This window comes from Pan paniscus, chromosome 7 (assembly GCF_029289425.2).
Source record: "Pan paniscus chromosome 7, NHGRI_mPanPan1-v2.0_pri, whole genome shotgun sequence".
NCBI lineage: Eukaryota > Metazoa > Chordata > Mammalia > Primates > Hominidae > Pan > Pan paniscus.
The window spans coordinates 46,136,691-46,382,680 of NC_073256.2; the positions used below are offsets into that span (position 1 = coordinate 46,136,691).

The window sequence follows — 245,990 nt, forward strand, 5'->3', positions numbered from 1 at the left end:
ACTCCACTCTCTCTACTCATGCCAGACATTACCAATGGAGCATGGCACTCTGGGCAAGCCAGCCAATACTAATCAATTGCATCTGGCATGCGGAATGAAGCATATTTCACTAGGCTCCCCTCCTTCCCCACTCAGAGCCTTGGCCACTCATGTGTCCCCTTTTCACCTGGCGGCCAACCAGGCCTGAGCCACTTCTGCAGACGCGTGCGTAGAACTTCATGCAGGTCTGTTTCAGGCAGGGCTTACACTCTTCCCAGAGTGCCATCATGGTCTCATTGCACACTCCTGGGAGCTCCTTCAGCTTTGTCTCTGATTCCCTGGTCTCATTTAGGGCATCCTACAGGAAGACACAAGGCTGGCTGAGCCACACAGAGACCACAGGCTCATGCACTCAAAGAGCTGCTGGGTGCCAGGCCCTCTGCCCCAGGGCAGGCCTTCCCACAGGCTGGCCACCCAGCATGTAAGTGCCTACCCTTGCTCCAGTTCAAGCTTCCCCTCATTCGCCCACCTGGAATCCCCTTCCCACCTGGCTTGAAGAATCCACTCATTCTTCAAGATCCAACTGTTCCCTAACTCCTAGAAGCTTCCCAACTCCTGGAACCCATGTGGACACCACCTCTCTCTGATCACCTACTCAATGACTACCCTCTCACTGAAGCCTCATTTCCTATTCTCTGCTTCTGGTGTTTAAATTTCATCTTCCAAAGCAGGCTGCAGACTCCCTGAATCTTACCTTTCTATTGCAACCATGCCTCCTGGCGTGCAAAGGGAATGGCAGGCTTTCAACACCAAAGCCACACCAGCTGTCAAAATTCTCTAATGGGCCCTTGCCACTTGACCCAATAATTCTGTAAGAATCTGTCTCAGGCCAGGTGCGGCAGCTGACACCTGTAATCCCAGCACTTTGGGAGGCCGAGGCAGGCATATTACTTGGGGTCAGGAGTTCGAGACCAGCCTGGCTAACATGGTGAAACTCCATCTCTACTAAAAATACAAAAATTAGCTGGTGTGGTGGTGCACACCTGCGCTCCCAGCTACTTGGGATGCTGAGGCAGGAGAATCGCTTGAACCTGGGAGGCGGAGGTTGCAGTGAACCAAGATCAAACCACTGCACTCCAGCCTGGGTGACAGAGCGAGACTCTGTCTCAAAAAAACAAAACAAAACAACAAAACAAAACAAAGACTGTATCTCAAAGGATCCCCTGACAAAGAAAAAGATGCTTAAAAATATTTGGCACAGTATTAGCTTATGGCAAAAAAAAAAAATCAGAACCAACCCAGATGCTTAAAAGAGACAGATTAAACAAACTATGGTTCATATAAAGGGTAGATGGTACATCATTACGAAGGATGTTTATAGTCCATTTTGAATATTATATGTTAAAAATTCATAATTTTAAACATAGCCACTGTCAAAAAAGCATAGAAGAAAATAATAGGAAAAATAGATCAAATGTTAACAGTGACTTGTCCTTGGACAAAAGGATTATGGAAAAACTTTTCCTTTTCTACTTTTCTATATTAAAGTCTCTATGTATGAGTGTGTTAGTCTTCAAAAAAAAAAAAAAAAATAGCCTATCCACACCCCAGAGTTATGTGAGGTCTTTGTCCTGCTCCATCATCCCCTGTCCCCTGCTGGGCAAGGACAACCCACCTCCCACTGAGCCAAGACACAAGCGCCACCCCTGCTACCTACTTCCTTTCCTTCCGGCTCACCTAACTCCTCGACTAAGAAGTAGCAGGCTCTTTTCTCCAAATGTATGTGATGTGCTTTATTATAAAATCAGAATTGTTGAATGTCAGACTCCAGTGATAACCACAAAAACGTGAGAACGAGTCATGCCCCTTCCCCAGGAGCTATTTGAGGATTCTCATAGAATGGTGAGAACTGATACTAAGGCCAAGAAAGGGCATGAAACTTGAAAAAAAGGTAGAGCCACATCCAGGCCAGCAATCCCTGAAGTGGCCCCTATGGAGCTGTGCTCAAAGCAGCCAGGAAAAAAAGAAAAAAGAAAAAAACGAATTCCCTGTTCAGTTTGGAAAACTCTGGGTTTCATGGAGTTACACAGGTTTCTTTACTGCAGAACTTCTCAGAGCCTTTGAAATGCTTTTAACATGCATGATGGATCATGAAGCTTGCAGGTAGCTACATCTTAGCATCTGAAGTAGGGCGACCGTGAGAGGAGGTTTGTAGGATACTCTTAAGGAGACTTGATTTCTTAAATAAGTTGCTCATTGAATTATAGTGTTTTAGTTTTGTCGAATCATTAAGCACAGGCTAGACCTGCTATATCCACTACTGGGCTTAAGATGTTTCTTTATGAAGTAGTCCAGAACTCTAGGAAGACGTGGGGTGCTGTGTGCCTGCCTTAACCCTAACCATATCACTCCTATTAGATAAGCTTCCTGAAGGTTGGACGCCACCCCTGTCTGGGCCCCTGCCGCCACCCCATCCAGAGCCTGCTTGGAACTAGCACGTGATCAGGGCTTAGAAACATCTATTGAAATGAATCTGGGCATTAGGCCCTGGGCCAGGCTCATAACAAAACCAGATCCAAGATCTCACTCCCTGATGCTTTCAGAAGCAAATGAACCGTCCCTACTTCTTAACTGCAGCCCCAGCATCAGCTGACACAGCCTGGGAGGACTGCGGGTCACCATGGCAACCCAGCAGGGCACCGCGCAGTGACCCCCTCCCTCCCCTCCAGTGGGATGGTCAAGGCAGGGAGGCGGTCGCGGCTCCTCCTGACCTCTTTCTTCTTCTTGGCTTCTTCTAGGTTGCTGAGCAGTGTCTTGCGCTCTTCGTTTGTTTTTTCTATGAGAGTCTTTATCTGTTTCACCCCGTTGACAGCATTTTGAATTTCCTTATTGACGTACTTACTTCCCTGATCGGACATTTCTGCAAGAGAAGTGCAAGAGGCAGAATGAGGAGAGGAAGAGGTGGCCTCGGGACCCTGGAATGAACTGGATGGCCAGAAAGGCCCGTTCAGTTCAGGGGCTGTCAAGGCTGGGACCCCCACTCCTGCCATCAGGCAGCAGCATGGCCCCAGCCTTGCCCTGGCACAGGCTCCCATCACAGGCTCCTTGCTGACTGCACCCTACTGCTTAGAAATGCAGACCATGGGAGCCGGCACACCCAGAGTTATGCCCAGCCACTGCCATGTGCCCCTGGAGAATGAGCTGGGTGCAGAAGAAACTTGGCAAGGAAAAAAAAAAAACCCAGAAGTGTCAGCTTTGAAGCATCAAAATATAAAATATTGTTATTTTGGACACAAATCTTTCTAGAGTTCAGTTTAAACAGACATGTGTATTTCTTTGTTCCAATGCAGTGCCAGGCGACAGGAATAAGATGAGTAAATGATTAAGACATAGCACTGGTGACAAATGCAGTGAAACACTGTGTCACCTAAGTGCTACTTCACTGGTGTTTATCCCATGCCAAGCACTGCGCCAAACACTTCATGTGCAGTTTACATAATGCTCCGGCCCCCCACCATGCCCACTTCGCAGAGGGAGACATGGGAAGTGTGATATGATAAAGGGTCAAAGTGTTCATCAGGTAGGAGGAGTACGTTCTGGAGGTCTAACATACAGGTGGTGCTTATAGTTAATAACACCATATCATAACTGGAAATTTGCTAAGAAAGTAGATTTTAAGTCTTCCCACCATCCCACCATAAAAAGTGGTCATCATTTCAATGTATGTGTATTTCAAAACATCACATCATATACCTTAAATATACACAATTTTTATTTGTTAATTATATCTCAATAAAACGGGGGGTGGGGGGAGTGTCATGAGATCAAGATAGTGGCCCAAAGTCACCCAGCTGAGAAGAGGTGAAACAGACTCACACCCATGTCTGATCTGGGATTTTAACAATGATCCTGCAGAAACCGTCAGCTCACAGGAGGAACAAGCTCTGGGCACTCCAAAGGGGAGAGGGATAAGAGCTCCAGTAGTCCAGACACAGCTTCATGGAGGAGGCCTGGGAGCTGCGCTAAGGGGCCTGGGAGGGGAACAGCTGAATGAAATGCAACAGCCGAAAGTGCTTGGGAAATGCCTGCAAATGCCGGCAGTCTAATGCACGCAGAGCCTGAACCAGGGGCCTGGGAGCTGAGGCTCAGAGTGGGCCCAGACACAGGCACCCAGACCCGGTGCACAAGATAAAAACGGTCTGTAACACTGGGGCCTGATAGAGAGGCACTGAGCAGAATTAGCTACCCTGCCCTCTGACCTCATCACCCTGTGGCCAGAGGAACATCATGCTTGGTCTACTCACCCTGGAGCTCATTGTCTGAGACCGTCTGGTCCCCCAGGACCTGCCCACTCTCCCAGGTCAGCAGCAGCCCCACAAACAGCAGCAGAGTCTTCATCATGCCTCCAATTCTGGAGTCTTTGCACGCCTCTGTTTGCAGAGAACAGGAGACCGTCATGGGAACAGCTAGACAGCCTGCTGGCGTCCCGCCCACCTGCTGCCTGCAGCAGCTCCCCAGGGCCTCACTGCCCTCAGCTGTCCCCACAGCAGGCACTGCTGCACTTTTATTCCTGAGGAAATGGGGGGAGATGACCAGACTTGCCATGGACACCTCGAATGAAAGCGAAGGCAGGAGGTGCAGGGAGGGAGGGACTGCAGGACAGCAATGTTGAGTGGAAGAAACAAGAACCCTGGCATCGGAGGAGCCAGGCTCTTGTCCAAGCCACATCCTCCCCGACAATCAGCGAGGCACACAGGCTTTCTGCATCCTGGCCTCCTTGTCCAGAGTGGTATCGATCATGTCAGACACTGAAAATACCCTCCTTAGGTCATGCATCCGTCCCTCCCCATGCCACCTCCACAGAGGGACTGCATCCCAGAGACCAGCCACGTCCTCTGCAATGTGCACCTAAATCTTCACCCCAGCAGATGATCCCCATCCACCACAGCACTGCAGCCCCCAGGGAGTCTCAGCACCACCTGAACTTGACTTTCAAGAGCCGGAGGCAACAGCAGCCAGCCCTTCACACCGAATCCATCTGCATCCCTAGTGGGAGACTTGGGCCGGGCTGCCTGTGCATTCAGGGGTGGAAGTAGTGGAAGCCAGGAAGGACAATTCCCTTCGGAGAGTAGAGAGGGTTCGCAGTGGCCCGAGGAGCAGGCTTCCCAGACAAAGTCCCTTTGGAAGGATGAGTCCTTTTGCTCTGCCAGGCCCTCCACACTGCCCATCCCCTCTAAGCCGACAGCAGGCTGCCCTGCCAGTGTTCCTGCCACCACTGGGCTGGCTGCCCTGAGCCACGGGGCACAGGCCATAGCCCCAATCTTACACAATGGACCCTTTCCCAGAAGCTGAGGCTGTTGCATAAAACAGAAACCCTTCCCCCTGCACTCCACCCCCACCATCCCCCTCCGAAGAACTGCTTATCTGAGCTCACCCATTTCCCATCACAGAACCAACAGGACGATGGGGTTCCCCTTCCTGAAATGGTTCACATCCAAAGCCCGCTCAGCCCAGCAGGCCCATCTGGACACTCAGTAGCACATTAACAAGGAGTGCCTCTCATGAGAAGTAATCAGGCGCAAAGAGCCAGGGAGCAGCGTGGGAGAAGAGATGGGGTCAGCGCCTTCCCCAGAGATGGGGTGGGTGGCGGAGACCGGGCTCACCAGGAAGGCTGTGGTCTCACGGGCTCTGCCCCAGCTGCCCACTGAGCCCTGAAATGCCTCCAGCAGGAACAGAGCCTTTGTCATGCCAGAGAGACAAAGCCAGCCAGAAACACCTCTCTGCCAGGGGCCCCTGAAAGCAACAACTTCTGGAAAAACCCATTCAGAACTAGGTTCTGACCAGAAGACAGGGTGTTGGGCCGTGAAGAACGGGGCAGCCAAAGGCAAGATACAGGAAAGGAATTCCAGAATCAGCGGGCACACAGTCTGCTCCGGGGAGCCTGGGATCCCTGGTGAGCCATCCAGCTCAGACCTGGGAAGGGGGTCGTTCTCTCACCCAACCCCTCTACCCTAACGGTGAGGCTGAAGCCCAGAGAGGGCATGGGACTCCCTAGGGTCCACAGCATGCTCATGGTAACCCTGGGATGAGAGCCCAGCCCTCCCGACCCCTAGGCCAGTATTCTTTCATTGATTCCAAGTCACTTAAATATCTGAGCCTCAGTTTCTTCATCTGTAAAATGGATCTAATCCAGACCTCAGAGAGGGGAATGTGTTCTGTAAACACGAGGGTCTTATGTAATCATAGTAAATTCTGACTACTTCCAAATTAGACTGAGGTCTGAGGCTGGGCATTGGCAGTGTCTAATCAACATGTCTGGAGAGGGGCAGGAAAACTGAGACAATCCCACAGAGGCCACCTGTGGTCCCCCGGACTGTGTGGCTCTGCTTTGCTGAAATGATTGACCATTTTTTAAAGTACTTATGAATCACTGCAGGGCTGGTTATAATGTTGGTTCTGAGACTGCTTTTCCAGCCAGTCTGCAGGTGATATGGATGCTGCGGATCCAAGGAATGTTCTAGAACTGTGACTGCACAGCCGACCTCCTTTCCTTTGCTCGGACTCACCTCCCCCCTCATCTCCTCTGCCTCCTGGGAGCCTGGCTGCCAGCTGCCCTGGGTGGAAGAGCCATGCCAAGGCCAAGGCCCTCGAGTCCCCAGCACTACCACACAGCCTCATTCTCCCTAAGAAGGCTTAAACCACCTGGCCTTGCTCCTTCTACCAGAAAAGGCCGGTTCTGTGGACAAAGGGGCTGCTCAGGGGAAGAGGAGGAGGAGAAGATGGCGGGGGCGGGGGCGGGGGGCAGGGGGGGCGGGGGGAGCAGGCAGACTTTGAGAGCAACTCCCCTCCAGGCACACCCTCCTGGGAACTTTGAACTGAGCAGCTTCCCAAAACGTTTCCAAGCAGGGCAGGGCTGGAGGCTTAAGAAAATCAATGACCTGGCAGGGCGCAGTGATCCACACCTGTCATCCCAGCACTTTGGGAGGCCAAGACAGGCAGATTACTTGAGATCAGGAGTTCGAGACCAGCCTGGCCAAGGTGGTGAAACCATGTCTCTACTAAAAATACAAAAATTAGCCGGATGTAGCAGCATGCGCCTGTAGTCCCAGCTACTCGGAGGCTGAGGCATGAGAACTGCTTGAACCCGGATGGCGGAGGTTGCAGTGAGCCGAGATGGTGCTACTGTACTCCAGCCTGGGCAACAGAGTGAGACTTGGTCTCAGGAAAAAAAAAAAAAAGGAGAAAAGAAAGAAAGAAAATCAATGACTGTGAAAAGGGAGCCGTAGGGAGGATGGGAAGACAGTGAAGAGGGCACACAGATGGTGAGGGTTTCAATCCCAAAGCCCTGGCTCCTATCTGCTTCTTCAAATGGAGAAAACTAAACCAAAAGGAAAATAAGAAAAATAATCACCGGTAATTCATATCACCCAGAGGCAAATGTTAGCACCGTGGTATATTTCCTTCTGTCTTCCATGCAGTTTATACAAGATCCTTCACATTCACCATCTTCAAATATTCTTTAAGGGCATACTTCTGTGGCTATGTAATACTCCACTTTCTCACGGACCCAAGTTTATTTTACCATTCTCACAAGATTGGCCATTTCAGTTGTGCCCAATGCCCCACTATTATTATAACTTAACATTCTCATGGGCATCTTTTTTTATATAGTATCTGTACTTTCCTTTAAATTCCTAACCTCTCCGTTTAAAAAATAATAATAAAAATCATATATTTTTTAACTAGGTCCAGAAATTCTGGAAGGTCAAGAAGCTTTGGCTCTAATCCCAATTCTGATACTTATTTGCTGTTTAGTGTTGGCACCAGTCCTAAACCTCTCCAGGCCTCAGATTATCATCTGTAAAATGAGACCGTGGAATCAGAAGTCTGGGGCCTGGTGGATCTTGTGTGACTTTTCTCTGATGCACCTCAGATGCATTAGGAGGCAGAAAAAGTCGGATTTCGGTGGTTGCAGCATATACTGAAATCCGCAGCCTCATACTTACAGGCACAGTGTCCAGAGAGCTAGAGAATTTAGAAGAAAACTAGATGACTCATGCATGCAAGCCGACAGCCACAACTGAGAGATCCGCATCTTCGCAGAGGATATGCTGCAGGAAGGAGCTCCGTGCAGGCCAGCTCCGTCACCTGCTAGCCTGGGTCTCCCGCAACGCGGCAGGTCTCCAGGTCTCAGTTTCCCCATCTTTGCGAAAGGATGATCATTATATCTGTTCTATTTACCCCCCCACCACAGAACTGTGGTTGGAGCTCGTGCTCTCAGGCGGCGGTTGCGCCGGGGCCCCTGGCTCAGCTGCCTGGTGATGGGGCTCCGGCCACCTCCCCTCCCTGGCTTCCGGGGCTCCGTCGAAAGCGCAGGGGTTGTGACTGCGAGCTGTGTCATCCCTCTCTGCCTGGCTGCCATCCCCTGCCCGCCCATCCGTCCTGATGTGTCTCTGCTCAAGGGTAGGGAAGACGGGGACATCTCACCGGTCAGCGGCACCCTGTGCCCGCGCGCTCCTCCTGGCGACGCCGCGTTGTGAGCACTGGGAGGCGCCGTATTTATAGCGCTCTGCTCGCGCACACACCCCCTTTGGGGCTGGCTGCAAACCTGCATGACTCACGCCCAAAGAATGCCGCGGAAAGCAAGGGGAGCTTTCTGGAAGCCGGGAGGTGGGGGCCGGTGCAGCACCGGGCTGGGGGCGCCGGGGGGCGCATCATCACCACGAATAGCTGTGCTGGCTCCAGGAGAGACCCTGAGGTGCGGCCGCTCGGCGCTTCCAGTAGGGAAGAGCCTGAACTCGCGTGGGAGCCCCTCTCACGCGGTTAGCCCGGCTGTCTGTCCCAGTCCAAGACACAATCTCACAGTTCCCTGGCCCTACTGACCTTAACCTTCACATTACACAAGCGCCACTTCTCTTGACCCATTTAAATAGTAAAGAGTCAGACATAATGAGGGTGGGATGGAGAGGGGCCTTGTGCTGGAGAAGAGAGCACAGAAGTATTGAAACGCCTACTCCTGGAAACATCACACTGATGGGGGTCCCTGGACTGACCCGCCAGGCCTGGAGGAAACAGAATTGTGTTTAGGAGTGATCAGAGCAGATATGTGGAGAGCCAGAAGGCCTCTCCGGGCTCCTTGATCCACAGAGCTTAAGCAATCACTGTCCCCATCTTCTTGGAACCCAGCCAAACAGGGTGGGCTTCATGGGTGTGGGACCCTTGCAGATCCACGTTTGGTTTAATGGGCTACTGTGACGGTCTTGAAATTCTTCATAGTTTTTGAACCAGTGGCCCTGAATTTTTATTTTGCCCTGAGCCTTCCCAGTTAGGAAATCAGATCTGTGTCCAGAGGGGTTTGCTGGTCTCCAACTGCTGGAGTTCCTTCTGCTGAGAGCAGGGAGAATCTCCTGTCGCAGCCACCCCACCCCCTGGCAAGGAGGGGGAAGTCCAGGAACCCTGGAGGTGCAGCTACTTCTTGGGGAAGAAACTGAGCTGCCCATTTTGGAGCCAGGGATGTTTAAGCCCCAGGAGAGAAGTCAAGGGGCTGACAGTTGGGGCAATGGGTGGGCAGGGCGGGTACAGGCAGCCCCACTGTGGGTGGCAGACTTTGAAAACCATGTGAAACAAAGGGGCTTAAAGGAGAGCTGCATGGTCAGGGGCTGAGTTTTCCAGTTCAGGATCAGGACTATGGAGGCACAACATGGAGGCCCAGTCCCTTGCTTGCCCAACGTCCAGGGGGCACTAGGACCCCAGTCCTTTCCAGGAGGCAGCCTGGGGGAATCTTCAAGGCCCATGAGGAAGTGGGAGAACCCAGACCAGGTCCATGAAAGTCTGATTACAGTCCTAGGTGTGCCCCTAGACACTGGGTGACCTCGGACCAATCACTTTGCCCTTGGGCCTCAGTTTCTTCCATCTGGACGATGAGGAATCGGGAATGGATCATCTCCACGGCTCCTTGCAACCTAACCTAGAGCCAAGCCAAGTATTAGAAGGTCATTAACCCAGAAGAAGAAAAACATGCCCCAGAAGAGGCTACACTTTATTTTTCTTAAAAAAAAAAAAAGTCTAATTATCAGTAACAGCTACATTTTCTGTGGACAGTGCCTGCTCCTTATCAGTGCCTGCTCCTTATCAATACCTGAGGTTAGAAGAATTGTTTTTGAGCTCGCTCCTTGTAACTTTTCTGTTCTGTAGCTCCCTCAGCATCCGGAACAGAAGGCATAAATCTAGTTATATTTTTAAAAATTAGACTTTGGAGGTCAGTCAGTGAGATCTGCCTTAGCCAGCTGAATTAGGGGAAGGGAAGAGAGGAAGAAAGGACTTGGGAGAAAATAGCATGATTCACAGATTCACAGTCATGACTGTGATACCTTGGGAATAATTACTTGATTATTCCCACTACTAAGCAAACAAGGTTCAGAAGGTCAAACTTGGAGGAAAGAAAGGTGTAAATTTTGAAAGCGCCATAAATGCATCACCAGATGTTTCATATTCTAAGTAGATCATAGACGTTGATTGGTTCAGGACTCGCACACTGCTTGATTCCTACCCCATCCCTAGCATCTGCACCAGGTGGTCATCCTGCCCATGTTTGAATGCCACCAATAACAGGGAGCTCACTACCTGCCATGCAACCATTTATCTAGTAAAGCTGTTGATAAAGTTAGGGCCTTCTTTGGTTGAGTCACAGTCTGGCTCGTGTACGGGCCAATCCGGAGCCCAGTTCTGCCCTCTGGAGCCACACAGGGAAAATCCAGCCTATCTCTCCCATAGTGCCCCTTCTGATATTTGAAGGCAACGTAGTCTGCTTTTCCCAGTGACCTCCAGGCTTGCAGCTCCTTGCCTTGCCGTGGTTTGCAGACTTTTCCCCAGCCCTTTGACATTCTGGACCTCATCTCTCTTGAAACTCTTGGCCCAGCCCTGGACCAGCCAATGCCAGTGGGGAGCCTTGGACCAGCCAATGCCGGAGGGCCTGAGCACACAAAGCAGAACAGGACCACCCCTTCCCTTGCCCTAAACACTCCAAATAAGCTTTATCAGATGCTGAGTCACTGGGCTGATTCATAGAGAATGCATCATCTTCTTGGCAGGTGCTGCTGTTTGATCCTCTGTCTCCCATCATGGACTTACACGCTGGGTTTGGGGCATTAGCTTGATTTATTTTCTTGGACAGTCAGGGCCATGGGGAGGGCCAGGGAGGGATGAGTAAAGACCCTCGCATTTATCTGTTTATCTATGCTTTGTGCACCATCTCTGGCTGCCTGAATGTCTCTGGGGCTGCTTCGCTACGCAGTGTCCTTATTACACATCCCCAACCAGCCTTTGTCTGGCTCAGCACCACAAGCAGGACAGCTCAGCCAGCAGTTTGATACAGTTGGAACAAACTAGGAATGGGCAAGAGCAGTATCCTGTGGCCTGTGATTAAGAATCACTCTCAGATGGGCGTGGTGACTCACACCTGTAATCCCAGAACTTTGGGAGGCTGAGGTGGGAGGATCACCTGAGTCCAGGAGTTCAAGACCAGCCAGGGCAACATAGCAAGACCCAGTTTCTACAAAAATTAAAAAATTAGCCAAGCATGGTAGTGCACGCCGGCAATCTCAGCTACTCAGGAAGCTGAGATGGAGGATCGCTTGAGCCCAGGAGGTCAAGGCTGCAGTGAGCTATGATCGCACCACTGCACTCCAGCCTGGGCAATAAAGTGAGACCCTGTCTCTCAAAAATAAAAATGAGAAAAATAAGAGAATCACTCTCCAAGGGGAGCAGGGAGGGAGGATGGTGAGAGATTGGTCAACCAGTACACAGTTAAAGTCAGATGGGAGGGATAAGTTCTGGTATTCTATCACATAGTAGAGTTGAGTATAGTTAACAATAATGTATTGTGTATTTCTTTTTATTTAACTTTTATTTTAGGCCCCAGTATCTATTGCTCCCCTCTATGTGTCCATGTGTTCTCATCATTCAGCTCCCACTTATAAGTGAAAACATGCAGAATTTTGTTTTCTGTTCCTGTGTTACTTCACTTAGAATAATAGCCTCCAGCTCCATCCATGTTCCTGCAAAAGACATGATCTCGTTCTTTTTTATGGCTGCATAGTATTCCATGGTGTATACCATAGTATTCCATGGTGTATATATACCACATTTTCCTTATCCAGTCTGCCACTGATGGGCATTTAGGTTGATTCCATGCCTCTGCTATTGAGAATAGTGCTGCAATGAACATACGAGTGCATGTGTCGTTATGGCAGAACAATTTATATTCCTATATATACCCAGTAATGAGATTGCTGGGTGAAATGTTAATTCTGTTTTTAGCTCTTTCAGGAATCATCACACTGCTTTCCAAAACGGTTGAACTAATTTACACTCCCACCAACAGTGTATATAAGCCTTCCCTTTTATCCACAACCTCACCAGCACCTCTTATTTTTTGAATAATGTATATTTCAACATAGGTAGAAGAGAGAACTTACAATGTTCTCACCACAAAGAAATGTTTGAGACGGATTTGGTAATTACCCTAATTTGATCCTTACACAATGTGTGCACGTATCACAACATCACATTGTACCCCACAAATATGTACCATTCTCGTGTCAGTTTTAATTTTTTTTAACTTAGTGAAAGGCTGGGTGCAGTGGCTCACACCTATAATCCCAACACTTCAGGAGGCCGAGGTGGGGAGATCACTAGGTCAAGAGACCATCCTGGCCAACATGGTGAAACCCTGTCTCTACTAGAAATACAAAAATTAGCTGGGCATGGTGGCACGTGCTTGCAGTCCCAGCTACTCGGGAGGCTGAGGCAGGAGAATCGCTTGAACCTGGGAGCTGGAGGTTACAGTGAGCTGAGATCGCACCACTGCACTCCAGCCTGGCAACAGAGTGAGACTCCATCCAAAAACAAACAAACAAACAAACAAACAAAAGGATGGATTTGCTAATTACTCTAATTCGATCATTACACAAACGATCTTAGTAAAAAGATCACAAATGATTCTTAGTAAAAAAGAATCACTTTCCAAGCTGTAATTATTTAATGGGTATATACATTTATTTAATCAATTACAGGCCCATGATCAAATGGTGGCTAATAAAATCATATCCAGTGAAATCAGCCCATAGATGATACAGAGGTATTCTGAGTGATTTTCTCCGGACCTCCATAAAGTCCAGAAACATTCACTCCATCAGTGGGTGTGTCTCATCTTCCCATTCAGGATCTTCTTGGGGAAAGGTCTGAGGCTAGCCAATCCTGAACTGCTTAGCATGTGCCTACAAGTAAACAAATGTTGCTTATGCCACCTTCACTGTCCCTCATGCTGTTGAGTGGCTATGTGTTCTGTATTTCACTCCAGAGTTGCTTTACTGTGACCTTTAGCTCCAATTATTAGGTGAATGAGCCCTTCAAAAAATGGTGCCAGATCTGCCTTAAGTCAAACCTACTTTTTCCACAACTACCCAGATGGCAATTAATAATTATTTTAGATCAATGGTTCTCAGTGGAACTACACAATGGATATACAATGGAATCACCTGGGAGCTTTAAAAATTATCAGTGCCTGAGTCCCACCTCCAGAGGTTATGAATGAATTAATTGTGGGTGCTGCCAGAGCATCAGGATTTTAAAACTCTGCAAATCATTTTAATGAGCACCTAAAGTCAAGGACCGCTTCTGAATTTACCCCATCTGTTCCTCACTGCACCTCTCTGTCATTATTAGAGCATCTGCTATTGTTCTCATTTTATAGAAGATGTAAAAGAGGGCAAAGGAATCTTAGCAGGGTTTTGTTTACACAGAGATAAAGTCTGCCTCCTTATAACTTCTTTTTTTTTGGTTTTGTTTGTTTTTTAATATGGAGCTCAACCTGTCGCCCAGCCTGCAGTGCAGTGGCATGATCTTGGCTCACTGCGACCTCCTCCTCCTGGGTTCAAGCGACTCTTGTGCCTTAGCCTCCTGAGTAGCTGGGATTGCATGTGTGCACCACCACACCCGGCTAATTTTGTATTTTTAGTAGAGACAGTGTTTCACCATGTTGGCCAGGCTTGTCTTGAACTCCTGACCTCAAGTGATCTGCCCGCCTCTGCCTCCCAAAATGCTAGGATTACAGGTGTGAGTCACCGCGCCCGGCCACCTCCTTATAAATTCTTTGTCCCATATCTTATTTCTAAAGCAATACATGATAAGTTGGTCCCTCCCACAAGAAAGCCCTTCAAACATTTGAAAACCAATATTGTATCTCAACTTAAATGTATTTCCTTACAGTGTAAGGTCCCTCAACATCCTCGCATAGAGTGGAGTTTCCAGATAACCTCACTCTTCTCATCCCTGCCCCCAAGGATGCCACATTTCTTCATTGTCCCTCTGTGTGGCTTTTACACCAAACACAGGAGAACTGCTTTGACTGGCCAGGGGAGAGTGTGGCAGGGCACTTACTACCTGTGATTTGAGAGGTGTCACTCCCTGTGCTCCCAAGGCACTCTCTGCTTCCTTTTGTATTATATTATACCACACTGTGCTTCTCAGATTGGCTTGAGCTGACTTCTGGGGAGGTTGTACTGTACACAGAGACAAGGAGGCCACTGGCTCTGGTATTACTCAGAGATTCAGGGGGAAAGTTAATGTTTAGTGAGTAAACTTCCTTTTCCCTTCCCTCCCTCCCTCTGGCTCTCCCTTCCTCCATTCCTTTCTTCCCTCCTTCCTCCCTTCCCTTCTCTTCCCTTCCCTTCCTTTCTCTCTGTCTTATTTTCAATTCCTCACTAAATCTCCGGCTTCTAAAGTTAAGTGGATATCTATTTATATACATACATATACATGTATTTATATTTAGAATATATGTGTGCGTGTGCGTGTGTGTATATATGTGTGTATGTATATATCTATCTAGATATTGATATCTACAAAATGGATTTTGCCTTTTTATCTTTTCCAAAAAATAAATTCAAAATTATATGATACATATTGCTCTGCTATCTACTCTTTTCCACTTAATAAAATATTATTGATATCTCTCTGAGCTAATGCACAGATAGATCTAACTCATACTTTTTAATAGCTATATAATATTCCATGGTGAGGCTGAACATATTTTCTTCAGCCATTCCCCTTGTCCAAGTTTTTGCTGTCACTCTGAGCAGTGCCACAATAAACAGCCTTCTGCATGCATCCTAATTTGTTAGAGCCTTTATTGCTCTATATGAGGTAGATTGTCCCACTGAGATGCCTGGATGAAAGAGAACATGTATTCCTAATGCTCATATATCTTGCCTGATGACTTTCCCCAAAAGCGTCTGTGGCTTCCACCCTGTCTGAGAATGTCCATTACCATATGATCATCGGGCTGGTGTTGATCCTTTGAATTTTTGCCAATCTTGTGGGTGAAAAATGACATTTTACCACCTTAATCTCTTTGTATATTTTTTGTTTTCAACTATTTATTTTTATATAAAATTTCCCCTCTGTCACTTGTCTATCCATATTGTTTGCTCATTTTATCAAGTTATTCACCTTTTTTCTATCAATTTATAGGTGCTCTTTAAATAAATAAACTGACCCTTTGTATGTTGACAATGTTTTTCCAACCAGATTATCATTTTTTTATCTTTGATTACCAAGGACTTTTTGAAGTTTTTATGCAAGTGATTTTTGTTTATCTTTTTCTTTATAGTTTCTAAATCTCATGTCTTGTTTAAGAATGTCTTCCTCTGGCTAGAAGACAGATAGCTATTCTAATTTTCTTCTAATTTTCTATTGTGTCAATTTCTTATTAGATATGTAATCAAAATGGAATTGATATGTTTATGGTGTATGTGTGTAAGACTGTGTGTATGCGTGTGTGAGAGAAGGATGAGGTACGATCTAATTTCATTTTCTTCCAGATGTATAGCCAATTATGTCAACACAATATATCAAATAAATCACCCTAATCACACTGAGTTGAAATACCATTTTTTCACATATAAATTTCCCCAAATAAACTTGGATCTGTATCAGGACTTTCTAGTTTATTCCTCTGATTCCTCTCTTCATGCATAATATACTGTTTTAATAACATAGCTTTCAAAAATATTATTTTATTTATTTATTTTTGAGACAGGGTCTCACTCTGTCACCCAGGCTGGAGTGCAGTGTCATGATCATGGCTCACTGCAGCTTCGACCTCCCTAGCTCAAGCAGTCCTCCCATCTCAGCCTCCCAAATAGCTGAGACTATAGGTGCACACCATCATGCCCAGTTAATTAAAAATATATATATTTTTAGAGACAGGATGTCAGTATGTTACCAGGCTGGTCTTGAACTGGCTCAAGAGATCCTCCCTCCTCAGGCTCCCAAAGTGCTAGGATTACAGGTGTGAGCCACCACTCCCAGCCGTAACTACATAGCTTAAAAACAATATTTAATATTGAGAAAGTAATCTTCTTCACTCTTCCTTTTCAAATTTTCTTGACTTTTCTTGGACATTAATTCTTCTATATAAACTTTAAATTAATTTTGCCCCATTGAAAAAACATGGCATTAGGCCTGGTGCATTGGCTCATGCCTGTAATCACAGCAATCTGGGAGGCTGAGGCAAGAGGATCACTTGAGGTCAGGAGTTCAAGACCAGCCTGGGCAACATAGTGATAACCCCATCTCTACAAAAAATAAATTAAAAAATGAGCCGGGCATGGTGATGTATGCCTGTGGTCCTAGCTAGTTAAGAAGCTGAGGAAGGAGGATTTCTTGACCCCAGGAATTTAAGCCTGCAGTAAGCTATGACAGCACCACTGCACTCCAGCCTGGGCAACAGAGTGTGACTCTGTCTCTAAAAAGAAAAAAATAATTAAAAGAAAAAAGAAAAAACATGGCACTGTAATTATAATTGTGTTAAATTTACATATTAGTTTTAGAAGAATTCACATTTCTATTCTTTCTTCCTGTGTAGGACAATAACATATGTCTAGAGTTAATTCAAACTATTATTTTTATTTGTAGATGCATTTTTATACAATTTTAAAATATCAGCTCCTACCCTCAATTCAGTAAAACCGTTATTATTGAATATTAAAATATATATTTTTTCATTGTGGTATGGCATGTAACTCTTATATAGTTTTAAAAAATAAAATGAAAGACTTCAAAGATATGTTTGCTACTTCTTTTCCATCATCATGGCAATGGAAAAATTAAAGAAATCCTGATTAAGCATTTTACATTGAAATTTATCAGATGATTGTTCACACCTTTTTCTGTCATTCAGCATTCAGCTCCTCTCTCAGTCTGTTTCTTGTTGCTTATAATAGAATATAGCAAACTGGGTAATATATAAAGAATGAGAATTTATTTTTTACAATTATGGAAGAGGAGAAGTCCAAGGTTGAGGGGCTGCATCTGGTGAGGGCCTTCTTGCTGGTGGGGACTCTCTGCAGAATCCCAAGGCAGTGCAGGGCATCACATGGTGAGGGGGCTGAGTGTGCCAGCTCAGGTTTCTCTTCCTCTTCTTATAAAGCCATCAGTCCCACTCCCATGATAACTCATTCATCCATTACCCCACTAATCCATTAATCCATGAATGGATTAATCCATTTATGAGAGCAGAGACCTCATGACCCAGTCACTTGGTAAAAGTCCCACCTCTCAACACTGCCACATTGAGGATTAAGTTTCAATGTGAATTCTGGAGGGGACAAATATTCAAACCATAGCAGCTCCCATTCTTTAAGACACCGTTTAGCATGCAGTGGGTGCTTAATACATGCTTGTTAAATTACCTGAAATAACTTTTCCATTAGTGCAATCTAAGATCCTATTTATTTTTGATTCATATCAAAGCTATACTATCCATGTGGATAGGAAACATATCTCTGGCTCATAGCACCTGGCTACACAATCAAAATACATTAATTTAATAAATGAACAAAAGCCATGCATGACCAAATATCAACTAGATCTTCTTCTCTGAATTACTAAGCTTCATCCTTTACTAGTGAAAATGATGTGACACTAAATGTGGGGTTTTAATTTATCTCTCTTGAATTTTATCTTATCAGTGCACTATAGCTCTCTGTCAAGATTGCTCTGAATTTTGTTCTTCCAGTTTTGAGTGAGAAACAAACAGGTAAGCTGGACTTCTGGGTCTCCATCCAGAGCATGGATAGAAATGTCCATCAGCACCCTTGTTATCATGTTAAAAGCCCAACCTGCTGCAGGGCTCCCATAAGGACATTTCTGTGTACCAAATGCTTTGGAGAATACCTTCCCCAAAGCAGTCCCATCCCTCCAGCTCTGATCCTCCTATTTTAATATGTCTAATTCCTCAACACCTGAAGACAGAGATGTTTCCAGTCCTATTTGCAGTAACCTAAAATTGTAGGACTTCCTGCAGGGATCCCTTTTCATCCTCTAGTGGATCATTCAATTAAAAGAAGCTTCCCCTTCCCACATATCCTCAAGCCTCTTTCTTTTTTCATCTACATCCAGCCCCGAATGAAGCCAGCCACTTTCATGTTGAATTTATAATTGATTCAGATGAAGAACCTAGGTAGTTTTTCTTTGCTAAGATGTTATTATATTAATCTGGAAGGGTTAAGCTCTGAAATATCCTTTGTAATTAAGCTACTTTTCTCAGAACTGTATCCTTACAGAGTTCATGAAATAAGGTTCATGAACCTAATTAATGAAGCTAATTAATACCTAAGGTCCATAGGTATTAACTTGACCCTATTAAGCCCTCTTTGAAGATTTATCAGGCTACAAGAGGCCATGTTATATAGCATCACCCACTGGTTTAAGAGTGGTATTGCAATACACCTCTTGGCCATTATAATACTCAAAAATTCCAGTATTAGTAAATGTACAGTGAGGCAAGAATCCATAGACATGGGAGATACCATAGGGGAAGTTCTGGGAGGAAGTAAAAAAAGAAAGGAGACTCTTGAATTGTGAAAATATCACATAGTTCAGAGAATGGCCTTTAAAAAATCAATTTAACACTTATCCAGACAAGTCTTCAATTGAGTATGTTGAAGGACTTTTTTTTTTTTTTTCAGGGCATTCTATTTCTTATTGTAAATTGAAGTCAATATTAGAACTAAATTGAAGTTTTCACTTTATAGCCAACTTTGCTGGAACACAGTTATGGCATTCCCTTGACTAGTCCTCTGTGTCCTCTCAAAAATATTTTGCTCTTTAACTTCCAAAGGATTGACTTTTGTGGGAGAAACCAAGGCAGCAACACTGCATGAAGCTCCAATTCATGACATTAGAAAGTTCATTAGGGAGAAAAGGTAAAAATTCTGCAGAGGTCTGGGTTGGAGAGGGGTTCGTTAATGAGTTAGGGTTCACCAACATCTTTGTTTCCCTTTTCTTCATGGTAACAGAGATAAGGGATTTTTTTCCCAGCCCCCTTAACCTCTAGTTGGAGCCATATGACTGAGCTAAGGTCAAGGGAACAAATGTACCTGATAGCAACTGTGTGACTCCTCCAGGCCTGTCCCGTGATTTTCTCCACTGCACACTCCTCCTATCTCTCTCCTTTCTACCAAATCTTGTAGGCTACATATTGAAGATGGCAGCATCACAAGATGGAAGGACACTGGATCCTTGAGTCAACATTTATAAGACAGACACCAACTTGCCATGGATTGTGATATGAATGAGAAGTAAATGATTATTGTGCTGTCACTAAAATCTCAGTTATTTGTCAGAGCCAGGCATGACCATGTATGGTGCTACTTGCTCTAACAACTCTAGAAATTGATAGCTTGAAATGACATGCTGCCATACTAAAAATGGAAATATGGAAATATTGCATAGCAAGTGAGGATCCTGACATTAGGAGGCTGAAGACGATAATTGGTCTTACGATAATTGGTAAACTGGGCCTATGATATTGAGGATAGCAGGCCCCATGCTATCTACTACTGAGTCAGCATGGCTAGGGGCATCTGTTAGAAAGAAGCAAAGTAGTGGTGTGTGTTCACTGCTATTGTCTGTATTTAACAAAGGAACACAAGGAAGAGAAAAGTGAAATAATTGACTGCTTTGCAAAGAGAAGTGAATTGGAACAAAGTCCAGAAAATTTAAGCCTAAAGGGAAGGAAAACACCAACTGCCTCTAGATCCCAGATAATAGAAGTAAATCGCAAAACTTTCCAGCAGCCAAGGCCCGCTTAGACCTAGCCAGGTGGGATGATTAGATTAAGGATGTGGCTTTTCCAGTCAACCCTTGTAGCATCAAGGTAGCTGACTGCCCTTAGGGAGAGAGGCCTGGGGGAGAGGAAACAAATTAAAACAGTAGGTTTGGAAACTACAGCCAGGAAAAAACTCTGGGTGTGGTCACTGGCCCATGGAATGGACTAGAAGCAAATAGATGAGATTTTGCTAAATGTTGAGGGACTATCATTGCCCAAAACCCCTACACGTCCAGACCTTCACCAGTACCTTTGAGGTAGGAGGTGGGACTTGACTTTAGAGATGGGGCTTGAACACCAGACCAAATTGAGGACTAGCTAAAACAGGGGCATGGCAGGAGGAACTTTCCATAAGACATGCCCATCAGTATGTCATGTCAATTTACCACTGTCATGCCAACACCCAGAAGTTACCACCCCTTTCCATGCAACAACCTGCAACCCAGAAGTCACCATCCTTTTCCTAGAAATGTCTGTATAAACCACCCCTTAATTTGCATATAATTAAAAGTGGGTATAAATATGACTGCAGAACTGCCTCTGAGCTGCTAATCTGGTCACACTGCCTATGGGGTAGCCCTACTCTGCAAGGAGCCATCCCTCTGTTGCCGATGTGCACTGCCACTTCAATACAAGTTGCTGTCTAACACCACCGGCTCTCCCTTGATTCTTTCCTAGGTGAAGCCAACAACCCTCCCAGGCTAAGCCCCAGTTTGGGGGCTCCCCTATCCTGTGTCACCCTGACTCAGGGAGCTAAAAAACAACCTTGCTCCAAGAAGAAGTGGGCTGTGAGAAATGAACAGCCCTCAGGAATGGCTCATTCCCCAGCATCCACTTTAGATGTGCACAAAGAGGGTGGTACACCAGGAAGCACCTTCCAAAGGGCATGTCTAAGGTGTCATGGACAAGAGAATTCTTCCAGAGATCTGCATCAGGGCCTAAACAAAGAATTTTCCCCACCCCAGGGTTAGAGATCTTTACAACATCTGAGGGATCTCAACATTTCTGTAGACCAGTAGCAATTCTGTGTCTTTCATTATTCCATTTTCTAAATGGGCATTTTGATTGTGATTATCAGATCCATATTCCTCCCATTTTATATGGGAGCTACAGGCTGACCTGATGAATAAGGATCACACAGAGAACCTGGACTTTGAGCTCAGTGCAATGACCAGATGGGACTTTGAGTTCCCTCCATGGTGAGGGGTGAATGTGTTTTATCTGTGAAAACAAAGGATCAAACAGGTATTTGGAGACCAGGAAGGCAAACTATGTGGAGAATGCTGGTACCCCCTGATCTGTGTTTCTTCTCTCCTTCCAGGGCATATGGCTGCCTCTATTTTAAAGCCCTCTTGCTGTTAGGTTGAGCCCAGTTTAGTGGGCTCTGGCCAATGGAATGTCAGTAAAAGTGTTGTATCCCACTTCCAGCCCAGCCCGTAAAATTCTCCTATGCATGATCCTCCATTCTCTCTTCCATTTTGCAGCCACCTTAGGGGCCATTTGTTACAGATAATGGTATTACAAGATGGAAGAACCCTGGGTCCCTGAGTCATCATTTGGAAGAGAACTGCCTAACCCATACTGAATTGCAATGTGAATGAGGAATAAGCTTTCATTGTATTAAAGATAATGGGGTGTCAGGATGGTTGCTATAGCAGCGATTGTTACTTACACTGACTAACATAAGGGTAGGGAAGGCCTGTATTTAGAAAATACACCAGCTGGGCACGGTGGCTCATGCCTGTAATCCCAGCACTTTGGGAGGCCAAGGTGGGCCGATCACCTGAGGTCAGGAGTTCTAGACCAGCTTGGCCAACATGGTGAAACCCCATCTCTACTACAAATACAAAAATTAGCCGGGCATGGTAGTGCACGCCTGTAGTCCCAGCTACTTGGGAGGCTGAGGCAAGTGAATCACTTGAACCCAGGAGGCAGAAGTTGCAGTGAGCCAAGACTGTGCCACTGTACTCCAGCCTGAGTGACAGTGTGAGACCCTGTCTCAAAAGAAAAGAAGGCTTGGCATGGTGGCTCATGCCTGTAATCTCAGCACTTTGGGAGGCCGAGGCTGGCGGATCACGAGGTCAGGAGATCGAGACCATCCTGGCTAACAGGTGAAACCCTATCTCTAATAAAAATACAAAAAAATTAGCCGGGCGTGGTGGTGGGCACCTGTAGTCCCAGCTACTCGGGAGGCTGAGGCAGGAGAATGGCGTGGACCCAGGAGGCAGAGCTTGCAATGAACCGAGATCGCACCACTGCACTCCAGCCTGGGTGACAGAGCGAGACTCCATCTCAAAAAAAAAAAAAAGAAAGGAAGGAAAGAAGAAAGAAAGAAAGAGCGAGAGAGAGAGAAAGAAAGAGAGAGAGAGAAAGAAAGAAAGAAAGAAAGAAAGAAAGAAAGAAAGAAAGAAAGAAAGAGAGAAAGAAAAAATATACCAATAAGAGAAGCTAACAGCGAAAGTCAAAGAAGTTTAGAAGGAGGACCAGAAGTACGTAGGATCAGATAAGCCAGAAAAGAATCAAGAAGGAGCTGTCAATGGAGTTTGTGATGGGTGATTTTATGTGTGAACTTAGGCCACATTCCCCAGATATTTGGTCAAGCACTATTCTAGATGTTTCTAAGATGAAGGTATTTTTTAGATGAGATTAACATTTACATCAGCAAACTTTGAGTAAAGTGAATTACCTTTCATAATGTGGTGGGTCTCATCCAATCAGTTGAGGGTCTTAAGAGAAAGAAGGTGTGGTCCCCTGAGAAAGAGAGAATTCTGCTTCCAGACTGCCATTAAACTTGAGCTGCAACATCACCTCTTTCCTGGGTCTCCAGCCTGTCAGTCTGCCCTGCAAATTTTGGACTTGCCAGCCTCCGTAATTGCATGAGCCAATTTCTTAAAATATTTATTTCTATCTTTATCTATATAATCTTTCTCTATACACCTATATCTATGGATATGGATATATATAAAGAGATACATACATAGCTATATACATATGTCCTATTGGTTCTGTTTCTTTGGAGAACCCTGACTAATGGTGTTAAATGCTACAAAATGGTTGAAGAATTTGCAGATTTTTGAGAAGGGTATTATATTTGGCAATTACGAGGAAGAGATCAATTTCCCTGAGCACTGAGGGCTGATACTATGTTCTCAGGAGAGTTAATTAGAGCAAGGAATGAGGTGGAAAGAAAAGTGGAAATCCTGCTTAACTTGTTTGCTGGAGAGGAGTCAAGGATCAGAGCTGCAGGCAGAGGAATTGACCCTTAGGAGAAAGAGGGGTGGCTTTTGCCTAAATTAGAAAAAAGAAAGGGAAACCCACGGCAGCTTTTGAGCAGGAGGCTGGGGTGAGCCAATTATTCTGAGCAAACGAGACACTGCTCAAGAACGCTGATGTGGACTTTCTACCTTCATTAACACAGGGAAGGTTGTGCCATCAGTCATTCCCTTCTTTCTTTTCTACATGGCCTCACCTCTTTAGGTATTTCCTTTGACTTTCAACGTCGATAGGGCTTCTGTGCAGCCATCAGCCACCCTGACTCAGCTCGAGTTAAAAACAAGATTAAGCAGGTCCCCCTTCCCCACCCCACCCCGTCTGGTGCCACCTGTCCCAGTTTGCACCACATCCCAATGGCCCCATAATCCAGTCTCCCAGGGGAAGTCACTCCAGATGACTCTGGTTCAACCCTCTGGTTGTTGGTAGAAATGGCCTGAATTGCAGCTGAAATCTTCTCCCTAAGCCTGAGGTCACCTCTAGGAAATCCTATCTCCTCTTTTCTTATCTGAGACGGGGGCTGACTCCTTCTTTACCCTTCTCTTTCCCCTTTCTTGGCTCTGAACTATGACCTCTGCTGTCCAACTCTTCTGCTCTTTTCCGCCACTCATAAGGTGGGGCTTCTCTCCCCAGAGTCATTTTGGAACTGGGATTCATCTTCGGTACCTCTCCAGGGCTGGGTACCACCTCTGCTCACCCCGGGCCCATCTGCAACCATCTCTTTGCTGATGCGTTTGAGTTATAATAGCAACAGCCCAGGATGCCCACACCCTTTAACACCACAGGGGCAGGGGTTAGGCCGTTTTTCCCACCAACTAAAGAAAGCATGGGTAAAAACGAGGGTCATTTTTTGATAATTCTTTTTTTTTTTAATGATGTAAGCTCTAATTTTATTTCTTTTTTTCTTATTGATATGTCATAATTGTATATATTTTAGGGATACATGTGATATTCTGATGCATGTATGCAATGTGTAATGGCCAAACCAGGGTAACTGGGACATCCATCATCTTTTCTTTGTGTTGGGAACACTCCAATTTTTCTTTCAGCTATTTTTGAAATACACAATTAATTGTTATTAACTCTAATTTCCCTACTGTGGTATCGAATACTTGTTCCTTCTATTTAGCTGTATTTCTGCACCCATTAACCAACTTCTCTTCCTCCCCCACCCACCTTCCTTCCCAGCCTCTGGTAACCACCATTTTATGCTCCACCTCCTTGAGGTCCATTTTTGTAGCTCCCTTATGTGAGTGAAATCATGCAGTATCTGTCTTTCTATACCTGGCTAATTTCACTTAACATAATGACCTCCAGTTCCATCCATGTTGTTGCAAATGACAGGGTTACATTCTTCTTTATGGCCAAATAGTTTTCCATTGTGTATACACGCCACATTTTCTTTATCCATTCATCTGCTGATGGACACTTAGGTGGATTCCATATCTTTGCTATTCTGAATAGTGCTGCAATAAACATGGCAGTGTGCAGACATCTCTTGGATATGCTGATTTCCTTTCCTTTGGGTATGTACCCAGCAGTGGTTGCTGGATCATTCTGTAGTCTATTTTTAGTTTTTTGAAGAACCTCCATACTGTTTTCTACAATGGCTGTACTACTTTACATTCCCACACTTTTTGAACTTTCTGTCAACAAATATTTGAGCACCCTCTATGAGAGGCAGTGTGGTGGACCATGTCTTAGCACACAGGCATTGGATTTAGCCTGCCTAGGTTCATATTCCAAGGTCTCCACTTACTAGCTCTGTGGTGCTAAACACATTATTTACCCTCTCCATAGCTCAGTTTCCTCATCTGAAAAATGAAGGCAATAATGCTGCTCACTTCATAGAGTGGACATGAAGATTAAATAAGTTAGCATACAGGTAACCTCCAAGGTAAATAAGTTAGCATACAGGTAACCTCCAAGGTGACTATCTCCCTGGGGTTTACAAAACAGCTCTCCTGATCCATGCCCTAGTTGTGGGAGACTCAGATCATGCGGCAAACTCGGAACCCAGATACAGGTGACAGGAGCACATGACTGTCACCAGGCAGGCAATGCCCCCTCTAAACCTCAGTCTCCTCATCTGTAAAATGGGCAGCACAGTCCCTGGGATCCCCCTCTCAAGGTGGTTGTGAGGTTCTGCTGAGATCATGGAGAGAAGGGACTTCGCAAACTGTAAATTTGCCATGGCAAAATGGAGATTAGAGAGAACACAGCATCACCCTTGCTGATCTGATGGGATCTACAGACAGGGGTGGCTGTCCTTGTCCTCTTCTCTACTCCAGGCTTAGGAGACACTTTCTCTTCCCCTCGGGTCTCACCTACTTCACTTCAGCATTAAATAGGGCTTGGGGATGGGGAGATGGTGCTGACTGTGGCATCAGAAGAGACCAGGCTGGCCTGTGCCACTTTGTGGTCCCGTTTCTCCCTGCACTTTTCTTCTCATAACATTCATCCCACTTCTGCACTGCTGCTTGTTTAATTACTGGCTTTCCTAACCAGACTGGCCATGTGACATGTTCCTCACACTTCTGGAGCTTGGGGCAGAGCCTGGTCCCTTGTAGCGAAACCGTTTTGGTATAGTCTGGCTGCCCTGTTTGCTTTTGGTTGCTTGCTTGCTTTTTGTTTTTTTAGTGAGTTTTTTTTGTTTTTGTTTTTGTTTTCTTTTTTCCATGAAGCTGAAGGCTACACCACTGAACACTGAAACTTAACCTTCATTCACTACTTTATAGGTAACATTCATAGGCCACCATGGTAATGATCTCTTCAGTTGTTTTTTAGGAACTTGGACTAGCTCCTGTCCATCTCAAACTGGTGAGACTATTGGCCCTTCAACTGGGCAAGTGCCCCAAGAGGTGGCCTTTCAATGTCGGAGAGCCAAAAAACTCCACCCTTGGATCATGCTAACCCTGCCATTTTCTGCATATATGTCCTATGAAATACCATTAGCTCAGACTACATTGGCATGGAATGAACCTGTTTCTTCATTTGTCCCCACTGCCAATTGCCTTTCCCCATGGCTTAGACCACTCTACTTCCCTAACCCATAAATATCCTTAAGCCTGATCTTCTGGGAGGTGGATTTGAGAGCTGTTCTCCCACCTCCTCTCTTGGTGCCCTTGCCAATAAGTCTTTTTTCTCTTTTCTAAAACCCGCGTCACCTGATTGATTACCTGCAGGGGCAGCTTGCAGGGTGGGCAGAGTCGACAGCGGACCTAGACCTGGCCGGCAGCTGGGAGCTCGGTAAATGTTTGTTCAATCAATGAAAAATGACACGTGAGAATCCTGAGTGGCGCTTATGACCAGTCTCAACTCCCTGCCTGCATTCACTTTCCTTGGCTGTCACTGTTTACCCCAGAGACCCCTCCACCAACAAAATCACAGAATTTGATGGCCAGGTGCAGTGGCTCAGGCCTATAATCCCAGCACTTTGGGAGGCTGAGGTGGGTGGACCACCTGAGGTCGGGAGTTCCAGACCAGCCTCCCCAACATTTTTAGTCTCTACTAAAAATACAAAAAAAAATTACCGGACGGGATGGTGCATACCTGTAATCCCAGCTACTCGGGAGGCTGAGGCAGGAGAATCATTTGAACCCAGGAGGCGGAGGTTGCAGTGAGCGGAGATTGCACCACTGCACTCCAGCTTGGATGGCTAGAGCCTCAAAAAAATAAAAATGAAAAATAAATCACAGAATGTGGCGCACTCCAGGCCCAATTCTCTCATGTAGAAAGAGGAGGCTTGGAGATGAGAACTGGATGCCCAAAGTCACTCAGCTCGCCAGGGGCAGAGCCAGGGTGCTCACAGGGTGGCCAACCTTCCACGTCTGCCCTGGACACGGGACTTTCAGTACTAAAATGTGCGGTCCCGGACGTCCTTCTCCCAGGCCCTCGACACCATAGATGGGCCAGAAAAACGTGCAGGGCTAAAATCTGGGGTCCCCACCCCTGCCCCAGCCACTTGGCGGTCCCGATAGTGAAACGGACTAAGATCAAGGCGCTCTCCCGGTGAGCCCCCCCATTGCAGCCGCAGCGCGGGCAGGGAGGACGCCGCTGGGGCCCGGGTTCGAGGCTGGGCTCTGGGGCTGCGGGGGCGCACGGGCGAGGCGGGCGGGGCGCGGGGCCCCCGCGGCGGCACAAAGAGGCCGGCCGCGGCAGTTTTGAAAATACCAAGGAAGTTGATCTGGGCCGGGGCCCAAGAAGTGACGAGGAGGGAGGGAGGCTTGCGAGCGAGGGAGGAAAGGAGGGAGAGGGAGAGGAGCAGGCGGGAAGGAGGGAGGGAGGAAGGGTGCGCGGGGCGAGGGGCGGCGGCAGACCTCGCGGGGCCCCAGCGGGAAGCGCGGGCGGCGGCGGGATGCGCGCTCTGGGCTGCGGGGCGCGGCGCTAGGCGCCCGGCGGGGCGTCCCCAGGCTGCGACCCCGCGGGACCCTCCACTCCTCCCGCCGCCTCCGCAGCCCGCGCGCCGGAGCATGAGTCCCGGCCGGAGCCCCACGGCCGCGGGCGGCGCCTAGGACGGCGATCCGCGCCCTGGAGGATCCGCCGGCCGCCCGGCTCCACTACAGCTCCAGCCGCCTGCAGCGGGGCCCTCCTGAGGCCCCAGAGGAAGAGACCATGAAAGGTAAGCGCGGCCTGTGGGGGGCAGCTCCGAGGAGGGCCGCCTGCACCCCCGCTCCACCCAGGGCCTGGGGGGCGCCTTTTCTGCAGGCGAGGCTGAGAGGAGGGCAGGGCGCCTCTGGCTTTTCCCCTGCCTCTTTGGGCATCCTGCGAGACAGGACGGATCCCTGAAGACCAGAGGAAGCAAAGAGGAGAGGGAGGATGGGGACACTCACACACCCCCCTTGCAGTCCTGTTCTCATCGGCCGTTGCTCTAACCTCACAAATAATTTTAAAATCCAGAGAAGTTTCTGATCCCTTTAACCAGTAGACGCAGAAAGGCATCACCAGCCCAACTTTCCAACAGTGTAAATTTCGACCCTGGGGACCCATCAGAGAGGCCCCTGCAGCCCCCAACGAGCCTTTCAACCGGGGGCCAGGCCTAGGATTCTCCCCCAGGACCTCCAGCCCTTCCCCAAAAGATACCTGCAGTGTCAGAGCCCCTCAGCCCAGGCCCTGCCCTTCCCAACCCCTGAACCCTGCCTGACCCACCCTCTGACCTCCTTGGGAGGAAGCCGCCGGGGAAGCCCCATGGGCCAGGACTGACCTCTCCCCAGGGTGGTGAGCCAGCACCAGGGTGGCCCTTGCAGCCAGTTCTTGGGATGGAAATAAGAACCAGACATGATCCCAAGTGGCCATTTCCAGGCCCTGGGTGTCTTTAGGATCCCAAGTGGCCATTTCCAGGGCCTGGGTGTCTTTAGGCCCCTACTTGGTCTTCAAGGTCATTTTGAGGCTACAGGAGAAGCAGGCTTTGGAGTTATCTCATGAGGCAGGGAACCTTCGAGGTTTTTAACGCCATTTTGGGTGTCTTTCAGTAATCCTCCTGTAACACCCCCAGCAGATGCTTGTGTTCCTAGCAGTGAGAACCTCACCACCTCATCTGCTTATGGAAAGTAGAAACTGAAAAGGGCCTTTGAGATCATCTACAGGGCTCTCAACCACACTCTCAGGTGCCACTGACAGGTATGGAGGTGGAAGAGGTGGGGCCAGAGCTCTCAGCCTACTTCAACCAGAGCAGCTCTGTTTGTCTCTCATACACAGAATGGCCTGAGGGTTCATTGGAAGAAAGGGCTCCACCGACAAACTTCTGACTGGATGCAGCCTCCACATTGCATAGTTAGGGAAACTGAGGCCCAAGCAGGTAGGGCTGGCTTCATGGCTTCTGCAACCAGTGCCATCCTACAAGGTCCCACACTTGGTTTAATGCTCTGCAGGTGCTATCTTGAACTTTTAAAAAATGTATTTTATTTTGTTTTATTTTAGAGACAGGGACTCACTCTGTTGCCCATGCTGGAGTGCAATGGCATGATCATAGCTCACTGCAGCCTCAAACTTCTGGGCTCAAGTGATCCTCCCACTTCAGCCTCTCATGTAGCTGGTACTACTGGGACTACAGGTGTGCACCACCATGCCTGGATTTTTTTTTTTTTGATAGATATGGGGCCTTATTATATTGCCCAGGTTGGTCTATAACTCCTGGCCTCAAATGATCCTCCCACCGCAGCCTCCTAAAGTGCTGGGATTACAGCCTTGATCCACCATGAGGCCTGAAATTCTTACAATTTTTTAACAAGTCATCCCCTCCCACCAACACACAAACACACACACTTTCCTTTTACACTGGGCCCCACAAATTATGTAGCTGGTCCTGTGGACAGAAGTGAGTTGTTACAAATCACAGTTAGTCGGGGTGACTAGACCCCAGGACTCCTGACTTCTAGTCTAGAATCCACCTTGCCTCTTTGTGGCTTCCTTCCCTCTGCCTCTGGCACCTTCTTTCTGTGCTTCCCGTTGGCCTCCCCAAGTCCTAGGCTCTGCAGGATGAGCCAAGCAAGTTATAATCAGCCCTAGGGAGCACCTGGCAGGCAGTGAGGGGAGCATCGCCCCAAGTCCTGCTCCTCACTGAGACACCTTTGCAGCTGAACCCTCTGCAGTCAGCTGGCCCAGGGCAGACCATTACTGGAAGCCTCCAGAAAGGTCTTGGACCACATCTTACACGGGGCCACACTGCCCTGGACCTTGTTGATGGTGGTAAGATGTTTCACATTCTCAGAGTGGCTCCACCCCAATTCCAGACAAGCACCAGCAGGGTGTGGTGGCAGATACCTGTAATTCTAGCTACTCCGGAGCCTGAGGAGGGAGGATCGCTTGAGCCTGGGAGTTTGAAGTGTAATGAGCCATGATTGCACCACTGCATTCCAGCCTGGGCAACAGAGTGAGACCCTGTCTCTAAAAAAATAGAATTTATTTTAAAAAAGAGGCAGGGCCAAAATCCTGTGAAATAGAGAAGAAAAGAGCTGGTGTGAATGAATATTTAAAAAGAGGCGCCTGAGGAGGACCCGCTGACACCACGTTGCAGGGTTCCAGGCTCTCCTTGTGCTGTGGGTTCCCATACAGGAAGCCAAGCCCTGCCTCTCTTCTCCTTTCCCTTGGATCCCACAGCCTCTTCATGTGCCGAGCGGGATTCCTGTCTACGGAGGCCCAGAGGGCGGCGCTGGTGTGTTTTTCCTCCAGCCTCCGGAAACCCCTCAGTGATCTCCCATAACATCGCAGGGGCTGCATGGGCTGCGGGGCTGGGGGCTGACTTCCAGCACTTCCCTCCCTGACAGCCGGGAAGAGCCGCCGCCTCTACCTGAGATGGAAACGGCAGGGCAGACAGCAAATAATTGGCTTTGGGGATCTGTGGGGTTGTAAAGAACCAGGATTTTTTTCACTCGAGTGGAAAAAGTAAAGTGCCCGGCAGAGTAGGGCAGGCAGCCCCTTCCAGAGGACCCTTCCCGTGCTCCTCCAGAGGCCACACCAAACTTCGAATTACATCTGTTGGCAAAGGATCATGCCCTGCTCAAAACAAACACGTGATGTGATGTGATGTTGTATGGAGAACCAGTGATGGTGGGGAAGGTGATTAAGAAAACACGCTAGTCGGGCTGCCCAGCCCACCGGTGGCCGAGTGCCAGGGCCCACTCTGCCAGCCAAGCCATTTCCACCCGAGGCCCCTCCTGCCCCACGGCCAGCTGACAGGGCCTCCCAGGCCGCTGCCTCTTTTGATCCAAGCTGGCACCTGGCCCCTCTCACACGCAGCCCTAAGGGGACACTCAGGTGCCACCAGCCCCTTGGTGATAGGCCCACCTTGGAGCTTCCTACTGGCTTGTCCAAGCCATTAGCAGCCACCTGTGGGGTTGTTTCCACACCTCCAGTAAGAGTGACCCACCCCCAAGATGCCCAAGACACAGGCTGGTGCACTGTGAAGACTGATTTGAGAGTCGAAGACATGGGCTTTAGTCCTGGCCCCATCATCTGCCCTCTTCGGCCCCGTTGTCCTCCTGGGTGGTCCCTGAGGCCCAAGAGCTCTGCGCCTGAGCACCACTTGGGGAGCGGAAGTGACTCAGTGGTGAGGTGGCTGGAAGCGGGCCCACCTTGTGGCCTGTTTGCCCCGAGAGACTTCTGCTTGACTGCGGTGGCCAGGGCAGGGGGCAGCCCTCTGTTCCTCAGGCGTGGGAGAAACAACCCCTCCTTCCAGAATCAGAGAGCAGTGCCCACTTCATGTGGGCAAAGGGTGGAAGTGGGGAGAGGAGGGGCTGTGAAAACACAGCGATGCAATCCCAGGAGGAATCTGCCCTGCACCGCTCCTCTGGCCGAGAGGAGAGGATCTCCACTCATGAGCGGCCAGGCTGGGAGCCCCAGAAAGCCTGACCTCATTCCCCAGGGGCACGGGAAGGAGCCAGGGCTAGAAGAAAAGGAGCTGATGTGGTGAAGGTGAAAAGAGCCACCAGACAGCCTAACTGAGGGGTCCAGGGAGCCCAGTGGCTCAGATGTTGGAGTTCGGCTCCAAACCCTCAAACATCGGCCCCACTCCCACCCCCAGCCAAAACAGTCACTTTGCCTTCTAGCTGGGGGTAAGCCTAATAACTGAAGACTCAGGTCCCAAGGCTCATCTGAGAGCGAGGAAAAAGCCTTCTGTTTCTCAGTAGGCTAGGTTGATGGATAGCTTGGCGGTTTCCGTGAAGGACAGGCAGCTGTTCTGGGTGTTAGAATTGATGTACAGGGTGGCATAGCTGGGCATGGCTCTCATACATGCACTGCCAATGTTTGATCATGTTTAATTTAGTGATTGTGTGTGTGTGTGTGTGTGTGTAGAGCACTGAGTCCCAAGGTCAAGCCCAGCCCTGTCATAGGCCAGCTTTATCACTGGGATGAAGTCCCTGGTACTCCCTGGGGTCAGTCCCCTCATCCAGGTGGACCAGATGATCCCACGGGATGGCATCAGAGTGTAAGTTTCATGACAGTGGGGTCTCTGTCTGTTTCTGGCACTTAGGGGGTGTCCACTACGTCTGTTCAGTGTGCCCATCTGTACTGTACCATGGTATCGTCATAACCTCGCGCAGGCATTCCGTAAACATGCAGAAAGATGCCTGTATTCAACAAACAGCGAGGGGCGACTGCCAGGTGCCCGGCTCTGTATGTCTATATATGTCTAAGGACTGAGGAAGCTACAAAGAGCTCAGATGCTGTCCTTTCTCTCAGGGAGCTTACTCTTTACTAGGACACATAGGATTTGTGTCCAAGTCACTCAGAAAAAGACTAACAGTGATAAGTGTCTTAAGGGAGGTCCCAGCGAGAGAGTTTGGGGGTGGGTTGGGCTCTTTTCCTGGCTTTCCTTCTTTGCTGCTGTTCTTCGAAATGCGTCCTCGGTTTCAGCCACAGACAGGCTCCTGGTTCTTGCTGGCACCCGTTCCCTGAACAATCTCTCCCAGCCTCGAAGATGTGACATGTGGGAGCTGGCAAATCTGACGGCACCAGATTTGCCTCTCTGGGCTTCACAGCTGTATTCCCATCGGTGTCCTCAACGTCTCCAGGTGGAGACCTGCAGGCGCCTCTTCATGGTTCAGATGAGACACCTTCCCCTTCACCTGAACCCAAGCTAAAAAATGGGTTATTCTGGGTTGTTGCCCCAGCCCACACTTTTCAGTCAGCCAACATGTATGGAGTTCCTGCTTTTAGGGAGGAAGCACGCTAGTTGGAAGGCAAGCCTGGGTGCTTTCTGCCCTCCCAGCAGAAACAAGACGGGGACACCTGAGACAAGAACCGAATCATCCAGGCAGATGCCACAAAAGAACAAATGCACGGCATATACGGGAGATTGGATGGGAATCCCGGGAGAGAAAGGGAGCATTTCAAGTTGGGCAGTTCAGAAAGGCTTCAGGGAGGAGCTGAAGGGTGGGGAAGACTTGGATGGGGTCAGTGAAGAGGGCAGGAAGGAGTGCTGGGAAAAGTTGGACAGCAGGTCCTGGGGGAAGAGTGTTTGGTGGTGGGGGAGAGAGATGGCCTGCAGTTGAGGGAGCCCTAAGCCAGAAAGGACCTGAGTGCTCCATAAAGGACACGCGGTTGTGTCTGGTTGACATTGGAGAGCCCTGGGAGGGTTTGTCAGGAGAAGGCCTATTTGCCACTTGCCCCTGGAGATATTCTCTCATGGCCTTAGCCCATGTTGAGAAACCTCTACTTTTAGAGAGTGGGAGGAAGAAAATGAGCTTGTAAAGGAGCCAAGAGGAGCAGTCCAGGACACAGGCGGAGAACCATGATGGTAATGTCATGGAAATTGAGAGGAGAAAGTTCCAAGGGGGAGGAAATGACCCACCGCGTTGTCTGCTGATCAGCAGAGTTACTCAGGATTCATGGATCAGAGAAGGCCAGGTTGCAAGGGCCAGAGGGGCTGAGTAGATCAGAAGCAAAGGCGCAGGAGGAGCTATGTCCTTAGAGTGGGAGGCAGGGCCCAGCTCAAAGGATTTCAAGGCAGGGATGGCCGGTGCTCACTGGGAGGAGGAGGGACAGAAGAGGCATGGGGGGACTTGGGGACAGAGCGGTGGAATTGAGGGAGACTTGCTTTGAGAAGAAAGAATCTCTTTATCGGGAGGCAAGGGAAGGAGAAAAGATGGTTACAGACATAGACTGTGCATTACTAGCAGCTGCATTTAACCTTTTTATAACACATTTATTATTTTTTAAAAAATCAAAAAATTCCAAAAAGGAAAAACATTCACTCACATGAACTCCTGCCCTTTAGAGATAATAAATGACAAAATGTAGATGAACATTCTTCAGAAATCATTCTGTGTATGTTTGCACAGATTTTTTTTCATGTAGATAAGATTACACTATCCATGTTATTTTTATTTTTATTTTATTTTACTTTGAGACATAGTCTCACTCTGTGCCCAGGCTGGAGTGCAGTGGTACCATTGTAGGTTACTGCAGCCTTGACCTCCTGGGCTCAAGGATCCTCCCAGCCTCACAAGTAGCTGGGACTATAAGCAGGTGCCATCATGCCCAGCTAATTTTTGTATTATTTGTAGAGATGAAGTCTCGCTATGTTGCCCAGGCTGGTCTCAAGCTCCCCACCTCAAGCAATCCTCCCTCCTCAGCCTCCCGATTACTTAGCGTTTTTGTTCTTAGTGGTGGTTTTTAGTTGTTGCTTTTGTTTTTGTTTGTTTGTTTCTTTGCTTGAGACAGAGTCTTGCTCTGTTGCCCAAGCTGGAGGGTAGTGGCACTATCATGGCTCACTGCAGCCTCAACCTCTTGGGCTCAAGCAATTGTCCTACCTCAGCCTCCCAAGTAACTGGGACTACAGATGCATGCCACCATGCCCAGCTAATTTTTGTATTTTTTGTAGAGATGAGGTTTCACCCTGTTCCCCAGGCTGATCTCAAACTCTTGGGCTCAAGTGATCCTCCTGCCTTAGCCTCCCAAAATGCTGGGATTACAGGCGTGTGCCACTGCACCCAGCTTGCAGTATTTTTAAAAAATGGTTTCATAACATCCCATAGTAAGACTCTACGAGCATTTATGTAACCAATCCCCTGGAGATGGGCATTTTAGCTATTTGCATTTTCCCTCAGATTTATCATAGCATGCAGTGATCACCTTTACACATACACCTTGGCCTAATTGTGTAATTATTCTCTTAACATGAAGTTCCTAGAAGGAGGATTACTGAGTCAAAGGGCACTTGCCCTTGCAGTATTGACAGAGGGTGCCAGGCTACTCAGAATGCACAGGAAGGCCTCTTTCCCCATCCCTTCCCCAGACTGGCATCTGGAGAGAGTTAGTGGATGATAAAGAAAGAAGTTGGAACCTCATGGTCTTGATCCTTTCAGAAAAGGAGGGGGTGAGCTCATCTTTGGGGAATGAGGTGGGCTGACCTGAGGAGGAACCCAGGAATGGGAAGTGAGGATCCAGATGGCAGGACTTGGCTGAAGCCAAATGCATGCCGCCCTCTGACACTCTCCTGCAGCTCCAGGCTTCTCTATTGCAATTCGAAGAAAGCAGGCCGAGGATGGAAGGGACCATGGCCAAGAGAGAGAACTACAGGCTCCAGGGGGCAGAACTCGACCCTTGGGGACTGGGCTGGGCTTGGAGGCCAGGGCGAATGAGAACTTGGAGGAAGGAGAGCGAGGAAAGGCTGAGTGCCCTGGGGATGAAGAAGGCAAGGGGCTTGAGATCAAGCAGATGGAACAGCAATAAGCCTTAAACTCCAGAGGGCAGGCAGGATGTGTAGAGATGAGACAGTAAATCCCATGTCCAGAGCCCTGAGTTTCAACAGAAAAGCTGCTTCCATTCAAGTTGATGGCAGGAGACAGAATGAAGAATTCATCCAATCCAGGTGATGTCATTGTCCAGAACAGTGTTCCCTAAAGTCAGAGTCCCTCTGCCTCTGAACATAGGTCCCAGAATTAAAAGATACATTTATTTTTCAAGATCTGCAGGAAGTTCCATGACCAAATAAGTCTGAGAAACGTGGAATTAAACACAGATTTAAATGGGCTTATTATTTTTTTGGCAGGACTTTTCAAAATGTTTACTATGTGAATGTGAATCTCTAAGATGGCGATAGAGTATGCCATGTTTTCCACACTTACTTGATCAAATAATCCTTTTTCACAAAGAATAATTTGGGACTAGTGTCCCATAGGATATGTTTTGAAAAACTGATTTCTTGTAAGTTGGAAATTGGTCCTGGGAGTGATGGGGGTTGGGAGATGGCAATAAATGGCAGCATTAATTGGAATAGGATAGAAAAATAATCCTAATAAAAGTGGCTGCTACTACTATTTATTAAGCATTTACGATGTACCAGGTACTTTTCGTATACGTCTCATTGGATTTTCACAGCAGCTCATTGAAGCGGACGATCTCCCCACCATTTACGCATAAGGAACATGAAACTCAGAGGAGGGAAGTGGGGTGCCCGTGCGAGACAGGGTAGGATTTGCAGGATCAGGGGTGACAACAGGGATCAAGAGAACTGATGATTCCTGGCCAGGCATGGTAGCTCATGCCAGTAATCCCAGCACTTTGGGAGACCCAGGGAGGAGGATCACTTCAGGCCAGGAATTTGAGACCAGCCTGGGCAACATAGTGAGATCTTGTCTCTACAAAAAATAAGCAAGATTAGCTGGGTGTGATGGCACACACCTGTAGCCTCAGCTACTTAGGAGGCTGAGGTGGGAGGATCGTTTGAACCCAGGAGGTCTAGGCGGCACTGAGCCATGATCGCACCACGGCACTCCAGCCTGGCCAATAGAGCAAGACCTTGTCTATAAAAAGAAACAAAAAAAGAAAAGAAAAGAAAGCCAGTGATTCCCACCCCTCCCATCCCTCTGAATTCATGGGGTTCAGGGGAGTCGGGGGGGGTTGGTGCTGTGGACAGAGAGGAGATCAGTGTGTAAGTAATGGGGGGAGTCTGTTGCATTGAGTGAGTAGCCTGGGTTCTTGTCTCAACTAGAGGCAGCACCAGCCTGCGAGCAGGTATTTAGAAATGGGTGGGCATTCGGGGTTGTCACAATGACCAGGGATTGCTACTGGCCTTTAGCGGGCACAGCCAGGATGCTGAATGTCTGTGCAGAGTGGGCCGTGCTCATCTAATGAAGAATTGCACCACCTGGAATAGGGTCCAAGTTAGAAAAGTTGAGGGCAAGAAAGTTGTTTAGGATAAAGAGGGTTTAGGATAAAGCAGGGATTTACCCACAACCTCTGTGGTTACCAAGAACAAGGTGGGAGGCAGCCGAAGGGATTCAGGTGGAGGTGGCAGGAACCGGGAGGGAAGCCTGTCTCAGAGTAGCAGATGTGGTTTTAGGGATGCAGGAGCTTGAGGATGGGGACCAAAAAAGGGGCGAGTGCTGGAGGAGAGAAACTGGCAGAGCCACGGAAGCAGAAAAGGACAACTTCTTGAGCAGGAAGATCTGAAGGGAAAGGACCTGTGTCTTGAGACATGAGCGGGCAGGCGGATTCCCAACTGATTACAGACAAACCCACAAAGGAAGCCTGTGGAGAGGGGGTAGTGGCGGAAGGGCTCTAATGAAAACAATTTTGCAACCTTACTTATAGCGTTCTCCAACCTTAAACTATAGCTATTCTGCACTTTAAATATAGCATTGGCTCCAGAGAAGACTCTGAAATCTTTATTTTTACCGATCCAATTGGCTGTTTTGAAAATCCACTCTGTGAACCCTGCAGAAGATAATTATCAAAATATGTTCCTTGAAGGGCCCAAAGAAAGACCTTTTATTCAGTTCCTCGAGTCTCTCCCCCTTGTTGACTCATATGGAAGAATGCAGTCCCAGAAAGGCGAAAGAGGGAACCAAGGACACATTTTTGGTCAACCAAAAGAAAGCCGGCATTGGTGACCACAGTTGAGTTAGCAGTTGGTTAACAGGTCCGGGCTATTTTCTACCCCCAAAGGGAGAGCTGAACCAAGCTCAACCCCAGTGGAGTCAGTGGCCATGCTTAGCAATGTGCCAAGACATGCACCCTCCATCAAACTTGCTACGTGGCTCTGTGAGAGCAGAGGCTTAAAAAAAAAAAAGAAATTTCTCCTCTTGTGGCTGTCCTTCTTTCTGGAGTTTGAGATGGATATTGTGACCTAAGGGATGACAGGAAGAGAGGCCCTTTCAAATTTCTAGTGGTTGCCACTATTTTATGGCTCTGGGTTTGCAGCCTTGGCCTTCCCAGGCTATTTAACTTTTTTTTCTAAGCACCTTGCCTGTGATTTGGGTAGTAATCACTGCAAGAAGATTGGGGACTGGCTGTGCCTTTCACTAGGAAATCCATGGGGCTGGCTTCTTTATGACAGGGACCATGGCCCTCCCTCATAGCAGCTGCGGTCCCTTGGGGCCTTGGGATCAGAGCAGGCAGAAACTGGCTCATGGAGTCTTAGATGTTCATTCTTTCATGATTCCCATGCTGTCCCAAGTTTGTCCCCAGAGAGGAGTTTTCCTATAGGTTTTTAGGTCCCAGCATCACCTTATCTTCTCCAGTGTCCTCTTCCAAGCCCACCCGCTCCTGCCAAAATAACCTTGCTCCTGGAATCCACAAAATGAAGAAAAGAAGGGGGGAGAGAGAGAGAGAGAGAGAGAAGAGAGACAGAAGGCAACCAGTGCTATTTCTGCCTTCCTATAAACGGAGTCTCTCTCCAGACACCTAGAGCCTATCATATGATGAAATCACATGATGATTTCATTACCCCTTCCAGACACCCAGCATGCTTCACACTCAGACACTCCTCGATTTTCAGCATGTCAAGAGTCCTACATTTCTTTATACATGACACAGACAAGAACCAGCGCCTTACTTTAGAGAGCTATAGACATATTACATACAGGTGGTATTGAAAAGCAATTAACTGGGACAACAATGGAAAAACACAACCCCCCCCCAAATAAGAGCCCTTGGAGCTTTAGGAGAAGAATATGATGTCCCTTGTTCTGTTCTGAGAAGGGGAGGGGAAGCAGAGCCAACATTTTGCTCCTACCCAGTCCTCCACCAGCTCATTCCTTTGCAGTTCAAACACCAGCCCTTGGTATATAAATTTCGCCTTCGCTGTGAAATTTTATAAATTTCAAAAGGTATAAAAATTAAGCCTTTGCACTCCAAATGCATCCATCGTCCCCAACACTCCCTAGCCATGGAGAATCCTAAGAATAAACCAGATTCCAACCCTATTTTAAGTCATCAATCTTCATTTTTTAAATACACATGAGCTCCTGATTAAAATAGCAGAGGATAACAGTTAACTGAAGACATAGGCCTTCGCCGAGGGCCAGAAAACACATCTTTATGGAACATCCACTATGTGATCAACCCTGTGCTGAAAGCAGTTGAGGGGAGCTTTCCTGACCACAGGGATGAAGCAAACTGCTAGGAGCGTGACCTGTCAACAGATATCAGGCTTATATGGAAAGGTCTTGTCCCAGTTCTGAGGCATTTCTGAGATGGGTATGTGCAACTCTGCAGACACTCAAATGCGTGTTTGGATTCTGCCTCAGATTCTTGGATATTTAGGAGCCACTAACCAGCTTCCAGGCCACTCTCTGAGCCTTTGTGACATGATGGAGGTGAATTTGCAAATTCCCTTCCCACCCTCTCAGGCTGTGGTTCTCTATCCCTGAAACCCCTTTGGAGAGGTGGTGCACCTAACGCTAAGTCAGTTTGCCCTTAATGGCAGGAGAATAGGCATAGAAGACGGAGAGGGGAAGGAAATTCTTTTCCCATCTCTATTAACCCCGCTTGGCTTAGTTCAAGGAGGCACTACGGATGCCTGCCTAATCAGTCATCCTCTGATCAATCACTACTCTGGGGCCTCAGCCAGGGCTTTTTCATTCTTGGTGACTGTTTATTCATCCATACATATTCTGATCAGAACAATCTTGGTATAACGTGAACATAATGAGCTTGTGCTTGCAAAGGGCTCGGCTTATAAGAGCCTCACAAATGCTTTGGATTATGTTCTCATTAAGTGAACGAGGCTACAGTGGTGAGTTACTACAGCATTCCAGACATAGGTGAGTCAGGGGTCCCCACAGTCCGGGGCTTAGTGCTAGAAGACAGGAAATCCAAGGGATTAGAGAGAGAAGACCTCTTTGGGGATTGGGGAGGGCTGTGAGTTATGGAGCTGAGATGTCAGTGGAGGGAAGATGGCCAAACACCCGTGGTCCCCCTAGTCTAGAGAGATCCAAGATCCTCGCTGGCAGCTGCCACTTCCCTTCCCATGGGTCACTCGGTACGGTACTGGAAAGTCTCGTTAGCAATTTCCACTGGCTAACAGTTGCTAATTTGGGGGGCTGTCCATGGGGAAAGCTGGTTATAACAAAGCTCTGTGTTTTTTGAGAGGGTGTTTGCTGAAGGCTGGTGTCAGCCTTGCTTGATTTAAGTCATCCCAGATTCCCTGCAAAGGCTATAAACAGTGAAGTGATGAAATAGGCCCTAGAGCCAGAACAGGGAGGAGGCCCAGTCACGGGGGAGGGCAGAGGAGCTCATCAAGGATGGAGAGAAATGAGGAACCCGGCCGAGGAGGCAGCTGTTCTCTAAGGGTTGGAAGGAATACCTCCCCACGGTAGCCCTGGGTCAGTGGTGAATACAGCCCACAGCCCACAGCGTGGTTCTGACTGGGGTCTCTGGAGGTGAGAGGCCATGGCTACTAGGGTGAGGTTTTGGTCAGACAGAAACAGAAGGTACCAAGGAATTCCCCTGCCTTGCCCCAGCCATTCATTTTTGGGAAAGAGATCATAATCCTGGTGACTGCCCAGGTCAGGCTTCCTTGTAAACTGTTGGCAGATTGACGACGGGACAGCTACCCAAGGAGAGCTGAAAGTGCTTCTTAGGATATGCATGAAAACGAACTTCTCATGCTTCCTTGCTGTTCCCGCTTTACCCTCCAAAGCACTTGCCCGCACCCCCGCCCCCTCCCCACACACACACACTAGTGCCCCGGAAAGCAAACCTACCTGGAATCTCCTATTGTGGAGAGGAAAACCAGGATTCAGGAAGCTTTGCCACTGCCCAACTCTATGACTTGAGCCAGGCATTAACAACCTCACACCACACATACACAGGTACACACACATGCACACTCATGGACAAAAATGCACGTGCACACGTGCAAGCACAGGCACACACGCAGGCATGCATGTATACTCACACATGCATCGGACACACCCTCACACACATGTGCACACATACACAAAGTTTAGTTTCCTCACCTATCAAATCAGGAGAAAATGTTCTCACTCTGTCTCTCAGACTAGTTGTAGGGATCAAATGGGATAACAGATGTGAGAGCGCTTTCAAAGTCCTAAACCCCAGGTCTCCTTTGTCGCCCCAGATTAATTCAATCTCTGGGGGTGGTCCCTTGAAAGCTCCCCAAAGAGCTCCACAGGCAGGCATAGAACTGCTGGAAAGCCTAATACCAAATCCTTCGTTGGTTTATTTGAAATTGTGTTTGTTGAGCCTTTCTCTGTGCCGGCCACTGTGCTAGGGGTGTTGGATAAAGCAGTGAACATGACAGATAGTCCCTGCCCTTGGAACTGAAGCGCTGGGGAAGAGAGCTGCCGCATGGACAGGAGAGGAGCATTCTCCTAGGGAGAGCACAGAGCATGTGAGGTGTGGGCAACAGGGCCTTACGCTAGTCTGAGAGCTCAAGAAAGACTGCTGGGGAAGTGACGTTTAAGCCATGCGTGAAGGCCGAGCAGAGGGCATTCGTGGTCATGATGGTGGCATTTTTAATTTGGGGTCACCCTCAGTCCCCTCCCTACTGAGTCCATTCGGAGCTGCCTTTGCTTACCAACAGCGCCTTGCCAACTGCATCTCAGCTCCTATGTTGATCACAATGGCCGTGGCATGGCATTTGGGCCTCAGGTGCTCACAGGTCTAGGATGCGGCTCAAGATGCCCATCAATCATGGTCAGGAGCCCCCGAGGCTCCGCAGCTCATTCGTGTACCACCCTCTTCTTGTCTACCCGCTGACCTTGTAGTTGCAGAAGCAAGGTTTCTTAGCACTTTGTGGAACCTTTGCTCATTACCTCAAGGTGGTTGTAGGTATGGTAGAAAAGATTTCTGAGTTCACATCTTGGCTTCACCACTTCTATTCTGTGGGCTGCTAAGCAACATTCTTCACTTCCCTGAACCTCAGTCTTTTTGTCTATAAATGTGATTCTCTGGACTATAAAGTTTATAAGATGTTGTGAAGATTGCCTTGAGGCAAAACCCAGCACTTTATTGCATTAAAAACAAGAAGGAGGCAGGTCGCAGTGGCTCACGCCTGTAATCCCAGCACTTTGGGAGGCCAAGGTGGGTGGATCACGGTCAGGAGATGGAGACCATCCTGGCTAACATGGTGAAACCTCGTTTCTACTAAAAATACAAAAAATTAGCCGGGTGTGGTGGCGGGCACCTGTAGTCCCAGCTACTCGGGAGGCTGAGGCAGGAGAATGGCGTGAACCCAGGTGGCAGAGCTTGCAGTGAGCCGAGATAGCACCACTGCAATCCAGCCTGGGTGACACAGTGAAACTTTGTCTCAAAAGAAAAAAAAAAAGGAAAAAAGGAAAACTTGAAGCTTCTACTTCTAGCATTACCAGCTTAAAATATTTTCGGGCTATAAAATGTAGACATTAAATAAACTACAGACATACTGCTAAGTGCATAGCTAAAGGCGAAAGAAAGCAGGGAATCCTTAAGGACCCAACAAAACAGCAAAGAAAGAGATAAAGAGAGAGGGAGAGGGAGGAGAGAGAAAGAGAGAAAGGAGGGAGGGAGGGAGAGAAGGAAAGGAGGGAGGAAAGTAGGGAAGGAAGGAAGGAATGAAGGAAAGGAAAGGAGAAAGGGAAGGAAAGAGGTAAGGAAAGGAGGGAGGAAAGTAGGGAAGGAAGGATGGAAGGAAGGAGAAAGGGAAGAAAAGCCCACGTCTTACTTACAGGGAGTGGGAGGTGAAGGGTGTCTGGGGAACTAGAGGAATCTTCTGAGTGAGGGATACATCATCTAGGTTTTAGTCAGGGACCATATTGTCCCAGAGAATAAGCACCAAATCAACCTCTGACAGGAGACCTGCTCCGCCCAAGGCCCTTTGACACCCTGGTGGGTCCTAGGTGAGATTGTGTGAGGCAGGGATCTGCGCCCATCCTGTCATCTCCTCCTCCCTCTGGCCTCCTCCTGGCTATACTGGAGGCAGAGTCTTGGTGGGGACTATGCTGGGGCCAGATTCAGCCTTGTCCCTGGAGAAGAGGAATTCTGCTTTGGTGACCAAGTATTGGGGAATAGAAGGATGCTAAGCCAGAGCAAGCAGCCAGCTCTTATTTCTCCTTACTCCACCTTCATGGGTTTCAGCAAGCTGCAGAGAGAGCAGGCACTGAGGTGGCCCGTGTGTCTTTCCCAGCGTGTGGGAAATGGGGAGCTCTCCTTACCCAGAGGGGTGGGACATCCCAGCTCCTCAGCCACTTGATTCTTATGTCCGCCCCCTTTTTGCAGCTTACATCAGGCCACCTGGAGCTCAGTGAGCTGGCTCAGGGGTAGAGGTGGGCATGGGATATGGGGACAGGTAAATAAAAGGGGCTGCTGGAGAGGCCTGGGATGGCTTTGGGTCTGACGGCACTGGCTTCATTATAGTGAGGTCGGCCGGCGGCGATGGAGATGCCTTGTGCGTTACAGAAGAGGACCTGGCGGGTGACGACGAGGACATGCCGACCTTCCCATGCACCCAGAAGGGTAAGGACTCTGGGGCTGCCCCTGATCTCTGCTCTGGGCTGAGAGATCCCTGTCTCCATCCCCAGGCCAGTGAGAGATTTGTCTCTTTAGGTGGTTTCAAAAGCCTGGGTGTCCTTTCCCCACTGCTTCCTGGATGGTGAAAGGGCAGAGTTCACGGCCCTGGGCGTGCAGTACCAATGAAGTCAAAGGAGTTTAATGTTTTTTTTTCTTAAAGACATGGTTTTGCTGTGTCGTCCAGGCTAGTATGAGTGGTGCAGCCACAGATCACTGCAGCCTCAAATTCCTGGGCTCGAGTGATCCTTCCACCTCAGCTTCCCAAGTAGCTGTGACTGTTGGCACGCACCACCATGCCTGGATAATTTTTTTTATTTTTTGTAGATACAAGAGTCTTGCTATGTTGCCCAGGCCGGTCTCAAACTCCTGGCCTCAAGTGATCTGCACGCCTCAGCCTCCCAAATTGCTGGGGTTACAGGTGTGAGCTACTGTGCTTGGCCTGAAATCAAAGCTTGACGCAAGTGCCACCTGTCTCCTGGGGTCCTCCTGAGACCCATCAGGGACTTCTGCCATCTCGCAGAGCTACATACCCTGTCCCTGGGGCCTGTCGTCTAGCTGGCCTGGAACTGTCCCCTTCATTGTGTCCCATGCCACCTGAACTGCTGTTTGGAATGGGGTCTCTCAGTGACTTTGGTGTAGAGTAGAGCAGTTGTTCTCAACCTTGGCTCTTCATTGCAATCACCCATGGATGCATGAGACCAACCCTTGGAAATTCCTATTTGGCCTGGAGTGTGACCTGGGCATCAGGATTTTTAAACGTCCTAGTAGTCAGAATGTGTGGCTAAAGGTGAGTTCACCTTAGGAATTCGCAGCTGGGCCATCACTGCATTCCCACTGGGTGTTGGCCACCTGCCTGCATATTCAGGACCATCTGGTTCCCTCTTTCCTCCATGCCAACAATTCAACTGGTGGACCATGACTATTTGTTTGGTTTCCAGGAGAACTTCTGGTTCCCTGAAAAGTTTGGGGACTGGTAACCAACATTCTGGTTTGCCAGGGACTGAGGGGATTCCCAGGGTGTGGGGCTTTTCATTTTCTTTTTTAAAATAGAGTTGGGATCTTGCTATGTTGCCTAGGCTGGCCTCAAACTCCTGGGCTCAAGTGATCCCCCTGCCTCAGCCTCCTCAAGTGCTGGGATTACAGGCATGAGCTACTGTATCCGGCAGACTTTCAGTTTTAAAACCCAGACAATCTTAGCAAACCAGGATGATTGGCACCATGCTGAGGAGCTCCTGTGACGGGAGACTTTCAGTGCTAAAACCCAGAAGGTCCTGGGCAAGCCCAGACAAGTTGGTCACTCAGTGGGGCCTCAGGCTGGCTGCTCATCCTGTGGGTCCTCAGTAGGACCAATGGAGAGGGAAGAGGTGTTTCCCCTCCCCATGGGCCATGGCGAATGAAGACGCCATGGAGAGAGGATGATGGTAGTGCTGGGGGCTGTTCTTTGAAGTCCTGACTCGGTCTCCTGCATTCCAGAAAGCACCAGAACCTAGAGAAAGGAGGTAGGACAGGTAGAGAATGAGGGTCGAGAACAGCTCCCCTTCTGAGCCTGGTTTGAATGTGATGAGACAGGCCAGAGCAGGAACATGGAACTGACCCTTCAGCTCCAACCTGGGCCCCTGGCCTAAGCCATTGTCCTCCTTGTGTCCCCCACAGGCCGGCCAGGGCCCCGCTGCAGCCGCTGCCAGAAGAACCTATCTTTGCACACATCAGTGCGGATTCTTTACCTCTTCCTGGCCCTGCTCCTGGTGGCCGTGGCTGTGTTGGCCTCTCTGGGTGAGTCCAGGGCTTTCCCACCCCGGGCTGCAGGGGGCTGTCTGATCAGGGATCCAGCACCAAAAGTTCCCCTGCAAAGACAAACACTTGACATCTGTATCCCAGGGCCCAGAGCCAGCATCTTCCTGGCTAGGGGATCTCTATGCCTAATGCAAACTGCAGACACTGGCAACTGACAAGATCTGTGGCCTTGAGGAAGGCACCTGCCTCTGGGGACCCCTTCTTTCCCATTGGTGTAATGAGATGATACGACCAGGTCAGTGCTTCTCAGTTTCAGCTCCATGTTACAGCCACCTTGGAGCTTTAAAGAATGTCGATGTCTAGGCCCCACCCCGATCGTGGAATTAATTCGGTATCTTTCAACTCTCCTGATGATTCTGTTGTTCACCCAGGGTTGAGATCACTGGATTGAGTGACTTCTAAGCCCCCTTTTATGGTCTGTGTGAGTGTTTCTAAAAGTGAGGCTGGATGCCTACCTGCAGCAATTTCACCTCCAGTATTTGTTAAAATGCAAATTCCTGGGTCTCCCTCAGCCAGACCTGCTGAGACCAAGGAATCTGGGGGGTCCTGCAGGTGAGACCCAGGGATCTGAGGTTTGGTTCTTCTCATACACATTAGGGTTTCTAGTAGCTGACCTAGGTCACAGCACACAGCCAGAGGCAAGTCACTTCTGCCTTCCAGATGCTGACAGATTGTGGTAAACTTGTTACAACAAATTTGATGTTTGTAATCCCATTCCACTAAGAGTGCTAAGAGTGCAATCCCATTCCACTCTTAGCTTCAAACTTTGAAAATCCGGGCTCTGGTAGGTTTGTTTATTCCAATCTACTGGATTTTAGAAACAAGGCCAGGAGTAGGGAGAGGAAGTCGAGGCTCTGAGGGGGGCCCCCTGCTCTCATGCAGACCCTGAGCCTGAGCACATCCCTAAGGAGAGGCCCCTCGTCCTGGCCCTGGCTGGAGATATTCGGTAACCAGCCTTCTTAGCTTGAAGGCAAGAGGCCAGCATACTAATGATTTGAATAGACACAAGTCATCTTCCAGTAATCCGAAGGCATTAATTAATCCAACAAAAGCCGAGCGCCTGCTCTGTGCCAGGCACTGGGAACACTGAGTTGTGTCAATCACATTTCACCATCAAGGGACATGGTTCTTCCCTCTTGTCAGGGGATACTGGAATCCCTTGGAAAGCATTTAAAAATACTAGTGCCAGAGTACCCCCCTCCACTCACTCCGGATGAATTAAATCATCATCTCTGGGTAGGACCCAGGCCTTAGTCATTTATAAATCTCCTCAGGGGATTCCAGTCTGCAGCTAGATTTAAGGACCAAGGATTTCAGAACTTCCCAAGCCCATCACCATCTGTGTCTGCTAAATCAATTCACAAGGTTTGACTTTTCAGAAAGTGGCAAAAATCCCAGGCCAGAGGAGGAAAGGAGCCACGGTCTGCCTATCAGAGGCCACAAACTTGCTGTCAGAGAACTTGTCAAGATTTCTGGTCACCCCTTTTAGGGCCTCCGCTCACAGCACTCAAGGCACCTGGGGCCATTATCAAAGCTCCAAGAGCCACAGGATCAGGCCCAGAGAAGAGCGCAGGCACGGAAGAGTTTCAGAGAGGATGACAGAATGTGAGACGCTGTCATGTGCATAACATCCATGAGTCAGCCTGGCAGGCTGGAGCGGGAGGCTGGCCCCATTCCTCACGGGAGGGTACAGACCTGGGAAGGGGACAGGATTTGCACCAAGATCCAGAGTGAATGGACAGAGGATCAGAACAACCTGGGTGAGGAGTGTGTGTTTGTGAACCACGGGAGACCTTTGGGTTTCCTTTTTTGTTTTTGCCTCCAGCTTGGGTATCCCAAGTCCCTAGAACAGTGTTGGCACCATCTTGGCCTAAATGGCAGGTGCCCAATAATATTTGTTGAAAGAATGATTATAGATTTGTAAAGCGTGTGTGTGTGTGTGTGTGTGTGTGTGTGTATGGTGTATGTGTGAGTCTGTGGATAGACTGGTCAATGCTTTACAACCAGAACTGTGACCAAAGTCCAGAGGGTTGGGAAAATCAGTCAGCAGACATTACAAACCAACTCTATTCATTTTAATCAAGTTTTTTTTTTCTAAATCAAGAGCATACTGGGGACCAAGAACTATATTCTATACTGGGCAGTATACTGCTTAGTAAAACACAGACCCTGCCTTCATGGAGCTTATAATCTAGAGCTGATTATGGCCATTTTTTTCTGTAAAAGGCTACATAGTAAATATTTTAGGCTTTTCAGGTTACATACAATCTTTGTCACAACCACACTCATCACAGAGCAAAAGCAGCCACAAGCAGTCTGTAAATGAATGGGGGTGGCAACTCCTGTAAATCAGGCATTAGGCTGGATTTCACCTGCAGGCCATAATTTGCAACACCCCTGGTCTAGAGCAGTGATCCCTAAACTTTTTTGACCGTGCATCCCATCAGTAAAAAATTCATTTAAAATGCATTCAAAAATTTACATGGATTGATGAATGGGTGAAAGAGATGGATGAATATAAAATAAATACAGAAAAATGCTACTTGTAGAATCTAGGCAATAGGCATATAGGTCTTCACTGTACAAGTCCTTCTATTCTTTTGTTTGAAAAATTTTTAAATTAAATGTTAGAAAAGAAAAAATTGTTAGCGTCACACCCCCAAAATATACCTATTTATTTATAAGTGATATATATGTACTATTTGCCATACTGTCTACATAAAACATAATTTTATAAGGACGAAGAAAAATCATGTCTAAAAAGTGAGGAAAAATGGCTTAAAAAGCAAATATATAATTATTAAGCCTGAGATGCACAATGAGAAGAAATAAGCAAGGCCAGGTGCAGTGGCTCATGTCTGTAACCCCAACACCTTGGGAGGCCAAGGTGGAAGGATCACTTGAGCTCAGGAGTTTGAGGCCAGCCTGGGAAACATAGTGAGACCCCAACTCATTTCAATTAAAAAAAAAATTGAAAATTAACTGGGCATGGTGGCACATGCCAGTAGTCCTGGCGGCACATGCCAGTAGTCCTGGCTACTTACGAGGCTGAAGTGGGATGATCACTGGAGCCCAGAAGATTGAGGCTGCAGTGAGCCATGATCACACCACTGCACTCCAGCCTGGGTGACAGAGCAAGACTGTCTCACAAAAAAAAAAAAAGAAAAAAGAAATGAACAGGTGAATGAATTATATGGAGTGGAGTGAGCCTTGGCTGTTGGCTTGGAAGTAGAATTAATGAAGCATAGGAATAGGAATCAAAGTCACTCAGTCTCTTTGTGTCTTTGTTCATCTATGCATGAAATCTTAATTGTAGGGAGGCTCAAATGGAATCATAACTATTGTAAACTGTACAGTGCTTGTCTCATGTAACAGCATGTGCTTATTCCCAAACTCTCTCAACATGTTGCTGTTACTAATTAAGTAAATCTACTGACAGCTCTGAGATGTACAATATTAACTGGAGCCTGGAGATTCCAAATAATTTGAAAGCATAGAATTTTGGTGCTGATGAGAGCCTTAGAGTCATCGAGCTCCACATTTTCATTTTACATATGATTGAATTGAGCTCAAGAAAGTAACTGACTTGCCCAAAGTCACCCAACAAATGTGATGTAAACTAGGACTAGAAGCTGTGTTACTCAGTGCTCTTGGTGGTGCTAATTCTTTCCCCTTGTACTTGACCTTAAGAGGATCTGTGGGAAGCATCTTGCTGAACCTCAGAACAACCCATGCCCTCCCTCACTACCAGGCCCATTCAGGCACCCGCTGGAAAAAGCCAGGCGTCCTGCTGCTGCCAAGACGTGCTCTAACCACTGGCCAACATGGCCCCCTTAGTAGAGTGCAAGGCTGCCCGTGGGGTATAAAGTGGTGTAATCTTTTCTGAGCAGCAGTTTGGCAGCTTGTATCAAGGACTTCAAAAATGTTAATACCCTAGGTCCCATAATTCTATTTTAAGCAATTTATCCCAAGAGAATTATCATATACACATAACCATCATATATAAGGATTATTTCTAGAATTAAGCATTACTTATATTTATATATCAAGTTTTATTTATGAGCTCAGAAGAAGAGGTACTTTAAGTGTCCTCAACAATAGGAGATTCTTACATAATTGCTGTATTATTTATATAGAGTGCCATGCAGATACCAAAAGTAGTGATTTTAAAATGATTTAACCCTGGATGGAAAAATGTCCGTGACATGATACTGATAAAGCAACATCAAAGAAAACAGATGAGATGTTCAGAACATCCCAGTTTTGCTTTTGTTGCCTAAGAAAGTACAGTAGTCCCCGCTTATCCGCAGTTTCAGTTACCCTAGGTCAATCGGCAACATCATGGCTTGATGATCCCCCTTCTGACATATGGTCAAGGTCAGTAGTAGCCCAATACTAAGTCACGATGCCTATGTCATTCACCTCACTGCATCTCATCACGTAGGCATGGTGTCATCTCATGTCAGCACAAGAAGAAGGATGAGTATGGTACAATAAGATATTCTCAGAGACAAAGAGACCATATTTACATAACTTTTATTATAGCATGCTGTTCTAATAGTTCTATTTTATTATTAGCTGTTGTTAGTCTCTTACTAGGCCTAATTTATAAATTAAACTTTATCTTAAGTACGTATGTATAGGAAAACACATAGCATATTTAGGGTTCCATACACTGAGGTTTCAGGCATCCACTGGGGGGTCTTGGAATGTATCCCCTGCAGGTAAGGGGGGAACACTGTATATATCTATGTAGCTGAAGAATGGTTATCAATGTAGACAAGACTAGAAGAAATCCATGAAGACACTGACGGCAGCAACTTTGGGTGGTAGGAATAAGAATAATTTAAAAAAAATTTTTTTTCTGAATTTTCCCTGTTCCATTCTGTGATCAGGTCCTGTTTCTAAAATGTGGGGCGTGGGGTGAGTTATTCTGTTTCTAAAGGGCCTTGTGGCAAACTCTGGCCATAAGAAGTATCTTCCCTAACCACCATGAAGAAGCCTGAGAGAAGAAGGGTGAAAGGTTTTGGTTGCAGAGGAGCTGATAAAGATGCCTTCTCAAGGAATGACTGCTGTTCTCTGAGCTTAGAGCCTGCCCCAGCTTCTCATCTGTTTTCCCTACAGTTTTCAGAAAAGTGGACTCTCTCTCCGAAGACATCTCCTTGACCCAGTCTATTTATGACAAGAAGCTTGTGTTAATGCAGAAAAATCTCCAGGGCCTGGGTAAGTAGATGGGCTGATGACTGTGATGCAGTGATCTTCAGGGTGGGGCAGGGGTGCCCTCCCCACGCTACAGTGCCCCAGCACCAAGCAACCTTCACCAGCCTTCTAGGCACAGAGGATATCCCCAGCTCCCTGCTCCCTCCCCAGCCGGATCTCCATCCATTAGAGGAGGGCTGCTACCCTGGGATACTCCCAGGACTGGAGCAGGGGATTCTGGGTGGAGCACAGATCTAGCCAGAGTCTACAGGCAGAGAAGGAAGCCCAAGATAGTCCATTCCCAAAATAGCCTCATGCATCTGAAATGATGAGAGTTTCAAGACCTTGCAAAACCTCCTGCCAGGTCAACCCTTTCCTCATCATTGCCTTAAGCTGTGCCACGATTCTTTTCTTTTTTCTTTTTTTTAAATATGTGCCATCTATTTATCTATTTCCATAATTTTAACTTTTGTTGTTATAGATTAAGGGACACATGTGCAGGTTTGTTACTTGGTTATATTGCGTGACACTGAGGTTTGGGGGGGTAGGAATGATCCTGTCACCCAGGTAGTGAGCCCAGGTACCCAACAGGTGGTTTTTCAGCCCATAACCCCCTCCCTCCTCTCCCATCTAGTATGCACTGAAGTCTATTGTTGCCATCTTTATGTCTACATGTATTCAACCTTTTTTTTTTTTTTTTTTTGAAACGGAGTCTCACTCTGTCACCCAGGCTGGAGTGCAGTGGTGTGATCTCAGCTCACTGCAAGCTCCACCTCCCGGGTTCATGCCATTCTCCTGCCTCAGCCTCCCAAGTATCTGGGACTATAGGCGGCTGCCAGCATGCCCGGCTAATTTTTTGTATTTTTAGTAGAGATGGGGTTTCACTGTGTTAGCCAGGATGGTCTCAATCTCCTGACCTCGTGATCCGCCTGCCTCTGCCTCCCAAAGTGCTGGGATTACAGGCGTAAGCCACTGCACCCAGCATCTACATGTATTCAGTCTTGCTCCCACTTATAAGTGAGAGCATGTGGTCTTTGGTTTTCTGTTCTTCTGTTAATTTGCTTAGGTCATGCCACAATTCTTGATGTTCTTTATCCCCTGCTTTAACCTGGAACAATCTAAGAGAGAATGAGACAGAAGGAGCAATGATAGAAGAGTTTAGAGGGGTCTTATCTGACGCAAATAGAAGGTTCTGGTCTGGCACCAATATACGTGGCTATTTGCCAAGCCACTTCTCTGCACCTCGTTCCTCTTGATTGTATTGAATATATTATTTTGAGAGGATTGAATAAGATAACAGATATAAAAATATTGGGAGAAATTTTTAAATAAAGTTTAAATGGGAAGTTCCTGGCCACCTAAGAAAAATTATGAAGATACATTCTTGAGAATTTGGTGGTGAGAAGGAGGAAACATCCTAAATGCTACATTTCAGATCAGAGTCAAGAAAGTCGGTAAAAATGAGATTCCATAGAGGTGGCAAGGCTTTTTCAAGAAGGAATTCATAACAGGACTTCTGGAAGGAAGTTGGTTTGGGAAGCTACTTACCAATTTCTTATGCTCTGAAATATTTAATTTAAAGAGGAAGCGTCGTACCCTGGCCCTTCAGCAACTCAAACTGTTGTCTCTTTCCCCTAAAGATCCAAAAGCCCTGAACAACTGCTCTTTCTGCCATGAAGCTGGGCAGCTGGGGCCAGAGATCCGAAAACTGCAGGAGGAGCTGGAGGGAATTCAGAAGCTGCTTCTGGCCCAGGAGGTGCAGCTGGACCAGACCTTGCAGGCCCAGGAGGTGCTCTCCACCACCAGCAGGCAAATCTCCCAGGAGATGGGCAGTTGCTCCTTCTCCATCCACCAGGTTAACCAGTCTCTGGGGCTCTTCCTGGCCCAGGTGAGAGGCTGGCAGGCCACCACAGCTGGCCTGGACCTCTCTCTGAAGGACCTCACCCAGGAGTGCTACGATGTCAAGGCTGCAGTGCACCAGATCAACTTCACCGTGGGGCAGACTTCCGAGTGGATCCACGGGATCCAGCGGAAGACAGACGAGGAGACCCTGACCCTCCAGAAGATTGTCACCGACTGGCAGAACTACACACGGCTCTTCAGCGGCCTGCGCACCACCTCCACCAAGACTGGAGAGGCGGTCAAGAACATCCAGGCCACCCTGGGGGCCTCCTCACAGCGCATCAGCCAGAACTCAGAGAGCATGCACGACCTGGTACTCCAGGTCATGGGCTTGCAGCTGCAGCTGGATAACATCTCGTCCTTCCTGGACGACCACGAAGAGAACATGCATGATCTTCAGTACCACACCCACTATGCCCAGAACCGCACCGTGGAGAGGTTTGAGTCTCTGGAAGGACGCATGGCTTCTCACGAGATTGAAATTGGCACCATCTTCACCAACATCAATGCCACCGACAACCACGTGCACAGCATGCTCAAGTACCTGGATGACGTGCGGCTCTCCTGCACGCTGGGCTTTCACACCCATGCCGAGGAGCTCTACTACCTGAACAAGTCTGTCTCCATCATGCTGGGCACCACAGACCTGCTCCGGGAGCGCTTCAGCCTGCTCAGTGCCCGGCTGGACCTCAACGTCCGGAACCTCTCCATGATCATGGAGGAGATGAAGGCGGTGGACACGCAGCATGGAGAAATCCTTCGCAATGTCACCATCCTACGAGGTAAGAACTGGGTCCAGGTAGGGCTGCTACAAAGCTTCCATTGAGGCTTGGTGATCTTGCTGGACACAGAAGTGCCTGGTTTTAGGCAAAGTACTAGTGGGCTAACACAATCCTATAGCAAATGCCTGCAGCAATCGGCAGCTTTAAGAAATGTCCTTGCATTAGCCAGGCATGGTGGTGTGTACCTATACTCCTAGCTGCTTGGGAAGCTGAGGCAGAAGGATCACTTGAGCCCAGGAGTTCGAGGCTACAGTGAGCTATGATTGCACCACTGCACTGCAGCCTGGGAGACAGAGAAAGTCCTTATCTCAAAAAAAAAAAAAAAAAAAAAGAGAGAGAGAGAAAAGAAAAAAGGAAAAGAACATCCTTACAAACCTCTTTTGTAAAGGTATTATGGCTTCTAACTTTGCCTATTATACAAATCTGGACTTTTGTATTTAGATTTATTTAACCAAGTCCTAATAGAGAAATAAGCAGATCTTGCCTTTTGAAAACTGTCTCCTCTTTTTTTCTCCCTTCCCACCCCCTCATTAATGCTCCCAACCACCCAACCCTCTGCCCCTGGAGGCTGTCACTCTGAAAAACTCTTCTCCTCTCATCCCCCTCATGTCTTCCTTATTTATCAGGGTTCTCCAGAGAAACAGAATCAATAGTGTATGAGAGAGAGAGAGAGACAGAGAGATCCACAGAAACAGAATCAATAGTGTATGACAGAGAGAGATCCACAGAAATAGAATCAATAGTGTATATATATATGGAGAGATAGACCCAGAGAAACAGAATCAATAGTGTATAGAGATGATAGATAGATAGGTAGATAGATCCAGAGAAACAGAATCAATAGTGTATAGATAGATGGATAGATAGATGGATGATTGATTGATTGATTGATCCAGAGAAACAGAATCAATAGTGTATTGAGATAGATGATAGGGATGATAGAAATGGATAGATAGATAGATAGGATAGAGATAAAGAGATAGAGATGAGATAGATAGATAGATAGATAGATAGATAGATAGATAGATGATAGATAGATAGATAGATGATAGATAGATCCAGAGAAGCAATCAATAGCATATAGAGATAGATGATAGATAGATAGATAGATAGATAGATAGATAGATAGATGATAGATAGATAGATAGATAGATAGATAGATAGATCTAGAGAAACAGAATCAATAGTGTAGAGTGATAGATAGATAGATAGATAGATAGATAGATAGATAGATAGATCGATCCAGAGAAACAGAATCAATAATGGAGAGAGAGAGAGGTGATAGAAACAGAGATGATAGGGATGAGATAGATAGGAGAGAGAGAGAGGTGATAGAAACAGAGATGATAGGGATGAGATAGATAGAAGATAGATATAGATAGAAGATAGATAGATAGATAGATAGATAATGATAGAGATAGATGGATAGATGGATATTATAAGGAATTGGCTCCTGTAATTAGAAAGGCTGGCAAGTCCAAAATCCGCAGAGCTGATATCCCAGTGTGAAGACCATCAGGCAGGAAGAATTCCCTCTTACTTGGGGGAGGCTCAGTTCTTTGTTCCATTCAGGCCTTCAACTGATTAGATGAGCCTGCTCACGCCAGGGAGGGCAATCTGCTTGACCCAGGCTACCTATTTAAATGTTAATCTTATCCTAAAGCACCCTCACAGAAGGCCCCAGAATTATATTTGACCAAATATCTGATCTAGTCAAGGTGACACATAAAATTAACCATCACAAGCCCACCCCTTGTCTACTTGGCACCTGTACACATCTCCTTAAACCATACTTAATCTCCAAATAAAGACAACAGTAAGGTCATAATTCCACGTAATGTGACGCAACTCTCCTGTGTACAGCCAAACACACACACACACTTTCCCCTGAAGAGGAGTTAAAGTCCTTGAGTGAATTTTATTCTTTTGCTTATACCCTGTAACTTAAATACTATGATGTAAAGTTAACAATATTTATGCTACAGAGTAGATACATGTTATGTTACACAATAAGGGAATAAGAGAAGACAGAAAACAAAATTGTTGGCTATACACACACACAGATATATTCATTAAAAAAATAAGGAGGATTGATTACATTCAGAATGTCTGAATGGAGAAATACAGTAAAATATAAGGAGGACATACCATAACCATGACAGTCCTTGTTGCTGTCATTGGTCACGTGGTTGTAGCTGGTATTCATCACCACCTTCTTCCACTCCCCATTCTGTATTCCCTTTGTCTTCAGCAAGCCCCTCATCTGGTCCTGGCTCTTTACCTGCTGGGGTGATCTAAACCTTCCCTCCTGAAGGGTCTGGGCTATAGTATTTCTACCTGGGTGGGGTTGTTGAATATTCCATTCACCTTATTCACAGGACATGGTAATACTATGGGACACCCCGTGGGATCTCCTATATTCCAGACATCCTCTTCCTTACCTCCATTGTGGAGTAGTAGTCCAATTTTCCCTTGGCAGTCAGGATCAGTCACCCACACCAGCACAGGAACTCTCTATTTTGCTTGTTGATTCAGAGGCATAAGGAGCTCAAAGTGGCCAGGTGGCAGTCTTAACTTCCTGTTCAATGGAATCATGGTTGTGTCTCCTGGTAGCAGCATTCCTCCCTTTGGAACTAGACCTCTATCCCAGCAGAACATAAGGTCATAGGAACAGGAAGCAAAAATTTTCTAGTGGGTCACCAGTATAAGAATAAAAGTGCCACTGCCATTACCTCCCCTTCATTTCTGGACCTGTGAGTCTGACTTTGGGAGAAACACCACTATGTATTGAATGCTGATTCAGAGCATATACAGCCTCCTGGAGAACTACTCCTATGCCCCGCAAGGTACTGCCACCTAGCTGGTGCTGTAACTGAGTCTTCAAAAGGCCATTCCACTGTTTTATCAAGCCAGCTGCCTCAGGATGATGGGAACATGGTAAGACCAGTGAATTCCATGCCACATTGCCCTACTTCGTCTGCTGTGAAGTGAGTTCCTCAGTCAGGAGCAATGCTGTGTGAATAGCATGACTGTGGATAAGGCATTCTGTGAGTCTACGGAGGGTAGTTTTGAAAGAAGCATTGTGTACAGGGAAGGCAAATCTATATCCAGGGCAAGCGTCTATTCTGGTAAAAATATTGCCCTTTCCATGATGGAAATGATCCAATGTAATCAACCTGCCACCAGGTAGCTGGCAGATTACCCTGGGGGATGGTGCCATGTCAGAGACTCAGTGTTGGTTTCTGCCACAGCAGATTGGGCATTAGCAGTGGCTGTAGCTGGGTCAGCCTTGGTGAGTGGGAAGTCCATGTTGTTAAGCCCATGGATAACCTCCATACCTGCCACCATGCACACTTTGTTCATGAGCCCATTGGGCAATGACAGTGGTGGCTGGAGAAAGAGGCTGACTAGTATCTACAGAACAGGTCATGCTATCCACCTGATTATTAAATCCTCCCCTGCTGGGGTCACCCTTTGGTGAGGATTCACATAGGATGCAAATATCTTCAGTATTTTTGCCTATTTGGAGAGGCCCGTCCACAGACCTCTTCCCTAAATTTTATTGCCACCAGTTTTTCAATCATGTTCCTTCCACATCCCTGACCATCCAGCCAAACAATCGGCCACAGCCCATGGATCAGTACATAGTCACACATCTGACCATTTCTCCTTCCAAGCAAAATGAACGATCAGGTGCACAGCCCAAAGATCTACCCACTGGGAGCCTTTATCTTTCCCATTGTCCTTCAGGGATGTCTCAGGAAGGGGCTGCAGGACTGCAGTTGCCCACTTTCAGGTGGTACCTACATATCCTGCAGAACCATCTGTAAACCAGGACTGAACCTTCTCTTCCTCCATCAACTGATCATTTAGAACTCCCCATGAGGCCACAGGTGCAGGCTGGGAGAGAGAAGATAGGGTAGCAGGAGCAGGACCCCTGGGCATTTGGGCCACTTCTTTATGTAACTTATGTGTGCCTTCAGGGCCTGCTCAGGCCAGATCACATGTATACCACTTCCATCTGATGATGGAGTATTGCTCTGCACACGCAACTTTATGGATTAGTGGATCAGCTACCACCCAGTTCATGATTGGTGGCTCAGAACACTGGTCACTTGGTCGCCCATGGTTAAGTGTTCAGTCTCCACCAAGGCCCAGTAGAAGGTCAAAAGCTGTTTCCCAAAAGGAGAGTGGTTATCTATGGAGAATGGGAGGGCTGCTTCAAAATCCTAAGGGACTGTGCTGATTCACCTACAGGGGCCTGCCAAGGGCTCCACACAACATCCCTGCCTGCCACTGACACCTCAAGCACCACTGGATCTGCTGGGTCCTATGGCCCAGGCAGCAAAGCAGCTTGCATGGCAGCCTGGACCTGTGGCAGAGCCTTCCCCTGTTCTGGGCCCCACTCAAACAAGAAGCTTTTCAGGTCACTTGGCAAATGAGTAGAAATACACACTCTAATGATGAATATGTTACCTCCAAAGTCCAAATCAGCCCACAAGGCATTGTGCCTTCTTTTTGGTTTTAGGAGGGGCCTGATGCAACAACTAATCCTTCACCTTAGAAGGGATATCTGTCTCCACATAACCATTCCACTTGACCTCTGAAAATTTCACTGAGGTGGAAGGCTCTCGAATTTTCATTGAATTTATTTCCTGTCCCCTGACAGGGTAACGGAAATCTTCCCACAGTATTTCACCTAAAATACGTATGTGCATGACCTCTAGGGCACAATGTTCCAGGGAAGGGCATTCGTAAATAGTTCTTATGGTTCAGCCCCTGGCAAGTGTGTGGTTTCATTGAGTTCAACCTAAGAACAAAGGCAATTTAAAGCTTTCCTGATTACAATGCCCTTTTACACACTTTGTTTTATTTCAGCCTCACAACAACCCTTGCATGGTAAACAAGGCAGATGTTGGTGACTCTATTTATAGAAAAGTAATCTGAGTATGGGGGAGGGAGTTTAAAGGAATAAGCACAGGGTCACTCTGATTTAAAATCCTGACCCCTCTCCAATGCTCTGAAATGCACACAATTCAGTGCCCACCCAGGAAAGGAGATGCCCAGAGCATGAGTTTGTAGATGCCAACGAGACATTTCTGCTCAGGTCCTGCTAAGCTATAGGGTGTGGGGCAGGGAGTGGGGAAGAGGGAGATGGCGCCAAAAGTGTTGACAGGGGAACCGTTCTAAGTATAACCAATAGTACTCTTGAAATTTACACTTGCTGCTGTCCTAGTCATGCGTGGAGTTTTCATGTGTGGAGTTCCATGACTAGGAGTCCTAGTCATGCGTGGAGAGCAAAACGGGGCATCTGTTTGAGCTACACCTGAGTCTTGGTTCAACGTCTGCACATTTGTTTAAATTGTGTCTACTGGCCAGCCTCTCTCCTGGTTGTTAAAGTCACCACATGTAAAATCTCTCACAATTGAAAGCAAATTTCAGGGACACAGTGCACATCCCTTTCTCTGGGGACCTGGTCACTCATTCATTCATCCAGAGACAGGCACAGACAGGCTGTGACACAGGAGCTGGCAATGAGGTCTCCACGTGGCCGGAACTGAGCGGCTATCTGGAATAAAGGGAGGGATTGCAGCGGCTGGAGCCATGTGGAAGGTGCCAAGTCCTGATGGAAGGGTTGGAACTGAGACTGCACAGGCAAGAAGCCTGGCTTCTGATGTGCTCTGGATCTTTAGGCAGAATCACTTCATCCCTCCAGGGCTCTGCTTCATTCATCTGTAAATGAAGGGGTAAGACCAGCTGATCTCTGAGAACTATTCCAGCTCTAATTAATTCTAAGCCCCCATTTACTCAACAGAAAGACTGTGGTACTTTCATAGTGTTTGTGTCTCTCATAAAATATTTATCTCTTCCTACTCTGCAGGGTAATTTCAGTGTCTGTGCTAGACTGTGTCCATGCTAGGACTATCATTTGGGAATTGTAGACTAAAACCATCATAACGTATTAGCTAAATGACCTGGGGCGGGGCTTTTGGCTACTTTCTTTCTTTCTTTTTTGTAGAGACAGGGTCTCACTTTGTTGCCCAGACTGGTCTCAAACTCTTGGGCTCAAGCAATCCACCCACCTTCGGCCTCCCAAAGTGCTGGGATTACAGGCAAGAGCCATCACACCCAGCCAAGCTTTGAACTCAGTTTCTTCATCTGCGAATAGAAATATTAATGCCTTTCCTGCCTGTATCCCATAGGGTAATTGTGAGGATCAGTGTTCACAATGGGTGTGAACAAGTTCTTGTAAAATATGAAAGGGTGCTCTGCATAAGGGATTATTATGATGCTAAATTGCTTGGAGACCTAGGCTCCTTGCGTTACTCATCGAGGACCCGGCAGAGTGCTTGGCTCTTGGAAAGTACAAGAAATGTTTGCTCAGTGAATAAATAAATGAAAGTGTGAACAAAAGGTAGAAGCCCAAGATGGGCAAGATACAAAGGGATTCAATCTGCAAATGTGTTCTATAAGCACCACCCTCCATCCTACTTCCACACTGAAGTGTTCAGGAGTTTACCTGTGAAGGACGAAAAAGCAGAGACTGTCATGTCATTCTGCTGTTCAGGCCCAACGAGCTACCTGCGGAGGTGGCAGTGAAGAGGGTTTGGTGGCCCTGACCCAGTTTTTGTTCTCTCAGCCCTGTGATGCTGCTGAAAACTCCACTCAGCTTCTCAGCCTAATAGCTGCAGCCCTTTGTTGGTTTCTAAGCCTCTTTGCACAAACCAATAACAAATCCACAAATGCCTGGAGGGGAAAAGATGTCAGGCTGACTTCAATGAGTCTTCTCTTCTCTGGGATCTTGGCCCTTGGTATCCCTCCAAAGCCTCCAGAAAGATGTTTTGGTCTTTCTCTAACAGTTCTGTTTGTTCTCCGTGGGAGGTTGAATCTGTCATAAACTAGTCCATCGTAAGCAGAAGTCGAAGCCCATGGGCATGTTTTTAACAGCCCTCAGTTGGCAACAAGCAAGTTTGAGAGTCCCTGAGCCAGGCCAATATTCTCATGGAGCAGAGGGGAGCCTGAGCCCCAGCCACCCGCTTTGCTAATATGAGAGCTGGGTCTCAAACACTGGGTGCCTGATGTCCACGCCAATGTGCCTCCCACGGCACCAGGCCAGTCCCTCCAGAGGCACCCCTTTGTTTTATTTTCTTCTGTCCTTGTAAGCTGGCCAGTTGCCTCTGACCATAAGATGTACCATGGGCTCCTCCTGGGCCATGCACTGCCCCTCCCATGGGTGGGCAGTGCTGATGCCTGAGACACTGGGCACTCTGCTCACCCCACCCCCTCCTGCCTATCCAAGCTCAGACCACAGAGCCAGCCACTCCATGGTCCCAGACGTGAGGTCAGCTGTGGCTGGACCCTAATGAGCCTGGAAAGCCTGATTACAGCCTGTGGCTTCCTGAGTAATCATGGCCGCCCCCCTCCACCGGACTCCAGGGTGTGCCGGTCCCTCTCCTTCCCACGCACCTCGGCCACTGTTGCCCATCTTCCTTGGTGGCCTGAAGTGCCTTCCCTCAGCTCAGAGCAGCCACTAGCCCTTCTCTAGCCCTTCTCTCCTCTGCCCCTCACCCCTGCCTTGTTACTGGCAGGGTCAGTGGCACCCCGGCCTGGAGGGGCCTTGGTCAGCCTCTGTCCACATTCCTTGCCCCTACACTAACTACTAAACTACAGTTGTTGACTTCCTCCCTAGCCAGACCAGGTCACGCCTGCTGTCAGTCCTCTGCCTGCATGACTCATGCCTGGCCTGGAGGGCAGGTGGGGCCCTGCTCACCTAAGGAAGGCAGCCTTCTGAGTCCCCTTCTCACTCAGTGGGGACCCCAAAGCACTCTTTAGAAAAAGGCTCTGGGGTCTTCCTCCTCCAGGCAGCACCTAGGATTGCAGCCTCTCCTTCCTCCAGGCAGTGCCTAGGATTGCAGCCTCTCCCTCCTCCAGGCAGTGCTGGGAGTGGCACAGGAGCCAAGGTAGCGGCATCGGGGAAGGAGATTGGGTGTTAGAGCCTCTCGGGTCTGGATTGGAATCCTGACGCCAGCACTGTTATCTTGAGCACATGGCCACCTGCTGCACCTGCATTGTCATCTGTAAAATGGAGCAAGAGCCTCCTGCCTGGGACATAGCAGACGCTCAACAAAGTTGGCAAATGTCACTGCTCTCACGTCCCTCCCTTCTCCACCCTGTGGGAGAGTCAAGAAGGCATGGAGCAAGCAGAGAGTGAGCAGGGCTGACTATGGCACGCCAGCACCGAGCAGCTCCATCCGCCAGCTGTGACACGGGCAGCGAGGGAGGCTTCTGTCGGCACCACAGGCACCTATCAGTAGCCCACGCGGAGACCCACAAGATGTAGACAGGCCCCCGATAACATCGTCCACTCTATCTTCTCCCGGCCGCTGCCTGGGACACCTCCCACTCCCATCTGGGTTCTCAGAGATGGGGTCAGAAGCGGCAGCTGTGGCTTAGGGGTGGATATAGAGAGGGAGGGAACCCTTCTCCCCGCATCCTCCCCCTACTCACGCTAGGCTGTGGCTCCTGGGCAATGAAGGGAATGATATGACTGAGGCTTCTGCATAAACATCCACCAGGAGCATGTGGGCACGTGGGCCTCCACACCTAGGGAAAGACTCCCCAGAGCTTCCTGGGAAAGAGGAGCTGGAGGGGGCTGGTGGGGAGGAGGGAGAGTTTTTTCTCCTTTGCTGCTGGCACAGAATCCCTTAGAAATCACAGATATAGGCCAGGTGGGATGGCTCATGCCTGCAATCCCAAAACTTTGGGAGGCCAAGGCAGAAGAATCACTTGAGCCCAGGAGTTTGAGACCAGCCTGGGCAACATAGTGAAACCCCATCTCTGCCAAAAAATAAAAATAAAAAAATCAGCTGGCATGGTGGCATGCGCCTGTTGGAGGATCATTTGGGCCCAGGAGTTCAAGGCTGCAGTGAGCTATGATTGTGCCACTGCATTCCAGCCACAACAGAGCAAGACCCTGTCTCGGAAAAAGAAAGAAATCCTCACAGCTGGCTGCTGTGTTCTTAGAGACCAGGGAGGAGAGGTTGTCCACCAAAGATGGTGGCATAGAAAGGAATGGAGTTCCAGAAGGTGAGAGGGCCCCAGCTGTGTGTAGGAGCAGGGCAGGGCATCCTTGTCCCAACGAGTCTTCTCAGGCTTTTCCTGAGTCAAGGCTGGAGATGGGGATTGTGAACTTGTCCACCCAGAAGGTGAGAGTGGAGAGAGAGAGTACCAGGGAGCTGGGGACAAGCCCTGGGGGAGAAGTGAGCCCAGGAGGAGTCAGGACAGAAGGAGGAGGCGAATGCCCACCCAGACAGGGAGGAGGGAGTGGCAGGAGAAGGGGTCATGGAGCTGCAGGGCCCTTGGAAGCTGAGTGAGCACGCAATTTTGTGGATGAAATCTGAGTTTTGGAACAGTGTTGCCAGCATTGCCGCACCGCCGACAGCTTCATGGGGCGTCTCCGCCTCTGTATGGCTCTCTGCTTTTCCAAACCGCAGCTGGCCCAGGCGCCAGGAGCAGAGGTAGGGTGAAGACAGACGCTATGGCTGTGCTGGTTCCCTGCAGGTCCTGCCAGGGTGGGGAGGTGGCTCCTGCGCAGGCATCAGCCTGGGCCCGTGGCCCTCTGGCTGCTGAGCTGCCAGGGGCTCCTGCAGGCCAAGGGCATCTCCTGCCTCCCGGCTTCTCTGAGGCCAGGCTGCTGCCACTGCTGCTGGCCACCTTCATCCCTGGCTAACTCAACAATGGAATCTCAGCCTTGCTGCTGGCAGGCCACGTGAGCCATGCAGGGCCACATCCCCGTGGCGGGAGGTGGGCAAGGGCAGGTGGTGGCAGGGAACCGACTGGAAGGTTTTTATTGGCTCTGGTGGGGCTGGCTCTGTCTGGGCTCTGGTTTCCAGTTTAGGTCATAATAAAGGATGTATTCACTGACTCTGCTCCACTTAGAAACACTCTGGGAAGAAAACAGAGAGGGGCACAGCAGAGGGCTCAGAGAGCATCAGCCAGGATGAAGGGGCCTGTGCCGCAGAACTGGATACGGCAGTGGAGGGCTCCCGGCTCCCAGCATGCAGAATCCCTTCCCCCGAGAGGCCCACTTTCTGCCTTGTGTCCTCAGGGTTGGCACAGCTATGAGGGGTGGAGACTCTCAGACCCACATAGCCAGAAGGACATGAGGTCATCAGTCCCCTGTCCTGGGCACTAGACAGGGCTCCTTAAGGAAGGGCCATATCTTCATCTTGGCAACTCCCGCAGGCCCTCATGCAGAGCCAGACTCACAGGAGGGTCCATGGCTGCTTGGTGAATCACCCTCTTCAAGCACATACTGAGTTTTCCTAACTGCGTTCCAGGCTCTGTGTCCAGGGCTGGGATGTGAGCCGTGGCTCCTGCCATCTTCCTAGGGCTGCACAGTCTAGCAGGGCCCACCAGAGAGTACCCAGTGTTTGCTTTCACTGTGAGGTGACTTCTCTTTCTATGTGTCAATGAAAAGACTCACAACACAGTAGCCTTAAGAGCTCAGTGAAGAGGCTGGGTGATCAGGGTGGGCTTCCTGGAGGTACTGACCTTTCTCTGGGCTGTCACTGTGCCCACTTACTCACACTGGGACACACCTATTTCTCATGCCCCACTTTCTTGGTTTTCTCCTCCATGTCACCTGACTTGAACCCTGTTCCCAAATGTCTGAGAAGTCATGGGGGTGGGGTGGGGGTGAATACAGTGGTCAAAGACCATGCATGAGAAGGTACAGGAGGTCAGACTGGCCTCAGAGCAGGACAGGCAATCCTGGACAACCTTGGCCCCTTCTCGAAGCTGGCCAGCCCCTTGTTCCCTAACCTCAGTGTGTGTGTGGAGCTATCGGCAAGCCTTGCAGTGAGAAATGAGTGTCCGCTGGACTTGTTCAACCCTCGGGCTGTCGCCGTGCCCGCTCTGCTCATGGGCGAGCCTCGGGTGGGGAGCCCCTGACAGACTGACCTCTCCCATCTTCTCTCCAACCTCAGGTGCCCCCGGCCCTCCAGGACCAAGAGGACTCAAAGGAGATATGGGCGTGAAAGGGCCTGTTGGCGGCAGAGGCCCGAAAGGAGACCCCGGCAGCTTGGGCCCCCTGGGACCCCAGGGTCCTCAGGGGCAACCTGGAGAGGCCGGGCCTGTGGGAGAAAGGGGCCCTGTTGGCCCTCGAGGGTTCCCAGGCCTCAAAGGCTCAAAGGGCAGCTTTGGAACTGGAGGGCCGAGAGGACAGCCAGGCCCAAAAGGGGACATAGGGCCCCCAGGGCCAGAAGGGCCCCCGGGGTCTCCAGGGCCCTCAGGGCCTCAGGGAAAACCGGGAATCGCAGGGAAGACAGGGTCACCAGGCCAGCGGGGGGCCATGGGGCCTAAGGGTGAACCAGGGATCCAGGGTCCCCCTGGTCTCCCGGGGCCTCCAGGTCCACCAGGAAGCCAGAGCTTCTACTGAGGAGGGCTGTGGCAGAGCCACTGTCACACAGAATGCTGGAGGGGTGCAGAGCATATCCAGGCCCCAGAAAGCCTCACCTACAGACAGCTGTGGTCCTCTGATTCCAATGAGGGGGTTCCCCAGGGCTGACCCTGCAGCTTTGGGCTCCCCCATAGTGACTGTGCCATAGGAAAGCAGCCCCTCCTCACACACACATGTGCACATGCAACACATGCATGCACACACACATACACGCACACATACACATGCATGCACACATACACATGCATGCACACATGCATGCACACATACACATGCATGCACACATACACAGGCACACATGCATGCACACATACACATGCACGCACACACACATGCACACATACACATGGGCACACATACACAGGCACACATGCATGCACACATACACATGCAGGCACACACATGCACACATATGTGCACAGGCACACACATGTACGCACACACACATGCACTGCACACATATCCATGCACACAAACACATATATACACATGCACATACACAGATTTTTCTGCTGGCCAGGTGGGCCAACTGGGTTTCCCTGGCTGGGCAGGAGGAGAGGGCAGAGGAAGACCCCCTCTCCTGTGACTGAGCCTGCCAGGGAGGCAGCTACCTCGGGAGGAAGGTCTCACATCTGTCTCTGGGCACCCATGCTGGCCAGCAGTTTCCCAGGGCTCCCCGGGGTTGAAAAGCCCCAAGGAAACCTTTGCGGGTGGGGCGTTACTGCCAAAACTCCAGAGGCAAAGTGGACCTGGCAACCACAAGACCCTCCCCATAAGCAGGGGACCAGCATACCTGGGAGCTGTCCCTGTCTGTCACAGCACAGTGGGGCCACGAGGCTGACATTCTCTGGCCTTGCACACAGCGCCCCCTGAGAAGTTCAACATTTATTTCTTCACGTGTCCAGAAAATTCCTCAATTCATCCTTGCCTCTGCCCTTCAGGAGCAGCCTGGAAGGAATCCAAGCAGGAGTTTCATCTGCATGGGGGCACTCTGCAGGCCCTGGAACATTGGGCCTGAGTGGAGATGGGAGACAGAGGCAGGCCAGAAGGTTCTCTCTGCACAGCTGCCTCCCTTGCTCTCCCTGAGGCTGGCCTGCCCCATTCCCCAAGGTGGCTCCTCTGGAGTGGTGGGGAGGATCAGGCTGCAGAAGGGCCAACCCCTTGCAACAGGGCAGCTCTCGCCTCCCGCACACGGCTCTCCTGATCACAGCTGCATGCCGACCTTGTCCCACCGGGACCCACAATGGCCCGAGCCCTCTTTGCATGGGCAGCCAGCTGGACTAGGAGTGGGAAGGGCCTGGACACTCACAGAGGCCCCCTGTGTCATCACTCCTTGGCACCCACCAACTTCCTGCACACACTGGCAGAGAGGGGCGCTGGGAAATCACCCCACAGGGTGGAGGTCTCCTGTTGGCTACACTCTAAAGCTGCTTTGCCTTCATGTTCAAACAGATTCAGGCACCACCCCCGCCACCGCCCGCAAGGTTAGGGCATAGAGTTATCTCCTTCCCAACACGGACCCAGAGACCAGCCCTTCCCTGCTCAAAGCCTTTCCGCACCTTCCTGACTGTCCTGGATGTGCAACTGGTTTGCACTGCACACCCCACGGCCATGTAACTCTCCTGTCCACATATGATAATACCATTCTGCATAGTATTACTGACTCAGTAAAGAGCTATTTCCAGGAGTGAGGTGTCTTTGAGTCCTTTCTGCCTGACTTGGGGGCATGATGCCTTCAGGGCTGCACTCCAGGTGGGCCTCTGAAGGAGAACCAGTGACGAGGGTCCCCCAGAAATTCAATCTCACTGTGGAGTTGGGTCTAACCTCATTTTAGAAACACTGAGTTCGGCCAGGGACCAAGAGTGTCTGAGGGAATTACTCGGAGAGAGCAGGAACAGAGGGGGAAATGCTAAGCCCAATGCATCTTGCAGCCTGGCCCTGGAGCTCTTTGGCTAAAACAAGATTGGAAAACAGGGCAGGCCTGGACGTGTGAGTGATACCTCCTGCTTCTGGCTTTTGTCTCCAAGACAAGGAGATAGAACAGGAAAGGAGGCAGAGACCAGGCCAGACCTGCACCAAGGGGCCTGGCTTGGCAGGGTCTGCGGATTACGGAAGAGGACAGCCGGATCCTCTGTGAGTCGGCACAGCAGCCTCACTCACTGGCAAAATGTGACCTAGTGCAAGCCTGGGGCCCTGTTTTTTGTTTTTTTTTTTGGAGTTTTTTTGGTGGGTTGGTGCTTAGTTGAGGAAGTGAGCAAAAGGGCAGGGGATTGAGGATGGGGCCAAACATGGCTGCCTCACATGGACCTTACCGCTTCCTCTATAGTGAGTAGCATGAGGTCCCTCCTCCCCACTGACATCTGAGATGTCCACAGCACCTGACAATGTTCAACACACCATAAACATCAGCCATTGTCACGGTGGGACTTATTATATGGGTGAAGAGCCTCCTGGGCCACAGTGGGTGTGCTCTGTGCTCCTCTGCAGGTGAGTAGCCAGCACACCAGCCCCTGCATGTCTCATTTCACGCTCCCTGAACTGTGAGAGCTGGGAGGGACCTGGGGGAGTCTGAGGCTCAAGTCTTTTACTTCTCATGGGACAAACCAAGGACTGAGAGCAGTTGAGGGGTTTGCTGCACATCTGGGGCTGGAACTCCAGTCTGGTGTCTCTGGCTAGTGGTAGATCCAGTTCTCAGGCTACTTTCCTATTGGTGAGGGTCCTCAGGAAGCCTCCTACCACATATTTCTTGGGAAGTGTTCCCGCCCCAATCCTGTTCCCTGTCGTAAGTCATCAAACTGCTCTTAGTATTAATATGGCCCTTTGGAGGATCTGGACAGCTCTAGGTACTACTGAAATCCAAACAGCGGAACCTGGGGTTTAAGGGGACAGACAGTTAGAACTGCAAAGCTTGAAGCAAATGCTGAGAATCCCTATATTCATAAATTTTGTGAATGGATGAAACCCACCTCAGAGTGGGTGATTGAGTGAGTTCCATGATGGAGGTGCCTCGGTGGCCATGGAAACGGGGCAGGTTGTGCTTCTGCCCTGCTGGCCCTTCATCACTGTGGGACCTTAGGCCTAGCACTGGCCCTCTCTGACCTTCAGTTTCGTCATCAGAAAACAGAGGGAGTGGACTGGTCTTGCCTCCATTGAATCTGACATGCTGTGTTCCTCTGTCCTGCAATTCTAACCAAGTGCTCCTTCTCCTGCCCTGCTCGATTATTTTCTGGAACTTTCCAGGGCCAAGGCGATGAAGTCTGAACCCACATTGAGTGGTAACAGCCATTGGAATTTCAGTCTCCAGATTAGAAGCCCAGCCTTCACCACTGGGGTGATTTTAATCCCCACCAGACTTGCAAAGCCCTGAAGTCACTCCTGGGCCTCTTTCTTTTCTTTCTTTCTTTCTTTTTTTTTTTTTTTTTTGAGATGGAGTCTTGCTCTGTCACCAGGCTGGAGTGCAGTGGCGTGATCTTGGCTCACTGCAACCTTCGCCTCCTGGGTTCAAGTTATTCTCCTGCCTCAGCCTCCCGAGTAGCTGGGACTACAGGTGTGCACCACCATGCCCAGCTAATTTTTGTATTTTTAGTAGAGATGGGGTTTCACCATGTTGGCCAGGATGGTCTCGATCTCTTGACCTCATGATCCACCCGCCTCAGCCTTCCAAAGTGCTGGGATTACAGGCGTGAGCCACCGTGCCAGGCTGCCTGGGCCTCCTTCTAAGGAGAGCAGGGGCTTGCTGGAAGCCACAGACCTGGCTCATGTCCTTTGAGTGCCTCTAAAAACCCCAGGCCAGCCCACTCCTTTCACCCTGGCGACCTCACCACCTCTCCAACCCAGGCAGGACAGGGGGCTGGGCAAGCCTTCTGCCCTCCCTCCAACTCGTCTCTAGCCAGGGCTGAGCTGACAACTTCTGTTGCGCCAGCCCTGGATACACCTGTCAAAACAGAGCCACGGGAGAGGAGAGCAGAGAGCTGAAAAACATGGTCTGACCACAGTGAACTTTCCAGTAGGGCTGGGCTAGGCTGGGCTGGCAAGCCTTGACCTGTGGGTGGTGTGCTGAGCAGCCTGGCTGGGGATTGTTTGACCTGCAGGAGCACAGGCCCTTTGTTTTGCTTGCCTTCTTCTGTCTTGCCCTTTTGTTTTCTTTTGAACACTTCCAAGTGCAAGACTCTGTGCTTGGTGTGGCAGGCGGTATACACAGGCTGGTGCAGTGCAAGCAGGCAGGAGTCCCTCAAAATGCAGATTGCCGGGCTGGGTGCGATGGCTCATGCCTGTAATCCCAGGACTTTGGGAGGCCAAGGCAGGTGGATCACTTGAGGTCAGGAGTTCAAGACCAGCCTGGCCAACATGGTGAAACCCCGTCTCTACTGAAAATACAAAAATTAGCTGGGCAGGGTGGTGTGCACCTGTAATCCCAGCTACTTGGGAAGCTGAGGCAGGAGAATTGCTTGAACCTGGGATGTGGAGGTTGCAGTGAGCTGAGATTGTACCACTGCACTCCTCCCTGGGTGACACAGTGAGACTCCATCTCTAAATAAATGAATAAATAAATAAATGCAGATTGTGGGCCTCCCCCCCAGAAACTCTGATTCAGAATCAGGGATGCGGTGGGATGGGAGGAATGGGGCGGGACAGGGTGTGGGGAGGTGGGGGAGGAACGTGTACTTCCCCCAGTTTCCCAGGGATTCTGACGCCCCATATAAAACTTGAGAGCCACAGGTGTAGGAGATATAGAAAAATATTGTTTTTTGATTTATGTATATAATTTCAATTAATCTTCACAAGCAAAGTGTGTTTGCATTTTATAGATCAGAAAACAGGGCTCAGAAAAGCTAACTCATTCGCTCAAGGCCACAGAGATGTTAAGTGGTTTCAAACCCAGGATTTTTAGAAGCTGCTATACTGAGCTACTTCTTACAGAAAGGTGGGATTGGAAATTAGATGAGACCTGTGTTTGCATCTGAGATTGCTGAGTTCCACAGAATCAACTTGCTCAAGTTCCCAGAGCCAGCTAGTGAGAAAGCTGTGACAAGGCTTCACACTGAGGGCTGCTGGGTTTCCCGGTTCCAGCTGCCTCGTTACTAACACCACCAGTGAGAGCAGTGCAGGAGATGGCAGCAGGAGTGTGCTTCTGGCTGGGAGAGTTGGCAACTTCTCAAAGGAAGCCAGGTGCTGACCTCAGCCAGGCCCCCGACTTCCCTGAGGCCTTTTCCCTAAGCCCAAAGTCTCCAACATAGGTGTCCAACAAAATCCCCTGAAGTGAGGAACAAACTATTAAATATTAGAACATCTCAATGTGTTTCATCTATTCTAGGTCACACTTTGTTTTCACATAATTGGATATGATATGAAGCCAGCCATAAAGCCCAGGATGACCAAGAATATGATTTGAAAATGAATTTGTTTACTATCCTTAATGGTAAGCATCCCCTTAAGCGCATATTATGCCTTGAGACACTACCCAATTATGGTACATGAAAATAATTTATAAATAAATAAATTTACCTATATTAGGAAGATGATTTAAATTTTTATTTTACTAAGGGGGATGTGATTAAAATATTTGGACACCACTGCTCAAACCCAACTCTGTTGCGTCCAACACTCTGCCTTCTGATAAAACACAGCTCCCTATAGGGAAAGGGAGAAAGGGAATATCCACGTGATTTTACCCAGATTTGTAATATGATGGTTTCTTCTCCTTCTGAACTCCCAGACGAGGATGTTCCCCAAGTTTACAACTTGGGACTTGCTTGTTCCCCATCATCCATCATTGTCATCATTTCAGCTTCACAGGCTTCCCTTCTTCCAGACGTAGACACATTTAAAACCTTAATAGGCAGTGTGCGGATCCCACTGAATTCCTTCACTCATTCAACAAATAGTTACTGAGTTGCAACTAGCTTCCCCATACTGTACTACCTACAGAAAAGGCAAGTTCCAGATTCACCTTAGCTTCCTGTCCGGGGCCACTTTCCAAACTACCACACAGAGAAGTGGAGCCCAAACAGAGCCATAGTCTCATGGGAAGAAGAAACGGTGACTGGAGTTTGCGGCTGCCAAGGCAGCTGGAATTGGATGGGGTACTGAGCAGGAGGGAGCTGTGCACAGAAGGAGCTCAGATATCTGCACAGACTTCCCCTTGAGTGACTGATCACCTCGACTCTATGGGGAATCTGTGAGCTGACTAGAGATGCTGAAGGGTATACAGTGGTGGGGAATTTTGGAGGTCTGACCAGCCTTACTAAACAACACCATGCATTCAGTTGAGACACCAGAAAATCGATAGCTTAAAAGTAAAACCACTGTAGTTCTAGAGTAGCAGCTATTCTAGACTACAGTAACAAAGCTAAAAAAGCAGCATCTGTCTCTCAATAATTGATAGAATAAGTAAACAGAAAATCAGTAAGGATATAGAAGACTTGAACATTACTGTGGGCCAATTTGACCTAATAATATGAGAAAAACACTGCACCAGCTGTGGGTGAAGATCATTCTTTTCAAGGGCAGATAAAATATTTATCAAGGTAGAACATGATGTGAGCCATGAAACAAGCCTCAACAAATGTAAAAGAATTCAAATCACAGGAAATATGTTCTATGACCACATGGCATTTAATTAGAAATAAGCACAGAAAGATATCTACTGTCTTCAAATAACTGGAAATGAAATAACACACTTCTAGTTGCTCATGAGTCAAATAAAAAAATCAAAAGTGAAATTAGAAAATATTTTGAACTTCATGAAAATGAAAACATAACATATGAAATTTGTGTGATACCGCTAAAGCAGTGTATGGAGGGAAAATTATAACATTAAACATTTGTATTAGAAAACAAGAAAGTTCTCAAATCAATGACCTAAACTTTAACCTTAAAGTTTAATACAAGAAGGGCAAATTAAACCCAAAATAAACAGAAGAAAAGATACAATAAAGATAAGAATTTAAAGAAAATGCAAATAGAAAAATATAGAGAAAAATTCATGAAATCAAATACTGATTCACTGGGATCAACAAATGAGTAAGTCTTTAGTCAGACTAATCAGAAATAAAAGAGGGAAGACAGAGATTACCAAGAGTGAGACCACCACCACAAATCCTACAGACATTAAAAGGATAGTAACAGAATATTATGAACAACTTTATGTCAATAAAGTTGACGACTTACATGAAAATGGACAAAGTTCTTAAAGAATACAAACTACCACAGCTCACTCAAGAAGAAATAATGAGTATAGCTCCATTGCTATTACTATAACTATGAAAGCAATGAACTTTATAGTTAAAAGCCTTCCCACAAAACAACTCCACACCCAAATGGGCTAATTGATGAATTCTGCCAAACATTTAAGGAACAAATAATACAAATAATACAAATTCTACACAAAGTCTTCCAGAAAATAGAAGAGGAGGAAACACTTCCAAACTTCTTCTGAGTCTAGCATTGCCCTAATAGCAAAACCTGATACAAATTGCAAGAAAATAAAGCCATTACAAGAAAAGGAAATTATAAACCGGCATCCTTCATAAATATGGAAGTAAAAGCTCTAAACAAAATTTTAGCCAATCAAATGCACCAATATTTAAGATGGATAATATAAGTGGGGTTTATCTCAGGATAAACCTTGTAGTTGTTTTAATACTCAAAAATCAATGTAGGCCAGGTGTGGTGGCTCACACCTGTAATCCCAGCACTTTGGGAGGCTGAGGCGGGCAGATCACCTGAGCTCAGGAGTTCGAGACCACCCTGGGCAACATAAATGGAATCATACTATATGATTCTCTTTGTGTCTAGCTTCTTTTCTTCATTACATTGTTTTTGAGTTTTCTTCATGTTGTTGCTTATATTTTATTGTCGTTCTCCTCCTTCCTGTTTTTCTTCTTCTTCCTCCTCTTCCTTGTTCTCCTCCTCCTCTTTCTTCATAGTGTCACATTTCATGAAAATACCACAATTTACTTACTTACTAAGTAAGTAAGTCTCTACTAAAATACAAAAAATTAGCCAGGCATGTAGTGGTGAGAATAAAGACACTTTTTTATTTCTTAATTTCTCTAAAACATGTTTTGTTAAAGGGGAAACCATCATTGTGGGGTTTACGACATACAAAAGTAAAATGAGCAGTAACAGTAGCACAATGGAAGGGAAGTGGATCCGTGGAATATTCTTGTATCATATTCACTTCTCATAAGTCAAAAATATTAATGCAAGGTAGGCTATGATAAATTAAGAATGTATATTATAGTTTTTAGAGCAACCTGTATCAACAACAGCAACAAAAAAATTTACTCTCTCAGGAAGTGATAGGTCAAGTAGGCTAAAAAAAATCTATTAGATTTGAGAAGATATTAATTAGGTCAACTAACTTAACATTATTGGCACTTACAGAACACAATAACCAACAACTCCAGAACATACATTATTTTCAAGGGCACATCAGACATTAACCAAAATAGACCATATGCTGAGCCATAAGGTAAGTCTCAATGCATTTGAAAAAGACTTAAATTACACAGACAGTACTCTCTCTACATGGAAGTAAATTAGAAATCAGTAAATGAGAGATACACGTCAAATCCACAAGTACTTGTTACAGCAGCACGTAGACTAATATTAGAACGATACAGAGATTAGCCTGCCCGTTGTACAAGGATGACATGCAAATTCAGGAAGTCTTCCTTTTTTTTAATCCACACATTCTTAGCAATTAAAGATAAAAACCTCTAAATAACCGTAGATCAGAAAGAAAAAAAATCAGAGAAAATTAGAAAATATTTTGAACTGGATAGTATTGCAAACATAACATACCAAAATATGTTGGATGCAGATAAAGCAATGCTTAGGAAATTTAGAGCTTTAAATGAGTATATAAGAAAATAAAGATTTAAAACTTACTGATATATGTTTTCACTTTAATAAGATAGAAAAAGAAAAGAAATTTAAACCCAAAATAAATTGAAGGTAGAAAACAATATTAAAGCCAGAATCAATAAAATAGAAAAAAGAAAATAAAGGAAAACCAACATGACCAAAAGTTACTTCTTTGAAAAGATAAATAAAATAAGAAACCCCTAGATAAAGTGATCAAGACAAAAAGGGAAGAAACAACATTAGTAACGAAAAAGGGAACATCACTATAGAATCAACAGACAGTGAAGGGTAACAAAGAAACATTTTGAACAAGGTTATACCACCAAACTCAATAACCTAGATGAGATGGGCAAATTCTTTGAAAGATAAAAATCACAGAAACTAATACAAAAAGAAAATCTCCACTAATATTTTAAAAATTGAATTCATAGTTTAAAATTTTTTCCTAAAGAAAACTCCAAGTCCAGTTGGTTTTATTACTGATTTATTTCAGACATTTAAGAAATACATAATGCCAACATTAAACAAACTCTTTCAAAAGAGTAGGAAACCAGTAAGGTACAAGAAAATAAAATCATAGACAAATAATCCTCAGGAATATAAATGCAAAAATTCTTAACAAATTGAATTAGCAGGCAGCAAATCAAATTTAGTCATCATAAAGAAGATAATGTACCATGGCTAAGTGGGGCTTACCACAAGAATGCTAGGCTAGTTTAATATTTTGAAAATCAATCAATATAGTTTGTCATATGTACAGAGTTAAGGAGAAAAATAATTTGATCATCTCAATAACTGCAGAAAAAATAATTGTTAAAATTTAACATTTTATAATTAAAACTCTCAGCAGACTAGGAATCAAAGGAAACTTTAAATTTAGACAAAACCCTTTTAAGAAAATACTTTAACTAACATCACACTTAAAGGTGAAAGACCAAATGCTTTCTCTCCAAAATCAAGAGCAAGGCAACAGTATTGACTCTCACAACTTACAGCCAACATTGTACTGGAGGCCCTATCCTGTGAAATAAGACAAGTAAAGTAAAGATAACTTATAAAAAATGGAAAAGAAGAAGTGAAATAATCTCTACTTACAAATAAATTCCTAAGGAAGTTACATAAAAACTAACTTTTAATAAAATATAAACTTTGATCAAAGCCTACAAGGTCAATATATAAAAGTTAATTGTATCTCTATATACTAGCTACAAAAAATTTAAAAAATGAAATCCAAGAACTATCACTTACATGATCAGCAAAGAACATAAAATACTTGGTAACAAATTTGACAAAATTTGTTTAATATCTCTACATATGGACTGGGTGCAGTGGCTCTCTCGCATAATCCCAACATTTTGGAAAGCTGAGGCAGGAGGCTCACTTGAGGCCAAGAGTTTACAACCTGCCTGGGCAACAGAAGCGAGACTTCATCTCTTAAAAAAAAAAAATAATAGCCAGGTGTGGTGGTATGCACCTGTAGCCGCAGCTACTCTGGAGGCTGAGACAAGAGGATTGCTTGAGCCCAAAATGTCAAGGCTCCAGTAAGCCAAAATCATGACCCTTCACTCCAGCCTGGGCAACAGGCTGAGATTCTGTCTTAAAAAATAAAGTAAACAAATCTCTACATATAAAGTTAAAAAGCATTGCTGAAAGAAATTTTTAAAAGCCAGACTAAATGGAGATATATACCTTGTTCATGGATGATATATCTCTGTACCCAAATTGATCTATAATCAATGTAATCCCAAACAAAATTCCAGCATGTGTTGTTTTGATTTTTGTTTTTTTGGTAGAAATTGAGAAGCTGATGATAAAATGTACATGAAAATGCAAAGGACATAAAATAGTAATGCAAAATAAAACAAAAATATCTTGAAAAAAAAGAACCAATTTGGAGGACTTACATTGCTTGTTACTATAAAGATATTATAATCAAGATAGTGTGGTATTGGTGTAAAGACAGGCAGATAGTCAAATGGAATAGAACAGGGTCAGAGATGAATTTAATAATAGTCAATTGCATTTTTACAAAGGCACCAGAAGAAATGAATGGGGAAAAAATTCTTAAAAAATGGTGCTGGAACAATTGGATATCCATATGGGAAAAAAAATATATCTTGATGTTTACCTCATCATATACACAAAAATTAATCTGAGATGGATCAAGACCTAAATATAAAAGTTAAAATTACAGAGCCTCTAGATAAAGGAAAATACTATCATGAACTTGGAATGACAAAGTTTTCTTAGCTAAAACAAGAAAAACATTAACCATAAAAAAATGATAAGCTGGATTTTATCAAAATTAAAATCTGCTTATTAATAGGTCTATTTAAGTAAATGATAACGTATGTTACACATTAGGAGAAAATATTTGACAAATAATTTATAAATAGAATATGTAAATATCTCTTGCATCTCAGTAATAAGAAGATAGTCCACAAAAAAAGGTGAAATGTTTAAACAGATACTTCACAGAAGAATATGTAACATGTGTAAAGATGGTCAGCATTTACAACTATCAAGTGACCAAGGAAATGCAAATTAAAACCACTACACTCATAATAGAATAGTTAAAATTAAGAAAACCATACCAAGTGTTGGCAAGGATGTAAAGCAACTGAAACTCTCATACACTGTTATAGGGAATGTAAAATTACGTAACCACTTTGTTCTTTTCTTTAGTTTTCCTCTTCCCTTCTTTTCACAGGTATTGATAGATAACTACTTTGAAAAACAGTTTGGTCATTTCTTAAAAAGTTAAACAAACACCTCTCATATAGTCTAGCCATTCTACTCCTAGGAATTTACCCAAGAGAAATAAAAACATAGATCCAAAAAATTATTGTACAAGAATATTCATAGATTTGTTTATAATTAGCCAGAAACTAAAAAAACAAAAAACAAAAAAAACACACAAAAAACAAATGTCGATCATCAGGAGAATGGATAAACAAGTTGCGGCATACCCACAGTCAAAAGGAATAAACAACATTAGACACAAAAATATGGATGAATCTCAAAAAAAAAAAATGTGCTGACTGAGAGAAGCCATACAAAAAAAGGGTACATCATGTGTAATTCCATTTATGTAAAATTCTAGAACAGGCAAAACCAATATAGAGTGGTAGAAATGAGATTGTAACCTGGGGCAGAAGTGGGTGTAATTGACTGTAAAGAAGCATAAGGAAATCTTCTGAGGTGAGAGAAATGTTCTATATCTTGATTAGGGGTGGTGGTTACACACACAGGTGTGTGCATTTGTCAAGACTTGCCAAATTATGCCCAATAATATGTGTGCCTTTTTTGTATATAAACTATACATTATAAAATCATAAAACTAATTTAAAAACAACTAAAATATAATATTTTACTCAGTAGAATAAACTTAAAAAGACATAAAATGTCAAATATTAGGATTTTCCTGGTAGGAGTATGAAATGGTAGAACCTCTTTGGAAAACTGTTTGGCTTCTTATGAAGGTAAACACCCATCTACCAGATGACTCAGCATTTCCACTCCTAGGTATTTGCCCAAGAGAAAGAAAAACATAGTCTACAAAAACACTTGTACAAAAACACTCATACCAACTTTACTCATATTTGCCCCAAACTGGAAACAGCCCATATATCCATCAACAGGAGAATGGGTAAGTAAACTGTGGTATTTTCATGAAATGTGACACTATGAAGAAAGAGGAGGAGGAGAACAGGGAAGAGAAGGAAGAAGAAGAAAAACAGGAAAGAGAACGACAATAAAATATAAGGAATGACATGAAAAAAACTCAGAAACTATGTAATGAAGAAAAGAAGCTAGACACAAAGAGAATCGTATAGTATGATTCCATTTATGTTAAATTTTATAAAAGGCAAAGCTACTCTGTGATGCTAAAAATAAAAATTGTCCTTGCCTCACGTTGTGCAGGGAAGAGCAAGAGCTGATAGAAAAAAACATATGTTTTTGCTGTCATGAAAATGTTAACAGATGGGTGATTTAGACAGGTATCTACATTTGGTAAAACATATCAAACAACACACATGATCTGTGCATTTCATTAAATATAAAGTAAAACTCAACTTTAAAAAAAGTCATAAAAATAGAAATTCACTTCCAAATGCTCATGAGCCAAAAAAGAAGCAATAAAAATTAGTTTAAATAAATATAGAAAACATTTTCAAACTATTTTATAATGAAAATAAGTAGAGGAATGTGGCTGAGGCAGCAACTGGAGAGAAAATTAATAGCCTTGAACATCCATATTAGAAACAGAATTCTGGGTGCTGTGGCCCACGCCTGTAATCCCAGCACTCTGGAAGGCTAAGGCAGGAGGATCACTTGAGGCCAGAGTTCTAGACCAGCCTGGGTAACATAGGGAGATTCCATCTCTACAAAAAATAATAATAATTAGCTAGGCATTGTGGTACACACCTATAGTCCCAGCTACTTGGGAGGCTGAGGGAGGAGTTCAAGGTTACAGTGAGCTATGATTGTGCCACTGCCCTCCAGCCTGGGCAACAGAGCAAAGCTGTGTCAAAAAAAAAAAAAAAAAAGTAAAAGGAAAAGAAGAAAAGCTAAAATAAATGAATTAAATGAATTCAGTGTTCAACTTAAGAAGTGTGGCCGGATGCAATGTCACTTATAGTCCCAGCTACTCAAGAGGCTGAAGCAGGAGGATCTGCTTAAGCTCAGGAATTTGAGGCTGCAGGGAGTTCTGATCGCATCTGTGAATAGTCACTACACTCCAGCCTGGGCAACATAGTGAGACACTTCTCTAAAAAAAATTTTAATTAATGTAAAAAAAAAGTTTAAAGAAGTGTACCAGAACACACACAAAGAAAGTAGAAAGGAAATAATAAAGGGTAGAAATCAGTGAAATGGAAAAAAGAAAGTTTAGAATGGAGAGGACCCGGAAAGCCAAAAGTTCCACACCCTCTTCTTCAGGTAACAACAACAAACCCTATGCAATATTGATCAAGAAAATGAAAAAAGTCATAAGTACAGAATATTAGCAATGGAAAAGGTGACATTAAAAGGAAATATTATGAAAATTTGACACCAATAATTTTGAAAACTTAGATGAAACAAACAAATTCATAGGAAAACATAACTCACCAAAACTGACTTTATAAGTAGAAAACCTGAATAGGTCTGAAACCATTCAAGAAATTGAATCAGTGGTTTAAATATTCCCACAAGGAAAGCACCAGGTCCACATAGAAAGACCTACAAGCAAATCCTACCAAAACACTCAAAGAAGTCAAAACTCCAATCCAACACAAACTCTTCCTGAGAACTGAAAAAATAGAACTCATCCTCTAACTTAATTTATGAGAACAGAAAATCCTGTTACCCAAAGCAGAAAAGAAAATACCTAAATAGATGCAGAAAGGGCATTTAGTAAATTAAGCATGCATTTACAGTTTTTGAAAAGTCTTATCAAACTAGGAATAAAAGGGAACTTTTAGATCTAATAAATAGTATGTACCCAAAATGCCCACATCTTTCAGAAAGCTGAAGCAGTGGAAGTATTCTATTTAAGAGAACCAGACATGACCTGCCCCCGTTATGATGCAGTGGAAAGTACACAACACCACCTATGAAGTTGACTTGTCAAAAAAAGAAAGAAAACAAAAGAAAATCACCCTAAGTGTAATCAAGCCTCTAGACCTATCTTCAGTTTAGAGGCAAGAGCTCCAAAAAAAGAAACATGTTAAACAACACCATTTTTATGACTGGGGAGGTGCTGCCCAGTCAAACCCAGTAAAATCCAGTTTCTCCAACAAATAAACACATGAGGTGGGGGGGAAATGTGTACAGAGGATGTTAAAGATTAAAAGACACTTAAAGTTAATCCTCAAATAAAAGTTTGTTGAAAAAAGAGGACTTAAGAGATACATCAACCAAATGCAATGTGCGGACTGTGTTTGAATCTTAATTAAACAAAGCAACTTATAAATAAAAGCTTTTTTAAGAAAATCATAGAAATTTGAATGCAGGTTTTATTATTAGATTATGTTAAGAAATTATTGTCGCTGGGCGTGGTGGCTCATGCCTATAACCCCAGCGCTTTGAGAGGCTGAGGTGGGAGGATTCCTTGACCCCAGGAGTTAGAGACTAGCCAGGGCAACATAGGGAGGCCCCTTCTCTACAAAAAAGGAAAAAATTAGCCAGGTGTGGTGGCGCACAGCTGTAGTAGTCCCAGCTACTTAGGAGGCTGAAGTGGGAGGACCGTTTGAGCCTGGGAGGTCGAGGCTGCAGTGAGCTATGATTGTGCCGCTGCACTCCAGCCTCAGCAACAGAGTGAGACTCTGTCTCTTAAAAAAAAAAAATACATACATATATATATGTAAACTTTAAAGACAAAAAATAATAATACTACGAAGAAGTATTTTAGTAAGAAACAAGGAGGACACAAGGCTTCCCTGTTCACTATCATGGGGCCTCCTGGGGGGCCAGGCTGCTGGTTCAACCATCTACACCGCACCTCCCTGGCTTCTGCATGTACCATTTATTTCTCCCTTGTTCTTTATTGCTCTGGGCTTAAATCCTGTCCATCCTGCAAACCCAGCTCAGATGCTGCCTATAGCAGGTAGCTGTTGTGTTAGTTTACGAGTATCCACACCCTCTTCTTAGGTAACAACACCCCTATTTTCTGTTTATCTTCAACTTTTATTTTAAGTTCAGGGTACATGTGCAGGATGTGCAGGTTTGTTATGTAGGTAAACGTGTGCCATGGTGGTTTGCTGAACAGATCGACCCATCACTAAGTATTAAGCCCAGCGTTCATCAGCTGTTCTTCCTGAGGCTCTCCCGCTCCCCACCCACCCCTCGACAGGCCCCATTGTGAACAACAATCCTATTTTATTTTGGATAAACACCTTTAATAACTTCATATGGTTCAAATGGGGCTGATCTCAGCAACCACTTTCCCCCCAGGGGTGGGCAGGTGACTCAGGTCTGTCCAATGATAATACCACCTTGATTGCAGGAACAGGCTTTTTACCCAGGTTGAACCAATTAGCCAAAGAGTGTCCACTCCCAGAATTTTGCTGGAAGTATTAGAAAAGAGGCACTTTCTCTTCTCTGGGTTGCTAATTTAGAAGACTGAAAGCCTGGAGTTGTTGTGGCCATTTGTCTGAATAGGAGAGAAGACCCTACCTCAGAAAGAAGCCACCATAAGAAAGTAGAGACACAGAGCCTGATGCCAATATTAGAGTTTCTGAATACAGCCACACTTCCCCTGCTCTAACCAGTCTCCTTCCTCAATCTTGCAGGATATTCATTAATAAAAGACCCTGGGTAGAGGGAATGATAAAAATAGAGAATAAGAAAGAGAGCTAGGAGAGAGACAGAGAGAATGAGAGTGAGAAAGACAGAGAAAGGCAGAGAGAAAAAGGGAGGAAGGAAGGCAGGAAGAGAATGCATTGTCTTTAGAATCAAGAACAAGACAAAAGTCTGCCTGCATTTACCACTTATTCAACACTGAACTGGAGGTCTTATAAATTTCAATAAAGAAACCTAAATAGTAAAAGCTACAGAGGGACTAACTCTCTGGTGTCTGGCCCAAGAGGGGCAGAGGATGCTTAACTTAGAAAAAAAAAAAGCAGGCCAGGCACGGTGGCCAATGCCTGTAATCCCAGCACTTTGGGAGGCCAAGGCAGGTGGATCTCCTGAGGTCAGGAGTTCGAGACCAGCCTGGCTAACATGGCGAAACCCGTTTCTACTAAAAATACAAAAATTAGCTGGGTGTGGTGGCAGGCACCTGTAATCCCAGCTGCTCAGGAGGCTGAGGTGGGAGAATTGCTTGAACCCGGGAGGCGGAGGTTGCAGTGAGCTGAGATCGCACCACTGCACTCTAGCCTGGGCGACAAGAGTGAAACTCCACCTCAAAAAAGAAAATGAAAAGCAAGGAAGAACTAGGAATCTGATGGCTTCTTTAGTAACCAAGAGGAAGAACATTCTGGACCAGAATAGTAGGAGCTGTTCCAAGAAACTTTCAACTATTCAAAAATATTTATTAAATGTCTCCTGCATTTTGAGTATTCTAATGAAAAATGATAAACAGAACAGGATTCTGTAACCAGTCTGTCCCTGTAATTAGTGGCCTGTGTATGGTTTGTACTCTACAATTATTTCCATCTTCAGGAGGGAATGATTTGTTGTATTCATGATAGATGGTCAGTGATGACTTATGATGGGGAAGGAGGGGGAAAGTGAATATAAAGCAACAGATAAATATAAAGAAAAAAAACTGGAAGTCCTTGATGGCAAAAAAAAAAAAAAACCAGCCAGGTGCAGTGATTCACACCTGTAATCCCAGAACTTTGGGAGGCTGAGGTAGGAGGATCGCTTGAGTGCAGGAGTTCAAGACCAGCCTGGGCAACACAGTGAGATTCTGTCTCTACAAACAATAAAAAAGTTAGCTAGGCATGGTGGCACGTGCCTATAGTCCCAGCTACTCGGGAGGCTGAGGTGAGAGGATTGCTTGAGCCTGGGAGGTAGAGGTCAGGGGTAGGGAGAGAGCAAAGTTTCAGAGCTTCTGAAACTGGAGAGAAAACAGGAATGTACAAGATTCAATAGTGAATATGGCTATAGGGGCATTCAGGAAGGAATCCCTTAACCCAGCATTTTTCAGACTTGCTTAGGAAGGGAGCTCTTAGCTGCAACTTTAAACATCTAAAGTAGGTTAGGGAGGGCCACACGGGGCTTTTAGGGTTCTGACAATATTTTATTTCTTGACCTGGGTGAAGGTTACACAGGTATTGGCTTTATAATTATTTTTCAACTGTACATACATGCGTATGTTTTTGTTCTTTTTTAAAAGTATGATATATTTCACAGTGTTTTATAAGAAGGGGCTGGGGAGCTCTGTGTTTAAAGAGGCTCTCTGCAGCAGCCCCCAAGGCACCTCCTTAGAACCTGGAATTCCGTGGGAAACATCCTGAAAATGTTTGTGACCACAGCAAGTCAATCAGAACAGGCCCAAAAATCCAAAGCGGAGTCTGGGAGGAGTGTGTGTGTCCAGGCACCCCAAAAGCATCCGAAGAAGTGAGATTTGATAAACCAGAACCGGAAGTGTCCACAGGAAATGGAGCCACTCTCTGGGTCCAGGGTCTAAGGACCCCCAGTTCCAACGGAAGGGCGGGCTTATGGAGACAGTGGGAATTACTTTTGTTTCCCAAGAACCTAGAATGCCGAGAGTGAAAGGGCTTTATGCCAGGCTGGGGGTGGAAGTTCACAAGGAAGAGGAACGAGGAAGGGAAACGGGAGCGGCTGATGAAAAGCATGATTATCCTGAGCCGGTTCCAAGCTAAGCCAGTGACCCAACGCGATGCTGGGAATGCACTGAGCGGTGACCCACTCATATCTCATAACCTCCCCACAGCACAGAGGGCAGATCTGGGTGGGAGGACAGGATTACCAAGGCCCTCTCTTTGAAAACACAAGTGCTGTTGTGTTTGGATGTGGGTGTGTGAGCATCGAGAAAACACCTAATTTTTCTAGAATCTGGGAACCGTGTGTTTGGGGATGGCCCAGCTGGGTCCTTGCAGGGCCCCAGGTCCTCACAGAACCTAGTGGGATGGGAGGCCCGGTGCTCTCTCAGCTATGCTTAGGCTGGGCCGGACCTAGCAGAGGATCCTGGGCCCATCCTAAAGACCAGTGTGGGCCAGAAAGGCGGTTTATGTATTTATCATGAGCACAACTTCCTTCTAGGCTGGGCACGGTGGCTCAAGCCGGTTATCTTAGCACTTTGGGAAGTTGACCCAGGAGGATTGCTTGAGGCCAGGAATTCAAGACCAGCCTGGACAACATAGCAAGACCTCATCTCTACCAAAATAAATAAATACAATAAAGATTTTTTTAAACGACTTACTTCTAGAGACCAAATATCTGTATCTGTTATTCAGAGAGGCTACCTTTTCCAGTATTAGAGTACCCAAGAGACTGATCAGAAGTCACTGTGTTACTTTGGAATTTCTAGCCCCTTCTGATCTTAACACTCTGGGATAAAATACAGGAATTACTCACCTCCATGCCTCACCGTGTTGTCACAAGAACTGAGACAAACAGCGTATATCTTGGTATCTCTGACAGTTTCCTCCCATCAGTCAGGGAGTCCACAGGCCAGCCCCACCTAGTCAGCACATGAGCAGCCAGCGCACATATAAAGAAGGGGGGCAAATATTCTCCACATCTCAAAACACTCGTGCCCTTGACTCTGCATCTTCACGTCTTCTCTCTCTCATTCTCTCCTTCTGTATCTCTCTGCCTCTCTGTCTCCCTCTTTCTCTCACACACATGACGTGATGTATGTTCAAGGATATTTATTGAAGCAGTCTGTAATAGCAAAAGATTGTAAATTAACCTAAATTTCCATTAACAGGAGGCTACCTAAATTATGATACATTTCTAAGATGGAAAATTATGTGACTGTTAAAAAGTAATAAGACAGCTCTTTATGTACTGATAAGGAATAATTTCAAAAATACATTTAAAAAGTTAAAAAGTTTTAAAAAGCAATGTGCAAAAGATCTATCATTTGTGTGAAAGTATAAATATATACAGTTAAAAAAATTTTTTTTTATAAGACAGGGTCTCGTTCTGTCACCCAGGCTGTAGTGCAGTGGCAAGATCATAGCTCACTGTAGCCTCAAATTCCTGGGCCCAAGGGATCCTCCCACCTCTGCCTGGCTATAGGCGCACACCACCATGCCTGGCTAATTTTTAAATTTTTTTTGGAGAGGAGGTCTCTGTATATTGCTCAGGCTAGTCTCAACCTTCCAGCATGAAGTGATCCTCCCTCCTTAGACTCCCAATGTGCTGGGATTACAGGCATAAGCCACCACGCCAGGCCATATGCATAGATGTTTTTAAATGCTGAGACTACCTTTGAAAAGATCCGTAAAAGCCTGGTAATAGCAGCTGCCTTTGGAAAAGGGAACTGAAGATCAGATATAGAAGGGAGAGCAACTTTTCCCTGTATACTCTTCTGCCCCTTTTGAATTTTGTGAAATTTAAGCAATCATTTATATTTTAAAATATAAAACAGTAAAGAAGGCAGGCTGCCTTTCCAAAGCAAGGAGTATTTACATTTAATCCAGTTTGGGGAAAGCCTAGGAATTCATCAGTCCTCATTAGAAAGCACAGCTTTCTAAGGATCATGTGTCTGGACCCCACCCCAACCCGTCTTACTTCCTTGGCCAGAGTGGCAGAATCTCAGAGAGATTCTTACTTTCTTTTACTTTCTTCTCTTTTTCAAACTGATTCCCTTCTTTTTGTGCTTGTCATGACATCATGTTCAATATACTTTCCTAACATGCTAACGTTTCCAGCCTGACTGCTTGTTTCATCCTGATTATAGTTCGCGTTGGCAGCCCCTGTGGAGCCAAGGGCAGGCTGGTTGCACCCAGTGAACCGCTGTCTCTTTTGGGAAGTCCCTCCGTCTGCTGCATTAATCCTACCTCTGGCAATTCCTGTAAATTTCAGTGCACAAATAGCCCTTGTGTCTTGTGAGGGTTCTGTTCTTCCTCCTGACTTCATCCTCGATCCCTTTTTCTCCTAGACCTTGGGCCCATTTCCTTGTGTGTCCTATGATTCCCTCTCTGCACTTCTTCATTACTCAAATCTCTGATCCTCTCAACTAAGTTCTCCCACCCTTATCATTCACCAGTGCCTGATCACAAAGCCTCCCAGATCACTCAGGTTTCAGGTAGGAGGTTATCATAAAAGACCCCTAAGATCCAGCAATTCCAATAAGACAATGCCAGACCATGAGTCTACTTCCCTATGTATCTCCTGTCCATTCTGTAAACCAAAAATAAAGTTCCAAACCCCCAAACAAAGGAATAGACCCCTCCTCTCAGCCAAGGGCATTCCAAAATTAACCTGAAAAACCAGTTCAGCCATGATGGGAAGGGGGAGTTGGACATACCTCATTATACCCTCCTCCCTTTGGAATTCAAGCACAACCACCAGCATTAACATTGAAACAGAGATCTTAAAACTGATAGAACAGGCCATGTAAGGTGTCTCACACCTGTAATCCCAGCACTTTGGGTGGATCACCTGAGGTCGGGAGTTCGAGACCAGCCTGACCAACATGGAGAAACCCCCGTCTCTACTAAAAATACAAAATTAGCCAGGTGTGGTGGCACATGCCTGTAATCCCAGATACTCGGGAGGCTGAGGCAGGAGAATCGCTTGAACCTGGGAGGTGAAGGTTGTGGTGAGCTGAGATCATGTCATTGCACTCCAGCCTGGGCAACAGGAGTGAACCCTATCTCAAAAAAAAAAAAAACAAACAAAACTGATAGAACAGACTATTTGTAGCAATAAGATACATCATGTGACAGCAGGTCCTGAAAGAAATCAATGTATTTTACCCCAAATATGTATCTCTTATGAATTTTGAAATGGTCCTGCAAAGCTGTCTCTGGTGGGGAAAATCTACATTCTGTAGAGAATCTTCTTTCCTTTCCAGATCTTTCCCTGATCCAGGAGAGAATTAATTAAGTGTCTGGTATCTTTTTAAGCCTGATAAAAAAAAAATTACAATCTATTCTCTCTGAAGCCTGCTGCCTGGAAGCTTCACCTACATAATAAGAATGTTGGCCTGCACAACCCCTTATCTTAACCCAGACACTCCTTTCTATTGATTCCAGGTCTTTAGATAATAACTTAACTCTTTCAATCAGAAAATCTTAATCTAGGCCAGGTATGGTGGCTCATGCCTGTAATCCCAGCACCTTGAGAGGCCGAGGCAGGTGCATCAGTTGAGGCCAGGAGATCGAGACCAACTCAGGCAACATGGCAAAACCCTGTCTCTACAAAAAAATACAAAAATTAGCCAGGTATGGTGGTGTGCACTTGTAGTCCCAGCAAGTTGGGAGGCTGAGGCAGAGAACCACTTGAACCCAGGAGGCAGAGGCTGTAGTGAGCCAACATCATGCCACTGCACTCCAGCCTGGGGAACAGAGAGAGACTCTGTCTCAAAAAAAAAAAAAAAAAAAGAAAAGAAAAGAAAATCTTTATCCACCTATGACCTGAAACCCCTCCCCAACTTTAGGTTGTCCTGCCTTTCTGGATCAAACCAATGTACACCTTATATGTATTGATTAATGTCTTAAGTCCTCCTAAAATGTATGAAACCAAACTGTAGCCTGACAACATTGGGCACATGTTCTTAGGACCTCTTGAGACTGTGCCTCCGGCCATAGTCACTCATATTTGGCTCAGAATAAATATCTTCAAATATTTTACAGAGTTTAAAATTCCAACTTCATAAGTCAGGGAACTACATACCTTTTGATCACATTTCTTAACTGACTCTTTCTGGGGAGAGACTATTATAGAGTGGAAAGAGTTCTGATTTGAGCTGGAGAGATGTTGGTTTTGTAAAAAATATATATAAAATTCTAAAGCTCCCCCAACTATCTGAAAGGATCACTCCTCTCAGCCAAGGGCATTCCAGAATTACATAAAAATCTTGGTCAGGCCATGATGGAAGTGGGGGTTGGACATGCCTCATTATACCCCTCAGCATTAACATCAACACAGATCTTAAGTCTAATAAGAAACATTTACGGTCCATTCTGTCTAAAGCCTGCTACCTGGAGGCTTGATCTGCATGATAAAAACTAGGTCTCCACAACCCCTTCTTGTAATCCAGATATTCCTTTCTACTGATAATAACTCTTTCAACCAATTGCCAATCAGAAAGTGTTCAAATCTACCTATGACCTGGAAGCCCCTCCTTCAAGTTGTTCTACCCTTCCAGATAGAACCAATGTACGTCTTACAGGTATTGTTTGATGAATTATGTCTCCATAAAATGTGTAAAAGCCAGCTGTATCCAACCACTTTGGGCACAAGTCATCAGGACCTCCTGAGGCTATGTCACAGGTGCATTCTTAACCTTGACAAAATAAACTTTCTAAATTAACTGAGACCTGTCTCAGATATTTTGGGTTCACAATTTGAATCCTTGCTCTGTTGCTTACCAGCTGTGTGGTCTTGGACATGTTGCCTTTGCCTCATTAAGCCTCTGTTTTCTTTCTGAAAAATGAAAGTAAGAATCCTTACTTCATAGGGGAATAATGAGGATTAAATCAGATTTCTACATAAAGAGTATATTTTATGCCTGGACTCAGAGTCACTGCTTAGCAAAGGTAGTTCTCTCCCACTGAATATCCTCCAGCCTTATTCTTCCAACTTCATTCTACGGAAAATATGCCACATACACTCTTACCAGCATATGCAGGAACACCCGCCATGTGCTCATGTATATACAAACTGATCTACACAGAGATATAGAGATACATATTCATGTGGCCCAAGAAACAAGAAATTTAAAAAATAATAATTTTTAAAATACAGTAATGACATATTTTATCTTATTTTAATATCCTAGGAAAGAAAGTAAGGTGAGGAAAACCATGTGTTGAAGAAGAAAGGAATGAGCAGGGAGTTGAGGAAATGGACAGTTGAGAAGCAGAATTAGGGGAGTGTATGGGAGTAAGAAGTACTCTGATCAGCAAGGAGCTTACCTCCATGATAATTTGGTATGTACAGGTGGTTTATGACCTAATTTGTGAACTTGGCCCATCCAGGATAGCAGAGGACAGGGAGGAGGAATGAAAGTTGACCACAGAAAGACAGAGATTTGTGCCTATAGGTGGCCTACTAGGAGATGACCCCTTGCTGAGCTGGGGAGTCAAGAATTCAGAGTTTGGGGCAGCTGAAGCAACTGGAATGTGAAGGGCAAGGCATTGTGAAGAAGAGAGAGATGTGCAGGGAAGGGGCCCAACAGTTGTAGGTTTGGGTCACACATGGGGTCTTAGATGAGAGTTTGGATGTACATGCACAAGGTAAGATCGTGTAGGATTACCAGAGAGGCCGATAAGGAGTTATGAATTGAACCAAATATAAGAGATAAAGAAGCCCTGGGGATATTGGAGATCCAGACCAGCCAGAATGGAGAGATGCCATTAACACCTTGTTAATATCTCAGGCATCAGACTGAGACATCACAGAAGCTGTGCTTTAGGAGTAAGGACTACACCCTGGAGTATAGCCTATTATAGATCCACCCTAAAAAGAAACTAACTAACTAAAACCAAGCCCTGAAATAAATCTGAGTTTGGAGATTGAGTGCTATGAAGTTAGAGGGTCTGGGTTTTTCACAGATTTGCCATAACAAAGCATAAAATACAGTCAAGACAAGTTCAAGGGGATCAGCTAGTGACTGAAGTGTATGCTGGACCAAAAATTAATGTTCTTCACGGGTAAATAACAGACTCCATAGTTTCTAAAGCATGTCATTGACACACTTAGAGAACTGACACACAATAGCAAATAAAAAATTACTAACTATAGGAAAAATAAACCAGAAAAATGTGACCCATTGTCAAGAAAAATTTAGGCAATAGAAACTAATCCAGAGGTAACTTAAATATTAGCAGACAAACACTAAAATATGATAATATGTTCAAAGAACTAAAGGAAAATATGGTCATAATGAGTGACAAAATAGGGAATCTCAGCAGAGAATTGGGAGTTATAAAAAAGAACAAATGGAAATTCTAAAATTGAAAATTACAATAAATAAATTAAAATGTTTATTGAATGAATTTAATGGCACATTGGAAATGAAAAAAGTCATAAACTTAAAGACAAATCAAGAGAATATATCCACACTAAAGAATAAAGAAAAAATACAGTAGAAAAATAAACAGAACTTCATGGGCATATGGGAAAATATCGAATGTTCTAACACACATGAAATTGGACACTCAAAAAAAAACTTTGAGGATAAATACAAACAAAAATCGCACTTATGCACCTACTACTCAAACTGCTCAAAACCAGGAATAAAGATTTTTTTTATTTTAATTTTTTTTTTTTTGAGACAAGATTTTGCCCAGGCTGGAGTGTAGTGGCATGATCATAGCTCACTGTGGCCTTGAACTCCTGGGCTCAAGCAATCCTCCTGCCCCAGCCTCCCAAGTAGCTGGGACTAAAGGCACATGCCACCATGCCTGGCTAATTTTAAATATTTTTGTAGAGACAAGGTTTTGCTGTGTTTCTGAGGCTGGTCTCGAGCTCCTGGCCTCAAGCAATCCTCCCACCTTGGCCTTCCAAAATGCTGGGATTACAAGCATGAGCCATCATGCCTGGCCAAGAGAAAATATTTAAAACAGCTAGAAATAAAAGCACATACAGAGGAACACTGTTATTAAAAACCACTGAATCTCATCAGAAATAGTAGAGATCAGAAACAATGAAATGAAATCTTTGAATCAGTATTTTTTGTTTTGTTTTGTTTTGCTTTTAAATTTTTTTGGAGACAGAGTCTCACTCTGTCACCCAGGCTGGAGTGCAGTGACAAGGCTCACTGCAGCCTCAAACTTCTGAGCTCGGGCAATCCTCTTTGCCTCTGCCTCCTAAGTAGCTAGGACTACAGGTGCCTACCAACACACCTGGCTAATTTTTTTTTTTTTTTTTTTTGTAGAGACAGAGTCTCACTCTTGCCCAGGCTGGTCTCAAACTGCTGGTCTCAAACTATTGTCCTCAAGTGATCCTCCTGCCTCAGCCTCCCAAGGTGCTGAGATTATAGGCCCTTTTAGATTACAGGTGAACCACTGAGCCTGGCCAGTTTGTTTTTGTTTTACATATTTTATGATTCTATTTATATGAATTGTCCAGAAGAGGCAAATCTAGAAAGACAGAAAGTAGATTAGTCATTGCCAGGGGCAGTGATGGGAATGGAGAATGACTATCATTGGGCATGAGGTTTCTTTTTGAGGTGATGAAAATGTTCTAAAATGATATCATGGTAATGGTTGCACAGTTGTATAAATGAACTAAAAATCATGGAATTATACACTTAAAATGGGTGAATTTTATGGTATGTAAGTTGTATCCTGAAAAACTTGATTTAAAAAAAGAAAAAAGAAAGAACAACCCTGAGATAGCCATCAGAGGATTTATTCATAGTAGACACTCAGTGTCTGTAAAAGGCATCCTTTCTTCCAGTGTGTCCTAAGGCAGTTCACTTCCCAGAGCAAAGGGAAGATGGTTGATGGGGCCTCAGCAGACGCAGCCTGCAGCTGCTTAGTGAGAGCATGCATGATGACATCGTTCTCCAATTTATAGCCCATGTCATCTAAATTCTCCTTATCAAGCATCATTGAGGCCTCTGAGCAGGCATCCCACGCCTGCATTTCCCGAAATGCCCTGTAACTCATGTTGCAGATGTGGCCTGAGGCATCAACACTACTGAGAAGCCTGCAGACTTAGGGGAAATGGAACTGAACAATTGTTGTTTTTGCTTCTCTAGTACTTCATTTGGACCCAATTCTAGCAACAGGACTTTCTTGTCATGAAAGTAAATATCATATTCCACTGTGCCCTACTCAGAGCCCCACCAGACCTGCCTTGGGCAGTGCTTCCAGAAAGAACCCTCCCGATATGGTTTGGCTGTGTCCCCACCCAAATCTCATCTTGAAATATAGATCCCGTAATTCCTATGTGTTGTGGGAGGGATCCAGTGGGAGATACTTGAATCATGGGTGTGGTTTCCTCATACTGTTCTCCTGGTAGTGAATAAGTCTCACAAGATCTGATGGTTTTATAAGGGGAAACCCCTTTCACTTGGTTCTCACTCTCTCTTTGCCTGCCATCATCCATGTAAGACGTGCCTTTGCTACTCGTTTGCCTTCCACCATGATTGTGAGGCCTCCCCAGCCATACAGACCTATGAGTCCATTAAACCTCTTTCCTTTGTAAATTACCCGTCTTGGATATGTCTCTATTAGCAGTGTGAGAACAGACTAATACACTTTCAATCCCACGTCACCTCTGCTATATCCTCAGAACCAGAAATCTGAAATATTTGATATTTTAAAAAGAAAATACTGTTAACAACAAAATTTTATATCCAGTGGAAATAGCCTTCAGAAATGAGAGGAAAACAAAGACATTTTCAGATCAATGAAAGCTCACAGAATTCATAGCCAGTATATCTGTACTATAAAAATTGCTAAAGGGTTTTCTTTATATTAACAGGAAACAGAAACTTGGATCTGCAAGAAGGAGTGGAGAGTAGCAGAAATGGTAAATTAGAATGTAAATATTAAAATGCATGGATTTTTTTTCTCTGAATTCTCTTGAGAGACAACTGACTATTGTAAGGGAATATTATTTTAAGACTATTTTAAGATAAGACTGGAGATTGGATTTATAATGTGTCAAGTTGATATGACAACAAGAGCACCAGGGATAGCTAATTGCAAATTTAATGGTGGAAGTCTAAATGTTTTCCCTTATAAACCAGAAATAAGGCAAGGATCTCATCTCCCAACACTTTTATTCTATTTGACTGGAGGTCCTCCCCAACGAAATAAGACAAACAAAGAAATACATATTGGAAGGAAAAATATAAAGCGGTATTTATTCACAGACAGCATAGTTGTTTGTATAGAAAATCCTAGGGAATTTACAAGAAAATGGCAATTATTAAAAAGTGATTTACCAATATCATAATATAGAAGGCCAATATACAAAAACCCATTGCATCTCTATATACTAGGAGCAAAAAATTAGAAAATTAAAATTAAGTAATCATTTAGCAATAGCATAAAAATATGAAATATATAGGAATGAATTTAGTAAAGGATGGGCATGATCTTTATAGTAAAAACTACAGAATATTGCTGAAATTTTTAAATATCTTTATAAATGGAGATATATATATATAGTGGTATCTATCTATCTGTCTATCTATATATATATCTCATGTTCATGTATAAGAAAACTCACATTAATAAGACTTTCATGACTGGGCACAGTGGCTCACGCCTGTAATCTCAGCACTTTGGGAGGCCGAGGCAGGTGGATCATGAGGTCAGGAGATCGAGACCATCCTGGCTAACATGGTGAAACCCTGTCTCTACTAAAAATACAAAAAATTAGCCGGGCATGGTGGCGGGCGCCTGTAGTCCCAGCTACTTGGGAGGCTGAAGCAGAAGAATAGTGTGAACCCAGGAGGCAGAGCTTGCAGTGAGCCGAGATTGCGCCACTGCACTCCAGCCTGGGTGACAGAGCGAGACTCCGTCTCAAATAAAAATTAAAAAAAAAAAAAGACGTTCATTTCCCTATATTCTTTTACATATCCTACACACTTCCAATCAAAATCCCAGCAGCCTTCTTTTTCTTTCTTTCTTTTTTTTAAATGACAAAGTCTTGCTCTGTCACCCAGGCTGGAGTGCAGTGGCATGATCAGAGCCCACTGCAGCCTTGACCTCCTGGGCTCAAGTGACCCTCCCACCTCAGCTTCATGAGTTGTTGGGATTACAGGCGTAAGCCACTGTGCCAGGCCTCAGCAGCCTGCTTTTTAAAGAAACTGACAAAACTGATTCTTAAAATGTATATAAAAGTGCAAAGGATCTAGAAAATCCACAGAATTTTGAAGAAGAGTTCAGTTGGAGGGCCTATACTACAAGATATCCAGACGTTCTCTAGGTCTGTCATGGAGGCTCACACCTGCAATCCCAGCACTTTGGGAGGCTCAGGCAGGAGGATCACTTGATCCCAAAAGTTCCAGACCAGCCTAGACAATATAGTGAGACCCCAACTCTACAAAAAATAAAAATTTAAAATTTCAGAAAGAAAAAAAAAGACTTACTCTAAAGCAGCAGTAATTAAGACAATGAGATAATGGTGTAAGGACAGACATATAGATCAATTGAACCACATTGAGATCCAGAAATAGATTTACACATATATATCAATTGATTTTCCCCAAAGACACCAATGATTTCAAAGTCTTTTCAACAAATGATTTTTATATGCAAAAAAACAAACTTGATATTACCTCATATAATACACAAAAATTCATCTGATAAGGACCACAAACCTAAATGTAAAAACTAAATCTATAAAACTTCTTAAAAAATACATAAGATAATTTTTGTGACTTTAAGAAATATGGTCATGAAAGTCACAAACCATAAGAGAAAAATTTTGATAAATTGGATTATATCAAAATTAAAACCCTCTATTCTTCAAAATATCCCTTTAAGAAAATGAAAAGAAAAAAATCCCAGAATAAGAGAAAATATTTGCAATACATATATGAGACAAAGGACTTGCTTTCAGGATACATAAAGAACTCATACATCTCAATAAGAAAAAGACATGCAGCTCAAATTAAGAATGGATGAAAGTCCCAGCACTTTGGGAGGCCGAGATGGGCAAATCACTGGAGGGCAGGAGTTCAACAACAGCCTGGCCAACATGGTGAAACCCTGTCTCTACTAAAAATACAAAAATTAGCTGGGCATGGTGGTGGGCTCCTGTAGTCCCAGCTACTTGGAAGAGTGAGGCAGGAAAATCACTTGAACCCAGGAGGTGGAAGTTTCAGTGAGCTGAGATCACACCACTGCACTCCAGCCTAAGCAACAGAGCAAAACTCTACCTCAAAAAAAAAAAAAAAAAGATGAAAGACATGAACAGACATTTTGCAAGAAAAGTATATGAATGACCATGTAAGCACATGAAAAAGTGTTCCAGCTTCATTGGGAAATGCAAATGAAACCACTCTGAGATACCACTAGAATGGCTAAAATTTCAAAAACCAACAATACCAAATGTTGTGAGGATGTGGAGCAACGAGAACTCTCATGCATTAATGGTGAAATTGTGAAGTGGTACAACCCTTTTGGAAAAGTTAGGTGATTTCCTATAAATCTGAACACATACTTAACCTATGATCCAGCAATTTCACTTCTGGGTTTTTACCCAAGAGAAATGAAAATGTTTTTCTATACCCAAATTTGTACATACTATTCACAACAGCATTGTCCATAATAGCAAAAAACTGGAAACAAGTCAAATGTTCATCAATAGGCAAATGCATGGAAAAATTATGATAAATCCATACTCACCAGTAAAAAAAAAAAAACTAGTGATATGCAAACCAACTTGGATAAATCTCAAAAGCACGTTGAGTAGAGGAAGTCACTCAAAAGAGTACAGACTGTATTATTCCATTGAGATGATGTTCTAGAACAATTAAAATGAATCTATAGTTACAGAAATCAGGTAAGTGGTTACCTGGGATGGGATGGTTAGGATGGGATTAACTACAAAAGAGAAATAGGGAAGTTTCTGGGGTGCTATAAATATTTTGATTGATGTAACAGTTACTGAGTATATATATTTGTCAAAATTCATCAAAGTCTACATTGAAGTGTATGCATTGTATTATATGTAAATTATGCCTCAGTACAGTAGATTTTTTTAAAATGTTCTCGTAGCTCCCCATTGAACACAGGTGTCATCATGGCAAGACATTTCCTAGCTGAGAGATGCTTTTTCATTCTTTCATTCAAAAAGTAGCTTTTTCTTTCCTTCCTTCCTTCCTCTCTTTCTTTCTCTTTCTCTCTTTCTTTCTTTTCTTTCTTTCTCTTTTTTTTAGTGGCAAGGTCTTGCTTTGTCACCCAGGCTGGAGTGCAGTGGTGTGATCATAGCCAATAGAGGGTGCACAGGCACGGTTGCTCAGGTGAGGCAGGGAACTGAGCTCACCTGAGCTCCCGTGCCTGTGCACCCTCTATTATACCACTCGTATGTCTACCATTGTTTGGAGATCATGAGCTGCTTGATGACTGATGCTAGGGTGACCAACCAACCAAGTATGCCCCAAATCAAAGGGTTTCCTGGGCTTCCTGAGCTAAGGGATGTTCAGTGCTAAAACTGGGAGGCCCAGGCAAATGGGGAAAATGGGTCACCTTATCTGAGACCTTGTGCTACTCATCTCTGAAAGCATTCCCAGGCTTAGCCCCCTATCAGGTGGGTGATGTATGCTCAGTAAATGTTTCCTGAAAGGCTAGAATATGTGTGAGTAGGACACTTGAAATTCTCCTTTGGTTTCCCATGCAAACTGAGTCCTACAGTGAGAAAGCCAAGCGTAGTGGCAGATCCTGCCCCAGACACCAGGCTCGCTTGGGTCCTGCCTAGGGCGCCAGCCTCTCTCCCATGTCATTGGTGTTCCGGAAGGCAGATAAACAACTGACTTCAAGTCCTATTTAAGTTTTATGGAGTAGCCAAGGTCTTCCAGGGCTCCATCCCCAGGAAGCCCCCTCCCTGCAGCCTGGCTGGCTTTTCTTCTTCTTCTGGTGAAGTCATCCGACCCCAAGGGGCCCACAGTTTCCTTTCTCTCCACACCTCCCAAACCCGCTGCCCAGTCCTGGCGCTGCCTGGGGTTACTGCTGACCTTTCAGGGCTGTTTGCTCAGAAAGTGCCTTTATGTCAACACAAACAGCCTTCAGGTTTGCCAGGGCCTGGCTCCTTTTCTCCCTGGGGTCCAGGGTAGAAAAACAATAACCAGTGGGAAGGAGAGCGAGCCATAGGGGAGTGACCCTGCGTCCCTGGACCTTGGGTCTCCGTCCTTTCAGCCCTGTCCCTCAGGGCCTCCTTTGTCAGAACTCAGTTCTGTGGGGAGAGGGTACTGGGGAGGCAGCAGCTTTAAACAATGCCACAGTGTCTGGCAGGGAGCTGCGTGCTTGACCTGATTAGGCTCAGCGAGCCCGGGGGAGGGAGGGAGTGAAGGCAGGCTTGGGAAAGTGTTTTCCATCCCCACCCAACAGACTTTGCTTCCTTGTGTCTCTGCCAAGACCTCTTTTTGGGGAGGAAAGGCCGAATCGCCTCATTTCTACAGGGGCACCTTGGCCTCGCTCCTCTAAACCTGGGTAAGCTCTTTGACCTGCCTGTCCCCCTCCCTCTTGTCTTTCCTTCCCACCAACCAGCTCCCAAACAGAAAGTGTTTTTCACACTCGCAGCTCTCCCTCCTCAGGCCCTGCCAGGCCCAAAGCTGGGCCCAGAGGCCAGCTGGCACCCACATGAAAGGCCTTCCTGTCGAGAACCGGCATGGAACCCAGGGCCTCAAGGCTGCCCACACCGCAGCCCTGGCCCAGGGTCCAGAGCACAGGGCCACGGAAACTTGGCCACAAGGCTCTGGGGAGAAAAACAGCCTGAGCCGCACAGGAGAGGAGCCTCCCATCCCCGCAGCCTGGCTGGGCACATCAAGGGAGAAAGCGCAGTGCCCAGAATCCTTTGAACATGAAGCCGCAGCACCTGCACCTGGCAGAGGACCCGGGAACCAGGGAATCGTGCTGGGGGCAGCACTTGGGGTTTGTTAGTGCAGGTGGAGAGAAAACAGGAGAGTAGCAATTTCCAACCCATCAGCAGAAAAAAGTGAAAGCTGAGAAGTCAGGGTGAGGCTGGAGGGGACAGGAGGGGGTGGCTGGGTGGGCCCAGAATTGAGATCTGATTTGCAAAATGGTGGCAAAAGGCAACAGGCTGCGGCTCCCTTGAGAGAAAAACCTGGTCTCCCAACCGGCAATGGGTGTCGTTATCAAATGCACAGCCATGCCTGTTCCCAGGATGCAGGTGCAGTCTGGATAAACTGAGACTAGGGTTGGGGGTGATCTGTCCAAGGTTGCACAGCACATTCACGATGGGGCTTGAACTACAAACCCAGGACTCCTGACCTGGAAAGAATCTCCTAGTAGGTGCTGGAGGGTTCATTCTTGGACAGAAATCTGGGAGAACCTACAGCAAAATGGCAACAATGTGATTGTGGGTAACTTAAAGTTTGTGGTTTTGTGTGTGGTTTTTTGTTTTTTGCTTACCTGTGCTTTCTACTTTTTTTTTTTTTTTTTACAGTGAGAAAAAAATACCTGTGGGGAAAAAAACATAATGGAAAATAAGAGTTTTGATGAAATGATACACTACACATAAGGTGTTAAGCAGGATGAGGGGCTGGCATTTAATAATGGATAAATAAAGGTTAAAAGTAATTATCTTAAGGGGAGAGAGGGCAAGGAAGAGGAAGCAGAAGGAAGGGAGAAAGGGGAAAGAGGAACATCCAAAGTGAGGAAGAAGTCAAAGCTAAAGGAAAGGAGTGAAAGAGGGAAAGCAGAAAGAATATTAACAAGAAGAGTGAATATTCTTGGCCAGGTACAGTAGCTCGTGCCTATAATTCCAGTGCTTTGAGAGGCAGAGGCAGGAGGATCACTTGAGCCCAGGAGTTTGAGACCAGCCTGAGCAACACAGCAAGACCTTGTCTCTACAAAAATTGAAAAAATTAACCAGGCTTAGTGGCATGCATCTGTAGTCTCAGCTACTCAGGAGACTTAGGAGGAAGGATTGCTTGAGCCCAGGAAGTCAAGGCTGCAATGAGCTATGATTATGCCACTGCACTCCAGCCTGGGTGACAGAGCAATACCCCACCTCAAAATGTATAATAATAATTTTAAAGAATAAATTTAATTTTTTAAAATAGTGAATATCTTCACGGATTCCTGGATCTCAGTGCTGCCTCGCAAAGACAAAATAAATATCAAAGTATCAGTCATCAAGTTAGCACACTCCTCACCTTCCTTCAGGTCTGTGTGAAAGACCCTGGGTTGGGCTGGACTAGAGGGAAGTTTCCTGAACTAGCTGTGGTTCCAGCTGTGTAGACAGTTAGATGGTTACTAACAGCATTCACAGAGCGTCTGCAATGGGGGTTGTTTCATATGACTAGTTTCGAGGATTCCATCACACACACACACACACACACACACACACACACACGCACACACAGAAGACACTGGGCACCTCATTTCAGAAGCGTCATGGCTACTGTTTGGAAATGAGTGTTCTACGTGTCCTCTCTGGAGGGAGGCTGAGCTGGAGATGGGAGGGAGTCTTTGCTGCCAGCGCCCTGCAGGGTAATCCAACCATCCTTGGTGACATCATGTTTTCTGAGTGGATGTTTGCTTCAGAAGCTGCAACATAATCTCAACTTTCAGCCCCAACTTCTCCCCAGGAGGGCAGCATCCTGTGAATTTGGCCAAAACGGAACTCACACCATAGCTCATTAAGGGAGCAATCAGCGAGGGTACCAAAATGCTGCCTCCCTCACACTTTCCACCCTGCATCCCCCATCAAAACTCTCATAGCCTGTGTCTCTCTGGGTGCCAGAGGGAGAGAAAATGCATGTTCCAATGGGGTATTGAGGAAGGGAGAGGAGAAAGAGGGGCAGGTCAAAGGAGCCTGGTATAGAAATGGGGTGACCCCACCTGGCTCCCTCCAGGGCTGGGGTCTCTTATGACAGGCACTGGGCTGATGGAAAGCAGCTGCAGGAACTTGGCAGACCCAAGTGGGGTCAGCTGGAGATAGAAACTACCCCTGAACGTCATAGGAATTTAATGCCCACTGAGCTAGGGGAGCCAATGTCAACATCTCTGAGCCAGAGGCCAGGGACTAGCAAAGCAAATGCAGCTCAAAAGATGAGGTGCCCCTTCACCCGACAGGGGCTCCTTGGCTGTGAAGCCAGAGGGATCTTAGTTCAGATTCCGGCTGGGTGACCTTGAGTAATTTACTTGGCCCTTCCAAACCTCACCTTTTGCACCTGACGTGGGGTTCCAGTCATTTCTTCATGTATTCATTTGTTCAATAAGTATTTACTTAGTGCCATGTGCCACGCACCGTGCATACAACAGCAATCAAACTATTGTCCCTATTGTCCCTGCTCCAAAGGAAGTTGTAGCTTAGTGAGGACAAGCAAAAAGGTTCTTCTAAAACAGAATAAGAATTGCTACCCTAGCGATATACACTGGGAAGGATAGGAGTATAAACTAGTCTTGAGACCAAAAAATCTTTCTGTAAGAAGGAACATCTAAGTTGAGACTTGCAAGATAAGTAGGAGTTCTTGCAAAAAGAAAGAAAAAGCAATGTGTGCACAGAGCTGGTGGTGAGAGAGAGCATGGCATCATGGAGGAACAGAAATAGTTCAGTATGGCTGGAGATGGAACACGTTTGGTAAAAAGGAGCTCAGGGAGGGTGAGGCTGAAGAAGGAAGTGAAGGTCTGAGTGTGGAGGCCTTGTATACCATGCTTGAGTTTATTTGTTTGTTTTTGGTTTTGTTTTTGTTTTGAGACAGAGTCTTGCTCTGTCACGAAAGCTGGAGTGCGGTGGCATGATCTTGGCTCACTCACTGCAAACTCTGCCTCCCGGATTCAACATTCTCCTGCCTCAGCCTCCCGAGTAGCTGGGATTACAGATGTGCACCACCATGCCCAGCTAATTTTGTATTTTTGGTAGAGATGGGTTTTCGCCGTGTTGGCCAGGCTGGTTTTGAACTCCTGACCTCGAGTGATCTGCCCGCCTCGGCCTCCCAAAATGCTGGGATTACAGGCATGAGCCATCATGCCCGTCCTCATGCTTGAGTTTAGATTTCATCCTGAGTCTACACTTGAATGAAGGTTTCCAGTAGGGGAATGAGATGATCAGATTTCTGTGGCTAGAGGGTGCAGAACTGATTGGAGGAAAGAAGGACACGAGATGGGGAAAAGACTGTTAGAGGGAAGCTGTTGGAAGGATCCAGGCAAGAGGCAGCAGAGGTCTGAGCTGTGGAGGTGAAGAGAAGGCAGAGAAGACGAAAGCAGGTAAATGTGAGAGGTGTTGGAGAGGGAGAATGGATGAAACTTGGGGACTGAGTGGATGTTGCAGTGGAAGAAGAGGAGGCTTGGAGGTGGGAGGAGTCGGGACTATATTTGGACTGAGGAGGAGGAATGTTCTAGTTAGGAGTGATACCTATGAGAAAAGAATCAATCACCCCCACAGAGCTCTGAAGTAGCTCAGAACGTGAAGGCATCAGGTAGGGAGGAGGGCAAGGTGAGGTATAGGAGGAAAATGAGGGCATAGGATGGAAAGCCACCTATCTTCAGAATGCTAGCAGTCAAATACCTACTCCTTAGGCAAGAGACAGGGGTTATTCTTAGGAGAAAAAGAACAGAAGAGGTCATGGACTTGGGGCTCCAAGCACCAAATAGTGAGGGTGAGATTTAGGGCTGAAAAGGAGGTATCAACTGAAAGCCTATCCATGGGGTAGTCAGTTCTCCAGCCCCTTCCTTTTGTCCTACCTGCTGATGGGCATCTTTCCCTCAGGTTGGAAAATATGATTCTTTAGAGAAACTGAAGAGTCTACAAGGAATAAAACCTCCAGATACTAATTGTTTTGAGTGGGGTTGAAGTCCCCCAAAGGAATGGCAAAGTCTCTTCCCTGTTACCCCAAAGTGATAAGCTACACGGACCTTCCAATCAACTTTTGTAGTTTCTCATTCTTAAGTATGAACAGACAACCAGTCTGATATGCTCAGAGAAATATAAGGCCATAAAACAAGAACTAGCTGCTATGAAAAAAGGAACAATCATTTAATAATAGATTTTGAAAATTAATGTCAAAAAAAACATTCAATAGAAAGGCCAGAATATGTTCTTGAGGACATCTCCCAAAAAGTAGAAGAAAAAAAAATGAGGACTAACAGAGAAAAGGTAAGAACTTTGGGAATAAAACCAGAAGTTCAATAACTTATTGGCAGAAATTCCAGAAAGAGAGAGAGAAAATGGAAAGAAATTATCAAATAAATAAGAATATTTTCCAGAACTAAAGAGTGCATGTCACTGAATTAAAAGAACCTGCCAAGAGCCTGCCACAAAAAATTTTAAAAGGCCTAAAATGTAGGAGTTTGATCTTAAAATTTGAGAACATCAAGCATAAAGAAAAGAACTGAAAAACTTCCAAAAAAAAAAAAATAAGAAGAATGGTACTGAATGTCTCCAGAGCAAATGCATCTTAAAATGATGGGAGAAAATTATCTTCAATCTGCATTTCTGTACCCAGTTAATCTATCAGCTAAGTGTGAGAGCAGGAGAAATGTTTGCCGGACATGCAAAGATTCAGAAGACTTACTTCCCATCCACACTGTCTTGGAAAACTATAAGAGAATAGGCCAGCAAAGCAAAAGCATCAACCCAGATGGAAAAAGTCATATATTCCAGGAAATGGGGTTGCAACTCAGAGGCACAATAAAGAAAAGTCTTAGAGGACCCTTTGCAGCAGACCTAAGGAATAACCATCCAAACTAGAGAAGAATAGAGGGCTCTGAAAGGGAGATCTTTAGGAAAAACATAGGTTGATAACATAAATGATATGTTAGGTTATACAATGGATCCTTTGAAAAGAAGTATAGAACATTATGCAGGTGAAAATATGGGCAATTAATAACTCAAGGAAAAACAAAAAGCTACAAAGGAAAGAGAATGTAATCATAGCATACTACTTGACTCTGCTACAAACAATGTTTAAAAAGTCTTAATGATGTAAACCCTGACTGCTAACTTAAAATAAAAAATAGTGATTCAACTATATTGAGAGGATGGGGTGGGGGACATAATAAGAGCTACACAATCTCATAACTCTATCATAACAAAAAATTTGTCTAAATATATCTATAAATGTCTAAAAAGACATATCAAGAAAAAAGAATAAGCATAATATTTTAATATTATAGAGATAACTACCAAAAGAAAGGGTGAAAATAATCGTCTTGGTGGTGGGTTAGCGGACAGTTTCAGAATGTGGAGAGATATAAGACAGATAATAATTTAAAAAAATTTTTCAATTTATATTTTACATTCAGGGGGTACATGTGGAGGTTTATTGGTACATGGGTATATTGTGTGATGCTGAGGTTTGGGGGATAATAACTTGTTCATTATAGACTTTAAAAACCACATCTGGATGTTTCTTTTATACAACTTTTTTAGTTAAAAAAATTAAATGTAAATAAAATAGCAAAAAAGAAATGTGAGTTTCTAGTCCCACTTTCCCTCCCTTACAGTGTGCGGAAGTCTCTAACAGAGTAGCTTTTTTGGTTTCAAAGTCAGGAAAACAGGGAAAGGCAAATTGCTGAAACACATCTACGTCTATGACTGTCTTCTGGGTAGGAAGCACAGAGATAAAGTTGGTAAAGTACCCAGCACAGAATATGTCCTCGAGGAATGTTGACTTTCCTTTTCTCTCCACCTGAAGCAGCATTTCTCATATTTATTTATTTAATTAAATGAACATAGTCTTCAGAGAAAGGCAAGAAATCAGGCAGGCGCATTCTCCAGAAGCCCAAGTTAAAAGAAGATTTAGTGACAGTCTTGTTGGGTGCAGGTTTCTAACCTGTGGGTGATCATGAGAATTACCTGAGGGATTTTTACAAGAAAAGATTTCTGGGCCTTACCCAAGTTTTGGGGTAACTTGGGCCCAGGGAGGAGAAGTCCTTGACCGGGCCAGGAAGAGGCAGGACCAGAATGAAAGCCCTGGCCTTCTGCCCACAGCACTGTAGCCTCCATACACTTACCTGGGTTTCCATACCACCCTGATTTTCTCTTTAACAGATACCATTGGGTTCTGCACATGTTTGGGTAGTAGTGTTGAGACTCAGCACTGAGGCAGGGGGAGGGGCTTGGGGGCTGTTTGTGTGCAAGTCCCAATAGAAGCCAGCTCAGATTCAACTGCTCACCCTCAAATTCCCCTAAATCTGGAGGGGCAGTGGTGCTCCTTTGTCCTGCAGGCAGCTGCTGGCTTCCCAAGATGCCCAGAGACACGGGATGCTGGCCAGGGCTGGAGCCAGGAAATCCAGCTGTGTCATTTGCCAGGCCCCACCCAGTGCTGATGCCTGGTTCCAGCCAACTGTGATTCACCTACTTCATCACTTGGCCAGATGCCACCCACTATCCCCACTTCCTTTCCCTCCCTTCAGATCACCCTCCCTGCAGGTGGTTGAAGGAGTGACCCAGGCAGTTCTGCCTTAGGACCCAGCTGTCAGGATCCCCATGTCAGCAGATTCAGTGGTATTTGATTACAGAAAATCAAAGAGAGACGCTGACGCCTGTAATCTCAGCACTTTGGGAGGCTAAGGCGGGCGGATCATGAGGTCAGGAGATCAAGACCATCCTGGCCAACATGCTGAAACCGCGTCTCTACTAAAAATACAAAAAATTAGTAGGGTGTGGTGGTGCATGCCTGTAGTCCCAGCTACTCGGGAGGCTGAGGCAGGAGAATTGCTTGAACCTGGGAGGCAGAGGCTGCAGTTAGCTGAGATGGTGCCACTGCACTCCAGCCTGGGCGACAGAGCGAGACTCCGTCTCAAAAAAAGAAAAAAAAGGAGAGACTTCTCTTATGCTTGAATAATTCCCCCATGCTCCTTTTCGCAATATCTTTATAGTGTGGGGCCAAGAAAAATCCTCTTCAGGAGAAGGAATTGAAAATAAAAACAATATTGCCATACATTCGCATATTATTTTATACATACAGGCTCTTTTGCATACATTACCTCAGACATGTAACCCTCACAACCACTCCTTAAGCTTGTTATTGAAAAAATTCAAAGCATAACGAAAGTAAAGATCAATGAACAATTAAGTACCGATTAAGTACCCGGATGAAAGAAAACTATCGCCCCATGGCCGCACGTCTTTCAACTGCCTCATTGCCACTCCACTTTCCAAAACAAACGGATTGTTTTGAAGAAATCCATAATATCATCAAATATCCAGTGAGTGTTCAAATTTCCGAAATCTGCATATCACCTTTACTTGATGTCTCTCAAGTCTCTTTAAATTTGTAGGTTTCCACTCCCTCTTTTTTCTTTTTCCTTGCAAAGATTATTTGTTGAAGAAACCAGGCCATTTTTCCTATAGAGTTTCTCACATTCTGGGTTGTGCGGATGGTATTTCTAAAACATGTTCTGCTGTTCCAGATCTTTCCTGTAAACTGAAAGTTAGATCTATAGATGTGAGATATGATTTCGAGCAAGAATCTCTCATAGGTGATTTTTTTTTTTTTTTGAGAGGGAGTTCCCCTCTTGTTGCCCAGGCTGGAGTGCAGTGGCACAATCTCAGCTCACTGCAACCTCTGCCTCCCGGGTTCAAGCGATTCTCCTGCCTCAGCCTCCCAAGTAGCTGGGATAACAGGCATCTGCCACCACGCCCGACTAATTCTGTATTTTTAGTAGAGGTGGGGTTTCTCCATGTTGGTCAGGCTGGTCTCAAATTCCTGACCTCAGGTGATCTGCCCACCGCAGTCTCCCAAGGTGCTGAGATTACAGGCGTGAGCCACCACACCAGGCCCTGGGCTCTCTTTTCATGAAGTTAGTAGACATTGGTGATCATTGTCTAGTGCTCCATTAGCTCATAAGGGGTTTGCAAAATGGTGATTCTGGTATTGCATCTTCACTTACTAGCTGGAACTCTTCCAGAGAGAAGCATTTCAATCCATTGCACTTATTTTTCTTATTGTACTCAAATAGTCCCATCTTTGTCCTCCTCAAGTTAGTTCCTGAATTCCTCTGAACCAACCTCAGTAGTCTTCCATAGTTCCCTGGCTTTCAGGAATGATAACATCTTCTTGGCTTATCTTGTATATCTTCTGTCTTACATCTGGAATCCAAAATTCTTTTAAGAACCCTAATTCCTTTTGGTGGAAAATGGTATTTAGAATTTATAATCTAGGTATAGGAAGTACTCATTGCTACTGGTTGGTCATTGCTTCTAGGCCTCTTTGATGGACAGAGCTAGGAAATATATATTTTTGTATTTATTAATGTGTTTAAAATAACAAAAACTTATCATAATTTAAATTATCATATATATATTTAAAATAGACCTTTTTTAGAGCAGTTTTAAATTCACAGCAAAATTTAGAGGAAAGTACAGAGTTCCCATATACTCCCTGCCCCGACATATGCACAGCTTTCCCTATTATTAACCTCCCCCACCACAGTGGTGTGTTTGTTATAATTGATAAACCAATACTGACACACATTATTACCCAAAGTCCATAGTTTACATTAGGGTTCACTCTTGGTGTTGTACAGTCTGTAAGTTTGGGCAAACGTATAATGACGGGTATCCACCATTATAGTAGGTGAATAAAACAAGAAGTACAATAACTTATTAGCAGAAATTCCAGAAAGAGAATTTCTTGCTGGAATTCTCTTTCACTTTCCTAAAAATCCTGTGTTCCACCTCTTCAGCCCTCCCTCCATCCTAATCCCTGGAAACCAGTGATCTTTTAACTGTCTTCATAGTTTTGCCTTTTTCAGAATGTCACATAGTTGGAATCATACAGTATGTATGCTTTTCAGGCTGGCTTCTTTCTGTTAGTAATATGCATTTAAAATTCTTCCATGTCTTTTCATGGCTTGATACCTCTTCCTTTTTAGCACTGAATGATATTCTACTGTCCGGATGTACCACAGTTTATTTATCCATTCCCCTCTGAAGAACATCTTGATGGCTTCCAAGTTTTGGCACTGATGAATAAAGCTGCTATAAACATCCATGTGCAGGCTTCTGTGTAGACGTAAGTTTTTAACTCCTTTGGGTAAATACCAAGGAGTATGATTGTTGGGATTTATGGTAAAAATATAAAAATATACATTTTAAAATGCTATTTTTTAGTTTTGAAAAAAAAATCTCAAACTCATGAAGAAGTTCCAAGTAAAGTACAAAGTACTGTTTCCCCTAAACATTTGAGCATAAGTTGTTAATACAATGTCCTATGATTCCCAAATAATTTAGTTGTATTTTCACCAAACAAGGATATTTTCCTTCATAGGCACAATACAACCATCAAAATCAAGAAATTAGCATTGACACTTTTACTAACTTCTAGTAATCATACTCCATTTAGGTTTTGTTGTGATCTCAATAACAGCTTTTATAGCAAAAGATCCAATTCAGAACCATGGGTTGTATTTGACCATTTTGTTTCCTTTATTAAACTTTACATCCTTGACATTATTGAAGACCATAGGGCAGCCACTTTGTGGAATGTCCCACAGTTTGTGTTTGATGTTTTCTCATTATTAGATTCAAGTTTTACATCTAGGGCAAGAATATCACGTAAGTGATGTGTTCTCACTGCATCTTATTAGGTGACACACAAGCTCATTTGTTAGATTACAAATGATTAAGGTGGTGACTGCCAGGTGTTTCCTTTGTAGAGTAACTCTTTCCTCTTGTAATCAATAAGCGTTTCACGGAGATGTACTTTGAAATTGTGTAAATACCCTATTCTTTGTCAAACTTTCAAGCTGTTCATTTACATATTTTCATCGGTATGTACTCATGGTTCCCTATTTTATCAAATGGATTATAATCCATTGGGATCCTTATTTGCTTTGATGCTCAGATTATCTCAGATGTGGTCATCAGAGGCCCCTTCAGACCAGGTTCTGTGTCTCTCTGAGTTGTCCCCATTGTTCCTGGACACTTCCTTACTTTCTGCTGCTACGAAAAGATATTCCAGGCTCATCTTGTACTTTGCCTGCCCCAGCTGTGAAATCAGCCATTTCTCCAAGAAAACCAGTTCCTTTTTGTGAAGAATGGGATTTAGAAACCACAATCAGGATGTGACAGAGTTTGGATATTTGTCCCTGCCCAAATCTTGCATTGAATTTTAAGCCCCATTGCTGGAGGTAGGGCCTGGTGGGAGCTGTTGGGGTCATGGGGGCAGCTCCCTCATGGCTTGGTGCTGTCTTTGCCATTGCGAGCTCTTGTGAGATCCAGTCATTTAAAAGTGTGTGGCACTTCCCCTCTTCACTCTCTCTTGCTCCCGCTTTTACCACGTGATGTACCTGCTTCCCTTTCACCTTCTGCCATGATTAGAAGCTTCCTGAGGCCTCCTCCCCAGAAGGAGATGCCAGTGCCATGCTTCCTGTACAACCTGCAGGACCATGAGCCAATTAAACCTCTCTCCTTTAGAAATTACCCAGTCTCAGGTATTTCTTTTTTTTTTTTTTTTTTTTTTTTTTTTTTGAGATGGAGTCTTGCTCTGTCTCCTAGGCTGGGGTGCAGTGGCGCAATCTTAGCTCACTGCACCCTCCGCCTCCCTGGTTCAAGCAATTCTCTGCCTCAGCCTCCCAAGTAGCTGGGATTACAGGTGCCCGCCACCACGCCCTGCTAACTTTTGTATTTTTAGTAGAGATGGGATTTCACCATCTTGGGCAGGCTAGTCTTGAACTCCTGACCTTGTGATCCACCCGCCTCGACCTCCCAAAGTGCTGGGATTACAGTTGTGAGCCACCACGCCGGGCCTCAGGTATTTCTTTATAGCCACACAAGAGTGGCCTAACACAGGATGCTAGCTGGGCTTATGGCTTTATAAAGTGTCTGTGTTCTCAGGATTTCTCAAAGGACACAGCTAGGGGAGATAAAAATACACACATACACCCATCTATATTTATATTTATTTTGATTTCCATATCTATATCTATTTATAAGAAACCATGAGTTCACTTCCTGTCCAATACCACAGGACCCATTCTGTTTTCTCCCTTTCTGTATTTGTAATACTTTTCTCCAATGCTTGGAGCCAAGAAAAATCCTCTTCAGAAGGAATTGAAAATAAAAAACAGTATTGCTTTACATTTACATATCATTTATACATACAGGCTCTTTTGTATATGTTACCTCAGATATTTGACCCTCACAACCACTCTTTAAGTTTCTTTTTCTTCCTTTCTTTCCTTCTTTCTTTGAGACAGGATCTTGCTCTGTTGCCCAGTCTGGAGTGCAGTGGCATGATCATGGCTCACTGCAGCCTCAAACTCCTGGGCTCAAGCGATCCTCACACCTGAGCCTCCTGAGTAGCTGGGACTATAGACACAAGCCACCATGCCTGGCTAAATTTTTTGTTTTTATTTTTTGTACAGATGAGATCTCTCTATGGTGTTCAGGCTGATGTCAAACTCCCGGCCTGAAACAATCCTCCCATCTTGGCCTCCCAAAGTGTTGGGATTACAGGCATCAGCCACCCTGCCCAGTTCAGGTTTTTTATTGAAGGCTCTAAGTCCACAAGCCTAGAATGCCCACCTCATTAATTTCATCTTTAAATTAATCTGGCTTTTATTTTCCTTAATATATATACTCATTGGACCAACTCCCACTCAATCTCCCATAGCTGCTGCCACTTCCCATCCTATGAGGCTCCCACTACTCACCCTACCAGGGCTCTGATACCTTGCACTGGGCTGCCACCACCAATGCTCCACATGGACACCCTCCCCGCCCCACCCATGGTCCAGCACTCCGCAGCAGCTACTTCTCCACACAGGAACTCTCCTTACCTTACTCAGGCTCTGACACCCATGCTGGGAAGCCCACCCTTCCCACCTCGCACCTAGATAGATAGATAGATAGATAGATAGATAGATAGATAGATAGACACACACAGACAGATAGACACAGACAGGAACAGACAGACTGACAGATAGATGATTGATAGACACAGGCAGACAGAAAGATAGGTAGAGACAGACACAGACAGACAAACACAGTCAGACAGACAGAGAGATAGTAGACAGACACAGGCAGAGATAGATGATGGATAGATAGATGACAGATATAGATAGATACATAGATACATAGATAGATAGAAAGAAACATAGACACATAGAAAAATAGAAATGCAAAGGGGTATATGAGTGTATCTCTACTGAGAGGGCCTGAGAGCAGCAACACTCCAGTAGAAATAAGCATGCCTGGCCCTGACATCTTGGTCATTTGACATCACTCTTAGGCTGGGTGCAGTGGCTCATGCCTGTAATCCCAAAACTTTGAGAGGCTGAGGCAGGAGGATCACTTGGGACCAGGAGTTCAAGACCAGCCTGAGTAACAGAGCAAGACCCAGTGTCTACAAGAAAAAAAAAAGTTTTTAATTAGCTGGGTGTGGTGGTGCATGCCAGTAGTCCCAGCTACTTGGGAGGCTGAGGCGGGAGGATCACTTGAGCCCAGGAAGTCGAGGCTGCAGTGAGCTGTGATTTCGCCATTGTACTCCAGGCTGGGTGACAGAGTAAGATCTCTCTATATAAATATCTCTTTATATATATATAAAGAACCAGGAATCTATGAAGAAATGACTGGTCCCAGAGCTGGGCAGGGGAAGTACAAGATGAGCCTGGAACTTTTTCTTTTAAACCAGAAAGTAAGGAAATGCTCAAAGAATGATGGGAACATGTTGAAAGGACATAAAAGTTAGCTTCAAGGGGCTCCTGCTACTCAAATCTGGAACAATTTGAGCATCAAAAATTCATTGGATGAAATAGGAAATCTAATCTAAGTAAAGAAACAAGCAAATACATGGAAAAAGTTATTTCTGATAATAAAATGCCAACTAATAAATGTAGACAGAATGGTAAAGTTAAAAAGACATCACTTTACAGTCATTGTAGTATTAATTAATTCAGGCAGAAAAATCAATGGATGCTAAAACTAGTACGTGAAAGTGGGATAAGAAATAAGAATAATAACATAGTCTCAAAGTATCACCATGCCAAATAGCACTTCAGTACAAAATGGGATAGAGAAATTTACAGTGGAGAAATCTGGCAGACATCTTCTTAATTGATTAAAACGAACACCGCCAGGAATGGAACAAATCCACATCATGTGAAACCTCGTAGGGCATGGTAAGAAGAACGCGGCATCACCTTTGTAATTTCCCTGCCAAAGAAATGCATAATCTGGGTCTAATCGCCAGAAAATAGTGCATGAATCTAAATTTCAGGATCTTCTACAAAGACTGGGGTGTAATCCTAAAAAAAAATGCCAAGGGCCTGAAATTCAAGGAATCCCCAAGGACCTGCTCCAGAGTGAAAGAGACTAGAGAAATGGGACAGCTGGGTGTGACATGGAACCTGACTGGGTACTTTGCTATAATCTCATTAGGGCAACTGGTGAAACAGAAATGCAGTCTCTAGGTGAAGTTCTTTGCAAATTTTTTGGAAGATTAAAATAGCTCCACAATAAAATTTCATAGCTAGATACAGATACAGATGTGGGTATAGCTATAGATGTTGATGCTGATATCAATAAACATGAGAATGACACCAACGAACAACATAATACAAGTGGTAACCTACAGCAGCAGAGTGGGAGAATGGAAGGAGTCAGGCATGGGGCCCAGACTTCTCAATGTACGTCTTTCCATGTAATTTTTATTTTGAACTATGTGATTGTATTAACTATTCAAAAAATAGGCCAGGCTCAGTGGCCCCCACCTGTAATCCCAGCACTTTGGGAGGCTGCAGCAGGCAGATTACTTGAGGTCGGGGGTTCAAGACCAAACTGGCCAACATGGCTTAACTCTGTCTCTACTAAAAATACAAAAATTAGTCAGGTGTGGTGGCACGTGCCTGTAGTCCCAGCTACTTGGGAGGCTGAGGCAGGATAATCGCTTGAACCCGGGAGACAGAGGTTACAGTGATACAAGATCGCACCACTGCACTCCAGCCTGGGAGACAGAGCGAGACTCCATCTCAAAAAAAGAAGAAGAAAAAGAAAGAAACCAATTTTAAGAAGTATAAAACATGGCTCTTACCATGCCCCTCCTCTTCCTAATGCCTTAGCATGGCGTTAAGTCAGTCAGTCTGTCTGACTGTCTGTCTGAAACCTTCCTTGCTGTTCTCATTTCCAACCGCATCCTCTCAATCCTACCTCCCCAGACTCCCAGGTGGTATTATTACCCCCAAACATTTAGGGACGCTTACTGTGTACTCCAGGGTGTGCTGAGCAGCCCGCACACGCATGGCCTTATCTCATTTCATGCTTTTCCATCCTGTGGCCTCTGTTCTCTGCCAGACTCTGCCCAGAATGCTTCTCTACAACCTGGTGAGTTCTGAGCAATCCTTCAAATCCAGATCAAAAGCTACCTTCTCTGTGGAAAACTCCCTGGCCCAGGCCAGAGAATTGCCCCCTCCTCTGTGCTCGCAGAGCACTCTGTCCTCTGGTCACTGGACTGCTATGGATGTATCTGCCCCCAGCAACCCGAGGATGTCTTTGAGGAAAGTTATTAACTGGGTGCTTAGGCAAAGCCTGAAATGATCAGGTGTCTCGTGAACATTTGCCTAATATATTTGGATTGAAAAAAACAGTCCCCAAAACATTAGGCCAGCAGTGAAGACCCTTCCTGGGCAAAGAAGGGGTTTCAAATGAATTTGGGAGTCCTGTGACTCTCAAAACTTCACAGACCCCCAGTGCTCAGAAGTGTGAAGACCTCGCACTCCAGCTCCATGGTTTTTAGAATGCAAGCTGGACCAATGGAAAAACTGCAGGCTTTTTGGGGATGGGGAAGTATTTATTGGGAAAACTATCTAAAAACAGTGGAATAATTCATTCAGGCCACAAAAGATGCAATATCAGATATGGAGATGTAGCTTTACCAGCTGAAGACACAACAGGGGTGAATGCTGTATGTATTTCCATTAGGACTAATCAGAATTTCAAAATACCCAGATGACTGCATGAAAGCAAAACTTGCATGCTTTTATCCTCCCTCTCCTTCTTGAAGGTAATGTATGTGTCTGTATTCTTATAACTAATTTCAGAAACACAGAATGTAATTCCTGTGTCCTTCTTTTGAAAGTGAAAAAACAATGATCACTTTCTTTCCCTCTAAATCACTTAAGCTCTGGGAAATCCAACAGTCTCAAGACGTAAATAGAGGATATGTCTAGAATCTTAGACTTTAGCAGGCATTCCAATGCAAAAACAATCTACTCCGCCTGCAAGAAGAAATGCAGGCTCTTCTATTTTGGGAGACTTTAAGAACGTGGAGGTTTTGACAAAAGAGAAATAGCAGCAAGCTTGGTCCTATTCACACAAGGAGAGAGAAGGTGGCAGAATGAAGATTATCCTTTGTCAGAATGAAGGCAAGAATGGAATATTACACAGACACAAAAAAAGAATGAGATGATGTCCTTTGCAGGGACATGGATGGAGCTGGAGGCCATTATCCTTAGCAAACTAACACAGGAGCAGAAAACCAAATACTGCATGTTCTCACATGTAAGTAGGAGCTAAATAATGAGAACACGTGGACGCATAGAAGGGAACAACACACACTGGGGACTTTCAGAGGGTGAAGAGTGGGAGGAGGGAGAGGATCAGGAAAAATAACTAATGGGTTAATGGCTTAATACCTGGGTGATAAAATAATCTGTACAACAAACTTCTATGACAAGTTTACCTATGTAACAAACCTACACTTGTACTCCTGAATTCAAAATAAAAGTTAAAAAAAAAAAAAAAGGAATGAAGGTAAGGTCTAGGCTGTGTGACCTTGACCAAGCCATCTTAGTTTTCAGGGTATCGGAGTTCTCATCCATTCAATTCTAACAATAGCAAAGGAGTCGAAAAGACTAAACAACACTGCCTCTGACACAGGAGAGGTGCTTGGTAAACATCCTATTATTTATTCCCCTATGCTGTTGATTTTTTTGCAATTGAAGAAGCAGATGTAGTAATTGGCAAACTAATTGTCTCCCTTCCCAACTGTCTTTAAAGACCCAATCCTCACTTCTTTGAGACCTCTGTCACCAAAATGTCTTGGGGTCTAAAATAGAAAAGACGCAGCTCTAGAGCCCTGGGAATGACTCATTGATTATAATTTACTCTGAGAAGTGCTAATGTACAGGAATTACAGAAAGCCAAGGAACACAGAGAAAAAGCCCATGACTCACCCTGCAGCTGATCAGGGAGAACTTCCTGAAGATGTTGGAGCTAAGTCTTCAAGGGCAAACAGGAAATGGCCAGGTCAGAGGATGGGGAGGGATGAGGGCTTTTCCCCATAAAATAACTGCAGTTGGAGAGGTTATGGAGATTATAGGAGATGTGGGGTGCTTCAAGGCTGGGTGCTCGAAAGCTAGGTGAGGAAGGATACCTCACCCTCTCTGGCAAGTAAGAAACAGGAGGGTGCTGAGCAAGTCAGCAGATGGATGTGTGTATGGGGGGAGGGGGTTAGTAGTGGCGAGGGGAGGCCATTCTGTCTCTGCCCAAGATCAGGTGGATCCTGATTTTGGGAAGCTTGAAGCTGATATACTCTGGCAGGAGTCTTTCTTTAAGAAGACTCTTAAGTAATGTAACATTACAAACACAAAATTAGAGATTGGTCTGGGAAGGGGCTGTGTAAGTCAGGTGACCCTACCACTTAAGCTTCATCAGTTTCATAATAAACTCATCTCTGTTAACTAAGACTCTTACCCCATCTTTCACCCACTATGCATGTGGGGCTTCAGAAAGAGTACTGGCTTAGGAATCAGGATCCTGGTTCTAGTCGAGTCTCCATCACCACCTGATCAAATTAGGGTATATTTCTGTTCCAGCTGATCTCTAAGGTCCTTTCTATCTCCATCCATCCATCCATCCATCCATCCATCCATCCATCCAGCTATCCATCCATCCATCCATTCATCCACCCATTCATCCATCCATGCATCCATCCATCCATTCACCTATTTATCCACTCATCCATCCATTCATCCATGTATTTATCCACCCACCCCTCTATTCATCCATCCATTCATTCATCTATCCATTCATCCAGCCTTCTATTTATCCATCCAGTCATCCATCCATCCACCTATTTATCCACTCACCCATCCATTCACCCACTCAGTCATCCAACCATTCATCCATCCACCTGTTTATCCACTCATTCATCTATTCATCCATCCACCTATTTATCCATCCATCCATCTATCCATTCATTCACCCACCCATCCATTCACCCACCTATTCACCCAATCTGCCAATTCATCCATTCATGCACCTATTATCCATCTACTCACCTACTCATCTATCCATCCATCCATCCATCCCTCCTTCCCTCCCTCCCTCCCCACCTCCCTCATTTCATGAGTAAGGCCATTTTAAGAACATCCAAGCTTCTTACTTTTTTAGAAGCTCTATTCCACCTCACATCAAATGCAATAAAATTTACTCATATTATGCATTAAATAAATATACATATATATCTGTATTTGCTGTAAAATTTTGAAGTTTTTAAAGACTTTGCTTTCAAAAATTTTATTTACTCAACCAATATTATTGAATACCTACTATGAACCGGGCACTGTTCTAGGCATTGGGGACAGAGAAGTAACAAACATTTCAGGTCTTATGGAACTTATTTGGGGTTGAGTCCAACAAATAGATAGAAAATATATACAGTATGGTAGATAAATGTCATGGATAAAAATAAAGCAAGAAATATAAAGAACAAAAGAATGAGGCAAGATTGGTTTATTGTCCATGAACAAGGGTTTTTAATTGGTTGGTTCTGGCCTTTAGAGTGATAAAAGACAATTGAGATTCATCCCAATGGCCTCAAGTTAGATGGTGTCGGTGAGACTGAGGTGGAATGGGGGTCTTGCCAGGAACACCCAGGACCCTGGAACTCACCCTTAACTTAGGGATAATGCTGATGTTTGGCTTTGAGCAACCCAGTTTACAAATGACCATGATTCCTCAGTAATCAAAGTGCACTTCCAATTTACAAGTCTAAAATGAAATAAGGCCAGGTGCAGTGGCTCTTGCCTGTAATCCCAGCACCTCGGGAAGCCAAGGCAGGTGGATCACTTGGCCAAACTCTCAAACAGGAGTTTGAGACCAGCCTGGGCAATGTAGCGAGATGCCGTCGCTACAAAAAAGAAAAAATACAAAAATTAGCCAGGAGTGGTGGCATGCGCCTGTGGTCCCAGCTTCTCAAGAAGCTGAAGTAGGAAGATTGCTTGAGCCTGGGAGGTCAAGGCTGCAGTAAGTTAATGATAGCATCACTGTGCCCCAGCCTAGGCAACAGAGTGAGATCCTGTCTCTAAATGAAATGAAATATTTATGAATGCTAAATCTAGATGTAAGGATGATATGGTAGCACGACATTTGTAGACATTAATTAAATATGTATTCGATAGTGGTTTCTATTTGAATCTAGAAGCCAGTACATTTTTCCAAGGTCTCATACATTTTTTGCATGCTCCTGAAAAGCTTGCAAGTATTGTGCAAATGGACTAACTGTCCTTTTGCACAGACTCCCACACTTGGGACAGGTACTCCTGTAGATGTGAAGATGCATGAAGACACAGGCAGCCTTGCCCACAGAGAGCTCATGGTTCATGTTCACAGCTACTCTGGGCTTCTGCATCTATAAAAAAAGAGGTCAGATTCACGCCATAGAATGATTGTGAGGCTTCAACAAGATCACCCCTGGCCCTCACACAGATCTCCAAACCCTCGTGCCTCCATCCATATTATCCACAACATGTCTTCTCCAAAAGCCACCCACAGTTCCCTGCTGTGCTCTGCCCCTGGCCATTGGCCTCAGACCCATTCTCTAAAGGCTCTTGAGCTGCTGTCAGAAAGCCCTACTATCCCCAGCCTTATCACTGCAAATTTCCATTCATTTTCAAGCCTTTTTCTCCTTAGCCTTTCTCCTTAACCAAAGCAGCTTTCTCCTATCCATCTCCCCTCACCATAACATTGTATGGCCAAGTAGGAAACCACGCCTTGTTTTCTGCTGCTTCCCCAGACTGTTGCCCACCATTGACACTGCAGGTCACACCATCTGGTCCTGTTACTTTCTCCAACAGGGTATCCCTTTTCTCCTAGTGACCCCGGCACCAGGTCCACTTGTCCCTGACTTCAGGTGATATGGCCGCCCCACCTGAACCCATCTCTCCCTCCCACCAGCACACTGGGCTCCCTCTTCGGCAGCAGGCAGCATTGCTTCCCCAGAATACATCCCAACATCAACCACGCTGCGCATCCGCTGCTTAGTCTCATACTTGGTGGTGGCTTCCCTTTCCTTCCATAACCCACTTAGCTCTTGGACAGATCCCCAATCACGTTACTTGTCCCATTTTCACTTGTCCATACATTTTTAAAATATATATTTGATTTCCTTCTTGCGGGGCCTGGAGCCCCTCAGCCCCTCTGATGCTGCCCCACAAATGACCTGAACTCCTTGAAGTTCACCCCTGAGCTGATGCATCCACAGCCCTGGGCTATCTTGTTTTCTTTCTTCTCTCCTGTTCCTTGGCTCCGAATTGGCAGGTGGAGAAAGTTATCATTCCATGCTAAATGGACCGACTACAAAATTGTTCTAACTCTACCACTTCCTTTTGGCAACCTTCTGATTCATTTCTTGTAAGAGTGAGCTTTTCGTCACGCACTGACTGTCTCAATCTTTCCCCTTCATCCTTAGAGTCTTAATCTCACTCCGACTGCTGATTTCTTACAAATTACTTCATCTACCACGTTCTGGAAGCCAATCATTAAGAGCTTTGTCCCAGTCGATCCCTTCTCTGTACTAAAAATACCTCTTGTCCTCTCCAACTCCTAGCTTCCTGGCCCAGATGACGGACACCCCAGGTACTGAAAACTTGTCAGTGGAGATTTCTCAAGTGTTATTTGTGAACTTTGAGAAACCATGGAAAGCAAGACTAGGTATCAAAAAGTGCAGTTCTTTTTGTTGTTTGTTTCAGAGACAGAGTCTCGCTCTGTCACCCAGGCTGGAGTGCAATGGTGCGATCTCAGCTCACTGCAACCTCTGCCTCCCAGGTTCAAACGAGTCTCCGACCTCAGCCTCCCGAGTAGCTGGGAGTACAGGCACGTGCCACCATGCTGAGCTAATTTTTGTATTTTTAGTAGAGACAGGGTTTCACCACGTTGGCCAGGCTGGTCTTGAACACCTAGCCTCAAGTGATCCACCCGCCTCAGCCTCTCGAAGTGCTGGGATTATAGGCGCAAGCCACTGCGCCTGGCCTGGAAAGGGTAGTTCTTATTTTCCAGAGGTCAACAGTGAATTCCCACAACTCTCGGCTTGATGACTTGCCGTCAATCACAGGCAAAATTATAGAAACCAAAGGGCTGCTTTATGTTATTTAGAAAATAGTACAGCAATTACTAGGAGTCAATACAAGTTCTCAAAGCCTCATTCCTTTTTTATTTTTTATTTTTGGCAGGGTTGCTAGACTGGTAGATCAGGAAGATGCCATAAATATATTTTATCTGGCTCTAAAGCAAGGTTGTTTTTTGACAACCATGTGAGCAAGTAGGAGAATATAGTCCAGATTAAAGTAAAATCAGGAGGATTAAAACTGGTCAAGTGTGGCCGGGCACAGTGGCTCAAGCCTGTAATCCCAGCCCTTTGGGAGGCCAAGGCGGGCAGATCACAAGGTCAGGAGTTCGAGATCAGCCTGGCCAACATGAACCCTGTCTCTACTAAAAATACAAAAATTAGCTCGGTGTGGTGGCAGGTGCCTGTAATCCCAGCTACTTGAGAGGCCGAGGCAGGAGAACCGTTTGAACCCGGGAGGCAGAGGTTGCCGTGAGCCAAGATCGCACCATTGCACTCCAGCCCTGGCGACAGGGCGAGACTCCTTCTCAAAACAAAACCAAACAAAAAACTGGTTAAGTGTGCCCAAAGAGTGCTAAGTAATGGATTAACCTCAGTCAGAAGGGATGTTTGCTGAAGGCACTATTCTGAGACCTATCCCATTCTTCCAAATTTTGGGGGGTGACAATATAGAAGGAATATTTACAAACATGTACATATATTTGTAAAAGGAATTATGTTCAAGGAAATAATGAGAACCATAAATAACTCAATAGGCAGATTCCAACTAGATGTCTTTGACAGAGAAAATTCATCAAAACATAATATTGACTGAAAGAAGCAAGTCATAGAAAAAAACATTACAATAAGATTCCATGAATGAGTTTCAAAATAGGAAGAAGCGGTGGTGGCTCACACCTGTAATCCTAACACTCTGGGAGGCCAAGGTAGGAGGATCACTTGAGCCTAGAAGCTTGAGACTGCAGTGAGCTGTGATTGCACCACTGCACTCCAGCCTGGGCAAGAGAGAAAGACCCTGTCTCTAAAACAAACAAACAAACAAAAACAGGTTGAACTAAACAGTGTATTATTTATAGAAATACACATCAGAGATAAAAGATATGAAGAAGAAGCAGGTGATTATCACAAAATTCAGGAGAGCTGGGGGGAAGCCAGGCATGTGATTAGGAAAGGGTACAAACGGGACTTTGAGGAAGGATGGGTGAGTACTGTTCTATTTCCTAACCTCAGAAATATAACATATAATATTTATATTATATATATATATTTATATTATCCTTGAAAATGAACATATTTTTTCATACACTCTTTTGTGTGTTTGTTACATTATATAGTAAAAAGAAATTTTAAGGAATAAATCTAAAGTCCTATACCATGGTCCAAACCACTGCCCCCTCCAAAAAAAAAAAAAAAACCAGAATAATCTAATCAATACAAAGTGCAGAAAAGACAGGGGATTTAATGGGTGGTGTAAGTCAGAGTCAGGTGTCTAGGCTACATTTGAAGAATTGTCTCTACCCTATTCCCGTGCAGGCCAGCTGGGATCATGGTTGGGTTCATGGCTGGAGTCATGGCTGAAGACCATGCACAGTTCAAGAGCTGCTCCTTCCCTGGGAGTAAGCCAAACAGGGAAGAGTTGGGGGGTCTTGCCCCATGGGATGTCAGAAGCCATCCTCTGTCCGCAGATGCCTGCTTTTCCTGCTGTCTCGTTGGATCACAGAGAATGGGATGTTTAGGGGCAGTCACAGGTGGCAGCTGACAGCTGTCTTGAAACTTTTTAAACTGTCACATGAAAAGATGAATTCAACTTGTACTGTGTGGCTCCAGAGGACAGAGCAGCAGGTAGAAGTCACTGTGAGTCATGAGCTCCCGTCTCTGGATGCATTCATGCCCAGGCTTAGGTCTTCTGTTTAGGGAGTCGCAGAGGTCACAGAAGAGTTAGGTCAGCTAAGATGACCCTTAAAGTCTCTTCCAACCTCCACAGGCTATGAGTCTATGAAACCTGTGCATGACATGCACAAAGGAAACATAGAAGCACTTTGGGAGCCCGTGGCAGGAGGATTACTTGAGCCCAGGAGTTCAAGACCAGCCTGGGTGACATAGTAAGACCTGCATCTACACAATTTTTAAAAATTAGCTGGATGTAGTGGTGTGCATCTGTGGTCACAGCTACTCAGGAGGCTGAGGTGGGAGGATTGTTTGAGCCCAGGAGCTCAAGGCTGCAGTGAGCTATGATTGCACCACTGCTCTCCAGCCTGGGCAACAGAGCAAGACATTGTCTCATAAAAACAACAGCCAGGCGCAGTGGCTCACGCCTGTGATCCCAGCACTTTGGGAAGCTGAGGCGGGTGGATCACAAGGTCAGCAGTTCGAGACCAGCCTGACCAATGCGGTGAAACCCCGTCTCTACTAAAAATATTTAAAAAATTAGCTGGGCTTGGTGGCGGGCGCCTGTAATCCCAGCGACTTGGGAGACTGAGGCAGGAGAACTGCTTGAAACTGGAAGGTGGAGGTTGCAGTGAGCTGAGATTGTGCCACTGCACTCTAGCCTGGGCAATAAGAGCAAAACTCCATCTCAAAAAAAATAAAAAATAAAAAGTTTATTCTGAAACCAAAGAGATTTTATTTTAAATATGAGCATTGTGCTTTGACAGTATTTATTTATTTATTTATTTTTTGAGATGCGGTCTCGCTCTGTCACCCAGGCTGGAGTGCAGTGGTGCGATCTTGTCTCACTGCAACCTCTGCCTCCCAGGTTCAAGCAATTCTCCTGCCTCAGCTGGGATTACAGGTGTGTGCCATCACACCTGGCTAATTTTTGTATTTTTAGTAGAGATGAGCTCTCACCATGTTGGTCAGGCTGGTCTTGAACTCCTGACCTGCAGTTATCTGCCCCCACCTCGGCATCCCAAAGTGTTGGGATTACAGGCGTAAGCCACCGCGCCCAGCCGACAGCATTTATTTTAAAATGAAATGGGCCCTCCCTATGTTGCCCAGGCTGGTCTCGAACTCCTGGGCTCAAATGATCCTCCTACCTGAGCCTCCCAAGTAGCTGGGATTATAGGTGTGAGCCACAGCACCTGGCTCAGTTTGCCTCTGAGATCAACACGTAGTATTGGTTTAGAAGAAGATTCAGGCACCTTCCGCCCACATTTTTAAGATTTCAAAGGCAAAGAGCTTTGAAACCCCCCTTGAAGCACAGCTTTTTGTGAGGTGCAGCACTTCCTGTGTCCAGCCTTCTCAAGGACCGCTGAACCTCCGCGTGATGCGCGCCGAGACCAGGGTTTACTCTCTCCTGCCACCTGCTGGTCCTTCGCTGCATCTCTTCTTTCTCTAGGACACTGGTGGTATCCACACTGGATAATACTCTGTCACCTAGAGTTCCTTCCAGTGGCTCATACTAAATCCAGGAAAATCAGAAATTCACAGATGATGAGGACTGGAGAAGACCCAGAGCTCTTTCTAAACTGGGCTCAGAGCCAGAGCTCTCCAGAGCCCTTAAAAACTGATAGCTCCTGGACAATGGACAGCCCACAGACAAACCTTGTTTGGCCTATACAATATTACATAATTTTGAGCCAATATATAAAAATCTGGAAACTTTACCTAAAAAATCTAGATTTGTAATGTTATGTTACCGGGTATTCATGAAGTCTCAAAGCAGAGAGCAAGAAGGGATTCTGGTTGTAAGACACACAATGCATGATATACAGAAAGAGAGCCAAACCAATCACCCCAACAGCTCTACAAGATATGACAATTTAAAGGACTGCACTGAAGGGAATCCACGGGCCCAGGAAGGGAGAGCTCCACTTTTCCAATCCTACTACACCAAGCTGAATGAGGAGCCTTCTGGAACTTGGGGATGGGCCGGGGGTGGACAGATCCTGCTTCTCACCTGGATAATTCTTAAGGCAGGACACAAGCTAGAGCTACCCACAACAGCAAGTTGGGGAGACAGTGGTAGCAGCTGGCCAAACTGGACTTGCCTCATTTAGCAAGTGGTTTCCCTCGATCACAGGGAAGCAATAGCAGAAAGCTGGGTTCCAAGTGAGAGCTAAATTGTTGAGACTTCACTGACGAGGGCTGCTGGCAAAGTGGGCTCAAGTCTCAGAGGTGGCTGCAGGTGTGCCCTTTGTGACTGGGAAAGGGTGTGAGATTGTAAAGACCCAGTTGGGAAGCGCATTCCAGGATCAGACAACTACGGCACTGACAATCCTTACAGCGAGCCTGAAGAACCCACAAATGGGTGGAAAAGAACCAGCCCTGGGGCCTCTGCTGCAGTGGGGCCGCCAACAGCCAGGTTGTAAGAGTGCCCGCCATGAAAGACTCTCCTCTTTTTCTCTGACTCCTGCCCTCTGCCCCTGTCCTAGAGGATCCAGCGGCGAATCCTCCCTAAACCCACCTTCTCCAGCCTCCACCCCCATTCTGGAGGGGCCGTCGCTGGGGAAGAGGGGGACCATGGGGCATTCTGGAAGAGGCAGGGTGAAGTATCAGATGTGAACCAGGAGGTGAGCTGAAGTTCTGAATTATATGTTAGATTGAAGTTCTGATTTAAATGAGAAGAATTTTTCATATCTAAAGGGAAATTGTCATTGTAAAACAGAACAGTTCTTGGCTGGGCGGGATGGCTCATGCCTGTAATCCCAACACTTTGGGAGGCCGAGGTGGGAGAATTACTTGAGCCCGGGAGTTCGAGGCCAGCTGGGGCAACATGGAGGGGGCTCCACTGTACACAAAATTAAAAACTTAGCTGGGTGTGCTGTTTAGTTAAGTGGTTAGTAAAGGTGGTTAGTAAAGGCATGGTGGCATGCGCCTTTAGTCCCAGGTATTTGAGAGCTTGAAGCAGGAGGATTTTGAGTCTAGAAGGTTGAGGCTGCAGTGAGCTGTGATTGCACCATTGCACTCCAGCCTAGGCAACAGAGCAAGACCCTGTCTCAAATATATATAACAATTCCTGTATTGGAAAGTGATCAGGAAATCATGGAATCTGATCTGTTCATCCAAGATGGCATCTAAGGGCGGGGAAGAGAATTCAGATCATTGTTGAAGAAAGTGGGAGAAACAAGCAACTTCCTTTTTTCGGTCCTACCAAGTTCAGCTCTTTCAATGCACTTTACTCATTGACTTCCCTTATAAAACTCCATTTCCCCACAACTGAAGCAGCTGCCCTAAAGGAAGAGCTATGTGCTCTCTGGCTCATCCCAGCCCCCACAGCTCACAGGATGTGAGCCACTTTCCTCACCTTCTCACAGGTGTTACCTGCCCCTGCAGCACCAGAATGTACAGTCCTGCTCTAGCTCTATTCCTCATCTCCCAGTGGGCAAATGGAGGCCCAGGGAGGACAAGTCATGCATCTAAAGTCACATAGAAAAGGAGCAGAGGCCGGGCACAGTGGCTCACCCCTGTAATCCCAGCACTTTGGGAGGCCGAGGCGGGCGGATTGCCTGAGCTCAGGAGTTCGAGACCAGCCTGGCCAACATGGTGAAACCCCGTCTCTACTAAAAACACAAAAATTAGCCAGACGTGTTGGTGGGCGCCTGTAGTCCCAACTACTCGGGAGCCTGAGGCAGGAGAATCGCGTGAACCCGGGAGGCGAAGGTTACAGTGAGCTGAGATCACGCCACTGCTCTCCAGCCCATGACAGAACAAGACTCCATCTCCAATTAAAAAAAATTAAAAAATTAAAAATATAAACAATAAAAGGAGCAGAGCTGTATCCTAAATGCACACCGCGGAAGGTAAAGTCTAGGAGTGGAAATGGTGTGTGCTCCCTTTCCTTCAGTAGACAGTGCATTAAATATCGTCACCCACACAAGAGCTCTTCTCCCATCCTTTCTGATGGGGTAAGAAGAGGTGCCAGGGCCCTGGGAAGCTCTGGCAGGCTGGGCGTGGGGAGACGATCAAAGGGGCACTGGAGGTGCCTGGGGCCAGTCCTGTTCCCACCCCCTCGCACCTGCAGACACTCCCACTTCTGCCCCACCCTCAAGCACAGGGATGAAAGCAAACGGCTTTCTTCTTTGGGTCATTCTACATGGAGCTCAGATTTTAATTGGATCAGAGGAGCTTATTAAGAAACCATTCATCCTGTAACTCTGTGTCCAAATAGAGGCCCGCTCAAGGATAGGGACACCAAGTGGCTCCTAATCTTCTTGTTGGTCTTCATTTCTCAACTCATTATCTTCCCCTCAGCCCCATGGTGTGGGAATGCGGTATTCTCTCTTGGATTACAAGCCCCAGGATGCAAAGGCAGAGAGAAGCCCCTCCCCCTTCCCTGTAGCTGAGCCACTGCTTCCGCCAGGCCTAGAAGCAGGCAGAATCCCCAAGCTCAGCTGAGTCCAGAACAAGAGCTTCTGCCTTTGATTTTTTTTTTTTTTTTTTTAAATCGGGTCTCACTCAGGCTCAGGCTGGAGTGCAGTGGTGAGATAATGGCTCACTGCAGCCTTGACCTCCCAGGCTCAAGCAATCCTCCCACCTCAGCCTCCTGCGTAGGTGGGACTATAAGGCGACTGCCAACAACCTGGACTTTTTTTATTGTTGTATTTTTTGTAGAGATGGGGTTTTGCCACGTTGCCCAGGCTGGTCTTGAATTCCTGGACTTAAGCAATCTGTCCCTCTTGGCCTCCCAAAGTGCTGGGATTACAGGCATGAGTCCACTGCCCCTGGCTGCCTTTGATTTTTAAAAAGGTAACGCTGATTGGCCCCAAGCAGGGGAACTGGAAACACTTTCCCCCTATTCCCGTTTATACCTTTTGATTCTGCACCATGAGTACCTATGCCTGTAAATTTTTAAAAAATTAATAATTTTGTGGAAAAGAAAAATTCTTCCTGATCCCAAAGCCCAGGAGATCCTGGGGGGCCACTCCTCCAAGACCTCCTGGGCTTTGGGGGCGTTAACAGAGGGCCTGCAGGGAGGAGGCAGCAGCTAAAATGAGGGGAGATTTGTGTGTTTTGTTTACCTGCTTTTATCTTTTTTTTCTTTTTTTTTTTTTAAATAGAGACAGGGTCTCCCTGTCCCCCAGGCTGGAGTGCAGTGGTGCTATCACAGCTCACTGCAGAATCAAACTCCTGGGCTCAAGCAATCCTCCTGCCTTGGCCTCCTGAGTAGCTAGGACTATAGGAATGCCTAGCTAATTTTTATATTATTATTATTATTTTGTAGAGAGAGGGTCTCAGTATCTTGCCCAAGCTGGTCTTGAACTCCTGCGTTCAAGTAATCCTCCCGCCTCGGCCTCCCAGTGTTGGGATTATAGGATTGAGCCACTGCACTCTTCTGCCTCAGCTGTTGATGTAGGCAGGTGGATCACCTGAGGTCAGGAGTTCGAGACCAGCCTGGCCAACATGGCAAAACCCCGTCTCTACTAAAAATAAAAAAATTAGCCAGGAGTGATGGTGCGCGCCTGTATTCCCAGCTACTTGAGAGGCTGAGGCAGGAGAATTGCCTCGGAGGCAGAGGTTGCAGTGAGCCAAGATCTTGCCATTGCACTCCAGCCTGGGCAACAGAGCGAGACTCTGTCTCAAAAAAAAAAAAAAAAAAAAAAATGCTGTTTGGTAACCAGATTTAAGCTTTGTCTATTTCAGACCTTCCAGCTGATTCCAAAGACCCTCCTAAAAGCAATTCCAGTTTTGAAATGTTATGTAAGCCTCACTGATGCAGAGTACATAAAATACGAACTTCAGAGTTTGGAAGGGATATTACATGAAGACCAGGGCTTCACAGTGGAAGACGATTCTGGCAAGGCTAGGCTGGTTCCAGGGCGCTGCACGGTGCCCCGAATATTTTCTCTTTTTCAGTCTGTGGTTTTCATCTGCTGACCCTGCATTGTGTCTTCACCAAGGGTCAAAAAGCTTCAAGTCTGACAGATCAGCCTTTACCACCTGAAAGATCCCGGTTCTCTTCTGAAATCATAAGCAAATGTTAGCCTTGTCTATGGAAAGCAAACTGCTGATGCAGAAACCAAAACACCAGCAGGAGCCCAGGCAGCTAAGGCCTCATCCAGGCAGGATGTGAAATGTCAGGCCATTTGTCTTATATTTTCACTGCAGTGGTTACAAGATGGGATTGATGTTGGAACAAAACACAACACTGACTTTGGAGAATTCCTTGTGTTTTTTTTTCAGCGTTAAATATTGACACCCACTCACCAGGCTTGAGAACTAGAAAAGCAACATGGATTTCTAGAGTGAGCAATGATTTCCTCTGGCCGCCATTCCTTGCCAGGTCAGTGCCACTCAGCACATGCCAAGGGCAGAGACCAGTTTCTTGTTTCATCTGGCTATGGTGTAGACCTATGGTCACACCGCTAAGGTAGAAAGGTCACAGCCCCTCCAAAAATTGACACAATAATGAAATCAGAAAGACAAAACTAAGCAATCAATTTAAGACAGAAAAAGAGGTATGTATAATCTAATGATAAACCCAGGTTAAAAGATGGCATTGGGTAGGTATTTGTTATTTTCACTGCACTGCTAAGTCACCTAGTATATACACACATCTCTAAATTTTTCTGTATAAAAATTCTGGTTTCAAACTACATTCCCTATATAGACTAATTTACTTAAACATTTAAACCCCAGAATGCTAGCAGCTAAGGGAGTTAAAACCAATGGATGCAGGCATTGCCCTGACTAGAAATGCAAACCAAATGTGCTCTGGTAAACATTTAAGAATTCAAATATGCTTTTACAGCTGGGAGAAAAACTTGTATGTTTGTGTGGCTCCTCTGAGCCTAAAACCTCCCTGCAAGCATTCTCACAATAGTGTAAACTCTATCATAAAAGAGGTGAAAATCTATCAACAGAACACAATCCATAGCCCTACAGTCATCCATGAAACCGCCCAGGAAGTCTTCACATTTGCAGGCTTGCCTTGGCCAAAATTTCAGGCAGACCCCCAGGAATTTTGGGAGAGCAGAGGGTCAAGCTGTAAACTCCAAGTACTAGTGTTCAAATATTGTGGCCTTTCAGCTCTGGGTTCTTCAATCCTCTTCCTGGAATTCTTGGGCAACCTTCCCTTTACTAGGATTTGCTCCTCTCCTCCTGCTGTGACTGTGTGAAGGGCAGGCATCATCACATGGGGAGCCAAGTACCTCCGTCTCCCCACTTGCCTAAAATAAGCAGGCACAGAAAGAGAGGAGCCAAGATGGCCGAATAGGAACAGCTCCGGTCTACAGCTCCCAGCGTGAGCGACGCAGAAGACGGGTGATTTCTGCATTTCCATCTGAGGTACCAGGTTCATCTCACTGGGGAGTGCCAGACAGTGGGCGCAGGCCAGTGGGTGCGCGCACCGTGCGCGAGCCGAAGCAGGGCGAGGCATTGCCTCACCTGGGAAGCGCAAGGGGTCAGGGAGTTCCCTTTCCGAGTCAAAGAAAGGGGTGACGGACGCACCTGGAAAACTCGGGTCACTCCCACCCGAATATTGCGCGTTTCAGACCAGCTTAAAAAACGGCGCACCACGAGACTATATCCCACACCTGGCTTGGAGGGTCCTACGCCCTCGGAATCTCGCTGATTGCTAGCACAGCAGTCTGAGATCAAACTGCAAGGCGGCAGCGAGGCTGGGGGAGGGGCGCCCGCCATTGCCCAGGCTTGCTTAGGTAAACAAAGCAGCCGGGAAGCTCCAACTGGGTGGAGCCCACCACAGCTCAAGGAGGCCTGCCTGCCTCTGTAGGCTCCACCTCTGGGGGCAGGGCACAGACAAACAAAAAGACAGCAGTAACCTCTGCAGACTTAAATGTCCCTGTCTGACAGCTTTGAAGAGAGCAGTGGTTCTCCCAGCACGCAGCTGGAGATCTGAGAACCGGCAGACTGCCTCCTCAAGTGGGTCCCTGACCCCTGACCCCCGAGCAGCCTAACTGGGAGGCACCCCCCAGCAGGGGCACACTGACACCTCACACGGCAGGGTATTCCAACAGACCTGCAGCTGAGGGTCCTGTCTGTTAGAAGGAAAACTAACAAACAGAAAGGACATCCACACCGAAAACCCATCTGTACATCACCATCATCAAAGACCAAAAGTAGATAAAACCACAAAGATGGGGAAAAAACAGAACAGAAAAACAGGAAACTCTAAAATGCAGAGCGCCTCTCCTCCTCCAAAGGAACGCAGTTCCTCACCAGCAACGGAACAAAGCTGGATGGAGAATGATTTTGACGAGCTGAGAGAAGAAGGCTTCAGACGATCAAATTACTCTGAGCTACGGGAGGACATTCAAACCAAAGGCAAAGAAGTTGAAAACTTTGAAAAAAATTTAGAAGAATGTATAACTAGAATAACCAATACAGAGAAGTGCTTAAAGGAGCTGATGGAGCTGAAAACCAAGGCTCGAGAACTACGTGAAGAATGCAGAAGCCTCAGGAGCCGATGCGATCAACTGGAAGAAAGGGTATCAGCAATGGAAGATGAAATGAATGAAACTAAGCGAGAAGGGAAGTCTAGAGAAAAAAGAATAAAAAGAAATGAGCAAAGCCTCCAAGAAATATGGGACTATGTGAAAAGACCAAATCTACGTCTGATTGGTGTACCTGAAAGTGATGTGGAGAATGAAACCAAGTTGGAAAACACTCTGCAGGATATTATCCAGGAGAACTTCCCCAATCTAGCAAGGCAGGCCAACGTTCAGATTCAGGAAATACAGAGAACGCCACAAAGATACTCCTCGAGAAGAGCAACTCCAAGACACATAATTGTCAGATTCACCAAAGTTGAAATGAAGGAAAAAATGTTAAGGGCAGCCAGACAGAAAGGTCGGGTTACCCTCAAAGGGAAGCCCATCAGACTAACAGCGGATCTCTCGGCAGAAACCCTACAAGCCAGAAGAGAGTGGGGGCCAATATTCAAGATTCTTAAAGAAAAGAATTTTCAACCCAGAATTTCATATCCAGCCAAACTAAGCTTCATAAGTGAAGGAGAAATAAAATACTTTACAGACAAGCAAATGCTGACCGATTTTGTCACCACCAGGCCTGCCCTAAAAGAGCTCCTGAAGGAAGCGCTAAACATGGAAAGGAACAACTGGTACCAGCCGCTGCAAAATCATGCCAAAATGTAAAGACCATCAAGACTAGGAAGAAACTGCATCAACTAACAAGCAAAATCACCAGCTAACATCATAATGACAGGATCAGATTCACACATAACAATATTAACTTTAAATGTAAATGGACTAAATTCTCCAATTAAAAGACACAGACTGGCAAGTTGGATAAAGAGTCAAGACCCATCAGTGTGCTGTATTCAGGAAACCCATCTCACGTGCAGAGACACACATAGGCTCAAAATAAAAGGATGGAGGAAGATCTACCAAGCAAATGGAAAACAAAAAAAGGCAGGGGTTGCAATCCTAGTCTCGGATAAAACAGACTTTAAACCAACAAAGATCAAAAGAGACAAAGAAGGCCATTACATAATGGTAAAGGGATCAATTCAACAAGAGGAGCTAACTATCCTAAATATTTATGCACCCAATACAGGAGCACCCAGATTCATAAAGCAAGTCCTGAGTGACCTACAAAGAGACTTAGACTCCCACACATTAATAATGGGAGACTTTAACACCCCACTGTCAACATTAGACAGATCAACGAGACAGAAAGTCAACAAGGATACCCAGGAATTGAACTCAGCTCTGCACCAAGCGGACCCAATAGACATCTACAGAACTCTCCACCCCAAATCAACAGAATATACATTTTTTTCAGCACCACACCACACCTATTCCAAAATTGACCACATAGTTGGAAGTAAAGCTCTCCTCAGCAAATGTAAAAGAACAGAAATTATAACAAACTATCTCTCAGACCACAGTGCAATCAAACTAGAACTCAGGATTAAGAATCTCACTCAAAGCCGCTCAACTACATGGAAACTGAACAACCTGCTCCTGAATGACTGCTGGGTACATAACGAAATGAAGGCAGAAATAAAGATGTTCTTTGAAACCAACGAGAACAAAGACACAACATACCAGAATCTCTGGGACGCATTCAAAGCAGTGTGCAGAGGGAAATTTATAGCACTAAATGCCCACAAGAGAAAGCAGGAAAGATCCAAAATTGACAGCCTAACATCACAATTAAAAGAACTAGAAAAGCAAGAGCGAACACATTCAAAAGCTAGCAGAAGGCAAGAAATAACTAAAATCAGAGCAGAATTGAAGGAAATAGAGACACAAAAAACCCTTCAAAAAATTAATGAATCCAGGAGCTGGTTTTTTGAAAGGATCAACAAAATTGATAGACCGCTAGCAAGACTAATAAAGAAAAAAAGAGAGAAGAATCAAATAGATGCAATAAAAAATGATAAAGGGGATATCACCACCGATCCCACAGAAATACAAACTACCATCAGAGAATACTACAAACACCTCTACGCAAATAAACTAGAAAATCTAGAAGAAATGGATACATTCCTCGACACATACACTCTCCCAAGACTAAACCAGGAAGAAGTTGAATCTCTGAATAGACCAATAACAGGAGCTGAAATTGTGGCAATAATCAATAGTTTACCAACCAAAAAGAGTCCAGGACCAGATGGATTCACAGCCGAATTCTACCAGAGGTACAAGGAGGAACTGGTACCATTCCTTCTGAAACTATTCCAATCAATAGAAAAAGAGGGAATCCTCCCTAACTCATTTTATGAGGCCAGCATCATTCTGATACCAAAGCCTGGCAGAGACACAACCAAAAAAGAGAATTTTAGACCAATATCCTTGATGAACATTGATGCAAAAATCCTCAATAAAATACTGGCAAACCAAATCCAGCAGCACATCAAACAGCTTATCCACCATGATCAAGTGGGCTTCATCCCTGGGATGCAAGGCTGGTTCAACATACGCAAATCAATAAATGTAATCCAGCATATAAACAGAGCCAAAGACAAAAACCACATGATTATCTCAATAGATGCAGAAAAAGCCTTTGACAAAATTCAACAACCCTTCATGCTAAAAACTCTCAATAAATTAGGTATTGATGGGACATATTTCAAAATAATAAGAGCTATCTATGACTAACCCACAGCCAATATCATACTGAATGGGCAAAAACTGGAAGCATTCCCTTTGAAAACTGGCACAAGACAGGGATGCCCTCTCTCACCACTCCTATTCAACATAGTGTTGGAAGTTCTGGCCAGGGCAATCAGGCAGGAGAAGGAAATAAAGGGTATTCAATTAGGAAAAGAGGAAGTCAAATTGTCCCTGTTTGCAGACGACATGATTGTTTATCTAGAAAACCCCATTGTCTCAGCCCAAAATCTCCTTAAGCTGATAAGCAACTTCAGCAAAGTCTCAGGATACAAAATCAATGTACAAAAATCACAAGCATTCTTATACACCAACAACAGACAAACAGAGAGCCAAATCATGAGTGAACTCCCATTCACAATTGCTTCAAAGAGAATAAAATACCTAGGAATCCAACTTACAAGGGATGTGAAGCACCTCTTCAAGGAGAACTACAAACCACTGCTCAAGGAAATAAAAGAGGATACAAACAAATGGAAGAACATTCCTTGCTCATGGGTAGGAAGAATCAATATCGTGAAAATGGCCATACTGCCCAAGGTAATTTACAGATTCAATGCCATCCCCATCAGGCTACCAATGACTTTCTTCACAGAATTGGAAAAAACTACTTTAAAGTTCATATGGAACCAAAAGAGAGCCCGCATCGCCAAGTCAATCCTAAGCCAAAAGAACAAAGCTGGAGGCATCACACTACCTGACTTCAAACTATACTACAAGGCTACAGTAACCAAAACAGCATGGTACTGGTACCAAAACAGAAATATAGATCAATGGAACAGAACAGAGCCCTCAGAAATAACGCCGCTTACCTACAACTATCTGATCTTTGACAAACCTGAGAAAAACAAGCAATGGGGAAAGGATTCCCTATTTAATAAATGGTGCTGGGAAAACTGGCTAGCCATATGTAGAAAGCTGAAACTGGATCCCTTCCTTACACCTTATACAAAAATCAATTCAAGATGGATTAAAGATTTAAACGTTAGACCTAAAACCATAAAAACCCTAGAAGAAAACCTAGGCATTACCATTCAGGACATAGGCGTGGGCACGGACTTCATGTCCAAAACACCAAAAGCAATGGCAACAAAAGCCAAAATTGACAAATGGGATCTAATTAAACTAAAGAGCTTCTGCACAGCAAAAGAAACTACCATCAGAGTGAATAGGCAACCTACAACATGGGAGAAAATTTTCGCAACCTACTCATCTGACAAAGGGCTAATATCCAGAATCTACAGTGAACTCAAACAAATTTACAAGAAAAAAACAAACAACCCCATCAAAAAGTGGGCGAAGGACATGAACAGACACTTCTCAAAAGAAGACATTTATGCAGCCAAAAAACACATGAAAAAATGCTCATCATCACTGGCCATCAGAGAAATGCAAATCAAAACCACTATGAGATATCATCTCACACCAGTTAGAATGGCAATCATTCAAAAGTCAGGAAACAACAGGTGCTGGAGAGGATGTGGAGAAATAGGAACACTTTTACACTGTTGGTGGGACTGTAAACTAGTTCAACCATTGTGGAAGCCAGTGTGGCGATTCCTCAGGGATCTAGAACTAGAAATACCATTTGACCCAGCCATCCCATTACTGGGTATATACATACCCAAATGACTATAAATCATGCTGCTATAAAGACACATGCACACGTATGTTTATTGTGGCATTATTCACAATAGCAAAGACTTGGAACCAACCCAAATGTCCAACAATGATAGACTGGATTAAGAAAATGTGGCACATATACACCATGGAATACTATGCAGCCATAAAAAATGATGAGTTCATATCCTTTGTAGGGACATGGATGAAATTGGAAACCATCATTCTCAGTAAACTATCGCAAGAACAAAAAACCAAACACCGCATATTCTCACTCATAGGTGGGAATTGAACAATGAGATCACATGGACACAGGAAGGGGAATACCATACTCTGGGGACTGTGGTGGGGAGGGGGGAGGGGGGAGGGATAGCATTGGGAGATATACCTAATGCTAGATGACGAGTTAGTGGGTGCAGCGCACCAGCATGGCACATGTATACATATGTAACTAACCTGCACAATGTGCACATGTACCCTAAAACTTAAAGTATAATAAAAAATAAAAATAAATAAATTAATTAATTAAAAAAAAAAAATAAGCAGGCACATCCCATCAGTGAGACTGGAACTTGCAGGAGAAAATAAGTGAAATCTCTCACACACACACAGTTCTACTCAAACTATAAGCTTTTATTATTGTATTTTACAGATCATTCATTCAGGACATGCTGCATCTGGGGTTGGCATCATTTCCCTTTTGAATGACAGAATGTGCATAAAAGTCTCTTGCCCGCACTGAACTCACACGTGCCCGGCAGGAAGGAGCTCTCACGAAGTGCCAGCTGGATGTGAGCTTGCTCTGGCAGCAGCAGTGCGGTCCTTGTTTCTGAGCTGCCAGTTAGGTGGGTCAAAGCTGAAATTTAGCTTGGAATTTAAGTTTCTAATTTTATACTTTTCATTGTGGTCTGGTCAGATTTTAGTCGGCTTTAAAATCAAAAGGTCACTCAGTCACTCTAATGTGATCATTTTGAATATGGAAATTTGTTATTTACATGCTGTACCTCAAATCAAAGAAAAAGCACGCCTCAATATCACAGGTAGGAAAAACTAGAAAATTGTTCCTTTTCCATTTTGCCACCCTGCTCAGTTTTCCTCATAAATGGTTCCAGCTTGGAAAACAAGAGCTTCCCCTCTCAGACAGATGCAGCAGGAAGGGCTTTGGTCTTAAACTAGAAGCTGCAGCTGAAACTCTCCCCGTCTAATCCTGCTGTGTGTACGGCTCACACCATCTTTCCTGAGTGGGGAAAACCGCTGGCACTGAATAGCTGAAAGGTTCGCTGAAATCTGTGCTTCAAGAACGAGTTAAAGACAATACAACAAAACACATAGACACTGAAGGGGTTCAACTAATGTCCATCACTTATTCTGCTAATGTCAGTGCCTTTCAATAAACTTCTCAACATCTGAGTTGGTAAACTTCTCAATATTTGTTCTAGCCCAACCACGGTGACAAAGCTCCCTTGCCCAAAGATCGTGAGCCTAGACAAAGGTGGATAAGAAATATGAAGTCTAAAGCTATAGAATATAGCAGTTAGTGAAGTAAATTAAACATGCCCCTCGCGTGCATGCTGATCAGAGTGTTGAAACTGAAGACGACGTCGGCAAAGTGACTCAGACCCACAGCACAGATTTGATCAAGGGCACAGCTCATAAAAATAGCAACAATTTCGAATTCTCCTATCCAACGTTTAGGAAACAATCCAATGGCAAGAAATGAGAGGAGTTCAATGCCAACAGTTTGACCTGTGGGCGATCAACCTATAAGTCCTCAAAAGAAAATTTCCTTGCTTTCCCTGGGACCAACAGAGATGGGGAAAAAAATAAAACAAAGAGGCTGCGGGGTAGGGGCATAGGAATCAACACAGAGGAGGTTGGAGAGCTATGAATTCAACAAGAGAATTCAGCAGAGAGACCTGGACATTTTAAAGCAGTGTAAGCTGAGTTAGGAAATGTTTAAAGTTTGAGCCCCAGGACCTCTCATACTATAGTAAAAATATATGTATTTTTCAAAAGCGCTATCTACATGTGTTGCAGTGTGAGGTACAGAGGAATTCTAGTAGAAGCCGGACTCCTTGGAAGTATGGAAGGAGCACAGCTACGAATACATCTGAGATGTATCAAGAATACATCTGAGAAAGGACATCCCTTTGACCCAGTGAGCAGCTGGAAGAAAGAGGCATTTAGCAGAGGAGGAGAAAGATGATAGCCCCGTACAGAACCTGTCAGACTGAGCCTATGATGAATGAGGTTTTTTAGAGCAAGATCACCCTCAAAACCAGCTTGTGGAATGGGGGCTACCCTTTTTATAGCAAATTCTAAGAATTCATATATCAATGTCCTTCCAGATAAAAAAAAATGATATTTTATTATAACTTTTAAAATTGCGGAACATCAGACTGAATATCATCAGACACATACACAAAACCACTCATCTCTAAAGTCATTTTCTATACCCTCTCAAAATTTGGCCAGTGAGTTTTGCCTCAGGGAATTTTCCAGTTCAACCCCATACACCAACGTGGAATAAATGGAAACACTAGCCTTTTGGTTTTGCCCACAGTTCCAAAGTGCTATTACAGGTGGAATATCTGCTGCAGGAGGTCATTCTTGCTGCTGTGGGTGTGAGTAAAATGCTTAGTTCCTTCTAAAATCATAATTGCAATACGGACTTCTGCTTCACGCTGCATCCTAAGGCACAAATCAGGTAACCTACGTCTCCCAAATGATGAACAGAGCACTCCATCCTATTTTACCCTCAATGCTGAGAAATTACTCCTGGGCCCAGAAGTTGTCACATAGGTGGCTTGGGTTACTTGGTGCTCAGGCAACAACTGCCACAGGCCCCAGCTTGATGAACACCATCAATTTCTTTAAATATGTTGATACTAAGTTGGAGGCCTCTGCTCAGAGGAAGCAAGGACGTAAACGCTTGGACAGACTGCGCTGAGGGTCACTACGCTAACAGACCCAGATGACAAGATGGAACATGAATACTGAAGCTGACAATCTTCTGAAAAATCTCTTTTTCAAAACCCATACGCCTAATCGAGAAATCAGGGACAGGGAAACATTCGCATAATTACCCACCAACATGTTCTTCTTAACAGAAGTGAAGATTATTTTAAGAATATGAAAAGTGTTTCAAGACATCTGTTTTCAGGGATAGACCAGAGCAGCAGAAGTACTTTTCAGAGCTGGTTCATTTTAAAGTCTATCTCAAGAACAAGGGCAGCCTGCTTTCACAAGGTACCAAGACATGTTCTGGCAAAAACATTTTCACTTTAAGTTATATGCTGTCAAGTTCAACTATTTTATACGTATCTGATCCTTTTCTGTCAGCAAAAAAGGTACAATTTTTTTAAAACTTGAAAATCAATAATTTCTGGGTAGGATGAAGGTAGAATTTTGGTTGTATTTTATACTTCAGAACACAGATGAAACCAAAAGGTCTGCAATTGTCTCTACATTCACATCTTTCAAAGGTCCTTTTCTCCTTTTCTCCTTTTACATGAATTCATCTGAATCATTGCCATCCTGTAGGAAACAAAAAAATGAGAACATAAAAGCCTTGAAAATAATTCAATATTTAAAATGTACAATTATCTTAATTAGCGAGCTGCCTTCTCATCTGTCACTGAGTTCAGAAAGTAAAATAACTAAATTGACTCATCACTTCTCCACCTTAAGTTGTCAGTTTCCTGAGATAGCTGAATTAACAGCTATATTTTGTGAGGTGTCATTACATGGCCTGATTACACAGCAGTAAGTGACCACTGATCTCTAAATAATGCAGTAAGTCCCACCTGACCTAGTATAGTGAAAAACAAATGTGACTGTAAGAAAACATGACAGATCCTTCAACAAATGTACCAAGCAAACACTGCCTCAATGTCCTCATGCCAACAATTCTGCCAATATGCAAACTGATTCTGGCCTAAGTTCCAGTAATTTGAGCCTCAACATTGTCACAGATTTGTGACTTCACAACATGGCTTTGATCTCTTCTTCTTTTTTAATAGGAAAGGCCATTAGGAAGTCAAACATAGGGTAGTTCACCAACTTAGTTGGTTTGCCACATTTTTTAATTTAAAAAACCTGCATAATGGTATACAGCACAAAGGGACTGATTTTATTGTGTGGCTTACAAGCAAGTCCTGAAGGCCACACACAAAGGTAGAGCCCTGACTCCTTTTTGGACAACATTCACTAAGAGTGTGCACTCTGATTTGCTTGCCAGTGTCACAACCTGAACACTACACTTGTTTTATCTTTTTTCTCTTTCCCATTGCTTAACACCAGCATTGTTAGAGAAAGGGATCAGACTAAGGCTTATCTAAATGGCCCTTATTAAAGATGGTAGAGAAATACGATATGGGTAGAAAACATTGGTTCCTGTGAAGTCTGGTTTTAGCTCCAACTTCACTTAGTGGTTTTCTCTGTGGTTCTCTTCCATTAGCATGATGAACTGAAGCCACGGTAAAAATGCCTTCGATAATTGTACAAAGAGCAGACTAATGATTGTGTTATATCCAGGCGCCAAGACTATGATCGCCCCAGAGTCTTAATCTGAAATAAAAGCAGTAGCAATGTTTGAAAGAGTCATTTAGTATCTTTAAATGCCAGCTTTAGATCCCAAACACTGAAGATGAACAACTCAGTAAGACAGTCTGGGCTGTCATCAACGAAAGTAAGCCATTCCCTATAAAGGCTGTGAGTTAGATGTGCAGAGTCCCCACTTGTCTGGGGCTATGTTTTGGAATTACAGTAATTATTCTTCTTGATGAACCTGTATATGCTAAATTAAAACTTAAGTCCTATATTATATAAACACTTGCCTTTAACTGAAAAATCAACTGATCACGTTCTAAATTGGATCATAAAACATCTGTATCGCTTACACTTCTTCACTGCTGGTGGGAATGTAAACTAGTACAGCCACTATGGAAAACAGCATGGAGATATCTTAAAGAACTAAAGTAGAACTACCATTTGATCCAGCAATCACACTACTAGGTATCTACCCAGAGGAAAAGAAGTCATTATTCAAAAAAGATACTTGCACACACATGTTTACAGTGGCACAATTCACAATTGCAAAATTGTGGAACAAACCCAAATGCCCATCAATCAACGAGTGGATAAAGAAAGTGTGGTGTATACACACACACACACACACACACACACACACACACACACACAAAGGAATACTATGCAGCCATAAAAAGGAATATATTAACAGCATTTGCAGTGACCTGGATGAGACTGGAGACTATTATTCTAAGTGAAGTAACTCAGGAATGGAAAACCAAACATTGTATGTTCTCACTGATATGTGGGAGCTAAGCTATGAGGATGCAAAGGCATAAGAATGATACAATGGACTTTGGGGACTTAGGGGGAAGAGTGGGAGGGAGGTGAGGGATAAAAGACTACAAATATGGTGCAGTGTTTACTGCTTGGGTGATGGATGCACCAAAATCTCACAAATCACCTCTAAAGAACTTACTCATGTAGCCAAATACCATCTGTACCCCAATAACTTATGGAAACAAAACAAAACAAAACAAAACAAAACACAAACATCTGTATCCCTTAACAGAAGACAGTTACAAGGAGAATTAGTCTATTCTTTTAAAGTATGGAGAAAAACTATAAAAACATTTTCACTGAAAGAGAGAATAAAAACACCCAGTGCAAAACTTCCTTGGAATCTTGAACTTGATTCATACTTGGAGCTCAGGAACAGGGGTTGCAAGCAACAGAGGGAGAGTTAGGGTAGAAAGGTTAGCAATCTTTTGGGCTACAAATTCAATTTCCTAGTCTCGGGACTTTTAACATCCGTCACTGATCAGATGGTGTTTGTATATGTATGTATGTAGGTCGGTAGGTAGGTATGTATATGTGTGTGTGTGTATTTGTTTATTTCTCAACTCTAGAATTATATACAAGCTTTAAAAATCCAAAATGATGAGAATAAAATGACTAAGGTCATGAAATAATATGGGGGCTAGATTTCTGGTGGAAAGTGCCTCTAACATACAGAAAACTTCAATAAGCAAAATAACCACAACAATGGCATCTGAGTTGTGGTATGTTGAAGACTACTGTTTAGTGTTAAACTGTTCCAATAGTTTCAAGAAATCTAAAATTAGCTTCCAGAAAGGATTAAACACATCTCATCTTTTCATAATGATATTCTGGAAAAACAGCAACCAAAGACTATCTGGATAAGGTATAAAAATATGACTATTTACAAAGTAGGTCAAGGAAGACTTTCACATCGATGTGTCTTTGCTTCAATTCTGAAGCAGCCCTGTGAAATAATATGTCTCCATTTTACTGATGATGAATACTCCCTCAGAGAGGTTAAATGACTTTATTAGGATTTAACCCAACCACTGTGACAACGTTCCCTTGCCCAAGGGATTTTTAATCCCCCCACCTCAATTAGCACATGACAGTTAAGTCTCTAAACTTCAAATTCAAAGCTCTATTTAATTTAATAATGCTATTCTGAAATTTTTCAGGAATAAATTATAAAGAAACATCTCTGATTCATAAAGGAGCCTCGTACATTTAGTTCTTCATAGAGATGGGAATAAGAATGTTGTTCTTACAAATTTTTAGAAGAATATGTAGATATAAACAAGATGTAAAATCCTATTACTTCTAATTCATGCACTAAATCTGAGGTTTGACTAGGTGACTTGTAAGGGATCTTAAATTCTGTTACAGTTGGCCCTTGATTTCTTTATCTGTGAATTCAACCAACCTCAGCTCAAAAATATTTAGAGGAAAAAAACAATTAAAAAAATACAATAAAAATAATATAAATTAAAAAATACAGTATAACAACTATTTACATAGCATTTACACTAATTAGGTATTATAAGTAATCTAGAGATAAAGTATATGGAAGGATGTGCATATGTTATATGCAAATACTACTCCATTTTACACAAGGGACTCAAGCATCCTAGGATTTTGGTAGCTTCGGGGAGTCCTGGAACCAATCCCCCATGAATACTGAAGGATGACTATATTTTTAAACTATACTATAAAACATGCAAAATCCCAAATACATCCACCCAGTTTCCATTTTCTGCAGACTGCTCAATAGAAGCTAAATTGTGCTATCTCTAGACACTTCAAGATAAATTTTGGGAAAGACAGCCCTCAAGGACAATAATTCTCTGACATAGTTCCAATCAAATAATTAGATGCAATGTTAAGAAGATCCTTTCAGTACTATGTCATAGGTCACCATCTGTTTCTATCCCAGGTCCTAAGGAACATGAAAACAAACAATTTTGTCACTTAGGCTTCACTTAGTCACATAAGATCTTAGGGTAAGTACTTTTATTTTAATTGAAGGTGATAATTTTGTTCTCATTCAATTATAATATGGACTCTACAGTCACAGTGATAAAGAACACTAATAAATAAAGGCACTTTTGCATGCCTGCAACCAGAAAAGAGGGGAAATAAAGAATAAAGTCCTGTAAATATAAAATGAATAGACCTGTACGCCACAGTAGACAAGCTCTGACAATCTCTTTCCCTGAGATGACCTACTTAACAACACACATGAGAAAGTCCACAGGGAAGGAGGTGCAGTGCCTAAAAGAATCCAGCCTGAGTGATGTCCTGGTTGCCAAATCATGGTTAGCTATTTGCAACATGTAAGGCAATAATGGCCAGTAACACAATTATTAAAAACCCTTAGTGAATTATTTCAAGGCAAACATTCATGCAAACCACTTGAACATACCTGATTTGAAGACATATTTTCAACTTTCATTAGTGATGAATAGCTCCTAGAAGGAAAAAAAACACACACATACATTTAAAATATGGTGATCCAGTCAACAAATATTTGATGAACATTTCCTGTGTATCCAGCACTGCTCAGGGGCTTTAGAAGAAACATAAGAGCTATTAGATATAATCTCTGCGCTCAAGGAGATTGCAACATTCAAAGGATGAATATTTATAAACAATAAAAAAGATGTGCACAGCACTTTATAGTTTACAAAGTGCTTTCTCCTACTTGTTTCATGTCACCACCTCCACAATAACTTGGCGAGACAGGTGGCATTATTCCTACTTTTCAGATGGGGAAATTCACCCACAGCTAAGATCTGATATTATTCACAGCTGAGGTATACAGCTCAGATTGTAAACGCTACAGGAATTCAAAGGAGGAAACACATCAGTGTGGGCAGGAGCTGTCAGGGCACCCTTCACAGACAAGGCGGAACCCAAACCAAGCCAATCAAGTGGGCAGGATGAGTGAGGGGGCATTTCAGATCCAGAGAGTGGGATGAGCAAAGAGACAGAGATGGTATCTTTAATGACTTGCTGAATATCCAGCTAACTCAGGTAGGTTCTCAAATAAAGTAGTGGGAAATCAGGCTGGATGTGGTGCCCAATTATGTTGTCTTGATTGCACGACTGAACACAATGTGTTCAGCAAGAAGCCATAATACACAACTGAGTAAAGCCATAATGAGGTTCAATGGGCATTCATTAAATATCCATGATGCATAAGACCCTGTGCTAAGCCTGGGTGGAGGATCGGATGAGAAGAAAACAGAAAATGATGACTAACACAAAGCCTGGACCCACAGAACTTAGTGGGAGGGGAAATAAGACTTATTCATCAATAACTACGGTGAAAAGCACTATTAAAAAATACACGGCTGGGGGCAGTGGCTCACGTCTGTAATCCCAGCACTTTGGGAGGCCAACGCGGGCAGATCACAAAGTCAGGGGTTTGAGAGCAGCCTGATCAATGTGGTGAAACCCCATCTCTACTAAAAATACAAAAATTAGCCAAGCGTGGTGGCGTGCACCTGTAATCCCAGCTACTCAGGAGGCTGAGGCAGGAGAATCACTTGAACCCGGGAGGTGGAGGTTGCAGTGAGCTGAGATTGCACCACTGCACTCCAACATGGGCGACAGAGCAAGACTCCATCTCAAACGACAACAACAACAACAAATACACCAAGAGACAAAGGAAAGTGAGACTACATAATACCAATGTTTTGAAAAGAATAATCTGTAGCAAACAAGATTAGAGAGGTGGTTAAGACAAGAAGGTCCATTCACAATAACAGTATTTACCAGAGTATTTTAAGCCCATTGTACAAAATAAGAAAGCAGAGTCAGGATGGTTAAGTAAGTTGTTCAAGGTCTTAGAGATAAGAAGATATGCCAGGTTTCGAACCCAGGTCAGACTCCTAAGCTTATACTCTTATCAGGCCACAGCTTACTGCGATACTCCAATTTGAGGGCATGAATCCCTGGAGTTAACAGTTGTAATGGTAAGAAGGAATACAGAGAAGAAACAACAATGACATCAAGGTTTGTAGCTTGGGCAATTTGAAAAAAATAGGAGAAATGGGAAAATGTTGCAAAGAAAATGTGCCTGGTTTGAGACATGCTGCATTTGAAGTCATAGTGAGACACCCAAGTAAATACGAACTGTAGAAACTGAAAACTGAAGACCAGTGGGAAGGAGAAATGTCACAGTCAAAGATAATGAGTTGGGAGACACCCAGAGGGAGAGACCAGTAAGTCTTTCCCTCTGGAGAGACTTGTAAGCTTGTAAGAGTTAAGTGGTATCCACAAGGAATTAAAACAAAACAAAAACAAACAAAAAACAGACAAGATCAACAGGTTGCATGAGCAGGAGGAGAAAGACATGTTGATGAAACAAAAGTGGTGAGAACAGAGAATGTCAGTCCTGGCTGCATCTGAAAATCACTTGTGAAGATTTAACTGGATCCATATGCCCAGTTGTGGGGATCTACCCAGGCTGAAGAACCACTGGGTCAAAATTCCCATCTATGTGACAATGATGCACAAATTTACCTTTCTTGGGCTGGGCACGGTGGCTCACACCTGTAATCCCAGCACTTTGGGAGGCCAAGGCAGGCGGATCACTTGAGGTCAGGAGTTCGAGGCCAGCCTGGCCAGCATGGTGAAACCCTGTCTTTACTAAAAATATACAAAAATTAGCCAGGCGTGGTGGTGCATGCCTGTAATCTCAGCTACCCGGGAAACTGAGGCAGGAGAATAGCTTGAACCCGGGAGGTGGAGGTTGCAGTGAGCTGAGATCGTGCCACTGCACTCCAGCCTGGGCAACAGAGTGAGACTCAGTCTCAAAAACAAAACAAAACAAAAAAACAAACAAAAACAAATTTACCTTTCTTTAGTTTCCTCTGAGCTCCATTTCCATTAGTCCTACTACCTCCCTGACATCTTTTTGGAGATCTCAAGGGTATTTTCAGATTCTTATGTCCCTATCCAACTCACGGTCTTCCCCCTACCAAACCAATTTAGTTCTTTCCCAGTGTTCTCCAGCTCAAAGAATGTCATCACTATCCATTCCATTTCCAACTGGCAACCTAGGAGTCATTCTTAGCCCCCTTTTCCCTGCCCTTTGCCTCAATCCAAACTATCACCAAATCCTAATGTTTTACCTAGAAAAACAATAATCCACTTCTCTCCACCCCAAGTCACCACCATATTCTAAGCTACCATCTGTGATGTGGAATGCTCTTAACCTAGTCACACCCACTCTGGTTCCCTTTACAATCAGGTCAGCAAAGTGACCTTCTCAAAACACAAGCTTCATTGTATTAACCCTTGCTTAAAGCCTTTTGATGGCTTCACAGTGCTCTTAGGATGAAGACATACACGGCCAGCAAGGGCCTGCATGGACTACTGGCCCCTTGATCCAAGTGCCCATTGACCCCTGCTGCTTCAGACATTTGGGACTTTAGTCCTGCATTTTGCCTTGCTGCTCCCATACAAGGTCTTTGCATACATAGTTCCCTCTGCTTAGAGCACTCCTTCCAACTCTTTAGCTATCAGAGTTTTGATCTTGGCTTCAAGACCACCATATCAGGGGACAAGTGTGGTGGCTTATGCCTTTAATCCCAGCACTTTGGGAGGCCAAGGCAGGAGACTCACTTGAGCTCAGGAGTTTGAGATTAGCCTGGGCAACATAGGAAGACCCCATCTCTACAAAAAATAAAGATATTAGCTGGGCATGGTGGAGTGAGTCTGTAGTCCCAGCTACTAAGGAGGCTGAGGTGGGAGGATCGCTTGAGCCCAGGAATTGGAGGCTGCAGTGGGCTATGATGGCACCCCAGCAATTCAGCCTGGGATATGTTTGGCATGTGTTTAGCAGAAAGAGACATACCAATTGTTTTTGGTTTTCTGAATCCATGGAGATTATTAAAAAATACAAGTGATTAGCGACAGCTTAGAAAGGGGGACTAATTAAACTTTTGAAGCAAAAATTGTAGTCAATGAGATTGGGAATTATTTCCCCTCAGTTAATACAAATATTTTATATGTTGAGGACCCTATGGAAGAAAGCCCAGAAGATATAAAAACTGTATTTTGGTTTTTAAGTTTTGTTTAAATGCTTGTAATTTCTGAAACTCGTAAAATGATACTAACACCCTAAATTTTAGTAGCATGCAGCTTAATATGAATTATGACATATATAAGTTACTTGGTTTATACTGAATAAAAATTACTTTAAAATTGAAACAAAAAAGGAATCACCATACCAGGGAAGCTAATCTCAGTATATTCATGACGTATGACTAGTCACTCACTGCACAGACAAAGCACTCTGTCACCTCTAAGGGGAGGCAAGGATGCACGATTGCTTCCCTGAAGGAGCTCACAGGTAACACGAGGAGGCACAGCACACAGAGCGTTATTTACAGTAGAAGGCAGTGGCAGTGTGTATAAGATAAACAAAAAAAGGTACAAAGAAGTTGGTTCTTCATGAGACTGTCATCCATTTAATTAGTTAATGGTCTCACCATTTCCTCTCCTACATGTTACTTCATTCATCCTGTAAGTCTATTCCCCAATATTCCACAAAACCTATAAAGGCTCTTTATCACTTACAACATGAAATTCTGGACTAAACCTTTTAAGTCACTCTACAATGTACCTAATTTTTCATTCTTTCACTTGCCTATGTGTGACCTTGACTCTGGCCTTGCCAGTTTGTTCATTCCTTGCCTCAAAGGAAGCACGATAGACTATTGGCTTCAGGATTAGACTTGAGTTTGGATTTCCGCTTTGTCAGTTACAGGCTACAATCTTTCCACATTATCCTCCATGATGAAGTAATCTTTGCCTGAAAATCAAGTTCATGTCAATGTTCAAACTGATGATACATTTACTGACTTACCATTTCACCTGGGTCTTGTACTTCTCTCATTCCAATTACCTGAGCTTTGGGTTCCAATTCTGATCTCCCAGTCTCTATCACAACTTTTTATTTTTATTTTTTGAGGCAGAATCTAGCTCTGTCACCCAGGATGGAATGCAGTGAGCTCACTGCAGCCTCAGCCAACAGGGCTCAAGCAATCCTCCCACCTCAGCCTCCAGAGTAGCTGCGACTATAGGCTTGTACCACCCACGCCTGGCTAGTTATTTGATTTTTTGTAGAGACAGAGTCCTAATTTTGTTGCCCAGGCTGATCTCAAACTCCTGGGCTCAAGCAATCCTTCTGCCTCAGCCTCCCAAAGTGCTGGGATTACAGGCATGAATCACTTTGCCCGGCCGCATCTCAACTTTTAAATATCCCTCTCTCAGGTAGTCATAGTCCTTACCCTTTGTTTTGACTGCCTCAACCTCTCATCTGTTATTCACCCATCCTCTATTTATGACGTTTCCCTGACTATTGCTTATTTCTTCTGGTTTCGACATCTACATGGGTTGACTTAATTTTGATGTAATAAATGTTTGGTACAGTAACACAAAAAGCCAAATAAAAGAATGCAAAATTAAAACAGGTAATAGACACAGATTTCTATATCTTGGGTGGAAGATTCAAAGACAGAAATTAAAGTGAATGCTAGCACTGCAAAATGTATAAAAACACATTACAAAACAAGTCAGAAGCTTAGAGCCTATTGCTGGAATTTCACAGATGCTGCAGAACACAGCAAACGGTAGCTCCGGATGTGCCAAGCAAAGCCTTGCAATGTCATCGCGTCCCATTCCCGGCACTGCAGCCCTGTGCCACGTTCTTCTGTCTTCTGCAGCATGTGACAGAAAGTTGTCTGTGTGGCACACGGTTAATGGAAATAAACATAGCAATTGTTTTTGGTTTTCTGAGATCCATGGAGATTATTAAAAAATACAAATGACCAGTGACAACTTAGAAAGTGGGACTGATTAAACTTTTGAAGCAAAAATCTTATTCAATAAGACTGAGTTTTCTCTTCAGTTAATGGGAGTATTTTATATGTTGATGACACTATGGAAAAAAGCCCAGAAGATACGAAACTGTGTTTTGGTGGACAAATTTTGTTTAAATGCTTGTAATTTTTGAAACTCATAAAAATCATACTAATGTCCTTAATTTTAGTAGCATGCAGCTTAATTTGAATTATGACATCTATAAATTATTTGATTGATTTATATTGAATAAAAATTACTTTAAAATGGAATAACTGAACAAAGGGAAGAAGAGTATAGTAAGTAATATGTGTAGGTTTGAGAATCAGACTGAGATTAACTAGCCAAATGAGCTTATAACAAGTTTCTTGATTGCTTCTCAGGCTCAGTTTCCTCTTCTATAAGATGCAGATAAAAATCTACTATGGCTATTGTTGGAATTAAATGACAGAATGCAGTAAAGCACTTTGCAATGCAGTGTTTGGCAGATGGAAAATGTTCAGAAGGGTTAGCTAGTCTTCCTTATTCAATGTTGTAAGTAAATTAGGTGATCTTATGTTCCTAATATATGTTCCATCATGTTCTTAAACAAAATTATGTTCGATCCGTAAAGGGCACTAAAAGGCATATTTTCAATTTCCCCCCACTCCAAACTCCAAACAAAAAAGAATTAACTGCTCTAAATCCTGCATCACTCAGAATTTCACAAATTTTACCTCACTGATGGAGTTAATACCGTTTCTTTCACTTCAAACACAAAGCAGACTCACAATTCTAGGCCATACCAAATACTTATATATGTTAGTTGGCCTCATATTAGCAGATTGTAACTCAGGGTAACATTTCTGAAGCTCTCCATTTGAACACTGTATTTTAAATGAAGCTACTAAGCCTGTTTTAGCAGAACCCCAACCAGAAACACGTGCATGCGAATAATAAATAACAGTACGTGTTCATTATACCTACATTCTGACCCAACAATCTTTCTAAGAATCCAGGGCATTCCAAGGAAACTGGGTTAGGACATGCCTAAGCAACATGTTTCTGATTCTACACCATTTCCAAAGGCAATATATGTTATAAGTAACCCTTTTTTCTTTTTGGCATATGTATTGCAAATAAAAAATCATGGAAAAATCTAGGAGTTCTGTGATGAGAATTCACAGGATTAATTTCCTTTAATTAGAACAACTAGGGGCTCTTCGGGTACAGCACTGTATGGCAGAACATCCACATTCTAGTCTGTAGAACCTATAAATATGCTATCTTCTATGGCAAAGTGGACTTTGCAGATGTCATTAGTTAGGACCTTAAAATGGAGAGATTATCGTGAATTATCTGGATTAACTCAATCTAATCACACTGTTCCTTAAAAGCAGAGAAGGCAGTGGTCAGACAGGGGGCTGTGACCATGGAAAGCTTGGAGAAGGAGCCACAAGCCAAGAAATGTGGGTGCCTCTCAAAGCTGAAAGGGAAGATTCTCCCCTAGTGCCTCCAGACACTTTGATTTTAGCCCAGTGAGAATCTTGCTGGACTTCTAATCTACAGACAATAAGTGTGTGTTGTTTTAAGCTACTACATTTGTGGCAATTTGTTTCAATGGCAATAGAAAACTAACATAATCATTATTCTCATGGCCTTCTTCACTAGAATTTCAGGAGCCAAATTGTATTTGAACTATTTAGCTGTTTAAAAATGTAGTGCTTTGAAGTAGACCTCACTACATTACTTTAAACTTTCAAAATGTAAAAAAGAGTTTTAAAAACAGCTTTGAGAGTTACTAGCATAGGTTTTTAGAGCCAACACAACTTTATTTAAATAGCACAGCTAGTCAATAGTAAATACCTCCCACAGCACCTTTTTCCTTTCCAGAAGAACTTTACAAACCAAACCGAACTAGGGATAACCTATGAAGGTTTCTCTATGAATAAAATTAGTTATTTTATTTCATCCACTTTCATATCCTGTTGCCATAAACAAGCAATTCTTTTAACCAACATATTAATATAAATGCCTTTTTTTAAAAAACTGATTTAAGGTTGAGCTTAAGCTGAGCTTGTTACATGTCCCTCCTTCCACCAATATATCGTTCTTAATGGCTAATACATGATTAAAATCATCAAGGAATAATCTTTGAGGTCAGTCTCAATGCCACAGCTCCGACATACCTAAGTTCATCCATTTCCCTCTTCTTCTTCATTTCTTCTTTTTCTCTCTTTTTCATTTCCTGAATTTGGGCTTTTTTCTCATTCCTCTCTTCACGATCTCTGCATTCTTTCTCTGCTGCTAGGTCTGGGAACCGCTCGACTTTGGTCTTTTCTAATCGGTTCAGGATCTCATTTACTTTCTTCTCCACTGTCACAATTTTTACCTTTAAGGGAGATAGGAGAAAAGATATTGCATCTTTTTGTTTTTTTTCTCCCAGAAGAGGGGTGAGGCTTTCCAGGGGTTTAGCAACCCAGTTTAATTCCCTTTAGAAAACATATATCATGCTCAGCCCTCAACAATGGTGTCAGACAGAAAAGATAGGATACTCCATTCAGTATCAGGGCTCCGCCTCCTTCAGTGGCACAAAACACTTACATCCTTCTGCCTGTGAAAGCCTATCTGCCCCACATCCATGTCAGCTGTTTTCTTCAGGTTAGACCACGGCGTATATACCACATTAACGTTGTTCATCTTGCAGCCTGCCAAGAGAGACTGTCTTCAACATGCAGGCAGGATGAGACTGAGCAATGTGTTCCCTTACCCACTGGCAAACTGCCATAAGCCAACAAGGGAAACGGCTTAGAACGAACAGGCCACCCATTGTTTTAAACCACCAATACTTTTTTCAAAAACCACCCACAAAAGGCAAATGGTAAAGCTGACAAAATTCAAACGGAAGTATTACTATGGCAAGTAGGGGTCCATGGATTAGCTTCAGGGACTTCTGAGGACTCTCTAAAATTGGATGCAAAATTTATCATTGAGGTTTTTTTCAAGAGAAAAGGACTGAATATGTTTCCTCAAATTCTCAAAGAAGTCCTTGACTCTGAAGGTTAAGCAGCAATGGAAAGCCATGGCCTAGAACTCACAAGCCCTGGACTCTATCCGGGACTACCACAAGCTAGCCGAGCCTCTCTGGAGAAGTCCCCTGGCCCTCTGAATCTCATATGAAATGTGAGGAAATTGGACTAGTTTAATAGAGTTTTTGCTTATAGTTTCTTCAGGAATGGAACCCTTTTACCAAAGAAAACACAGAAGTCATCAAAGCAGAGGCGCTCTGGATGGAAGGAGTGCCAGGTACCCTGTTCACTCCTCCTCCTGCCCCTTCACCGCCTCCTCCACCACTCATGCCCTCTACCCACCACTCATACCCTCCCTGGCAGCTCTGGAAATCGCAGTTTAATCACTGGTCTGACACTCTCTCTGGTCCTTCCAAATTAGATGGCAAGGGATTTCAATGCTTATTAAATCCCCATGTACACTGGAAAAAGCTGGAAAACCACTTTACCCAAGGGGTCAAGGTTAACACCACCAAAAATGGCACAAAATGACATCACGTGCTGCCTGACTATAATGTGCAAAACTTCACTTATGTAATATTCCTGCTCCAAAGTGCATGATGGGATTCTAATCCAGAGGAAGCATCAGACAAACCCCAACTGTGGGTTAGTAATCCCATTACTACAACTGGTCTGTACTTTTTGAAAGACAAAACAGTATCTCTGGATTAAAGGAGACTAAAGAGAAGTAAATACAGCGCAAGTAAATACAGCACATGGCCCTGGATCCAAAAAAAAAGCTATAAAGAAACAGTAGTGGGACAAGTGGCAAAACTTAAATATGGCCTGTATATCAGAACACAGTATTCTATCCATGTTAAACTGCCTGAATTTTACCACTGTAATACAGTTATTTAAGACAATGTCCCTGTTCTTCAGAAGGACATGTTCAAGGGTCATGATATCTACAATTTCGCTTTGGATGGTTCAGCTAAAAAGGTTAATGAGTATGCAATATATAAAGCAAATAAATATGGAAAAATTTAAAAATTGATGAATCTAAGTGAACGGTATATGGTAGCTGTATTATTCTTGCAACTTTTCTGTATATCTGAAAGTTTTTTCAAAATAAAGTTTCTTTAGAAAATCTCCATGTGCAAGGCACTGTGGGGGACACAAACATGACCAGACAATGAATCTTGCTCTCCACGACTCTAACGGAGCAGGGTAAGCACATAAATAACTTGGATTAAAAGGAGAACTGATCAAATGCTGTTGGAAAGCTACAGGAAACTGCTAAGACAGCACAGAGAAAGCGGGGCCACTCAAAGCTGAAGAAGGAAAAGGCTTCATCGAGGAGGCTCACAGAGCTCAGGGGTTACGGCAGAACACTTGAGCCAAACGGGTTGACATCAAATCCAGTCTCTACTGCACTTTAGACCTCTTAAGACCTTGAACAAGTTCCTTAATTCTCTTTAAGATCAGTTTCCTCCTCTATAAATGAAAATAATATCTAACTCAACACGGTGGATAATTTGTGAAGTACTTAGCACAGGGCCAGGCATGTAATTAACACTCCATCAGTGTTAGCAATTACTACCACCACTACACCTACTATGTGGACCGTGAACCTTAGCTTGAATCTGGACTCTGATGACTGACAAGGACAAACCTGAGGGCAGAGGGAACAATGCAAGCCGGGTGCAAGGTCAGAAAACAGCAAATATTGGCTTTGGCTGTAGTGTGAAATACGTGAAGGGAAAGAAGTCTGCAGTCAAATGAGAGATGCTTAAATGCTGGCTTCAGAAGTCCGGACTGAACAGTTTAGGCCGAGGAGAGTCAAGACAGTTTCTAAACTTCTAAAAGTTTAATCTGGAAAGATTCACTGGGTGAACACAGAACAGGCTGACCTAAGATTCTAGACCTATGACCCAGAACAGGCTGATTCTATAGCGACAAACAAATTTACCCCCAAAGCCCTTGGTTCTGAGCACTGCAGATGGTAAACCGGGGGAAAACTTTGTCCCTACAAAGTGCCACAAGTGGAGTGGCCTCTGGAAATCTCATAGCAATGACCATTTTCTCCACTCCTCGGCACATAATCTTCTACTGACTCACAAGAGCAAGACCCTTGGGCTTAGGTCCTTATTTGCTAGCTGAGCTATCGTTGCAGAAGGCTGAAGAGGAGAGAAACAGTAATTCAGTGTCATGACTCTTTGCTCCTCTTTGTTTTCTCTAGAATTAGTAAACTATGAAGAGATTAAGAAGAAAGGAGCTGGGCCAAGAATAAGGCCTCCAAAGCTCTTTTAACAAAGACAAATGTCTGCTAGCCAGCAGCACTGGAAGGGATAAGGACATGTGAAGGAAGTTGGAACACAGAAGGAAAGAATATAATGATTGTTTCAATTCTTCTTGTTATTTCAGTAACTGAAGATCTTAGCTGAAAATCTTAGAAAATTCTGTTCTCCTCATAAAATGGAATGTCCCAAAATGTATTACAATTTGTTAACTTATAGAGTTGAAAATCAGTGGCTCTGTAAAGCAACAGTTCTACCTTCTTTGGCTAGGTGCTGACTCATCATTCAGGCAGCCTAAGTGAAGGTGTGGGAAGTGCAGTCGGGGAAAGGGGAATGCTGCGCTGCTCTTGTCCTGTAATTGCCAACTCCTGGTACCTGTTATCAGCTGTGGGTCCGCCCCATGTTTATATTCTTCCCAAACCGTGATTGCTTTCCAACCCTCTGGAGCATCCCTTCACTCCATCTCAAGCCACAATAACCTCTACTCGATCTAGACCTGTGTTCTACACCCTAAAATTGGATCTACTGGCTCATTATTAGCAGAGCACCACCTCCTGGATTCCCTTCTTAAACCCCACCCCTACCCTAATAATCATCCTTCTTGACCCTTCATGACTATTAGATGAAATCTTGCATAGCAGAAATAAATACCAGGTAATCACCAAGCACAGCATGCCAGGCCCCACCTAAAACACTTAGGCTAATTGTTCTCAACCCATGCCGCACAGGAGAATCACCCAGAGAGCTTTTAAAAGCAGTAATATTTGGGAATCACTCCAGACCAACTAAATAAGATTCTCTTTGGTGGGGAGGGGAAATAACAAGATCAACTGACTTGACAACATCGCAATTTAAGAGGGAAAAAGTATGTAAGAGGAGGAGGGAAAGAAAAAGTAGAGAAGCATGATTTGGGGACTTTAATTCTAGAATCTAACGACAAATAATAGAAACAAAGATATCAAACAACATTAAAAATAAAGCCATAAAACACATCGTTCTTGCTTAGCTATCAACATTACCAAATTTCCCAAAGTCTTTTTATAATAACACTAAGTACAGACAGATCTAGAAAACCTTCTATTCAAGGTAAGGAAACAGTGAAAAGAGCCGAGACTTAGATAGGACTGTCAAAGTGACAGGGGTGGGGAGATCAGTTTTTAGTTCTTTGACAGGTAGCAAAATTGCCATCCATCTTAAAGAACAAAACATGGCAAAGGCACAGCACATGTTATTCTTTGATGGAGGCCAAAGTCAACAGCATGCTCACTAAAACGTAATCCATTTCAGACACAGAGAAAGTCGGTGCTAATTCTAAAAACACCTCTAGGAAAACTGACCTTGAATGCTATTGGCCTTCACAAGGTGGGCACAGTCCATCAGCACTTCCTTTGGGATGTCTTCTATATTCTCTCCCTGAAACACAAAAATAAACCAATTGGTCCACTACCTCATTATCCATTGACACTGGAGCACTCAAAGGGCATTTGCTGCCTTACCTACTAGGCATGATTTTACTAAAAGCAAAGGTTCTTCAACTGTTACAGAACACTGAAAAGTAAATTTACTGTGTGCATTACGGGAATGTTTGTTTAAAATAAGAGAAGGCTGTAATATGAAAATATTGACACTTAATAAGTAAAAAAAAAAAAACAGGAAATGAAAAAAACTGCCAGAATATTAATTATAATTATGTCTGAGTAATTTTTATTCTCTTTCTTCTCATTCTGACTTCTAGAAACCTTGTGGGAAAATGGTGCCTATTTTTGACAACTGGATGTCCTCGTGGCCGAGGTCCCTATGACCTTCCCCTCAAAAGAATATGTGTAGTTTTAGTTCTCAGACATCTGGTAGGTCATCTATCCTCAGCTTTAATCAGGAAAAAAGTTCTTGTTGTGTAGATCTCAACCATTCAGTGTAAAGAAGAAATAACAGAAATGACACTGATCCTTTTTCTCTACAGAAATTTGTATCAAAATCAAAGGTGAATAAGTGAGGCGATGCCCCTTTTACAGATGCAGAAACAGGCCAGTTAAGTAACTTGCTCAGAGTCACGTGGTGAGTAAGCAGCAGAACCAGAATTCAAAGCCAGCAGTCTGGCCCCAGGGTCTGAATGAATCCCTTAGTCTTATTGCATTTCCAACTTCCTTGGTACCTACTAATTACAACGGCTATGTCATTTACTGCAGGAAATTAATCAGGTAAAAGTTCCTCAAGGAGCATACACTTTCAAACTGGGCACATTAGGCTGGGTTTAGGGGCTCATGCCTATAATCTCAGCACTTTGGGAAGCCAAGGCAGGAGGACAGCTTGAGCCCAGGTGTTCAAGACCAGCATGGGCAACACAGTGAGACCCCATATCTACCAAAAAAAATTAAACTGAGCTCATTATGTGTTTCCAAAAGAAAGTGAAATTGAACTTGTATTCAAACAAATAATTGGTGGTAATGTGAACTTGGGACTACCACCAGTATTTTCCATCTTCTGACACAGCAGATCCCCCAAAGAAGACATTAATCTGACCCAAAATGAAACTTGGTAACACCATAATTTATTTTCTCTAAATCTAATAGTTCCAAAATGGCAAGAAGTTGCCTAAAAGAATTCAGAATTTTGCTCCAGCACAGACTTCATAATCCTCTTTTCCTTCACCATATAGTCCTCAAAAACATAAATAGTATGAGATGGGGCACACTGTTTAACCTTGCTAGTAAACTAAAAAGTGAATATTATTGCCATAATGAAGTAGCATCTTATATTCATCAAAATGGTCAAAAGGTTTTATTTTTATTTTTTAAGTTATAAAACCCAAAAAGGTTTTGGAAAACCTATAAATAGTAGAGAGCATTTTAAACAATACTTTCAGAGGGCAATCTGGCAAAAAAGCAGTTAGCAAACTATGTACATCTTTTGACCCAGGAAATCCATTCCTAAGAATTATTCTAAGAAAATAATGAAAAACAAAAAACAAAAAACCAGAAGGTAGTTCATGAAAAGTTATTTCTTGGTGATTCATAATGCTGAAAAATTGGAAACAACCTATATTCTGACAAAAGAGTTTCATATTAATTGCAGCATATTATTAACTCAATGCAGCCAGTCAAAATAACAAATATGAAAATTATATAGCAACATAAAAGAGTTCATAAAATGTCATGTTAAAAGGTAATCTAATCAACCAGGGGATGTCAAGATGGAATGTGGACAAGATAATTTAACTGTATTACAAACATAGGACATCACGTCACTGAAAGGGGTGGGGAAAAAAGTAGCTTACAGCTAACTTTGGAAAATGATGTGTTTTTGTTGTTGTTGTTGTTCTTGACACAGGGTCTTGCTCTGTTGCCCAGGCTAGAGTGCAGTAATGTGATCATGGCTCACTGAAGCCTCAGCCTCCACCTCCTGGGCTCAAGTGAGCCCCTACCTCAGCCTCCTGAGTAACTGGGACCACACGTGGGTATCCCACAACCAGCTACATTTTCTTTATTTTCTGTAGTGACAGGGTCTCCCTATGATGCCCAGGCTGGTCTTGAACTCCTGGGCTCAAGTCATCCTCCTTGCTCAGCCTCCCCAGGTGCTAGCATGGAAAACAATGTTTTGATTGGAAATGGTTTAAGGCAAAAAGACAACCTGTAGCAAAGGATGACAATCAGAGCCATCCCCATGAGCTCATGTTTAGCTTAATATAAATACAGATGGAAAGATACAGAAATGATTACAGATATGTGCATATACATGGGTTAGTACACATACATGTATCTCCTTCTCTGTCAGCTCAGAGGGCCGAAAAGCAATGACACTCCAGTAGTAACAGGTGCACCCAGAGCCCAGATCTTTTTAAATTTTTTCACATCAGACATGACAAGGTTCAAGGGTGGCACATCTCATACATGCACATGAACAGCCAATCATCACACTCATAAACTACAGAAGGATCGGTCTAGATCTTGATTTCAAAACACCATTACCACTGAAAAGAACCAGGGTTCCTTGGAGAAATGCCCCATTCTAGAGCTGGGACAAGGAAAATACAAGACGAGCCTGGAGCTCTCTGTAGTGCCAGAAAGCAAGGATGTGCTCAAAGAACAAAAGGATGGGAGCATGTCAGAGGACATGGGAGCACATGGGAGCCCGCTGAAAGAGCTCCAGCTGAAGCTGCAACAATATCAAGTAAAATAACCTGGTTCCAGAACGTATCTCAAAGGATAAAATAAACACAGGAGTCTAGGCTGATGCAAATAAATGACTGAATAAATAAATAGGGGAAAAGAGACAAATGTTCCTTCCAGAATTCCAAATAATGTATATAGACACTCCCCTCTCCAGGAAGTAGTGCTTAATTCCATCCTCCACTTCCTTGAGTGTGGGCTGGACTTAGTGACTTGCTTCCAAATAAGAATACAGAAACGGGGAGAAAAGCAACCTTATAGTAGAGCAACCTCCAAACACTACCCTGGCCAGGCCATCAAGGCTCACGTCATCAATGATAAGTCACGGTAATACACGCACCCGATATGCTGTGACGAGACAGGCACTTCACCTCTGTGATATTCTCCCCCTAAACCCATAACCCGTCTAGTCACGAGAAAAAATATCAGATAAATGCAAACTGAGCAATAGTCTACAAAACACCTGATCAGTACTTCTCAAACTGTCAAGGTCATAAAAAACAGAGAAAGAATGAGAAATTGTCATAGACTAGAGGAGACTAGGCAGACACAACTAAATGTGATATGGTACTCTAGACTGGCTACTAGAACAAAAAGAGGGCATTAATAGAAAATTGGTGAAATCCAAATAAAGTCCAGAGTTTAGGTGACAGCAATGTGCCAAGGTTAGTTTCTTTGTCTTGACAAATCTACCATAGTAATATAAGATGTTGATGATGGGGGAAACTAGGTGAAGGGTAGATGGGAACTCTGTATCACTCCTGCCACTTTTCCGTAAATCTAACATTTTTCCAAAGTTGAAAGTTTATCAAAAAGAAAGTAGTACATTCACAAGCATATATACCCTATGATTCAACTATATAAAATATATGAATAGAGATAGATTGGAAAAATAGTGGTATTGTATTACTAGGGGCCACTAAAAATTTTTTTCCTTTATTACTAGCATGTTCTTTTAAACTTCCTAAAGAAGCCCATGATAACTGGGAACACGGGCCCTTCACTGAGGCAGGAGAATCACATGAGCCACACATGATATCCACTGGAGGAGACAGAAAGTCTGGAAGTGTCAACTGAATTGAAAGAAAAGGAAAGCAGAGATGACAGACAGCACACCGGAAGTGACAGGATAAGCAGTGCATCTAGCTGGGAAATATGTACACTGCCTCCTTCTATATCTCAAAAATCATCTAGAATGTTAGAGTGATTTTCTGGGTCAGAGGGAAGACACGTCATTTGTTAACTTTTAGATTTGCGTACCGACTTATTACTTTAAGCAATTTAATTGCAAAGGATAAAGAACAAGATATGATGCATCATCAGGAGAAAAGTCAAGAATCCATGTTTAAATTCAGTTACCTTATGTAATCGAAGGTATACATGAGCCGAAGAGAGTTTGTCCACATGAAACCTACAAAGAATGAAAACCACTTTTAGCAAGAGGTACAAGACAATCATCTCCTCAGGCCACATGCCATTTAAAGCATTCTGTTCTAAAAAGTCTTCACTCCATGCCTGCCACATGTGAAGCATCATGAGGAGTATAAAGCACAGTCACCACCTCCAAAGGGCTCCCCATCACCATGGAGAGGTACGAGAAACACTGAATTATGGAGCTGTGAGTAAGTGCCAAGATGAGTAGAGATACTAAATATTATCTGTACTGGGAAGGGTGATTTTTCAAGATATAAAAAGAACTATCAGTGATCAAAGGCTTCATGATAAAAAGGAGGCAGTGAGATTTGGTTGGCCCCTGACTGAAGCATAGGACTTAGAGCAAAACCAAGGAAAGGAATTTCAGGTGAAAAGAGTGGGGGATGAAAGAAGTCAGCAAGTCTCCAATGCCGCCAGCCTGGGAGATTAGCAGAACCACAGTTTGGCGGAAACAGATGACAGTTTTGTTTGTGACATCCCAAATTTCAAGTGATAGCAAAACAATCCAAAGAGAATGTCGAATAGAGAGCTGGAAGAGTTAGGTGGGGCCTAAAGACGCTAAGCAGAACACATCATTAAATGGGTTACAATTCAATAATGTCACCCAATAATTCACAAGCACAACAGTTCATCCGGCCCTATATTCTGACAGTGATACCAATATATGTCTCTTGGGTGAGCACTGCCCTTTACTGACATTGTCCTAAAAACATTCAGAATGTCCCCCACCCCTTAAATTTACCTTTCATGATGGATCTATCATCTATCAATTTAATTAAACCTTTTAAAATCTACGCAACATTCAGGATATGAGATTTTCATGTTTTCAATTCACCCAATGAACTTGACTTTCTCTTTCCAATACCCAGAAATGCCCCCTCCGCATCCCAGCATCACACAACAAACAAGGTAACACTATTGCCACTTCGTGATTCTGTTAACTTTAGTTGATATGATTTGGATTTGCGTCCCCACCAAATCTCATGTCGAATTGTAATCCCCAACGTTAGAAGTGGGGCCTGGTGGGAGGTGACTGGATCATGGGGGTGGATTCTTCATGACCCTAGCACCATCCCTTTGGTGCTATTCTTATGATAGAGTTCTCATGAGATCTGTTCAAAAGTGCGTAGCCCCGGCACCCTGCTCCTGCCATGTAAGCCGCCTCGCTTCCCCTTTGCCTTCCGCCATGATTAAAAGTTCTATGAATGAGGCCTCCCAGAAACAGACACTGCCATGCTTCCTGTATAGCCTGCCAAACCATGAGCCAATTAAACCTCTTTTCTTTACAAATTACCCAGTCTCAGGTATTTCTCTATAGCAATGCAAGACGGACTAATACATTAGTCATACTGCTTCCTTGGTCCTTACCTTTCCAGACTGAAGAATGTTCAGAAAATCCTAAAGAGGCATCATTACATCCCATTATGTTTCTCTAGCCATTTTCTTAAGCACTAATAAATGTTTTAGAGATGAAAATGGTCACCTTCACACCTAGTACAAGATGTAGACTGTATGATTCTATATAAAAGTGCCCTCTTTAAAGAGGTTAGTCATCTTGCTATTCACTATGCATACAGAAAAATATTAGGCACTTTTGGCACACAGTTTATGACGACTCTAGGTTTTACTCTTAATCATTAGTGATAGCCAGAAATGGACATAACGTCTTATTTGACTTACATTTCTCCAAGTGGTTCACTTACTCATTTGCATTCCCATGTGAGAGATTCATACTAATTATCACCTTCAGCTGGACATTTTCCAGCCAGAAAAACCTGTGCTTTTTGCAAATCTAAAAATTACATATCTCATTATCCTCTTTCAGAATCTTAGGAAAATATCACACTAGTAACCAAGATAACTGAAAAGTAACTTTACCCATTCCAACTTTTATTTGCCTTAAGCCAGTTCTCTATTTACAACATCTTCTTCCCTATGTACCTATAGTAGATTGAATTCTGATTTTTCTTAAAGGTCTCTGATGTAGAATTTTGTCAAAAGAAATACCCAAATAATTCAATATATATTTAATGATATTCATACATAAGTAGAGAAAGAACCAAAACACACACAGGAATATCACTGCCAAAATATAGCAACTTTATCAATATACACCAATTTCAGGTTTGTATATGATAGATACACCTCTACAAAGAGCAGGGGAGAATGGATGAAAGTATAAGAGAAAAAAAAAATCCAGCTCTATAAACAAACTATCTTGAGCGAGTTTCCCTAAAAAAAGAAGCAAACGACTTCTCCAATCTTTCTAAACATTTACTCAAAGTTTAAATTACAGCCATAGTTCCCTCTTATCCTTGTTATCTTCCTCTCCCTGTTACCCTTTTCTGAATGCAGAGACCAGAAGCTTCACTAAATAAGCATCAATTGTCTGAGGATACAGATTCAGGGCCCTGGAGCTGCGCTGTCCAACGACTTAAAGCGGAGTCTGTGGAAATACTAATCATTAGGAGGTCTGGACACAGTAAATACACACTATTTCTATTTTCCTACATTTAAAGATGAATTTAGGGCCGGGCACAGTGGCTCACACCTGTAGTGCCAGCACTTCGGGAGGCTGAGGTGGGTGGATCACTTCAGGTCAGGGGTTGGAGACCAGCCTGGCCAACATGATGAAATCCCATCACCACTAAAAATACAAAAAAATTAGCCAGGCACGGTGGCGGGTGCCTGTAGTCCCAGCTACTTGGGAGGCTGAAGCAGCAGAACCACTTGAACCCGGGAGGTGGAGGTTACATTGAGCTAAGATGGTACTACTGCACTCCAGCCTGGGAGACAGAGCAAGACTCTGTCTCAAAAAAAAAAAAAAAAAAAAAAATTAGCCTGGTGTGGTGGTACATGCCTGTAATCCCAGCTACTTGGGAGGCTGAGGCAGGAGAATAGCTTGAACCCAGGAGGTGGAGGTTACAGTGAGTCAAGACTGCACCACTGCACTCCAGCCTGGGTGACAGAGCAAGACTCTGTCTCAAAAAAAAAAAAAAAAAAAAAGATGAATTTAGTTCCATTCTCACTGATTCCTAGGAAAACCCTTTGCTTAAAGGAGCCTCAGGAGGTTTTCCGGGATAAATCCAGATGCTGACATTCACAGAGGTAATGAATGATTCGAAAGCTCCACAAAGTGAAGCAGGTGAACACCCCACCCTGGAATGGTGATCAACTCAGGATCATTCTTAGCACTCCCTGGAATATGTCCAAAATTGACAGCTGGAATGGGTTTTGAGGTCTACACCTACTCACATCACACCTCAAATGTAGCTTCTGAAGGTAAAAGCCAATCACATCCAACAACAGTCATTCATCTCAAGACTAATAAAGGGGGTCAAAATGGGCCTCTTGGTATCTGTAGACCAATTTGGGAAGTACTAACCTTAATGAAATGAAAAACTGAGGTCATAATTTATTGGATGTGGGTTGTAAACTGGAAATTTCTCTTCCATTTATTTAAACAAATGAAAGTCAGGTAGAAGGCTGTGGTACACTGATTTTCAGGCTGCATCTGATTATGTAACCTTCTCTATGCAGGTTTTTATGCCTCAAACCTGATAGGTTAAAAATTTCCATCAGCTAACTGCCTAACAGGTGCAGCCATTCTTATTCCCATGAGAGTCTGGAGATTCCCTGGTCTTTAAAAACAACTGAAAATCATCCAGCTGGGGTCGGCAGGAGCTCAAAATGGAGATAACCATGATGTGGCCATTGTAGGGAAATGTCCATGGAGACTGCTTCTACGCTGGCAGGGAGTCAATTAGGAAATCAACCAATATTTACTGAATACCTACTATGTGCCAGGACCTATGCTAGGTACTGGGGACATAGTACTTAATGAAATAGGTGATCATTGTCCTCATACAGCTTACTGTCTCAGGCCCTAGGAAGGCAGGCAGCCCCAGTCTGGATGTTTTCAGCATTGCACACTGCCCACTTGAGGCAAGAGAGCACCAAGCAGGGTTTAACTTGATGACATATTTGGATTTAGAAGACAGGCTATTGTGCTGGAATAGGGACCAGATTTAAATAAGCCTTTAAAATTCCTTTGTTCTGGCCGGGCGCGGTGGCTCACGCCTGTAATCCCAGCACTTTGGGAGTCCAACGCGGGTGGATCACCTGAGGTTAGGAGTTCGAGACCAGCCTGGCCAATGTGGTGATAGCCCCAGTCTCTACTAAAAATACAAAAAATTAGCCAGGCATGATGGTGGGTGCCTGTAGTCCCAGCTACTCGGGAGGCTGAGGCAGAAGAATCTCTTGAACTAGGGAGGCAGAGGTTACAGTGAGCCGAGATCGCACCATTGCACTCCAGCCTGGGCAACAAGGGCGAAACTCTGTCTCAAAAAAAAAGAAAATTAAATCAACTCTTCTAAAAAGCAGTAGCCTCAACTCTATCACTAGAGGGAATTAAGTGAAGGGTCTGTGTCCACATTTGGAGAAAAGAGGTCCAGAGAGAGCTGCAGCAACAGCCTGGGAGAAGAAAGGAGCTGAAGCCAAAAGAGCAGCAGCCTGGAGAAGACAGAAGCAGTGACTTAGAACCAGAGCCAGAGCCAGTAGCAGACAGAGCAGACCCAGTCAGTTTCTCTTAACCTTAATTTCCTCATCTGAAAAAATGGGCATAAATATTAATATCTATTTCACAGGGTTGTTGTGAAGTTAAATATATTAATGGAGGTAAACACTTAGTAGTATTTGGCATATAGTTAAGTGCTTGACAGATGTTCACTATCATAATAAAGCAAACGGGACCCAGGTGCCTTTATCTTCAGGGATAGCATTTGGTAGGAGGTATGAGGAGTCAGGAAGATGATATCCCACTCCATAGGCAGGACTGTGCTCTAGAAGAGAGGCAATACTAGGGTCAGAGTCAGTGGTGGAAGCTGAAGATGAAGAAAACGAAAGTAGACTGGGTGTGACAGTGTTATAGGACAGAAGCCCATGTATTCATAAAAGGCCCCAGGTCTGAATGGTAGAAGTCTATATGGTGTTCTAAGACAGAGAAAAGAATTCAGCTTAAATGAAGTCTTTTTGTTTGTTTGGTATTCTTTTTTTTTGGACTGGGTTTTGTGAGCAAAATAAATGATCTCAAAAGGAGACTAAGAAAGTATATGTTATTATTTAAAACAGTTCACATAAATTGTTTTAGAAAGAAGGCGTCAGGTTTGGATCAAGACAGAGCTAAACTCATCAGGGAGTTTAGAAGACAAAGGGGAACAAGTGTGCTTCCTTTAAAGCTGGACCGGTAAGAACCTCCGTCTATTCCATCCGCATGGATGCTTGTATCTATTTTCTTCATTGCTTCATGTGAAGTCTTCATTTTTCCACTCAAGAACAGTGGTCTGAATATTTAAGTGAGGTGTGGTCTCAGTAACTTACTATGGCGTGGAGACAAAAAGGAGGAAAAAGAAGGCCTGTGTCCTAGAGGCCTTTGCTCTCAAGCCTGAGATCAAACCCAAAAACATCATTTCCAACTTGCAAGGTAATTAGAAATGAAGGAACTGGCAGTCAGCTGTTTACCCCTGAAGACCCATAAACCACAGTACAAAGCATGATTCTAGTTTGAATGCTTGGCCAAGTCTAAGAAAGGAAATGATGATCTACAGAGGGCAGAACCAAAATTGTTACTTACCAGATATCTTCAGGCCAGCCATGCTTGATCAGATCTTCATCTGCAATGAGATATGAGAAACGAAAGAAACAAAAACTGTCAAATGAAGATATGCCAGGGTTTATAAGTTAAGAATGGGAGAAATGTCAGCTCCTCCCACAAATTTCTCTCTCCCTCAATGAAGAAGAGTAATTCGGAGGCCTTGATGCTTGAAAATACAGAAAAAATAATAATTTTCATAATTGAACAATATGAACTTTATAATTTTTATAAATTTATATAATACTTCTAATCTAAAGCTCAGATATTATTTCTATATGAAGATAATAAAACTAACACTGACAAAACAAAGCAACCAATACTTCAGATGTTTCAGAAAATCAATTCACCTAATAATACTTAAACATTAAAAAGAACTGGCTGAAACTTTAAAGAAATATTTTACTTCTTTAAGAAAAAATGATTATAAAATTACAGAAAATTTAAAACAAAACAAACATTAGAAGTATAAAAAGAAAATAAAAATCACCTTAAATTCTATCACACATGGAAATAAAACACCAGAAGAAATAGCTAACAGAGTGAAAAGTAATTGTCTGGGGAGGTAGCAGGTGGGGTGGAACATGGGTATTAAGAAGGATTCTTTTTTTAATTCTAAGCATTCTATTACTACTTGACTTTTTAAACTATGTATTTGTTAGATACAAATAAAAATAAAGTTCTTTAGGAACAACGACTACCTAATTCTCTTATATGAATAAACTTTTCTATTGTTGGCCCTTGGTTTGTTTCTAATTATAAATGGTTCAATAAATTTTTTAAGTAAAGTTGTCCATATTTCTGATTATTTCCTTAAGGTATATTTCTAAAAGCTAGAGTATTCGCTCAAAGTGAATGCACATTTTTTAAGGCTAATATATATCACTACATAAAGGTTATATCAATAAATATTTCTTACAGCCATATTAATAATTAGTAATAATTCTGTTTAATACAGAATTATTTAAGTATTAAATGCCAATTTAAAAATCATAAACAATACTGGGCACAGTGGCTTACACCTGTAATCCCAGCACTTTGGGAGGCTGAGGCGAGCAGATCACCTGAGGTCAGGAGTTTGAGACCAGCTTGGCCAACATGGTGAAACCCCATCTCCACTAAAATTACAGAAATTAGCCAGGCATGGTAGCACGTGCCCGTAGCCCCAGCCACTTGGGAGGCTGAGGTGGGAGAATTGCTTGAATCCAGGAGGTGAAGGTTGCAGTGAGCTGAAATCACGCCACTGCACTCCAGCCTGGGTGACAGAGTGAGAAACTGTCTCAAAAAAATAAATAAATAAATAAATTGTGAATGATTCATATGTGATGATTTAAAATGTACCCAAGAAGGTATGGTCTATATAATTTGAATGGGGTATTTACCATCCAGAAAAGGAAAAGCAAAAGGAAGACACATCTTGGGTGAAGGCACTCATAACAGTCGTAGACACTATGAGTTTTCTGAAAGGCTTTCTAATGCTTTAAGTAGGACTGAGCAAATAGCCAAAAGGTAAGCAAAAAAAGGAAAGAGAAATTTAAAAAATCTCTTTCCCTCAGTCAGGCAAAGTTTGGCTCCCTGATGACACCTGCTGGCTGATAAAAAGAACAGACCTGAAAGCTTTTCAGTGAAAGTAAATCATTTCACTTAAATTGATGTTTCTATCGAGTTCTTGGTCTGAAGTCATAAACACTATTAGAAATAAATGTAATGGGCTAGGAATGCCAGACAATGGGGTGATTTAGAGAAGTAATGTCTGTTCTTATAAGGCAACCTAGGAAAAGTTGATACCTCCAAATGACTCTAAGAGTTCCCAGGGAAAAAGTGTTCCATACATACATACATTCACTTATTTCAGACAACAGATTCTCGCTGTCTCTTAAGCTGGAATGCAGTGGCATGATCACAGCTCACGGCAGCCTACCTCCCAGGCTCAAGCGATCTTCCTGCCTCAGCCTCCAGAGTAGCAAGGACAACAGGTGTGTGTCACTATGCCTAGCTAATATTTTCTTTTATTGTTGTTTTTTGTAGAGACAGGGTCTCCCTATGTTGCTCAGGCAGGTCTCGAACTCCTGGGCTCAAGTGATCCTCTTGCCTCAGCCTGTCAAAGTGTTGGGATTACAGGCGTGAACCACCATGCCTGGCCTCTTACGTTTTTTTCTACAAAGGTTTTTAATGACAGCAAAATGCCACTCCAGAGGGCTCTAAAAATATCATCTAAATTTATATCTGTGACATAAATTATGTATCTAGATTTGTATCTATATATTCCTACAACAGACATTCAAAGGATTCCACAATCTAGTCCATCCTAACCCACTCCTCCACAAAGCCTTCTCAGCTTTCAATCACATTTACTATCTCTGATCTGTCTACTTCGACAGCATTTACTATTCATGTTACTTCATTTTGTCTATACTTTTTAAAAAATAGACCTTAGTACTTTTTCATGATAATAAAGTTGTGACATTAACTTTGGGTGTGATTTAATGGTGAAGCAGTCTGCAGCATATTAACACTTGAGTTTTACATTTCTCCTACTAACCCATAAATCATCGTAAGTAACATTGATTGTTAAAGCATTTTTCTTATGTAGCTTAGGAAGTGCTGCTGTCTCCCTATGTGAGCTTGTTTTGTTTCTCAAAAGCTAGTTTATCAAAGTAGGTGAAAACTCAGAACCAACAAACTGGGTGGGGGGCATGGAAGGTGGTGAGTGAGAGATAACACTTACCTGCTGAAAATTTCAAAATCAAATGCTTTTGAAAACTTACTTTCATATTTATCTTTTCCCATGTAAATAGTGTAGGCAGATGAATTAACTAAGATAAAACAAAAATAAAAAACAATTAGTAACTTCATCACCAACAAAATTGTTTCATGTGAAAAACAAGTGACAATTCTTAGACTAGGGGTTGGCAAACCATGGCCCATGATCCAAATCCAGCCTACCACCTGTTTTTGGACAGCCCTTGAGCTAAGAATGGTTTTTACGTTTTTAAAGGGTTGGAAAAAAAGCAAAACAAAGAAGAATAAGCCACGGAGATTGTAGGTGACTCACAAAGCCTAAAATATTTACTATCTGGCCCCAAAAGAGAAAGTTTACCATCCTTACTAATAGCTACTTTCCTACTTTCTCAGGGTTACAGTTCAATGGTATCGCCAGTCCACTCCTATACTTTTGCCTTCTTTAAGAGTTAAAAAAAAAAGAAAAGAAAACTAAACACCACAACTAAGTTCCCATGTTTACCAAAGTTTTATTGTGCATAATTGTATTTAGCCAATATTACCCATATTCCAGGTGTGCTGCATATTCTAACAGGCTCTCTATCACATTCAGGGAGACCATGACTCTCCAACTTCTAAACCAGTGACTCTGACCCCTGATCTACATTAGAATCATCTAATTGTGCCCCAGCTCCACCTCAGATCAACTAAATCCAAATCTCTGGTGGGCAAGAGTGAGCATCTGTGTTTTCTAAAAGCCTTCCAAGTGATTCTAATATAAGGTCAGGGTTAGAAACAACTATCCTAACTCAAATGGAATCTTCTGGGTATGGTTTATCCTAGAAATGATATTTGCTTTACCAAGGTGGTGTTTTATTGCAGACGTCCCTACCTTGGATTCCTACTGAAAGGATAACTGAGTGCCAGGTTTCAAAGCTAGTCTACCAAAACTTGTTTGATCCAATTGGACTAAACTCCTGAATTCATAGACACTGGGCCCTCAGGCTACAAAGCCTGTGATGGAGAAGTACTGAAAAATAAATACACACTGAAGCAAAGTACTGATAAGTGCAGGGTTGGGCTGAACAGCCTGTTGGCTATCACTCCACAGCACAGAACACACACATGTACCTGGAGCCCTGAAGGACAAAGGGCAATACACTCTCCTAAATTAAAAAGCCTTATATCAGAGAGATGCCCTGTACTTTCAGTAATGAGAAGCTTCTTAAATGATCAATCCTAGTTGCCTTTCTTGGGGGAGAGAAAACTAATTCCTTTGTTTAACATTTATAATAACTAAAGTCCAGAAGTAGTTAAGAAAAGTACCTTGAAAGAATGTGTGCATCGCCAAGTTTATAGAAATGCTTGTCTATTATTGAGCATTGTAGTACCTTGATCAGGCGTTAGTGTAGCGTGTAACAAATGCCAAAAGGGTGGGAATAAAACTAAAAAGCATTTCAGATTTTCTCTGCATGGCCTGGCAATAGTTCAAGTGTATACCCTTTCAATCCTATAACATCACTACCTATAATGTTACCATAATAGAGTACCAAAATACTCCACCAAGCAATAATCTTTTTACAACCTAAACACCCCTTAGTAGAGACTCTTTAAATATATTACAGATTTGAACATCCATAAACAAAAGACCACGCACCCATTAAAAAGAAACGGCAGGTGAAGAAATTAAGTATCCGAACAGTATTTTTGTGAATCTATATATGATTCAATTTATAAAAAATAAATGATTATAATGGTATGTGTGTGTATATACATACACATACATGTTTTATTTTTATATAAGCACATACTTTATATGTATGGAAGCATAAACATTTTTTAACAACAGTTACCTTGGTTAGCCTGCTATAAAACATACAGATGGCTTTTGTAATTAGAACAGAATTTTCAAAATAACAATATAGGCCAGGTGCAGTGGCTCACGCCTGTAATCCCAGCACTTCAGGAGGCCGCGGTGGGCAGATCACTTGAGGCCAGAAGTTTGAGACCAGCCCGGCCAACATGTTGAAACCCCATCTCTACTAAAAATACAAAAATTAGCCAGGTGTGGTGGCACACGCCAGTGGTTCCAGCTACTGGAGAGGCTCAGGCATGAGGATTGCTTGAACCTGGGAGGCAGAGGTTGCAGTGAGCCAAGATCGTGCCACTGCACTCCAGCCTGAGTGACAGCAAGACTGTCTCAAAAAAGAAAAAATAATAACTGATATAAAATATTAATAAAGTTGTCTCTGCAGGCCAAGCTATCTAAGCTACAGCCAAAAGAATAATAGAAGAATGTTTTGAAGGTTGACTTATTAAATGAGGTGATTAAGAAAATGGCCATAACAAACCTAAAGTGAGGGGCATTCTACAAAATAATTCAACTAACAATGCCATGAAAGACAAAGACTGAGCAATTGCTCACGATTAGAGGAGGCTACAGAACAATGACACCTGAAGAATGCAACAATGATTTGTAAGGTATTTTTTGTTACAAATACATCATTAGGACACTAATGGGAACTGAATAAAGCCTGTTGATTAGATAATCGCATTGCTGCAATGTTAATTTCCTAATTTTGATAATGAAAAACGTCTTTTGAGAAGAGAATGCCCTTGATTTTAGAAAATAAATCTGAAGCATTCAGGGGTTAACTGCAACTTACAAACGTTTCAGGAAAAAGGTGTGTGCAAGAGAAAAAAATAGAGAAAAAGAGAAACGGAAAAAGAAAGACAAGGCATGTGGTAAAATGTCATAATTTGTAGTCACAGTGGCTCACGTCTGTAATCCCACCACTTTGGGAGGCTGAGGCAGGCGGATTACTTGGGCCCAGGAGCTCGGGACCATCCTGGGCAATATGAGGAAACCCTGTCTCTATAAAAAAAATTTTTTTAAATTAGCTGGGTGTGGTGGCTCAAGTGGGAGGATCACTTGAGCCCAAGAAGTTGAGGCTGCAATGATCTGTGACTGCACCACTACACTTGCTACTACACTTCAGCCTGGGTGACAGAGCAAGACTATCTCAAAAAAAATTGGGGGACTCTGGGAGAATATACAGGAAATCTTTTACTATACTTGCAACTTCTCTGAAAGACTGAAATTATGTCATAATAGAAAATTAGTCTGGGCGCAGTGGCTCATGCATGTAATCCCAACACTTTGGGAGGCTGAAGCGGGAGGATCACTTGAGGCCAGGAGTTCAAGACCAGCCTGGCCAATATGGCGAAACCCTGTCTCCACTAAAAATTCAAAAATTAGTCAGCCGTAGTAGCACATGCCTGTAATCCCAGCTACTCAGGAGGTTGAGGCAAGAGAATCGCTTGAACCTAGGAGGCAGAAGTCGCAGTGAGTCGAGATCATGCCACTGCACTCCAGCCTGGGCGACAGAGCAAGACTCCATCTCAAAAAAAAAAAAAAAAAGAAAGAAAAGAAGATGAAAAATAAAAAGGAACATCATTGCTGCACAACAAGTCTGAATTAAGCTCCTTTCCATGTTAAGAAGGAAAAGTAAACTGAATTATTCTAGTTCATTTGTTATTCTCATCTAAATAATATGGTTGATTAGTACTGGAACTGGTTATTTGGAAAACACTTGACTTACGGGTAGCAACCAACCCAACTTCAGAGGTGATCTGATTATTTCACAATTTATAGAACAATCTACTTTTAGGTAGATGATATTAACAGGTATTAAAAGTACAAGTGGACTTTGAGCCAAGTATCTATAATCAGATGGTCTTAAATGTGACACTGGACATATTAGACTAATGTTCAATTATTCCCTTATGAGACAGCATGAAAGAATGAAAATGGAACACATTTTAGTCAGATATTAATCTTAAAATGTAAAAGAACAACTTCCTATGAAGATTTTCTTCCCATTTTAAAAAAGTTTTTATGCAGTAAAAACCATCAGTTAGTTAAAAACTTGGCAAGCCATACAAATTCATTTCCTGAAGATTCTATATATTTGTTGTTTCTATACTGCCAATATGTAAAGTCTCATTACTATTTTACTGAGAAAGTTATGATTTTTTCCATTAACTTTGCAGTTTTAAAAGATCAGCTGCACAAGTGCACTTTTATTAGGCTCAGAGGCCAAATATTTTTCTAACAGGAAACAGTTCTGACATTATAATGGAAGTCAATGAAAAAAAACAGGACCCACAAATCTAATGAAGCATTTTGCTCTATTAAGGGCAGATGTGTATGTGTGACTAACACTTAAAGAATTTAGAGTAACTTTAAGGGGAATAGAACAGCATAAAATACATTCAGTACCTATACACCCTGCCTGTATATTTGTTTTTCCATTGTTGGGTTTATATGGATATCTATGTTGTTGAAGATTCACGACTGGAGAAGTTATAAAGAGATGCCTGAGTTGCCAAGGACGAAAATGCTTAGAGGCCTATAAGGGTATATGATTTTTCAGGCTGGTTTTGAATTTTGTTTCTAGTAATTTTAATAATATGGGTAAAACAAACCACATGTACAGAGACAGAGAAATAGCTCATGGCACACACTGTGGAAGGCTAAACTACTGAGAAAAATAAGGAGATGTCAGTGTGATGAAGGTGGAAGAGTAGGGTCTGTGAGTTACAACTTCCCTGAGCCTCAATCTTACTTCTAAAGAGAAAGTATTGCCTTATTCAAACCCACACAAACAACGTGGAACTAGTTTCACTTAAATCTTACCTTTTGGCTGAGCGTGGTGATTCACACCTTTAATCCTAGCACTTTGGAAGCCTGAGGCGGGTGGATCACTTGAGGTAAGGAGTTCGAGACTAGCCTGGCCAACATGGTGAAACCCCGTTTCTACTAACAAAATACAAAAATTAGCCGGGCATGGTGGTGTGTGCCTGTAATCCCAGCTACTTGGGAGACTGAGGCAGTAGAATTGCTTGAACCCAGGAGGTAGAGGTTGCAGTGAACTGAGATCACACCACCGTACTCTAGCCCGAGTGACAGAGGGAGACTCCATCTCAAAAAAACAAAAAACAAAACAAAACAAAAACTCACCTTTTGTAATTCCAGCACTTTGGGAGGTTAAGGTGGGCAGATCACTTGAGCTCAGGAGTTCAAGACCAGCCTGAGCAACATGATGAAACCCCATCTTTACTAAAAATACAAAAATCAGCCAGGCATGTTGGCTGGTCCCTGTAATCCTAGCTGTACCAGAATCGCTTGAACCCAGGAGATGGAGGTTGCAGTAAGCTGAGATCATGCCACTGCACTCTAGCCTGGGTGACAAAGCAAGACTCCGTCTCAAAAATAAATAAAATAAATCTCACCTTTAGACCGGGCGCAGTGGCTCATGTTGGTAATCCCAGCACTTTGGGAGGCCGAGGCGGGCAGATCACCTGAGGTCGGGAGTTCAAGACCAGCCTGACCAATATGGAGAAACCCCGTCTCTACTAAAAAAATACAAAATTAGCCAGGCTTGGTGGCGCATTCCTGTAATCCCAGCTACACAGGAGGCTGAGGCAGCAGAATCGCTTGAACCCGGGAGGCAGAGGTTGCAGTGAGCCGAGATCGTGCCATTGCACTCCAGCCTGGGCAACAAGAGCAAAACTCCGTCTCCAAAAAAACAAAAACAAAAACAAAAAACTCACCTTTAACAAGCATATAGAGTAGCAATAGAATAGAAAGTGCTATAAGTAAAAAAATGGCATTCATTTATTCAACAAGCATTTATTGAGAACTACTAGCCAGTCACTACGTTAGGGAAACAAGTACAGTAGTCCCCCCTTATCTGTGGGGGATGTCTTCCAAGATCTCCAGTAGATGCCTGAAACCGAGGACAACACTGAATTCCATATATAAAGGGACTTGCCACATAATGATGCTTTGGTCAGCAACAAACCACACATACTATGGTGGTCCCATAACATTATAACGAAGCTGAAAAATTCTGATCACTATTGCCTGATGACCTGGTAGCCATCGTAACAGTGTGGTGCAACTCACTTTTTCTACGTTGAGACCCGTTTAAATACACAAACACCATTGCGTTACCATTGCCTACAACCATTCAGTACAGCAACGTGCTGTACAAGTTTGTACCCTAGGAGCAACGGTATACTGTACAGCCTACATTTGTGGTAGGCTATACCACAGGTTTAAGTATACTCTACCGTGTTGCTACAACAATGAAACCGCCTAATGGAGCATTTCTCAGAATGTATTCTTGTCATTAAGGGACGCATGGCTACTGGTATTCCCTATACATGTATACCTATGATAAAGTTAATGTATCAGTTCGGTGGAGTAAGAGATTATCGACAACAACTAATAATAAAATAGGACGATTATAACAACGTACTGTAATAAAAGTTAGGTGACTCTGCTCTCTCTCTCTCCCTCTCAAAATCTTATTGTACTGTACTCACTCCTTTTCTTCTTGTGATGTGACCACGGAAAGCGAAATACAGGACAAGCAGGGACTACTGTAAAGAGATCCTGTCCACGCCCTCAAGGGACTTACACTCTAGCTCAAGCAGACACCATTTAATACCACTTGATAAGTGCAATGCCAAAGGCATACTTGGAACGTTAAGTGGGTCCCAGGAAAGGAATAGCTAAGCAATCTTGGGGTAGGAGCTAGCATCAGGAAAGGCATCTTGGAAAAGATGGGCCAAAACTGTCTTAAGGGAATTAGCTGGGGCTTGATTTTAGGAAAGGGGAATAACAGGAACAGAACGAAACCAAGTCGGGACACGGCATTTCCTGGGAACGAAGGGCACCCTTTCCTTATCTGTCAAAGATAAGTCAGAAGTATTACCATAGGTCACTTCTGAGATCTGGGACATCAACTGCCAGGGGAGTGGCTGGGTGGACATTCCAGGGTCTTTTTATTGTTTTCTGTTGCATCCCAGACCCTACAACCCCTTCCTGAAAGGGTAAGTCGCACTTCCCTTAAGAAAAAGTTGTTAGCAGGTGTCTCCTTTCTCACAGGGGATAATTACCAGGGTGCAGCCAGAACAAAGGCCGCAGATGGAAGGTGGGAAGAAGACTTGGGATAAGGTGTGTGGAGGAGCCCACAGGCTCTGCCCAATCCCAGGGAGTGACGGGACGTCTTTCCGATTGGGGGACGAGAACTCCCCGATACAAATATAGCAGTGGCATCGCCCCTCCGCGCCCCCCACGCCATGACGAGGGGACGCGGGGGGAAATCCTGCAGCCGTGGGAGGGACGGATGTGCTGGGGGACCGAGAGGCCGCGGGAAGAGGCACTCGCATCCAGGAGGCATTTTAGAGCGAGGGTCAGGCGCAGCGGCGGACTGCGGGTCCCGGCTTCGGAGCCCGCTGTCCAGCAGGGTCTAGGAGGACGTGGCGCCCACTCACCGCTGCTGCTGGTGAAGTAGAACACCATGATCCTGGGAGCGGTGCGGTGACTCCACCGCGGAGCAGCAGCGCTCAACTCACGAAGGTCCGGATAGCGGACTCGCGGCGGCCGCCTGGCCCCCGGAACTCCTCCGTGCACTTCCGGCGGACGTCGGGGCGCGTCATAGCGCCGGCCGTGGGCGCCATTTTTAATCCTGGCGAGGCGAAGGGTACTGGCAAGGAGTTTGGTTCAATGATTTGTGGGTTAAGGGAAAGAGGCTGGGCATCTTGGGCACATTAGTTAACCTGTCTGTGCTTCACTTTCCTCAGCAGCGAAATGAAGATGATACTAGAGCAGCTAACTCACGGGATATTTTTTAGGGTTAAATGAGTTAATGGGCGCCAAGGGTTTAGAACATAGCACACAAACGAGTTGTTTCTGATACTCACCAGGACAATATGTCTCTTGGGGATTGGACTTTGTTCTGGCTTAAATCGAAGGCCTGCCATCCCAAACCTCTGAACCTCAGAGGTCCTCCTGCTATAAAGTAGGAATAATCATATTCATGTAAAGCTCCTACAGCACTTGGCTTTGCCCTGATTATTTCTCTTGAGAAAGCACTTTTATCTGAGGAATGTGAGTCCCTTTAAATTACTAGGTCTGGAGAGGCATTAAAATGAGACCCCATCATGTTCTACCACCCCCTTGAGCTATGTATTCATCTACTGAAACTACCTGCTTCTGCCACAAGTAGCTACCTACTAACCTAACACTGCCACACAAGACACTATGACCCACACCCTATAGTTTAACAATGTCTAGCCAATCACTGATGCTTGTAGTTTCTATACATCAATGAGAATGCTTGACAGTTGTGTATCAGCCCACTTCCTGCCCCCCTTCTTCGTCTTTAAAAACCTGCTTGTAGCAAAGGCCAGACAGAGCTCATATCCAAGCCTGCTGGTGGAGGGCGGTGGGGGGAGGGGGGTTGGAATCTTCTGGGCAGCTGTCCCCGCTTTAACTCAAGCAAACTCTACCTTTTTTTTGCCTCAGTGACATTTTTTTTGCCTCAGCCTTTTCCTTTTAAACTGACACCCTTACATCACTGTCACTGACTTCATTCTATGAAATTGAGGGCGTCACTTAACGAAATTTATTTACGTGCTTGCTTTGACAGCATGTATACTAAAATTGGAATGATACAGAGAACTTTAACATGGCCCCTGCTCAAGGATGACATACAAATTTGTGAAAATTAAATTTGAAAAAATAAACATAAAACTCTAAACTTATTTGAAACTAAAAATGTGCCAGAAACACTGTACCAGGAGCTGGTGACACAAAGATAGCAACAATAGATAACAATAACCGTTTTAGGAACTTTCTGGTTTTCCAAAGTAAGAATTTAGCTCTGTTCTGTAAATAGCAATTGTTTTGGGTTCTCCGTTGTATTATTTGTAAAATGGGAATGGCAATAGATATTAATACCTTACAGATTGTGGTGAGAAGTAAATGAAACAAAACATGTAAAGCATCTAAGAATGCCTGGCACATAGCAGGTGTTAAGTTTTATATTTTAATTTGAAAAATAAAATAAATAGAAACCTAAAGTTACTAATAAAAAAAGTGAAACTAACAATGAAGCTTCAAATGTGAAAAATAAGTGCATCGAGAATCTTGGAGAGGCCTTTATTTATTTATTTATGTATTTTTGAGACGGAGTCTTGCTCTGTCGCCAGGCTGGAGAGGCCATTTTACAAAAATTTCTTACCCCGTGACCCCAGAATGTATCTCAACTTCAACTAGACCGAGAACTACAATTCCCAGAATGCACCTAAACAAGGCCCCGGGAACGGAGTCTGGCGGTGCTGCAGGGGATTGTGGGTGGCGTGGTTTCCCTCAGAGATTTTTCACCTCACCAGGGCGCGAGAATCTTGGAAACAGCCACCAGGGTGGGCGGGGCAAGGGCTGGTGCTCCACCAATCACCGAGCCAGCCCCTGGAAGCGCTGAGCCGTGGCCAATCGGAACGCAGCGGCTTCCTCCTAGCCTGGCGCGCGATTATTTGAAGACGCTCACGGAGCGGCTGGCTAGGCTGAGGGGAGCTCGCCCGGCTCTGAGGCGCAGGTAACCTCTGGAGTAGGCCGAGGCGGGGGGCTGTGGAAGGCTGAGGCGAGCGGGAGACCCTGTGGAACGTGGGGGCGAATGTCACGGGGAAAGGGCTTCTGCTCGGCGCTCGGCAGGTCCGCAGGCCCGAGACCGAAGAAGCTACTGACTCGTTCTCCGCGCTCACAGGCTCCGGGTTTCCCTCTTCCCGACGCCGGCGTTTCCTTGTTTTGGGTTTAGGGTTTGTTTGTTTGTTTCCCTGACCGGGTTCAGGGTCGGGACTCTTTCCTCTCCTACCTTTCCTCGCTTAGCCCCAGAGGGGTCCCCCCTTAAGCCGCAGCTCGACCTGAATTCCCAGAGACCCTAGCCTTTCAGTTTGTTCATTCATTAATAGCTTTGAAATAACGCTTGTGTGCTGCTTTGGGGGGAATTTCCCTGATCCCAGGGAAGGGGAAGGAAATGAACTCTGACGAGCCACGTAGCCGCCTGCTCGTGCATTCTAGCATTTGTTTTCAGCAGCCTTACGACTTCAAGAGATTTTTATAAAAAGGGAAGCAAACGGCTTGCTCCGGGCTCATCAGCTAGGAAAATGGCAGAGGACTGTGCTTCACCCGTTTTCTTGCTGGGCTCTGATGAAAAGTTACAGACGGTCTCTGCCTTCATTGAAGGCTGTTGAGATGGGGAAACAAGAAGAAAATGTCTTAAATGGACTATTAGGGCAATATAGGGTGCCATGGAAGCAGAACAAGCGCGTGTAACCCTGAGAGGGGTGGAAGGAGAGCAATGTCGAGGAAGACCTCCCAGAAAATAGGGTTTTAACTTGGTGTGAAATAGACTAATTAAAGGGGGTATAATTTTGATAAAGCGATTTTTAATATTTTGATGAATGTGGTTATTGTCATTTCTTTTAGGAATTCAATAAAGAAAATGGCAGCTCTTACTCCAAGGAAGAGGAAGCAGGATTCTTTGAAGTGTGACAGGTGAATCTCAGCCTGTGAATAGAAACTCTTAGAAAAATCCACCTTCTTGTCTCTCTTGTTCTCTCCTATTTTCTAAAATTTTCGTTCTTCCACTAGCCTACTCCTTGTGGCTACAGTGATAACCTGATAACCTATATTCTAATTCCAGCTTGGAAATACATTAAGTTTTCATAATGAATTATTTAGTCCTTTTCAAGGGAATCAAAGCTGTTTTTTAGTTTTTGTTTTTTTCTTTTGACATAGAAGCAGCACATTGAAGAAAGCTATTTTCTATAGCTAGGAAATATACCAAATCAGCTATTACCTTTTTCCTTTCTATTCCCCTATAATATTTTACATAGTGTTTTGCATACAGTAGATGCTTGTCTGGAAACAATTCTAGAAAGACTGTGTACTCAGATATTAATTACTCTACCCAGGAAAAGCCCCAGGGGGGTCAGTTCATTACAGACAGTTATTATAGGGGGCTTGTAGACAACAGAGCAAAATATATGAGCTATAATTTATATATGGCCAACACATAGAAATAGATTTTAAAACATACATGTATATATGTCTATCATAGCTTCTTTGTATATAGTATTTGTTTTCATGAACTCTTTGGGAAGATATTTGAATGTTTTATTTGATAAAGACAGAATTTGAGAATCCTACTGTTAAACTAATAGAAAATTGTGTGTATGGGGGTACATGTATTGTTTTTAATATGACCTACAAGTAGAGCTTATTACTTAGCAGTAGATTTACGTAAATTTTGACGCAAAATAATCTTATCAATGGACTTTGTTTCTTTTTATAGCCTTTTACACTTCACTGAAAATCTGTTTCCATCACCTAATAAAAAGCACTGTTTTTATCAAAACAGTGATAAAAATGAAGAAAACCTGCATTGCTCTCAACAAGAGCATTTTGTTTTAAGTGCGCTCAAAACAACTGAAATAAATAGACTGCCATCAGCAAATCAAGGCTCACCATTTAAATCTGCGCTGTCCACTGTATCTTTTTACAACCAAAATAAGTGGTACCTCAATCCACTGGAGAGAAAGCTGATAAAAGAGAGTAGATCTACTTGTCTAAAAACTAATGATGAAGATAAATCTTTTCCCATTGTGATAGAAAAAATGCAAGGAAAACCAGTCTGCTCCAAGAAGAACAACAAAAAACCACAGAAGAGTTTAACTGCTAAGTATCAACCAAAGTATAGACACATCAAGCCTGTGTCAAGGAATTCTAGAAATTCCAAGCAAAATCGAGTGATCTATAAGCCAATTGTGGAGAAAGAAAATAATTGTCATTCAGCTGAAAATAATCCCAATGCTCCTCGGGTTCTGAGCCAAAAAATAAAACCACAAGTTACACTCCAGGGTGGAGCAGCATTTTTTGTTAGAAAAAAATCTTCTCTTAGAAAATGGTCCCTGGAAAATGAGCCGTCACTGGGACGCACCCAAAAGAGTAAATCAGAAGTCATTGAAGATTCTGATGTAGAGACTGTCAGTGAAAAAAAAACTTTTGCGACAAGGCAAGTGCCAAAGTGCTTGGTCCTAGAAGAGAAATTGAAAATTGGACTACTGAGTGCAAGCAGTAAAAATAAAGAGAAATTAATAAAGGTAAAGCTAAATATATCACTTTAAAAATGGCTGTATAACAAAACTTCAGTATAAATGACATAGTTGAATAAAATTTTATTTTCTGGACTGCTTTTATAAAGCCAGATAGCATAGTGTTTAGTTACTGTAAGGAGTTTGTTTATTTATTTATTTTAAGACAGGGTCTTTCTTTATGACCCAGGCTGTAGTGCAGTGGCACACTGCTCACTACAGCCTCAACCTCCTAGGCTCAAGCAATCCCACCTCAGCCTCCCAAGTAGCTGGTACTATAGGTGCACACCACCTCACCCGGCTAATTCTTGCATTTTTTGTAGAGGCTGGGGTTTCACCATGTTGCCCAGGCTGGTCTCGCACTGCTGGGCTATAGTGATCTACCTGCCTCACCCTCCCAAATTGCTGGGATTATGGGTGTGAACCACTGCACCTGGCCCAGCCACATTTTAAGTTCTCAATAGGTACATGTAGCTGGTGGCTACCATATTAGACCATGCTGGTCTAGAACTTCTGTTGCTGATCTCCTGTTTATATCCTTCATCAGAAAAAAAGTTGAGTTTTGTGGGGCAGCTAGGGGCAGAAAGCCATTGAAGCAACCTTAAGAAAGGTTGTCTCCAGATCAGGGCTTCCACGTATGGTGGCTTGTTTATATTCATCACAACCCTTGTAGCTGGAGAAATGATAGGCTTATATGATACCCAGTACACTCAGGCTTATAGTCATGTCTTTCCTAACCCACCTCTCATCATTGCCTTCCTCACTAGGTTCTCTCAAATTCAACCCCAGTCCATATCTCGTAATCACCTAAATTTCAAACCTCAGTGGCAAAGATAATAAATTGGTGGCCAGTAAACCAAATCTCACCCATAAATGTTTTGCTTGGCCTACATAATTTAAAAGTTGGAGCCAAAATTATTTAAATACAAGAAAAACATTTCTGGTATCTCATGAAATATTGAAAGCTGAGCCTTCATTTCTACATGGCAATAATCAGAGCTGAATATCAGGCTGAGTATCATACCATTTGATAAATATGGGTTCTTCATTTCTCTAAGTCAGTGTATATCTATCTATTTAGATCAGTTTAGTTTTGATCATTTTACTTACTGCTGCCCTTGTAAGGCATTTAAGTTTTTAGTCCTCACTGTAAATGTTTGTTTTTTTTCCTGTTTATCAAGTGTGGCCAAGTAGATTGTTAAATGAGATACGTTCTTGCTAGCTAAGCCATGACAGTCTAATTTTACTAATTCATTTTCTGTTTATATCAACAAAACACTTCTGTGTCTTGATAGGGATTTTGATTACAAGAGTAAGCTTTATCAAAATGTATTAAACTGTGCTTTATACTTATACATTTGTATGAAAATTAAGTTTTTTGAAAGTTTGGGGCGTAACTCAAGCTAAAATTGTCTCAATCCAGTAAAACAAACGAAGAGTCTGCAGTTTCCCCATGCATCTCCTGATGATGATTCTTATCTGTTTGGTACAGCCTGGTGGTGTACCAAATGAATGGTGACCTGATGAATTCTCTGTAACCAGTGTAACAGAGAATTCTGTAGTTCTCTTTTCTGTCTTTTCTTTTTCTTAGCTTCACTTTACGGGTTTGGTATTGAGTTAGTTTTCAGTAGTTTGGGAAGCTGGGCTTTTGTGCATTTTAAATTTGTGGAACGGGGCTATGCTCTTTCAGGATTTTGCTAAATACCCCTGTCTGGGATTCGTCTCTGCTAGCTAAGGGCGAATCTGATTTTCTGTTTTTTTATTTTGAGATGGAGTCTCACTCCGTTGCCCAGGCTGGAGTGCAGTGGCATGATCTCGACTCACTGCAACCTCCGCCTCCCAGGTTCAAGCAATTCTCTGCCTCAGCCTCCCAAGTAGCTGGGATTATAGGCACCGGCCACCACACCTGGCTAATTTTTGTATTTTTAGTAGAGACGGGGTTTCACCCTCTCAGCCAGGCTGGTCTTGAACTCCTGACTTCGTGATCCACCTGCCTTGGCCACCCAAAGTGCTGGTATTACAGGTGTGAGCCACCGCACCCGGCCGGTGAATCTGATTTTCGTGAGGATACCCTTTCCCCAACTCATGGAGCCCTGAAAAGCGTTAAACTGATGGGTTATCCCACCTCTGCTGGGATATTATGGTTTTGAGTAGAAGTTCTACTTTAACCAAGAGTTTTTTTCCTTTTTCCCCAAGCTATATATTCCCTAGTAATTCCCAAATTAATATGAGGGAAATCTGTCAGGATTTTTTTCTACTTTGCTTTTCCCACATTCCTGCTACTCTCCAGTGACTCTATAATGTTGTTCTTTCCTTAGCTGCTGATTTTTAAAGTTTATGGCAAAAAGTTGTCCCTTTCCAGTTTGGTGGCTGCTGGGGAAACTTTTGCCATTTTTACTGACTTTTTTGTTCATTTCATTATGGAAGTGATGGTCTGTAATCATTCTGCCATCTCTATCAGGAAATATAACACATTTTTGAGAGGATGACAGATTACAACACGTGTACTCTGGTGTTTTTTTCTTTTGAGACAGTCTTGCTCTGTCGCCAGGCTGGAGTGCAGTGGCACGATCTTGGCTCACTGCAACCTCCGCCTCCTGGGTTCAAGCAATTCTCCTGCCTCAGCCTCCCGAGTAGCTGGGACTACAGGTGCCACCACGCCCAGCTAATTTTTGTATTTTTAGTAGAGATAGGGTTTCACCATGTTAGCCAGGGTGGTCTCAATCCCTTGACCTCACAATCTATCCACCTCGGCCTCCCAAAGTGCTGGCATTACAGGCATGAGCCACCGGGCCCTGCTGTACTCTGACTTTAAAGGTAATGTACACTTAGTGAATACAGGGGAAGTTTTCCTAAAAATAGTTTGAAAATTGATTGAAAATCACATTATGAAATGTAATTCATAATAAACCAAATCTTTCGTTTTAGAAATAGATCTGCTGGGATTCCTTCACTAGAAAATAGTTAAAAATTACAGATTTTTTTTTAAAAATCTATTTTCAGGATTCATCAGATAACAGAGTTTCTTCAAAGGAACATAAAGTTGATAAAAATGAGGCTTTTTCTTCAGAGGATTCTCTTGGTGAGAATAAGACAAGTAAGAGAAAACTTGCATGAATTTAGCTACTTAAAATAATGCTTTATTACATACATTATGTAATAATAATTCTTGCAATTTCTGGGTCTTTCTTTTTTCAGTAGCGTGCCTGTGGTTAGTATCTTTGTTTATCTCTGTGACACTGTTTTCTGTAGTAAAGCAGTGCATTGCGTTTTGAAAAACAAGAAACAAGGAGATCCTAGGTTAAAATTTTAGACAAAATATTAGGCTTAATTGGTCTATGGCTGTGGCCAAGTTACTTAAGCTCTCTAGAGTTGAGTGTTCTCATTATAAAATCATACCTACTCTATCTTTCACCCAAAATAATAGAAGTTAAAACTATTATGTATATTTGTGATCAAAGCCCAATTGTGAGCAGAACTTACTAAGTTTTATAAATGACACTGAAATTAAGCATCAAGAACCATGGATTTTTGTCTAGGTTTACTAATAATTAGCTGTATGATCTAGGAAGATATCTCTAAAGAGTTAAAGTTAATTTTTAAATTCCTGTCAATTCTGAAATCCTATTCCTAATTTATGCTGTCAGTGTTCAATTAAATAGCTTACTAAACTATGAATACATAAAGCTTTTTTTTATGATTCTGAGATGTGATGTTAATAACTAGTATTTACTGAGTGCTGAATATAAGGCAGTGCTAAATATTTAGTATACGTTATGTTTTTCATAGATTGTGCTCAAAGCACTGATACAATAGAAAATATAACAAAAAGGCATTTACTTAAAATAGGTATAAATTTTTCTTTTAAAATATATTTTAGTACATTGTCTAAGTCAATTTAAAGAAAAATAGTGAATAAAAATAATATAAATGGTATAAGGATATGGGAGAAATCATGAAAGTAATATAAAAAGACCAAAATTTTGTTACTTAATAACTACAGTTTATCATTTAATTCTCCCAACTACTCTAGGTCCTGATATGCCCATTTATAGATGAGGAAATGGACTTGGGTTAAGTAACTTACCAATAGCAGCTCAGACTTTCACCTGCCTTGGCCTTGTTTCTAGAGGATGAGCTCTAATTATTTTTCAATGCAAAGTTAAAGTTTGTTTTTTTAGCCCACTCTCAACTTACTGTTTTCCTCAAATCAACTGCTGTTTTAACTTTGCTCTTTTCTTTTAATAGACTTTATTTTGCCATAATTTTAGATTTACAGAAAAGTTAAAGTACAGAGAGTAGCAGTGTATCTCTTACCCTGTTTCCTCCATTCTTAACATCTTATGTTATAATACTTTTGTCAAAACTAAGAAACTTGTATTGGTATAGACTTTTTTTTTTTTTTTTTTTTTTTGAGATGGAGTTTCACTGTATTGCTCAGGCTGGAGTGCAGTAGCACCATCTTGGCTCACTGCAGCCTCCACCTCCAGGGTCCAAGCATTTCTCCCACCTCAACCTCCCAAGTAGCTGGGATTACAGGCATCCACCACCATGCCCGGCTAATTTTTGTTACGATGGGGTTTCACCATGTTGGCCATGCTGGTCTCAAGCTCCTGACCTCAAGTGATCCCCCCACCTCAGCCTCCCAGAGTGCTGGGATTACAGGCATAAGCCCTTGTGCCTGGCCATAAGCACTAGACTTTATTTGGAGTTCACCAAATATTGGTAGTGGTATATTACTGTTAACTCTAAACTTTATTTGGAATCTTCTATTAATGTTTTCTTTCTGTCCCAGTATCCAATCCAAGGTGCTATATTACGTTTAATTGTCATGTGTCTTTAGTCTTGTCTGTGACATTTTCTGTCTTATTTCTTTGTTTGCATATTGCCAGCTGGAAGTTGATATTTCCAACTCTAATCCAGTACTCCAGGATTTATTCTATCCTTTTTTCATCTGTAACTTCCTTCTCGGACAGTGAGACACTTAGTTCCTACTATTCACTATCCATCTACTTATTTGTTCTGTCCCAGTAAACATGTAAAACAGTTTCATAATTGTTAATTCATACTCCTGTGAGAAATAACCAATTAGAGTGCAGTTTTTTCCTCTTTGAGACAGAGGCTCACTCTCACCCAGGCTGGAGTGCAATGGCGCAATCTCAGCTCACTGCAACCTCTGCCCCCAGGGTTCTAGCGATTCTTTTACCTCAGCCTCCCAAGTAGCTGGCATTACAGGTGTCTACCACCATGCCCGGCTAATTTTTTTGTATTTTTAGTAGAGACAGGGTTTTGCCACATTGGGCAGGGTGGTCTCGAACTCCTGACCTCAGGTGATCCACCCGCCTTGGCCTCCCTTACCTTTCATCTCATAGTTCATGTTGAGGTTGAGATGAATCTTATCTAATTCAGTCTCTTTTTCTATATGTAATTATTGCTGAAGTAAGCTTTTGTGGAATCCTATATCAGCTCATGCCATTCTTCTCTAAATGTGATATATTTTCAATTTTTTCCCTTTGTAGAATTCCATATATAGTTAAATAATATATATATTAAATAATATATTTTTTAGGATGACAGGCGTGAGCCACTGCACACTGCCTAGGGTGCAATTTTAAGTGCAGTCTTTTTGTCTTTATCCTTATAACTTCTAGTCAAAACACCATTTGCTAAAGTTACTTAGGACAGCTTCTCTTTTTCCCCCTACCTCCTTCAGTGTCGTTATGCTATACAGTTCTAATATAGTTAGATTCATTTCTCACAGTCTGCATTCCATCTTAGGCTACCTCAGTAGCCTGGTTGATATTTATACGTATTTTTTTTTCTCATTTGATGTACATTGGAGTTCATTCTTTGTGATTTTTACAGTTCTGTGAGTTTTATCAAATGTATAGAATTACATATTACCCATTACAGTACCATACAGAAGAGTTCCTTCACCCTAAAATTTCCCTATGCCTACATTTTGTTGTTACTCTCCTTCCCCTCAGCCCCCTGGCAACAATTAATCTGCTTTTCATTTCTATAGTTTTACCTTTTCCAGGAAAAACATTACACATATATATCCTTTGGGGTCTGGCTTATTTCACTTAGTAATACATTTAAGGTTCATCCATGTTGTTGGGTGTATCAGTAGTAATTCTCATTTATTGCTGAACTATCGACATACCATAAGAATTCTTTATATATTCTGGATACAAGTTTTTGATCAGATATATGATTGCAAATATTTTCTCCCCTCAATCTGTGGCTTACCTTTTCATTCTCTTTATTTTTTGTAGAGCAAAATTTTTTAATTTGATAAAGTCCAAATTAATTTTTATAAATATATTATGCTTTCGCTGTTGTATGTAAAAACTTATTACCAAATCCAAGTTCATGAAGATTTTTCCCTAATATTTTTTCTAGACATTTTATAGTTTTATGTTTTTACTTTATTATTAATTTTTTTATAGAGACACAGTCTCACTAAGTTGTCCAGACTGGTCTTGAACTCCAGGCCTTAGGCGATCCTCCCACTTTTGGTCTCCTAAAGTGTTGGGATTACAGGCATGAGCCACCACGCCTGGTCATAGTTTTACATTTAGATCTGTGATCCATTTGAGTTAATTTTACATAAGGTTTGAATAGGTGTGATTTTTTTGCATATGGACATTTAGTTGGTCCAGCACCATCTGTTGAGGACTGTTTTTCCTCCATGGAATTACCTTTGCCTCTTTGTTAAATCTTGATCTTGAGTATTATTTAATAGTCTTATTAACCTTTGAAATCTTATGAATTAAAGCTTTGATTTTATTTGGTAATACACATTATCATGATTTTTCCCCCACCAGTTTCTCCTAAGTCCACTGTCTATCCAATCTTCAGTGCATCTTCAGTCAATTCAAAAAGGTGAGAATTGTTACTATTTTAAAGTCCAAGCCTTATAAATTACACAGGTCCTCTGGGTCTCTTTTTCAGTCTAATGCTACTTAATTTGGGGAGTTTTTTTTTCTTCCTCACTAAGGGGAATAGGAGAATAATATTGAGAATAGGGTGATGAAATCAGTCCCTCATAGAAACATCATAAGAACTTAAGAGTTGAGAGATGGAAAAGATCTTTATATACTTGAGTAATAATAATTGCTAACATTATTATATAATACCTTACCCATAATAAGTAGTTTTATATCTATTATCTTAATTTTTACAACAACTTAGAAGTTAGATACTATTATTCTATTTTCAGCCTAAGAAACTGTTAGTAATTTAGCCACAGTTGCACAGCTATTAGGTGCTAGGACCAGGACTAGAATCTATATCTGAACCAAACGCCCATTAGGTTATATTGCCTTCCCTGGGTGATAGTATAGTAGCTACAATTTAATAAGCATTTACAACTTCATGATGTAGGTACCATTATTACCCCATTTTGTAGATGAGAAAGCTGGCTGGAGGAGTAAGTAACTTGCAGCAGCTTAATGTTATCATAAAGTATAGCTGAAGCTACCAGTACCCTATTCAAAGCTAAAGACTGCAATGGAGGAGGCATGGATGGGTAGAGAGCATGATAGGCGGCAGAGCTCTGAAAAAGTAGTTTCTTATGGTCTAAACATCCTCTTCCTAAGCAGCTTTGATTCTTCTCTCCCCATTTGATTATAAATAACTCCAGATATTAAGCAAGGAACTTCCCGGCTACATTTTCCTTACTCTCAGAGCACCTCACCTTAAATTGCCTCAGTGATTAGGATGGGTGCACAGCTTTCCCTCTTCAAAGGTTTGTTTCTAGTTTTTCTCACCTTTCCCATTTTTCACCTGTGTTGTCATCTTTCATGACCTTTTATTGAAGATGGGAGCTGTCTTAGTTCATTTTGTGTTGCTATCACAAAATACCATGGACTAGGTAATTTATAATGGACAGAAATTTATTTGGCTCACAGTTATAGAGGCTGAGAAGTTCGAGATCAAGCAGCCACATCTGGTGGGTGCCTTCTTGCTGCATGATCCCATGGCGGAAGGCAGAACAAGAGAGTGTGCATGAGAGAACAAGAGAGCTTGGCTTGCAGCCTCACATCCTTCAATAATCAACATTAATCCATTCATGAAGGTGGAGCCATCATGAGCTAAACACCTCTTATTAGGCCCCACCTCCCAAAACTGTTGCACTGGAGATTAAGTTTTCACACATGAACTTTGGGGGACGTGTTCAAACCATAGCAGAAGCCTACCACAATTAACTGATAAAAGCATATACTAATTTAGTCTAGCATAAAGAGACAGGCCAGGCGTAGTGGCTCATGCCTGTAATCTCAGCACTTTGGGAGGCCGAGGTGGGTGGATCACCTGAGGTCTGGAGTTTGAGACTAGCCTGGCCAACATGGTGAAACCCCGTCTTTCCAAAAAATACAGAAATTAGTTGGGCATGATGGGGCATGCCTGTAATCCCAGCTACTCAGGAAGCTGAGACAGGAGACTAGCTTGAACCCAAGAGGCGGAGGTTGCAGTGAGCCAAGATGGTGCCACTGCACTCCAGCCTGGGCAACAGAGCAAGATTCCATCTCAAAAAAAAAATAAAAAAGACAGTGGGATACTATTTGTTAAGTAATATGATATTGCTCTTTTTGTAGACTCCAAAACATCAGTTATCAGCAATTTGAGATTTAATCTATTACTTCAGATGATTACAGATTCTCAAAGTGCTTAGTCTCACATTTGTTTTTTGGTTTTTAAAATTCAATGAACATTTAGAGAGTATCACATGCTATTGAACTATACTGAGTTCTAGAGATGTGAAGATTATTGTGGTCTTGCTATCAAGGATGTTATGGTTAGAGGAGGGTAGACATTTAAACAAATATAGTGTTACAGTTGGTAAAATGGAAGCAAAGAGATGGCTGTCACGCATGCAGAGTCAGGGAGAGCCTAGCAAAGGCGGCATATAAGGTGAAAAGGGTCAGTGACTTGAACGAGTGTTTTTTCATACTGTAGGAAGTAGCCCATTAGTAGTTCATCAGACCAGTTTAGGGTGTCATATCTTGTGACAGTTACTATGGGACTGAATGAAGGTGGACGAACGCAGAAATGAAGACAAAGACAAAAGGATCTTTTTAAAGAAGGGGTCGGGAGCTCCTGCTAGTGAGCAAGGGCCCTGAGCTTTTACAGCCTTTTATATTTATTGGGTAGAAAGAGCAGGGAGGAGGAGGTAAAGGTCAGCTGCTTGATTTATCACAGGTTCACGTGATTGCTAACAGGCTTCGAATGTGCCTATAGATAATCGCAAGAAACACTGTGCCTGGGCATGACTGCCCTCAGCATTCCTTCTGGGTGGCAGACGCAGTTTGTCAGTTTGCCAACAACCTGCATTCATGATAACAGTTTGCTGTTTGCTCATATAGCCTCCAGTGGTATACTGAGTTAGTCACAACCCTCATTCTTTTGGCCTCCAACAATAGCATTTATTTTTAGTGGAATAGTGTATCTCTCACACAGCAAGTATGTTTAGTGAAACTTTGGTTTTATGTCTGTACTAGTCATGTGAAATGTATTTCTTAGCATAGATTTGTCAAGTCAGTTTGAAAACTACTTTTCAGACAAATGGTAAGAAGACAGCTTGACTTAGCTTAATGCAGTGGAGCTAATGCTCCACCTTTTTTTTTTTTTTTTTCCTACTTTGTCAGGTTTTTTTTTTTTTCCTGTTGTTTGAACTTCTTACTTTCGGTACGAGGGTTTTTTTTTTTTTTTTTTTCTTTCTTATTTACTTCTACTCTTTAGGGATTTCTACTCCTTTGGTCCCTGGAAAACCAAGGTCCTTTCATTACAAGGCAAGGGTTACAAACTCAGTACCTACAGAACCAGCAGGCTGGGTGGAGACTAGGGCCAGCTGAAGAATTGCCCACTTAAAAGGGCATGTGCTATTCCAAGTTCAAACTCATAGATTCTTTGATGGAATAGAGGTTTAGTGATCTTACAATGTCTCTTAATATTGGAAATACACATTTTTAAGTGAAATCTCTAGATTTTAAAATATTGGTAGCCAATCCAAAGTTTTTAAATATCATATGGGCCAACCAAAACATATCTGCTAGCTAGATTTGGCCTGAGGGTCTCCAGTTTGCAACCTCTATAAGTGAATCTCAACATTCTTTCGTAATAGGTAAAGGTTGTCTCAACTACAGCTATCCAGCCTAAATATGTTTTTGTTTTTGTTTTTTCCTTAAGAATTTCATAGTAGTGAGATGCTGCTTTTGGTATGAGGAAAAGCAAATTTAGAAGCTTCATCGCCCAGGTAAAACATTGCTGGGTCATAATATGATGGTGACTCTGATTTCCTGTGGATCTGTGAAGTTCAGTATTATACTTATTTTCTCCAGTACCCCAGGAATTTCTTTATAGCTGTATGGGGTAAATATTGTCCTAAGATTTGATAAAGCAAAAAAATCTTTTTTAAAGGGCGAAGTCAATTTCCAAAGTGTGCATCTATGTGCATCTGATATTGTGGAAGAAAGTCCCTAGGACTTGGAGTCAGAGGACCAGGATTTGAGTGTTAACACTGCCATTTACTAGTTACTTTACCTTGAGTAAATTACTGACCCTCTCTGAGTAGGCCTCAGGTTTCTCGTTGTTCCTGTCCCTATTACTTCATCAAGTTAATGTCAGATAGAAAGCACTAAAAATTGCAAGGTACTCTGATAAATGGCTGCTTTCTTTCCCTTGTAATTCCTCCAAAATTGTAAATTTTTATATGTCAACTTTCTGTGTCAAGATCTTTAGGTGAAGAACAGTTTTCTGTGGGATCTGTCAACTTCATGAAACAGACCAATATCCAGAAAAATACTAATACCAGAGATACAAGCAAAAAAACAAAAGACCAGCTCATCATCGTGAGTAAATTCCAAACAAAGCTTCTCCTATCTAGCCCTTTGCAGAAAAAGCTTGCCAAACCCTGTATTAGACAGTTCAGAACTTGGTATTTTCAATGGCATTAAGCAATGTTTTATGTGACAGAATTGGAGTTGTAGGTGGTGACATTGAATATTCTTGAATTTATCTGTGCTTTTCCTGCACTTTATTTTTTGTCAACTCTTGGGTCAAATAATTTTAATATTGTTTAAAATAATTTAATATTCTTAGCTGCTTAAGGAAAAATATTGTATAATTAATATAGAAGTCCTAAAATTTTTGCCCTCCCTGTTTGAAATAAGGCTTTTTCAGGTCTTTAAGGGTTTCATTAAAAAGTTCCGTTGTTCATTTTAGCTGTAATTTCCACAATTTAATCTTATTCTTTCTTAGAACCATGGGTCTAGTAAATAATCTTGTAAAAATAAAAAAATCTTTGGTTTTTACACTGTCCATTCAAATAATTCCCTTTCATCAATTTATTGCATTTTTAGGTCTCTTGTCTCTTTTTTTCCCCCCCAAAGAGATGGAGTCTCACCATGTTGCCCAGACTGGTCTCTAACTCCTTGGCTCAAGTGATCCACCCACCTCAGCCTCCCAAAGTGCCGGGATTACAGGCGTGAGCCACTGTGCCTGGCCTGATCTCATTTCATTTTGTCTTGGGGGAGGGAAGGAGGATATGGTAACCAGATTTTCATTTAGTTTTTCACTTGTGTCAGCAGAAAAAAAAAATTAGGTGAAATTTGAATGAATGGTTATAGGAACTTAATTTAGAGCTATTTGTGCTATATTTAAATGGGTTTCTTTTTTTACCCCCCAATTATAGGACGCTGGTCAGAAACATTTTGGGGCTACTGTGTGCAAGTCTTGTGGTATGATATATACTGCTTCCAACCCTGAAGATGAAATGCAGCATGTACAGCATCACCACAGGTTTCTGGAAGGAATCAAATATGTGGTGAGCCAAAACATAGTCTTTCAGTTTGTTCTAGAAGTAAAACTAAAAGAGACATTTCTTTTCCACCACCTCTACTACCCAGCCGGAAAAGTTAACTTTTAATGATGATGTTTCAAGCTTACTATCTCAATATAAGATAAATATTTTGTAAACACTGCATTCTGAGCAGAGCTGAACAGTCAAGATATACAAAATTCAGAGACTGCAGAGATACTCTCTTCCCACTATAGTGCTGTCTTTATAGGTAGCCTTAGAAAAAAAATAGCCTTCCCATGACTTCTCCAGGTTTTTTCTGAGAGGAGAGGTCCCACCCGTTTATTAAACACCTTTCAAGTCCAAACACATCCTATCATCGGCCCTATCTTTATGATTGTACCTGCTACTCAGATACATTCCTTTTTCCCTATTTTTATTGCCACAGTTAATGCCTTCACAATATTTTTAGCCTGTTTATTGAAATGGCTTGCTTTCTGGGTTCCCATAATGCTACCAGAAATAACGTTTTAAAACATAAGTCTAGGCTGGGTGCAGTGACTCACTCCTGTAATCCCAGCATTTTGGGAGGCCGAGGTGGGTGGATCACCTGAGGTCAGGAGTTTGAGACCAGCCTGCCCAACATGGCGAAACCCTGTCTCTACTAAAAATACAAAAAATTAGCCAGGCGTGGTGGCGGGTGCCTGTAATCCCAGCTACTCGGGAGGCTGAGGTAGGAGAATCGCCTGAACCCGGGAGGTGGAGGTTGCAGTGAGCCAAGATTGTGCCACTGCACTCTAGCCTGGGTGACAAGAGCAAAACTCCATCTCAAAAAAAAAAAAAAAAGCCGTAGATGAAACATAAGTCTAGTATGATTCTACATACTTCTGGAAAAAAAAAGTTCCCAACAGAAGTTTGGTGGTCTTTAATCTGGCCTCAACCTTTCCTATATATGTGCATATAAAATACATACAAAAGAGAAAGTGTGTATGTGTGTAGTTTAAATTCTTGCCCTCTATGATCTGATCTCTACATCAGCCAGAAAGTTCTTTCTAAAACATAGGTTCTGACATTGTCTGCTTCAAATTTGACAGCTTTCTGTTGCACTAGGAATAAAACCCAGACTCCTTACCTTGGCTGACAGATCTCTTCATATTTGGCCCCTGCCCACCTTGTCACATGACACATTCCCTCTCCAGCTCTAAGCTCCTGCCGCTGGAATAAGCCACATTCTCTGATGAAGCCAGACTATACCATACTGGATTTCTTTCTTTAATTTGTGGAAACATACTGGGCATGTTATCCTTTATATATTTTGAATATCATTCCTAGGTTACAAATACGTTCTCCCTGTCCCTTTTCTTAAGGTTTGAATTTATATTTTTGATATAGTAATACTTTCACATGATTCAAATTTCACAAAATGCAAAAGTATATCCAGTGAAAAGTGTTTCTCCATACCCCTTCCAGAAACCTCGTTCCCCTATCTATAGGCATCCAGCATTAACAGATTCATCTATGTATCTTTCAGAGATATTTTCTGCATATACAAGCAAATACCATTACTTGGATTTTTTTAACCTTTTTGTGGTGTATATTGCTACAAAGAAAACAAAATTTTTATTTAGCTAATTTGTGACCTTTGGTTTCTTAAGTCAGGAACATCATCTCAGTCCCAAAATTAGTAAGTTTTTCCTATATTTAAAAAAATTTATAGCTATAAATTTTATATTTAGACATTTAATCCACTGGAATTTTTTCAAGACATAGTGTTAGAGATGGATCCTTATATTTTTCCTAAAGGACTGCAAAGTGTGCCAACATTACTGTTTGACTAGTTTATCTTCCACACTGATTAGCAATGCCACGTTTAATGCATACCAAATTCCCACATATAAATGGGTTTGTTATTGGACACTTCTGCACCATCCATTTGTTCCTGTGCTAGTGCCATACTTTTATAAATGTAGCTTCATACTGTATAGTTAGGTAAGTTCTCTTTCATCCTTCTCTGTAAAACATGTCTTGACTTTTTCTGCATATTTACTCTTTCAATTAAAAAAAGAGCCTATCACATTCCCCCCAAATGAAAAACCTATTCGAATTTTTATTCAAACTAGTCAAACTAATGCCATTTTCTCTAGGGAAAAAAAATCTTAGTATAACTTAGGAACTTAGTATAGCACATACTATTATATAAACTTAGTATATACTGTAGTATAAACCTAGTGTATACTTAGAAACTTAGTATACCTCTGATTGATTCATATCTTTGATGTCTTTCAGGAACATTTTATAGTTTTGTCATGGATCTTATTAAATTTATTTCTAATATTTCAACCTCATTTTTTCCAATCAGTCAGTTACACCAGATTTTTTTGCCATTCTCTGCACCTTTGCTTATTCAGTTAGTTGCCTTAGCCTGAAGGCAAGTTAACCACCTTCCCCATTATGCTCACTGACATCTTACCAAGGTTTTTAAACCCTTTTCAGTACCATAATACTTCAGTATCATTCAAACACTAGGGCCACATGCCAAAGCACTATGCTGGGGGTTGAGATTAAAATAGTTGTAAGACTGCGCCCATCTGTGGTCTTGTCAAGCATAAGGGACAAACGTATAAGGACTTTTACTTAGCCTTTTCTTGGAATTTGGCTTATTCTTCTACCCCTCCCCTACCTGCCCACTGGTCTTGAACTCCTGACCTCAAGTGATCCACCCACCCGGGCCTCCCAAAGTGCTAGGATTACAGGTGTGAGCCACCGCACCTTTACCTCTTTACCTTGTTTTATAGTCATATACATGTCTTCAGATAGGATATCAGCTTGTTGAGGCCAGATACCTGTTTTAGGTATCTTTTATTTCTCTTCCCACATTACTTTTAGTTGGATTTCATCTTCTTCTTTTTATATCTATTATTGTTTAGCCTTTTGTCTTCTCCACATCAAATTATTTAATGTTGGTTTTTTTTCTCTTCACAAATTAAACTGTGACCCTTTTTCCTTTGGCAGGGTTGGAAGAAAGAACGTGTAGTAGCAGAGTTTTGGGATGGGAAAATCGTGTTGGTTCTGCCACATGATCCAAGCTTTGCTATCAAAAAGGTATGGAACATTATCTTTTTATCTCTTGCCTTTCCCCACCCCCAAGAAATCAACCTATGTTGAAGTGCAAACTGCCTTTGCTGACAGATAATTCACTTGGGTACCTGCTTAATGATTACTTTCATAGCAATTTATACAAAACTAAGAATTGTAGGACAAAGGAGTAAAGAAGGCAGATAAGGCTCCACAGCTTATCTTTTATATTCATCTTTCCCTTGTGAAAGATAAACTAAGCTTTCAATGTTGAGAAATTAATGGCCCCCCAGGGTCTATTTCTTATATTGGTGTTGCCTGTGTTTCTGAGGTTGGATGTTTAGCCACCGTGAATAATGAATAAAGCTAAAACAAATCTGTTTTAATGCTTCCTATTACTTATCCCTCCCAGGTGTCTCAATTTCTGCTGAAAGTGATCTTTAAAATAGGTTCTTAAAACCTTGTTTCCACAGTAGCAGCTACATGCATCAATAGTGAAATAATTTTGGAGGTGTATAAATTTTAGAAATAGAAATTAAAGAGGCTAAAGTAACAGTAATCATACATTCTGTGTATATAAATATGTATAGTTTCTATTGTACTTTTTAAAACATTCACCTGTCTTGGTTTTTAAAATCATTAGGTAGAAGATGTCCAAGAACTTGTTGATAATGAATTGGGCTTCCAGCAAGTTGTTCCTAAATGTCCAAACAAAATAAAAACTTTTCTTTTTATATCTGATGAAAAGAGAGTAGTTGGGTGTTTAATTGCAGAACCCATCAAACAGGTATGGTATATTTCTTTTAAATTATTGGCATAATTTGCAGGCAAAATAAAGAAAAGTTGGGAGAAGTCTCAGCATTTAAGATTGCTACCATTAATGACATTCTTCCTACTGAAATATCCTTGATCTAGTGGATAATTGAAGTTATTTATTTCCATTAATATTTGGAATTTTGCTTTATATAAACAGGATAGGTAAGCCAGTCTTTTATGTTCATGTAGTCATTTCCACAGCTGGATTATAAAGTCTAGTGATTTTAAGTAAGCAAATCTATAAACCGAAGTTTTTAAACATGTGGCTTAGTGAAGGTTAATATTTTCGGCAAAATAGTCATTACTTATCCCTTAATTAGAATCGAATTTAGGTACTAATTAACAATGTTCTAGAAGACATATAGTTTCTCCTTGTGTTATTAGAAGTTGGAGAGAAAAGCAGGTTGTTTGTATTTTTGCCAGTATAAGTGATCAGTTTGGCCTTTTCCTTCCCCCTCAGCTTTATTAAGGTATAACTGACAAAAATTGCAAATATTTACAGTGTACATGTGATATTTTGATATAGGTATACATTGTAAAATGACTAAATCAAGCTAGTATAGCTATACCTCACATACTTACCAACTTATTGTGATGAGAACATTAAATCTACTCTCCTTGCAATTTTCTTTTTCTTTCTTTTTTCTTTTTTTTTCTTTTTTTGAGACCAAGTCTCACTCTGTTGCCCAGGCTGGAGTGCAGTGGCATGATCTCACCTCACCACAACCTCCACCTCCTGGGTTCAGGCAATTCTCCTGCCTCAGCCTCCCAAGTAGCTGGGACTACAGCCGCGTGCCACTATGCCTGGCTAATTTTTGTATTTTTAGTAGAGACGGGGTTTCACTATGTTGTCCAGGCTGATCTTGAACTCCTGACCTCCTGATCCGCCTGCCTCAGCCTCCCAAATTGCTGGGATTACAGGCATGAGCCACCGCACCCGGCCTTTAGCAATTTTCAAGTATACATTAGCTGCAGTCATGCCATACAATAGATCTGCAGAACTTACTCATGCTAACTTAAACTTTGTACCCTTTACCAACGTTTCCCCATTTCTCCCATCTCTCACTCCCCCAGCCTCTGGCAACCACCATTCTACTCTGCTTCTATGAAGTCAACTTCTTTAGATTCAGTATGTAAGTGAGATGTTGCACTATTTTTCTTTTTTGCTTGACTGATTTCACTTAGCATGATGTCCTCCAGGTTCATTCATGTTGTTGCAAATGTCAGGATTTCCTTTTTAAAGGCTGAATAGTATTCCACGTGTATATGTACCACATTTTCTTTATTCATTCATCCATTGATGGACACTTAACGTTGATTACATATCTTGGCTATGAATAATGCAGCCATGAACATGAGAGTACAGATTTCTCTTCAACATACTGATTTCAGTTCCTTTGGATATACACTCAGAAGTGGGATTGCTGCATATGGTAGTTGCATTTTTATAGTAATCATTCTAACAGGCGTGAGGTGATCTTGTTTTAATTTGCATTTCCTTGATGAATTAGTAATGTTGAATGAGCATTTTTTCATATGCCTGTTCCTGATTTGTATGTCTTTTGAAAAATATCTATTCTGGTTCTTTGCCCATTTTTAAATCAGAGTATTTGTTTTCTTGCTATTGGGTTATTTATATATTTTGGATATTATCCCCTATTGTATACGCAAATTTTTTTTCCAATCAATCAGTAGGTTGGTTGGTTTGTGTTTATCCACTCTGTACTATGCAGAAACTTTTCAGTTTGATGTTACATTTATTTCTTCTTTTATTGCCCACACTTTTGGGGTCATAGCCAAAAAATTATTGCCCAGACTGATGTCAAGCTTTTGTCTCATTTTTTTCCTTATAGTTTTACAGTTTCAGGTCCCTCATTTTAAGTCTTTCATCCATTTTGAGTTGATTTTTGTATGTGGTTTGAGATAAGGCTCCAATGTTATTCTTCTGTTTGTGGATATTCATTTTTCCCGACACCATTTATTGAAGAGACTGTGTCCTTGCCCCATCGTTTGTTCTTGGCATGTTTGTCAGACACCAGTTGACTCTAAATGCCTGGATTTATTTTATCTGTTTTGTTCCATTGGCTGCTGTGTTTTTTAATGCCAGTAGGAGTGCAGTGCCCCTCAGCTTTACTCTTTGGTCTAGATTGCTTTGGCCGTTTGGAATCTCTTATGGTTCCACAAGATTTTAGGACTGTTTTTTGTATTTTTGTGGAAATGCCATTAGAATTTTGATAGGGATTGCATTGCATTTGTAGATTGCTTTGGGTAGTATGGACATTTTAACAATATTAATTCTTTCAAGCCATGAACACTGGATATCCTTCCATTTATGTAGATATTCTTCATCTTCTTTCATCAGTGTTTTCTGGTCTTCAGTGTATGGATTTTCACCTCCTTGGTTAAATGTATTAATAAGTGGGGTTTTTTATGCTATTATAAGTGGATTGTCTTCTTGATTTCTTTTTAAGATAGATCATAGTTTGTTTTTCCTGTATAGAAACACTACTGACTTTTATATGTTGATTTTGTATCCTGCACCTTTTCTGCATTTGTTTATTCTAATAGTTTTTTTGGTGGAGGCTTTAGGGTTTTCTGTACATAAGTTCATGTCATTTGCAAACAGATGATTTAACTTCTTCCTTTAAATTTGAACGCCTTTCTTTTTTCTTCCTAATTGCTCTGGCGAGGAATTCCAGAACTATGTAGAATAGAAATGATGAGAGTTAGCATCCTTGTCTTGTTCCTGATTAAGAGGAAAAGCTTTCAACTTTTCATTGCTAAGTATGATGTTAGTTGTGGGCTTGTGATATATGGCCTTTAGTATATTGAGGTACATTCCTTCTGTACCTAATTTGTTGAGAGTTCTTATCATGAAAGGATGTTGGATGCCTTTTCTGTATTGAGATGATCATATAGTTTTGTTCTTCATTCTGTTAATATGGTGTAACATATTGATGTGCATGTATTGAGCCATCCTTGCATCCAGGGATAAAGTCCACTGGATCATGGTGTACTATGCTTTTAATGTGCTAGTTTGCATCTGTTTATCAGGGATATTGGCTGGTAACTTTTCTTGTGGTGTCCTTTTCTGGCTTTGGTATCAGATTAATCTGGCCTTGTAAAATGACTTTGGGGGTATTCTTCTTCAGTTTTTTGGAAGAGTTTGAGGATTAGTATTAGTTCTTTAAATATCTGGTAGAATTTAGCAGTGATGTTGTTACAGATGGGCTTTCCTATGATGCGAGTTTTTTCTTTTTTCTTAAACTGATCGAATCTCCTTTTTATTGGTTAGTTTAGATTTTCTGTTTCTTCATGATTCGGTATAGGTAGGTTGTATGCTTCTAGGAATTTATTTCTTATAGGTTACCTAATTTGTCGATATATAATTATTCATAGTCTCTTACGATCCTTTGTACTTCTGTGATAATCAGTTGTAATGTCTCCTCTTTCATTTGTGATTTTGTTTAGTTGAGTCTTCTTTTTTCTTAGTCTAGCTAAAGGTTTGTCAATTATCTTTCAAAAAACCAACTCTTCATTTTGCGAATCTTTTCTATTTTTTGAGTCCCTGTTTCATTTATCTCCACTGATCTTTATTTTCTTCCTTCTACTAACTTTGGGTTTTATTCTTCTTTTTCTAATTATTTGAGGTGTAACGTTAGGTTACTTGAGATCTTTCTTCTTTTTTTATGTAGAACTGCTTTTGCTGCATTCCATAGGTTTTGGTATGTTGTGTTTCCATTTTCATTTGTCTCAAGAAATTTGTCAATTTCCCTTTTAATTTCTTTGATCCATTGGTTGTTCAGGAGCATGTGGTTTAATTTTCACATATTTGTCAGTTTTCTACTTTTCCTCCCGTCATTGATCTCTAATTTTATACTGCTATGAATGTTCTGTGTGCACTTGAAAAGAGTGTGCATTCATTCCACTGCTATTGGATGGAATACTAAATGTGTTTCTGTTAGGTCCATTAGGTCTGAAGTGTAAGTTCAGTGTTTACTGGCTGAACTCAGTGGCTCACACCTGTAATCCCAACACTTTGGGAGGCTGAGGCAGGAGGATAGCTTGACACTAAGAGTTCAAGAACAGCCTGGGCAACATAGTGAGACCCTGTCTTTACAAAAATTAGCCAGGCATGGTAGTGCATGCCTATAGTCACAGGTACCTGGGAGGCTGAGGCAGGAAGATTGCTTGAGCCCAGGAGTTTGAGGCTGCAGTGTGCTATGATCGCACCAGTGCACTCCTCTCAGGGCAATAGTGAGACCCTATCTCTTAAGAAAGAAAAAAAAAGTTCAACATTTCCTTATTGATTTTCTGTCTGGACGATGTATCCATTGTTGAAAGTAGGATCTTGAAGTCCCCTACGATTTTGTATTCCTATTTCTCCTTTCAGAATCCTAAATATTTATATATTTAGGTGCTCCAATGTTAGATGCATATGTATTTACAACTGTTTTATCTTAATGAATTGACCCTTTCATTATATAATTACCTTCTTTGTCTCTTGATGGTTTTTGACTTAAAATCTATTTTGTATGATGTAAGTGTAGGTACTTCCTGTTCTCTTTCGGTTTCCATTTGCATGGAGTATGTTTTTCTGACCCTTCACTTTCAGTCTATGTGAGTCTTTTGTAGGCAGTATTTAGTTGAGTCTTGTGTTTTTATCCATTTAGCCACTCTGTGTGTCTTGATTGGCAAATGTATTCTATTTACACTTAAAGTAATTATTGATAAATAAGGATTTACTATTGCCATTTTGTTTTGTTTTCTGGTTGTTTTATATATATTCCCTTCTTCCTCTCTTGCTGTCTTCCTTGGGATTTGATGATTTTCTGTAGTGGTATGCTTTGATTTCTTTATCTTTTATGTATCTACTATAGGTTTTTGCTTTATGGTCGTGAGGCTTACATAAAATATCCTATAATATAACCTATAATATAAGCCTATTTTAAGCTGATAGCAATTTATATCACCTACAAAAGCTCTGCACTTTTTTTCCCTTCAACATTACTAATTTTACAGTTTACATCTTTTTATGTTGTGTATTTATTTAAGAGGTCTTTTCCTTCTTTGATCTCAAAGAAGTAGACTGTTATGTCCTGATAATAGGCAAGATGTAGCCAACTAACTGTTCTCTTCTACTCTCAGGTCAGAAACAATGTTGTGTTGTTCGTAATTAAAAACTAAATACACACCTGTCAGAAGGGTAACAGTAGGTAAAGAATTGAGACAATACCAAATGCTAGTGAGGATATGGGGAAACCAGATCTCTCACACCTTGTCAGTAGGAATGTAAAATATTACAGCCACTCTGGAAAAAGTTTTGAAGTTTCTTTAAAAACTAAACACAGGCCAGGCGCAGTGGCTCACACCTGTAATCCTAGCACTTTGGGAGGCCAAGGCAGGCGGATCACCTGAGGTCAGGTTCGAGATCAGCCTGACCAACATGGTGAAACCCCCCGCCTCTACTAAAAATACAAAAATTAGCTGGGCGTGGTGGTGCATGCCTGTAATCCCAGCTACTTGGGAGGTTGAGGCAGGAGAATCACTTGAACCCAGGAGGTGGAGGTTGCAGTGAGCGAGATAGTGCCACTGCAATCCAGCCTGGGCCACAGAGTGAGACTCCGTCTCTTTAAAAAAAAAACTAAACATGTATTTACCATATGATCCAGCCATTGTTCTCCTGGGCATTTAAGTAAAACAAAGGAAAACTGATGTACACACAAAAACCTGTACAAGAATGTTAATAGCAGCTTTATTAGTAATAGCCAAAACCTGGTAACAACCAAAGTGTCCTGAAATGCTTTAGGTGAATGATAAGCTATGATACAGCCATATGATGGAATATTACTTAGCTATAAAAAGTAACAAAGAATTGATATACTTAACAACTTGGATGAGTCTCAGGGGCATTATGCTGAGTGGAAAAAAGCCAATCTCAAAAGGTCATATGGTATATGATTTCATTTATATAATATATAACATTCTCATAGCCATGGGGAATAAATTGGTGGTTGTCAGGGACTGGGGATGGGAGAGGGGGTAGTGTGGATGTGACTATAATGAGGAAGAAGATCTTTGTGGTGACTCAATAGTTCTGCATTTTGATTGTGATGGTAGTTAAATGTATATACAGGTGTGATTAAGTGTCATGAAACTATACACACCATTATACCAATGGTAATTTCATGGTTTTGGTATTATACCAGTTATGGAAGATGTAATCATTGGGGAAAACTCAGGGAAGGATACATGCTCCTCTGTAGTGGTTTTTTTCAACTTCTTATGAATCTATTTCAAAATAAAAATGTTTAAGAAACTTGAAATGCCAACCAGATTTCATAGTTAATAGATATAAATCTTCTTTGGTGTTACTGGTTTCTTTAGGTGGTCATATATGCATTTTAGGATGGAGAGAATGAGAGAGGTTTATATACTTTATTAAAAGGAAGAGTCTAATGTTTACAATTGTATAAGAGGAAAGTCTCATAATGCTATGGGACACACTAGAATGTGTGAATGTCTCAACACCACTAGTTTTTTTAAAGCATTGTGTGACTAAAGGGATAAGAATTTAAGAAATAGAAAATATTTTTTAACATACTTGGAGATATAAGTTAAATTTTTGATACTTATTTAAGGAATTTTTTTTAAAGCAGTGTGAACTCATCTGTGGTGTTAGCTATAGATGCTTCTGTATATCATTGCAGGCATTTCGTGTCCTGTCTGAACCAATTGGTCCGGAATCCCCAAGCTCTACGGAATGTCCTAGGGCTTGGCAATGTTCAGATGTACCAGAACCTGCAGTCTGTGGGATAAGTAGAATCTGGGTTTTCAGACTGAAGAGAAGAAAGCGCATTGCAAGACGACTAGTTGATACCCTCAGGTAAGAAATAAAATGGATCTAGATCCAGAACCTTAGATTCATAGCTTTCCCAGAACCTCTCGGCTTCTGAGCTAAAGGGAAGGATATTGGTAAGATACTTCAGTATAAATACTATCAAAGTCACGCTAAGGAAGGTATTGGTACTAGAAAAACCATACTAGATGTACTCAGTCTAGGGTGCAACATTCCAGGTCTGAAACATACTAGCCCACTGCTTTTCAGACTACCTGTGCTAAAGGACTAGTTGAATTTGTCACAGACCAACACTAATAAAATAAAAATGGATTGCTAGAAAAAAATAGAAAAACAAAACAAAAATACAATCTCAAATTGTTATTAGACTTAATAGATGTGAAATTACGCTTCAATAAATATAATCTATACAAAGTAAAGGTTTGAAAAATTACAGAAGCTGTACATGTTCATTGATAGTGACTAGATAATGAAGACTTGCTATAACTCATAAGCATAACTAAAGTGGATTTGTGAGACAATCCATAGAACGAGAGAAAATAGTTGCAAATCATTTGTCTAAGGGTCTAATACCCATAAAATAATTCTTATAACACAATAAAAAGACAACCTAATTTAAAAATGGACAAAGAATTTCAGTAGACATTTCTCCAAAGATGAATTGCAAATGGTTAATTCAACATAAAAAGATGCTCAACATCTTTATCAGGGAAATCACAAAACAAAACCATAGTGAGATCCCACTTTATACCTAGTAGGATGACTGTAATCAAACAGACAAGTGTTGGTGAGGATGTAGAGGAAACTGAAACCCTTGTACATTGCTGGTAGGAATGTAAACTGGTGCAGTTGGTGTGGAATACAATCTGATGGTTTCTCAACGTTAAACTGTTATGTGACCTAGCAGTTTCACTCCTAGGTATATACTCAAGAAAACATGTCCACACAAAACCTTGCACATGAAGGTTCATAGCAGGATTATTTATAAAAGCCAAAAAAGTGTAAATAATCCAATCTGTGATTAATGGATAAATGTGATATATCGATACAATAATAACAATGGGATGTTATTCAGCCATAAAGGAAATTCTGGCACATGCTGCAACATGGAGGAACCTTGAAAACATTATGCTAATTGAAATAAGTCAGTTGCAGAAGATTGCACATTGTATGATTACATTTACATAAAATGTCCATAAGAGGCAGGCAAATCCAGAGGCAGAAAGTAGATGTGTAGTTTCCAGGGACTGAGGAAAGATGAATGGAGAGCAACTAATAATGAGTACGGGGTTTGGGATGATAAAAATGTTCTAGAATTAGATAGTGGTGGTGACTGGACAATATTTGTTAATATACACAAAAACCACTCAGTTGTACACTTTTAAAGGGTGAGTCTTACAGTATATGAGTTATATCTCAACCAAAAAAATGAGTCTCCAGTTTTAATTCCCATGTACACACTTTGAACTGACACTATGTATTGATGTTTAAAGTTTCCAATGTCACAAACAAGCCTGTTTGCTAATTTACCTAATCTAGGTTATATGGATGAGTTTCACAACACTTGCTCTCTCAATTTCTACACATACTTCATCGTGTAGATAATAGGTTACAAACCAGTAAGCACACTTTAACCAAACCAAAGACCACACTTTGGAATAGTGTTATTCAAGCCTCTTGCATTCTATGCCACTTTTAAAAAATAAATGCCAACACCATTATGGGGACCGGATCTTGGGCCATAAATCCTAGTCAATCACATATACTTACAAAGGGGATCAGTAGGAAAAATTGGTATCTTAAAGATTTTTGTTTGATTAGTTATGAAATACTTTTCTATGTTTTATATTAGATATATAAATTTGGTATGAGGAATACCAGTATCTAACCTAGCTCTACCATATTATGTATTTAATTATAGTTAATATATTAGAAGCTTATATCTTCTAATTGAATCAAATTCTAAATTTTTATTCCGAAATAATTTCAAACTTACAAAAGAACAAGAGTAGTAAGAAGCCTTTGTCAAGATCTATTAAGTTCAACATTTACCTCATTTGCTTTACCATTCTATGTTTAGATAACCTTCCTGAATTATTTTGTTACATATATTACGCCCCTTTACCCCTTCATGCCTTGGTGTGTTTTTCTTAAAAACAAGAATATTCTCTTATATAACCATGATACAGTTATCAAATTTGGGAAATTTAATATTGATATAATGCTTTTATTTGACAGTCCATATTTCACTTTTGTCTGTTGTCTCAAATGTCCTTCATGGCATTTTTTTTTTTTTTTTTTTTTTGCCCAGTATCACATTCAGCATTTAGTTTTCACGTCTCTTTAATCTTCATCTTCCCTAATCTGGAACAATTTCTCAGTCTTTTGACATGAAAGAATTTGAAGAGTGCAAGTCAGTTATTTTATAGAATATCCCTCAATTTTGATTAATTCTTTTTTTTTTTCTTTCACAAACAAGCTGTAGGAGATGTTGAATTCTTTTAACCATTTCCTTATTACTTTTAATCCTAAGGTAAGCAAGATCAAGGAGAGTTGTAGTCAAAATGCAGATTAGTTTTTCCCTTCTTAAAGCTCTCAGTGGATGTTTACATTGAAAAAAAATATATAGGCTGGATGGTTGCTCTTGCCTGTAATCCCTGTACTTTGGGAGGCCGAGGCGGGTGGATTACCTAAGGTTGGAAGTTCAAGACAATCCTGGCCAACATGGAGAAACCCTGTCTCTACTAAAAATAAATAAATAAATACCAAATTAGCCGGGTGTGGTGGTGCATGCCTGTAATCCCAGCTACTCGGGAGGCTGAGGCAGGAGAATCGCTTGAACCGGGGAGGCGGAGGTTGTAGTGAGCAGAGATGGTGCTACTGCACTCCAGCCTGGGTGATAAAGTGAGACTCAAAAAAAAAAATATATATATATATATATTAAAAATATATATATATATTAAAAATATATATATAGTTACTGCTTAAGATTGATTTTTTTTTGGTTCTAATTATCTTTGGCTTTTAATTAGCAATATGATCTTTTTTTTCATTTTTATTTTTTGGTTGAGTTGGAGTCTCACTCTGTTACCCAGGCTGGAGTGCAGTGGCGAGATATCGGCTCACTGCAACCTCTGCCTCCTGGGTTTAAGTGATTCTCCTGCCTCAGCTTCCCAAGTAGCTGGGACTACAGGCATGCACCACCATGCCTGGCTAATTTTTGTATTTTTAGTAGAGACAGGCTTTTACCATGTTAGGATAGTCTCGACCTCGTGATCCGTCCACCTTGGCCTCCCAAAGTGCTGGGATTACAGGCGTGTGCCACTGCGCCTGGCCTAGCAATATGATCTTATATTAGTTGCTCTTTACCATGGATATCCTAGAGTTAGGTGGATGGTTCCCTTTGCCTCTCATCAGAATTTTTTCTGGACCTTAGTTTTCTCATCTGTGAAATGATGTCATTAGACTTCTGTCTCTAAAATATAAGGCATTTTTTCACTTACTAAAAATAAGGTTGATTTAAGTCAAGAGTATTTACTTAAATTGTGCTCATGTTAATTAGAATGTTAAGTTGCTTCCATCATTAAATCATCTTTTCTTCTCTTTTAGGAATTGCTTCATGTTTGGCTGTTTTCTCAGCACTGATGAAATAGCATTTTCTGACCCAACACCAGATGGCAAGTTATTTGCAACCAAGTACTGCAACACTCCTAATTTCCTCGTATATAATTTTAATAGTTAAAGCTGATTTCAGTTATAAAGGAGTTACTATCTGGATAAGTTCAAAGAGCTCCTTATTATAAAATACAAACTATTTAATAAATATCAAAATAAAAAATACCGAGACTCACACTCATATACACACACGCACACACACACACACACATCACAGTTTTGTTCCTTATGAGTTGAAAAGTCAGGAATAAATTTGTTGAAAATTATCTGGGGATTCAAAGGAAAAATCTTTGGGTGATTCACTGATTAGCACTCTGAATGTTTAATTATGAAACTTTGTAGCTATAACTGGAAAATTACCTGAATCTTATGTAAGAGTATTAAATACAAAGTGATTTTTCTCTAGAAATGTGACCTGGTCTTTTATAAAGCACACTCTTAGACCAGGATTATCTAATGCCACATCAGAAGCAAACAGGCAAATTTAAACTTGGGCAAGTAATTTCTGTGCCCAATTTGTAAAGGGAATTCCTGAATTTATTTATTTTTTTTAATAGAGGCATGGGTCTCACTGTGTTGCCCAGGCTGGTCTGAAACTTTTGGGCTCAAGCGATCCTCCCAAAACGCTGGGATTACAGTCATGAGCCACCGTGCCCAGCTTAATTCCTGACTTCTCTATACAGAGTCTTCACTTGATAGGCACTTGTCTGTAGTAACTCAGTTTGAATATCTTTAGAAAATGTTTAGAATTTATTTGTAGCAAGATGGTAAGGAATAAGATTATCCCATATGCATTTCTGTAGAGCAGAATTTTATAGCTTAATGTTTAATCTTTTTGAAAATAAATGTTTACCTGTCATCAGATTTAATTAAAATTATACTTAGTAATTGCACTATTACTTAGTTAATTTTTGTTGTATGGAAATATTGGTAGTACTACTTTGGGAACCTGTTACTGACAATTGATGTCATTAACAAAATGCCTAGTTGGATTAGATGTTTCATTTTCTAATTTTTTGCTTGTTTAAAATGCACCTTACTTGTTCTGAGATACCTGGCAAAAGTCTTTACAAAATGTATGGTAATAGAACCAAGGTTAGTAAATATACATAGGCTGGTGGATCAGAGACCATGAAACTGTGTAAATACACTTAAATGTTCACACATTTTTCTAGTGTAATTCTTGGATACTTTAAAAAGCAAAACATTGTTCAAATTGTTTTGATTCTGAAAAATCATTCAACTGCTAACTGGCAATAAGACACTAGGCAAGTCGTTTTCCAGATTGTAATTATATGTAGAAACTATTCATCTGCATTCATTTTATTTGCCTGTAAGTTAACATGTTTCCAAAATTTAAAAGCCTGGGTCCCCAAAAGAATGTGGAAGTATTAAAATGTATGTAATTATGCAAACATTTTAATGCTATTTTCTGCACTTATTTCTTTTAAATATTTTATTTAAAAATTTTAATTAACATTTTGTTTGCTTAATGCTTTTGTAATGAATCAATTAAAATTCTTTATTTTATACAACTAAATCTGATTTTAATTATATTTTATTATGAAAATAGTATATGTTAAATAAAATTCAGATAATACAGAAATAGAGATTGCCAAAAGAAGAGGCTTCCCTTAATCCTGCTTTGAGTTTAGTGCTTATTACTTTAGATTAACTAAATACATATGCAGTTATTTTGCATCTTGCCTCACTTTAGTATGTCTTAGATATGTTGTATTTCAAGAACTATTTCTATTTTAAATATTTAGCATGATTTGCTATTGATACTGTTGTCTTGGTTGGGTGTTTTTTGTTTGTTTGTTTTGTTTTTAATTTAAGTAAAACACATACAAGAAGCAAGTGCACTGAGATGGTCGCAAAGCAACGATACCCTAATGGCAATGAGCACACCTACCACCCAGATCTTGGTTGGTTGGTTGGTTTCTTTTTTTCCCCCGCCCTGGGCTGAAGTGCAGTGGTACAAATACGGCTCACTGCAGCCTCGACCTCCCAGGTTCAAGTGATCTTCCCACCTGAGCTCCCTAAGTAGCTGGGACTACAGGTGTGTGTCACCACGTCTGCTTAATTTTTGTATTCTTTTTTTAGTAGAGACAGAGTGTCACCATGGTGCCCAGCCGGTCCTTAAGCTCCTGAGGCCCTTGAGCTCCTGAGCTCAAGTGATCCTCCCACTTCAGCCTCCCAAAGTGCTGGATTATAGGTGTGAGCCACGGCACCCAGCCAGATCTTGATTACTAATACCTTCTTCCACAAAAGGACCTGGGGCTCTTTGGAGAAATGGCTCATTCTAGGGATAGGGCAATGAATGTACAAGATGAGCCTAGATCACCTTGTACATCCCCCCTTATCTGCAATTTCGCTTCCCACAGTTTGTTACCAAAAATATTGCATGGAAATTTCTAGAAGTAAGGAATTCATAAGTTTTAAATTGCCCACCATTCAGAGTAGCCACAGTGGGTGATAAATGCTCAGTTAAGATGGAAAAGGCATTAAATTTGTGGGCAGAAGACATGCACAGAAACATATTCCTATTGAGGGCAATCAGGTTCAGTACTGTCCATGGTTTCAGGCATTCTACTGGAGGTCTTTGTCATAAATTGTGCCAATATATGTGTATGTATATTTCTGCCTGTGTATTCTTAGTAATCTTATATAGGTTCTATTTATGCTAATACCAGACTGTGTTAATTATAATATTAATGTTTGCTATAGTATTAGTACATGGTCCCACTTTTTTTCTTCAGTCTATTATTGGACTTTGCATTTCCATATACATTTTAGAATCAATTTATTCCACAAAAAGCTACCAACAACAAAAAAGCCTGTTGGAATTTTATTGGAATTGTGTCAGATCTATAGATCAATTTGGGAGGACTGATTTTTAGACTTGCTCAAGTATTGGATACTTTCTTTTTTTTTTTTAGACGGAGTTTTGCTCTTGTTGCCCAGGCTGGAGTGCATTGGCACTATCTTGGCTCACTGCAACCTCCACCTCCCGGGTTCAAGCGATTGTCTGCCTCAGCCTCGAGTAGCTGGGATTGCAGGTGCATGCCACCGCGCCCAGCTAATTTTGTATTTTTAGTAGAGATGGGGTTTCACCATGTTGGCCAGGCTGGTCTTGAACTCTTGACCTCCAATAATCCACCTGCTTCAGCCTCCCAAAGTCCTGGGATTATAGGCATGAGCCAGTGTGCCCAGCTGTTACTTTTTTTTAAGCCATTGGGAAACGTGTTTTAAGTTACATCTTGTTTGCTGATATATAAACTACAAGTTTTCTGTTTTGACTTTGTATTCACAATCTTTCTAAACTTATTTAATTCTAATTTATCTATTTCTATCTACATAATATCTGTCAATGAGTTTTATTTCTTTTAGAATCTTACAGCTTTTATTTTTTGTTCTTACAATATTGCATTTCTAAGATTGCCAGTCTAGTACAGTGTTGAATAAAAGCAATGGTAGGGGGCATATTTGTTTCATTGCTGATAATAGGTAAAGTTTTCAACATTTTACTATTAAATATAAGGTTTATAGTTTCTTTGTAGATAAATTTCTAATATTAAGGAAGTTCCTCTGTCTATTCCTAGGTTTCTAGGAAGCTCTCAAACATCTTGAACAGATACTCAGATTTTATAAAAAGTCTTTCTTCTATCTTTGGAGACGATTTTGATTTTTCTTTATTGTTAATATGGCAGTTACATTGTTCTTTGAATGTTAAAGCAATCTAGCCTCCCTGAACTAAATAAACCAAACCCAATTTGGTCTTGATGTTTTTCTTTTTAATGTTATTGGCTTCAGTGAACTAGTTTTCTTTTGGACTTTTCATGTGTTCTTGAATAAGATTGGGTATCTGTAGGATCTGTAGTAAAGGTTTTTTCACTCATGACATGTCTTTTTTCTCCACAGATGAGTTTTGCCTAGGGGTTTATCAATTTTGTTAGTATTTTTGAAGATTGGCATTGTTAATCCTATCATAGGTTTGTTTTCTATTTCCTGTAAGTTTTTTTTCCCCCCATTGGAAGGGAGGTACTATGGTCTGAATGTGTTCTACCAAAAATCGTATGTTGAAACCCTGTTCCCCAAGATGATGTAATACCATCGTTAAGTAGTGTCTTAGGAAGGTGAATGGGTCATGATGGTGGAAGGAACCCTTAGGGATTAATGCCCTTATAAAAATAGAGGGTCGGGGAGCTCCCTTGCTCTGTCCACCATGTAAAGACACAGCCAGAAGGTGCCTTCTATGAGGATGCCCTCACCAGATACCATCTTGATCTTGGACTTCCTAGTCTCCAGAACTATGAGAAATTTCTGTGGTTTGAGGCACGTCGTTTATGGTATTTTTGTTATAGTAGTCTAAGACGGGAGGCTTGTTTTGTTTTTCCCAAATTCTTAGCTGATATATATAGCATCTTTTTATATATAGTTTTTATATGTAGCATTTGTCTAGTTTAAAATCCTTTCTAATTTTTATTCTAATCAACAGATTGTAGAAGATTAAATAGGTACCAGGAGACATGAAAGAATCATCTTCAACATTTCTCAAGCAGCTGCTGATTATCTCCTTTTATGGAGGCATAACAAGCTCCTGGAGGCTTCTACAGATTCTAAAGGGAAAGATTTTCTGGGAGGTGAGAAAGCCACTTGAGAGAAGGCTATTTTGATTTACTAATTAATTCAGTGTAAAGGTAGTCCTGGGCACGGTGGCTCACGCCTATAATCCCAGCAGTTTGAGAGGCCTAGACAGAGGTTGCTCAGGAGTTCCAGAGCAGCCTGAGCAACTTGGTAAAACCCTGTCTCTACAAAAAATACAAAAAAAAATTAGGCAGGTGTGGTGGCACACACCTGTGGTCCCAGCTACTCGGAGTGGGAGGCAGAGGTGCAAGGATCACTTGAGCCTGGGAGGTTGAGACTGCAGTGAGCCATGATTGCCCCACTGTACTCCAGCCTGAGTGACAGAGCAAGACCCTGTCTCAAAAAAAAAAAAAAACAAAAAAAGCCCTCAGCCAAGTCACATGTTGCTCTTTTGAGAATGAGGCAAATGTCCAAAAAGATAACATCTGAGACTTAGAGCAAGTTCTAGAACAAGAATAAAAAAAATTTTCTTCCAGTTGGTAGCAGATTGTCTGCAATCTTGTGTTGAGGATTTCTAGGACCTCACCAGACTCAAGGGGCAGTGCATGCTGGGATTATTTTGTAATGTCTACCATAGACAAGGGCTGTGAATTTGCTGGTCTTGTCCTTGGTATTAGTTTATTCCTATTAGATATCGCAACTGTAGGAAGTGGAAATAAATTTCTCAATGAAAAGCAATGGCTTATGTATTAAAGAGCCAATTCAAGAAAGATCCAGTTCCTGCTTTAAGTCTTAAAGCAGGAACTGCTATTCCTGCTAGGAAAAGAATGCCCTGGAGAAGCTGCTCTGTTGGCTTGGCAAAGAAGAGTGACACATGTCAGAGTGAGGATAAGAGACCCTATTGAGTATCAGGATGCAAAATTATACATACGTTTTTCTACAAATTAAGACAACTTCCAATTTACTTGTCACATTATTTTGATGGAATATATGCAAGTTAATGTTGTGTCCTATTGCTTGGTACAATCTTATACCAAAAGGCCTTCAGTGATTTCTAGGCATTTTTAAAGTTCAGAGTGCAGTTGTTCCTAATGTTTCTAAGAACGCCCTGTGTCGGTAATTTTTAAAATTCTGTCTACACCCAAATCTAGGTATATCACCTACACTGGCAATTCAGTAATTTGGAAAATTCCCAGGGGACTGTGGCTCACAGAAACTACTGATCCAAAACACTTTACAGATTAGCAAAATAAGGCCAAGAGAGGGAAAGAAACCTCACATTTACTCAACAAGTTTAATGACAACACTCAAATCAATGAAGTATAAAATAATGCTGAGACACCTTCTGGTACCCAAAGTGTCCTTTATTCTTTATCATCCTATTTGAGTTTTATTATTTTTACACAGCTGGGAAATGCTTAAGGTACAAATTAATAAATTTTAAACTCAGTATGGAAAATACATTTAATAAATTAAAGCAAAAACCAAAGATCTGAGGAGATCCAAGAGATCAAGACAAGCTATAACCAGAGTCTGAAGTATCCAAGGAGCTACTCTTTGAGGCATATTCCCCTCAGCTTCCAGTTATCATTTGATAAACACATCAGCAAAAGGTTCAGTGTTTTAAACAAATGTAGACTTTATTTTGTACTGTACAAAGTGCTAATGTCAGTAGATCCATTAAAATAGAGAATATTTAAGATCATTAATAAAAGTAATGGTCATTCAATTTAATGTTACAGTTTACAGCGTTTTACTGCTAGTGTTTTAAGTCAGCATGAGCAGTATCAAAGTACTTATGTAGCTAGTTTCTAAAACTTTACAGAAAACCCAGTACAATTCCAAGTGCTTATAGCCAATATAAGCATATTTCATATTAGAAATAGTTATCCATACGTTAACAAGAAACTATGGTCCTCAAATATGCCAATCTTAGAGTCTAATAACTACTGATAGTAACTATATAAATATTTTGGAATAAACAGTTATTTACGCAAGCCACACTTCAGCTGAGATGATCACTAGACATCTGTTTCCAGAGCTTCAACAATGTGTGCAGCAGAAGGACGATCTTTAGGGTCTTCATTAGTGCATACAGAGAAGAGTTCAATTACTTTCTGGTATGATTCATCCAGTTCTTCCATATTAATAGGTGGCCTAGTTCCCAAGGCTGCATAGTATGCTTCATCATCAAAATCACTTTCATCAAAAGTTTTATCTTGAAGGAGTTAGAGATTGAAACAATAAACAAAATCACTTTATGTCATGGAAAAGTTTAATAGCTCACCCTTCTCCTGAAACAAGAATTTATGGTCCAGTATGCTTTCCATTCTGCCACAGACAGAATGGAAATGTCTTCAATTGTCCTGCCATCAAGTAGATTTGCTTTAATCTTGGATTTATAGGTTATCGACCCCTACTTTTACCCTTCTTGTGATAGTTTTCCAATCATTTTCTCAGGAAAGGGGAGTTTTTAAGATAATTTTTTGCTTCTCTGGATAGCCTCAATTTTTCTCCCTATTCTCAATCTATGTCTCATTTGTGTGAGATTAAACCTTGGTGGTACCAAATCAGTCATCAGTACTAATACATATCTTAGAAAGATAAAATTATATAATCTTTAGTGTGAAATGAAGAGATTGGGATTTATGTTAGAAATTGTATTCATACCTTCATCATCATCATCATTTGAAAGATTAATGTGTGGAATCGATAAAGTCATCATTTCCCACAAAGTAAGGCCAAAGGCAAATATGTCTGCCTTGTCAGTAATAACACCATTCTCCACCACAGCTTCTTTGGGTTTCCATGGCTCTGTGCCAATGTAACAAGCCTCAGGGTCAGTCACTGAAACAAGCAAGATGGTTATGAAGGCAGGAGCTACAAATCACGAAAAGGCAAGCAACCCAAAGGGAAACGGGCAAACGATTTGAACAAGTAGTTCACAGGTTAATCAGTGTAGCCAGAAAATGTAAAAATACACTCAACCTCAATAAGGATTACTTTCTACCTTTCAGGTTGGTAAATATTCAAGAAGCTGGTCAGTTGGCAGGTATGTAGAGAAACAGCAATTCTCTTACAAATTAGTAGGAATATAGAATGTGGATGTTGAGATTACAGACTCTGGAGCCAGACTGCCTTCCTTGGGTTGGTTCAAAGACATATGCAAGCTGTGTGACCTTGAGCAGATCACTTCTAGACCTGAATTTCTTCATTTTGTGAACAATATTAGGCTGAGAGAAGTACCATTTCTATGCTTCCATGATTGCTATGTCAAGGAAAAGGGAAAGGGACCAATCACACATAGGCTCTTTTTTAAAGCTCAAGAAAGAAATAGGTCCACTCACATTTCCATTTAAACTTGAGTCAACTTGTCAATTTCAATGAAAAAGCCAGCTAAAATTCTCATTAGGATTGGACTAAATCTCTGGATCAATTTGGTAAGCATTAACATCTTAATAGTATTGAGTCTTCCAAACCACAGTCATATATTTCTCCACTTAGTTATATCTTACTGAATTTTCTCAGTGATGATTTATAGTATTCATTACAGAGGATTTAGACTTTTTTGGTTAGATTTATTCCGAAATATTTTGGGTTTTGGTACTTGTAAATAGATTTTAAACAATTCCATTTTCAATTATATGCTGCTAATACACAGAAATGTAATCACTAACTTCACTATAGCTGTTTTATAGATTCCTTGGGATTTTCTACCTAAACAACATATCAACTGCAAATGGGGACAGTTTCGTCTCCTTTCCAATTTTGCCTTCTCCATTTTCTTGCCTTATTTTAGTGGCTAGGGCTATAGGACTGCTAAATAAAACTGGCAAGAGCAGGCATCCTGGCCTTGTTCCCTACTTCAGTATGATACCTGCAGGTTTTTCTTGTAGACAGCCTTTCTCAAGCTAAGATCCCTTCTATTTCTAGTTAGCTGAGAGGTTAACTAGATTTTAAACTAACTTTTAAATCAAGAATGGATGTTGGATTTTGTCAAACACTTTTTCTGTATTTATTGAGATATGTAGTTTTCAAATTTGATTAAAGACTTAAATGTTGGACCTAAAACCACAAAAACCCTAAAAGAAAACCTAGGCAATACCATTCAGGACATAGGCATGGGCAAGGACTTCATGATTAAAACACCAAAAGCAATGGCAGCAAAAGCCAAAACAGACAAATGGGATCAATTAAAGAGCCTCTGCACAGCAAAAGAAAGTACCATCAAAGTGAACAGGCAACCTACAGAATGGGAGAACATTTTTGCAATCGACCTATCTGACAAAGGGCTAATATCCAGAATCTACAAAGAACTCAAACAAATTTACAAGAAAAAAAAACCCATCAAAAAGCAGGCAAAGGATATGAACAGGCAACTTCTCAAAAGAAGACATTTATGCAGCCAACAGACATGAAAAATTGCTCATCATCACTGGTCATCAAAGAAATGCAAATCAAAACCACAATGAGATACCATCTCATGCCAGTTAGAATGGCAATCATTAAAAAGTCAGGAAACAACAGATGCTGGAGAGGATGTGGAGAAATAGGAATGCTTTTACATTGTTGGTGGGACTGTAAACTAGTTCAACCATTGTGGAAGACAGTGTGGCAATCCCTCAAGGATCTAGAACTAGAAATAGCATTTGACCCAGCAATCCCATTACTGGGTATACACCCAAAGGATTAGAAATCATGCTACTATAAAGACACATGTACACGTTTATGTTTATTGTGGCACTATTCACAATAGCAAAGACTTGGAACCAACCCAAATGTCCATCAATGACTGGATTAAGAAAATGTGGCACATATACACCATGGAATACTATGCAGCCATAAAAAAGGATGACTTCATATCCTTTGCAGGGACATGGATGCAGCTGGAAACCATCATTCTCAGCAAACTATCACAAGGACAGAAAACCAAACACCACATGTCCTGACTCATAGGTGGGAACTGAACAATGAGAACACTTGGACACAGGGTGGGGAACATCACACCCTGGGGCCTATCATGGGGTAGGGAGGAGGGATAGCATTAGGAGAAATACCTAATGTAAATGACTAGTTAATGGGTGCAGCAAACCAACATGGCACATGTATACCTATGTAACAAACCTGCACATTGTGCACATGTACCCTAGAACTTAAACAATTTCGTTAATATGGTGAATTTTATTGACTCCTCCCCCCAGCTCTGAGGTATAATTAACAAAAATTATATATGTTTAAGGTATACAACTTGATGTCTGATATACGTAAACACTGTGACCTCATAGCCACAGTCAAGCTAATTAACATATCTATCACCTCATATAGTTACCATTTTTTTGTGTGAGAATACTCAAGATCTACTCTCAGCAAATCTCAAGTGTACAGTATTGTTAACAAAGGGCACGAAGCTTCCATTATGCAGGATGAGTAAGTTCTGGTGACCTAACGTACAGCATAGTGAGGACATTGATTCTTGAATGTTACAACTTTTCCTTCCTGGAATAAGTCCTAGTTGGTCAAGATGTAGTGTTCTCATGTAGTATTAGACTGAATTGGCTAATATTTTGTTAAGGATTTTGATATCTGTGTTTGTGAAGGATATTGGACTATGATTTTTTTTTCTTAATATCAGTTTATTTTTCTGGGTACATAGCAGGTGTACATGTTTATGTGTTAATGTGATATTTTGATGCAGGCATGCAGTATATAATAATCACATCAGGACCGATAGGATGTCCTACAATCTGTCAGGTTTTCATATTAGAGTTATGCTGACCGCAAAAACAGACTGGGCAGAGGTCCTTATTCCTCTATTTTCTGAAAAAGTTTGTGTAAAATCCGTATCATTTCTTCCTTGGATATTTGGTAGAAATCAACAGTAAAACATCTGGGTCTTGAGTTTTCTTTGTGGGAATGTTTCTTAGTAGACGTAGGGCTATGTGGATTTCCTATTTCTTCCTGTATTAATTTTGGTAAATTGTATTTTTCAAAGAAATTGTCCTCTTCATCTAAGTTGTCAAATTCATTGCCATAAAGCCGTTTATAATAGCCTAATTATTCTTTAAATGTGTGTAGAATTTAGAATAACCCTTTTCTCATTCCTGTTATTGGTGACTTGTGTTCTCTTTTTTCTTGATCAGTCTAGATAAAGCTTTATACATTTCATTATCTTTTCAAATAACCAGCTTTTGGCTTTGTTAATATTTTATAGTATTTGTTTTTTATTTCATTGATTTCTGCTCATAGCTTTATTCCCTTCCTTTGGATTTGCTCTGCTTTTCTTTTTCTAGATTAAATCAATGAACATAGGTCATTGATTTAGAACTTTCCTTTTTTCCAATATAATTTACAACTATAGATTTCCCTCTGAGCCCTGCTTTAGCTATTGCTTGCACATTTTGATATGCTGTATTTTCCTTAATTATTCAAAACATTTTCCAATTTCCCTTGTCATTTTATTTGACCCATAGGTTATTTAAATTTGTTTTACTGAATTTCCAAATACTTGGGGTTTCCTTAGATATCTTGTTAGTGATTTCTAACTTAATTCCATTGTGGCCAACAAATATACTCTATGATTCCTCCCATAGTGTTATACAAACCTTTACTTCTGCTATAACTAGGATAAACTCAAACTCTTACAGACAGAATATTCACTAGGCAGTGTTAGAGTGTATTATACTAAAAAATGAAAATTTTCAGTATTTGATTACTATAATCTGCATTTCCTCACAAATAAGGTTAGAGTGAAAACAATATAATTCATTTTGAAACAATAGAAAGAAGACACAGTGGGGCTGTTTACTGAAAGAAATTTCTCCAGAACTGAAGGAAAGTTCTGCCCTGAGAGTCTCAAGAACTTTACAAGGAAAAGAGGACGAAACTAACATTTAAAGAACAAAAGGGAGGGGTAAAAGAAGGAAAAGTGAGAATCCATAAGCCAGGAAATTGAAGATTCCAGTTAGCAAGCACTCATTTATTCCGTTAACATTTTGGGAGGTATGTCTGATAAATGAGCAGGCTCTGTTAAGTGAGAACAAAAATACCAGACTAGGAGGGTACCCAGTACCAGCAGGCAAGAAGGAAAGATGAGTGGTGTCTCTATGGTAGCCTTTGTACTTAGTTCTGCTTTGGGCATTACAGTTTAGAAGGCAGCCATGGACATTATAAGCTCCTTAAAGGTTTTCCCCTATACTGTACCTTATATATTAGAGGTACTTCATGGAATTCATGACAAGAGAAAAGCCTATAGACATGGCCCACATGGGCAGTGACTCTGTGGCAATAAGGAAAGATACTTACACCGTTCAGTATATACACGTATATGTGTGTGTACACATACATTCTAAGTAGGTCAGATTCCTACAAGGATCCATCAGGTTAAAAGGAGTTTTCTAGAACTCTGGGTCTAAAATAACGGCTCCAATTTGAGACTTGAACCACAAGTGCATTTCCTGTATGTATGTTTACAGTTCTCCAAGTCTGTAAACATAATAGCATGTGACATAGTGAATTTAACATAGTATTTAAACATAATGGATTGGGCCCCCCGCCACCTATGTTAGTGATTGGGTTTGCTCCCTGTGAAGATGGATTGTTCTGACAACAAAAGTTTGATGAGATCATAAACTAATGGTTCGGTCATTTCTTTTGGTTGATACAGAAACAGTTTATACTTTATTTCCCTTTACTACATTCAAAGAGTTTAAGCAGACATGCTTTAGTTACTATCCCAAACTGAAAAATGATGAAACTGGAGCTCCTACTTATCCTTCAATTCTCAGCTTATTAAACATCATTTAGCGAGGCCTTTCTCAACATCTAGACTAGGTTAAGGGCCACTGCTGTGTTTATAATTCCTTGTATCATAACTGTCATCTTGTCTCATTATTATTCAAGAGCTGCTTTCCATCCTAGATTAGGAGCTGCAACAGGGTAAGACTGTGTCTGTCTCATGTACTCTATATTCATGGTGCCTGACATGTACATAGTATTAATATTTGCAAATTTATCTTGAGATAAACACTTAAGATTTTGGCTTTTCATCGAATACTATATATATATGTGTGTGTGTATATATACGTATATATACACGTATATATACGTATATATATACGTACGTATATATACGTATATATATATATTATTTATTTATTTTAATTTTTTTTTTTTTTTGAGATGGAATCTCGCTGTCGCCCAGACTGGAGTACAGTGGCTTGATCTCAGCTCACTGCAAGCTCTGCCTCCTGGGTTCACGCCATTCCTCTGCCTCAGCCTCCTGAGTAGCTGGGACTACAGGTGCCCGCCACCACACCTGGTTAATTTTTTGTATTTTTAGTAGAGACGGGGTTTCACTGTGTTAGCCAGGATGGTCTCGATCTCCTGACCTCATGATTTGCCCGCCTCGGCCTCCCAAAGTGCTGGGATTACAGGTGTCAGCCACTGCGCCCAGCCAGAATACTATATTTTAGTTGTGAAATGTTAATATATTACCTGTTTAAAAAAAATTTTAAGATTTGGGTTTTTTTTTTCAAACTTTTGTTCATATATGTAAATACATATAAGTGCTATTTTATACTCTGTTTATCTCACTGGATATATTTATGCCTATAAATATAAACCTGTATAATTTATGGATATATGGTATTCTATTGTGTGGTAGTATAAATTAAACCACCTCTTATTGGTGGACATTCTCACACATTGTTGCATAGTCTGTTCTGCTACAATGTGTATTTTTGAAACAGTAAAAAGATTGATATTTTTCCCAGTACATAAATGTTATTTTTGAAGTGATCAGAGGCAAATCTCCCAAACAGAAAGCCTTTGCCTACAGAAATGCCTTCCCTGAGCATATGCCTGGTGTAGTAGCTTTAAGAATTGCTATTGCTAACTACAAAAGCTGTGAGTGAGTCCAGGTAAAGGAGCTGCCAACACATTTCCCACATGCTTAAAAATATATATATATTTTTAGTGAGAAAGCCAGATCAAATTTTTCATCTTGATGAAAAGTATCTATTGAAAATACTCTCATATGTAACCTTCAGCACAAACCCAGGGTTTATGGCTACAAAGGAACATTTTATCATCATAGAAAGTTTCACTGAACAGCACTGCTCTAGAAAGTCTTGCTCCGGCTCAAAAATGACACAAGTCATTTCTTCTGGTAGAACCTTTCAGACGACAGTTTGGAAATCTGCATTTAAAATAAGAAAAATCTTTAAAAATGTTTATGCCCTTGCAGATTTAATGTGTTAGTATCTTTTATTAGGATTATTAACTGTTTTTGTTACTGCTTTAGTTTTCAAAGTTGCATAGGTTTTAACCTTGTTTTTTTTTCTATAAACCTAGTTATATCTTGAAACTTTTGCGCAATGAAGTTTTGCAGGAAATAATATATCAGGTTATTATAAAAAAAAATGCCTGTACTGCCTAATTACTCAATTACTTCTTTGGACTGTGTTCTTAAGAATGAAACTATAGGGTCAAAGGGCATAAACATTTTTAAAGGTTTTTATTATTTTAAATACAGCTTTCCAAACTGTCACCTGAAAGGTTCTACCACAAGAAATGACTTGTGTCATTTCTGAGCTTGAGCATTTAACTATCACTGCAAGACTTTCTAGAGCAGTATTGTTCAATGAAACTTTCTATGATGATTAAATCTCCTAAATCTGCATTGTCCAATGTGGTAACCATTAACCACATGTAGCTTCTGAGCACTTGAATTGTGGCTAGGGTGGCTGAGAAAATAATTTCAATGTTTTAAATGTTAATGTAAATAGCCACACGCAGCTCATAACTACTGTATTGGACAGTACCACTCCAATGCTTTTTCACCCTCCCCATAATGGTGGCCATGTTCCATATAGTGGCTGTTCCATCAGTATGAGTCCTAAAGGGAGAATGACACAGAATACGGTGCTAATGGCCATGCAGCTTGAGTAATAAGCCTTGGTTTGTTTTAAGTCACTGAAGTTTTTGAGGTCTATGTTACCACAGCAAAACCTATTCTAACCTCAGTAAAACAGCAGTTACAAGTTCTACTTAGTGTATGAGAGGACATGTTAACCTACATTGTTGCTCATACTAGCAATCTTTTTATTTACTAGCAATCTTGTTACTCCTTCAATAATATATTTTACAAGTCAGGCACTATTCTAGAGTTGAGGATATTTCAGTGGACAAGATATACAAGGTTCCCTTCTTAGAGCTTACAAGCCTAATGGAGGAATGGAGAAACGTTTAACAGATAATTTAAACAGTGTGATAAGTGTTGACAGCAGATTATCTCATTGTTATTTAGCTTTTAAAACATTACTAAGAACATTACATATATATTTTCCTAATTGCCATTTTTTTCATTTCTCAATAGTCTCTTCATAATAGAGCTTTTATCTTTTTCTCATTACTAATAACTTAATGCATTAGAAATATTAAATCTTTATCTTATACGTTTATCTCAGTTTGTAATGTCTTAAGCTCCCTGCCCCTCTCCAACCCACTGTGATATAGAATTCTTTTTTTTTTAAATGGAGGTACTCATGGCTTTTTAATGATGGTTTCTAGCTTTGGTGTCCTCTTTAAAGTCCTCTCCACAGCCAACATTAAAGAAATATTTATCTACAATTTTTTCTACTGTTACTTTTTCCCCCAATCTTCAATATATGGGGATTCAAGTGTAAGGATAGAAAACAGCTGTGTTTTTTTCTAAAATGTCCAGATAACATCATTCACTGACTAAACTACCTCTTTTCTCACTAATACAAAAATGTCACCTTTATCACACAACAAATTCCTCTATTTGGGAACTATTTCCTGACTCTCATGTTCTATTTTTCTGCCTATTTTGGCATGAGTATCATCGCTTTAATTACTGTAGCTTTATAAAACTTTTTATCTGCTCAGGAAGATTCCTCCTCCTTTCATCGAGTTTTCCCAGCCATGTTTGAACATGTATCCTCAAGGAGGAACTTCAGATTAATTCTGACATGTTCTAAAATAGATCACATTAAGATTATGTAGAATTTATAGGCTATCAAATTCATTCATTTCTGCTTTCTGTTCTTAGGGCGTCATTTTTTTCAATTTCAGTTGAATATTCAACTTAACTTCATAAAAGTTAAATAATGAAAATGTTTCCTTTGAATAGTTTTGATCATATCAAATAGGGTTTGACTTGTTATATTCTTATATTTTCTAAATATTTTATAAATGGAATTTGATTTCTCTTTTTAGCCAAAAATTATTCGGAAGTGTTTTAAATTCCTAAAAAGTTTGGAGTTTTTGTTTCCTATTTTATTACAAATTTCTAGATTTACAGCATTGACGTTAAGGAATATCACCTATTAGACTATTCATACTTTTTATAATTCGAAGTTTTTTTGTGTGACCTAAGAATATGGTCAATTTGAATAAATATTATGGTGCAGAGGGACTTGCCTTACTATTTACTCAGATCTTTAACATCCTTACATTTTTCTGTTTGATCTATTAAGCATTGAGAAAAGTACTTTAAAAATCCTCATTTTTATTATGTTTGACAATTTATCCTTTTACTTTCTAAAGTTCCCACTTTGTAAGTTATTTAGCATAAGGTTTCACAACAGTTCTATTTTTATTAATGATTACAGACATCATTTATTTATAAAGTCTGTCCATTCATTCTGACTCTTGCCTTCAACTCAACTTGTAAACTTTTACTTCAGCTAGAAATTCAGGCATTTATATGTTCTAAACAGCATTTATTAACCATTTGTTTAACTTCTGTTGATATAAAGAGACAAATTTAAGTATTATTTACTAAATAATATGTTGCAAGCAGAGGCTTTCTCTTGAGGCTGGCTCTTGTTTCTCACCAAGAACATATCTTAAATTCCCTGAGAAGCCAGTGATCAGTATATGCATTAGAGAAGAAAGGGCAAAGAGCCAAAGACCAGCCTTCATTAGCACCCCTCTTTTCTGCTTCATTCCAGTTTCTTCTACCAGTTTCCTAAATCTTGTCACTTTACTGATGTTAAATAAACCGCTTTACACAACCTTACTAAATTTTACTTTCTATTCCCAGATGCTTTACTGCTTAAAGATCCCAATCCAGTTAGAAATCTTTCCCAAAGATAACTCCAGTTAAAATATATACTACTACTACTACTAATAATAATACAGTAATTTATACTGTACATGTGGCAAGGGAGAAGACTGCAGGCTGACTGGGAGAGAGAGAAAAAAAGGGGACTTTTTACCATATACTTTTTAAAAATAGTTTTTGATTTTTGATCCATGTGGACTTACGTATTTAAAAATGTAAACACTGTATTAAAAACAAAATTTTAAACTTAAGAGTACAACTTACCAGTCATATTTTCATCCAGTGGTAGAGAGACTCCTACATCACAGATTTTAATTGTTTCAAAATCGCCTTTAATTACAACATTTGAAGACTTTATGTCTCCATGAAGCAGTTTCTTTTCTTGGTGCAGATACTAAAATAGTAAAAAATTTAACACATATGTGCAGAAACACAAACTAATAAAAAAATGTGATAACCTCCAAATATAACAACTTGAACTCCCTTCCTAAACTCTAGGTTTACATTTGTCCAGCGTTTCAATTTTTTTTTTTTTTTTTTTTTTTTTGAGACGGAGTCTCACTCTGTTGCCCAGGCTGGCGTGCAGTGGCACGATCTCGGCTCACTGCAACCTCCGCCTCCTGGGTTCAAGTGATTTTCCTGCCTCAGCTTCCCAAGTAGCTGGGACTACAGGCGGGCACCACCACACCCGGCTAATTTTTGTATTTTTAGTAAAGACGAGGTTTCACCATGTTGACCAGGCTGGTCTGTCTCGAACTCCTGGCTTCAAGTGATCCGCCTGCCTCAGTCTCCCAAAGTGCTGGGATTACAGGTGTGAGCCACTGTGCCCAGCATTTCAAAGTATTTGAAACAAGAGAAGGGAACATCCCACGTTATCTCAGTCTGCCATACTGACCAGAAGTCTAAAAGTTTCTTTAGAAATAGATACTTCTGCTAACCTTTTATACTTATAAAATAAATAATTATAAGTTAACTATTTTTTTCCAAGACGGAGTCTTGCTCTTGTTGCCCAGGCTGGAGTGCAGTGGCGTGATCTTGGCTCACTGCAACATCTGCCTTCCAAGTTCAAGCGATTCTCCTGCCTCAGCCTCCCGAATAGCTGGGATTACAGGCGCCTGCCACCATGCCCAGCTCATTTTTGTATTTTTAGTAGAGATGGGGTTTCACTATGTTGGCCAGGCTGGTCTCAAATTCCTGCCCTCGTGATCTGCCTGCCTTGGCCTCCCAAAGTGCTGGGATTACAGGCGTGAGCCACCTCACCCAGCCAAGTTAACTATTTTTATATATAAGTATTCATATGTACTGACAGCTTATAAGTTAACTATACTTACAAATTAGTTAACTTGGTAAGTTAACTAATCCTACATACTTTATATCAGAAGATACAACTGCAGATTTCAAAAGATACCACAATTTTGAGGCTAGTCTAGTAATTTTTAGAAATAATTTTGGAATCTTCAGTGAAGCATACATAAATTGTTGAGACCATGTGGGACAATGAATGACTAGCGCCACATGTACGTATAAGGATGTTTTGGTCAATGATGGACAACATATACAACAGTGGTCCCATAAGATTATAATATCATATTTTGATTTTACCTTTTCTATGTTTTGATATGTTTAGTCACACAGTACTTACCACTGTGTTACAATTGCCTATAGTATTCAGTACAGTAACATTCTATACAGGTTTGTGGCCTAGGAGAACTGGGCTATATATACCACATAGCCCAGGTGTGTAGTTGGCTCTACCATCTAGGTGTGTGTAAGTACACTCTATGATGTCCGCACGCACAGTGATGAAACTGCCAAATGACACATTTCTCAGAACATATTAAGCTACACATGAATGTAATTTGGAAGCAGAAATGTAAGCCTCTATTTTGTTTTCCACTAACCCCTTTTTGGAACTGACAAGTAACAATATCCATCCACATTCAAAGATGTCCTGCAAAGTGATTATTTGTTCATTTAAAATATGAACAAAAACAGAAGTCATTTAAAATATAATGGCATAGTTACCTTTAACCCTCTTGCCATATTCAAAGCAACTTTTAAGATTATGGCTGCTGGAAAAGGATCTTGGCTGGCTTTATATCGTTCTTCTATTAAGTCATTTAGAGACTTTTCACCTCCATATTCCATAGCAAGACACAGACTGCCATCACTGGCTTCAGTAAAAGCACGATAACCTTAAAGAAAACACGACATTTCTTCACTAATATAGAGAAGAACAATAATATTTAAGTCCTTTATAGTAATGTAATTGAAAATATGGATCTGGACTAATGCTGACAAATAAATATACAATTAAACAGCTACTATTTACAAGACTAATTCAGTAGATCTCATTTAAAATGCCTTCAGTGTTTGCCAGTAGTACCACAAATTAAAATACTTTTATTTTCCTTTGCTTCCCTAAATATAATAGTTTCGCCAGCCCTACTTGTATTAAAAATGAAAAATGAAATCCAGGAAATTACCTAAATGGATTTAAATTATCTAAATGAAGATCATTTTATATTCCTAAAATCTTCATAGAACTAGCAACATAATTATTATATCTGTTCTCATGAAGTTTGTATACTTAGGCATCAAAAAATACTATATGCAAATTTTTATTTTAGACCAATCACATTAATTTGATACCCGTTAAATATCCAGCCCCATCCTCTTCATTTCTATTAGTGAAACCAGTTAAGAGAGGATATAAGCTGTTTCTGAATAAACAAAATAATATACCAGATACTGCTACCAAATTTAAACTTACCAACAATGTTTGGATGATGAAGGCTTTTCAAAATCTTAGCTTCATCCATTAGTCTCTTTTGATACACACTTCGATAATGATCATCACATATAGGATTAATCTTTTTTACAGCCCAAGGAGAATGAGACAAACCTCTTGGAGATCTAAGAAAAAAATTCATTTAAAAAGGATAGAAAACAATAAAACCACAATACTTTTAAAAATGACTTCCAATTTTTGGGAAAAAGCTTGAAAGAAATTTGCTTTTAAAAACAGAATTTAAAATAGTTTGGACTATGAACACCTCTGCTACATTTCCATTTCAATTGGGAGGTAAGATCTAATGTACTGAAACAAGTCTTACTATCTATACTGTGAAAGGGAGAGGATAAAAAGAATTTGAAGGGTAAAGATGGAATGTTACAAACTTTAAACCTGAAAATTGTTACTTTCCAATTTTTCCATCTGAGCATGTCGGACTACAACTTATTAAATATTTAATTATGTGTATCAGAGATGAGTTATAGGATCCTGAAGAAAAAAATTAGGAAATTTAAAGAAGAGATAATCAAGAACATTTTGCCCATATATCATCATCCAAAGAACAGCATGCTGTTCTTATTGCTCCCCTACACTGACCAATTCACCTTATACCTTTTACCACATGCTCAAAGATATGTGCTTAAGGAGATAATGATGAACATGCAAATGAGAAAATTTTAAACTTTCTATTTTCTAGGAAGATTCAGCCATTTTAGAAATATTTAAGGTATAAATGTTTTAAGGCCTAAATAGGTAAAATAAAGTCAGGGAAAGGTTTACCTGAGGTGGTAGATATTTATGAGTAGAGCAAATCACAAAATACTTAAGTATATGCAGCATAACAGCACAAAACCTAGTGAAAGAGCCTCAGAAGTTTAAGACAGAAAGTTTAATGGTAAGAACACAAAACAAGAGATTGAACCCAAGATCTGTTTAGCTTTGGACTCCCTCACAGGCATAGCTCTATGACTGCAGAACCTTTTTTGTTTAATCAAAAAGCCTATACTAAAAGGATCACAAGATTTATTAATTCATGTACATCTATCATCCGTAAGTTGATCTAAACTATTCTTAAACCTCCAGTTTTAGATAACAGCAGCATTTGAGGATAATCATGAGCATCTGCATATCATTTTATTATGAAAAATATATTTTTCAAATTTCAAGGGTTGAAAGTTTAGCTCTTGAAAGTTTAGAATTTAGTAAACAAGTCAATCTTCACCTTTTCCATAACATATTCTAATCTATCGAATAAGAATAGATTTATGAAATCTGAATACTCAACCATGCAAAAAGCTGGTTCATTAAAAAGACTAATAGAAAAAAGGCAAATTTCTGATGAGATTACACAAGAAAAAATAAAGACAATATCACAAATAAAAATGGAAACAAAACTACAGATACAAGAGAAAAAATATGTAAGTAAATAAAATCTTTATGCAATCATTTAAGACAAAATGAACAAAGACTTAGAAAAATCTAAGAAAACTGATGAATGAAGAAATTTAATCATCAGTTTAAAATGTTCCTACTAGAAATACAAAGTGTAGATGATTTTACAGGTGAGTTTACTAAGCTTTCAAAGAATTTACCATTCAATCTTATACAAACTGTTTCCCCAGGGAACAGAAAAGGGACTATGAGTCTCATATACCTTTAATTTTAAAAAATCAAAAGGGACAGTAGAAAAAGGAAAACCACAAGCCAACTTCACTTAGATGCAAAAATTGAAATAAACTTTAATATTAGCAAACTGAATCCATCAGTTTATTTAAAAATACTACATCAAAACTATGTTGGATTTAACCAAGAAATGCAAACTTGATTTAACAAAAAAGATATAGACTTCTGGGTTAAAATTGTAGCTTCAACATACACATATTGTTTTTATCCTTTCCAAGCCCACTAACATAATAGCAAATGGATATTTTAAGACATACAAGCCAGCAAGAATGGAAATAACAGCAGAGGAGACAACAGCAACAAAATTTCAGAAGCTGGAAAGCAGAAGAAAGTAACTGACTTAGCCCCAGTGAACTGCTTGCAAGTTATTTAAAAAGCACATAGGCCTGGAAGGGGTAGCACACAACTATAATCACAACACTTTGGGAGGCCAAGTCAGGAGGATGACTTGAGACCAGGAGTTTGCGACCAGCCTGGGCAATATAGTGAGACCCCTTCTCTACAAAAAACTTTTAAAAGTCACATGTGGTGGCCCACACCTGTAGTCCCAGCTACTTGGGAGGCTGAGGCAGGAGGATTGCTCAAACCAAGGAGTTTGAGGCTGCAGTGAGCTATGATGGCACCATTGCACTCCAGCCTGGGCAACAAAATGAGACCCCGTCTCTAAATAATAATGGTAAAAAACAGGTGGACTCGTAGATACCCTCCTTAATTCTGTACCAACTGGCAGCTGCCCACCCCCCTCCCCCAGCTTCTAAAGATGGTAGACTAGCTTTGGAAGGTATAAAACAAGTCTTTAGCCTGAGGTTTACTGTCAGTTGAGAACCTGTAATACAGAAGCAGGTTAATAATTAATCACCATATGCATACTAAATGCTCAATGAGTTTTTACATGTGCATATACCTGTGTTATCAACACCTAGATACCGAACATTTCTAGCACTCCAAAAGACTAAAGATGCTATTTTTAAAAAGATAATTAATTAAAAACAAGATAAAAACTCAATGGAATTGTTGAAAGATAAAGCTGGGGAAATCTCAGAAAAAAGATAGCGAATAAGAAAACCAAGCAAAAAAGAGGTAGATGAGAAATCAGTAAGTTCAACATTCAAATAATTGGATTCCAGATGGAGAACAGAGAAAAAGAGGTGAAAATCATCAACAAAGTAATTTTTAAAATAATGTCTCAAAAATTTAAGAACAGGAACTATTCAGATTCCAAGAGCCTCACATCCACTCATGTCATTGTGAAATTTCAGAATGCTACCTACATACAGAAGATCATACCAGGATCCAGGACAGTGGGAGGGACAGATAACATAAAACGGATTACATATGAAGAATTAGCAGTCAAAAAGGCTTCATAATTCTCAACAGCAACAGTGTAAGCTAGAAAAAAAACAATGTCAGTGACTGATATTCTCAAAATTCTGGAGGGAAATTGTTTCCAAATGAGAATTGTAACCCAGAAAACCAAAAAGGGCCATTCAAGTATGAGTAAAATGAAAACATTTTTGGAAATGCAAATTCTCAAAAAAATATATCTTCTGTGCACCGATTCATGGGAAGCTACCAGATGTCCTAAATGAAAACGGGATGTAAATCAAGAAATAAGAAGACACAAGATACATAAAAACACAGGATATAATTCAGCAGAGAAGCACAGGAAATTTGCAGGTTATGGATAAAAGAAATCCCAGGTTGACAGGGCTGAATCATGAGGAGTGGTAGGGTCAGGTAGGCACTGCTGTTCTTCAAGATCAGCTATTTGAAGCTTTTTGACTAAACCACATACAGTGTAACTTTGTTAAAAACACTTTACATTTAAAAACTTTTTTTAAAAAGGGGGGAAAAAATGAAACTAGCCATAAACCTGTGAGAATTTTTTTCTTTCAAAATAGGAGTTAACACTAAAAAACAAATTAGAAAACAAATTAATACCATACAAACATACAAAAAAAATGTTTAAACTGCAAAAATGGTTCAGGAATACCCATTGTATATAATTACTAAATTATTCTTAATTAGCCTCTTATTAAAGAAAGCATTTCTATCTGGAAACAATGTAAACCTAGATGAAGCTAAGATGCGGAGGGTTGGACTAGTCAGACTGATTCCAAGAATGCATTAAGGAATATATATTGATGTAGTTGTTTGCCACTTAATAAACATGAAACTAGGTACAGAGTAATGATTAAAAGAAGTAATTTTGGGCTGGGCATGGTGGCTTCCACCTGTAATCCCAGCATTTTGGGAGGCGAAGGCGGGCAGATCGCTTGAGGCCAGGAGTTCAAGACCAGCCTGGCCAACATGGCAAAATCCTGTCTCTACTAAAAATACAAAAATTAGCTGGGTGTGATGGTACACGCCTGTAATCCCAGCTATTCAGGAGGCTGAGGCAGGAGAAGCGCTTGAACCTGGGAGGTCGTGCCACTGCACTCCAGCCTGGTCAACAGAGTGAGACTCTGTTTCAAAAAAAATATGAATAATAAAAAAGTAATTTAAAAAAACACTTTGTTGACAGCTATATTGGCACCATACTTGTTCGATTATTTCATTTTTCTTAACACAATATTCCTACTTTAAAATCATGTATTTACCCTTCTTAATAACAATGCCATAAAAAATGAAAATCTTTTACTTCTTTTAGAAGAGCATATCTTAGGAGGGCAACGCTGCAGAAAAGACAGCAGTCACTGACATCACCCAATACTGGCTTCCTCTTTGAGGTTTTCTCATGAAGAATCTGGTTTAATTACCACAAAGGAACCCTTTCCCCTGCCACTTCCCCTTCTTATGGAAGCCAAGGAAAAATTAAAAAGTAAATGACTTCCCCTTTAATAACCCATCAGGAGGAAGCTAGGAGAAAAGGAGAGGCAGAGCTACAGGCAAAGTTACAAAAGGGTCTAGGGACTGGAATACAGCCATCAGCCAGGATCAGGAGCAGACAACCGAATCTAAATACTGGAATTTTCATACTACTTCTTTGTCTCCAAGTACAGTAGAATTATAGTTGCATGAAAAAAGGTTAATCTGAAATCTTATACTTACCTTTTCATTAGGTACACATTTACCCCAGTACCAAAGCCAAGCTTCTGCATAAATGGAGAGGCCGGGATATTTATAGTTGGAGTTGAACATAATACTAGATGTCAGAGAAATAAAAAATAAAATTAATAAAAAATAAAAATAAAAAAGCATCTTAACATTCTCAATATACTACTGCCAAGAGTATTAATTGGCACAGTCTTTTTGGAGAGCAATTTGACAACATATATCCTAATTTTAAATGGGTACCTTTTGACCAAGCCTACTTTTGGAGTTTTATCCTACAGTAACTCTGAAGCAGAGATTGGGAAATGGCCTGTTTTTGTATGGCCTACAAGCTAAGAACTGTTTTCACATTTTTAAAACATTGTTAAAAGATAAAGGGGTTGGATGTGGTGGCTCATGCCTATAATCTCAACGCTTTTGGAGTCCAGGGCAGGAGGGTCACTTGAGCCCAGTAGTTTGAGACCAGCTTGGGCAACATAAAGAGACTCCATCTCTACACACGAAAAAAAATTTTTTAATTAGCCAGGAATGATGGCACACACCTGTGGTCTCAGCTACTTGGGAGAAACACTTGAGCCCAGGAGGTTACGGGTGCAGGTGCAGTGAGCTGTGTTCAGCCTGGGTGACAGAGCAAGACACAGTCTCAAAAAAAAAAAAAAAAAAAAATGAAAAGATGGAGTTCTGCTTCTGCTCATGAAAAATAATTAACTACTCCTGGACAATTAACTGCTCCGAGAGTTACCATCTCGCCATGAACTAGAAAACTAGACAAAATATAATTGTTTTCAGACACTTGACAACAGGCAGAGCAGTGCTGTGATGCCTGAGAGAAGAGAAACAAATGAAGTGGGCCCTATCACCGCCCTAACTTACTGCTTGAAGGCAGTTTCCAGACTGCAGGACAGAGGTCACATAATCCAGAAGTCCTGTCACATTGAAGAGACAGAGATCAGAGGTCAAGAAGGACTAGGCGGCTAGAATTTGTGGAGCAGAGAACTAAAGAGAGCTCCAAAGAGAGCACTCCAAAGATCTGAACAGTCTCTCTTTGAGTGTTTGGCCAAGTACTTATCCGCACATAACAATGTGTAGATGCCCCAAAGCTGGGAAAGCACCAGAGGAAAGCAATTGGCTCAACAATTACCAGAGATCATACAAGTCTAGGAACACTTCATATCACCATGAACTAGAGGATGGTAACCCTGTAACACATAGTAAAGTCCTCTAAAGGGTCACAACTAGATAGTACAGCTAAAGTTTAGCCCCAGATAAACATTCATAACAAAGCTTAAAAGCCAGTCTCAAAAGGAACAGGCTAATGTGCAGGTAACTTAACCTCAGACCATAACTAAATCAAACACTCTTTAAAGGAATAACAAAATCCAGTACTAGACAATGCAAAATATCTACCGCCCAATCAAAAAGTACCAGGCATGAAAGCAGCAAGAAAATATGACCAATATAGGAGAAAAATAAATCAATAGAGGCCTGGCGTGGTGGCTCACGCCTGTAATCCCAGCACTTTGGGAGGCCGAGGCAGGCAGATCACTAGGTCAGGAGTTCGAGACCAGCCTGGCCAACATGGTGAAACCCCGTCTCTACTAAAGAGGCAAAAAATTAGCCGGGTGTGGTGGCACATGCCTGTAATCCCAACTACTCGGGAGGCTGAGGCAGGAGAATGGCGTGAACCCAGGAGGCGGAGGTCACAGTGAGCTGAGATAGCGCCATTGCACTCCAGCTTGGGTGACAGGGCAAGACTCCATCTCAAAAAATTAAAAAATAAATCAATCAATAGAAACATACCATAAGATGACAGGAGGCCAAGAGTGGTGGCTCACGCCTGTAATCCCAGCACTTTGGGAGGCTGAGGCAGGTGGATCACTTGAGGCCAGGAGTTCAAGACCAGCCTGGCCAACATGGCAAAACCCTGTCTCTACTAAAAATACAAAAATTAGCTGGGCATGGTAGCACGTGCCTGTAATCCCGGCTACTCGGGAGGCTGAGGCAGGAGAATTGCTTGAACCCAGGAGGTGGAGGTTGCAGTGAGCTGAGATCGCACCATTGCACTCCGGCCTGGGTGACAGAGCAAGATTCTGTCTCAAGAAAGAAAAAAAAAAAAAAAAAAATGACAGAGATGGCAAAATTAGCAGATAAGAACCTTAAGACAAATCTTTAAAATGTGCTCGATACAAAGGAAAATCTGAGCATAACGGGGAAAAAAAAAGACAAAATAGAAGCTTAGGAATGAAAAATACAATGGATAAGAATAACATCATCTTAGAGCAGAAGAATAACTAAATCTTAAGACAGAGCAACGAAAACTATCAAAAATGAAGCAAAGAGAGAAAAAGATTAGAAAAAAATCATCAATGAGCTATGGGACAATAGCAAAACAGCCGATTTACATCCAACAATAGACAATTACATTGAGTATAAATGGTCTAAGCAGAGCTGTCCAATACATCATGCTGCCATGTGGAAATGTCTATATCTGTGCTGTCTGAGCACTGAGCACTTAAAATGTGACTAATACAACTGAGGAACTCAATTTGTAATTTTATTTAATTCTAATTAATATGTATCCAAATTTAAATAACCACATTTAATAATCCAAATTTAAATAACCAAATTTAAATAGCCACATGTAGCTAATGGCAAAACAGTCCAGTTAAAGGAAATTAAAGTTGTCAGAACGGATAAAAACAAGACGAGACATGCCATTTATAATAAACTCAATTTAAATATAAAGACGCAAATAGGGCAAGAGTAAAGGGTTGAAAAACATCATTAAAACACAAATCAAAATAAATCTGGAGTGGCTCCATTACTATCACATAAAGTGGACTCCAGAACAAAGAGTACCACTGAGGATTAAGAAGGGTATTTCGTAACAGTTAAGGTATAAATTCATCAAAAGAAATAACCATCCTAGGCCAGGCACGGTAATCCCAACACTTTGGGATCTGACTTGTGGTTTATGTATCTTGGTGAATGTTGCACGCACTTGAAAGGGAGACCAGGGCGAGTGGATCACTTGAGGCCAGGAGTTTGAGACCAGCCTGCCCAACATGGCGAAAACCTGTCTCTACTGACAATACAAAAATTAGCTGGCCATGGTGGTGCACGCCTGTAATCCCAGCTACTCCAGAGGCCAAGGCACCAGAATCGCTTGAGCCCAGGAGGTAGAGGTTGCAGTGAGCCGAGATCACACTGTTGTACTCCATTACGGGTGACAACAGGAAACTCAAAAAAACAAGAAAAAGAAAAGAAATAACCATCCTAAATGTGTATGTACCTAATAACAAAGCTTCAAAATACATGAAGCAACAACTGATAGAAATTGGGGGTGGGGGGAAGCAGACAAATCCACATTGTAGTTGGAAACTTCAACTCTCTTCTCTCATAATTAATATAAAAAGTATACAGAATATCAGTAGGGATATAGAAGACCTGAAGAAAATAACACAAACAGGTCAATCAACTTGACCTATTGACATTTGTAGAACACCGTACCCAATAAGAGTAGAAAAAAATGCCCTTTTCAAGTGCATGCAACATTCACCAACATACATAAACCTCAAGTCAGACTGATTAAGGAAAAAAATTAAGAAAATATACAATACTAGTACCAGATATGAAAAAGGACACTAGAAGGTTAATAAGGGTGTATCAAGAATAACTTTACACCAGTACATTTGAAAATTTAGAAGTGATGGACAAATTCCTTGAAAAACACTAACAAAATTCACAAAGAAAATAAGAGATCACTTGAATAGCCCTATATCTATTAACTGTGAAATCACAGTTAAACTCTTCCTACTAAGAAAACTCCAGGCCCAGAGAGCTTTACTAGTGAATTCCACCAATTTAAGGAGGAGTAATACCAATTCTACACAAAGTTAAAGAAAAAGATATTTCTATTAAAAAAAGAGAAACATTTCTCATCTTTATGAATACAGAATAACCTAATATTAAAACTAGACAGATATCCCAAAAAGACAACTGCAGTCCAATATCCCTCATGAATATAGACAATGTCAGCAAATCAAGCAATATATAAAATATATCATGACCAAACTGGCTTTACACAAGGAAGTTCAGTTTAAGACTTGAAAATTAACGTAATTTACCACATTAAGAGATTTTAAAAGAAAATTTAATAGATTCAGAAAAAGCGCTCTACAAAGTTCAATACCCACTCACGATAACAACTAGAAATAGAAGAAAAATTCCTCAAACTAATAAAGGGCATTTGTGAAAAACCTACATCTAACATAATACATTGGGAACAAGGCAAGTATATCCACTAACATTTCTATTCAAAAACATACTGGAGCCAGTGCAATTTAAAAAAGTAAAAGAAACAAAGCCATACAGACTGGGGAACAAAGTAAAACTGTCTTTCTTCATCCACGATGACCAACCATATACAATATCCCAAGCAATCTATTAAAAAGCTAATAGAATAAGTGAGTTTAGGATGGTTGCAGGATACAAGGTCAATATGAAAAATCTGTCACTAGAAATGGACAACAGAATATTTTCTCATGTTATTTTCTAGAAATTTAATTTTAGCTATTTTTTATATAATGGGAGTTAAGGGTCTAGGCTTATTTTTTGCACGTGGATATCCAGGTGTTTGTTGAAAAGATTTTCCTTTGTCCATTGAGTTGCCTTGGAAAATATCTTTCCCTCACAAGAGCAATGTATGGATGAGAGGGAGAAAGGTAAAGCAGTTCCTTAATGGGTCAAGCTAAGTTGATTCTTGGGCAGGGAGAGCCTCCAAACCTGTTAGATTGTCAATAAAATTAGTCCAGAGATGATCAAACCGTGGCCTATAAAATAAGTCTTATTTGTTAAGATTAACATCATAAAGGGGAGTTACATTAAAGTTTCTAAGTGACCGATAATAAAGGATCAAACTAAATAATACTAGGACATTTCTAAGAGAAACAACAATAGTAATAGTAAAAAAAAAAAATCTTACATCTGCTATCTTACCAGATTTCTTTTTTTCTGATAATTTGCTTGGTGTCTTGAAATTACTGATCCCTTCCATTGTGAAAGCCACTCTCAGTCCTACGATGAAAACAAATTGCAAGTTACACAGCAGATATAAAGAATACAACTCTCATTCATGAAGAAAAATGCCAATAGCCAGGCGCAGTGGATCATGCCTGTAATCCCAGCACTTTGGGAGGCTGAGGTGGGTGGATCACCTGAGGTCGGGAGTTCGAGACCAGCCCGACCGATATGGAGAAACCCCGTCTCTACTAAAAATACAAAATCAGCCAGGCGTGGTGGCGCATGCGTGTAATCCCAGCTGCTCGGGAGGCTGAGGCAGGAGAATCGCTTGAACCTGGGAGGCAGAGGTTGCGGTGAGCCGAGATCGTGCCATTGCACTCCAGCCTGGGCAACAAGAGCAAAACTCCGTCTCAAAAAAAAAAAAAAGCCTATACATTATCGTTCACGTTATCACAAACAAAATTTGAGAACTAAAAAGGACCTCAACAAACATTTAGCCCAATTTTACTTAAAATGAGGAAACTAAAACCAAAAAGTACAATTACTTACCCCCATCATAATATTAGTGATTGGGTATTTTTGTTTTCATTATAAAGTAATATATGCACTTAGCTAAAAAAAAAATCACCTAGTACAAAAAAGTAAACAGTATGTCTCCCTCTTATACTTCCCAGGAGCAGTTGTTAACAGGTCTCTTATATCCTTTAAGGAAACTGTTCAAGCAGCATTATTCATAACAGTCAAAAGGCAGAAACAACAGAACTCTGCATCAGATGATGAATGGATAAACAAAATGTGGCATATCTATACAATGGAATATTATTCAGTCATAAAAAGGAATAAAGTGCTGATATATATAAGAATGAACCTTGAAAACATTATACTAAATGAAAGAAGCCAGACACATAAAGGCTACATATATGATGATCCTTTTTTTTTTTTAGATGGAGTCTCACTCTGTCGCCCAGGCTGGAGTGCAGTGGCATGATCTCGACTCACTGCAGCCTCTGCCTCCCAGGTTCAAGCGATTCTCCTGCCTTAGCCTCCTGAGTAGCTGGGACTACCAGCGCCCACCACCACGCCTGGCTAATTTTTATATTTTTGGTAGAGACGGGGTTTCACCATATTGGCCAGGCTGGTCACGAACTCCCGACCTTGTGATAACGCCTGCCTGGGCCTCCCAAAGTGCTGGGATTACAGGCATAAGCCACCGTGCCCGTCCAATGATCCCATTTTTAGGAAATGTCCAGAATAGGCAAATCATGGAGACAAAAATAGCTGAATAGTTACTAAGGACTGGGAGCCAAAGAATGCAGAATGACTGCCAGTGGGTATGGGATTTCTTTCTGGGGTGAAGAAAAGGTTCTAAAACCAGATAATGGTTTAATATATTCATCTCTGAGTATACTAGAAACTATTGAATTTTACACTTTCAAAAGGTGGATTTTTATGATACATTAATTATCTCAATAAATGGTTATAAAAATTGTCTATGAAAATAAAATGAGGCCGGGTATGGTGGCTCACGCCTGTAATCTCAGCACTTTGGGAGGCCAAGGCAGGCGGATCAGTTGACATCAGGAGTTCAAGACCAGCCTGGCCAACATGGCGAAACCTCGTCTCTACTAAAAATACAAAAAAATTAGCCAGGCGTGGTGGCGTGTACCTGTCATTCCAGCTACTCAGGAGGCTGAGGCAGAAGAATCGCTTGAACCTGGGAGGTGGAGGTTGCAGTGAGCAGAGATCGTGCCACTGCACTCCAGCCTGGGCAAAAGAGCAAGATTCCATCTCAAAAAAAAAAGAACGGAAGAAAAGAAAATGTACATACCACATATATAAACAAAGCAACTCAATGTGTTTACTTCTTCGTAACATATTTAACAATTTTTTTATTTTAAAAATTATATTTCTTTTTAAAAAATTAGGTTTCCTATTAGATTTATTTATTATAAAGCAAAACTGTTCCTACATGTCTATAAGCTCATTTGTCTATAAAAAGTTGGGAGGCAGAGAGATTTGCTTAAATTTTTTATAGAGCCCTTAATAATAGCATCTTTAAAAACTGTACTAAGGGGAAGAAAATCATCTCAAAGGCCCAGCTTTAACTATTAATGACAAGTTTGTTCATCTTGTTTAAAATGTAGCTACAATCACTATTGTCTTCAGATTTACCTGTCCTGAGAACACTGAAGAGCCCCTTTACATGTGTTTGTCAAGAGTATAATAATTTTATGAAGTGACCCATTTAACTTGAAGGTAGGAACAGCAGAATTTCTGAAACCAGTTTCAGAACTTTGGGAAAGGATAAACTATTTAGCAGAGTGGGTTGCAGGAGGTATTTCTACTTCGGAAATAATTTCCCCATGTCATTCTGACTCCCCTTCTTCTATCTGTGTTATCTTTCCCCATGGGATGCTGTGATGTGGCACCTCAGAGGTCTTCTAAGATTTTTTTTTTTTTTTTTTGAGACAGAGTTTTGCTCTTGTTGCCCAGGCTGGGGTGCAATGGTGCAATCTCGGCTCACTGCAACCTCTGCCTCCCAGGTTCAAGCAATTATCCTGCCTCAGCCTCCCAAGTAGCTGGGATTATAGGCATGTGCCACCATGCCCGGCTAATTTTTTGTATTTAGTAGAGATGGGGTTTCACCATATTGGTCAGGCTGGCCTCAAACGTGACCTTAGGTGATCCACCAGCCTTGGCCTCCCAGAGTGCTGGGATTACAGGCGTGAGCCAACACATCCAGCTTCTTCTAAGATTTCTGTCTACCTATGTGAAGCTACTCTTCATTCACTCAGTCGATATGCACACACTGAGCACATACCATGTGCTCTAACAGTGCACTGTTCTACACTCTGGAAATAGAGCAGCAAACAAGACCCAAACAAGTATGAAGATAAACATATACTATTTCAGGGGAAATATGTATCAGTGAAGGGAGCAGAAGGCCTTGGGAAGGGGCTTAATATTTGAGTTTAAAGTGGTCAAGAAAGGTCTCCTTGAGAAACTCATTTGAAGGAAGTGAGGGAGCAGGCCCAAGCAAGTATCTAGTGAAAGTCTTCCAGAGAGAGGACAAGAAATACAAAGACCTGAGGCAGAAATCTTCACGAAGAGGCGAGCTAGCAAGGGAGAGAATGAGACAAAGTCAGGGAGGCTGAGGGTAGGGACTGGCAAGTCAAGTAGAGCATTGTAGCCACAGGACTGTGACTTCTACTCAACTGTAGTCACAGTCAAGATTTCAGCTTGTATTGAGAAACAGAAAGCTGTTGGAGAGTTTTGTGGAGGAGTCAAATAGGTGGGTGGATATGGGTCTAGAATGCAAGCTGAAGATTTAAGTTTGTGGGATGGCAGCACGCAGACGTTATTAAAGCCAAGAGACTAGGTAAGATCATCTAGGGAGTAACTGTAGAGAGAAGAGGGGTGAGCCCTAGGGCATCCAAGCATGAGAAATGAAAAACAAAGCAACCAAGGAGGTGCCAACAAAGTAGGATGCAGAAAACCCTGGCGTGTAGAGTGTCCTGGAAATCTTATGATGAGCCTTATAAGTCTCACTGCCTTTTCCCGCTCACTCTACGGAGGATTTGATATTCAGAAGCAGCACGTTTTAAAAAAGAAAACCTATCTCTAAAAACAACTAGGTTTAAAAAACAACTAGGTTTAAACAGAAGTCGTAACATTTCATTATGTTCTCTTACGACTGAGTCCCACCTTCTACTCTAAGCTATTTGCACCTCAATGTACCATGTCCTATCCATTTCACAGTTGTCTGAGGGCCACTTTTTCCAGACTGCACACTCAGGTTTAGGCATTAACTACTGACAGATAGCTTTTGGCCAGTAGCCCAGACTCTGCTTCAGATTATGTTATGTATTGTATATGCATTCTTAACATTAATTGTTAAATAACCATACTAATTCTAAATCACAAGGTTCTCATGAAGATGACAGCAAAAAAAAAAAAAAAAAAAAAAAAAAAAAAACAGTGAATATTTAGATGAAGATACATTAGAAATGGCAGTAGGATGACCGTGAGCAGAATTTCATACTCTGTGGAATACGTAAGATATTTTTAACAATCAAGTACTGTTTAAGAGGCAGCATTAAAGTGAGCAGCGCTCAAGCAAGCTAATCTACAGATTTACCGGGTCAAACGTCAGTGACCTTTGGGCCCTAAGCCTGGGACCCTGGGACTCAACAAATACCTGGACACTACTGACAAAGCTACGACGCGGACGGGCAGCAGAAAACGGAAAATTAAAAGAATGAGAGAAAAAGTAAAGGAGAAAAGAGAAACAAAGTAGATGTAGAAACTCCAAGGGGAAGCAAAGAGAAAGTGTGGGCCGCATGACTCTCAGGTCCTCTGCATCTCACACGCTCAGCAGGGTTCGGGGGTGGAGGTCAGACTGTTTACCCCAATCCAGGGGCTCACAAGGGGCTGGCTGCCAAAATCCTTCTTTGGCTGTAACCAGATCCTCCCCTGTTACGAAAGCCCCCGCAGAGGCCTCGGCTCCGGGGTAGGCCCCCGACGGGGCTCGCAAAAAAAAAAGCTCCTCTTACCAGAGTCTCACCGCCTGAATGGAAAGGTCGGAGGTGAAAATAAGTCGTGGCCAAGTACCTCTTCAAAATTGGTCCCGAGCGGCCCCCAGCGAGACCCTGCAGCTGCCTCTAGCACCGACACATAACGCCCGGCAGCTGCCGTTGCAATTCGAACCCTCCTGGCTTTCAAAAAGTCGCGCGCTGCGCCAGCTTCGGCCCCGAGCTACGGGGCGGCGTGAAGGACACGCCCCGCCGATTCGCCATTCCTCCTCCCTCTCCCAGGACTCCCGGCGCCCCAGGCGCCAAAGACGAGGGAAGGAAGGAAAGGCGTGGGGAGCACAAACTTTTACAGGAACCACCAGCCCTTCCGAGGAGCACAGCCCGGTGAATAGAACACAGTTGCCTGTGCTGAAGGCTGAAGCTCTCTCCAAACGTTCACATCTGTGTTGAATGTGTCGTGATTATGACGTCAATTTTATTATAGGTTTATGAGGCCTTGAAACACTGTAAAGACAAATGCGTAGCTTAAGGAACAATCATCTTTAGCCGAGGGAAAAAAAAAAGATATTTAGAAATGTTGCTAACTCATGTAATTGCCACATTCAATTCAACATTCTTTAATTTATTCAACGATTATTTAGGAACATCTGCTCCCCAGGAGGGGATGGGCCGTGGGGCAGACCAGGGGCCCAGAGCTCAGGGCAGGGGGTACCGCTTGTGGGGCCGCTCATTTCTGTTTCGAGGTACACCAAGGGTTAGAAAAACCACACTAAGCAAAGAACTTGCATCAAGATCGGGACTGGAATCCATTAATGTAGGTGACAAAGCCCCGCAAGTCTGATCAGCCCTTCTCCCCAGGAAGATGTGCCCTGAGGCATCCCCCGAGGATGGCGCAGGTCCTGAGGGTCGTGGGGATCAAAGAATATGAGCCAAGACGTATAAATCACATGTTGGAGTTTGCCTTCCCCTATGTGACCACAGTTCTAGATGATGCAAAAATTTACTCAAGCCATGCTAAGAAAGCTACTGGTGTGCAATTGCAATCCAGTGTGCGCCGACCAGTTTTTTTTTTTACCTCTCCGCCCCAAGAGATTTTTATTAGATATTGCAAGGCAAAGAAATCAAACCCCTTCGCCTTTGATCAAGCCGTATTCAAGTCCTAGAATGCCACCCAATAGATATTGCTTAACAGCTCCAAACTATATGTTGCAGGGAAAATCCCAAAACTAGGGTACAGCCACAGAGGCCACCTGGCTTGGAGCAGGAAGGAATTCGAGAGCAGCCCCATAGAGTAAAATGAGAGCAAGTTTATTAAGAAAGTAAAGGAATAAGAGTGGCTACTCCACAGGCAGAGCAGCCTGGAGGGCTGCAGATTGGCTATTTTTACCGTTATTTCTTGATCATATGCTAAATAGAGGATGGATTATTCATGAGTTTTACAAGAAGGCCCTGGGGATTTTCTGGAACTGAGGGTTCCTCCTCCTTTTAGACCATGTAGGGTAATAACTTCCCCGGGTTGCCATAGCATTTGTAAACCGTCATGGCACTCAGGGGGAGTGTCTTTCGGCAGCTAAATCATTATAATTAGCCTATAATGAGCAGTGAGGATGACCAGAGGTCATCCACTAGTGGATTTCAGTCTCAATCTTGATCCGGGTTCTTTGCCTGGAGTGGTTTTTCCAACCCTGGTGTACCAGGAAAGGGAACGCTGAGTGGCCCCCTATGGGGTGCCCTCTTGGTTTTGGTGGGTTTGGGCCACCCTCTTTACTGCATCTGTTTTATCAGTGGGGGTCTTTGTGACCTCTATCTTGTGAAATCAGTCCTGCCAAACTCCTGTCTCATACGTACAGGCTTAAGTCTTTACAGAAAAAGGCATCTACGTCTGAGGGAAGAATAACAGTCCCCATGATATCAGTGGGCCAGGGGAGGTCCTCAAATGCCGGTGGGTCTTGGACCCCCGCAGGTGTCCAGACTCTTGACACTGTCTTGAGAATGGATTCAAGGATGAGTTGGAAAATAGTGAAAGTATGGAGATTTGTTGCAAAGGGAAAAAGTACACACTTAAGAAAGGGGATTGCGGGCATACTCAAGAGAGTCACACAGTGGGGTGTGCGGTTTCTCTCTGTATGGGTTTCTTTAACCAAGGGGTGGAATATTTATGACAATTCTTGGAAAAAGATGGAGATTTCTTGGAACTGTGGTGCCACTAGTTTTTACACCAAATATGGGTGTTCCCAGAACTGTCATTGCGCTGGTGGGTGTGATTTAGTGTGTTAATGAGCATATAATGAGGTCCTAGGTCAAATCCAGCGCCACTTTGGGTCTAGTTGGTCTTAGCCAGCTTGGTCCACACCCTGTTTTTCAGGGGTTCATCAGCCCATAACCCCTACTCATGGGAAACTGCTGTCTGGAGTTTTTATTCTCCTGTGAACACCCTGCATTATTTCTGTCTCACCCAGATTAAATGTTGGTTCAGTTACTAGCCGACCAGGTGTTCACACACTAGGCACACCACCCCCCAAACCATGTTTGTGGCAACTAAAGTAAGGACTCAAATGTCCCTCACAAGGCAAAGGTTTACAGTGTAGATGTCTGCTTCACATTGCCCTGTGAAGCATGAATTCCTGTAACATCAGCAATTCAGAATGTTCTGGTTAATCCATCACGAATGGTCCAGAGGCATTCTTATTACACTAATATGGTGTCATCACAAACTACTGCCAATGGAAAAAAAAACATGAAGAAGATGATAATGATGATGATGAGGACGATAATTTGTAATCTAGCTTTGATGTATGTAACATGTATACTTGACCTTGAATTCACTGTACTGAAATTAATCATGCATGCTGGATGCTTTCAAGTTGTGTTTTAGAAAACTTAAATAATATTTCATGAGTATACTCTATTTTCAATTGAAATATTAGATTTTCTTTAATAGTATAAGTAATGGTTTTTCATCAGCTTTTAAGTGTAAAATAATAAAGTTGTCCTTCATCAATTAAAAAAAAACACATTTATAGAGCACCTACTTCTACCCTTCAAAGTCCAATCTTTCAGCATCCCTAAGCTTCCTTAGCCCATCTCAGGAGGAGGCAGGGGATGGGGGCTAAGGAAACTTAACCAAATCACTCCTCCTCTCCTAAGTCTTTACCTTCACCCCCTTTAATAGTCATTTTTCTTCCAAATCAAACAATAACAATAATAGCAAACACTTATTTAGTATTTATTGTATGTCAGGTCTTGTTTCATGTATTAGCTCATTTAATCTTCATAACTCTATGATGTAGGTTACTATGATTATAAACTCCATTTTTTAAATGAGGAAACTGAGGCACAGAAATGTTAAGTAATTTGCCTAAAGTCACAGGATTTAACAATTGGTAGAGCCGCAATTCGAAACCATGTTGCCCTTAGACTTCCTCTTTAACAAATGTGCTTAAAATCTCTTCCACATTACACATGTGTGCACACACACGCACACCCCTCCACCTCTGGGGCCTTTCCATTTTTGGTCACCCTCTTTCAAGCATAGAAGCACAGTGTCTCACCTCTCTCTCTCAACTCTCATTCTAATTTTCTTCTGCAGGCATTATATTATAGACCTCACCACCTTTTCTTTAAAGATCTATAGTGTTCTATACTTTTTATGAAGTCCTACATTTTTACAAGCCTATTTTCTACTCTTACTGGCTAATAAAATCCTGCCTAAAGCCAGAGCCTGAAAGCTTCATAATTAACCATTGCTAGTGAAAAGAAACTCCAGGGAGATGAGGTTATCGATGCAGGTATAAGATGAGGCCAAAAGCATGCATGAGAGAGAAGGCACTGGTGTAAAGCCTTACCCATAGCCATCCTGTTCCCCATCTTGTAATCATAAAACTGCCTCCAGAGATTAGCCACAGAAACACCTGAACTTCACAAGTGCGGTGTTATCATTTGTGAAATGCAACCATGAACTCAAAATCTTGCATACTAGTCAGTTGTCATGGAAAATAGCTTGCAACCTAGATCATTATTTATTTCAGTGTATAAATGGCCTGGTTTCCTTGGTTTAGCAAAAGAGCCCACAATTCTGACTCTTGGCTGCCTGAGCCCAAAGAAACATCGGCACTGTCATCTTTTTATGGCATAAATTCTAACTTCTGGTCCATGCAGGACCTCACCTTTTGATTTTCACGGGCCTAGTTTGAAAATGAAAAAGAAAATTAACTTTTTTTCTCTCTTTTTTACTGCTATTGCATTTTAATTCTCTTCGAAGCTAGATAAATGCTGCCAATTGTGATATAGGAGTTAAGAAGAAATTAGGCAGATAGTGAGGGTAAGGAAGTCCTCAGTAAGGTTTTCCTTTTCATGAAAAGCAGCCCCCAAATCATCTTCTTTTCTAACAAAAAGCAGCCTGTAAAATCGAGCTGCGGACATAGACAAGCAAACTGGAAGCTTGCCTGGATGAATGCTGGCAGCTGTGCCAGTAGGAAAAGGCTGCCTGGGGCTAGGCATGTCCAACATGGTGGTTCCATCTATCCCTTTCCCTGTCAACCATGTGCACAGTAAGGAGCAGGCAACATTCACTGGCCAAGTAGAAACCCCATTTGCATAATAAAAGATTAGGGTGGGTGGCCAGCTATGTAAACGTCCCACCTGGTCCAACCAATCTTGGGCCCAATGTAAATCAGACACTGCCTCCTCAAGCCTGTCTTTAAAACCCTGTGCACTCCACCACGGGACAGAAGTCCCACTAGGGCGCCCCTGTCTCTTGCAGGAGAGAGAGCAGTTCTCCTTTCTCTTTCTTTTGCCTATTAAATCTCTGCCCCTAAAGCCACTTCTTGTGTGTCCACATATTCGATTTCCTCGTGTAAAATGAGGAACCTCGGGTATTTACCCCAGACAATGACACCACTTCAATTGGTTAGGTGGGAACTTTTAGGAAAGAAGAGGAAAAATATCAAAATGTTAAGGTTTTATCTTGTTACATCTGTATATCCAACCAATCAACTTGACACATCCCTAGGGTGCTTCTCAGGTGTCCCAAAGCCATTAGGTCTTCAGATGAGGCCATCGAGCAACAGACTTGGATCAACCTCAAAATGTTCAGCAAAGAAGCTACATGCAAAAGAATACACTATTGCATAATGCTATTCATATAAATCTCAAAACAGGCAAAACAAAGTCATAGTATTTAGGAGTTCATGCTTAACTGACAAAAACATTACAAGGTAACACCACCAAAGTGACTACCATCAAAATCAGGTTCATGATCACTTTGGAGGAAGAAAGTAGGAAGGATCAGGAGAAGAATGAGAGGGGCTCCTGGGGTGCTAACATTCTAGCTCCCCACCTGAGTGATGCTACACAAGGGTTTGCTTTGATAAATCATTGTGCTGGACATTCTGTTTTGGGTACTTTTCTGTAGTGTTAAGTCCACAGGGGAAGAGCTTTTTAAAAGCAAAGGGACATGTACTCCATAAATATATACACCTACTGTGTACCCCTAAAAAGTTAAAAATTTAAATTTAAAAAAAAGCAAAGGGAGAAGAAAAAAAAATGTGATGGAAAGTGAGCCCGGGAAGGTCTGTCACCCACATAGGGACACAGCGAAAGGGTTCCGTTATGATCTTCTCAATGAGATGCACTTGGTGCAACCTGGAAGGCAGAAATGAGATGGAATCCCTTTCCTGCCCCTTTGCCTGTTTCCCCTGGCAAGCACAGCTCGGTGGGGGGTGGCAGGGGGGGCGGGGGGGTTTGGGGGTTTGGGGTTTTTTTTTTAGGGTTTCAGCAACCACATTCTTGTGTCTAGTCACTTACTTTGTGGGTATTGAAAGACACCTGCAGTGGCAGTGGTGGTCTCCCAATCCGTGGATCACAGCTATGATGGGTGTCCTTGAATCTAACATGAACCCAACACCCCCAGTCCCAGTCTCCTGCCTGGCAATGGGCAGGTGTATAGTAGAAAAACAGTTTTTCTCTATACTCACACTCAACACTTCTGTGACCAGATGTGCACACTTTTTCCCATGCCAACCACTTTTCCCACACCAGCTGGGTGTCGTACAATTCAATTCAGTTCTGACATAGACCAGAGTTAGCACAGACCTCACAGGTTAAGGGCTCTGTCCCACAACACCAGCCCCCAATTCAGATGCCAATCACAAGTAGTAAGTCCCCAGGACACCCACAACTTCTGTCTGATTTGGCTACAAATTGGAGCTTCCCATGAACCCCTCCTTGGGTTCAATAGTTTGCTAGAGCAGCTCCCAGAACCCAGGAAGACAGTTTACTTACTATTGTCAATTTATTACTGAGGATATTTCAGCCAGATGAAAAGGTACAGCATAGGGCAAGGTCTAGAAGGGTCCCCAGCACAGGTCCCCATAGAGTTAGAGTGCACTAGCCTCCTGGCACGTGGATGCATTCACCAACCTGGAATCTCCCTGAACTCCATCTTTTAGGGATGTTAATGGAGGCTTCATCACAACGGCATGATTGATTATTAACCCAATCGCTAGACCCTCCCTCCTCCCTGGAGAATGAGGGGTAGGGGTGAAAGTTCTAGGCTTCTGATCATGGCTTGGTCGTTCTGGTGACAAGCTCTCATTCAGCAGCCCAGCAAAAGTCACCTACAGATAGTATAACAGATGCTTCTATCACCCAGGTCATTCCAAGGGATGAGGAGCTCTGAGTCCAGACCCTGGCATCTGGGAGAGGTGCAGCTGCAGCTGTGGAGCAAGGTGGGTGGGGGTTTGCGGGGAGGAACCCTTTGCACATCCACCTTGGGAGGGCTGGTCTCCACCAGCTTTGTTCATCCTCAATGGCTAAAGGTTTCCATTTGCAGTTTTCTGACCTTTCCTACCTCCCAATAAGAAGTGAAATTAGCTGGTTCTGGGAATACGGGGCTTGAAAAACAAGAAGTGCTTTGGAAAATGTGCTGGGATCTGAGTCGCCTGTAATTGATGAGTTCCTGTCTCCATTGTGGCCCAGTGAACTGGGAAGATGTGGCAGGGAACTCAAACCCTCCCTAAGGGAAGACGCCTACTTAATGCCTAAGGAAGATGAGTTTTCCATCCTCTGTGATTGTGTAAGATTTCCGGGCCAGCCCTGACATCTGGCCACAATCTCAGCACCCAGTCATTGTTTTTGTTCCACAATATTCTTTGCTTTTTAACTCCATCAGAAAAAAAAAACTGTCTTGATTCTCAACATGTTAGGGTGAATCAATACAGTGATTAATAGGAAATAATTTTTGGTGGTTTATATTTTAAGTACTAAGTACCCATCTAGAATGTATAGGGTGGCCAGGAACTTAGAGGGAATGGAAATCCTCCTGCACACTGGATGTTGTTTGAAATTATCCTGCCACTAAGGCAACAGCAGCATAAACATACTGGGTGAAGAAAAATAAGCCGGATGTTCTCAGGACATCTGAAAATCATTGGTTCAGACCCTTTCCTCAAGGAAGATAGTTAAATGGAGAAGTTGGTCACTTTAGAACCCATGAAGCTGCGGCATGAGAACAAGCCCAGAGCTTTTTCAGCAACATGACATACTCAGTTTGTTTGTTTGTTTTTTAATTAAAAAAAATAATTGGCCAGGCAGAATGGTTCATGACTGTAATCCCAGCAGTTTGGGAGGATGAGGTGGGAGGATTGCTTGAGGCCAGGAATTAGAGATGAGCCTGGGCAACATAGCTAGACCCTGTCTCTCCAGAAAAAAAAAAAAATTAGAAAAAAATTAGCTGAGCATGGTGACTCATGCCTGCAGTCCCAGAGCCTTGGGAGGCCAAGGCAGGAGGATCACTTGAGGCCAGGAGTTCAAGATCAGCCTGGGCAACATGGTGAGACCCCATCTCTACCAAAAAAAAAAAAAAAAAATATCCAGGCATGATGACGTATGCCTGTAGCGCTGGCTGCTTGGGAGGCTGAGGTGGGAGGACTGTTTGAGCCAGGGAGTTTGAGGCTATCGTGAGCTGTGATTGTGCCATTGCACTCCAGCTTGGGTAATAGAATGAGACCCTGTGAAAAACAAAAAAGCAAACCAAAAGAAACCTGTTCCTCAGGCACAACAAAGGGGTAGGTGGATATCAGAAGGGAAGGGCCTCCTAAGGCCCTAATACCTATGCCCCTTCATGCACCTATTAATATTCTCAGCATAAATTTAGCAGCCCTCAATCAAAGAACAGTCCCAAGCTAGGCATATAGCTCATTAGATGGCTGCTATGGTGAATGAGACATATGTTTGTATTTTTAAATTATAAGCCTGAACTAGGAAGACTTTAATGAGTCTCTTCCCTGTGTGTGGGAGGAGAGATTGCATTTTATGGATTGCTCAAGAAAACTCCAAAAGTGGGAAAACTCATTCAATTCCCTCCCTCATTCTCTTATTTATCTCTTGAAAAAATGAACCTGAGCTAAGTGCTGGATATTTAAAAAAATGAAAAGACTAAAAAAACCTGCTTTCAGGGAGCATTCAGACTACTTAGCAAATAGATGCAATACAATGTGTCAAAGAGATAATGGATGATAGTGAGCCTGACTGTGCTGGGGGTGTCCTGCAAGATTTCATTGACTTGGGTCTTGAAGTATGACAAGTTTGCATGATGATCCTGATTCATGGGCACAAGGGCAGGGCAGGGCTCACCAGGCAAGAGGATAGGATGGGTAGAGGCATGACAAAAGATGCATAATCTTTGAACAGTAAAGAGCAAGGAAGGCTGGGTGCGGTGGCTCACTGCTGTAATCTCAGCCCTTTGAGAGGCTGAAATGGGAGGATCACTTGAGCTCAGAAGTTCAAGATCAGCTTGGGCAACATGGGGAGACCCCATCTCTATAAAAATATTTAAGAAATTAGGTGGGCATGGGGGCACACACCTTTAGTCTCAGCTACTCCTCAGGAAGCTGAGGTAGGAGGATCACTTGGGCTGATGAGGTTGAGGCTGCAGTGAGCTGTGACCACGCCACTGCACTCCAGCCTGGGTTGCAGAGAAAGTTCCTGTCTCAAGGAAAACAATAATAAGGCAAGGAAAAGTAACTGGGGAAATAGGAAGAGGCCAGACCATGGCCTTTTCTGGTGTAGAAATTTGAACTTTGTTTTGTAGGTCTTAGGGAGTCACAGAAGGATTTAAAGCAGGACAGTGACGTGATCAGAATCATGTTAGATGGAGAAATCTCCCTGCGATTATTGGAGGGAGGAGGTAATGGGAAATTGTGGTAATCCTGGTGATAGATCAAGAAGGATGACACTGGCCAGTCGAAGTGGACTGTAAAGAACAAAACCAATTCTACCCCAGCATTTATGGGGTAGAATCAATAGCAGAGTTTGTGAAGTCATTAGAAGCCTCTTGCCAAAACAAAAGTTTGGTCCCTCAAGAAGAGTACTGCAATATGGTCAAAGAGAAAGGCCAAAAGTGCTTTCCTAGATATTGCTCCTCTGTGGCAGGAACAGGCAGAGAACCAAAAAGAAAGGAAGCTAGGAAGAGTATTTACCAAGCTATACCATGCCTCTGAGTTCACATTGTGGTTAGGCTAAAACTCTAAGAGAATAATAGAATATAGTTGAAAATTCCAGGTTGGATCTAGACTCAAGGCATATCCTTTTGCACCTGCTATAAGTTCCTTT

The 245,990-nt window shown here is 42.4% G+C and overlaps 5 protein-coding genes, 2 non-coding genes and 2 pseudogenes across 21 annotated transcripts in view; 5 read left to right on the forward strand and 4 right to left on the reverse strand.

The window, feature by feature from the left end:
* The window catches only part of CLU (clusterin), a 16,889-nt gene extending 8,235 nt beyond the window's left edge, over window positions 1–8,654 (reverse strand). The window contains exons 1-4 of one of the 2 annotated variants that reach the window (XM_003830796.5): window positions 8,467–8,654; window positions 4,284–4,409; window positions 2,751–2,899; window positions 167–337 (exon numbers count right to left, since the gene is read on the reverse strand). In XM_003830796.5, the coding sequence (XP_003830844.2) occupies window positions 167–337; window positions 2,751–2,899; window positions 4,284–4,409; window positions 8,467–8,593 (573 nt within the window). In that variant the 5' untranslated portion in view covers window positions 8,594–8,654. Of the gene's footprint in view, window positions 1–166; window positions 338–2,750; window positions 2,900–4,283; window positions 4,410–4,958; window positions 5,086–8,466 lie in introns of those variants that run through there. The other variant, XM_003830797.5, reaches the window with a different exon arrangement.
* Window positions 8,655–27,736: 19,082 nt separating this feature from the next.
* On the forward strand, window positions 27,737–105,892 carry SCARA3 (scavenger receptor class A member 3). 8 transcript variants are annotated; one of them, XR_010112915.1, is made up of 8 exons: window positions 27,778–28,043; window positions 43,508–43,606; window positions 45,314–45,433; window positions 50,579–50,677; window positions 52,294–53,337; window positions 70,113–70,217; window positions 91,736–91,795; window positions 105,775–105,892. XR_010112915.1 is itself a non-coding variant. In XM_034965880.3 (7 exons), exons 1-7 carry the CDS (start codon window positions 28,037–28,039, stop codon window positions 105,831–105,833), a joined length of 1,488 nt encoding a protein of 495 aa, XP_034821771.3. In that variant the 5' UTR covers window positions 27,776–28,036; the 3' UTR covers window positions 105,834–105,892. The 8 variants fall into 8 exon arrangements, 4 of the variants coding, with proteins under 4 accessions (XP_008954480.3, XP_003830843.3, XP_034821771.3 ...); XR_010112916.1 differs by having other exon boundaries at window positions 91,736–91,783; XM_034965880.3 differs by lacking the exon at window positions 70,113–70,217 and having other exon boundaries at window positions 27,776–28,043.
* On the forward strand, window positions 73,382–73,485 carry LOC112440728 (U6 spliceosomal RNA). Its single transcript, XR_003028747.4, has one exon. It is a non-coding gene; the product is annotated as a U6 spliceosomal RNA (small nuclear RNA).
* Window positions 73,690–171,862, reverse strand: CCDC25 (coiled-coil domain containing 25). 5 transcript variants are annotated; one of them, XR_008626364.2, is made up of 11 exons: window positions 171,726–171,858; window positions 164,426–164,473; window positions 161,640–161,679; window positions 155,933–155,984; window positions 151,745–151,820; window positions 147,707–147,810; window positions 147,292–147,494; window positions 139,674–139,719; window positions 87,670–87,724; window positions 83,699–84,007; window positions 73,690–82,855 (listed from the first exon to the last, which is right to left on the reverse strand). XR_008626364.2 is itself a non-coding variant. In XM_055116388.2 (10 exons), exons 1-10 carry the CDS (start codon window positions 171,751–171,753, stop codon window positions 83,985–83,987), a joined length of 675 nt encoding a protein of 224 aa, XP_054972363.1. In that variant the 5' UTR covers window positions 171,754–171,862; the 3' UTR covers window positions 73,690–83,984. The 5 variants fall into 5 exon arrangements, 4 of the variants coding, with proteins under 4 accessions (XP_054972363.1, XP_054972364.1, XP_003830840.1 ...); XM_055116388.2 differs by having other exon boundaries at window positions 73,690–84,007; window positions 171,726–171,862; XM_003830792.4 differs by lacking the exons at window positions 73,690–82,855; window positions 83,699–84,007; window positions 87,670–87,724 and adding an exon at window positions 134,242–135,436.
* LOC112440789 (small nucleolar RNA U13) lies at window positions 154,250–154,340 on the reverse strand (annotated as a pseudogene).
* A 53-nt stretch (window positions 171,863–171,915) lies between the features above and the next one.
* Window positions 171,916–214,935, forward strand: ESCO2 (establishment of sister chromatid cohesion N-acetyltransferase 2). 3 transcript variants are annotated; one of them, XR_008626365.2, is made up of 13 exons: window positions 173,625–173,830; window positions 174,721–174,789; window positions 175,589–176,396; window positions 179,391–179,484; window positions 183,218–183,275; window positions 187,126–187,243; window positions 188,086–188,217; window positions 191,203–191,292; window positions 191,909–192,052; window positions 198,792–198,967; window positions 202,550–202,617; window positions 207,117–207,261; window positions 210,223–214,935. XR_008626365.2 is itself a non-coding variant. In XM_055116391.2 (12 exons), exons 2-12 carry the CDS (start codon window positions 174,737–174,739, stop codon window positions 207,149–207,151), a joined length of 1,776 nt encoding a protein of 591 aa, XP_054972366.2. In that variant the 5' UTR covers window positions 173,625–173,830; window positions 174,721–174,736; the 3' UTR covers window positions 207,152–207,713. The 3 variants fall into 3 exon arrangements, 2 of the variants coding, with proteins under 2 accessions (XP_003830841.3, XP_054972366.2); XM_055116391.2 differs by lacking the exon at window positions 210,223–214,935 and having other exon boundaries at window positions 207,117–207,713; XM_003830793.5 differs by lacking the exons at window positions 207,117–207,261; window positions 210,223–214,935 and having other exon boundaries at window positions 171,916–173,830; window positions 202,550–206,401.
* On the forward strand, window positions 172,867–172,968 carry LOC112440720 (U6 spliceosomal RNA). Its single transcript, XR_003028739.1, has one exon. It is a non-coding gene; the product is annotated as a U6 spliceosomal RNA (small nuclear RNA).
* Window positions 208,549–236,836, reverse strand: PBK (PDZ binding kinase). The gene is made up of 8 exons (XM_008956231.4): window positions 236,400–236,836; window positions 231,823–231,900; window positions 226,822–226,915; window positions 222,067–222,209; window positions 221,319–221,488; window positions 219,558–219,687; window positions 209,876–210,052; window positions 208,549–209,423 (listed from the first exon to the last, which is right to left on the reverse strand). The coding sequence occupies exons 2-8, from the start codon at window positions 231,878–231,880 to the stop codon at window positions 209,227–209,229; spliced, it is 969 nt and encodes a 322-aa protein (XP_008954479.4). The 5' UTR covers window positions 231,881–231,900; window positions 236,400–236,836; the 3' UTR covers window positions 208,549–209,226.
* Window positions 236,837–237,195: 359 nt separating this feature from the next.
* Window positions 237,196–239,159, forward strand: LOC100982395 (transcription initiation factor TFIID subunit 9-like; annotated as a pseudogene).
* Window positions 239,160–245,990: the final 6,831 nt, after the last annotated feature.

What these genes read in the sequence shown, in the direction of transcription:
- PBK (XM_008956231.4), bottom strand. Translation starts at nt 231,880, where the DNA reads ATGGAAGGGATCAGTAATTTCAAGACACCAAGCAAATTATCAGAAAAA. An exon ending in TCATCATCCAAACATTGTTG is followed by an intron (nt 221,489 to 222,066) that starts GTAAGTTTAAAT and finishes GTTTTCTTTAAG; the next exon opens with GTTATCGTGCTTTTACTGAA. An exon ending in AAATGATGATGATGATGAAG is followed by an intron (nt 209,424 to 209,875) that starts GTATGAATACAA and finishes AACTCCTTCAAG; the next exon opens with ATAAAACTTTTGATGAAAGT.
- CCDC25 (XM_055116388.2), bottom strand. Translation starts at nt 171,753, where the DNA reads ATGGTGTTCTACTTCACCAGCAGCAGCG. An exon ending in GGGAAAAGATAAATATGAAA is followed by an intron (nt 161,680 to 164,425) that starts GTAAGTTTTCAA and finishes ATCTCATTGCAG; the next exon opens with ATGAAGATCTGATCAAGCAT. An exon ending in TGTCCAAGACCACACAGCTG is followed by an intron (nt 84,008 to 87,669) that starts GTAAGCAACAGA and finishes TTGCTATTACAG; the next exon opens with ACTGCTTCAATAAATATCCT.
- SCARA3 (XM_003830795.6), top strand. An exon ending in GGCTGTGTTGGCCTCTCTGG is followed by an intron (nt 45,434 to 50,578) that starts GTGAGTCCAGGG and finishes TTTTCCCTACAG; the next exon opens with TTTTCAGAAAAGTGGACTCT. An exon ending in GAAAAATCTCCAGGGCCTGG is followed by an intron (nt 50,678 to 52,293) that starts GTAAGTAGATGG and finishes TTTCCCCTAAAG; the next exon opens with ATCCAAAAGCCCTGAACAAC.
- ESCO2 (XM_003830793.5), top strand. Translation starts at nt 174,737, where the DNA reads ATGGCAGCTCTTACTCCAAGGAAGAGGAAGCAGGATTCTTTGAAGTGT. An exon ending in ATAAAGAGAAATTAATAAAG is followed by an intron (nt 176,397 to 179,390) that starts GTAAAGCTAAAT and finishes ATCTATTTTCAG; the next exon opens with GATTCATCAGATAACAGAGT. An exon ending in TGGAAGGAATCAAATATGTG is followed by an intron (nt 188,218 to 191,202) that starts GTGAGCCAAAAC and finishes TTCCTTTGGCAG; the next exon opens with GGTTGGAAGAAAGAACGTGT.